The sequence below is a fragment of the Pelodiscus sinensis genome, chromosome 6 (assembly GCF_049634645.1).
Source record: "Pelodiscus sinensis isolate JC-2024 chromosome 6, ASM4963464v1, whole genome shotgun sequence".
Taxonomy (NCBI): Eukaryota; Metazoa; Chordata; order Testudines; family Trionychidae; genus Pelodiscus; species Pelodiscus sinensis.
In genome coordinates, this window is record NC_134716.1 from 1,016,094 (window position 1) to 1,304,451 (window position 288,358).

At 47.9% G+C, this 288,358-nt stretch overlaps 1 protein-coding gene across 10 annotated transcripts; it reads left to right on the top strand.

Moving 5' to 3' along the window:
• Positions 1-13,020: 13,020 nt before the first annotated feature.
• Positions 13,021-222,154, top strand: PAX5 (paired box 5). Of its 10 annotated transcripts, none has more exons than XM_075931251.1 (11): positions 13,025-13,425; positions 27,166-27,331; positions 31,810-32,007; positions 39,899-39,963; positions 44,361-44,489; positions 100,114-100,289; positions 133,025-133,081; positions 139,056-139,185; positions 174,248-174,349; positions 210,337-210,481; positions 217,460-222,154. In XM_075931251.1, the coding sequence occupies exons 1-11, from the start codon at positions 13,380-13,382 to the stop codon at positions 217,524-217,526; spliced, it is 1,281 nt and encodes a 426-aa protein (XP_075787366.1). In that variant the 5' UTR covers positions 13,025-13,379; the 3' UTR covers positions 217,527-222,154. The 10 variants fall into 10 exon arrangements, with proteins under 10 accessions (XP_075787371.1, XP_075787375.1, XP_075787366.1 ...); XM_075931254.1 differs by having other exon boundaries at positions 13,029-13,425; positions 210,337-210,423; XM_075931252.1 differs by lacking the exon at positions 13,025-13,425 and adding an exon at positions 19,870-20,493.
• The last annotated feature ends 66,204 nt before the right edge of the window (positions 222,155-288,358 follow it).

The following is a 288,358-nucleotide window of genomic DNA, read 5'->3' on the forward strand; positions in this document are numbered from 1 at the left end:
AGCCTGCTCCCAGGCCTGTTTCCAATAGGTCTTTAAATGTGCTGTGTTTGGGCTAGTCAAGTTCTCAAGGTCACTTCTGTGGATTGAGCTTTGTTTTGTTCTTCAAGCCCCATGAGAGAAGTGTCTGAAAGTGGAACTTTTTGTGGGTTTTTATCAGCTGTTTCCCTCCTACATTTCAGTGGGGTGAATTAAATGCCCAAAGTCATATTGTGGAAAATGCTAAGACAACCCTTTCCCATTGCATGGGCCTGGCTCTGAGAATGCATAGTAATGGGGTCAGGACCGTCCCCTGGTTCTGTGTTTGTACAGCACCTAGCCCAGTGGCATCCTGGCTCATGACTGGGGCTCTGAGGTCATGCACCCAATTAATGCTAATCAAAGAACAGGGACTGAACCATGACTGAGGAGTATTACTTATCCCTTGGCAAGGAGACCCACAATTCAGAGCTGCTTCCCGGATCCTGAGTGCTTCCCAAGTGCCCTTTTACATCTAAATTGTGCACCATGATCCCAAATGTTTCTCTCTGATGTAGTGCAGCCAAATTCTCTTCTCCCTCCGTGATTCCCAGATTGGACCTTCCGCTGGAGTGACTGCAGGACAGGTCTTGGAAACTACAGCTGGTGCTTGCTTCCTGGGGTCTGGACAACAGGAAAGAATATTTCACAAGTGCTTCCAAGACTGCACTCCCTAGCTGCTTAGTGTGATTCAAAATGCGGATACTAATTTGTAAAGCTCTCCATGGTGCAGGCCTCACCTGCCTAAGAAACCAGCCTTTTTCCCCAGGCACTGCGCTACAACAGAGGTCAGTCGATCTGCGGACTGGAACAACCTGGCAGGACTTCTTGAGGCAGATCCTCAGTTGGTTAAATTATAGCTCCAGTTCACAGTCAGTGGGCTGTAATGGAGGGCCTGTGAGTCTGGAATGTAGACCTTCCTCTGTTGGTCTGACAGGCGAGAAGCTCACCTGTTTGCTCAGTTCTGTTGTCTGAGTGGAAGAGGTGAAAGAAGAATACATGTTGTTTTCAACAGCTTTAGTGGATCCTGTTTTGTTCACTGACTCCTCTATTTAATGAAGTCCCCCCCCCCCCCTTCTGGCCCACATTGCTATGATGAGCATGGTTTTAAAATCTAAATGAGAGAAATAGATACACTGAATTCCATTTTTGCTCTGAAAAATAGGAATAATTTGTAATCAAACCTTGGAAGGGAGGACTTTCTGTCTACTCCAGAATCCATGGCCTGGACCCATATGAAATATGTGTTAGGATAGTTCCCAGGGATATGTGCATGCAAGGGATACCTGACTTCCCTGCAGCCATATATGGGTCACTTATAAAATGTGCTAGAATCAAACCCCTTCTCTAAGGGAGATTTATAGATGTATGAATTCACTTCATGTGACAGCATGCCAGCAAAAAGATGCACCTGTCCTCCAATGAAGGGTTTCATAAGGGGTGGGGGAAGGAAAGCCCAGACTCTTCTTGTCTATGCAAAAGACTTCAAACTCAGAAGGAGATAAGCTCAGATTCTAATCTCAGACACCTGGTTAATGCTAAACATGTGCTCTGAGATTGTGACCCATAAGACCCTTTCCGTCAACAAGGGAGAATCAAATTCCTGACCTGGAATACCATCTAGAAAGCTAATAAATAATACCTTAAACATCTCTCCTTTTGTGTCTTGAGAATTCTTAAATTTCATCTCTTTAGCTGCATTTTCTAGAGTTTCCCTTTCTCTTTACATGGGAGAAGTCTCCCTATTCAATGCACTGTTTACTTCAAAATGCAGGACAATGTAGCACTTTAAAGACTAACAAGATGGTTTATTAGATGATGAGCTTTCGTGGGCCAGACCCACTTCCTCAGATCAAATAGTGGAAGAAAGTAGTCACAACCATATGTATATATGGTTGTGACTACTTTCTTCCACTATTTGATCTGAGGAAGTGGGTCTGGCCCACGAAAGCTCATCATCTAATAAACCATCTTGTTAGTCTTTAAAGTGCTACATTGTCCTGCATTTTGCTTCAACTACCCCAGACTAACACGGCTACATTTCTATCACTATTCTGTTTACTTCAGTGGTGTATGCCTCTTTTCCTCCTTTGGCTAAGGCAGACGGTTCACCCATTTAACTTCATATCTTCCCATCTACTTTTTTTATCCTAGCAATTCTCAAAGCAACAGAATCAATGTGACCTTTTCAGGGTTTTAATAGCAGCAAGTACAAAAGTTACAGTACAGGATATACTTGAAATGAAATTTTCCTTCTTTTGCTGCAACACTGACCGGAGAGACTGAAAACCCAAGTATTGTTTAGGCCCAGCTGATCTGTCTCCTGCAGCAAGTCTCATCAGAAAAAAAATCTCATTCATAGTTTTCCTTACTCGGCAGCATTTCCTCTGCCCAGAATGGCCCCAGTATTTCAAAATGTCTATGGAATGAAAACAATTATAGAGGGAACCAAACAAGCAAACCACAAAATATCCTTTGAAGCAAATTTTCAGCAATGTAAGCTTCTCAAAAGTGTCTTTCTGCCCTCTTAGCAGATCATTTAAAAAATGCACAGTTGGTGAGCATGTTTGATGACCATAAATTGCATTGGTAAAATATGTGGGGTTGAATAGGAATTGCACTTAAGGAAGTGGGGTGGGACTTAGAAGATGTGCATTCAAAGGTCCTAGCTCTACCACAGCCTCCCTAACTTGGGAAAGTTACTTCATCTCAATGTTTCAGATGCTTAGACACAGATTATTTAGACTCATTTTACATTTATTTCAATTGCATGCACTTTGGGGCAGAATCTATTCCATAAGAACATACTGGGTCAGACCAAAGGTCCATTTAGCCCATTATCCTGTTTGCTGACAGTGTCCAATGCCAGGTGCTCCAGAGGGAAAGAAGAGAACAGGAAATCATCAAGAGATCCATCCCTGTTGCCCATTCCTAGCCCCAACAAAACAGAAGCTAGGAACACCATTCGTGCACCTCCTGGCTAATAGTCATTGATGGACCTACCCTCCATGAATTCATCTATAGGTTGAACCTCTCTAGTCTAGCACTTTCTGGTCCCGCATGATTTTAGTGAGCTGGATGTCCACTTATCATGGGTGTGACCAAGTTTCCCGCAGTCCCATAAAGTTTGTTTACAGCTGCCAGTCCTGGCTCTCAGTGTTTTGTGCTGTTATTTAGCTCTAATTTGTCTCTAAATATTTTCTAAGAGCCCAGTAAGCAGTGCATGTGTTGGTAGTGCTGCTAGACTATATTGACCTCCTGTGATTTGGCTAATTCTCTGGTTCGGCACTGGTCAAGCCCCGAGGGTGCCAAACTAGAGAAGTTCACCCTGTAGTTCTTTCTGAATTCTGTTAAAGTTTTGGCCTTCACAACATCCTCTAGCAAGGAGTGCCACAGGTTGACTCTTACTATGAGGATGCACAGTATCTTGGTTTGAGCCTCTAGGTGTTACTGCAATAAGAAGATCAGAAGGATGAACTGATTGCATTCAGTTCATCATTTTGTAGTGTCTCCTGGTGAGGAACTCCTCTGATTGTGTAAATTATAAGGTACCATATTTGAAAACACAGCCAAATACTGGTGAATCCACATCATGTTGCTTGTACCTCTGTCAGCTACCAAGCTCCTGCTCCTATTATAGCCATCTCAAAAGAGGCTGTTTGACTGCCCTCTGCCATCTACCTGAGACAAGCCCTCTGCATCCCTTAGGTTTTCTAGTCCAGCTACTGGAATAGAGAGTAATTAGGACCATTCCATGGTCCAAGTAGCCACTTACATGTGGGCAGTAACTGTGACATATGCTCTTGTCCCATTCCACCCCCCACCACAGTGTCAATCTCAAAGAATCTGTTGTGCTGTCTCACTGCAACTTTGAGAAAGAGGCAGAAGGCAACAGCAGTCATGCAAGCCTACGTTCTCTGCAGTCCACCTCAGAGTGTCACCAACCAGACATTGGCTCCAAGGCTGACTTTTTAAAAATTATTTGTTAACAAATTAACAAAACATTCCAACTCCATGACTCTGGTCAACACTGAGATAGGTAAATAGAGGCCTGATTCTGCTCTCCTTGAAACCAGTAGGATTTGGGACCATTAATGTCAATAGAAACAAGATTAGCCCCTGTCCCTTATTGATTACATTTGACTAAATCTGTGCACTGAAGTAAATAAAACCAGCAGCTCCCACTCACTGTACTCAGATGAGTGGCCTTGTTGAAGACAGACATTCTCAACAGGAAAGGAAGATGAGACGGTGCTTGGGGGCCTCTAACTATGATCATCTGGATTTGCCGTTCTAAGACTACATTTTATTCTACTGACCTGAATTGGTGCAATGTGTAGGTCAGAGTCTCCTGAAGGGGCAGGGACGATCAATTCTATGCCTTGGCTTTGAACATATTCAGTAGCCTGGTCTGCAGAGGCTTGGCACACCTTGCTTAAATTAGAAATTTCTGGGGCATTTATTAACAGCAGTCATCTTATGGGGGAAGAGGAGAAAGGCCACCCTTGAAAACAGTGACAACAAGATAAACTACCAGCATTGTCTTTAAGCCACCCCACCCAAAGGTGACTTTTTTGTGGAAATTTTGAACACCGTTGAAATTGTTGCTCTATAGGGTATTGCTATTTTATCAGTTAGCATACTGGCAGCGAGTCACCTCATTCACATGTTTGCACCCACCAGTTTCTTTCTTCTCCCTGCCCCCGTTATTAAATCAGGAAATAGTCCAGTTCTGGATCACCTACCACAGGGTGTAATGTTGCATGTGTTATTGGTGGTGGTGGCTGGCCACATACATCACAGGCTGATGTCTTTTAAACCTCACTTCCTGAAGACTTATTTGGGTCAATTTCCTGCAGATCATTGAGGACATTAGACCATCAACCAGCAGCTGGTTTAGTTTTATCCTTGGTCACAATCACTACCAGCCCCTCCATGCATATGTTGACATTAAAATTAAATGAGGAAGAAAGGTGAAATAAAGAGTATCATGGCCCCAAATGTGCAGCAGACTCATGGAGCTCTGAGACAACAATACAGCACCCATATATACCGTCAGCTACGGATCCTAGTACGGCGGATCACCCCTGTTACAGTCCTTCACCTCAGGGAGTTTTATGAGGGTCTGGGGGAATTAGTAAAAAGCACAGAATTTGAGAAATGAGTTAAAAAAGTGCACGTGCCCATCAAATACCTTCACATGTTCCCTGAGCCAAAGGAGAGGAGAAACCCTCTGAATTACTAGAGTCCTTGTAAATTAAAACAAGAATGTAGTGGGGGAGGGAAAGGTTCTTATAAACAAATAATTCTGGATGGACCCAGTAACAGGGCTATGATCTGATACAATGAGCATGGTGACATATTTTTCCATGTGTTTTTATCCTTTTCTTTCACATTTTCTTTTGCTGCTAATTTCATGCATCAGAGGTCAAAAGACATTAGGCTAAGATCCATCTAACTGCATACCTATTAGCAAGGCCACAGAAAGTGTCCTTTAGATAGTTTGGGGAAAAGGATCAGGTTCCTGGAGCAGTACAATTTACTGCCTAATTCTTTTGTTATGGCTATTATTATTAGTATCCCCTCACACCATGCGATTTACAGAAAACAAAACTGTTCTTGAAATGATACCCAGGATGTAAAGGCTGGAGTTTGTAAAACCAAGACAGTGCCAGCTAAGAATGCTTTCTGTCCATGTTTGAAAAATATGGTTTGATTCCCGGTTAGGTTTTTCTATTTAAAAGGTTAGGGTGGGGTGCCTGCATACAGATGAGACCTTTAGGCATCTGGTTTGGGAGTTTCTTTTCTATATTTTACAAAGGACTACACAATACATGTGTCCGTTTGGTTTAGCTGTGTGCTTTACTACTAAGATTCCCTTTGTTAATTATTTCCAAAACAATATCTTTAAAATTGAGGTTTGGCTTAGGAAAAAATAGGTAATAAAAACCAAAAGAGCTGCCTAAGATTTCAAAATGAAAATAATTTTTCTAGTGATTTTCTTTCTGGATCCCATGCCCCCAGTGCTTAGAGGAAAGAAAGAATCATACCTTTGGATTAGAAGATTTTTGGAGGGATTGGGGGGAATATAATTTTCTTTTTAAAACCTGCTTTAACCCCACCCCTTTTTCTATGCAGATATTTGCAAACAAACTTGCAACCTCCCAGTACTAAAAACTCTGAGTCGTGGCAGGACCCGATGCTGCTCTTGCTGCTGCTGCTTCCCATGGCCCTGTTGCTATTCTCGGCAGTGGGGAGAGGGTGAGGGTCTCTTACATGTTGTAAGGCAATCTACAGACTGTCCTAGAGCAAAACCTGAGCCGGGTGCGGCTCTGCTGGGCGGGTGAGGGTGCCTGAGTTTGCCGCTGTTGTAGACCCGTCTGCGAACTAACAGGGTTGCAGCTGGGCTGTAAATAACGCGCAGCCAGCACAGCCGCTGAACCCCTCCCGGCTTGTTTTAGGTCGGGATGAAGACATTAAACCCCCTTGTTTTGATTTGATTCTGTAGCGAGCCGCAAAAGCCCGCTGTACAAAGACCAGGACACAAATACCGACTGGCCGGAGCTCCAGGTCTGGTTCAACTGAGCCGCTCTGGCAAACCTCCTGCTTCTCCCACCTACCGTCCAAAGCCTTGTGTTAAGACGTCTGGGGGGCACACCAGGGCTTCTGCGGCCAGCCCCAACCCGGCTGGGAGGCACGGCTCCAAGCCACCGGCAGCCTAGGCTCCCAGGAAATACCCGCCTTCAGTGGCCACTGCTGTGCCTCGCCGCTGCCTCACCATGCTGTGTTTTGCCCGAGGCTAACGGCTCATCTCTCCTAGCGATGAGTTTGTAAAAGTTCCCGAACTTCTCCACTTCACCCCTTGTGCTCGGCGGGGCGGGATCCTGATCCCATTTGCTCTGGATTTCATGGAAAGCAGGATCAGGACCTCACTTCTGCTCGGCGCCATTTGGGGCACCCTCTGGTCCCACTGAGGGCAATGGGCATTTTGGCTTCGGTTTCAAAGGGGCCGATGTTTCCCTCTGCAGACTGTCTCTTTAGACCCGGCTCCCGGTGTTTAAAATACACGCTGCGCTGAGAAACATCTGCAGACAGACTTGTTGGCTCATGTTGACACTCGCATGAATTAAGAGCCCTCGGGATAAAAAGGCAGCGTATAATCAATAGAATTATTTACATTGATTTCCCAAAGTACCTTTATTTGTGTCCTTCGGGCGTATTTCAAAACTCCTCTCTCAGGTTAGCTGACAGACACGGATTTATGGGGAAAGGGGGGAAGAAAGGGGCAGGAACTGACTGCAATGGGTGAGATTCTTGCATGTGCCCAGGCAATGTTCCTTCTAATTTTCTCCATGTCTGTGCAGAACAAATTTTGTTATGTGCACTGAGGCATGTGTGGATGTGCACCACCAATAAACACACATGCTGGCAACTATGGGAGGCTGGGGATGCTCTGCTGATCAGCTGGTGGCATTTGAATCTCTCCTGGGCGGCTGCCCAAGCAATGGTCAATGGTGTGAAAATTGTAAAGAACTCTCCCAGGACAGACCAACTTGCATGCGGTCTTAATGCGCTGTGGTGACTGCACTGAACAGGTCTGTCCCCAAAGAGCTCAAGGGATACTTCATTAGCTACTAGAAGGGTTGGGAATGTTAACAGGTTCTTGGGCGCCCCAGCATCTTCAAAAACGTGTCTTCATTTCATGTTTCAACATCTTCAGAGTTTAGAAAAGCAGCTCCTAGCAGTGGCTTATTAGCTGTGATGAAAGCACCTGCAGGTGGGCGGTGCAGCCACTCCACTTGCAAGGTGCCAGGGCGTTTCCTCCTTGAAATCCCAATGCAGCCCCCCTGGCTTTGGCAAAGTTTCATTTTCACACTCCCCTGTTCCTGCCCCAGTAGAACCCTTAGCCTGCTGCTGGCCGGCGTGTGTGTGAGGGAGAGTCTTTGCTGGTTTGTCCCCTTGCTGTCTATGCCATTTGGTATTAAACTCTACCACAGTCTGGTTGTAACTGGGAATGAGCGGGATCCGCTGTCATTATTGTGAGTTACTGGCGTTAAGTCTCTTCCCTCTGCCCCAGGCATGGGGAAGGGAGAGAAAGTGACCATGGCCTTGGGGAAGGCTCTTTCTTGGGCAGACTATCATGTCTGGCCTATAGGTAACTTGAAGGGCTCTGCTACCACTCCCTGTCTCACGGGCTCTGCAGGGCAGTCTGTCCCAGGGCATGAGTGGGAACGAGACCATGGAGTTACCTTTTGATACTCATTCAAGCCCCTCACCCGTCACTAGAACCCCCGGCGGGATACCTGGCGGCACTGAAGCCAGGAAGAATTGCAGAAGCTGGACAGAGTGAAGTTTTCTCTGGTCCCAGAGTGCCCCAGGCTGTGGCGGGTGGGTAGTGTTTTCTCCCAGACTTCTGGGGCACACCTTTGCCTGTCCTTGGGGTGGCTCTGAGCACAGTTATGCTGCCCGTTGGTGAGCTGTCAGACTTCCCTTGTAACCAAGCAGGCCAGTCCCTCCTGTGCCAGGATGCTTTCTCACCAGGCTGCCTCCCCTGTGAAAGGCCCAAGTCTGATAGGGTGAGCCAGAGAGATTAACTGCAGGGCAGCAACAGGAAGTGTAACTGAGTGTCAGCTCCACACCCAGGACTCCTCTTCCTGCAGGGTCTTTTGAATCCCAGCCTCCCGCTGTCTGGTCTTCTGTAAAGAATACTACATAGGGGCCAGCCCCATCCCTGGCGGAAGGCTGCAGTTAGAGCCACACCTGGTGGACAGCTGTTGCCCAACTCCTCTTGGGTAACCCCTGGTCTGGGCCTTGCTGATTTCACTTGGCCCCTGGGATGCTTTTAACCGGGGCCAGGTGGAGCAGAATGTGAGTCCTCACTGCCAGGGGTTGCTAGCAGTGGACAGCAATGTTCCCTCTAATTTTTTCCATCCATGTGCAGAATAAAATGTATGTGCACCAAGGCATGTGCAGATGTGCACCCCAAGTAGACTCACATGCTGCTGGTTGTGAGGGCTCTGCTAGTGAGCTGGGCTGCTTTTGAATCTCTCCTGGGCAGATGCCCAAGTGCTCAGATTACAGGGAACCCTGGTGGGCAGGTTTGGAGTGGCTGGCTTTGTGCCAGGGGGTGCAGACTTGGTGAGGGCCTGCAGCTGGGTCACAGCAGAGAGCTAGTGCGGGGCCACTGTGGGCTCAGGACTGCAGAGGGTCTATGTGCTTTGCTCTCTTAGGGGTCTTTCCTGAAGGGGCCCCTGAGGGGTTTGCTCTTCCCTCACAGGGCTGGCACAGCAGATCCTGTGGTCACACACACCAGTCGCAACGGGGCTGTGCGCGCAGCGAGCGCCTCTCTCCAAGACGCAGTTCGTTGGCTCTGTGCCCTTTGACGAAGCCAGACTTTGCGCCTCTCCACCCGCAGCCTGCTGGGCTGCGCCCCTGCCCCTAGTGTAGCAGCGTTTCTTGGTCATGCCCGGGGGATCCTTGGCTCGGTGGGCGAGCTGGGGCGCTGCCCGGGGCTGGAGATGCGGAGCTGTCCTGCCCGGAGCGGCTAGCCTTGCACCCAGAGCTTTCCAGCAGCAGGGCGGGGAGGGGTTGCGCCCTGAGGACGCAGATCGCGCCCGGCCCGGGGGCCCAGCCCCGAGCCAACCCAACTCTGCCCGAGCTGGCCGGTCTCAGCAAAGGCTGCGTGGCCCCCGGACGGGCCCTGCAAGCCCGGGCAAGGCAGGGCAGGTCCGGGCCCTCGTCGCCAGGCTGGGCCAGTCCCGCGGTCTGAACAGGGCTGACGCTGCCGAGCCGGGCTGTTCCCTCGCTCGGCCCTGCAAGCGGTACACACCCGCCGCGGGGCAACGGGGAGAGATCCCTGGCCCAGCCAGTCCCCAAAACACGCAGGGGCCGGTCCCCGGGGCGGGCGATAGTAGCCACGCAGGGCCCGGGCTGGGGAAATCCACGGCCAAACCCACCCGAGAGCTGGGATAGGGCTCGCCCTCGGCTGCGCATTCGTACCCACGCGCGGGCGCCGAGAGAGACACGTGTGCGCACACAGCCGTGTACAGACACACCAGTCACGTGTGCGGACACACACGTGTGCAGTTACATTACAGACGATTGGCTACGCACATGCCCATCTCTCTAGAGACCGACCCGCGTGTACACGCGCCTTCCGAGTAGATCCGGACCCACGCCGACCCAGACACGTAGGCAGAGAGCGTTTGGACACGCGCCTAGGCACACAATCCTATACTTGCGCAGACATGCACGGACGCACACCTCTCCCAGTGCGCACACGCGTCCGTGGACTGCGGGACAGACGCCCCACGGAGCCCTGCGCGGTGTTTGGGGTGAGAGAAGAGAGTCCAGCAGGAATTGCTCCCACTTCCTTACCGGCTCCCAGAGTCTTACTTTGATTCCTGGCACTAACGCACCCCCCGCACCCCCATGCCACACTTCCGAGCTGGGGAGCAAAGATCCGCACACCTGTGTGGAATATTGGCATAAAGTTACCCGCGCCAAGCCCCCCCCCCAAGTTATCCGCCTCAAGCAGAGAAAGCCAGGAGACCCTCCCCATGTGTATCGGTGCTGTGGGCTTGGCCGTGCTGTGCTGAAGGTCAGGCGAAGTGTTTGGTCCCCTTCACACCGCCGAGCCCTGGCTCTAAAGCCGGGCGCTGCTTTTGTCTCCGGGTCGGCAGGCGGGTCGCTGGGTGCTTATTTGCGCTGTTGTATTTTTATATAAACAAATGAGAGCAAAGAGCGTTAGGAAAAAGGGAAGTAAAAAAAGAGGCGAAGGCAAAACAAAAATATGCATCAGGCAGCTCGGGCCCCTTTATTTCCATGACGCGGTCACCAATGTTTCTGTGACATTGACTTACCAATCGAACCACGGGCCGATAAATATTTTTACAGACCGAGCAGGTCAGCATATTAGCTTAAAAAGCCAAACCCATGGAATAGAAACGGCTTGTTGTTTTGTTGGCCTTGGAAGAATAGATATATTCAAAAATGTATCTAGAATAAATGTAGATTTTGAAAGAATTTATACGCAATTACGTTATAGGAATATGCCCCAGGTTACTTCATGTGAGGACCAAACATTGTGTGATATTTTTAAAAAATTACCTATGAATTTATTTCCGTATTCGTAGGGATTTTTTTTCTCAAGCACTTACTTTTCACTCCCGGTTCAAAAGCAGTTCTACGCCTAGCCAAACAACAAGGTCGTTTGATAGAGAGTGTAAACCCGTTCTACGGAATATGCATATTTCTGTAACTATTCATACTTGTTTAATGTATTAAATTAATATGCCACAAGAAATGGGTGTGCTTTATTTTCCTTTCTTTGAAAACCACGTCGGGATATGAACTCTTGGGAAGGTGAATTGGATTCCAAAACCTGATTTCTAGCCAGAGCACATCTTTCATCGAGCAAAGAAGGGGAGGAAATATTAAATGCGTTTTAATTTGCCTGGGGAAAATAAGAATAGCAGTAACTAATACATTAAGAAGGCAGCGAAAAGAATCCAGGAATTACTTGTATTTTCGAAGGAGAGGCATTCGCAGCCCTTTTCATTGTATATGGCTGCTCCGAATTTTTACATTTCCTGTGTTCGCTTGAATGTAGATTGGAGTGTGTGTCTGCTACGTTTACTCAAGGCTGGAGTTTAAAGATTCACTTTCCGCCCTTTTCATTGTAACAGAGGCAGGTAGAAGTTTAGCCCACTAGAAAATGCCTTTACCACCTTCTGCACGCTGAAAGAATATTTTGCATAAATATATCGTTTACCATTAAATCGATATCGACCCTTCTCAACATTTTTTCCCCTTTCCACTCACTGAATATGCTAGAGAGGGGCTTTCGCTTTTCTAAAAATCTGTATCCATTGAAGCATCCACCTATTCTGCACTCAGGGAAAAAAAATAAGGTGTCTAGATTAAGAAACTATTTTGATACCAAGTTCAGCTGTAATGGCAGATAGCGAAGTGTGGGTGGCTTAGCTGTCTCGTGGAACAAGTAGATTTTCGACAGGCATGAATATTTCAAAATTAATCAGATTTGCTACAAGAGTGAAGGAGATTAAAGTGCAAAAGCTTTTCTTTGAAATAATTTTGAGTCCGATATTTAATTTTCAGTTAAAAACGAACATCATCCCTTCTTGATTACAATTTTAAGGCCTGTGTTTGTGTGTGCGCGCGCACACACATAATATATAGACAGTAAAACATGACACACACACGTGGTGAAAATAAAAAGACACAGAAAAATCTCTCTGTCCACAGCAGATTTGCTCCTGCGTAAAATCACAATACTTGAAATGCCTCATGTGTTAGATTTTTTTAAATGAAAATAGGAAACATTTCCCTTAATGTCTTAATGAAAAAAAATAAAGTAAATGGCGACACGAAATAGAACGGTCTTTTCACGTTTTTATTTTTCCTGGGGCCTGTAGGACATTGTCTAGAGCCGAGCTTCATTTTATTGTTATGACTGGTATTTCGAAACAGTTTTGTAGAGCACCGGGTAATTAAATATTCCCTCTCCAAAAGCCTAGCACAGTCTCCTATTTTGTTAAATCAAATATAAGATTATTGTTGGCGGTACCCATTTTAGTTCAGGGACATCTGGGCTATTTTTTAGTAGGTTCCGTTCTAAAGCAAGAAGGTGATATTAGGACAAAGGGATCCCTAATAAGGGACTAATTTTGGTCTGATTATCCACGCAGATATAGTGAAGCAAAGACAAGTTCGCTTCCCTTGAAAGTGAGTATTCGATAAAATGCTGTAAGAAACCTCTAATACAATATTTAATCCGACATTAGGGTTCGGAGGAAAAATGATTTCCCGGTGTGTCCCCATCAGCTTTTAGTGTTGGTTGCCCATTTAATGCTCGGGAAGTTGATTTGGATGAAAAGTTGATCAGGCACTTTAATTTTCCCAGACATACATTAAACCCCTTGCCTGATATTGTTTCAGTAAAACTCTCAGGCGCCCCTCTGCCTCCGCCTTTCGCACGCTGCTCTGTAAACAGCTAAAGTCAGACTTTAAGGCAGTTGGTTGCAAACAAACTTTGATTCCTGCTACAACAGATGTCAGAGTTTCTTGGTTTTTGGCTGCGTCTGGGGACATCTTGTGATGTTTTAGAGAACAGGACATGATCTCACATGGCGAGAAGCTCTTTAGTTCCTTAATCATTTCACGGTTCCTTCGGAGGCTTTTTTTCCACCTAAAACGTTTAGTTTCAGCTCAGTGATCAGCTGGAAAAGCTCGACGGGGAGCGGAAGGGTTGAATTATTCCAACCTGCAAGCAGACCCTTAAAAAAAAAAAGTGGAAACTTTTTTTTTTCTCTGTCCATTTCTCCAAGTCCTGAAAAACCAGCATGGAATTAGAGAAAACCTACATGACTCCCAGGGCTGGCCGAACAGGTAGGACGGCGCTACTGATTTTTAAAGCAGTTGTAAATAAATAAGTCGGTTTCCCTCTCTACCCGGAGGGACTCCCGTGTGTTGTGCAGAAGCAGTTTTCCTACGCGGTGTGTATGAATCTCTAGGCGGGGGTCATAGATCTGCCTGCGTGCATATATTCAGGGGGATGCTTGTACGTGCCCACACAGCCCGGAGATCTACCTGGTGCTGGAAAGCGAGGGCTGGAGCCACCGCGTTGTGTTTGGGGCGCGCAGTTGAACTAGTCGGGGGTAGGAGCGGGGTCAAGCCGGGGATGCTTAAGCGTTTTCCGGGCTAAGGTGCCTCTCCCGGCGGGCAGTGGCCGCGCTGGGCTTGCCGGGGGTGTCTCTCCAAAGGGATTATCTGTGGATCAGCCGTTCCCGAGCAAAGGGCAGCCCTCGGGCGTCCGGCGGCGCTTGGTGCGGGCCCGGCGAGCATTGGCATCCCGGGCAGGGGGTCAGGAGACCGGCAGACGCCAGCGCTCGGGGCGTTGTGGGGCTTCCCGTACAGCCATCCAGAGCACAAGGAGTAGTTCTGGGGTCCCCTCGCCTCCCACTGGACTGGGAGAGGGGACCCAGGAGCGCTCCGGGGAGGAGACGGGGATGGGACTTGAGCCGGGCCCGCCTTAGCAGCCCCGGACTCGGGACGCCCCGACTGACCCGGGTGGGGAAACCCTCCAAACGTCGGCGCCTGGGGCCGGGAGATGCCGCTTCCCCGCGCCCCGCTCGCAGTGCTCCGGAGGAAGGATGGGGGCTGTTACACGCTGCCAAGGGCTGGAAATCGGGGCGCTGCCCTGCGGGGTCTCGGAGCGAGCCCGGGCCCGCCGAGCTCCCAGTACCGCCAGCCCGTGGGGAGCGATCGATGGGAGCTTTCATTAGCGACGGGTGGATCGATACCGCGTCTCATTGCCTGGGGTTGCGGCCCGCCAGGGGTTGGGAGGGCCCCTGGAGGAGGGGGAACCCCGGGGATCTACACCGCTGGGGAGAAGCTGCCCCCGGTCTCCAGCTTTGGCCTAGCCCCTGGCCGCCCCTCCTTGGCCTGGCCCTACCCGCTGGGCAGACCCTGAGCCGGCACGGCCCGGTGCTTGGTTTTCAGGCGGCTCCAGGGGTGCCAGGACCAGGCCAGGCCGGCACAGCCAGGCGGGAGAGCGGGGATGTGGGGCGTAGAAGACCCCCTGGACCGGCCAGGGCCAGAGCGCTTTGCAAAGGCTCTGTCGCCTCTCCGCTCTGCTCCCCCGCCGCGGCTTCTCTTGGCCCGCTCTGCGGCGGGGAGGGGACGGGACCCTGGGCCGGGTGGAGCCCTAAACGCTGCACCCCATCTCCGCTGCGCAGGGATTCGGTCTCCGCCAACTGGCGCGCCCGGGCGGAACGGTGCAGGCTGGGGGAGGGATGGCAGCGCAAGGCGGCCGCGCTGGGTTCACTGCGCGACACGCACCAGCGCCGGGCCTCGAAACAGAAAGGGTAAATGGAGCAGCGGAAGCAATTTTCAGCTTCATTTCGTATGGCCGACTGCCCCGGCCTCGCGGGGCGGGTGGCTCCCCACCCTTCCCGCAGCACGTGTTTGTACCGGGAAGGGCCTCGCACGGCGCCGTTTATTTGGGAGGGCGTGCGGCCGGGGATTCTGGCCTTCGTCGTCCCAGCTCTGAAAGGGATGCGGCGTCTGAGCGTGTGGAAAACCCCTGGTCCCCGCTCCCTATCCGGAGTCACTCCGGCTGCGCCCATTCCCACCAGAGCGCGGCAGGTTTCTTTCAAAAGCATCCAGTCAACGCGGCATCCTCTCGCCCTCCTCTCCCGCGAAAAGGCTCTTCACGTGGGAGCCACAGAGACGTCGGGCAGCCCCGCAGATATTCGGGGGGGGGGGGGGGGCGGACCGGCAACCCCCCTGCAGAGCTAACGCTCAGTAACCCGGGTCTGCTCGAATCCCCCGCAGCTCCTGGCCCCGGCTGGCCTGAGGGGCGGGGTGGGGGATGTCAGCCCGTGGCTTTAGTGCCTGGGATTAAAGCAGTGTTGACGGACAATCCAGTCTCCCGGTGCCTCTCCTCCGGCGAGTCTGTTAAGGGAGGCGCTTCCCCCCTCTGTGACCCGTGAAATAATCTATAGAATTGTTGACTTTCAGCCCCGAGCTCCCTGTCAAGCACTCCCTGGTGCAACGCACGTGGGACCCACACGTCCACTCCCGGCGTTTGCAGTCCTGGGTGGGTTCGCACCCCCCCCCCCCACGGGAGTAGAGCTTATTTCTAGCCCTTAAAAAGAAAGGGGTGGGAGCCGGCTGACCTCGGGGTCCGCCGCAAGAAAGGCAACTGCATTATTTATCTTACATGGAAGGGGGCCAGGAGGGGACATTTTGCCTGCGAGAAGCCCCTACACCTCACTTGTGCACGCCAGGGGGGCGGAGATCACAATAAGAAATCACCATGTAAATTGTCAATCCCTAGCTACGCGCAAACCCCTCCAGTGAGTATGGAAGAGCCGCCAATACTCTTTTGCCCTCCAGAATAGCTAGCGATCTCCCCCTGACCAGCTCGGAGACAGCCCCCCGGAATGGGCAGGGGGAGCCTTTTTTGGTGCGGCCGCCCTAAACTCAGTGGGGCTGCTCTACTGGCCTGTGGGGAGAGGGTCAGAGCTGTGCTGGGAAGCTCCGGGGAAGCCTCTCCCTGTGTCCTGTGCTGTGCGCACATCGCAGCTGGAACGTAGGGTGTCTGATTTGTGGCAATGTTAGTGCACATCCTCGCCGGCTACCGCGACGTGCTGCGGGGACAGGAGACCTGAGCGTGGCTCTCTCGCCTCACGCTTCACCCGCCTCCTTTTTAGGCTGTCGCTCGGGGTGGGTGCCCAACACACGCTGGCTACAGCTCATTAAACCCGGAAGCCCCCTAGCCAAGAAACCTTGCAGCAGTTCTGGACTAGTTGGGGATCCCGCCTGTTCCCAATGGCTTCGCTGCGACCAATCAGCTTTTCATTCTGGCCCAACCCCTCGGAATCGCTTCATTTCCCTTCAGGAGTGACACCGGTTGCGGAAGGGTTTTACGGGTTGTGAGCGCGGGGGGAGGGAGGATTAGGAAGGGAAAGGCACCCAAGTGGAAATGGTCAGGGCAGAATTTGAATCCCTTTCCCCGTCCTGACTCCCTTCTGCAGCGATCGGAAAACCTCTGACTCTTCGTAGTTTGATGCCGGTTGCGCAGTATGGGCAGGAGGCGGAAAGATGCTGAGCAAAGCGCAAATGTAAAGTCACCGCTGCTAGATTAGGCTTCGCAACCCGGCAGTGGGACACGCGCAAAGTGTGTGCGGTTGTGGCGCTGGAAATTTGCGCGCGCATCCAGGTGGTGGGAGAGGTTGTGGCGCTGGAAATTTGCGCGCGCATCCAGGTGGTGGGAGAGGTTGTGGCGCTGGAAATTTGCGCGCGCATCCAGGTGGTGGGAGAGGTTGTGGCGCTGGACATTTGCGCGCGCATCCAGGTGGTGGGAGAGGTTGTGGCGCTGGACATTTGCGCGCGCATCCAGGTGGTGGGAGAGGTTGTGGCGCTGGAAATTTGCGCGCGCATCCAGGTGGTGGGAGAGGTTGTGGCGCTGGACATTTGCGCGCGCATCCAGGTGGTGGGAGAGGTTGTGGCGCTGGACATTTGCGCGCGCATCCAGGTGGTGGGAGAGGTTGTGCCGCTGGACATTTGCGCGCGCATCCAGGTGTTCGGTTTTACTAGACACACCAGCACCAATGGGAGTGGCAGGCAGCCGGCTGCAATCAGATCAGTGCATTAGCAGCTCCTGGCTCTAGCGTGAGACCGCCCGGAGCTCCCAAACACTCGCATTTCTGGAGCCATTTTCACACACACACACCCCATTGCCGCTGCTTGAAGGCGGGGACAGATAAGCTCGCATCCCGCTCCCGGAGCACCGCGTGGGAGCCTTAGTGTCTGAGAGTGTAAATGCCTCTCCTCCCAGGCCCCCAAACCCCAGCCCTCCCCTGCTGGCTGTGACAAGCTAGAACCCGGGGGCAGGGCGCGTGTCCAGCCAGGTCCACCCCAGCACACCGGCGCTGGAGAAGCCACTGGCGGCGCTGCCTGTGGGGAGAGTTCAGGAAGGAACTCCCCCTGCTGTTAATGTCCCGGGGCTGCAGCCGCCGCCGCACCCTGTGGGGACCGCTTCCCAGCTGGGCCGCAGCGGGGAGGAAAGGGGGCCTGGGAAGAGCGGGGCTGGGTTAGGCGCGAAGCAACGCAGCGGCCGGCCCCTGGCTCACAGCGCGGCCGGCGGGGTCGGCAGGGGGCAGGAATCTTTTGGGGGCAAACCTCGGAACCGGCCAGGCCAAACGCCCGCCAGCGGATTGCCCCCCGATCCAAGTCAGGGCCCCAAGCACCGCGGCTGGTGTCAGGTAGCAAAGGACTCGCCCCTGCTGCGGCTTACACCGGTTCTGTCACTAGGAGAACCAGGCGCCGTGTGCACGCAGCCTGGGGGATCCGGATCACTCCCGCAAAGCGGAGATCTGCCCAATAGGGTTCGTCCAAACGGTACCACGAGTCTCTGCCCAGCGCTAGATCCACCCCATCCCCGGTCTGCGGGTGCCCGGGTTCATGAGCACACCCTTCTCCCTCCCCCCCCCCGTGCCTTTCAGGGGCTGGGAAACGCAGGCCCTGGCATCCAACAGGCCGTGCCCAAAGCAGGCCCAGACGGCTCCCCGGCGCGGCCTGCGGGAAGGGGCAGCTAAGTGGCCCGCAGCTGGGCGAGGCAGCCGGGTCCCGGGGCTCAGAGACCAGAGAGCAACTTGCCTGGCAGGTGCCCGGCAGAGGTAGGCCTCGGTTCGGCTTCCGGGCCAGGGAAGGAGGCTAAGGGCGGTGTGTGTGTCTGACCCCCACAGGGGCAGGCAGCGGGCGCTGCTCTTAGGAAAGACCCTGGGTGAGACCCCCTCCCCGGAAATACCCGGGGCCGCGCTCCTGCCCCAGACACACCAGCCATCCTTTCGTGAGGCCAGTGCCACTTTGGCTTAAAGAGCCACCCTGCCTCCAGTGCCGCCTCCTTCGCTCCAGGCCTCCTAGCGCCAGTGGGAAAAGCCACCCCCCAAAACAAGCCAAGGGGTTCCCAGCTGAGGGGCAGCCCTGCTAGGCTGTGTCTGCTAAACAACAGGGCGTGTGGCCTCATCAGTCCCTTAGTCTCTGGGGACCACAGGATCCCGGGATACCCTTTCTGGTCGGCACAGCCACAATATAGACATGAGACCTTAGAAGAATTCTGTGTTAGCTAGGGAAAAGAATGATTTCTGCATTGTATTGTGAGAGACTATTCTAGGGTTGTTCACAGAAAGAGGTACTATATTATATTATGACTCTGGAGGGGAGTATTATATGTATAGTTATATGAGACATAGAGGCTTGTATATTGTCCATAGGATACACTATACGTTATATATAATATATATTACACGCGATACACATTTTGAGTCTCTGGGTGTCATAATTAATTACACACAACGAGATGAGTGTGCATGTGTGTATAGTCTGCAGAAATAGATTCACTCTCTAGGCACAGCGGTGGAGTCTCGGGGTATGCATGAATCCTATATAATATAGTATTGATGTTGCATTTGATGCACAAAGTTATCAAAGAAGGAACAAACACAATAAAAGCCGGGGCATACTTAATCCTGCCACGCATATGAAACTATATCCGGTAATAACTATAGATTGCATGAAAGCAGAATAATAACCCGCAGCCAGATCGACAGTATCAAGTCTCTTTTGTGAGGTCTGTCACATGCCGCTTTCTAAAGCCAGGAGAGGCAGCGAGCTGCTCCGCATATTTAATGATCATTATCGCGCGGCTCTCATTTTGCGGTTCGCTCGGTAAAAGGGATCAGCCTTTGGAGGCTTTGCAGAAAGTGCCTTTTAAAAACAATCGCTGGAGTTGGTGGTGGTGTTCTGCCGCCCTCTCATTAACTTAGGAGTGGGAATACCCAGCGGGGTGGGAGGCGAGGGCACACAACGTCACCCTCGCTGGAGAGGGAAAAGTTGGCGAGGTGAACGAAGCCCGCACCACATCTCAGCCTGGCCTCTGGGCCTTTCCTTCGCGTGGCTTTGGAGCTCGCCAGGGACCCGGCTCGCCCGCTTTGAGGGCGGGAGGGGGTTGCAAACGGCGCAGGGCCTAAGGGGAGGGAAATGCAGTTCTTGCGGGGGTCGGGGCCCCGATTCGCAGCCCTCGGACTCCCTATTTCCGGGGGTCACACCCCCCCGCTGAGCGGATCCCACGCTGCCCGGCAGGGGAGAAGCAGCCAAGCTGGTGGCTGGCCGCGTCCCCCCTGCACGCACTCCCTCCCCCTCGTACAACTCTCCCCCCTCGCCCCCCTGGCCACGTTTGTCAATGGAGCGGCCCCGCCCCCGCTCTCCCATTGGTCCGGAGCTGGCTAATCGCGGCCGGCCCCGCCCGACAGCCAATGCGGGGCGGCCGCCAACTTTACTTTTCCGATTGGACCGCGGGCGGGTGAGTGACGGCCCCCGCCCCGCCCGCTCCCAGAGGCTGAGCCCCGCGCCGCTGTCCACAGGCAGCGGGGTCCTGAAGGCGGCTCCGGCCAGGCGCCTTGCTCCGCCATGGGCGCGCAGTAGCCGCGGGGCCGCCGACACGGGCAGCGGGATGGGAGCGCAGCGCCGGGCGCCGGAGCCCGCCGGGGCGGAGCGGCGGGCGTGAGGGAGCCGAGCCACCCGGCCGCACCCCGCAGGTCCCGCGTCGGCTGCCCGGCCGCCCCGCAGCGGGGCCCGCGGCGCAGCTCGCCCCCAGGCGCGTGGATTGCTGCGGGGCGGCTCCGCGGACTTCTCCATGGCGCCCTGATCCTCCCGCCCCGCCGCCTCCGCAGCGCCCGGGCGGGCTTGGGAGCCGGAGCCCCCTTCGCGCCGGCCGGACAGTGCCCGTCGGGAAGGAGCTGCGCGGGGCTTGCGGCTGGGCACTTTGGACTTCCCGAGCCGGGCGGGCCGCTGAGGAGTTTGCTACCGGATCGGACAGCGGCTGCCCGGCGCTGCGGACCGCTCCGATGGAAATACACTGTAAGCACGACCCGTTTGCAGCCATGCATAGTAAGTAGGCGGCCAGTTCCGCTTCTCTGCCGTTTAGCGCCGAGCGATCGCAGGGCGGCCCGCGGGTTGGTTGGAGCTGCCTTCGGGCACCGCTAGCGAGGATCCGCAGGGAGGATGGGAAAGGAAACCGCAGCCGCTGCCGCCTAGCTCTTCCGCGCCTTGCATGGGCGAGACAAACTTCGGCGGGGTTCCTAGCGAAGCCGTGACTAGACCCCTCTGTCCCTGCCCCGGCTGGTCATTTCAGGGCGGCAGCCAGAGACACTGCGCGCCGAGAGTCCCCCAGATCCGGGGCTAACACCGCAGGGATGGTGGCACGCTGGGTTTTGTTAGCTCTTTGGCGTCTCACCGCGAGAGTCCAATGCCAAAAGGAAGCAGGACAATCGAACCCTTCCATAATTCCAGCCTGGCTCTGTTTGTAAGGGGTGCTGTCCTCCCCTCCCCTTTTTCGGGTGGCTTAGAAAGTTGAGGTTTCCCTTAGTCCACTTTTGCCATCTCTCAGTTATTTATGGGAAGATCATTTTAAAGATAAATCTTTACTAGAGAAATAAGGGTTGCACATATTAGAAACAACCTATTTTGTTGCGCGCCATTTACTCTTTAGAAGAATGAATTTATGTACAAGTATTTCTAAATCAAATCTCTCTCTCTCTCTCTAAGAAAACACGGTGTTTGAAAGCTATAGAAAACTTTGGTCTGCAGCATTCTTGCTAAATTTAAAATATCGATATAGCTTCAAAGTACCAAGCAGTTATCCGGGATAAACCGAGTCTAAAATAAATTTCTGCTAAAAACATAGAATTAATTTCTGCAACACAAGGTCTAAGCCAGGCAAAATGTTTAGCAGAGTCCAAATGCTAGAACTAGCCGCTTGAGTTAGCAGAATATATGTCATGTGTTGGCTCGAGGTTTGTTGTGCTTCAGAGGCTGGGGGGAGATTTATCCATTAACACAGTGTTATGTGAAATGACATCTTCTCTCATGGTGAGTTAAACGCTGGATTAGATCTAGAGATTTCAAGGAAATATAAAGTAGAACTAATCACATTTCCCTTATGCACTGCAGCCTTTTAGCCAAGACAGATTTGTTTTCAAGATAAAAGAACGTTCTATCTATCTATCTATCTATCTATCTATCTATCTATCTATCTATCTATCTATCTATCTATCTATCTATCTATCTATCTATCTATCTATCTATCTATCATATAATTGTAGACTAGGGCACAGTAGATGGCTATAGACAAACAGCTTGTGAAAACTTACAGGGACGTGTAAAAGATGAATTACAAAAAAAAGGCAACATTTTTCATGACAATAACTAAGGGGCTTTTTAAACAAAATTGATGGGGGCGTTTAAAACATTTTCAAATGACGTGGGGTTTTTTAAACACAAAGAAAACTTTAAGTGGAAAAATTGTTTTTGATGTTTAAAACGGTAAACAGTCGGAATATATTAACAGCTGTGCACATCGCGCTTTTCATTCAGGAGAGCGACTGTTTGAAATGTGATTAATAGGGAAAAACGAGATTTCTCGCTGACTTGCCTTTCTGCTCATTTGACTGGCACCCCGATGTGGGAAAGCCACCCAGGGCCTGAGCTGCGTCCTCCATTAACCTAACTAATGATAAATCAATATCTTCTGCGGGAAAGTAAGGGGCGAGGAAGAAACGAAGGGGCTGCCCCCAGTGTGGTTATTGCACTTTTTGCTAGGACAGTCACTGGTTCCGAAAAGATGGAGTGCCCCCGACTCCAAAGACAGAGTTTCTGGCTGAATTTCCATGAGCAGCCGTTCGGATCTGTCTCTCTCCCGAGACACATTTTACCTGGCTAACGCATGGGCCGCAACATAACAGCCATGCTCCTCCGAGGCAGGGGCTCGCCCTGCTCCAGCGTGGGGCCCCCAGAACATGTCACAAATGGGGATTTCGTCTTTAGCGACCGCTCGGCGAGCGAAGGCAGCTGAGGCCAGAACGCCCCCCGCCCCGCGCCGCCTCTGGGCCGGGATCGGAGCGAGGCCCAGCAAATAGCGGGATGTCCTAAGCAGAGGAATCATTTCCTGAGGCTTTGCTCTGGCCCGGGGATAAGGACCCCGCGCTCTCGCCATGGTCGTTAGAAACCTGCAGCGAGCCCCGCGCACTGCGGGGCGCCCCGCACCAGAAGGAAGAATTCCTCGTCCCGGGGCAGGTGCCGTGGCGGTGATTTTGCTCCCAGGAAAGGCAGATTTTCACAGGTGAGGCCGGCACCCCCCGTGGATCTGGCAGGCGCAGGGTTCGTGCCCTACAGACTCGGGAAGGGGCAAGCAGTCAGGATTGTAAGGGCGCAGATACCTCGCCCAGCAATAGGCGGGCTGGCCCGGGGACACCCTCAATTCCGTCCGGCGGGGGGGGGGGGAGGCTTGAGCGCGATCTGTTATTTCCTCGCAGTGGGGGTGCTGCTGCTACTTGACACAAGCCTGGCCCCCAGCCCATGGCAGCCCCTCTCTCGGAAAGTTTTGCTCGTTGACTTTTCTTGCCTTGGGCTGCCCGGGACCAGCCTGGGGCGAGCGGAAAGCGCTGCGGGAGGGGAGGGGGGTCGTTGAAAACTTTCCCACTTGGCACGTGCGTGGCGGGCACGTGGCGGGCACTACACTAAAGCGGTTCCCGGCGCTACAGGGACCCCCAAAGCGACCCATAACGAACACTCATCCAGGAGCCCCCGGCCTGGCCTCTGGGCCGCGTGTCTCTGCGGACAGGATCGTTCACCTGGCCGCTGGGGGAGGAAAGAGCAACAGAAGCAGGTGCTGAGTCAGCGGCCCCCCCTTTGCGGCTGGAATCCGGGAGAGCAGCGCCCCGAGCACGCAGGGACTGGGCGAGGCTTAGCAGTGACACCCAAGGGAGAGCTGGGGCTTTCCAAGGCAAGCGATTCCAAAGGGCAGCGCGGTCTGTCCGCTTGCCTGCCCCCCGTCCTTCCCCAGCGGCGACAACCGAGCGGGGAAGTCCTGGGAGGGGTTAGTCTCCGTAGGCTGGGAGCCTTCTTTGCCTGCTGCGACCCCCGATCCCTAGAGCGGCCGGGGGTTATTTTTTGCAAGGACACTGCTCGGCAGTTTTTCAAACTTTCTTTAGTGCCCTGGCTAGCAACCGGGACAGCTGGGCTGTGACTCAGCAGCCCTTCCACGTGCGGCCGAGCTGGCCTGACTCCCTGCCCCGCTGCGCCGATGTGTGTGCGCTCCTAGCCACAGGTCGGTCTCCGTCTCGCCCCCCAGACAGACATGGGTACACGTGTGGCAGCAGCGAGGCGGCAGAGACTGTACAGCGCGGCGGGTGCGCGAACAGTTAGGTGCCTATGGAAACAGAGCTCCCCCCCGCCCGGTGTGTAGCATGGGGGTGTCGCTGGGTGTTGCACGTTGGATCACTTCTCGGTGGAGTGCACGGACTGTGTGGGCTTCGAGTCCAAGCGGTGCGCGTACACCTCCATCCATCTCCTTCTCTGGCCCGAGCCCCTCGCTCGACAGTGGCCCTGTGCCAGGCACGGTGCTTCCGAGGGCTACACACTTGCCGGGCTCACTGCCCTGCCAAACTCCCAGCGCTGGCCGGCCAGACTCGCAGTAGCCCCCGCGCCGGGCTCTGCTCTGGCGGTTCTGCGGGCTGCGTGGCGGCAGCAAAGAGCTGGGTTTTAAAGCATTTTTGGCCTTCCTTTCGCGAGAGCGTCCCTTTGCGAGGCGGAGGGCAGAGGACAATGGGGCAGAGCCTGCGGCCGGGAGAAGGCATCCCCGCGGCTGGCTCGCTGTCCTTTCCCTTTGCACCCCGTCGGTCCCTCCAGCCAGATGCAGGGCGCAAGCCCGGCTCGGGTGGCTGCCGTGGAGGCTCCTTTCCCGCCGCTGCAGCTGATTTGATCGCCCTGCGCCCGCTCCTGCTCCAGCACTTGAATGCAGAGCGCAGTCCCCACGGGCCAGGGTCCCTCTCTGGAGCGAGCTCCCGGCCTGGGCTGGCGAGCCTCCCTCCCGCGCCCTGGGCGTGCGGCGGGTTCCCCGACTTGTCCTCTGAGCGAGCCGGTTGTATTGCGCGAGGGGCCGGGCCTCCGGCATATGTCAGGGCTGCTGCCCGCCTGCCCGGGCGTACGGAGCGTTTCCAGCTGTGGCCTCCTTTGCCTGCCAGTAGCCTGGAGCGGCTGCCCGTTGTTAGTCCCCCCGAAGGGCCCAGCTCCGCAGGCCAGAGACCGGTTCCTCGGCAGGCAGGAGACGGCCCAGTGTCTTGCACAGGGCCAGCGCGGCCTGGCCTGCTAACTCGCCCGTGAGTATGCCCTGGGGCCTTAGCCCCAGCGGCAGCGACTCTCTTCCCTTTGTGGGCAGGCCGGTTTGTTGGGGAGCTGGTCCCGGGCAGGGCCCGCGAACCCTCAGCATCCCCACTCCCGAACGGGGCGGCCGGAGACCGCAGCCATGCGGGGCTCCCCAGAGATGTTCGTTGCGCACCCGGGGAGGCTGGAACTCTGCGTAGGAAATGACCCACTTTAAAGTCAGTGGTTCCAGCCAGTGTTTATTGACAACCCGCATGAAGGCGCCACGTTCCCCCCCTTGCCTCGCTATAATCCCGTTTACACGTGGAGCTCGCCCCCTCGGCCTGTTTGGGGGGATCGCCGGGGTTTCCCCTTTGGCCGGGCCGAGCAGCCAGAACACGCAGGGAGCTTTACCTGCTGCAGGGGAAGAAGGGGGCATCCCCACTCCGCTGGCGAGACAGCCTCCAGCGAGACTTTCTCATGGCGAGAGTGGCTGCATTTGAACTTAGAGCGAAGCCAACCGCAGAAGCAGGCGTCTCCAGGGCTCCTCCTTTGTTTAGTTTTCCATCTAGAGGGCAAATTGTTCCTGGACATTAAGGCGCCTTTGACCCCATGCTGACAAGACCCCGAACTTGTAATATTTGGAGGGAATAATTATAGAAGTAAAGCCCTTCCCAACGCTGAAGTCTCAGCTTTAATATTTTCTTTCTTTCTTTCTTTCTTTCTTTCTTTCTTTCTTTCTTTCTTTCTTTCTTTCTTTCTTTCTTTCTTTCTTTCTTTCTTTCTTTCTTTCTTTCTTTCTTTCTTTCTTTCTTTCTTTCTTTCTTTCTTTCTTTCTTTCTTTCTTTCTTTCTGAAAAAGTAGAGGGCTTTGTCGTTTTGTAATTAAATAGGATGTTAATACTTTCATATAATTGAAATGGCAATAAGTCTGAGGCTAGTTTGTTTCAGTTAAGTGGAATTGTACCTCTGTTTTTTTGGTATTAAAAATCAGTAAGGGTATTATTTTTCTGGCTTTAGCATTTCAGAATCAAAAGAGACAGAGTGTGCAACCCTCAAATGATGGGATGGATCACTCTGGAAAATGCAGCACAAGGTTACCCTTAGACTTTGCTTGATATGCTCTGAATAAACTTATTTTTGTAGCCCAAACACCTTGAACTTGAAGCTTCCACTAACATCTGTTGTGCTGAAAACAGAGTCACTTCTGAAATTGACAAGGAACTTCAAGTGACTGGCTGCTTTGGGTTGGCTCATGCTGGCCTTAGTAATCATGTATTTGATGTGGATTCATGATGTGTTCTGACAGATCTAGAAGGTGTTTACAAAGTTGGGCAGCAGTTTATCATTGGGGGAAATGACTGGATTTAAATAAAATAGCTTTATGTAACTGGTTATGTTTTAAACACTGAGGCATTTAATGGGTCATCTTATTCTGTACAGTTTAAATTCCCTGTAAACAGAGATTGTTTTGATTTTTTTGTTCCATTTTTGGCAACAGGGCTGTTGGTTTCTATTATCTGTTTTCAGTTTTGTCAGTCATCTGCTAGATAAGTAGTTTGAATGATTAACAACTTGAGGATTAATTATATTTTCCTTACTTGCTAAATGGGATTATTACATGTGCATTGGTTTTATTCAGTCTAGCTCCTACTCATCTAGCTGGGTCCCATTTCACACCAGATATATGATTCACCTTGCTAAAGGTGAACAGTACAAATCTGCTAGAAAAAAGAACAATATATAGGTCTGGGCAAAGCATTCACATTTCATTTGTAAGACCATAATATTTGCAGAGACTGTTGTGAATTATAACAGCAAAAGCCATTTTATATCCCCATTTTGATTAAATTAAGCATTAAGCAATCATGGGGGGAGGGGAACAGTAAACCAGGGTTAAATTCAGGGCAATCCTTTTCTGACTGAAGGAAACTAAATGTATAAGGAAAATAGTCTGAGTCTTATTTTAATATAGCCTCATATTTGTAAGTCACCTTTTAACCACGCCGCTACTGGGCCTACCCAGGCTGTTCTTATTTCCGCAGTATCTCCTATTGGTTTCAATGGGAGATGTTGCCTGAATACTGTTGCTCTGGGCCTAAAAATGTAATTTGAAAGACTGTTTTATGAAGTCTGGCCTGAGTTTGATATCACTCAAATCAGGAGGTGCGCCATCAGAGCCAGCGGGGTTACACTGGTGTGCAACTGCTGTGACAACAGAATTAGGTTTCAACTTTTACAGTTCTCCCTGCCTCAGCAGTAAGTGATAATCGGTCATTTGAAAATGTTTATTCAACTCTTTTGGAGAAGAGTCGGGAAGGAGGAATCTCTGGCTGAGCAGGGGCATCGCAGTAGAGAAGTGTCTTTCAGTGATCACAAAGATGTTTTTTTTCTGCTTGTTTTTTTTTCCCATGTGTTTCAGGACATGGAGGAGTGAATCAGTTAGGGGGTGTTTTTGTGAATGGTCGTCCGCTTCCAGATGTTGTCCGTCAAAGGATTGTGGAACTTGCTCACCAAGGGGTCAGGCCGTGTGACATCTCCAGGCAGCTCCGGGTCAGCCATGGTTGTGTCAGCAAAATTCTTGGCAGGTAACTTTGTTTCAGTAAAGGAAAATATCAAACATTGTCCCTGGATCAAAGATTATAAAACAAGAAACAAATCCAAAGGGAGAGTGATAGAAACGACCTAGGAATGACAGGAGTTTGCATAGGGATCACTCACAATTTAAGATGTCTGACCTGGGAAGTGAAAGTGATACTTTTTTTTGTTTATTTACTTCATGAAAAAATTCTCGCAAACAACGAAAAAAGCAAAGGGGTGGGATGGCATATGTGGTCTAAATTTCCTGCACCTGTGTGTACTGCACAAGTTGACGAATCTGTGAGTCATTTGCCGTACAATGGAAAAAGAAAACAGAAGTTATGAATCAGGCAGTGAAAGCTACCCCTTTGTTTTTTTAAAGAAATTCTGTTTTTAGCACATCATTTCACTACCTAAACTTTAGGCCCTACAGCTACCAAGAGAAGTAGTCAGTCAGCACACTCATTTACGAGGCCTCTTTTGAAATTTGTCACAATAATTTCATTTCAAGGTTTGTTTTATTCTTGTAATAAGATGTATTCCTAATGATAACACGAAGTACCACAAGTAACCATTAACTCTCTTAATTTTGATACTTTGAGCATTTCCACTCAAAAGAGATGGCTACCCTCAAAGTAGTAAAGCAATTCTAAATTAAAAAAAGGATTTCTGTCATTTCAGAATTTGGTTTTGAACTTGATATAGATTCCAGAAAATCATCACTGCATTTTAATACCTTGTGCACAAATCTAAATATCATATATGGCTGGTTTTAAATGCACAAGAATGCATGTATCTTGGTAACTTTTAACTGCCATATTTTTCTATTGCCTTCTATTTTCTCTGTATAACTCAGAAACATTTTTAAAATGTGTATTGAGCATTAACAATTGTGAATTAACTTCATTGTTTGATTTCCACTGGTATTAGTCGTGTTTTGACCTTTTTTTAAAATTTTAATTGGTCGGACTATAGTTATAAAGATTGTTAGAACAAACATTTGTCTAGCAGTGTACATAGAGTCTTCCCCCTGCAATAACTGCAGCAGCAGTGCCACATGGACAAATACAGTACTCAAAATGAAACAACACTGGCAAAGCTAAGGAGTCTCTTACCCTTATTCCATGAGACTCATTGTCTATACTGGAGAATCTTCTCTGTCGTCCTTTTCAGACAGTTGCTATAATGCCATAAAAGCCAGTCATTCGGGATACACAGAAGGTCTGAGAAATCTAGTGGACTCGGTTCTTCTCTCACATGCCATTTTGGCTCCCGTGTAATTGGGTGGAGTTATGCCGATATCACTTTGGTGACATTGAAAGCACACACAGGCTCTGCTAGCTTTACTCTTTCAGAGAGAGAGTTTTGCATGGGACTTTCAAGCAGCTCTGTTCTATTTGATCTTTGGCTCTGCTCTGAGTGCTGGCCTTATTTGTGACCCCTCTCCGCTCCAGCTGATGTACTAACAATTTCTATTAGTATCAGTGCAAAACTAATCAATGGGCAACTCATTTGCCTACCAGGGAAAGTCCAGCCACTTTCCTGTTTCAGATGTGAATAGATTTGTCATTAGATATATTTGCATCATGGCGCTAAGAGAGCCGCTCTGCAGTTTTGTCATTTAAGTTGTCAACAATAAATTGGAATTTCATAGCTCATTATTTTCATAACTGATAATTACGGTGGGTAAAATGTCACTGTAATTGGAGCTGCTGCGTGTGGGGGAAAAAAAATACCAATCCACGTGTAAAATCATTTGATTCCAAATTCTGAAACCGAGAATGTTTGAAATCCACGTGTTTTTAGTCAGATCTGGGCAGGGGGAATGAACTGTTCAAAGACATAAATGTGAGCCTTTGGGGTTGATGAGCTGATGGCGGCAGAAGGAGGCTGAAGGTAGCTGTTAGCTCACAGAGCATTAGAACAGGGGCGTCTGCCCTCCACCCCACTAAGGGGAGCATTGGCAACTGGCCTGGAGCTTAAGGACCAGGTCTAATTTGCATAAAATCAAGCAGATTGCAGCTGTCCTCATCTTTAATATGGGTTGGGGCCAGATTGTGAGGGAGAATTGCATTGTGGGAGTTGTAGTCTCTGTGGGCCATGCCTCAAGTTAAAGCCAAGACTAACCAGGCGAGAAGAGAGCTCTGTAGATTTTATAGGTTTGGTTGGCCTGAAGATTGCACTTGGCTATCTCAGCTTTCCAGGGAAATTGGGAGTAAGTTATTCATGGGCAAGCTTATAAAAGCCTGATTTTATGCCCTTTATAGTCATTGGGGTCATTCTATGCCAGCGTCCTTCAGCGAGGTAGAATTTAGGGCCCTGTCTGTCTGCAGAGTCCAAAGGCATCGCCCAGCTGCTTGTCAGCTGCCTGTTTGCCTGTTGGCTAGATTGTCCAGAGCTGGAGGTAACAGAATTTAAAGAACCAATCACTCTACTTTCTTCTGAGCAGAGTGAGGAGGAAATATTTGTTTCCCCCTTAAGAAATGGACATTGAAACCCAGAAAAAGGCAGGACAAGGAACTGGCATGGAGTGGGAGAAAGTGTTTTCTTCCTGCTTTAACTTCATTGTTAGGCTCAGCTCAGGACAACCCAAAGGGCTAATGCATCACAGATGCTCATCACCTTCCAGTAATCGTACTCAATCGAGTGCCTGGAGACAGAAAAGGAACAGACCATTTGTTCCAAACTCATGTGAAGACAGATGCAAATGTCATCTTGCTACTCCCACTAAAGGGAATTTTAAGCCTGAAAAGAAAGTGCCCACAGGATGCTTACACCTGTAATGCCAAAGAAATTTGATGGACGCAGCTGCCTTTGATACACAGACTTCAGTCCCATAATATGTTCATGCCCTTTTGCATCGGCGAGATTTTAGGAAATTAGTTTTCCTGCAAACACAGATATCACGTAGCTGCAGATAAAATATATTATATGAACTTATGATTTTATTGGGTGGGGTCTAATAAAGATCCTGCTAAAAATATGGGCTGTGCCAAGGTCAATGAACAGGTTTAGGCTGATAAAGATGACAGAGCATGGGCCTGACTGGCAAGGTTTCCCTGTATGGAGATCTCATAAAGAAACGGGAATGTTAAGCACAGAGCTTTCAGAATCAGGTCTGATAGGGAAAAAACCTCAGTTCCTCTGAGGTCAATTCTGGGGTTATTGTTCATTTGTTCTTAGAAAATTACAAACTATAAAAAAAGTGCACAGCATCATTCAGTTGTCATGTACAGCACAACATTTAAGCTTAGTCTTTAGACAGGTTACTTTCTTCCTTAGGTTTCCCCCTGGTCCTCTGTGGACAGAAGAAGGCTCCCACTTTGAGCAATACAGTAGAACCTCAGAGTTACGATCACAGGCATGGGGCTGTTAGTAACTCTGGAATATTTGTAACTCTGAACAAAATGTGACGGTTGTTCTTTCAGAAATGTTTACAACTGGACATTGACTTTTGAAATCTATTTTGACAAAGAAAAATGCTGCTTTCCCTTTATTTTATTTTAGTAGCGTATGTTCAACACAGAGCTGTACTATATTTGTCTTTTTCTTTCCTGCTGTCGGCTGATTGTGTACTTCCAGCTCCAAACAAGGTGTGGAGCTGACCAGTCAGTTTGTAACTCTGAGGTTCTACTGTATTTTCCAATCTTTTGTTTTGTGAAAAAAAAATCAGTACTCAGCTGGAATCAATTGTTGCAGCTCCACTGAAGGAAGTGAAGTTGGTCCCATTTATACCAGCGGAGCATCTGTCACCATGTCCTTAATACAACCCTCATCTTACTGTTTGAGTGGAGTAATTTTTAATCACATGAGTAATCTCTCTGACGTCAATAGAGCAACGTGTGTAAGGCTTACACCTGGGCTACTGTTATGGTATCAGGCTCTACAAATTTAAAGAAACAACCACTCTACTGTCTTCTGAGAAGAGTGAAGAAGAAATATTTGTTTCCCCCTTAAGAGCTGTATACTGAAACTGTAGCTCCCAGGAAAAGAGAGTACCACAAAATGTTTCACTGATTTGTCATGGCACTACTTTACCCAGCCTTCATGTGGCTCTGAAGTGATGACAAGGCATTTACATTAATGAAGGTGAATTTCCATCCAAAGAGTAATTTACTACAAAAGAATTCAGTACAAAAAATGGTGCGGAATGTGATTTCTTTCTATTATTGCCCCAACCTCTGATTAATAACATACATTTCCAGTTAATTTAGGAACTCAGCATGCCCTTTAATCTTGCATTGTTTCTATTGTCTTGCTGTTATGGAAAATTATATGTTTTTAACTGGGTCCCATTTCCAATTACTATAAATTAATCCACTGGGGAGATAATGCACAACGTAGTCAGGAAGTGTGAGAGGAAGAGCAGACGTATTGTAGAAGAGACTGGAGAAACGTTGCACTAAAATATCACACGCTGTAAATGTCCAATCTTGGTGTCTGCCAACTCTTGGTAACTAAAGCTTTGCCTTGGATTCTCTCCCAGGTACTATGAGACTGGAAGCATTAAGCCTGGAGTGATTGGAGGCTCCAAACCAAAGGTCGCCACACCCAAAGTCGTTGAAAAAATCGCAGAGTATAAACGCCAAAATCCCACCATGTTTGCCTGGGAGATCAGGGATCGACTTCTAGCCGAGCGAGTGTGTGACAATGACACGGTCCCCAGCGTCAGCTCAATTAACAGGTACAGATGTGGACAGGTCAGCGAGAATTTGCAGGGGCTCCTCATTTGGGTTCTTCCTGGGTGATGTGCAAGTGATACAGCTTCTGTTTGTTTTCTGAGTGGGTTGAGCAGCCACAAAAGCCAGTGGCTGAGCACAGAGGCGAGCGAGTGGCATATTCTGAGCAATTTCTGTCCCCATGCAGCGTGGCGGCGGCATCCTAGTCCTGGCTGGTAGTTTTTTTGCTGTTAATGACCCCTGTGTATCTGAGACCGCTTGCAGTATTGGGTTGGCAGCAAGGGAGTTCAGGGGATAAGCACTCCCCAGGGATAAAGTCGAGGCCACCAGTGACCTGGACTGGTGGTGATCTAAAAAAGGCTTGAATCCAGCGTTCTAGCAGCTAAGAGTGGGAATGAGTGAAGTCAGGGAGGCCCGACAGGCCAGGTGTGCGTGGGGCCAACTCCATGCTCCTGGAAGCAGTGGAGCCTCAGGCTGAAGGGGAGGGGCTGTGCTAGCCAGCTCTCAGCGCTACCTGGAGTGCGGCGCTAGCCCTTCATCCCAGCCCTAAGAGCTGCACGGAGCATGCGGCATGGCACGGTGCTCTGGGGGCTCCAGCCACCGCCACTGGGAGCTTCGGGCCCCTTTGAATCTTTAGGTTGTGGGGCAATTGCCCCTTCATCAGCAGGCAGGAGTGAGGTCTAATGGTTACAGCATGTCAGTGTTTCTCGATTCCCTTAGGCCAGATTCATGTTGGCTGAGTAAGGTAGCACTCACTGAGAGTAATGCTGATGGAATCTGGTCTGTAATCTTCACATGCCTCAGCTATCCAATGAGTGGCAAATTTACCTCTCCACCAGGGCTGGCTTTAGGCCGATTCGCCCGATTCCCTCGAATCAGGCCCCGCGCCTGAAAGGGCCCCACACCCTAAAGCCAGAGGGCCCTGCGCCCTATACTCGGTGCTGGGCGTGCTGCGGGAGGGGGCATCGGACCCGGAGGAGGAGTGCGGCGGCTTCTGTGCACCCCGGAAGGGGGGGTCGGCCCGTGGGTTTTGCTGGAAGGCGGGACTCTGCCCTGTAGCTGGGGATTTAAAGGGGCGGTGACTTGTTTCTTTGTGTGCTGGGTTGATTTTTTTTTTTTTTTTTGCTCAATCAAAATTTGGTTCGAATTGGGCCCCGCACTTCCTAAAGCCGGCCCTGCTCTCCACAGGGGCGTTTGGAGGCTCGTTCCTTTTTAAAGAACTTTTAGAACCTGAGATTCAAGGTTGGGGCCTGATCCTGCATTATGGGCACTTTACCATCGACTCTCTTGGGCACAGAATTGGGGCCCACTAGAGGTATAAAGTCTAATTATTTTTTTAAAGTGCTCCCCCTACATGAATCTTAAGCAGGACTACTTAGGAAACCAATACTCTTGCTTGATGGATGAGATATTAGCTCACATTGAAGAGAAAAACAAGTGTTCATCATGGCAGTGTTGAGAAACATCTTGTGAACAGTTACAAAAGTCAGCTAACAAGTGTTGAAAGCAAGGGATACAAATAATTAAACTATTCTCATTCATTCTAGATGGTGAGCAACATTCATTTATATAGTTTCCGCATATTATTCTCCAAGGGGTTTTCATAGTTGATGGCGCAGAGTCAACATAAAAACCCCTTTAAGTCTAAATTCAAACTCAGTTGGCCTGTGAATCCATTTTGTGTGTGTGCATGGTTTTAAAAATCAGGAAAGTTTTAATGCAATTTCATCCAAATTCCCAGAATGCAGCTAACCCTAAATTTCCATGTGTGTGTAGGGTTAGGTATTAAAGAGATGCTGTATTATCTTGTATGGCTTTTGGGAGAACCTAGCCTTGATGACCTTGTAGAATTCCCCCTTAAGTATTAATAATCTCTTGCAAGATAACATGAAAAACAATGGAAGGCCCTTTACTTCCTAATCAAAAGTTACCGATTCATGGGAATAAGTGCAAAGACTGGGTAGGCAATTCAAAATGTTTAATGCTGCCTGCAGTTTCCTGCCTAGAAATAAAATCATAGCAGCATTCAGTCATAGAGAGAGAGTCACAGATTTTGGCAGGAAAGAGAATAGTCTGAGAACCAAAACAGAAAGCAAGGGCTGAAAGAAACTCTCAGTGCTTGGTGTCACCAGATATCTGATGGCTAGCTTCACTCCCACTGAAATCCATGTGAGTCTTGCTTGTCTATTAGTTATTATTATTATTACACCTCAGGGCCAGGGCTTCATTGTGCTAAGTGTTCTACAAACACATATCCAAGAAACACTCCCTGTCCTAACGAGAGTACAGTCTAACCCAGCCTCTCACACGTTTTCGTCCAGCTTTGACATTGCCCTCTTTTGTTGCCTTCTCTACCGCCCCCTGTATTTTTTGTCCCCTTGATATCACGGAGCAATCGCTATCGCTTGTGAAAAAGGCGTTCCGTGACTGGGTGGAAAGCTGCTCCTTTCTCACCCATCTGCAATGGCGAGCCTCCCGTTGGAATGCATTCACCCTTTCTGCATTTGTTTGGTTGACTGTGAAGACTCATTTTTGGCACCTCGCTACCCCTTGGTGCTGGGTAGCACTTGCAGTTGCATGTGAGAAAAACTCTGCTGATGACATTGAGCCGGGAATCTACTCCAAATACATCAGGCCCCAATTCTGCAGCCTTTTCCTATTCCCGGGACACAAGTGCAGGGTTAACATTAAGCATTTAGGGTATGTCTACACTACCACCCTAGTTAGAACTAGGAGGGTAATGTAGGCAACCGGAGTTGCAAATGAAGCCCGGGATTTGAATTTCCCGGGCTTCATTTGCATGTTGCCGGGCGCCGCCATTTTTAAATGTCCGCTAGTTCGGACTCCGTGCCCGCGGCTCCACGCGGCACGAACTAGGTAGTTTGGATTAGGCTTCCTATTCCGAACTACCGTTACTCCTCGTGGAACTGCGGGCACGGAGTCCGAACTAGCGGACATTTAAAAATGGCGGTGCCCGGCAATATGCAAATGAAGCCCGGGAAATTCAAATCCCGGGCTTCATTTGCAACTCTGGTTGCCTACATTAACCACCCTAGTTCAAACTAGGATGGTAGTATAGACATACCCATACTTACACCCTCTGCTGCATTGGGACAGGAGTGTCTGACCTGCACATCTTTGCTCACGCGAGGTCATCCCCACTGCAGCCAATGCACTTCTGGAGCTAAGGGCTCCTGTTATGACTTGGGGTTTGCTAGGCCTCTTCCATTAAACGCAGATCATCCAGTTCAGGGAGGGTCCGAGAGTCCTGTGGGAAGACTAGCCAGGCGGGGCATGATCATCTGACAGACCCTCCAGAACAGAAGCCATGGGGCTGGTGTGCATATGTAGAGTGATGTGCAACATCCCCGTTTCGGATTAACTGTTGCCCTCAGGGATTTGTGTTTCTCTGGCCCCTGGGGAAGAACAGTCCGCTACTTTTAAAATGTAAAGCTCTGATTTTCACAGTGAGAACCATCAACATGAGCCGAGCGCCACAGTGTGGTGGATACAATACCCACTCACACACAGTACATGGCTACATGCATGGGTTTGTGCACAGGGTAATTAACATCAGCTCAGGGTAACAGTGACCAGAGCACCTAAGTGGCTTAGGAGCATTTTCAACAGCAGCTTGGAGCAGATTTTTAATAGTATTGAGACACCTAAAGATGCAAACAGGACCCTTGTGGGGATGAAAATGGGGCCTAGACATATAAACCACAGAAGTGCTTTTAAAATGTAACCCTCAATTTAGGCTCCCATCAGAAGCTGTTCAGTAAGGATATGTCTACACTACAGCGTTAAGTCGAGTTAATTTAATTCAAAATAGTTAATTTGAATTAAGCTAATTCAAATTAATGCATCTACACACAAAACCTCAGAGCCTCCCCAGTCCTCCCCATCGGGGGCTCGTGCTCCATTCCTCCCTCACGTCCTTCCACTTACCCCTCCCTAGCCCCCCTTCCTGATGTCAAACAAAAGACACGTCTGTTCAAAAATACAAACTGGGTTTATTGAACAAAACTGGGGAGGAGGCGCATGAACCTCTGGGGAGACTGGGAAAAGGAGGTGGGAGAGGGGAAGAGAGAGGGTGGGAGAGGGGAGGGGGAAAACCTGGGAGGAGGGAGCTGGAAGGGGGAAGCAAAGGGAAGAAGGGGGAGGGGAAGCTCAGGGCTCAGGGTTGGGGGTCTCACCAGACCAACTTGATTTTCATGCGAACCTGCTCCTGGGTTCGCATGTGGCCTTTGGTGGCCAGGCTGGCAGCTATCCTGCCATAGACGGCTGCGTTCCTCCATCTAGCGCAGAGATCATGGACGTTGGGGGCATCTCCCCAAACCTGAGTAAGGTCCATGATCTCCACCCTGGACCAGGAAGGCGCCCGCCTTCTCCAGCCCCTGTCAGGCTCCTGGGAGCTGGCAGACTGCTCCTGGGGAGCGGTGGAGGGCTGGCTGCCAGTGGCTTGCTGGCTCATGTTTTGGGGCCACTGGGTCAGGGGCCCCGGTGGCCACTGCTGGCTCTGGGCTAGCAGGCTTGGAGCTGGCACAGGCACTGTGGCCAGGGTCTACCCCTTGAATGGCTCCGGGGCTGGGGGAGAGGAGAGTAAGTTTTCCTGGTTGTGCCCAGAGTGGCCACCGGGGCTCCCTGGGAAGGCTGGAGGCCCCTTATTTCGAATTAAGTGTCTACACAGCACTTAATTCAAAATAGCTATTTCGAATTTGGCGTTACTCCTTGTAGAATGAGGTTTACCAAATTCGAATTAAGCGCTCTGCTATTTCAAATTAATTTCAAAATAGCGGTTTGCATGTATAGATGCTATTAAAGTTAATTGGAGATAACGGCTGTTATTTCCAATTAACTTTGCAGTGTAGACATACCCTGAGAGCGCTTGCTCCTGGCTTGTGAAGTACCTGGCCACAAGCAATGGCTGCAGAGGGGAATAAGGGAATCTCCCCACTCCGCTAGGCTGCTAGGTACGGCCTGTACCGCAGGAGCTGAAAGCCAGGGGTTCTGCGAAGTGAAAAGAAGGGTTCTGCGAGAACCCGATCACCCCCCCCAGAGGTGGTCTTAGGGATGTGCGAGCCGGGTGGTCACCTGGGGCTGCTGTGGTCTTAGGGGTGGGCCGGCATTTTTCTTTTTGCTTGACAGTTTTTCCCCCTTTTCTGAATTTTTTTTTTTTGGTCGACTGGTTTCCCCTGGCAGCTTTTTTTTTTAAAGGGTTCTGTGGCCAAATACAATTGGGAAACACTGGCCTAGAGTCATTATTCTCTCTGTCTCCGTGGCCTCTGTGCCACTAGCGGGGATAGTGCGCCACGCCCAGCAAGTGTGTGGGCGTGATGGATGGGAGGAGTGCTGTCCTTTTCTAAACAGCCCACCTTCCGCACTCCAAGTACCAGCGTGGGAGCAGCCTTGACACGGTGGCAGAGATGGGGCGTTTAGAAAAGGAGAACACTCCTCCCATCCATCACGGTGGTTACACGTGCAGTGAATGGTGTGTTGCACCAAGGAGCTGGCTTGCACACCGTGCATTCTAGCCAGGTTCTTGTACCATGCCCATCCTCGTAGGACATCTGAATGCATCCTAGCACAACATGACTCCCACTAATGCACGGCAGGCACCTGCCACATCGCTCCGTGCACGAGTGGAGGGTGCTCAGGTACTATGGTGATGAGCCCAGGATAAGAACCCAGCTAGACTAGAATTCAGATTTGGGAGAGCCTCCATTAAATGCAACCAATACTTAATAATATTAATTACTATTAATCATATGATACTCCTCAGCAGGAGCAAGTTCATGACAATAAAGTTTAATTAATCATACTTATTAGTGCCACTCTTGTAATCTGCAAGCTCACCAGCTGCTTTGTTATCCCTTCGCCCTCCAGAAATAAAGATATTTACATGCGAGAAGGCCCTGAATTCTTTTCTTTCACTTTGACAACTCAAAATCCTCGTGCAAACTGTTATTTCCCCTGCTTCACTCTTGTAAGGCTGGATCTCACTAGAGGGGCTCCGTCCTGCCCCACACAGAGGTCAGTGGCAAAACTCTCACTGATTTTAATAATACGGGATTGGGTCCCAGCTCCAAAAATCCTGTCTTGTTCTTGGGGGCAAAGAATGTTGGCAGCACTAAACCGGTGTGGACTCCCCATCGGGGAGCATAGTGATTAGCACTCAGCACCCAGGGTTGCTTCCCAATCCGCAGCTTTCACAGCGCAATGGGAGAGACTCAGTTTCCATGTTAGGGAGCGCGTCTCACCGCCTATGTCTGCTCAGTAGAGAAACATGGGAGGACATGTGAGTAGGAGCCTAGTGTATAGGGCTGGGTCTCAGGAGACCCAGAGCTGGATTCTGTTCCTGGCTCTCTCACTGTCCTGCTGCGAGATCTTGGGCAAGTCATTGCCCCCTTCTGTGCCTCAGTTTCCCTTTCTGTAAAACAGGGAACATGATACTGACCTGCTTTGTAAAGAACAGTCAGCCCTTCCGATGAAAAACTCCCTATAAATTGTTAGGTGTTGTTACTATTGTGGTCACTACCGAATGGTTCTAAAATAATAGAAAAAGAGCTAGTGGGATTAGTGAAAATTGCTACAGAAAACTGATTGTACATAAAAGAGTCTGAATGATGAGGCCTGGTCTGGGGAAAAAAATTAGCTTCTTCCTTTTGGACTGGCTGAGTGCACAAATGCAGACTTGCATTATCACTTTACATGGTCGGTTCATGAATGAAGTTTTGGCATTCTTGGGTGAACATGTCAATGTGCAAAAAACTGGTGTACAGCAAGGCCTAAACTGGGAATCGAGCTTATTAAATAGCCCCGGGAGAAATCATCCCCACCGCATGCTGTCAGACCAGTACATAAAACATACACGTCCACTACGAGAAGCATGCCAATGAACTATGTATCAGCTGAGTCAAGACCACTCTACTGTCAGTGTTTGGGTCTGATTTTCCTTCCGCTGAAGCCAATGGCAAAACCCCCATTTATGTCATGGGGAGGAGACTCAGACCCAACGTCTCTCCTGTTACGACAGTGTCACTGTTGCTTTTTGCCAATGCATTCCTATTGCCTTTCTTGTCAACTCCTCCTTTCCAAAAAGCCTCCGTGTCTTTCTATGCCACATGCACAACTGTAACAGATGCTGCTCTATGGAAGCACTGGTGTAAATTGGGAGTCACCCCTTTGAAATTCATAGAGTTACTCCAGTTTTACATCAGTGTAAAAGGCAGCAGAAGATGGTCTATGACAAGGTAATTTTTGAGTTTCAATGTCTTGCATTTGGTTCGAGATTTGTTGGCTTACTGTTATGTTTATTTGGGGTGAAAATTTCTAAAGCACTAAGAGACTTGGAGTGTAAGTCCCATTTTCTACAGTGACTTTGGGCCAGATTTTTAATGGTATTTAGGCACCTAAAGACAGGTGATTTTCAAATAAGTTGGTGCCAAATTTTCACTGAAATCAACAGGAGTTGGGCACCTCGACACTTTTGAAAATCCAGCTTGGCATTTACTTGTGTTTTCAGGCAGCTGAAAACCGTAGGTGCTTAGGCACCTGAATCTCAATGGCACATGGTCTTCTCGCTCACCTAGGCCCAGATTCTCAGGTGTTTTTACGTACTTTACTCTCATGGATTTCAGAGAGGTTCCCAAATGCCTTTGAGGATCTGGGCCTTCAGCAGTTTTGAAAATTTGGCCCTGGATCTGCCCAGTTGTGTAACTTTTATAAGATTTCAATGGAAGAACACAGGAAAAGGTGTTTTCTTTACCGGCTAAGTGTCCTGAGGGGACGAAAGAGCCTTTGGTGTTTCCATGCGCTGTTATTATTTACCTGCCATTTTTATACTGTGCATGCCTAATAATAAAGAGCCCTTTGTTTCTTTCCAACTCCATGCAGGATCATACGGACTAAAGTACAGCAACCACCCAACCAGCAAGTCCCAGCCTCTAGTCACAGCATAGGTAAGTGAAACTTTTTTTATATTAAAAAAATAATACAATGGAATACAAATAATCTAAAGAACTTTTAATCACTCGTATGGACAGATAATTCTGCATAAAACACTTCAGCACTCGTCCTAATGTGCCTTCTTTGTCATCCTGCAAGGGCTGAACATGGTAAATGAATTTTCTAAATACTGCTCAAAGGTTTTGAATTTTACTGATTATTATGATAAATAGCTTTCACCGTGAGACAGAAAATTGAAATCTAAACCACCCCCCCACTAATGGGGGTCTATAGAATGTCAGATAATTAAAGTAATAAATCAAGAAAGGGATACTTATTCATAACATTTTCTGCATCATTAGTCAGTAAGTAGTTTTGAATGTGTTTTTTTCTTCTATCAACCATCCCTGCTACCATTCTTTGTGCACTTGCAGTCTTGAGTGAAGAGGTACCAAAACTTTCCAAACTTTCTTCTCCTTTTCTTTCCTTCTCCTTCTTCATTCAGATGCAGAGGTTTAGGCCAGGACAGCGTGCCTTAGCCAGGCTCTGATGCGATGCATGGCTGGAGATAGCAATTGTGACACACACAGTTCAGCCCAACTTTCTTGTTTGTGGAGATTTTTGCTCTCTCTAAACATGGTCTTAGGCAACTGCATGTATATCACATATTCTTCCTTTATTAATGCTAATTCAGATAATCTGGTGGAGCAGGCCTCATCTGGCATTTCCATGTCCCGGAGCATTCATGCCTCCTTTTGGGCAGAACACAGGGATTTACTTCAGTTAACCCAGATATGTCCTTTAGGGTATGTCTACACTTGCCCCCTAGTCTGAACTAGGGATGCAAATGCAGGCATTCGAAATAGTCAATGAAGCGGGGATTTAAATATCCCGGGCTTCATTAGCAAGATCTCGCTGGCGCGTTACTCTGCTCAACAGCTGTTTCGAAAGTGAAAGTGAACGCCAGGACGTGTTAGTTCAAACCAAACCCCTTGGTTCAAATTAACGTTACTCCTCATTTTTTGAGGAGCTAACCCTCCAAAGGTGAGACTTGGGGTTGCTTCCTTAGTAACAGGGTGTTCCGTGGAGAGTTTTGAAAGGCAAGGAAGATGTTCCTTCATCCCAAGGACAAGACCAGGACTCAGGCTGGGTTCTGTTACCAGCAATGCTGCAAAATAGGACCTCCGTTAAGCCCTTCTGGCTTGTGGCTCTGGTACCTTATTCTGCAAATAGCTATGGTAGGACACGGTGCTGCTCAGTGCGAGGAAAGGCAGCCGAAGCTGGGCCGCATGTGCAACCTGGGGCTAATGCTCACTTCTCAGGAGCAATGCTCCCTCTTATTTTTTCCATGCATGTGCAGAATACATTTTCTTTTATGCACGGAGGCATGTGCGGATGTGCACCCCGCCCTCCTGCGTCAGCCAAACATCTGGGCTTGTTTGATCAAGCAAGTGGCTCTCAGAGCCTCATCAGCTCGTGAGAGTGGTAATTGAAAGCTTGTGTTGCCGGCGAGGGCAATAGCAGCCCTGCCAATGGCCCCGGAGGACCTGGCCATGGTTTATACAGGAGCAGATCCTGACTCTGCTTTGCCATACACAGAGAGAAGCTCAGAGGCTGATCGAGGTGCAGTGGCTGCCAAGCCCAAAGGGAGCACAGACTCTGCCTGCTGGCACTCTGGGCTTAGCAGCTGTGGGATGGCAGCCCGGCCCCTCATGCCTCCCCAGAGGGGACAACACCCTGCTGCCTTGGCCCAAAGCACGTGTCTGCTTCCCTGATGGGGAGTCAGCTGTGGAGAACCTGGAAGAGGCCACAGGGGCACAGCAGCAGCGCTGGCTGGCAGCTCTAAATTTACATTGATCATCATTAATGACACATCCCATAGGCCAGGCCAGTACCTCCCCTCCCCTGCCATGCACGGTCTGCCGTGTCCTAGGCAGCTCTGGTGGGGGTTCTGCTCCATCCTCTGCCCACTCTGTGTGCCGTGCTCTTTGGCTCCGAGACCCAGGCTTGTTGGTATCTCCTCACTCTAGCTCTGCCTGGGTTTTCACCCCGGGGATCTGCTGCCTGTTTGTGCTGGCGGAAGCCGGGCAGTGAGTCCTGTACATTGACTAACTTTTACCACACACGAAGGGGAATGGGGAGACCAAAGGAAGGAGAGTAAGTGTTTTGTCCATGGTTACAGAGGGAGTCAGTGCTGGGATTTGAACTCTTGGCTTGGACACTAATCCCCTGTGCCCTTGGTCACATCACTTAGCCATTGTGCCTCAGTTTCCCTCCTGGAGAACTTGTTTAATTACTTGCTTCCTAGGGGTTGTGTTGAAGGCTAATCAGTTTGCATCTCCAGCATGCTTTGTGAGCACAAAGTGACCTGTGTAAGTGCTATGCATTAGCATGACAACGACCCTCTCCATCCAGAGCCGGTCCACCTCTTCACGGCTGTGAGCCGATCAGCAGACATTAGACAACCTGCTTCGCAGGCTTCCCATAGCAGGCCCTGGCGTGGGGCTTCCCTTCCATTTAGTATTCTGGGTAATGCTGGCCAATGGCAGCCGCTGCGGGCAGGTTCCCAGCCCTGTGGGTCCCTCACTAATAATACAGCAGCTGTCTTGGGCCGTGGCTTCGGGTTAACTCCAGATCACACGAGAGTCTTTGGTAGCGGCTCAGCGTGGGATATTCAATGCATCGCCTGCGAGGGAGCCGAGGGGAGAAAGAGAAAGGCAGATGGAGCACAACAACCGGGGGGGAGGGCAGGTATAAGGAGTAGGACAGGTGTGGCTCTGCTCACCGGCCCTCAGGGGTCCGGAAGACAAGCAGGGTATGTCTAGACTACATCCCCTTTTCGGAAACAGGATGTAAATTAGACGTATCGAAATTGCTAATGAAGCAGGGATTTAAATACCCCGCGCTTCATTAGCATAAACATGGCTGCTGCTTTTTTTTGGCACGGAGCTGTGTCGGAGAAAAGCAGCAGTCTGGAGGCTGATCTTTCGCCAAGGGAAGCCTTTTCCGATAGATCCCTTATGTCTTGTAACACCGGGTATACAGGATCTATCGGAAAAGGCTTCCCTTGGCGAAAGATCAGCCTCTAGACTGCTGCTTTTCTCCGACAAAGCTCCGTGCCGAAAAAAAGTGGCAGCCATTTTTATGTTAATGAAGTGCGGGATATTTAAATCCCCGCTTCATTAGCAATTTCGATACGTCTAATTTACATCCTGTTTCAGAAAAAGGGATGTAGTCGAGACGTACCCGCACAGTGTAGTTGTTACTGACTGGTGCCTAGGAGCCCCAGTCAGGACCGTTGCACTAGGCGCTGTACAAATAGGGAACTAGGAGTGTGGGGTTGCTGCAAGCACCCCCAGATTTTGTGCAGGGTCCCAGCCACTAGCCCCATGCCCAAGGTCCTGGTTGCTGGTCCCACACCAGGGGCTCTGCTCCTGGCCCCGCACACGCTGCAGGACCCACACCCGGGACTGTGCTCCTAGCCCCAGCTGTGGTGCCAGTTTCAGCCCCTTTGCCCCTGTTTGCGCTGCCCCCCCTCCTAGAGCCATGAGGCAGCCCTGGCCCCCACACTGCACGGAGGGCCCAAGGCTGCTTTCCTTGCGGTGGCGGGGCTCCCAGAGTGGCCAGCAGGCCCCAACTCTAGAGTCCACAAAGTCTTGGGCGTTCATTGGGCATTCTGGGGGCCACATCACAGTTTGACTGTCTCTGGGTTACCCCAGTTGGGTTGGGGGCAGAGGGAAGAGGAGGGAGAACCAGGCCCTCCCTTTGCCCTGCCTCCAGACCAAGGGAGGAGGCCGTATTTCCACCTCCTCTGGAAAGCCCGGACCAGCCTCCCAGTGTGCCGGCCTCACTTCACTCCTGGCCGCGAGTCGGAGAGTTGCCAGGGGCTGCCCAGCTCCCTTCCAGCTTCCAGCGATTCTCCCTGTGAAGAAGAAGGGGAGAGAGCATGGAACCAGGCCGCTGGCTGCTCCACAAGGCCTTGCCCTAATCCAGGGACTCCTTTCTCCCAGCAGGTTCTGTCTAACCGGCTCCCTCCCTTCCTCACCCCTGCCAGAATCCCACGTTGGGCAGGTCCTGCGCTTCGACCATGCCCCACGGCTGAGGTGGCCCAGGCCTGCTCCATTGCCTGAGTCACAGAGAGGGGCCTGCGAGCCCCGCGGCAGGGGCACACGCACAGCCCATACCGCAGGTGGCTGTGTGTTCGACCCCGGATTTGCTGTGCGCCCAACTCCCGAGTCAGAGGCAATATCGCCCCGTTCCGCTGCCACGGGGGCACTGCAGAGGCAGCTGAGTGCTGGTGGCTCTGGGCATGAGCAGCGCCTCCCAGGGCAGTCCCAAGATGGCCAACATCGTGCACGTGCCTTGGCTGTCCCGTCCGGCGGCACGCTGACGACTCTGCTTGTAATTGCAGCCTCCACGGGGTCCGTGACCCAGGTCTCCTCAGCGAGCACGGATTCCGCCGGCTCCTCCTACTCCATTAGTGGAATTCTGGGAATTACATCCCCCAGCGCCGAAAGCAACAAGCGCAAACGCGACGAAGGTAAAGGGGTTTATTTTCTTGGAGCTGGGGGGGGGGGGGGGGCACATGGGGGAAAGGGCCGGGCGGTGGGAGAGCTGGTCTTCCTGCTATTGGATTCAATAGTCACCTCCTCAGAACTCGCCAGATCCACTTGTCTGGCTGGACCCACGTAACCTGCCTGTTACTGTATCCGTTAAGGCGTGAATTGGCCCGTGTCTCTTTCTACTGGGGAGCGATTGCATGGCTGGGGGGCAGCCAGGCGAAGCAGACAGTGGCAAGGTTTTCAGGCTGGTGTGACAATGGAGTTCCTTCCCATTCCTATGAGATTACAGTCAGGCCCAGCTAGCCCGCCTGGGCTGCACTTGGCGTCAGTGGCAGCCAGAATGGAAGCAGGATTGGTCCCATTGTCAGGTGCCAGTGTCCTAGATTATAAAACCCTGCCTTTCCCAGTTCATTAAGAACACAACGGAATGCAATTCGTGCAGTTTCCTGCCATTGGTGCAAATGGCAAGACGCATGATTACGAGGGCACAACACTGCACCTTGTTAAAAACTAAAGACAGCAGAGGTGTTAGACTCCTCCAAGGTGGGGATGGCTTATCGGAACAGTCTCCTTTCTCCAGCACATCCCCAGCGCCCATTGATAATTGTTGACAGCAAAGGCTGCACAAACGCCAGCCGGGTTTTGCTTTGCATGGAGCATTTCCTATAGTTTTCGCATTCTTCTTAAGGTTCGTAGCTAAATGTCACTGCACAGCGTGGGTGTCGCTCTGCTGAACACGCTGCATCACCTTTAAAAATAGGGATCATTTATTAAAAAGGATGGGATCTTTTGAGTTTGAATTTTTTTATGATGCCTTAAATTAAACCGTCTCTTTCCCCGAGACACGGTAAAGGGTGTTTCTTACTATCGAACCCCAGGCATTCCAGAGGCTAGGAAATATGGTCAGGAGAACATGCCAGCCGCACCTGCCTATTGTCATCAACGATTTTAATGCTGGCCAAGTTTGGGGCTTGATCCCGTACGCGTTGTATGTGACTTTACTGAGACTTCTCACGTGTGTAAATTACTTGTATCTGGCAATGACTGGAGGATGAGGCCTGAGTTTGGTTTTTTTCTGCCCAGTTGTTGCTACCCCTTTCCTCCTGCTGCTTAAATTACATTGCTTTTGTGCAAGTACGGTTCCAAAGCACAGACATAGTCAAAGGGCAGTGGTGGTCTGTTAATGAGCGTTACATACACATTCCTCCAGGGGAGAAATAACCCAGGTGTGTTTGTAAACCCTAGGTCGGGAAGCGGAAAAGCAATGGTTTCTCTGTGGCCTTGAGCCTCCCAGACAGCCAGACGTCATGTTTTATTCCGTTACTCCCCTGTTCAGCTCATCCTGTTCTTTATATGTACACACAGAGAGCGAGCCTGCCCTTTAAACAGCCCGGAGGGCCAGTCCCCAACCAAGCGAGTGTCCATGGCAATTCCCAGAGCTGTGCATGGCCATTTCGACACCAAGGGTGAAATCTTGGGGCCGTCGAAGTCAATTGCAAAACTGCCATTGACCTCAGTGGGGGCTGGGTTTCACTCCGACAGCAGCTGGCTGCGTGGGTGCAGCGTCTCCGTTTGTACATGCAATGGCAGTAAGTGTGCACATTCATTGGGCGTGCAAGTGCACCCTGGACCATTTCAAAAGCAGGCCATGCCGATCCAAATAAACGGTGGCATTATGATGTAAGCAGCAGCAAACTTGGTAGTTAACTGAGGATGCTTAACCATCCACTGTGGTGATGAAAGCAGTATGGGAACCAGGGTAGACAAACTGGAAGAGATTCTCCTTCCTCCAGCCCCTTTTCCAGTTGCTTGTAACTTTTCAAAACTTTCTCCTTTTGGGCCGAGATTTTACAAGGTTGATCTGTGCTGCCAGGTGACTTTAAAAAACCGCGGTAACCTTTTCTGCAACACATGAACTGAAAAGCTGCATAGCACCTGAGCTCTGGGAGAGAGACAATGTCAGTGTTGCAAACTCTGACAAAGATCTCCCCAGAGTTTTGCTAATGCCCCAGCTCCTGCACCCCCAGGAGAGTCTCAGATTTTGTCCAGAAGAAGGAAACTCTCATGGCTTCAGAGAAAAGTTTGAGAATGTGAAAGGTTCAAAGCCCAAAAGGCCTCACATCCCCAGTACTCCCATCCGAAAGAGAGGTCCTCTCTTCAGCTGCCCAGCTAATGGGCTGCCCCCTGCTGACTCATTAAGTGGGGCACACAGGGTCTCCTGGTAAGTGTGTAGCTAAATGGTTCCACATGATGGAATTGCTTTTTTTTGGTCTTAACCCCCACTCCCACCCTGCAGTACATTCCATGAACACCCTTCTGACCCACTCAGTGACTGCCACTGGTGTACAGCTAAGCACCCTCAGTGCGGTGGGAGTAGTACAAACGCTCCCTTTGGCGCTGCGGGCTATTGGGAAGTGCAGTCGTAGGACACTGTATTATTTCAGGACGAGGCCTGTGCGATGGTTTAATGACGGGCTGCGCCGTAGTGCGAATGCACAAGGGGGCAGAGTGAACTTTGCACTGCTCCCTTAGCTTTCCCGGGACGGAGCTTTCTGGCAGATGGCTCGGTGTGAGGGAGGGTCTGTGTATCTAGATGGCTGAGAACCTGAGCCGCCGGCCAGGCAACAGTGGTACATGCAGCCCGGCTCCTGTCTGAGCAGGGCCGGGAGATGGGATGGGTTGGCTCCTAGCTCCGCAAGCTGTGTCTGGCGTGCAGTCTGATTCATTACCTGTTTGTCCTACTCGGCCTGGGCATTTCCTCAGCAGCTGTCACCAGGTTTCCACCCAGGGGTTGCGAGGCTGATAGCAACGGGGGCAAGCCAAAGCAGACAATCTGGACTGGCTTTTCGCGCGGAAGGTGCCCCGTCCCCTGCCTCCCAGTGAAAGGAGGACTTGGAGCAGATGTGCCTTGGTGGGCGGCTGGTCGCTTTCACTTCATGAAAGGACCGACTACTGGCATCCCAGAAGCAGGCTTCCCCGAGCGGCTAGACTGGGCTTATGGCAGAGAGATGCCAGAGCTTCCTGTGTTTCCAAAAGTGGCGCGCTTGGGCACGGCCGCTGTAGGGCCCCCCCCCCCAACTCCTGTTGCTTTCCCCTGCGTGCAGCGGGAAGCCTGTGCAATGCGGGCTGAGCAGATGGGCAGGGAGGGCGCAGAGAATTATCTTATCTTATCACCTGCTAGTGAATCCCGTTCAGCTGAAGGGGGGTCATAGAGCTGGGAGGGGGAACTTTTGTGGGGCGGGAGCCACTGACCCCCAGAAAAATCAGGTGGGGGCCGCACAAAAGTGAAAAGACAAACCCACCCCCCATGTTCCAGAGTCTAGCGAGGCCCATGCTGCTAGGTTTTGTGCCGCTCCAGGTTCTGGGGCAGGCCATAGGTTCTCCACCCCTGCCATAGGGGGCTGCTGGACTGACCGTGGGGCCCAAACATAGGGTATGGAAGGTTTCCACAGACACAGATTGGATCCCATTGAAAGCCAGCTCCGTTTCCAGAACTGGCTAGTCACGGTTTCTGGCGGCTCAGTTCCCGAGTACCCACCTGGGCCGTCTTAAAGGGTCCTGAATTTCAGAGTGTGGCGAGCTCTAGAAGTCAGCGTCCTCAGGCGGGATCTGGCTGTTGTTGTCACGTTCTCAGTGTTGTTTGGCCGGGCAGTGTTATGTGTCTTGTGACGACAGGACAAAGCTGCAGGAGAGAACGGGGGAGAAGAAGAAATGTCTCAGAAAGGAGGCCGAGTCCCTAGCCAAGACTTACCGCCAGCCAAGCCAGTGAATGTGTGTGTGGGGCCAGGTGTGCTCTGTGTGTGTTTGTGCAGGGCACAGGCACAATGTGTGCAATACGTGTGTTTGTGCAACACATGTCATTTGTGCAGGCTGCATATGTGCTGCTCGCAGTGGGTTTGTGCAGCCTTCCTGCACTCGGAGTAGGGTGTGTGTTTGCAACGCACAAGTAGTGTTTGTGCTTTGTTTGCTGTACAGAGTGTCGGTGTGGTGTGCCTGCCTGCGGCGTTCAGAGTGTGTGTTTGTGCAGCGTGCATGCACGCAGCGTGCGATGTGCTTGTGCAAGGAGCATACATACTGCATGCAGTGTGAGCGTGTGCATGTGCCTGCGTGCCGTGTGCAGCATGGCAGGTGTGATTGTGTGTGCGTACAGCTCAGCAGGGTCACACCACTGGAGGGCCCACAACCCCAGTGCTCTGCAGGAGGGGCTCAGCTTCTGCAGAGATGGCAGAGGGCTCCCACGTGGGACGCCTCCGTCTCCCATCAGGTGGTGCTGTTGCCACCCGGCCTGGCAGTATGGCTGGAAGCTGCAGATGGCCCCCAGCCAGGCACCCTCTTGTGGTTCTGCTCCTGCTGCGGCGTCTGCTGCTTGAGGGGGTGTGTCTCAGCTTACGGTCCAGGAGACGGGAAGCTCTGGGGAGGGGATGTGTTCCTTCTGCACCCCGCTTGTCTTTAACACTGCCCTGTCACCGGCTCTTTGCTCCACGGGGCTAGTGCATCCGCCTTGCAGTGAAAACGGCTGTGCACAGGCATTTGGCCTGCTCCCAAGGCCGAGCCGAGCGTTGCGCTCACAGCAAACAAGCCTCCCTGGGTGAAAGCCCCCCCACCCCTCCCGTGATTGTGAAAACCGTTTCAGGAGCAAGGGGTGCTGTTATTCACTCAGGGAAGGAATGGCTCGGCCTAGCTGTGCTTACCCAGGCAACCCCCAAACTCCAGCCTGGGCGGGCGTTTCTTCCTCAGTACATTCTGCACAGGATCGACCCTGAAATTTGCAGTCTCTGAGATATTTTGCCTCTCCTAAGGCGAGGAAGGCTGTAAAGAGGGAGGGCGCAGCTCAGAGTTCCCTGGAAGCTGAATGCTTGTGCGGCTGCTCAGGAGAGATTCAGATGCCGCCCAGCGGATCAGCAGAGTGCCCACAGCTAGGGGTTTTCATTCTACTGGTGGTGCACATCCTCACGTTTCAGTGCACAGAACGTTTATTCTGCATGTGGATGAAAAGCAGTAGAGGGGACATTGGTGCAGGTGGGCAAGCGTCCATCAGCTCCCCTTGTCTGGTATGTGTCCCTGCCCTGCTTTGTGCCGTTTGCTCAGCGAGCAGGTTCGTGGGCAGGAAAGGTGCATTTGGAGCAGGAATTGCAAGAGGTTAGCACGAAGTGGATTTCTAGCCGGGAGTCTTTGCATTGGACACCTGATTCCAAGGCACTAACTTTTCTCATCGAATTTCACCCCCATATCGCCAACAGGCAGAACCAAACCTGGGCCCTCTGGAGCTCAGGGCATGAGCCTCTATCACGTGAGGAGAAGCAGCTGGCTCTCAGCTGAGGCTGTAGAGCAGACTCATTCTCTCTCTGTAAGTGGACTCGGTGCCACCACATGGGACAGCGACCCACCCCAGAGGGTGTGTGGGTCATACTTCCCTGGTAGCAACAGTGGAAGCAGCTGGGTAGATACTTTAACCACTACAGGCTGGATTTGTAACCGTATTTAGATGCTTACGCAGAGCGGTGCCTAGAGGGTTCGCTAGCGGCGCCTGCGCCTAGGCACGTGTGCGCTCTCACTCCCGCCATTGCTCCCACAGGTGGAACCACTGGAGGGGTAGTGTGTTGGGGGGATTGAGAGCAAAAGGCTGTGGGCTCTTATCACACAGGGACCAGGCCACCTCCCTCTCGTTCCACCGGCTCCAGCGGGCGTTGAATTGGAAGCTACTGTTCACATGTCAGATCTCAGCTGGCTGCAGGCCATTCTGGAAATGCAGGATGGGTGAGGAACCTGCTAGCTAAATCCCGCTGGCACTGAGGAATTTCAGAGACTGAACACACTGGTGGGAACCACATCGGCCTGCAGACAGAACAAAGGGTGAAATGAATCGCTCTGCTCAGATCTGGTCACCACTTAGCTGGAAATGGGGGAAGCCGACCCCTCCCCCGGCATCATACAGTAAGCACTGGGTAGGATGAGGATGTGTGTGCGCCACCGCCCACCCCTTGTGGCCGCAGAAGAGGTCTGGCTGCATGTAAACACCCCCACGGCACAGCTGCACAAGCCGGAGTCCTAGTGCATCAGTCGTTGGCGCATTTGGGGAATTGAAACCAGCACAGAGGATGCCTTTGGCGTGCCCCCTTTGCTTTGTTCTGGCCTTCCGCCGACGTGGTGGCAGCTGCTGACGCCGAGGACAGAGATGGGACTGCTGCGGGTCCCGAGCTGGAGGGCTGCGCGGCCCAGCGGGCTGCTCAGAGGTGCGGCTGAGGCAGCTGTGTCCTTGTTTCTGGTGTTAGCAGGCTGGCTGGAGCACAGGCTCCCCGAGCTGCTGTGTGCCCCTCTGCCTGCCCTTGCAGGCGTCCTGACAGACAAAACGGGCCTACGGTGCCCCCCAGCCATGTGCCCAGCACACACCTAGGCCAGCTTTTCAAATGGGGGCCCACCAGCAGGCAGCCCTCCTTGAACATTGTCCCCGCCTGCTGCCCACCAGGCCAGACCCCCCCGACTGGAGGAGATGAGCATAGCCCTCTTGCTGCTGATGCACACCGGCTGGGAGCCAGCCCCTTAACACACAGCCGCTGTGGAGAAGATGGGACTCTTACAACAGGCAGAGCACGCGGCCGTGCCTCTCTCCGAGGAGCATTTCCTCCCTCTTCGTTGGAGCTGCTCCAGTGACTAGGCGCCCTGGCATGGCAAAGGGCCAATGGCGAAAGCCAGCCAAGGAGAGAGGAACCGGCCCAGGGGAGGCCAGATAAAGCTGTTGAGAAGCAGGCTGTCCTGGGCAGGCCAGGAGAAGGGGGAGCCCTGCATGCCGGGGGCTCTTGGGGGATGCTAGCCCTGGGTCACCACATGCAGCTCGGGAGGTTCTGCTCCTGCTGTCCTGTCAGTCGGGAATGAGGAGAGAGAAGGGAGTGGCCGGGGGAGGAACGGAGGCTGGTGGCTGGGAGCTAGCTGAAGGAGGCGGGGTTGGGAGAGGGCGAAGGAGGATGCTTGGGGTGCAGGTGGCAGGAGACCCCTCCGGCACACGGGTGCCTTGTGGAGAGCCAGAATGGGGCGAGATGGAGACGCGCGCAGGAGCACGGCCCAAGGACTCTATCGATGGGAGGGGGAGCACGGGCTGGGAAGGAAGCTGTCTCAGCTGCAGCCTGAGTCTCTTGTCCTGGTAGAGGCCTCTTTGGGTAACAGCTTCCCCCACTTTATAAACACAACATGTGCCTCCTTTTGGTTTCCCTGGGGAGGGAGGAGGCTTCACTGAGGTCAAGGGACTAGGACTCTTCTTCTCCACGTGGACCAGAGGAGGGAGGGGAGCTGCCCTTAATAGGTTCCTCTTGCCCTTCTCCCAAGTTCCTTAGGGTCATTTGAAATTAGATCCTGGAGAGTAGGCCCCTCTCAAAGGAATGTCACCTGGATCCCGGCAGCGGTCTCTTTGCCAGGGGGAATGTAGAGAGCAGCTGGGGCAAACTCCTTGCTCTCACCACGGAGGTGGGAGAAGCCATGGCCCCGTGCAGCAGCCAGGTTTTCCCTCTTGACTTGCTCATGTAGGTTTCATGGAGAAATCAGGACTTGGTATTTGGGAGACCTGCAGGTTCTAGTCAAGCGGGAAAAGACTCATTTAAGAGCTTGTCATATTGCCGGCAAATAATTAATGGTAATTGTCGGAAAGGATTTTATGATGGAAAACACACGCAGGCTGTTCCGGTCAGCAAAGTGGTACAGAAGGCAAAGACTACGGGCCAGATCTTCACCTGGTGTAAATCGGCATCGCCCTGTTTACACTAGCTGAAGATCTAGGCCAGACGCTACATGGTCTAGACTAAAGCTATCCTTGTAGGTCGACACCTGAGAATCAGCATTTCCTTGCACTGGTGTATCTTGAAATAACTCACCAAGGAATGTAGCCTGAGAGGACACACATGGCGAAGCAAACATAAAAAGACAGGAGGGGGAAAATGTAGAAGGTTATGGGAAAAAAAAAGATCCACCAATGGAAATTTTAACATGTGATATTAGAGGCGTGCTCAGCTAAAGTGCCGCACAAAACTCAGAGACAGCACTAATATGCATTTTCCAGAAGGGGCCAAGTGGAGATTAGGTTTACTGGACAGCGAGTCAAGTTTTGCTCATCATATAAGAACCATGTTGTATAGACTGCAAATTGTCTATGGAGGAAAAAATACGAATACATGCACGCATGTTTGAAATCCACTAATACAATTTGCAGGCCCAGCAAATCCTTACTCACATAAGTATTCTTTAGTCTGCAAATTGTCTATGGAAAAAAAAATATGAATACATGCACGCATGTTTGAAATCCACTAATACAATTTGCAGGCCCAGCAAATCCTTTACTCACATAAGTATTTCTGTTGATTTTAATGAGATTAAGATTTTGAAGGATCTCTGAACACTGATTTAAATCCCTCCCTCTTTTAAATAGTTCTTTGATTTCAGGAATTCTTTCCAAATGTCTCAAAATACCATGAAATGATTGTTCAATCTATCCTTTCCCCAATGCAACTATATACACAAACATACATCGAGAACCGCTTTTGACATGATTTGATTTGGACTTTACCATCTACATCACAATAATGACTCCATGCAAGGTATTTCTAATGCAATCTACCGCTTGCTGGAATTAGATAGTGGCTTTTTATTTCAGTGAAACCATGCAAGCTAAAATGCTGGAACAAGATATTATTCTTCCTGCTGTTGCCTTTACGGGTTTGATTTTCCACTCAGTTACACCATTTTTACAGCAGTGTAACTTTAGGAGATTCCATGGAGTTACACTGACACAGAGTTGCTGTTAAAAGATGGAAAGTATTTAAAATACTAGTAGCACTTGGGTCAGATTCACCAGAATGTTCTGGCTGCTGAGAGTCATTCTGATGATGCAAAATAACAATTAAACCTGGATTAACTGGCCTCTTAGCTATGTTTATAGGGTACGTCTACACTACGGGACAAGGTTGAATTAAGATACGCAACTTCAGCTATGTTAATTGCGTAGCTGAAGTCAGTTGGCAGTCGGTTTCTAGCGGAGTGCCCCAAGGTTCAGTTCTGGGACCGGTTTTGTTCAACATCTTTATTAATGACCTGGACGAGGGGTTGGATTGCACCCTCAGCACGTTTGTGGATGACAGTAAGATACGGGGAGAGGTAGATACGTTGGACGGCAGAGAGAGGGTCCAGAGTGACCTGGAGAGATTAGAGGATTGGGCCAAAAGAAATCTGATGAGGTTCAACAAGAAATCCCAAGCATTGTTACAGGCTGGGGACCGACTGGCTAAGTAGCAGTTCTGCAGAAAAGGCCCTGGGGATTCCAGTGGCTGAGAAGCTGGATATGAGTCAACAGGACGCCCTTGTAGCCAAGAAGGCTAATGGCATATTAGGGTGCATTAGGAGGAGTATTGCCAGCACATTTAGAGAAGTGATTATTCCCCTTTATTCGGCTCTGAGGCCACAGCTGGAGTATTGTGTCCAGTTATGGGGCCCCCACTACACAAAGGATGTGGATGCATTGTAGGGGATCCAGTAGATGAGGGGGCTGGAGCACATGACCTACGAGGAGAGGCCAAGGGATTTGGGCTTCTTTAGTCTGCAGAAGCGAAGAGTAAGGGAGGATTTAAAGCAGCCTTCAAATTCCTGAAGGGAGATTCCAAAGAGGATGGAGAGAGGCTGTTCTCAGTGGTGGCAGAACAAGGAGCAATGGGCTCAAGTTGCAGTGGGGGAGGTCTAGGTTGATTAGTAGGAAAAGCTATTTCACTAGGCGGGTGGGGAAGCGCTGGGCTGGGTTCCCTAGGGAGGGGGTGGAATCTCCATCCCTAGAGGTGTTTAAGTTCCGGCTTGACAAAGCCCTGGCTGGGCTGAGTGAGTTGTGGTTGTTCCTGCTTTGGGAGGAGGCTGGACTCGATGACTCCTGTGGTCTCTTCCAGCCCTAGGATTCTATGAACTTGAATTTTGGCCCTGCCCACACTGTAGGAAGTCGCAGGGAGAACACTCTCCCTTCGACTTCCCTTACTCCTTGTGGCAGCAGGACTGCCGGCGTTGACGGGAGCATCCCTCTCAGTTCAAATGAGCTGTCTTCACTAGACCCACTAATTCGACCCCTGGAAGATCGACAGCGGCAGCTTCAATCTTCTCTGTAGCATAGACATGCAGAGATACCAAGTGTCACTGGAGCTGTGGAAAGCAATTGGTGCATAGCGCTGGAACTGGTTCCTTCTGCTTGGTCTTGCTAGGCACAGGATAGACCTGCTGGATGCTTGGCTGGTGCTGGCGAGTCTCCAGTCCCTCCCTCGCCAAGCTGCGAAGCACTTGCAGGGTTTCCTCCTGCCGCTTTTTGCTGGAATTAACATTGAAAGTCTGGCCCATCTAAACTACAAGGTGGATGGGGCGCTGTCTAGGCATTGTGTGCACTATGGGGCTGCTTTAGAGATTGGTCTCGCCGGGCCTTCAGCGCTATCATTGTGCTTGTCTAGTTTCACCTTGTAGACATCACAGGCCGTAGAACCAAACTATGGCCCTCTCCCCCTTGAGCTAAAGGACAGAGGACATTTTAAAACTGGGGAAATATAATCTAACAACTGGCAAGCATGGAAAGAGGACAATCTATTTCCCGCAGGAGGTTTGTACAAATAAATCATTCAAGGAGATGGATCCCATACAAGGTGCCTATCAATAAAAGGGGATTACTGCCTTTGCAGTGTTGTAGCTTCAGAGTGTGTGAGGTGGGACAGTGTCATTAAGCTCATCATTATCAATTCTCTCTGGATGTTGTGGGGTTTTTTATTTTGCTATGAAGTCCACTTATAAGAGTGAGGGTTGGTAGATGTAAATTTGAAAAAGTTTCACATGTTTGGTCTTTCCCCTTTGGCCCACAGGACAGAATGAATGCAATCCAAGGATTATTTTTTGTTGCTCATTTTTAATGTTGACTCTTCCCCCACCTCATTTTTTCCACTCTGACTTCCCAAAACTTCCTCTTCTTTGGAGGATCTGGAAAGTGGCCAAAGGAAAAGTGAAACATTGCTTCTCTAACTGCAAAGCAGGCAGAGTTTTCCCAAAGTGGCAGGGAAGCAAATGGAAAAATAAAGAGGCAAAACCCAACACTTCTCATCTTTTTAGGGAACTGAGCAGGAAAATTGAAAGAAAAAAAAGGGGCAGGGGAGAGAATGGAAATCTGAAGTTTAAAAATATGAATGTTATAAAAACCCAGGAACATTTTTGATTCAAGATGGATTCCATCTTGAGCCCTGCAGAATGGGAGCCCCTGTGAAAGTGCCTTCTCACAACTGGCTTTTCCAATTTTTAGTCCCCTTGTAACAGAACCACTTACCTTCCACCCCTCCTCCCTCATGGCCAGAGATCACTTTGCAGCAGCACCCTGCCTCAGTTTCCCTCTCATGAGAGTCCCTTACTCAAACTCCACAGATACCTTATGTGGTCAGCACACTCTCCTTTGGCAGGTGAGTTTAATCCCAGAAAAATCAGACTGAAAAGCCCCAATTAAAGTCCAACCAACATTTCTCTTCCTTCTCCCAGGCCTTTCAGCCTGGGAAACTCTGCTGTATTTCCCCTACTTGGGCAGGGCCCATCCTGCCTCTCCCAGTGTTTCCTGGCTGGAACCAACTCACTCTTGACCCTTCCTGAGCACAACCCCCTTCCTCCATGGGGCAGCATCCAGCTGCTCTTTATAGAGCAACCACCTGATGCCTCTCAGGTGTGCATCTTTCCGAGTAGGCTAGCCCAGGCCCTGCAGCCTGAGAGCAAGGCACCCTGCTCCCCAGCTTTGCTGAGCGGATTGCCTCCATGGCAGGCCCATGGCCGTTGATGAGAGTCTTCCCAGGGCCTGCTATGGGTGCTGCCTGAGAGTCATGCAAGAAGTGACTCAGCACAGCCCTGCCTTGCTGGTAGCACTGACAGGAAACAGCACAAGGTGGCCCGCACTTCTCTGTATGCCACAGGGCCACTTTTCAGCCTGAACCCTCGTGCCAAAGGAGCAGTAGCTGGCTGGAGTGGTACCCACCTCGCTTGTGCCGCTCAGTCTCGTCTCATTGTCCCCGGCACTCCCCGTCTGTCTGTCCCCGCCGGCTGGGCCGCGTGTCATGTGCAGACGGGTAGCTCTTTGGGGGAAGGGCGAGCTGTTTGTACAGCACCTGACACAATGAGGTCCTTGTCGGACTGGGACTGGGACTCCTGGGTGCTACAGCTGCCATGTTCCACCTCAGAGGTGGCTGCATTTCAGCGGTGGATAAAGTAACTCCCTTGTGTCGAGTGGTCATTAGGATCATTGCAGACTCCGTGGGTTGGCTGTGCCAATCCAGTTGCAGGAGCTAGCTAAAGAGCCGGAGAGCCAGAGACTGGCCAGCGGTGCACCTGTTACACCGAGAGAGCACGGTGGGGAGGTAATCTCTTGGATTGGACCGGCCTCTTCTGGGGGAAGGGACATGCACAGCGCTTGTCTTCAGCAGACGTTGGTCCAGCCAAAGGTACCACCTCACCTTGTCTGACTCAGACCTGGGACCAGCACGCCTACCAGGCCCCTGCAGACAGTGCATTTGACTGCCCTGTTTATTGAATTCTGGGCGCCCGCTGGGCATGGGGCATGGGGCACCCTTGCTCCTCACCCAGAACACAGGGCAGCATTTGCAGCGGTTCCCTGATTTTGCCAGTTGTTTCCATTTCAATGCATCCATGTGTCTGTCTCGCCTCCCTGCCCGCCTGCCCCCTTTCTCCATCTGCCATTCACGACTCTTCCCAAACCTGTGGAGCAAGATGGTGCGCAGGCCGTGAAATGGCTGCGTCTGGTCCCCCCTTGGCCAGCCACTGGGAGCTTTTATGAATGGAGCAGTGTTTGCCTCGGGGGCGGGGAGAGCTCCTGAATGGATATTGAATGCCCCCTTTCCGAGAAGGAGGGGCGGCGGCGGCTTGACACAAGCGGTGACGGGGCGTGATCTGCGGATGAATAGCCACTGTCATTGACAGAGCGCTCGGGCGGCCAGCGGCACTGTTCTGGGCCTGGGGCTTTGATCTCTGGGAGCATGTTGGCTTCCGCTGGGCCTCGAAGGGGCACCCATTCAAGCCCTTTCTTCCCCCTTCCTGCAGACAGACTGAAAGGAAGCAGAGTCTGTCTCGCTCGCACACACGCACGCACACACGGTGTGCCACCAAATGCTAATGCCTTCCAGCTCCCCAAGGCGGGGTGGGGGGAGGGATATGCAAAGGAGAGCGCCTCTTCCTTTCCACAGGGAGGGGGCGTCTGCCCTTGTTTGGAGCCACAGTTCAAATGGGAGTGTGTGAAATGCCATTCTGCTTTTCTTAGGCCGGGCCCTCGCTGGGCAGGCTGCCGGGCCGTTTCCCGAGCCTGCCTTCTGAAATGGAACCCACCAGCCAACCACATTCCACGTTCCCCACAAAATGAACTTCTGGAAACAAAATGAAACGAGCCCCCCTCTTTCGGGTTGAGCCGTTGGGGGGTTCATTGCTGTAAACCAGAAACATTTTGGCCTTGTGCGTGTGTTAAAACGTTGCCCAGGACACGGAAAAGCGCTCGACAGTCATTTCCCAAGAGATTACCAAAGCTCTGCATTCCAATCGCCTTCTCACACGGTAGCCCCTGAAAATAACGTTTTCACGGCGTCTTCCCATTTCACTCAAACAGTCTTTTCTGCTGGAAAAACAACAAATTGAAAAGTTAGCGGCAGGTCCCTCCCTGCGCCTGACCCTGATCTCCTTCTGCTCGTGGCCCTGCGCCGCTAGGCTCTCCCGTCCATGGCTATGTCTCCACTCGCAGCTTCTTGTGTGAGTAATATGCAAATGAGGCTAAGCGTGGAATATCGCTGAGCCTCATTTGCATACCTAATGAGCCACCATTTTTTTCAGAAGAGGCTCTTGTGCAAGGAGCGTCTACACTGCCCCTTCTTGCACAAGAACATCCCTCTTGCGCAACGCCGATACACCTATTACTGTTCAGGAAGAACAGCGTTGCACAAGAGGGTTGTTCTTGTGCAAGAAGGGGCAGTGTGGATGCTCCTTCTTGCGCAAGAGCCTCTTCTGAAAAAATGGTGGCTCATTAGGTATGCAAATGAGGCTCGGCGATATTCCACGCTTAGCCTAATTTGCATATTACTCGCGCAAGAAGCCGCGAGTGTAGACACAGCCCATGAGCGTCACTGGAACAGGGTGTCCTGTTCCTTTAAGGGCCAGAGGCTTTGGGCCTGGCATCCCTGTTCCACGAGCCCTGCCTGCTATATCTGGGCAGGGAGGCGAAGCCAGCCCTGAGGGCTGGTGGGGCAGGAGGCTCTTCTGTGGTGGGCAAGCAGCTGAACCAGCTTGGGCCTACAGCCTCCTGCAGCCTCGCCTAGGGGTGAGTGTGCGGACCCTTGGACAGGGGGAGCTGGGCTTGCTGCTGGCGCGCCTGTGGCTGCCCTGTAAAGAAGGGTGGTAACAGCTGAGCCCGGCAGGGCTGAAGATTTGATTGGTTTACTCTTTTTGGGTCAGTGAAAGACTCTGAAGCCCCCACAGGGGTTGAGCTCTGTTAGGAGGCCTGCCCAGGCCTGGGGCCGCTGTGAGCTGGAGAAGACCCCAAGAAACTGAGGCAGGGCTGCAGCAGCGTCATTGTCAGCCAGGAGGGGCTGCTTGGGCAGCAGGTCTGTGACACTGGTTCTGCACTTGGCCCTGGGCCCCCCTGAGGGAAGGGGAGTAGTGAGCTGGCCTTGTGACCCATCCCAAGCAGGTGAGGAGGGAGGGGCGTGGGCAAAGCATCCACCCAGGCTCTGGACAGCTGGTTAGCACCAATGGGGACAGCGCCTGGCTCTCCCTCCTGAGTTTTCCCCTGCCTTTTCGGCACGAACGTTGAAATGCGCCCTACGGTGCCCGAGGGAATTAAGTGCTGCATAGCGGGTGTGCTGGCAACTACTGTCCGGGTGCCAGTTTCAGCCCCTGTGTTGTGCACGTGCTAAATCTGGTGTGCTGGCAATACTCCCGCTCATGCTAGTGATCTCCCCTCCAACGGCCCCTAACTGGCCATTAGGCGCACAGCACCCAGGCATGGGTTTTTGTGAGACACAGCCCTTCGGGAGACATTTGGAAAAGTGCTCGTCTGCAGTGTAGGAGTGAATCAATCAGTCCACCCTGCAGTCAGTCAGGGGTTTGACATTGGTTTCATTGAGGGCTGTTCGTTCGTCTCAGGGGCCTAAGCAAAGGCATCAGATTTTCGCAAGTATTCAGGATCCACCATCTCCCATTGATCTCCATGGGAGCTGGGCAGCTCTGAAGATGTGGTCACTCCCCAGAGATGCAGCAAGGGGCTTGTCTATATGGTGGGCTAATGCACGCTGCTGGGGTGTGATTCCTCACGCACAAGAATGTGTTGCATGCTAACAAGTCTGTGCAGACCCTGCAGGTGTGCATTAGCGATTCTCCTGAGCACTTGAATGTAGTGCTTTTTCCAAAAACTCTTTAGTAAAGTGAACCCACAGCATCTACATGGACCAATTAATGTGCAGAGTGTTAGTTCGCTTTAGAAATCACGGTCCCATTGGGTACATTAGGTGTGTAGACAAACCGCCAAATGGCTTAACTCAGAGATCACACTTTCTCTCTCTCAAGCTGCCTACATATTTCATCTTATCTTTCTCTTTGGAACATGCAAGGTTCTCATTTGAAATTGCTGTCTAGCAAAGGAACAAACGTACCTAAATCTCATTTGGCACGGTAAATAAGTCGCTATGTGCTGTGATGCCATGCTGAGGGGTTCAGTAGAAATACTGGAGCTGCTTAATTTTCTGTCAGACTGGTTTTCTGTTGGAAAATGCCATCTTGTCAGAATGAAAACGGTCCAGGGGAACACACCAGCTTGAACCCAACTTTGTTTTTTTGTTTTTATTTTTTTAACAAGATCCAGCATTTTGAGAAAGGATTTTTTCAACCTTATTGAAACACCTTGATTTTTTTCATTTTGAAATATTTATCTGTTTCTAAGTGTGTTTGAGTATAAATGATGAAATAATACAGTGAAAACCAGAACAAACATTCTGATTTTTACAAAATCAAATTTTCAGTTGACCTGGGACAATTTTTCGCCCCCAAAACTTCATTTTGTGGTAATGTGGTGTTTTTTTGGTACTGATTCAGAACAAAAGCAAATTTTGAAATGTCAGAATTTCTCAGGAAAAGACATTCTGAGTTTCAACCAGCCCTAACATCTATCTATCCAGACAAAGGGGGCATCTTCAAAAAAGGGTTAGATGCAGTGTTTTTAATGGTGATGATTTGTTCCCAGACTGCAAGTCTTACATTACCTTGGCTTTTCACTTTGCACTTCACTGGTGTACAATCATAAGAGGTTGGATTTCATTTATATATTGTGGTAAAGAGCCAAAACTGAGGATATATATAAAAAAAGAGAGAATGGAAAAAAATTGAGTGAAGGCTAGATTCTCACTCTGCTACAGTGTCTCAGTCCAATTGTTTTGTTCTCCCTCTAAAATACTTAATAATTATTTCAGAAGGCAATTAATTGAAAAGATGGTCAGAGCATTTTCCGGGGCAGGGAGAAGAGCAGCAGTCTGAGCATTGTGGTGGAAATATATTTAGAACAGTCCAGATCTCGTTCAGTCCTAGGTATGGCTGGAGTATTTGGACTTGCAGAAGGGAAAGATGTCACATGCTGCGCATTTTGCTCTGGGGTGGGGGGTGTGTGTGTGTACGTGTGTGCGCATGAGTGGCAGGCTGGCGGTGGATGTCTAAACTGGCTAGTATAAACCTGCAGCTGGTACAGCGTAGCTGAATCCAAGCAAGTTCAGCTCTGTAATTATGGGTCAGTTGACCTCTCAGTGAAGGTCAATTGGATGAAAACTGCTTTCAATGGGCCCGCGCTAAGGAGGTGAATTGTGACACCTGCTGCCAGTGGAACAGTCCAGGAGGTTTCATTTTGCAGCCCAGCCAGGCTGCTGGTCCCTCCTTTCAAAGGGAAGCCTATGTCACGGAGAGTCACACATGTAACGTCCCTGAAATGCAGAGTTATTCCTGACTGTGAACGTTCGTGCTTCTGCTCAACTGGAGTGCAGTCAGCCTGCAGCAGGGATGTTAACCTTTCAGACATGGGTGGATAACGTGTTACAGCCTCCCTCCCCCCCTTTTCTGGATGTAAATCCACATGGCTAACGTCTGTCCGAGTGTTTCCTCTACCTCAGACAAAATGCTGCTCGTTTTACCCTGGAAAAGGCATTCTGGGGAAATGTTACCTTAGTCCAGACTTGCTCTGTTCAAGCTACATTAACCTCAAATGCAAATTTCTGCTGGTAGTAAACAGGGCTTTAAAATACGCCAAGCTCATTCCCACCTCAAAGGGCGCTTTGCAAAGCGTTACATAATTTGGGTGCTCAACACTGAAAACTGGTCAAGGGAACTGTTTGAAACCCAGGTAATTTGCTATACTAGGCTTTGTCAGCATGCCCCTAAAAGTACTAACCTTGTCATCGCTGTCTTCGTCTCTTACCTTGATCCTGCAGAGAATGGTAAACCCTAGTCCTGCAAATAGATCCACATAGATGGACCTTTCCAGTGGCTAAAACCTCACTGACGTTAGCAAGGCTGCCCTTGGCCACAAAACAAAGACACTGTTTTCACGAGCCTCCTGACATAACATTCATACAAGCGTAAAGCAATCCTAGCTGTTAATAGTGCCCATAGACCAGGGCTGTGATTGCCGGGGGAGAGCCATTGTCAGCGTCAGAACATCCAGAGGCTTTTTCCAGGAGGCGCGGAGCAGAGAGAGAACTGAACTCGCAGATGGGTGAGATAATAGTTGCATGAGTGGCAGGTAATATTGGCAAGAGAAGGCATAGCCTTCCCGAAACTGCCTTCACGCCTGGCCACTGAAGCCGGGGGTCGCGGCGCAGCCACCCGGCTCCCCCATCACGGTGGGAGGGGGCAATGGCCTGGCAACCCTGGCTTTTCAGGTGACCAGGCAGGATCGGGCTGGGGGGCGGGGCTTGGCTCTAGGGGCCAGGCCTCAAGCAGAAGGGGCGGGGCTTGGGCTTACCTTCACCTGCCAGCCATGAATAGTTGCAAACAACCAGATATTTTTGACAAAAAATTGCTGAGGCTTTGCATCTCTTCCCTGAAATCCCAGAAACCTCATGCAAAAGTGAGCAAGAGAGTTGTGTGAAACAGATGTGTGTTTGGCCAGCGCCCAGCGCATGGCAGTCCTGCTCCAGGACAGGGTATTCGTAATAACCACAAGCTGAGGCAGTAGTGGTGATGTCACCTGTTTAAAGGCCTCGTAGCTTAACAAAATGAGCCCGGTCCTGGGAACACCAGAATTCTGGATGCTGTTCCTCTCTCAGACAGATTGGGCACCCAGCTTTGCACGTATCTAATTCTCCATTGACTTCACGATGCTACGCCTGCAACAGCCGCTGTGGAGCCAGCCTTGTGGGCTACGATACTTTGGCCTCATTTCAGTTGTGGAGTTCTGCGCACGGGCGCTGGGTCTTGTTGGTGATCTGTGGTGCACAGGAGGTTGGCCTAGAGCAGTGGTCCCCAACCTTTTACCACAAGATCACTTTTTCAATTTAAGGGCAATGTCAGATCTTCCCCAAACCCAAATAACCTTTCCCCTCTTCCTTCCTGCCCCTTCTCTGAGGCCCTGCCCCTGCTCCACCCCTTCTCCGAGGCCTCACTCTGCTCACTCCATCCTCCTTCTCCCCCACCCTCCCTCACTTTCACCAGGCTGGGGTAGCGGGTTGGGGTGCAGGCTCTGGTCTTGGGTCAAGGGGTTTGGAGTGTGGGAGGCTTAGCCCAGGGTGGGGAATTGGGGTCCAGAAGGAGTTTCATGGGGCAAGCTCTGGGAAGGAGTTTAGGTGCAGGGGGCCTCATGTCTGGGGCAGGAGGAGGTTCAGGGCTGGGACAGGGGTTCAGGAACCAGCTAGTCACTATCTAACTCAGACAGCTTCCGGGTGGTGGAGCAGCGGGGTTAAGGCATCTTACTCCTGCCCTGGCTCTGCACCGCTCCTGTAAGCAGCTGGCATGGACAGCAATGGCTCCATGGTGCCATGTGCTACCCCTCATCTACAGGCCCTGAGCCCACAGTGTCTACTGGCCACAGTTCCCAATCACTGATCAATGGGAGCTGCAGGAGCAGTGTCTGCAGGGCAGGGCAGCGTGTGGGGACCCCCTGCTCTGCCTCTCTCAGGGGCTGCAGGGACACGCCAGCCACGTCCAGGAGCAGCAATTCCCACGAGGAGAATTTCTCAGCCGAGTCAGGTTGAGTGTTTTAGAACTCCCTCCTCAAGGAAATAAATGTAAGCGTAAGAGAGAAGTGAAAATGATGCGCAGACCAGTCACAAGCCAAAACGAATCCACTTTACAAGCAGTGACAGAAGTAACAACAACCCCCCATGTGTGTGTTGGGTCCGGAGAGGAGAAGGAAGGACAGGGGATATGTCTACACTACAGCGCTAATTCGAACTAACTTAGTTCGAATTAGTTAAGTCGAACTAAGCTAATTCGAACTAACGGATCAAGACTAAAAAACTAGTTCGAATTAGTGTTTTGCTAATTCGAACTAGCATGTCCACATTAAGTGGACCCTGAACCGGGGTTAAGGCTGGCCGGAAGCAGTGCCGGCAGGGCATCAGAGGAGGACTTAGAGCGTGGAGATGCTGTCTCAGGCTAGCCGAGGGCTGTGCTTAAAGGGTCCCGACCCCCACCCCGGACAGACAGTTCTCAGGGGTGCCCCGCTTGCAAAGCAGTCCTGGCTTGGAGTGCCCTGAGTGCCCACACTGGGCACATCACAGCACTCGGCCATCAGCCCGGCTGCACTTGCCGCAGGCTGCCATCTGGGGAGAGGGGGCAATTGGGGGGCTGCAGGAGAGCTTCCACCCCCAGAAGCCCGCAGAGCCAGCCCAGTCCTCCCCGTCGGGGGCTTGTGCCCCATTCCTCCCTCACCCCCTTCCACTTACCCCTCCCTAGCCCCCCTTCCTGATGTACAAAATAAAGATAACGTGTCTTCCAAAATGGAATCTGTCTTTATTGAACAAAACTGGGGGAGACTGGGAAAAGGAGGTGGGAGAGGGGAAGAGAGAGGCTGGGAGAGGGGAGGGCAACTACAATGATCAGGGGTTGGGAACAGGTCCCGTATGAAGAGAGGCTAAAGAGACTGGGACTTTTCAGCTTAGAAAAGAGGAGACGGAGGGGGGACAGGATAGAGGTCTCTAAAAGCAGGAGTTGGGTGGAGAGGGTGCATACAGAAAAGTTCTTCATTAGTTCCCATAAAGAAGGACTAGAGGACACCAAAGGAAAGGAATGGGTAGCAGGCTTCAAACTAGTAACAGAAAGTTGTTCTTCACAAAGCAAAGAGTCAACCTGTGGAACTCCTTGCTGCAGGAGGCTGTGAAGGCTACAACTGGAACAGAGTTTAAAGGGAAGTGAGATCAAGTCATGGAGGTTGGGTCCATGGAGTGGTATTAGCCAGGGGGTAGGAGTGGTGTCCCTGCCCAAAGTTTGTGGAAGGCTGGAGAGGGATGGCACGAGACAAATGGCTTGGTCACTGTCTTTGGTCCATCCCCTCCAGGGTCCCTAGGGTTGGCCGCTGTCGGCAGACAGGCTACTGGGCTAGATGGACCTTTGGTCTGACCCAGGACGGCCATTGTAAGCTCAGGGCTCAGGGTCGGGGGTCTCAGTGGACCCCCTTGGTTCTCTTGCACACCTGCTCTGGGTGGCCAGGCTGGCAGCTCTGCTGCCCAAGCCAGCTGCTTTCCTGTGCCTAGTGCGGAGATCATGGACGAGGTCCACGATGTCCGCACTAGCCCAGGCGGGTGCCCGCCTCTTGCGGTCCCGGGCAAGCTCCCGGGAGCCGCCAGCCTGGTCCCGGGAAGAGGGGGAGGGCTGGGGGGCATCGGGTGGGTGGCTCGATCCGTGCCAGGTGCAGGGTCTGCTGGCTGGGTGCTGGCAGGCTTGCACCTGGCACGGGCACCGTAGCCAGCCCGTGCCCCTTTAAGGGGTCCAGGGCCGGGAGGGGGGCAGTAGAGTTTCCCTGGTGTTGGCCAGAGTGGCCACCAGGGAAAGCTGGGGAGGGCTAGCCTCCCACTAGTTCGAATTAAGGGGCTACACACCCCTTAATTCGAACTAGCTAGTTCGAACTAGGCTTAATCCTCGTGCAATGAGGTTTACCTTGTTCGAACTAAGCGCTCCGCTAGTTAGAATTAAGTTCGAACTAGCGGAGCGCTAGTGTAGTGCCTATGAAAGTTAATTCGAACTAACGTCTTTTAGTTCGAATTAACTTTGTAGTGTAGACATACCCAGGGTGTGTTGGGGAGAATGACGGGGACACACACAGAATAGTAACAGAGATGCAGCCGTGTTAGTCTGGTCTTGCTGAAACAAAAGACAGGACTAGGCAGCACTTTAAAGACTAACAAGATGGTTTATTAGGTGATGACAGCGAGTGAGCAACGGAGATTTGCATTGCCAGGTTCCCTCCATCCCCTTCTCTATGTGTGTAGACAGAGTGGGGAGCGCACCTGACATCATTGCTCTACTCTTCTCCCTCCCACACCCTGCACAGCAAGCAGGAGGCAGCTCCGAGGCAGAGGGCAGGAGCAGTATGACAGTGGGTGGAGGGGCAACTGAAGTGCCAGCGCTTGACAGCTTCCCGGCCAAACCAGTCAGGATCCCCTGTCAGAGGCTCCAAGATCTACCGGTAGATCCCAATGTACTGGTTGGTGACCCCTGACCTAGATCATCTGAAGGTCCCTTGTGGTGTGACCCTCTCTGGGTACGTCTACACGGCAATAAAAGACCCGGGTCAGCTGCTCAGGATTGTGGGTTGTGGGCTGCAGGACTGAAACTACCATGTGGATGTTGGGCTGGGGGCAGGAATCTGGGCTCTGAAACTCCATGTGTGGGGGTGTGCGGGGCAGGGGGCTCACAGCCTGAGTCCGTACTTCTATACTCCGATATTCACCCTGTGGCCTGAGGCCTGTGGGCCGGGCCAGGGGATTTTATTGCAACGTAGATCTGTTCTTATACTCACTTTGCCTATGGAAGTATGGCGTCTTACTGAAGTTACACGACTTAGCCATACCCCAGCAGGGCTGAAATCCTGACTCCTCTGCCTTCAGTGTGAGTTGTGCCATTGATTTCAATAAAGCTGGGATTTCATCTTGTGTCTCCTGGCTCTCATTCGGTGGCTAATTTGCTAGGCCACGGTAACTTACAGGCTGAGTTATAAACCCCTGCGAAACGTGATCAATAATGGAAACGCTGCTGGTCTATCGGCACTCCCATTAATGGCTATCATGATTGCTTAGCTTGTATTAATGCCACATCGGGAGGCTTATGAAAATAGTGTGCCTTTTGAAAGTGGTCTGACCGGACCAAATCCCATCTCTGCCTCACCCAAGGTTTCCAGAGAGAGGGCATATGGCAGATGGCAGGTTTTTTTCTCAGTCCTCTCGCTCTTCTTTTTGGCAAAGCAAATCCAAATAAAACATAGCAGCAGCCAAAAAAGCCAATCAGCCACGCACTAATCCAGCCCATTCATACAATGCAAATGGAAAGGGTTGGGGATAGATATGTTTCGGGTCAGGAGAGTGGAAATCTGTAACGGCCAGCAGTGAACTTCAGGGGGGAGGGAGAGCTCGGTGGTTTGAGTATTGTCTGCTAAACCCAGGGTTGTGCGTTCAATCCTTAAGGAGGCCATTTGGGGTAAAAATTTGTCAGGGATGGTACTTGGTCCTGCTGTGAAGGCAGGGGACTGGACTCGATGACCTTTCAAGGTCCATTCCAGTTCTAGGAGCCAGGCAATCTCCATTGATTCAACATGCCCACTTTGTCTTCTCAAAACAGGTTGCTGGCTGCTAGTGTGATTCCAGCAGGAGGAATCTGTTTGTGCTGTTCTTAGGGTTTTCATTGCCATTTGTTAGTTACTGCACTGTCAGTAGCATGCAGATCTCTGTCTATCAGGAAATTTACATGGCCCTCATCACTGTTACATTTGGTCACTTGCCTGGGTATCTGGTTGGCACTCAAGAAACAAAGTGCCTGTGTCTTGATTTTGTTTAAATATCATCTTTTCTGGCTGTGGGAGCCGACCTCAGTGGTGCCTGTGACCCGAGCTGGTAGGAAAAGTTGTGCAAGGGGGTTTTCATGGAAAACACTGAAAAAATATAAACAAATCTACTGAAAATTTCAGCTTTTGGTTTGCAGCTGAAATTTGTTGGGTTTTGACAAAAGTTTCAACTGGGACAATAGGAACGAAATGTTCTGGTGAGGAGGGAGTGATTCAGATCTGAGTACATTGGTAGGTCAGATTGAATTGCAATATTTCCTGTTGATTTGATATTCACTTGTTTCTCCGGGAGCTGTTACAGTGTCTCATGTGTATTGTAGTTCCATGGCTTAAGTTCCTGTTTGCTACAGGCCCACTAGTCCGATCAGACTACATCTCTCTGGGTTTTTCTCTACTTGATCTGGCTCAGTGCATTACATGCATGTCAAGCCTGTAAGGGAGAATGGGGGTATGAGCCCCACAGTGGCTGAGGAGGATACAATTCAACATCCAACTGAGCTGAAATGAAACGTTTAAGTTCCAGAATGTTGAAATATTTCATTTGGATCAAAACCATTGCCCGGCACAGCCAATTGAAAGTTTTGGTGCTGGGCCCCAAACGTTGGGGCGCTGGCTGAAAATGCAGCCAAAAATATTGGTTTTTGGAAGTGTCCAGTTCAACAAAAAGGCAACATGTTCCTCAGAAAGCTGACGCTTCTCAGGAAAAATCCATTTGGTCAACTCTCTTGCCCCCAGCTTTCAGTCCCAAAACAGTTTAAGTGGAATTTGTTCAGTTGATCATAATTGTGACCTTGATGTGAATTGTAGAGCTGTCACTGGGACAGGATTGCCAGCCGTTCTATGTTTCTCTTGTCAGGCAGGGAGATTGTTGGCATTGGCACACTTCTTTTTCTAGCATATCAGTTTTGGGAAACGACTCCAGCGTTAATTGTCATTGGCTAAAGAAGCTTCTTAGATGTCAGTGTTAAGAGTTTTGTTCTTCTGCTTTTTCAGCTGGTGATCCCAGTCAATATTGATGTGTAACTCAGTGGCCTAAAAGTGCTAAATATCTACCTCTTGAGTTATCCAAGATGCTGCGCTTTAAAAAAATCCGGTCCTTTGTTATTCACATTGACATTTTTTACTTCCCCACTTGGCTGTGCATCACAAGGGTGTGATGTGTGTTCTTGAACACAGCAAGCTGCTTGTGAATTGTAGCCCATTTATCTACTAATTAAAAAACAAAACCAAACAACCCCACAACTGAGTAGCTGTCAACTGGTTGATCTTTTCCATTTCATTCCGATTGGACCTAGGATGGCCAGGAATCCCATGTCACTTCAGGGGATGTTTTGAATTTTGGTTCCTGGATTTTCCATTTAAACATCCTTTCCCAACCAGGACATTCTGGCTTCTGTTTTGCAATTCCCGGCACCCAGAATGTCAGGACATAGCACGTCTGCCTTTGCACATTGCCTTTGGCCATGGCATGCCGTGTCTTTGCAAACATCATTTGCAGCAATTTGTCTCTTGTCCCCAGGCTTCTGGTCCCTGTGCTTTTCCCCTCTTTGCTATCCAAGTACACTAATCACTAACTGTGTGGGGGATGTCTTCATCTTTGATTTCTTAGCAACGCTATTTATTCCCAGGAAAATTTAGAAGCGTTGCAGCCATCTCTTCTATCCCCATCTAGATTCCTTTCCAGCCCGAGGGATTCTGATGGCTCCTTTTCTTCAGTTTTTGCAAAGATTTACATTTTCTTTGGTTAGTATAACAGTAAAGATTGTAGCTTTGGTCCTTGACGAGGGTGAACAGCCATTGACGCTCATGAACTGTATCCAAAGAAAGGAGGGATGAAAAAAAAATCCCCAAAACAGAAGAGGCATGACATCTAGGTACGACTGATTCTCAATAAAACACGTTTTCCTAATTTTACTGGAGCAATCCATCAGCACCTCTTTGAAATATGTTAGCTATCTTGGTTACTTCTCTGGCCCCCACCACCCTAGTGTGGGAGTGCTTCTGAATCCACAATGCATTTATCTCCCCAACATCCTTGCGGGATAGGGAAGAACTGTGAGCCTCTCTGTGGCTCAGATTCTCAGATGTACAAGGAGGATAAATGACGCGCCAAAGGTTGCACAGGAAATCTGGGGCAGGGAAACAAACTCAGGTCTCCAGGCTCCTAGGCTTGTGCCTAATTCACCTGGATCATCCTTTCCAAATCTAGATACAACGGTTTCTGACACATAAAGGTGGTGTTCCCCCATGGCTGCCGTACTGATAACTGTGAAAATGAGGATTCTGTGTTGAAACGGAACGGGTATACATTGACACAGCTCCACTGAAATCAATGTCAGCCAGTGGAGGATCAGATCCTGTATGCTAAGTGCACCTGGGTCCTTCTCCTTGAGGAGCCAGTGTTAAAAGGTCACCCTAAAAGCTGTTCTTAAGAACCTCCTTCCATGCAGCCTCATCTTCAAAGTGAGAGAAATGGAGGGTCTGTACCCACTTCTGATTCTCCAGCAGCTCTCAGGAAAAGCAGCCCCTGCTGTCACTTGGAGCATCAGCACACTTGTGTTTGGAGAGGCTGCTTAGGGGTCTGAGGTGTTAGCAAACACTAAGCTGTTAAACATGTCCATAGCGAGATGACCCAGGCCTGGGCAGAGAGGAAGGAATTGCCCTGTGCAAATGGTGACCATGCTCAGTGACTTCCCTGGAAAGTGATAGAATTGCAGGCGCCTGCCAAATTGATTCCACTCTACCTTGCCATACTGCTCTTTCCTCCCTCCAGGGGAGAAATACGCATCTTCCTATGAAAGCCGCAAACTTCCCTTCAGCGTGGCACCGCCAGCCGTGGCGCAGCACATGCTGTGCACCTCCTCATCACGCTGGCGACAGAAACGAGACTGCATTGTTCCACAGTAGCCAGCCACGCTCTGGTCACGCCCACGAGGGGTCGTCAGCCTCTGAGATAATGGCCCGGCTTGAATTTGCTTCCTGTCTTTCGTGCTGAGTTTGTAAGCCAGTCACAAATAGCGAGTCACCACAAAATTGATTCTGGAGCCTTTGCTTTCAAAATCGACAGTGCACATCCCAGGGAATCATCCCACCTCCATTGCACCGAATGAAACGAGTCAATAAGACCTTTCCTGTTACCCTAGATCGGGGTGGGGAAGCTCAGGCCCAGCCCCTAGCTTGCCTGGTCCATCCCCTGAGGCTCAGCATTGGGGACCCTGCTCTCGTGCTGCAGCACCCACCAACCCACCCACCCACAGGGCTGGAGCACACAAAATCTACTAGCCTGAGCCCCCCTAGGCTCCGGTGTGCCAGGGGAATATGGGGAGGGTCTTTCTCCTTCTCAGTCGGGGGTTTCTCACTTTGCTTCTCACTTGTGTGTGGTCCCCAGCTGATTTTTCTGTGGGCCAGTGGCCCCCGACCCATAAAAGGTTCCCCGCCCCTGCCCTAGATGTTTCTCTCAAGAACAAGCTTACCTAGTTAGCACTTAGTCTATATATATCTAGACACACACACACACACACACACACACACACACACACACACACACACACACACACACACACCCCTAGACCAGTTTCCTCTTCTCTTAAAGCAAGGTTAGGGGTTGGTCGTACCAGGAAAATGGGATGTTCCTGGAATCTGATCGTTTTCCATGGAAAGGGAGGGGTCTAATAGGAGGGACAGTTATGCTGCACAATGACCACAAGGGGCAACAAGCACAGGGGACAGTTATATTGCAGAGTGACCACAGGGGGGCAGCTGCACCAGGAAGAGAATGACCAGTTGGGGCTGGGACTCTGCATAGCCCTGCTGGCCAGCAGTGCTGGCCTCCCCTTGCGCCATGGATCCTGCCCAGCCCTGGCCCCCTTGCCCTGCGAGGAGCTGCCAGCCAGGGGGGCCAGGTACCTTCCCCCCAGGAGAAGCTGTTGGCCTGGGGGGCATGGCAGGGCAGCGTAGCCCCAGCCCCCTGGGAGGAGCCACTGTCACAAGCAGCACCACCGTTGTGCCATTGGCAGCCCCAGTAAGCCCCCCAACTTCCCAGCCCCCTGCCTTGACTCCTGAGCCCCCCCACATCCTTAAGCCCCTGCCCTGACTCCTGCACCTTACACATCTGCAGCCCCCTAAAAGACCCAAGCAACACCAGGTAAGCATTCTAGTGTGTGTACTACACACACACACACACACACACAATCGGAGCCTGTCAATATTCCACATAGACACAGTCATCACTCACGCAAACAGGGTCAACATTTCAAACAAGCCTTAACCAGACCTCCCCACTGTATGCCCCACATTTCCTCATAGAAAGGATTGGCAACACAATGAAGGTAATTTGATCTGCTTAAAAATTAGCTCTGTAGGCATCTGAATTGTTAAGATAATGCCTGCAAATTTTGGATGCAGAAAAGTGGTCTTCTATTATTACCCCTATACCATTGGTGTTAGGCACAGCACGTTCATATCCCAAGGAATTGGTCCCTGTCCCAAGGACTTTACAATCTAAGCTGGCCAGTTTTTAAGAATTGCTCTCCCGTGTGTATGAATGCATTTGCAAGTATGTGTATATGAACACGGGCATACCTATCTCCATTGACTTCTCCCCTCCAGAATGCTAAAAATTGCCTTTCAAAGGGAGCTGATATACAGTGTGTAAATATATTATGTTGATTCTATGACACAGATTATAATCGATTTACGTTTTACAGGGTGCTGGTTTTTCCTTGTTTTAATATATGGCGGTATGTTTATACCTAGACCTACAGATGTGTTTCTCTGTGCCATATACTCTCGTACTCTCTGTGTTATGTATAGACAGTAAATGAGAAGACACACTTAATTATGAACATAAATTATGCAAAATAATAGTTCCCCCCTTGCTTTAGTTCGGGATAGCCCTTTTCAGAGTGTCCGGGCACTTCTTTGAGCTCGGAAACCAGTACAAAGAGATGAGAGATTCCGCTGTTCTGCCCAGTGCTCAGAAATTGAGTAGATTGAGTATGCTGAGCTCACTCATCTCTGATCCACATCTGCCTGTTGGTTCTAGGCTGTCCCCCGCACCGTAGCTTTGTTTTTAGTCCTCTTCCAAGTCCTGCAATTTTTGTTGAACTCTGACATCCAGGACTAGTCATTTGGGTCCTCTGGTAACCCTCCAACCCCATTTGCATGACGTGGTCTCCAGTAGCTTTCTCCTGTCCCTGGACACTTAGGGTATGTCTACACTTGCACCCTAGTTCAAACTAGGGATGCAAATGCAGGCATTCGAAATAGCCAGTGAAGCGGGGGTTTAAATATCCCGCACTTCATTAGCATGATCTCGCCAGCGCGTTACTCCAAATGCCAGCTGTTTCGAAAGTGAAAGTGCGCGCTGGGACGCGATAGTTCGAACCAAACCCCTTAGTTCAAACTAACGTTACTACTCAAAAGATGACTATTCAAATGCCTGCATTTGCATCCCTAGTTCGAACTAGGGTGCAAGTGTAGACATACCCTTAGGGAGGGGTTGTGCTCACAAATTGAAAATTGCAACAGGGTTTTCCGTTTGTCTGGGAACCGGGATAGAGCATAGGTTGCTGCCAGTAGGTAAGAGTGTCTTGGGGCGGGGCTGGGGGCAGGAGGAATGTCTGAAGGATTGCATTAAAAGCGAGAACGGCATCTTGTCTTGGGACTCTTCTGTGGGATAAATCCACATCAATATTCCTGATGAGTGGAGGCATGCCAGCTAGGAGGTTCTCAGTCCGCAAGAACAACCTACATGATGTGATGTACAATTCACCATGCCACCGAGGCCTTGCATGGGGGCATGTGCTCCTTCTCTTGCATTTCATCTTTCAGTGGATGTTCACGTAGCTATGTATCATGGAAGCAGCATCAGTCCATCACTGCTAGCCCTTGGATGGCCCAATCTCCTCCTGAAATACAACCGCACAGGAACGCCAGCACAAACGAAGGCCAACTTCCATCCAAGAGAGGAGACAGAAGGCTCTTTGAGCAGATGAGTGATTAAGAAGCTACCCCCGTTAACAGGGAACAGGGTGTAAAGTGTATTTGGGAGAGGCAGAGAAGAAAGACAGCATCCTGTAAGTCAATGAGGTAAAAGTGCGCCTACAAATCTGATAGTTACTATGTCCATTAAAAACAAATTTATAAACAGAGCAATCATGGATACAATTGCAGGGAGATGGTTGAGGTCTTTACGAGGACTGATGGGTTGCCAATAGTCAGCGGAAACAAATGGTTCAATAGTGTGATACCTCAGCTCCTCATAGCAGAGGGCAAATGGCCTTCCAGGAGGAGATATAGATTTTCCTCTGAGATATGGAAAGGCAAATAAATTAAATGATGGTAGAACACAGCTTAAAAAGGGGGGGGTAGGGACAGGGAGAGAAAGAAAATAAGCGTCTGCCGGCATTTGCAATTTAATTGATATTTGGCGGCAGGAAGCCAATCAGTATAAGTAAATTGACGTTATAAGATAAAAATAATCGCTTAATGGGATACCTTCCCCCCCGGCGGAGGCAGAGCGGATAAATGTAGCCGGGCCCCCAGAAAGCAGCATGATGGCTGTTACCGGGTCCGGCCTGCTGCTGTCTTACTGGCAGGGTTCTGCTCATGCCGCAGTTTATTTTTATGGCATCTGTCTTCGCTCCCTGAGAGAAGGCAATGAGCGGTTTCACTCTGATTGCCGCCCCAGCCAACGGCGGCCGGGAGAGAGAGCCCGTAATTAATGACTTTATTTGCTGGAGCACTGCTGAGAACAATTGAGTTTGTTATGGTAACAACGGATGCCAGCTTTCTGCGAGGCACAGGGGAGGTGTTTGAGCGTGGCGTCCAGCAGTCAGCAGCCGGGCAGCGTACCAGATGAGCCGCTCGCACAGGGAGCGCCGGCAGATGAAGTGTCAATAAAGCTGAGTGATTCAGCCGCGCTGATGCGAGCGGCATGAAGGGTGAGGGCCGGCATGAAGCATGGGCCTTTCTGGACACGTGCTCCCAAGATTCATTATTCGGATTCCTTTCTGAACCAGGCTGCTGGGGCTAGTCATCATGGGAGCGCAGACTCCAGTTCGTTAGTGTCTCTCCGTCTGAGAGACAAGGCGGGTGAGGTAATGTCTGTCCTTGGACCAGCTTCTGGTAGGGAGAGAGACAAGCCTCCCAGCTACACACAGCTCTTCTTCAGGTCTCTGTCTGCGGTCAGGGCTACCGTGAGACTTGCAGAAAACGCTAACCGTTTGTGCAGCAAGATCTATTTTTTGTCTTTCTTGCCTGCCTGCGTGTTGGCTTGAAATACCTTGAATTTCCAATCAGATGGCAACCAAGAAGCAGTGCAACACTCCTCCTGCCAGTCTACATCAGAATTTCCCAGGGCAGATGAGTTTGTGGTAAAGTTCTCTTCATGCTTCAAGTGTTTCCTTCTTTGACTCTAGTCCCCGGTGTTGCTTTTTCAAAGACGTTGCTCAGAAGCCGAAAAGGCGCAAAACTCAGCGGTTTTCTCCTCGGGGAGGGGTTTCTGCAAAGATTTTCTTTGGTTTCACTTCACTTTGGTTTACAACTTATGAACTTCACTTTGAGTCTGAAGGGTTAAAACAAACGCAGTGTTTCAAAGCGAAACTCTCTGTAAACCACCACGTTTCATTTGGTCGGCAATCCCCCCCCCCCCCCCCCCCCACGTGTACATAGCATGATTTTGGTGTGAAAACAGGAAAGACTTTGGGTTGCCTTGCACTGGGGCCAGTGAACCCAGACTTTCTGCAAAGATCTGTGAACTTTCGATAAACCCGGCCTGAGTTTGGAGACTGTAATGAAACAAAGAACCAGGCAAGCCCTGTGTGACCTGGCATTCCACGGGGCGCATTTCACACCGTTTTAGTTCCAAGTGTTACCTATTTACTCCCTGTCGAAATAGACCACAGAGGTCCATGGCCCCACTCACAATTCACTCTCTCCTTTTCTGCCAATGGAATGGTTTCCCCATTGGTCATTCACTTGAAGAGCTCTGTTCTTGTTCAGTATCATCCATCCATCTTCTCCTTGGGTGTCCATTGGCTCGAACACCATAAGGATGTCCTTCCAAAAGATGCTTAGCTTGTTTGTCTTCCATCATCCAAACTATGTGCTTTGCCCATTTTCATTGCAATTACAACCTAGACCTGTTGCAGTTCTTTGTTAGACCTTCCTCACCACATAATATTTTCCCAGAATTCATCACACTACTTCATTCTCCAAGGTTTTTATTTTCCTTCCTCCCTAGTATGTGGCTAGGAATCTCATCTTTATAAAAAAATAAGGCTTCAGAAGAGCTTTTCTCCAGCTTATAATTTAGAATATGTATATCTGAAGGGAAAAGGAACTTGGAAAGGACATGAGCCAAAAAACTTGTGTAACACTTAAACATCAGGGCAATTCTGAAGCTCCTTGAACTCATTGCTGGTTAAAAAATGTGACTGTTTTCAGAAATTCACAACCAGTGAGAGTTTGACTGAAGACTTGGAGGAGGGCATTTGCAAAAAAACAAACCGAACTCTGCCCTCGTCCCTCCAAACCAACTACCACCACCTCCCTGGCAGAATTCCCTTCCTTGTCCCCATTTTTTAGCAACATTTTCCATGTCTGAAATATTCTGACTCCACTCAAACCAGAGGACCATAACATAATGAAATGTAACATCGCTGTGGTGGGAAAACACCACAGCACCTCATCACTGCGATATTTAATTTCAGAAAGGGGAACTACACAAAAACGAGGTTAGTTAAACAGAAATTAAAGGGTGCAGTGCCAAAAGTAAAATCCCTGCAAGCTGCATGGAAACTTTTCAAAGACATCATAACAGAGGCTGAACTTTAAATATATACTACAAGTTAAAACCACAAAAAGAGAACCAAGAAAGTATTGTGGCTAAGCAAGGCAAAATGGCATTGTTTAGAAAGTGGAAGTTAAATCCTACTGAGGAAAATTGTAAAGGAGCACAAACTCTGGCAAATGAAATGTAAAAATATAATTAAGCCAAAAAAGAACTTGAAGACTAGTTAGCCAAAGATTTAAAGTAATTGCAAAATGTTTTTTCAATACACCAGAAGAAGGAAGCTTGCTAAACAGCCAGTGGGGCCACTGGAAGATCAAGATGCTAAAGGAGCACTCCAAGACGATAAGGTCATTGTGGAGAAATTAAATGATTTCTATGCACTGGTCTTCACAGGTGAGGACATGAGGGAGATTCCCAAACCCGAGCCATTCGTTTTAGGTGACAGATCTGATGAGGAACTGTCACAGATGAAAGTGTCATTAGAGGAAGTTGTGGAACAAATTGATAAAAAAACCCCAACTGTAATAAGTCACCAACACCAAATGGCATTTACCCAAGAGCTCGGAAGGAACTCAGACGTCAAACTGCAGAATTACTAACTAGTCTGTAGCCAATTGTTTAAATCAGCATCTGTATCAAATGACCGGAAGCTAGATAATGTGATGCCAATTTTTAAAAGGGGCTCCAAAGGTGATCTCAGCAATCACAGGATGGTACGCCTGACTTCATTTTTGTGCAAACTGGTTGAAACTGTAGTAAAGAATAATGCTGTCCAACACATAGAGAGATGAACATAATTTGGTAGGGAAAAGTCAACATGGTTTCTATAAAGGGAAATCATGGCTCACTAATCTACTAAAATTCTTTGAGGCAGTCAACAAGTGTGTGGATGAGGGGGATCCAGTGGATGTAGTGTACTTAGATTTCCAGAAAGCCTTTGACAAAGTAAGGCAAAGTAAGCTGTCATGGGATAAGAGGAAAGGGCCTCTTAAAAGACAGGAAACAAAGGGTAGGAATAAATGGTCAGTTATCAGAGTGGAGAGAGGTAACCAGTGGTGTCTCCCAGGAGTCTGTACTGGGACCAAACCTATTCAACTGTTTATAAATGATCTGGAGAAATGGATAAACAGTGAGGTGGCAAAATGTGCAGGTGACACAGAATGGAACAAGATAGTTAAGTCCCAGGAATACTGTAAAGAGCTTCAAAAGGAGCTCAGAAAACTAGATAATGGAGTAACAAAATGGCTGATGAAATTTAATGTTGATAAATGCAAATTAATTCATATTGAAAAACATAATCCCAACTGTATGTATAAAATATGGTATCTAAGGGTGTGTCTAGACTACATGCCTCCGTCGACGGAGGCATGTAGATTAGACAGATCGGCAGAGGGAAATGAAGCCGCGATTAAAATAATCGCGGCTTCATTTAAATGTAAATGGCTGCCCCGCTCTGCCGATCAGCTGTTTGTCGGCAGATCGGGGCAGTCTGGACGCTCCGCGTCGACAAAGAAGCCTTTCTTGATCGGCACAGGTATGCCTCGTGAAACCAGGTTTACCTGTGCCAATCAAGAAAGGCTTCTTTGTCGACGTGGCGCGTCCAGACTGCCCCGATCTGCCGACAAACAGCTGATCGGCAGAGCGGGGCAGCCATTTAAATTTAAATGAAGCCGCGATTATTTTAATCGCGGCTTCATTTCCCTCTGCCGATCTGTCTAATCTACATGCCTCCGTCGACGGAGGCATGTAGTTTAGACGTACCCTCAATTAGCTGTTACTACTCAGGAAAGAGATCTTGGAGTCACTGTGGATAGTTCTATGAAAAATTCCACTTAGTGTGTGGCAACAGTTAAAAAATAAACCAGAAGGTTGGGAATCATGAAGGAAGGGCTAGAGACTAAGACAGAAAATGTAATATTACCTTTCTATAAATCCATGGTACGCCCACATCTTGAACACTGTGTGCAGATGTGGTTGCCCCAACTCTTAAAAGGTGTTTTGGAATTGGGAAAAGATTCAGAAATGGGTAACCAAAATGATTAGGGGTATGGAATAACTTCTGTATGAGGAGAGATGAATAGGACTGGGACTTTCCAGCATGGAAAAGAGATAACAAAGGGGGATGTGATAAAGGTCTATAAAATCATGATTGGTGTGGAGACTGGAGATAAGGAAGTGCCAGTGGAGTAGCGAGGGGGGAGGGCAGTTCCCCCCGGATGCCACGCTAGGGGGCGCCAATTTAGTCCCCCCCACTCTCCCTGTCAACCCTCAGCTCGCCTGCTCCTTCTCCGCCCGCCACTTCCGGCTGGAGCCTTCTCCCCGCCTCTCCACCCTCAGCCCGACCCTCCTGCATCTCTGCAGGCAAGTTAGTGTGTGTGGGGGCCTGGCCCCAAATTGGAGGGGGTGGGGGAAGATGGGGTACAAGATCCCCCCCCTCCTCCCACGGTCAGGCTCAGCAATGAGCCAGGTTCAGGGCCCCGCCACATAGCGGCGGGGGAGGAGAGGAGGGGGACATGCAAATTTTGCCTTTGCCCCAGGGCGCATAACGCCCTTGCTATGCCTCTGGGAAGTGCTATTTACTCCTTCTCATAACACAAACATTAAAGTTCACTAAATGAAATTAATGGGCAGCAGGTTTAAAACAAACAAAAAGGAAGTTTTCCTTCACACAATGCTCAATCAACCTGTGGAACTCCTTGCCAGAGGATGTTGTGAAGCCCAAGACTAGAGCAGGGTTAAAAAAAAGAACTAGATAAATCCATCAACAGCTATTAGTCAGGATGGGTAGGGATGGTGTCCCTAACCTCTGTGTGTCAGAAGCTGGAAATGAGCAACAGTGCTTTTGTTCTGTTCATACTCTGGGGCACCTGGTACTGGCCACTGTTGTAATACAGGACACTGGGCTAAATGGATCTTTGGACTGACCCAGTGTGGCCGTTCGTATGTAGTGGAGGAGCTGAAGAGCAGAGAATAATTGGGATGCATGGGGGAGGGCTCACTGGAATGCAGTAAACCAACGTCTTGTCTGTAATTTACAGTGTATTGATGACGGTTTTTGGGGCGCACCGGCCCGCTGTGGATCTGCTTATGAGATAGTTGGGAAATATGGAAGGGAAGTGAGATTCTTATGCTCTGCCTACATGGGTTCTGCACAGCCTACAGTTCTGGCATCAGGAACCCAGGAGCCAGCATCCTCTTGGTTTGGAAGTCAGTCCAGAGTGGCGGGAATCTCTCGTCTCGCTGTGGGTTTTGACGGGGTGGAATTAGGCAGTAAGCTTGGGGCCAGGAGTCGGGTGCTCCTGGAGTCTAACGGTGCTGGTGTTTGCTCTTTGATCATGGGAAAGTGACAGGAATCTCTCTCCCTCAAGTGGTTCCGTCTCTGTAATGAAAAGAACAGGCATGCTGCTTCCCCGGAGTGCTATTGTAAGACAGAATCCCTTCAGTTTGGCAAAGCCCCTTCAAATGTAAATCACTGGCTACGTGCTGCTTCTTATTCTGAGCCTTTATTCTCTATGGGCAGGTTGCACCTCCCTAAACGGGACTCTCTGCTCCGGCAACAGACTACGGATGTTGCAGGACCAGAGTCCCAGTGAAGGGCTGGTGGCTGGGAGACCGGAGGGCCGGCAGGGCAGGGTTGGGACCCTGGTGCGCGGCAGCAGGACTACCCGGCGGGGCCGGCGGGGCTGGAGGCCTGGTGGTAGTGGTAGTACAGTGCTGGAGATCAGAGCGGTGGGCTGGTTTTCTGACTCTTGAGTACGGTAGAATCGCTAGAGTTGGGGCCCGAGGGCGTAGATTCAGCTCTTTGCAGTCTGAATGGCCATGTGGCTCAGACCTGGGGGGCTATGCGGCTCAGACCTGGGGGGCCATGCGGCTCAGACCTGGGGGGCTATGCGGCTCAGACCTGGGCTTGGCATATTAATTCTGTTCTATGCCCTGCCTGAAGGGTCCGCACGCAGCCTTTCTGTTAACCCCTCCCTTGCTTTACACGCAGTACGCGGCAGCCTGCTAAGGGCTGTGAAGGGCACGGACACAGAAAGGGCAGCCAGTAGCACGGAGAGACCCAGTGAACTCCTGGCTCCTCGCTCAGCGTGCAGTCCGCTGGGTATTTTGACAAAGGACACTGGCCTGTGTCCATGGAGCGCTGCATGCTTGGGTCACACGGCAGGCCAGGAATCCTCATTCACCCCCAACGTGGCGCTGTGCTTGGGAGCTCGACTTTGTGGCTACTCAGACCTGGACTTTGCCCCCTACAGCAAGTACCTTGTCCCAGAGCTGAAACACGCTGCACTGGCAGCTCAAAGCAACCAGCAGCTCAGCTAAAAGGCCCACTAGAGAATCCCGCATGTGTAGGGGGATCGTCCATGTCAGAGTTTCCATCGCAGTCCCCTCTGCTTGCCAACACGGTGGTCATGTGCTGGGGGGAAGAGCATCCGTCTAGGTGTTCCTGTGACCCCATGATCCCTATTTTCTGGAACAGCTCTTTGATCTCTGTGCAGCTGGCCGAATGGAGCCTCCAGGCATGGAACAAGAGCGAGGCATTAGTGACCAGGATTAAAGTAGAGCAGCGGTGATTTAAAGCCATATCTGAAACTTCCAGTCTCGATTTTGTCTGCAAAGTCCTCCCTGCTGCCGCGTGTCTTCTACCAACACATAGCCATTTACTGGCAAGAGACTGTTTCCCCATCCCAAGAAAATATTTTTGGGCAGGGGGCTGGACTTGATGGCCCCCTGAGGTCTCTTCCAGCCCTAGGACTGTATGACTCTATGGCTGTCCAGGCCAGAATCAGGATGAAAGGTCAGAATCTCAAAAATTCTTGAACTGACAAAGTGAAACAACCAAAACCTTCATTTCATTAATGTTGAAAGATTTCATTTTGATTTGGACCAGTTTTTGTTCGTGTTTTTTACATTAGCTCAAAGTTCAAAGCAAATTTTAAACCAAGAAACTGACTTTTCATTTTGAAAATGTCAGTGGGACGGTTTGCTCTTGTGCTTAGCTGTGGCACGTTTCGTACCTTTCCCAGACCCGAAGAACTCTGTGTGGCTTGAAAGCTTGTCTCTCTCACCAACAGAGAGTGGTCCAATAAAAGATATTACCTCACCTGCCTTGTCTTTCTAATGGGACATTTCAACAACTTCAAAGCCCCTTTTTCCATCTTTGCTTAAGTTGAGAAATTCACTGCAATGGCTCCTTTCCTCTGAACAAGGTGTAGTTTCAACAAAGCAAGGTTTTCTGATAGGAAAATGTTTTTGTCAAAATTCCCAACTGTGTCCAGGTCAGTACCATTGATTTCAGTGGGCGCATGTTCAAAGCCGCAGATGGCTATCTACTCCACACTGGACTTCAGTGTTCAATCCAGCAGCACCCATTCAGAGAAGTCATTTGGAGAATAATTGTGCAATAATAATAATTGAGAACATTGTAGTCTGTTCATGGACAATTGGCTGACATGAAGAGACAAAATTCAGTTAAGCTGTTCATGACAAATTATTTGCCGAGTTCTGCCGTTTTATTTTTCCTGGATGAGTTCCACAAGGAAATGCAAAGAAAATACTGGAGTGTGCAGAAGGACTCAGCCACAGAAATGAAGAGAACAGTAATTGTGCGTGTTTGCTGCAGATCTGCTTCTGATGCATTCATTTCCACTGGAGTCCCCAGCAAAGCTAAAGAGACAGAATCGCTTGTCTCACAAAGCATTGGCAGAGGCCTAGTGAGAGAGACCAGGAAGCAACCAACTAGACACAAAAATTCCACACTAATAATGGAAGGAGTTTTACGCTAATGAAAATGTATACAGGGAAATATTTTCATACTTGCAATGTATTCAGTGTCCAGGGAGCTGCACAGTAGATGGCAGAAGTTACCACAGGATAAATAATTAATGTTTAGGTGGCACTAATTAATTCATTAATTGGTACAGAGCACCCCTGTTTTCTCCCATCATAAATAAAATCTTGCCTAGTTTGGTTTAGTTCCATATTCACCACATCAGAATACTGTATGTTTATAAAAGGAGAGCCCGTAAACCCGAAAGGAAGGATCGATGTTCTTGTTGGCACCCTGAGTGCTTTCAGACTCCTTCTATTGGGCAGTTTTAAGAAACCGTGATGACAAAAGGTTTAATAATGAAGAGAACATGGCACTACAGTGCCGGGTGGCCCCATAGCATAGCTGGCCCTGCTGGTACAGTGTTCTCTTTCTCCCACGCTGTGTCTTGTCTCATTCGAGGGAAGCTCTTTGAGGGCAGGAACTGTGGGCTGTTGTGGCTCAGCCTGGCCCTATTCTTGGTTCGTTCGGGGGCACAGTCTTAATGAGCCTGGTCCGTAATCATGTATATGGTATGTGTCTGTATGTGCCAATGGAATATGAAACTGCAGGGTAGTGGCTAACATGTGCAGTGCTAGGCGGAGAGCTGTGGGCTCAGGACTAATGACGATTGAAAGCGGGGCGCCGGGGAAGAGAATAGCTGAGGTGAACGAAGACCTTAACTCCCATAGTAAATACATAACTTCCTATTATTTACTTTATGCTGTGGGAGACACAGAGCAGCTGGCTACAGTAGCTTGGTGGAAGGCGAACATACAGGCCACCGAGTGACTGGTTTTCTGTTCCCTGACTGACCAGGGCAGGGATGGCTGGAGAGCAATTAAGTGAGACAGGCACCTGGTGCCAATTAGGAGCATGCCTGAAGCAAGCTAATCAAAACACCTGCAGCCCAGTCAGAACCTGCAGGGGAGGCAGGGGCTAGTGCAAAAGGCTCCCCTATGGAGAGGGCAGAGGCCTGTGAGCGAGGAGGTGCACTGGGGAGCAGCAGGAGGGCCGTGGACAGGGACCAGGAAGAAGGTACTGGAGGGGTTGTTTGGGGAAGGGGCGACACAGGGAGAGGAGGAAATGCTGCCTGTTGCTGCTGCCTTAGGCTCCCTGGGCTGGAACCTGGAGTAGTGGGTGGTCCTGGGTTCCCCCCAACCCTGACCACATCACTGCTGAGTCTCTACAAATGAGGCAACCAGTAATCGCCTAGAAGTGCAGGGCCCTGCCTATCTGAATGGGGAGGTATACGAGCTAACAATATGTGCAGATGTATTGCCACTTGGGGCCTTGCACACCGTCTGTTACATGCAGAGGGTGATGCCGTCAGACCAGGCATGGTCCAGGAATGGGTGGCAGTGTTGTGCCCGCTGGGCTGACCTGCAGCTTGGAGAGCTGTGGAGCGCTGCAGCAGATGGGGCCCAATGCCAGTGCAGGAAAGCAGGGAGACTGGAGTATAGGGGTGCACTCTTTCCAAGTGAGGGATGAACTTGGCACTCGCGAGTGGCAGAGAAATAGGGCCTGTAAATTCACCACCCTAACCAGGTTAAGGCCCAGCTCTCTAAGGAGCACAGGTGACAGACTCCCCTACACCTGCATGAAGCCCTCGTGAAGTCAATGAGGAGGGGTGCATATGGCTTCTTTATACAATCAGGGCCTATATTATTTCAGATCCCCCACGTTCCAGGTGTCCGGCTCACTGGCTGACATTAATGGCACAAACAAGACGTCCCATGACACCAGCGGGGCTGGGGTTTCGCTCTCTGTACGTCTCTCGTGTCACAGGCTGTGGGTTTCTTAGCATGCTCATTGAGTTTCTTTGCAAAGTGAGGCGGGAGGCACAAGCTGTCCTTCTGTGGCCATCGGAATGGACAAAGCACAGACAGGGTTTCCGGGCGTGAGAAACAGACAGAAGTGTCTGGGTTGTGAATCTGCCCAGTAGGAAATGGAGGAATGTTGGGCAACCTTTCAGACTGAAAAAGTGAGCACAACTGGAAGCCCTGAGTGAGCTGGGCGATACTATTCCAGAGACATATTTCACACGCACCGCAGTAATATACTCGTCACTCTTTTATTCTATAACAGCATCACATGGGGTTCTGACGTCCGTTATGGAATCAAGTCCCATGCACCCAGCTGTGTGGTTCTTACCAGTAGTCCTGCAGGTTAGGATCGGGGGCTTCTTGGGAGTGGATACTGCGTGGTGCTGAGCACTCGGGCCCTGACGGTCCAAACCACTTCAACATGTGCTCTTTATGCACTTAAAGTTAAGCATGTGCGGGACCAGGCCCGAGGTACTCAGCACCTTGCAGGGTTGCACCTCCATCCATCAGCTCTTTTCCGTACCACTCTCCAGGGACTCCTCACAGCCGGGCGTCTTCACGCCGTGCAAGAGAACATGCTGCGGGGTGTAGCATGGACCACACAACACTGCCCGCCAGCCTCCATATCGGATGAAACCCTGGCCCCTAGGAGCTCAGCTGCAAAAGTCCCATTGATGCCAATGGCATGGGGATTTCTGTTTAGCTTCAGCACATCCCTTGTATCGGAAAGGATCCATCTCGCATTGTTTGTGTAGTCTGCACCGTTTCCCCTTCCCAGCTATCTGATTCAGGGCTCTTTTCTAGTGCTCCTTCCCTCTATGGAGCAATGTATGGATAGGATCCAGCCTACATGTAGAACCATAGAGCTGGAAGAGACCTCAGGAGTCATCAAGTCCAGCCCCCTGCTCTAGGCAGGACCAATCCCAACTCAATCAACCCGGCCAGGGCCTTGTCAAGCTGAGACTTAAACACCTCTAGGGATGGAGATTCCACCCCTCCCTAGGGAACCCATCCCAGTGCTTCCCCACCCTCCTAGTGAAATAGTTTTTCCTAATATCCAACCTGGACCTCTCCCACCATAACTTGAGCCCATTGCTCCTCATTCTGTCATCTGTCACCACTGAGAACAGCCTCTCTCCATCCTCTTTGGAACCTCCCTTCAGGAAGTTGAAGGCTGCTCTCAAATCCCCCCTCACTCTTCTCTTCTGCAGACTAAACAAACCCAAATCCCTCAGCCTCTCCTCGTAGGTCATGTGCTCCAACCCCCTCATCATTTTGGTTGCCCTCCGCTGGACCCTCTCCAATGCGTCCACATCCTTTCTGTAGTGGGGGGCCCAGAACTGGACACAATACTCCAGATGTGGCCTCACCAGAGCCGAGTAAAGGGGAATAATGACATGTAGACTAAGACAGACTCCTTTACACTGCCACTCTGGTATAAAGCGGTCTTAGTGTAAATAAGAATTGGGCCCCTACGTAGTCTGGATACTGTAATGTGAGAAGAAGCTGTGATATCTTTGGGGGATATTAAGGCATTATTTGCCTGTTGTTTGTGGCATGCTCTTACAGCAAAGCAGTAGCAACTGCAAACCCTTTTCTTTGACACACACATCTGTCTCTCTAACCGTCTCTCCATTGCTAAGATTCCACCCACCCACCAGTGAGGCTAAGCCAGTTACAGATTTCGTCCCATCATGTAGAAGGGGAGTCTGGTTTTTTTGGCAGGTGTGTGTTAGGTTGCAGCCTCCGTTTATCTTCTGCTGGTCCTTTTCCATCTTCGGAAAACATTCATAGAGATTGCTTTCCCAAAGAACCAGTGAACAGATGTCAAAACATGACGTGCAGCTCGTTATAAATGAGTTTGAAATACTTTCAAATGACCGTGTAGCAGCCAGTTAAAATGCAATGTCAGACTGGCCCCCATAGAATCATGCACACGTGTCTCTACGGCATGTTGTGGATCACATCTTAGAAACAAGGGATTAGGAAGAAATCACTTTCTCATAATTTGCTCATAAACTGGTTTAGTCAAAGAATTACAGCAGTGACAACCCCCCTTGTATAGCCTAGACATTCTAATACTGTGCAAGGCTCATAGTCTGAACTGGCTTCGGAGTCTGCTGCTTTGGCAACCTAGCCAGCAACCATCTCCACTGGTCCTGAAGTCATCTGTGCCATTAACTTGGGTACAAAAGCTGCTGAAATCAAAAGTACACTTGTCTCTGACTTCAGCGAGCTTTGGATCAGGCCCTCACTAACTACCTTGCTGCCTCTGATATTTCGCTGACCCCCTGTTCTGCCTCTCTGGTCGAGCCAGTCCTAATTGTGTTACACTTTGCATAATGCAGTGCTGATTGAGTTCCCTGGCTTTTTTACTCAGCTTCTTTAGTTTTAAATTATGCCCCCGAGGGTGTGAACTCCCAGGCAGTGGGAGAAATGTATCATTAGAAAAAGCTGTTGTGATGCTGTAGTTTTTTTTAAAGTGCCGACAGTATCAGTTTTTCTATTTGCAAGAATTCAAAAATCCTGTATCGGGTTCCCCGTCCCAAATCACGAGAGTGGTTTAAAAATCATTAGATTAAAAACAAAACAAAATCTGGGTTCTGTATGTTGTGGTTTCTGGGCTTTCGGGGTATCCCGGTCAAACCTCTGCAACCTCAAGAATTATAAACTTACTATGGGAAAGGAACACAGAGATTCTGACTCCGGCCTGCCATGCTGGGAGCTTCGCAGAGCGCAGCAGACATCCCGAGACTTGTGAGCAAATTGCAATAGTTGGCAACACAGCATAACCATGGAACTACTCTCTTTGGACTTTTAGCATCACCGGAGCTCAGAAGGCCTGTAACACAACAGAGCCACAGTGGTTCTGCTATGATGGGGTGAGGGTAGGAGCCACAGTGGTTCTGCTATGATGGGGTGAGGGTAGGAGCCACAGTGGTTCTGCTATGATGGGGTGAGGGTAGGAGCCACAGTGGTTCTGCTATGATGGGGTGAGGGGTTAGGAGCCACAGTGGTTCTACTATGATGGGGTGAGGGTAGGAGCCACAGTGGTTCTGCTATGATGGGGTGGGGGGTTAGGAGCCACAGTGGTTCTACTATGATGGGGTGAGGGTAGGAGCCACAGTGGTTCTGCTATGATGGGGTGGGGGGTTAGGAGCCACAGTGGTTCTGCTATGATGGGGTGAGGGTAGGAGCCACAGTGGTTCTGCTATGATGGGGTGGGGGGTTAGGAGCCACAGTGGTTCTGCTATGATGGGGTGAGGGTAGGAGCCACAGTGGTTCTGCTATGATGGGGTGGGGGGTTAGGAGCCACAGTGGTTCTGCTATGATGGGGTGAGGGTAGGAGCCACAGTGGTTCTACTATGATGGGGTGAGGGTAGGAGCCACAGTGGTTCTACTATGATGGGGTGAGGGTAGGAGCCACAGTGGTTCTGCTATGATGGGGTGAGGGTAGGAGCCACAGTGGTTCTGCTATGATGGGGTGGGGGGTTAGGAGCCACAGTGGTTCTGCTATGATGGGGTGAGGGTAGGAGCCACAGTGGTTCTACTATGATGGGGTGAGGGTAGGAGCCACAGTGGTTCTGCTATGATGGGGTGAGGGTAGGAGCCACAGTGGTTCTGCTATGATGGGGTGGGGGGTTAGGAGCCACAGTGGTTCTGCTATGATGGGGTGGGGGGTTAGGAGCCACAGTGGTTCTGCTATGATGGGGTGGGGGGTTAGGAGCCACAGTGGTTCTGCTATGATGGGGTGAGGGTAGGAGCCACAGTGGTTCTGCTATGATGGGGTGGGGGGTTAGGAGCCACAGTGGTTCTACTATGATGGGGTGAGGGTAGGAGCCACAGTGGTTCTACTATGATGGGGTGAGGGTAGGAGCCACAGTGGTTCTGCTATGATGGGGTGAGGGGTTAGGAGCCACAGTGGTTCTACTATGATGGGGTGAGGGTAGGAGCCACAGTGGTTCTACTATGATGGGGTGAGGGTAGGAGCCACAGTGGTTCTACTATGACTAGCCAATTAGCCCGTCATAAGATGGGATTTTCAGGTCTCTCCTCCACGTCGGTCTTCTCTCCTGAGCCTCCGGTCTCTCACTCCGTCTCTCTCTCTCTCTCTCTCTCCTCCTCCTGCCTCCCCCTTTCTCTCTCAGCTCTCCTCCGCCTTCTGCCTATCTCTCCATCTCTCTCTTTCTCTTCTCCCCCTCCTGCCTCTCACTCTCTCTCCGCTCCGTCTCTCTCTCTTTCTCTTCTCCCCCTCCTGCCTCTCACTCTCTCTCCACTCTCCTCTGTCTCCATCGGGGATGCAGGCTCGTCCAGGCCCCACCCCCGGCCGTGTACATCACCGCCCCGCTCCCCTTTGCCTCCCACCATGGCACTCAGCTGACTTCTGCACCGCTCAGCCAGGCTTTTGCAGGGGAGCAAGGAGAGCAAGCGGCCGTTTGGGCTCCCCCGCGGTGGCTCAGCTGGGTGGAGCAGAAGTCAGCCGAGCGCCATGGCAGAAGGTAAAGGGGTATGTGAAGGGGGGCGGAGTGGTGACATACACGGCCAGCCCCTGCCCCCTGGCCGAGTACGTCACCGCCCCACTCCCTTCCCCTCCCGCCATGGCGCTTGGCTGACTTCTGCGCCGCTCAGCCGGGCTGCTGCAGGGGAGCAAGCAGCGCAAGCGACCGTTTGGGCCCCGCACTCCCCATGCAGCACGGGGGTACTGCATGGGGACCGCGGCGCCCAAACGGCCACTTGCGCTGCTTGTTCCTCCGTGGCGGCCTGGCTGAGCGGTGCCAAGGTGGGAGGCGAAGAACGTGACTCAGGCAACAGCGCCGCCCAGAGGGAACAGCCAGCATTTCAGGGCACAGCGCCGCCCAGAGGGAACAGCCAGCATTTCAGGCAACAGCGCTGCCCAGAGGGAACAGCCAGCATTTCAGGGCACAGCGCCGCCCAGAGGGAACAGCCAGCATTTCAGGCAACAGCGCTGCCCAGAGGGAACAGCCAGCATTTCAGGCAACAGCGCCGCCCAGAGGGAACAGCCAGCATTTCAGGCAACAGCGCTGCCCAGAGGGAACAGCCAGCATTTCAGGGCACAGCGCCCCCCAGAGGGAACAGCCAGCATTTCAGGCAACAGCGCCCCCCAGAGGGAACAGCCAGCATTTCAGGCAACAGCGCCGCCCAGAGGGAACAGCCAGCATTTCAGGCAACAGCGCCGCCCAGAGGAAACAGCCAGCATTTCAGGCAACAGCGCTGCCCAGAGGGAACAGCCAGCATTTCAGGCAACAGCGCCGCCCAGAGGGAACAGCCAGCATTTCAGGCAACAGCGCTGCCCAGAGGGAACAGCCAGCATTTCAGTAACAGCGCCGCCCAGAGGGAACAGCCAGCATTTCAGGCAACAGCGCTGCCCAGAGGGAACAGCCAGCATTTCAGTAACAGCGCTGCCCAGAGGGAACAGCCAGCATTTCAGGGCACAGCGCCCCCCAGAGGGAACAGCCAGCATTTCAGGCAACAGCGCTGCCCAGAGGGAACAGCCAGCATTTCAGCATTACAGACTCTCAGGCACTGGGCTACTAGATATATATGATGGGGGGGGGGGTAGGAGCCACAGTGATTCTACTATGATGGGGGGGGGGAGGGTTAGGAGCCACAGTGGTTCTACTATGATGGGGGGGGAGGAGCCACAGTGATTCTACTATGATGGGGGGGGGGAGGGTTAGGAGCCACAGTGGTTCTACTATGATGGGGGGGGAGGAGCCACAGTGGTTCTACTATGATGGGGGGGGGGAGGGTTAGGAGCCACAGTGGTTCTACTATGATGGGGGGGTAGGAGCCACAGTGATTCTACTATGATGGGGGGGGGGAGGGTTAGGAGCCACAGTGGTTCTACTATGATGGGGGGGGGAGGAGCCACAGTGATTCTACTGTGATGGGGGGGGGGTTAGGAACCACAGTGGTTTTACTATGATGGGGGTGGGGGTAGGAGCCACAGTGGTTCTACTGTGATGGGGGGGGATTAGGAGCCACAGTGATTCTACTGTGATGGGGGGGGATTAGGAGCCACAGTGGTTTTACTATGATGGGGGTGGGGCTTAGGAGATACTTTTGTGGGTAAGGTGGGGAACTCTACTGCACCCACATGTCATGGGACTTTGGGTGCTGCAAGGGGCGAAGGGGAGCTCAAGACCTGCCAACCCCGCCCCAGCCATGGACTGTGCGGTAGAAAGAGGCTCAGTGCAGCTGATGTGGGAGTACAGGGGCATGGCCGTTTGGATCATGATCTAGGGATGTAAGTGGCTAGTGGACGACCCGATAAGCTGCGGCTTATCCGATAGCTGAGCAGTGACTCCCCCTTCCTTACGGCCTATCAGAGAGGGGCAACAAGCGGCAGTGGCGGGAGGGGAGGAGGAACCAGTGCTGGGAGGAGCCGGCTTAAAAGAAACCTGGCGGCTCTTAATACGTTTAAAAGGCCGAGCCCCGGCGGGAGTCCCCCCCCATTGACTAATTGAGCAGTCAGTGGAAATGCCATCGATCACACAATTAGCTGATTAAACACCATTTAATATCCCTATTCTGAACAGCACCAATTCCCTGGGTGCAATCCCTGTGTCAGAGCCACGCTGCTAGCGGAGTAAGGCTTTAGTGGATTTTGGCCAGGCCCTCCTCACAAGGGGTGACTTCTGATCACAGGGGTAGACTCTTGTCACGCAGACAATCAAGAGTCCCCACACCTCAGAATCAATCTGGCCAGTTTTCCCAGAGATTTTTAAGGCTCCCCAATCTGACGTCCTAATATTATTCCCATTGTACAGATAACAAACTGAGGGGAGGGGAGTTGCCTGAGATAACAAAAGGGAGCTTGGCCATTCCTCTGTTGGACTGGAGGGACGGCTGGGCCAAACCTCACGCCCTAGGTGGCAGCCTAGCTTGTCTATAGCTAGATTGATGCCTGCAGATGGCAAACAAGAGGAAAGAAGCAAGAGAGGTCACACAAGATAGCTGTGTGTGTGACTTGATGGCTGTGCAGCATCTGACATTAAAAAAAAAAAAAGAGAGAGATAAATAATAACAGCAAATCTCCATTTACCCACGGATATATTTAATCCTTCTTCCAGCCTCTTTGCCCCCCATGCAGAAGTGCACCCTGGCCCCTGCTGTCGGACTCTGCTAGTAGCTGTAGCGTGCTAACAATCCCAATTCAGGTGAATAGGAGCTGGATGTGTGCACCCAGGGCCAGTTCACCCGCTTGTTTGTATAGCGCCGTGAGAGAGCTCAGTGTGGAAGGGGCTATAAATTAAGTTCTCTCGTACCTACCTAGCTACCCACAGTGAGCAGAATATTACAGGCACGAGAGCAAGGCAGGGTAGAACAGATGGTGGAAAATTGGAATTGTTACACACTATATCCCTGTCTGGTGGGGTTGGGTTTCTCCCGTCATTTGGTCCGTGACATCTGTAAAATGCAAGCGATTAAAATGCAACATTAACATGGGCGTGTGCAGCAAAAATTCTGGATCTGAGACTCTATTCTTCAGGGGCCAGATGCTGATCTCTGTGTAGCCATGAGGAGCAGGACTGGTCCGAGTGTGTCTAACAGGGCAAGCTTGGAGATGAAGAAGCAATAAGCCACTGAAATGGTACTATCACCGAAACATGATTGATCAATTGAATTCTATCAGAGACAGTGGACAGTGAGATTAACTCAGGCCTGATAGGTTCAATGAGTTAAAGCATGATGTTCATTTCAGCTTCATTTCACCAGTCTTTGCTTGTGAAATTGGTCAATCAATAGAGGTTGAAGATCATATATATATATATATCGGTGACCATCTTATAGGGAATATAATCTAGTGTAGTCAGCTCCTGACTCCGGCTGCCTTCAGTGGGTAATGGAGACAGAGCTGAGACTCTATCAGTGCCATCGAAATGGCCTGATATCTTCTCCAAATGAAAAGTATTTTTGGATCTCTGATGATTTATCTTCTCCCCCCCCGCCCCACCCTTTCACTTTGATCTACGGCAAAAACCATACACATCTTGGAGAAATATAGTGATTTCTCTTGAAAACATTTCTGCACTGATCAGATATATACGCTTCCAAATACAAAGCTTCTTTTTAGTGATATTGTCCCTTGCAAAAATAAATAAGTGTTTTAGAAAACCCAGACAGGATAAATGCAAAGATCTCTCGCTGTGCATGTGATTTTGAAACCATTACTTTGATACTGCCAGAAACCAAGTAACAACCTTCTACAAAATGCTGAGGAGATGGGCTGGAAATGCAGTTTACATTTAAAGCAAAATCTTCCAAAGGGTAATTAAACAAAGTCTTCATCTTTTCTAGACTAATTTACAGGCATGATACAAGGAAACAAATCACCTTTTTTGCCCTGGTAACATTTCATTTGCTTCATAACGTTTTAAACATAGTGGGTAACATCCTTCCTAATTAGCTTGCATCTTCCTGTAAGGTGAAGTAATTAGGTATGATATTAGGTAATGAAGTTGGACAGTACAAAGTAGAGAGGGAAACCATGTCCTTTATTAGCATGAGCTGTTGATGCTATTGGTTCTCTGCTTTTTTGATTAACCTTTTAAAGACATGTGGATACTTAAAAAATAATACTCCCAGCATATTTGCCCTATACCTTCAGACAAAAGTATTTCACATAGACATGTATTTTAAGATACACCATTGTTAAGAGTATGGGATGAATTATTCTAGTTGAATGTGAACCGTAGGCCAGCTTTTTAGCTGATATAAATGGTCTTAGATTCCTATGTTGATTTATACCAATGTTCCTTCTAATTTTCCCCACCTATGTGAAGAATAAATTTTGTTATATGCACCAATGGGTGTGCACCACCAATATAAACACATGCTGCTGGCTGAGAGCACTCTGCCAATCAGCTGGACAGACCTGAATCTCTCCTGGGTGGCCGCCCAAGTGCTCAGCTTACAGGGAACACTGATTCATACCAGTTGAAAATCTAGCCTGTGATATTCTGCAATTATACTGTAATTAATAATACAGTCATACAATACTATTTTCCTTTTCTGGATAAGCAAAGATCATGTGGAGCTAACTTTTTCCTCTTTAATTCAGCTTTTTTATATACAATCCTGTAGTTCTAATTTTGTATAGGATTTAAAAAAGTGTCTTAATGCAAGTCTCATTTGTGTTCCAAAGTTGCTTAGGCATTTCTTACACATATCGGATTGTTTTGTGAAATCTATCCAGATATATGCGGTTACTACAAACAAGGTCACAGCTTAGCATATCCTTTAAGGTATGTCCATTCCTCTCCCATGCCCCGCCCATCAAGTAATTCCTTCTTAAATAACCAAGACTTCCTATCAATGAATATCAATACTATACACCTGACTGTGCGTGTGTGTTATTTACAAACGTTTATTTATGGTTGGGAACTCCTTTACTAGCACGAGTGTTTGATTATATTAGCTTACGGCTGCGTAAGCAGATTCAGATTTATTCAGAGGGTGGCTGGTATTTCTTGTTAGAGTGAAACTCACTTTTCAGAGTGGAGAGAAGAGCAAAGGCTAAGGAGCAGTTTGTAGTTTTGCTTGTTGATCTGAGGAGAGTAACACTGGGAGCCATGCTGCCTTTCTTCTAGGGAAGAATGGGCAGGGGGAATTATGGAATGGGGGGGTCTCAGCTGGCCTGGAACCTCCCTTCCCCCGGACAAACGTAGCCAGTGTCCTTTCCTTGCAAACTGTGTGCTATATTATGAATTGGATTACACACGCCACTGGGATAAGATACCCCCTCTCCATCCCAAACTTTGATTGCTACCTGGTCATTGGGTCTGGGGATGCAGGATGAAGCAGGTTCATTCCCTCTCTCAGATCAGGTAGGCATGGCAGGAGGACACCGCCATGGAGAGCCAGAGCATGCGGGTGTTGTAGTCAGCTTTTGGGCAGGCCAGCAGGAATCAGGGGCAGGTCTGGGGACAGGGGAGAATTGTGAGTGTATTCCTTGGCAGCACAAGGCTTTCTGGGGCACCTTGTCAGGGTGTGCATCGTTATCCCTTCTGAGCTGAGCAGCCAGTCACAAATCAGGCTCTCCCACGTTGCACCGAGGAGGAGAAATTGTTGAGTCAGGTATTTCTCTGACACGGGTTTGTTTCTTTGCAAGGAATGTATAAAATCCTGTTTATCTGAACACCAGAGGACTCAAACGCTGGTCCAGACTTGCCCAGCCAGCCAGCTCTCAGTCCCTAGAAAGGGATGCATGACTGTGCTTCCAGGTGTCTGCTTGGCTTGCTCTCTCTGCTTCTGCCTCGCTGTCTGTGGGCCATATTGCAGCCCTCACAATCCGGGTGTCCTACCCCCGTTGTTTTAGGGGAGGCCGTTTCACTGATTCTCACCACTCGCCAGAGCAGAAGAAATCACAACAGTGTGTATGAGTATTGCCCCAGCCCACAAGAACACCACACACACACACACACACACACATACACACACGTGCACGTATCAGGGGCCATAAAGGAGCAAGCATTTGCTTTGTGACAGTACCCTCTTCTGAATCAAGGAGAATACTGTGCTTGCCTCCTTCACGAGCATTCCTGGAAAGCAGCCATTGGATTCGGCACTCATTGTTTTGCGGGGTGGGTGAGCGCCCACCTCCCGTCACTGTCGTCAAACCAAAACCCTCCTAGGCTGGAACATGGCTTGTATGAAAAATGTCCTCGCCGCTCCCTGGTGCCGGTTTGTAACCCAAACTGTTCCAACCTGCCAACGGTATGCTAATGACAGACGATGTTCTGGTGAGCGGAAACAATGCGTGATGCTAATGATAATTATCTTGCGTTTGTATAATGCCTTGCTGCCAAATGTGTCCCAAAGACCTTTGTGAACATTACTGTCTCGGAAGTATGTGGCCCTCCGGTGAAACAAAACCAGGCCCTCATGAAATGCAGGGACCATGGGATAGCAGAGCAGCACTGAATACCGGTTCAGGACAGGAAGTGGAAAAATCCTGTCTCCATGGAGAGTTCAGGTGTCAGGGGCTACAGGGGGAGTGCTGGGGGTGGATTTGGGTAGGCAGAATGCAGTGACTGAAGTTGGAAACTAATCAGGACACTGGAGCCAAAATCACTCCTCTTGGGAACCCTGTTGGGGAGTCGTTAATGGCCAAAAGTAATTGAAACTGAATTAGTCCCAGCTTCTTTCTCACCTGTCACTCTACCCTGACCGTGTACCATGTATTGTACGTCATTCAGCTAACACGAAACCAAGCGGTACTGGGGAGGGCTCCACGTTGGGCCTGGAGCTGTCCTCCTTTCCAGTGAGCACAAAGTACGGCTATTTATTTATTGTTGTCGTTGTGTGGAGGTAGAGCTCCAGCCCCACTGCTGGTCCCTGCCCTAGGGAGCTTAAAAGCTAAGTGTGGCTCTCTCAGCTCATCCTATCTGAAAGGTCTGGTCCGAAAGGAAAACGGCCACCTTGTGCAACTCCAGAAAAAGGGGGCAATGGAGGGTGTGCGTAATGGGCCATAGAGAAGGCACCTGCTAAGCCCCTTTCCCCTTGTTTGTCGGCCTGCCTATATCACAGCCTGTACTGAACCCCTACACTGGCTCCCCTTTCGTCACCACATCAAGCTCTGATCCTGACTTGCAAGGGCCTTGAGAGTTTTGCCTGTCCTTAGTCATCCACTCGTATGCTGCAGCCCTGTGCTCCTGGCAGCTTCCTTGCTGATACCTGCCTGCCTCCTCTCGCAGGCACCTCCGTGCTTTCTTCCACACCGTCCTTCTTGCACCGCCCCTTGTCTTCCAATGCGCTCCTCGTGGGGAGGCGTGTGGGGGTCCTCCAACTAATGTTGAGTGGGGCAAGTGGCAGGGAGGGGCGAGTGACTTGTCTGTGTGACAGATACAATTCTGAAATACCTGTTCCTATAGCTAATCAGAGCCCTGTCCCCTAACCTCCGTATGGCTCTTGTCTCTGAGTGTCCGTCATCCTGGCTCTTCACACAGCCTGGGGGGCCCTGATTCTGACTGGACTTTGTACTAACTACTTACCCACAGTTCCCAGCGTTCCTTTTTGGTAACCCAGACAATCAGTGGGTTCCTGTGATGGAACCAAATGACGGCCTGAGCCAAAATCAAACGAATTCTATTTTTCTTCAGATATGCCCCCCCCCCCCAAAAAAAAATCAGTGGATGTACTTAGTGCAGGAATGTGATGTTGCAATTGTTGCTAATAAAACACAAAACCATTGCACCATATTTAAACAAAATCAAATCTAATTATACTGCCACTCTTCTGCTATATAAACAATGCAGGAACCGTCAGACACACACGGAACATTTTCCAGGTCATTTTACATCTTAGATTATTTTGCTCCCTTTCATCACCCCTCCTAGACTGAAATTGTATAAAGCTCTAACTTCAAAGCCAAATTGTGAATAACATTGGTTTAACCTGAAATTTAAAGCTGGTATTTCCATGCTCTGAAGACAGGGGCTCCCTGGCCTTTTGCTGCCATGCAGCTAGCAACCAGAATTTTAATTTTATAAGCCATGGTTGACTAAACCCAGCACTAGGTCTATTAGATATTATTTGATTTGGAATAGAAAAAAGATTTAAAGATACACTGCTCTCCTATAAACCTTTGTACCTTTTCACATTCCTGTATGCATGCCTAGACATTCTGTTCAAAGGGTACGTTCAAATTTCCCCCGACAGATTAAAAAATTGACCCTAAAGCTGTTAAATAAACCTACAGTAATATTCCTGATTTTTAAACTGGAATGATTGTGTCTAAACTGGTAACTAAAAAGCGGTTCTGACTTGAATCCTTGGCTATAAAGCAGAATGATTTCTCTTTCTCTTTCTGGGTTTGTCTTCTTAGCAGACACCACACATGTTGTGGCACCAGTATATTAAGGATGCTGGCCAAAGCTTTCCAAAGTGATTAGCGATTTTAAGTATCTCCATTTTGGGGGTGCAATTTGATTCACCTTAAAGGGCCCTGATTTTTTCTCAGTGTTAGTGTGCAGAACTTTGTGGAAGTGAAGGGGGCTTTAAATTGTTTCAGGTCGGGCATACAAAATTGCTTTTGCAGATCTTGACAGCTATACATAAAGAACTAACCCTCCACTTCTGTGAGTCAGTGGGATTTGGGTATGAATTTCAAAGGGGCGGGTTTGAACCTGTAACCGTACCGGACTCAAACTGGTGTAACAGAATGACACGGATGCCCGAAGGAGGATTTTCCAGACTTTTATTAATCAGTGCTGATGGTCGTCCACTCGAGCTTTATAGCAAAAAAATGGCGAGGAGCGACCCCGTGCCGCTCTGTGCATAGCTTTTTATCTGATACATGAATAACAGTTTGATTGGCTTTTACATTTCATTGGTTAAAGCACAGCAATACATTATTTCTAACGTTCACGATTGGCATTCCAGTAGTTGGGGAGGGGTACTCTTATCTTATGCCTATGTGCGGTTTTACTTTCTCATAGCTATGTTGCTGATTTCTGCCTGCTTGTGCCTGTCACAAGTTAGAAAATGTGAAATACAGCTTCATTCTTGCTCGACAGGCTAGTGGGCCCCTAACTGCTGTTAGGCTAGTTCCTTATCTTTTTCGGGCAAGGGGCAAATTCCACTACAAACCCTAAAAGAAGAGTGTTCGTAGCGTGGATTTCTTTAGATACTTGCCATCTGCAAGTTTAAACGCTGGAGAACCTGTATTAACAATTGTCAAAACTTCTGGACATCTACAAATCATTCATGATGGAAGCCATCTTAACTGTAAATAAAACTGTATCACTTGTGGGACATTTGAATTATACAGCTCAAAACTGTCTTTAAGGCCAGCCCTTGTCTTTAAAATGTGCTCTTCATTGGTGGCTAGTGCAGTGTTGCTGGCTCTTAGAATTCATTGCAAGTCATGTGGTATCTGGTGTTTTTATTTAAAACTCCTGGAGCCATGTGACTGTGGTAGAATCTCAGCTTTTGTTTAATAAAAGCATGTGTGTAGCCATGATGGGTATGTCTAGACTGCATCCCTCTGTCGGCACGGGGATGCAGATTAGGCAGGTCAACATTGCAAATGAGGCAGGGATTTAAATATTCAGTGCCTAATTTGCATAAAAATGGCCACCACATTTTGCTGACTCAGCACTTTGTCGGCAAAAAGCTGCAGTCTAGAGGGGGATCTGTCGAGAAAGAAAGCCTTTTTCGACAGATCCCTTATGCCTCCTGCAAGGAGGTTTACAGCATCTGTGGAAAAAGGCTTTCTTTCTCAACAGATCCCCCTCTTGACTGCCACTTTTTGCTGACAAAGAGCTGAGTTGGCAAAATGCGGTGGCCATTTTTATGCAAATTAGGCACGGGATATTTAAATCCCTGCCTCACTTGCAATGTCGACCTGCCTAATCTGCATCCCCTGCCGACAGAGGGATGCAGTCTAGACATACCCGATGATTGCAGGGAAAGGCGTGAAAACTCTACCAAGTGCACCTTAGAGGCTCAGACGTCAAAAGGCAATTACAAAAATTCTGGGTTGCTTTTTATCTTCTGAAAATCTTGTCACTGTTAACCAATCTCATGATGCCAGGGGGCCTGTCTTTTGGTTTTGAAGCTCTGAGGTTGGGAAAACTGCTGAGCAATGTTGCTAGTCTCTGGCAAATGAATCGGCCTAGAAAACACCTAGGCTACGTCTACACTGGCCCCAAATTCCGGAAAAGGGATGCAAAGCAGGTAAGTCAGCGTAGGGAAATCCGCGGGGGATTTAAATATCCCCCGCGGATTTAAATAAACATGGCCGCCGCTTTTTTTCCGGCTTGGGGAAAAGCCGGAAAAAAGCGTCTAGACTGGCGCGATCCTCCGGAATAAAGCCCTTCAGGTAGGAATAAGAGATCCTCCAGAAAAGGATCCCCCCTTTATTCCGGAGGATCGCGCCAGTCTAGACGCTTTTTTCCGGCTTTTCCCCAAGCCGGAAAAAAAGCGGCGGCCATGTTTATTTAAATCCGCGGGGGATATTTAAATCTCCCGCGGATTTCCCTACGCTGACTTACCTGCTTTGCATCCCTTTTCCGGAATTTGGGGCCAGTGTAGACGTAGCCCTACTGATCTTCAGGAGCTAACCATCCCGCTGCTTTTCTAACATCTTACAACTAATACAAGTATCCATTACAAGCAATGCTGCATTCTGCACCAGGAACCAGAGAGCTCATAGATACTCCAGCAGGCCAGCCCCTCCAGGAGAGAGATGGGCAACCTAGGCTAGTGAGAGAGCTGCATGAGCGGCCTCCTTCATCCCAATGGGCCACAAGATTGTTGAAACCCAGATGGTCTCCCGGGAGAGGGTAGTTTTGCTCCCTGCGCTGCATGCCTAGAATTTGGGCCAGGGGTGTGTGTGTGTGTGTGTGTGTGCCGATTGAACCGGAGCAGTGCTGTGATTGGCTGCAGAGGGAGCACATGGTTCATCCTCAATGTTATGTGTAATCAGCATGCACCTCACTCCATGTGCCCTGGCTTTACCTGTGTGCTGCTTTAGTAATCCCAGTTGGGAAAAAACTATGTGGACAAAAGCTAGCAGAATCTGGCAACCCTGTGCTTGGGCAAGAGTAAGCAAAATGTCTTGTGGGCCGCTCCTAGACGCCAATAGGCTGCATGTGGCCCACCGGCTGAGGTTACCCACCACAGCTCTGGGATATAGTTATGGTGCCTACTGGTGTGTGCCAGAACATCTCGGAGAGCCGGGCTGCTGTAGGTCAGTGGTCGAGTCTCTGACCGGTGCTGGGACTGGCTGGTGGGCTGCAAACAAAGCTCTTTTCGCTCTGCCCTCCCCTGCTGAGGACTAGATGGCAATGTTTAGTGTTGCAGGGAAATTCCCCCTTTACAAATCGGGGCTTGCAGCACAGCAGGGACGCTTCCATTCTGCAGGGAGAAGCAGCAGCTAATATGTAGAGAGAGAGAGAGTGTGTGTGTGTGTGTGTGTGTGTGTCTTAGGGGCTAGGAACACCAGCCTGGAGCACTTTCCCCTTTGTCTTTTGAACACGCTGGCACAAGTGATCAAGTGACAGAGGGGCCCAGTGAGAGGCCTCTGTGTTGTGGCTGTCACCGTAATAGCTATTTATTCTTCTGTGTGTTTTGTCATCTTTGAAAGGTATTCAGGAATCTCCAGTACCAAATGGCCATTCCCTCCCGGGTAGAGATTTCCTTCGGAAACAGATGCGAGGAGATCTCTTCACCCAGCAGCAGTTAGAAGTGTTGGATCGAGTCTTCGAGAGACAACATTATTCTGACATCTTCACGACAACTGAACCCATCAAACCAGAGCAGGTATGATTGTGAACTGCCAAACTTTCTGTATGTACGCTTTCTGGCAGTAGACACTTTCTTGCAGGAACTCATCAAACACGTAGTACTCACGTTCTGACTAAGGTTGGAGAGTGGGTATCCGATCAAATCCTGTTTCAGTAAGTGCACAGCAATCATGAAGGAGTTTGAGTTTAAAAAAAATTAAAAGATGCTGCTTATAGGGTACAAAGTGGGGTGTGGAGATGCAGCCAATATTACCTTTATAGCAGAGTTTGCAAATAAGACCAAGGTTTTCAGATTTCTTCAGTTAATTTGGGTGCAGAATGAGTGTGATTGTGCATGCAAAGTGGGATTTTGCACATCTAAATGGCCAGTCTGTCATCAAACTGATCATTTGCACAAATGCCTAATTTGTGTATGCAATTTAGATAATTGCATGTGCAAATCAGTTATGTAGTTCTGAAAAATCTGGCTCTGTTTCTAGGAAGATCTTATATTTCCACTCTTGTTCTTTACATATGGGAATATGGCACTTAGAGGTGCTGACTTACTATGTTTGTTTGCCAAGTAGCAGTTTCTTGCTGCTGCCTTTTATACAGTCACAGTTGCAGTATGTGTCTTTGTGGTCCTCTGTGTGATGTAGAAATTAAATGATTGCTGTCAGTTCAAGAATAGGGTAATTGCTAACATCCTTCATTTCTCTGTGGAACCACAGAACTCTCTTGCTCACGCATAACCCCGTGAGAGCAATGGAGGGTTATCCAGAAAGTGGGAACACCCTGACTACATCTGGCGCCTGGTGGTAGCTCAAGGAATGGAGCAAAGTGTTGCTCTCAGTGTAGTGAGAGAGTATTATGCAGCGCTGAGAGTGATGCATTCTGGTGAAAACCCTAGGAGCTTTTGATCACTGGTGAGATCTTTTAGATACTGGAGAAGGTTCTGCTTGGCTGTGGCAGTGTGTTCTGCTTGTGAATGCTGCGCATCTCAACCCGAGCCCCTTTCCATGACGGGGTAGGGGTCGTTCCCCGTTAGAAAGAGCAAACGAGCCTGTCGGGGAGGGCGAGAGGAAAGCAAGCACGGAGACTAGAAGAGTGAAATGCCTGTGTGGGCCACTAGATGGTGATTACTCCATCGCTAACGTAGGGGATAACGTGGAGCATTTGTCCACATCCTTGACTCTTTCCACGCTGGTTACTAGACAGGTTTCTATTTGTTCGTTCCATTTCCTTACCTTCCCGGGTGAAACATGATGCAAAAGAAAACACCATGCTGGGAAATGCCAGCTTTGCCAATTTCTGAATCTCCCAGACTCTGAAGGATCCGGTGTCACTTAGAATTGGAGCTTGAAGCCAGCGTGCACAGCCTGGCAATAAATCCAGGCAGGTGAAGTGTGGTAGGGAACTGAACCCCGTTGCTCTAAACAAAACAAAGGGATCAACCCTCATGTGCTGCTACACTGTCCTGACCACCACATGTTCACCTGACTCTGATGAAAATCGATCACATTGGCACCTTTTCCTCTCTATGTTTGGGTGGCTGGTCCTGCTAGTTAGTTGTGAATTAAACAGGGAGGAATGGGCCGTCTCATTTAATAACTAAGGTACTTCCATACCTTGGAGGATCCGGGCCCAAATCCCAATGAAACAAACAGTTAGGCATCTCCATGCCTTGGCAGATCTGGGCCTAAGGGCTTGGTGCTGTGAGGTGCTGAGCACCTCCTGAGACCTTACAAGTGTCCATAGAACACAAGAACGGCCGTACTGGGCCAGCTTAAAGGTCCATTCAGTCCAGTACCCTGGCTGCCGACAGTGGCCAGTGCCAGGAGCCCCAGGGGGAGTGAATCGAACAGTAATGATCAAGCGATCTCTCTCCTGCCACCCATCTCCACCCTCTGACACACAGAGGCTGGGGACACCATTCCTTATCTGTACTGGCTAATAGCCATTTATGGACTTAACCTCCATGAATGTATCTAGTTCTCTTTTAAACCCTGTTATAGTCCTAGCCTTCACAGCCTCCTCCGGCAAGGAGTTCCACAGGTTGACATAGCTCCCACTGAAGTTACTGGGGTTGATATATTTAATCAAAAATGGAGTTGGCAGCCCTATTGCCATACAGAGGTCAGAGTACATGCACTCACCTGCGGTGGGATTGTATGACTGGCTGGTGGCTGTGCTCACATCTAGGAGACTGGCAATCTTAATTACCATTGCCACTCTGTACAGTACATAAGAACATAAGAACGGCCGTACTGGGTCAGACCAAAGGTCCATCTAGCCCAGTATCCTGTCTGCCGACAGTGGCCAGCACCAGGTGCCCCAGAGAGGGTGGACCGAAGACAATGATCAAGCGATTTGTCTCCTGCCATCCCTCTCCAGCCTCTGACAAACAGAGGCCAGTGACTCCATTTTATCCCCTGGCTAATAGCCTTTTATGGACCTAACCTCCATGAAATTATCTAGCTTCTCTTTAAACTCTGTTATAGTCCTAGCCTTCACAGCCTCCTCTGGCAAGGAGTTCCACAGGTTGACTACACACTGTGTGAAGAAGAACTTTCTTTTATTCGTTTAAACCTGCTTCATAACACACAGTCCCAATCAGCTCTCCACAGAGGGAGCCCACCTTAGTTTGCCTAAGGGAGCCCCGCTTCGTCCTGCAGACATGAACCGCCTGAAGTGGGGAGTCTCTCCAGCTCCCATCTCAGAGCCAAAGAAACCTCCCTGCACTAGAGAGTCATGCCAGCCTTATGAGCCTGATCCAAAGGCAGGAAGCCTGTTGAGTTCAAGGGTCTCTGCGTCAAATGCTAAGTTAGCAACGGGGGTAGGACTCGTGAGCTGTTGCTGAAGAGACACATAGACGTTGCTAGTGCAAGTCTCTTGCCCCACAGACTGGCCCATTGTGCCAATAAGCTGCCTGCTCCCTAACTGAAGTAAAGAGCCGCAAGTATCTGCCGTTTTAGCACTTTTACTCCGGCTCGGTCTGTCTTGATTTCAGCAAGTGGCTTGCTCCAGGATTTGGTCCGCTCTTCTGGCAGCGGAATGACACGTCTCAAGCCATTGGAATTGGCGCCTCCCACAGTGCTGCCTTGGGAGCCCCCCACGGGGACTTTCATACAAGAGTGCTGAGTAGAGATGTGTTGCGGCTGCAAAACGCACATCTAGCTTTGGAGATCTTTGGGGCATTGGTGCTTGGACGCTGGCTCTGCCCCTCCGAAAGGTGCAGGTCATTTGTGACATGTAGGTGAGACCCTGGTTTGGCTGGTGGTGGTTAAATGCAGTATTTTGGTCTGGCGACAGCTCTGCGTGGAGCGTCCGCAAACGAATGGCAAAAGTCTCCTGCCGCGGCTCCCTCAGCAGCTGAGGAGCACAGATGGGTGGCAGTGGGAACGCTACGTGCAGCTGAGGATGAAGATAGAGGGTAGAGAAATGGTTGTTTGAAGATAGCTTATGGAGGTCTGCCAGGTCTGGGTGTGGTTGCCCTCACTTCATGACCGGCACTGCCCCGGCCTTGATGTGCCCCCACTCGGAAGGAATTCAAGCTGAATTGGTTGAAATCCTCCCCTGGTCTCTTGCTGGTATGTGGCTGTCTGTGTCAGTGTTGTGTCTCGAGTTTGATTCTAGCCTGGGCATCATCCGTGCCAGATCAGTCTGCAGTTTTCAGGCTCCATAAGTTAAGTGAGCTTTAGTGGTGCCAGGACTGGATTGGGAGACTTCTAAAGGGATTGCAGGCTACAAGAGACACCAGTGCAGCATCTCCTGAGTCCGTGCTGAAGCAATGCCGCAGGACGGCCCTGGAAATGCTGCACCTCATGACAGATTGTTGTTCAGTCCTCATGACGCTTTGCGCACAAGTAGCTGTGCCAGCTTCAATTCTAGCTTAGCTAACTGTGTTTCACCTGAAGTTTCCTTTCTCTGTGGCATTTATTTTTGCTTCCTGCCCTAAACTGGTATGCAGTTTTTTTTTCTCTGATCTGCAAAACAGATGCTGTGTGGCACCCCCGGGATGACTGCAATGCAGGAGAGGGTAAATCGGATGATTGTGGCATTGTGTGTCGTATTGTGGCATTGGGCACAGCTGACAGACTTCCAGCTGAACAATGGTTCATATTTTAAAAGCATGTTAAGGTTGTCAAGTCAAGTCCTCGGAAGCTAGGAAATGCCAGATTGAAGGTTGCCCATGACATTGACACCATCTGACCTGAATGACCAATCACAGCAAAGCAGCCCAGTTTAAGGTTCAAACATTTCGGGACCATCTGCAAAGTAAGATGTTCACACCATCTTTCCCCAGACTGGGGTCACAACCTGCTTTTCCTTTGTGTGTTGTCTTGGGGTGAGGCCAGATCTTGCTGTTAGTTACTCCTAGATGGAGCTTCATGGGACATGCCAGTTGCTCATCCTGGTGCCTCTTGCTTCTGTGGGCCAGCGATATAACGCTGCTGCCGTAGGTGGGCTCCTAATGCCACCGGCAGCTGAACTGTCAGTATCTATACCCGCCAGCAGCCCCAGGCAAAAACCAGGAGTTATGTAATGAGCACAAATGTCCATACATTGGATTAAGTCTCCCATAGGCTGGGTGGTTGGCCTTGACTACAACCAGGAGTGTAAGTGCATGCGGCAATCACAGCTGTCAATGAGCAAAGCCGCTGGTAGCACCAGAAGAGCTTACCCCAGAGTTTCAAGTAGATGCAAAGTGCACCACTCCTAAAACTGGCTTTGCCCATCTGCACTAAGCATTGCAACAGGGCAGCTACGTTGCGACAGCTGCTGTCAGTGCTGGCTCCATTCCGGACAGTGCTGCAGGATGTGTCGTCTTTGCAGAATTAACTAATCTAGCCCCGCCCACTCACAAAACCATCTCACCTGGGCGCCGGGTGGTGCTTTAAGCTGGGCTAGCTGGCCCATCTGGGACTGCAGCCTACTGCTGATCCTCAGCTGCCGCTGCCCGCTTTTTATGGAGGACTGTGGCAATAGACCTCCATTGCCTCCCCACCCTTGTGTCCAGACCAGCTCTCCCTCAGCTCACTGGGAAATCTCAAAGCGGCTCCGTGATGGCAGCAGCACCAAGAGCCGTAGGAGGGGCCCCCAAAGCGCCTGCGAGGAGCCAGTGTCTCTGGAGTGGCTTTGCAGTGGGGCTGCTCACACCCAAGCGGGGCTACCTTGGTGCTCAACGTGAGTCACCAGTATCCAGGTGTAACTGTGAAGGGAAGACATCCCCTTAGATCGGTTGCTGATGGGGCAAGGTTCCTCAGCTAAGTGTGGAGAGACTTCTACACGCTCCTCCTTACGATAGGGAGAGATCGCCCCAATGAAACCCCAACAGGGTTCCTAAAAGTCCACGTCATTTTTCTGAATGGGACACGCACTCCTGAATCATGCTGACACTTCTGAAAATGTTACCTACGTTGGCCAAAAATGGGGACAACTTTCAAGAAAACACTCACAAAATATTCAGCCTAGTTTTTCCTTTTCCCTGCCATGGTAATTCAATAGTTTGGTGGAATTTGTCACCGGAAAACATTCCAACCATTTCTCTGCTTATAAAAGTGGGATGCACTTTGACCCAGCCGTGAGAAATCCATCCCATTTCTGTGGTCCATATTTGAAATGTTCTGAAAAATCAACATTCAGAAAACGTTGACCAGCTCTGAGATGCTGCAGATTTGAGGAGACACATGCCCCTTTCCCCTCTCCCATCCCAAGGACAGCAAATGGTCATGGGCATACCGGTGGGGCTGAGGGGATTGCTGGGATAGGCATTGAGATCTTCATGCACAATTTTGGAGACAAACAACGTGAAACTTGGTAGCATTCAGACATTTCATCTGACGTTCACTTTGAGATTTTCATGTTCTTTTGAACCTGAAATGAAAAATCAAAGATGTACAAAGATACTAAATGTATTGTCAGTGAAGTTTGTATACACTAAAACGATCCTCTTTTGTTCAGGTCTAATCTCTGAGCTGTACTGTTTCTAATCTTGTATTTGTCTATATCAGTCATTGTTTAACCGAAATAGCTCAGGTCCTCGGCTAGCATAAATCTGTGTTGCTGCATTGAATTGAATGGAAACACTTCAATTTGCACTAGCAGAAAATCTAGCCCAATATATGCACCAGAATCAGACAACTATTTGGGTCATGAATTTCCTCAGAAATCCAGTTAAGATTTGTTTTGTTTCTATCTTAAGTGGATTTTCTGTAACACTCCAAGAATCGCACATGAGTCCAATCCAATACTCATTGGAGCTGACGGGAATATTTCCATTGACTTCAACAGGGCTTAGATCAGAGTCATAATGAGGCGTGACCTGATACGACCAAATAAAATACTATGTAAATCAAAGATTTAAAAGAAAACCCCTGGTTATTAATAGCAGCTAATTCCCAGCTCTGTGCGGCAATTTTTCTGTTACCGTTAGATTAAATGACAAATTCAGTTTGGGATAAAAGTTGAATATTTTAGATTTGGATAAGCATTCATGAGTTTGTTTACAAAATTTGGATGACAAGTAAATCAGGGTGAAGGAAAAAATGAAATGTTTAAAATGAAATATTGCTCCTTAAAACTCCTTCTCTTTAGAAAGAATCAGGGTAAAGCTGTGTCTAGACTACAACCCTCTTTTGACAGAGGGATATAAATTAGACACTTTGAAATTGCAAATGAAGTGGGGATTTAAATATCCCACGCTTCATTTGCATAATTGCATCATGGCAGTCTTTCAAAAAAGTGCCATTTTGAAAGTAAAACCACGGTCTAGATCATTTTTTGAGGAGTACAGGATCTTTTGAAAAAGCCTGCCGTTTTCGAAAGAACTGCGTCTAGACCAAGGTTTTAATTTAGAAATGGCGCTTTTTTGAAAGAGTGCCGTGATGCAATTATGCAAATGAAGCACGGGATATTTAAATCCCTGCTTCATTTGCAATTTCAAAGTGTCTAATTTACATCCCTCTTTTGACAGAGAGATGTAGTGTCGACGCAGCCTAAGGTAGCAGAAGGCTAGCTGTGTTAGTCTGAATCTGAAAAAGCGATGAGGAGTCCAGTGGTACCTTAGAGACTAACAGTTTTATTGGAGCATAAGCTTTGGTGGGCAAAGATCCACTTCATCAGATTGACAAAGTGGATCTTTGCCCACCAAAGCTTATGCTCCAATCAATCTGTTAGTCTATAAGGTGTCACAGGACTCCTCGCTGCTTTAGCCTAAGGTAGCTGGACCAAGCATGTATCTTAGCTAGGGAGAAGAACTGAATTCTTTTTGAAAATGTTCAGTTTTCACTTTTATGAATAATAATTTTAAGAAACACGTGTCAAATTGAGGATTTTGGAGTTTTCCATTTAAAGGATCTGTACTGCATAAAGGATGCTGCAGTATCTGTAGGAATAAAACTAGTGAGAGAGGGATGAGTGAATAGTAATAGCCTCCTTATACAGATCGAATTTGGGCTTCAGGTATAAAAACGCACAAGACAATGACATAACAAATGACTTTTTTTCCTGGATAACCTAATTCAACTCCTTGTCAAGCACAGTCATTAGCTGACTACAAGATGAGGCGCTGACCAGGATGCTCACTGTTTGCGTATGCCACTGGGCTATGAATAACACATCCTGGTTTCCTGTTAGGAAGTACAATAAATCCTCATTCTTCAAAAGTTCTGAAAATCCTATTAGCCGGGAAATTATTTAACTACGAACATTCCTTTAATCTCCAAAGTTCATTCCTAGTGAAGTGAATCTTGTTGGATTATAAAACAAAACATACCACTTTGATATTTATTGAAATCTTGCTTAAGCCTTCTGTGGTCTAGCACTGGGCACAATCTTTCAGTCAGTCACCGCTTGTAAAGTCTGTGGGCCAAATTCTGCTCTCAGTTAGTCCATTGACGTCAGGGCATTTATAGGGCTGGCGGAGTCCAGTCTCTCCAAAACAGTGTGCAAAAGCCACAAGTTAAAACAAGGGATCACTTGGTGATTCTCTGTTCTGTTCTTTCCCTCTGGGGCAGCTGGCACTGGCCGCTGTCGGCAGACCAGACACTGGGCTAGATGGACCTTTGGTCTGACCCAGTAGGGCCGTTCTCATGTTCTTAAAATTAAACACAGCTCAACTTGTGTCTCCTAAGATTTCCCTGTAGTGCTTCCTATTCCTGCTTTCCTAGTTCTCTTTCTATAGAGAGCCACTCCCAAATTCTGTGTATCTCTTTTGGAGTTAACAAGCCATACTTACCACAATAATTCAGCACTTTATAGAAGTTGCTAATGCCCAGCGGGCCATCAGGCTGGCAAGCCGAAAACCAAATTTGACCTCTTGGCAATACAAGATATTGAGGTAAAACTTTGTCTGGGAGAACACAGCTATAAGAATGCCTTGGAGTGACTCACAGTCAATAAACTTCTACACACGCTACTTCAAAGAATTGTTTTCTCTTCCTCAACACCAAAAGAAGTAAATCTTGGTAAAACATGTGGAACCCTGTCTGATACAAGTACTCTTTCTGACTGTGATCCAACACCTGCTGGAACCAATGAGATACCCAATTGGCTGCAGCTGGCATTGAATTGGGCTACATGAGGTTAATATTTGCCTTGCACTTCTCCATAATACTACCACCATTACTCTGCCCAGCTTTGGCAGTGAAGCAGAGCTTCCCGGAGAGCTGTATCTTTGTACTCTGGAAGGCAAGTGTAATAGGTGGCTTTCCAGCAATGGGCAGGATTTAGCATACCATCTCATGGAGAATACGTACCGCCTCATTTCATCATTTGTGGCTTGAGTTGCAATTGTTCTTATCCCTGAAAAATGGCAGTGGAATGGGAGGGGTAAAAATAACCTCAGAGGAAAATAGATTTACAAAGCAGTGTCTCTCTCCAGTAAAACTACCTGTGATTCTGTCTGTAGTTATGCTGGGGGGAGAGAGAAAAGCAACTCCTAAATAGGGCACAAGAAAGCACATCAGGAATAAAAGAAAACCCTTCCTCTATTTACTCTCAGTAGACTATTAAACAACACCAGGCTATTAATTTGGCTTTTGAGTCTTCACTAAAGCACATAAAAGCGCACAGTTGTCAAATGGAGTTCATTTTAATTTCCTTTCAATCACAGTAAATTATTCAGGTGATAAATCAGCTGGGGCAGCCTCCTGGCTGTAATAGAAACCCTAATTCCTGGCTAATTATCCAGCCCATTGCTGCCAACAGATCAATACCGCGCCACAATGGAAAAGGGCTCAGGGCCTGTGATGGGCAGAGGCAAAGACAGCAGCTGGGAACAGTGACATGCCTGTGACCTGCCTTGAAGTTCAAAGGTCGCAGGAGGCTAAACGGTGCAAAGGGTCTTCCCCCTGCCTTTTTTCAAAGGAATGCAGCCCTTTCCAGTAGCTCATTTATCCCCGGCTTGCAATATTTTGTGGAGGCAATTACGACATTGCAATTCACAGCTTGTCCTTCTCCCTTTCCCTTTGTTATTGCTCCTTTGCTGGCCAGTCGCTGCTCACGGGAGCTGAGCCCACAGTCTGCCTGGGGGGGTGCATGTACTAGACAGCCCCTGCCGGGTTCCTGTCTGGAGTGGAATTCAATTGGCCTCTCTAGTTATGTACATGAGAGTAAAACACACATTCTTTGGTTTGGGCTTCCCATGTCTAAGATGTGGGGCATGTCCCCTCTCTTCATCCATTTACATCTCTTGCACTTGTGACTAGGCTGTTGTATGGCAAAACATCAGGCTGCCAACTAACCCGGTGAGGCCCGTGTTCCAGGCTGTCCACCCTCCTATAACCCAAAGGGCAGATAGCCCTATGGCACAGCTCTACTGCCATACAGTAGCTCTGTGACAGGTCTAAACCCTCTTCATGGTATCTAGCTCCCTGAGCTTCCAGGGAACAGTTGTGTGGCCAGCTCTGGAAGCAGAGGAACACATTTTGTAATGCTCAAAAGGATCCGTTAGTCTAGTTAAAGAGCAGTTTTGATCGGCTAGGAATTCCTTCAGAGCTAGAGGTCTTTGACCAACTAGATGGTGACTTTGAGAAATAGGCAAGAGTTGAAGTGAAAGGGGGGAATAGAGGATGCTGTGAATAGGACTCAATTCAAAGGGGGAAGTAATTCCTTTGGAAGCAAGGCATTATTATCTCTTCCGGCTGTTAGCAAAACTTGGCTGTTCAAAAACTGCCCTTTGGAGAAATACCCCGAGAACAGAGACTCCTCGCCATGTATTTGAAGTCTTCTTTTTGCTTTTCCTCTCTGCCAAATACCTTCTGTCCACTTTGATTGCCAGCCCTCTGCTCACACTTTCAGTGATCCTTGGCAGTCAATGTGAGTCAATACTTCCTATCAAATAATCAAAAGGACTTCAGCTGGTAGCAAAAATAAGGGGACTTTGGTCACCATTCTGGAGATATGTGGTGGATATTATTTACACAAGATGTGTCATCACTTGGCTCTTTGGTTTCAAATAGACAAGTGGCCAATTTTTTTTCCCATTGGGACAGTTTTCTCTCAGAAAATGAATTTTTTGTAGAAATTGAAATATTTTAGAGAATGGGTCAATTAAATTTTCAGTGGGAAAATGAAATGAATGAGATCAACTTTCTCCTTTTGGCTGAATAAATCCAAATAGTTCTGATAATTTCTGAACTGGAATGAAAACTGATTTCAAATGGTTGCTGTTTTATGCAGAATGGAAACTGCAGTTAGTGATCAGCTGTAGTTCTGAATATAGCAGGAGCTGAAAGCTTGGCATTTTCATAGGCTTCATGGGGAGTTGAATGCATTCAGCACCTTAATCTGGGCTCCATACTCAATAATCCCTGTTCGCTTGCACTATTATTTATTTTTTTACTGAGAGGGCTAAACCGACATCAGAGGCCCATTGTGCTGAGCCCAGATCTTCTAACTCCCTGTTTGATACCTGAACCACAAGACCATCTTTCCACTCAGTGGGTAAAAGGAATGTTGGGAGCTTCTTTATTTTGCACCCTAAAAAAGTGTGTCTGTTTACAGAGAGATGAAAGGAGATACCTGTTGCTGTAAGAAAAAACAATTGTTCTTTTTAGATTTTAATTTTGCCTATTTAAAGAGGAACTGCATAATTTTTGTATATAGGAACCCCTTTAAAAAAACCCCACAAGACCAAAGCATCTCTCCTTCCCTCCATTCTGACTCATGAACTTTTGTATGTACATTTTTCAGGAAAAAAGTGTATTTCCCATGTGTTATGCCGCCTTGTGACAGGTCATGTTGGATGGCGGCTAGTCATATTGTGCTATATTCTGTGACATGAGGTAACAGTGTGACTCATGATGCTCTGAATATTGCGTAACAATTGATTGTGGTTGCTGAGAAATTTCATGGAAACTACAGCTGCAGAAATCCCGAATCTTTACAACAGGCTTCAGAACACTGATTTTATTTCTGACGGACTGGCACTACCTGGGCGAAGGGCGACTTTCGTTATCAGAAGCTGTCAAGGATAATTCTCCAGAAAAAAAGGGAAATGTATTAAACGTTTAAGAAGATAAAGGATATTAAAATAAACTTATTGTAACTAGGGCTGGGTGAATACTAATTTGGTCTCTGAACCACAAAATTTGAAAAAATATTAGTTTTGGGATATGCAAAATTATATTTTTTTCATTATTTTTCTTGCCAAAATGAACAAACCATAAAACCTCCTCATTGTGGGTCAAATGAAGCATTTTGTTTGACCCAAACCAGAATGTTCTCTTTTGGTTACAGATTGTGGTTTTTAGCCCTTTCCCTTTTGTAGATGTAACTTTAAAGATGAAAAGTAGAAACAGCGAGCTTCCAAATTAACAAAATGAAACAGTTCTCCTTTTTGGAATTCTTCCTTTTTTCCCCCCCAATGGAAACTATTCTCTGAAATTGACCTAAATTCACAAACTGTTTCAGTTGACAACCCACAACTCAGCTCACAACTTAGTCACCAGTTTCCCTCAAATTCTAATTGCAATGCAAATGAAGAAAACATCCTAAGTAGTGACAGGCAAGACTGTGATATTCCTCTCTGCTGCAAGAGCTTTGGGATGAGAGTCTGTGGTGGGTTCCCAATATTGAGAGTGTTCCAGAGCTTACCCTGTGCTCAACTTTTCCGAATCATGTGTGGATGTGGAGGAAAAGCAGGCTGTTCCGTCTCCCCTTCCACGAACAGATGTACGAAGCCTCCTTCCATGGAGTGCAGCATTTCCCCTATGCAAAGACTCAGTCACCTTGGTGTGAAGAGAAAGGACTGATGGTGTTTTGTCTTTGCAAAGTCTCTTTAGCCCTGCTAGAGTGGTATTTAAGTTCTGCCCAGGATCATACACCTGCCTGCCTTACAGGAACACAATAAGACCATACTTGGGTGTGGAGGGGTTAGAAATGTATAGGTATATGCTGGTAAACATCAATTTCACTATGTACACCAAGATTCACCAAAAAGATTTCCCTTGATAATCTGAATATACTGACAGGCAAAGTCAGAGAAATGCGGCGTGAGAGCTTGTTTCAGTTTGATGTAAGGATATTTACTTTGTATGCTTTCATAGAACCATAGAATCATAGAACACTAGAACTGGAAGGGACCTCGAGAGATCATCAAATCCAGTCCCCTGCCCTCACGGCAGGACCAGGCATGGTCTCTATCATCCCTGATAGATGTCTATATAACCTGCTCTTGAATATCTCCAGTGACGGAGATTCCACAACCTCCCCGGGCAATTTGTTCCAGTGTTTAACCACCCTGACAGGCAGGAAGTTTTTCCTAATGTCCAACCTAAACCTCCCTTGCTGCAGTTTAAGCCCTTTGCTTCTTGTCCTGTCCTCAGAGGCCAAGGAGAACAATTTCCCTCCTCCCCCCATCCTTTTAACACACTTTTAGATACTTATAAACTGCTATCATGTCCCCTCTCAGTCTTCTCTTTTCCAAACTGAACAAGCCCAATTCCTTCAGCCTTGCCTCATAGCTTATGTTTTCTAGACCTTTAATCATTCTTGTTGCTTTTCTCTGGACCCTCTCCAATTTCTCCACATCTTTCTTAAAATGTGGTGCCCAGAACTGGACACAATACTCCAATTGAGGCCTAATCAGAACAGAGTAGAGCGGAAGAATGACTTCTCGTGTCTTGCTCACAACACTCCTGTTAATGTAGCCTAGAATCATGTTTGCTTTTCTCTCAACAGTATCACACTGTTGACTCATATTTAGCTTGTGGTCCACCATGACCCCTACATCCTTTTCTGCAGTACTCCTTCCTAGATAGTCACTTCCCACTGTCTCTTTCTTCTGCCCCTCCCCTTTTTCCTTCTTCCTTCCCCTCCTCCTTCCCCTATTTATTCTTGGATCTGGACTTATCATACGCCAGTCATATGAAGAAGTAGGGTTTGCCCACAAAAGCGCATGATACCATCTACATATTTTGTTAGTCTTTAAGGTGCTGCTAGACTATTTGTTGTTTTTTTAAGGTTTTCCTGTTACAGACTAATTCGGCTACCTCTCTGAAACTTCCCATTCTGCATGTGTGAGATTGATTGTTCCTCCCTACGTGGAGTACTTTGCATTTGTCCTCATTAAACTTCATCCTATTTACCTCAGTCCATTTCTCCAGTTTGTCCAGGTCATTTTGAATTATGACCCTATCCTCCAAAGCAGTTGCGATCCCTCCCAGGTTGATGTCATCTGCAAACTTAACAAACATACTCTCTTTGCCAATATCTAAATTGTTAATGAAGATATTGAACAGAACCGGTCCCAAAACCAGACCCCTGCGAAACCCCACTTGTTATGCCCTTCCAGCATGACTGTGAACCATTAATAACTACTGAGACTAGTTATCCAGCCAGTTATGCACCCACCTTATAGTAGCCCCATCTAAGTTGTATTTGCCTAGTTTATTGATAAGAAGGTCATGCGAGACCATATCAAATGCCTTATTAAAGTATAGGTATACCACAGGATGCCATATCCACAAGACTTGTTATTCTATGAAAGAAAGCTATCAGATTGGTTTGGCATGATTTGTTCTTTACAAATCTATGCTGGCTGTTACCTATCACCTTATTTTCTTCCAGATATTTGCAGATTAATTCTTTAATTACCTGCTCCATTATCTTTCCTGGCACAGAAGTTGAACTGACTGGTCTGTAGTTTCCTGGGTTGTTCTTATTTCCCTTTTTATAGATGGGCACTAGATTTGCCCTTTTCCAGTCTTCTGCAATCTCTCCCGACTTCCATGAGTTTTCAAAGAGGATAGCTAAAGGCTGAGAGACCTCCTCTATCAGCTCCTTGAGTATTCTAGGATGCATTTCATCAGGCCCTGGTGACTTGCAGACATCTAACTTTTCTAAGTCATTTTAAATTCTTTTTTATTTTAACTTCTAAACCTTCTGCATTTCCACTAGCATTCACTATGTTAGGCATCCCTTCATCAGACTTCTTGGTGTAGGCTGAAACAAAGAAGTCATGAAGCATCTCTGTCATTTCCAAGTTTCCTGTTACTGTTTCTCCCTCCTCACTGAGCAATGGACCTACCCTGTCCTTGGTCTTCCTCTTGCTTCTAATATAGTTATAGAATGTCTTCTTGTTTCCCTTTATGTCTCTAGCTAGATTGAGCTCATTTTGTGCCTTTGCCTTTCTCATCTTTCCCCTGCACACCTGTGTTGTTTGCTTGTATTCATCCTTTGTAATTTGACCTAATTTTCACTTTTTATATGACTCCTTTTTGATTTTTAGATCCTGCAGGGTCTCCTGGTTAAGCTAAGGTGGTCTTTTGCCATACTTTCTATCCTTTCTCTGCAATGGAATAGTTTGCTTTTGGGCCTTTCATAATGTCCCTTTGGAAAAACTGCCAACTCTCTTCAGTTGTTTTTCCTCTTAGTCTTGCTTTGACAACTTGTGTTTAACTTGTGGCATCTCAGCATCTACTGTCCTTAACTAATCTTTGTCTGGACCTTCCCATAATGTCCCACAACTGTGAAAATTTCAGTCTATTAAAAATTGAAATCCCCTTGATTGATAGCCTTCAGCCCTTGTTTAAACTGTACCGATCACAGCATGTCTTCCATTCTTCTTGTATCCTGGCCTTCCCTCCATGTGTGGCCAAGACTTTTCTCAATAAAATCTTCCCATCTCTTTGGAGGCTGGCCAATGGGTTGTTTCAGTTCCTGTGGGTACCATTTGGTAACAGCTGCAGTTCATTGATTATCAGTGACCCTCACTCTACGCCCGGCCCATTGCATTTTACTGAACCTGCTCTCAACAGCCACATGCTGCTCTCCATTCTGCTGCCTGGTCTCTTCACTGGGGACTTGGTCGTGGAATTCTCAGAATTCTTCTTTCCATTGGCCTCTTGGTGACAGAGTTGCTGTTCCTCTCACTTCATCAGCGCCCAGGATTCGCTGCTGTACAACACTGCTGGCAGTACTGTTGAAAAGGTTGGGGGGGGGGTGCGCTGCCTTTTCCTTTGGAGAATATTCTTGTGATAGAACTGAACACTCACCAGCCTGCCTATGTTAATTTCTTGGCCCAGAGAGATTCTTCTATTCTGTTTGCTTTTTGATCGTGTGGGCTTTCGGGCAAGGTATCGGACTGCATACATTTCATTTTGGAGTGCTTCATTTTCAGGCCCACTTGGCTGCTTTTTTGTTGCCACCCTAGGTCAGTGATAGACAGCATCTCCCCTCTGGTGGATGCCAGCATGAGCATTGGTCAAACGGCAGAATAGGATAACTAGGGTACAGATTCTTAGGTTCATATTGTCGTAGTATGGTGCAGTATGCTGGCGGTTTGTCCCTTCCATTGCTTCTGAATGAACTATCAAGAGATCAAGATGAGTTATTTTAGAATAAACAAGACTTACAAAAACCCTTTCAGTACCAGTTACTTAGAAGCATCTGCAGTGACAAAGGACACCTTCATTTACCCATCAGCTATTTTCCTCTTACTTTATTATGTTTCATTTGCCAAGGGTATTTCTGGTGCTTGTACGTTGTTAGTTAATTTGGCTTGTTAATGCATGTCAGTCAGAGATATAAGTGGGTGACTTTTTTCAGTCCTGAGGTTTTTATTCTTTGGACAGCAACTAATGGTGCACAGCAAAAGTGCAGAATTGTATTTTTTTAAAATAAAACATACTAACCAACCGGTCAATCATTCACTGGGGCTGAGCACAACTGAAAGCCCCAAGATAGTTCTTTGGGAAAGAATAAGGCCCTCTTGCCTTTTTTCCTGCTTCCTTCTTGCTCTGAGCGCCCTGTTTGTGGAAATATAAATTCCTAGGGAAAACCGTTTCTGTCTTGGTGCTCCCTCAACACCTCCCTTGTTCTTCCTTTCCCCATTTCACAGGCTGTGTGTCTGCACTAAAGGGTGTGCTTGCAAAAAATGTCCATTGTTGCTAGTACTAGCTCCATCCCACTGGAGGTAATGCCAGTCAGGGCCTTCGTGTATCACGTTTCAGGCTGCCACATGTCCTGACTGCCATGGTGTCAGAGAGCACTGTGGCTAAAACATCAGCTGCTGCTAGCACCTTGTCTCCAGGAAAGCTCCGGCACTAGGAGCAATGGGCGAACACTTCTGGAAAAAAGGAGCAAGCTCTGATGCTCAAGCAGGCTTGTAAATGCCTGCCAGGCTAAAATTCTCATTGACAATGAGTTTGTGATGGGTTGATCTCTTCTCACAGCCCGGCTGACTTGGGGAGCTAGACTGCCAGCTACTCCTCTGGCTAAGTGCAGCAGAAATACAGCGATAGCACCGTTTTCCTTGGAGAATGGCATGAGAGCTGAGGCACAGCCTTGCTAAGGACAGTGGTGTTTAAACAGTTTAGCTGGCAAGGCTGTATTCCCAGACCTTGGCTGCCCCGGAACCGTTTCCTACCAGTCCTAGTGTTGAACGACTGCCAGTTTAGGTTCTCATGGATGGGAGTTACAATGTGGGCAGGATGTTTGTGGTCATCAGCAGTTTTATGACCATATTTTCTAGCGGGGTTAGACAATCTGATGGTTAAAAACACAGGGGTACTTTCCTATGCTAGACCTTCCATTGCTACCACCAGCAGAGCTGCATCTGGGATAATAGTAGGGATGTAAAAGTCCATTTAATTGGTTAACCGGTTAAATGCAGTGTTTAACTGGTTCACTGATTCAGGGGGATAAGGCTTACCAGTTAACCAAGTAACCAGTTAACCCTTCACATCCTTAGATAATATTGCCCAGTGTTACGTTAGGAATATTCAGCTCCTATTTTCATAGGGGATATCTGAATTTCTTAGGGGGTTGATAGCATGACCTTTGGTAATGTAATTAAGCTTTCAGTTCATCAGATATTTCACTGGAGAGAGGTGGATGGCTAGGTTTTGGGACAAAGACCACATCAACTAATTTAAATTAGTTTAAAAATAGCTTATTGCCTAGGTGTGAGTTTCATTTCTCTGGCAGAGCTACAATTAACTGCCTATCAGTCCAAAACAAGCAATACGCAGTGGTCAAGCAAGCAATGGACTCTGCCCAGGGACTGAAGGAGCACACTGAATTACTGACCATTCATCAGATTTTCACTATCATGTCAAAGCTTACTATATGACTAAGATGAGTCCATTATAATTGGTCAAGAAATCTCAGTTCCTTTGAAAATATCAGCCAGGGAGGTAATCCAAGCAATTTACAGTATGTCTGTGGTGCCCACCACTTGCGCTGGGAAAATACACAGCAAATCGTCTGAAGTAGGCTTTCTATGAGGATAATGCAGTGACGCACGGTAGTGTCACTCACCGCAGGTTTGCATAATAGTAATAGTGAACTACTTCCCGCTGTCTGTGTTAAACCTCTCGGGCTGCGTCTACACAGCAGAGTTTAACTCGAAATAAGCTACACAAATTGAGCTATGTCACTTGAATAACTTATTTTGAAATTGGGAGTGTGTAAAAGGCACTCTGACTTCCCTTTCTCCTCATACAATGAGGGTTACAGGAGTCGGACTAAGAAGTCCTCCAGCTTGACAGTATTTCGACATTATTTAGAAATAACTGCCTGCTGTGTGGACACAGGCTAAGTTATTTTGAAATCATGCTAGTGATTTCAAAATAATATTGCTGCGTAGACGTACCCTAGAAGAGTGAAAGAGAACTCTATAAGCAAATAAACTTGCTTGTTAACTTCTTCAATGGGCTGCAGTGATTAATGTGGGACCCACTAATTTAAACAAAATCCTTGCATTCCCCTGCACTAGGGTAATAGGAGCAGCAAGAAGTGCTGCTTTTAGCTCAGCTAATGGGGACTCCTACAGTATCATAACTTTGCAATTATCCGGCCTTTGCTTTGAATGGAGTAGAATGGAATTTCCACCCTTAATTACTCTTATTTTTAAGAGATGGTCTCTTTTATTGGACCAACTTCTGATTTGCAAGCTGATTTTGTAGGTATTTCTCATATTTATGAGGCAATTTAAACATATCCCAGTATAGCCTGGGAACTGCAGACCCCTCAATGTGTAAACAATTTTCAAGGTAATTCCTGCTATTGGTTGTTTCCTTCTTGCTTTGCTGAATGACAGCAGGCTAGGCAGGATTCCGTCGCACCGCCATGGATAATGCTGATGTGGGTGTTGGATGCAGGAAGGGGGGGCTCCCTTGAGATATATAAATATTTAGGGCTCTTTCTGTCTTTCCCGCTCTAAACAGATCATGGATAGTTCCAACCCACGAGTCTTTAGATGTAGAGATCAGGACTCTAGTTCCCTCAGTCTCTTTGCTACGTGAATGTTCGCAATACACAAGCAAACAGGGTCTGATCGAAAACCCAGGCAAGTGAATGGATTTTGAAATGACAACCACCATGCACCGGAGCCAAAGAGTCAGACTTTCTCCGAGCTAGCATCACAAGATGTGAATTGGAAATCCAGTTTCTTCCTTTACTCTATGTAGGAACCACATGCTGCTGGATACCAATGAATGCTCTAGACCATTTTATCAATGTGGGTCCTTCAGTGACTTTTTGTGTTGCTCACCCTGCTAAGTGGGGGGGGGGGGGGAGGAGGGGAGGCACATAAAAATAGTTGTACAGATAGAATAAAATCAAGTGGATCCCTCTTATTTGGAAAAAGAACCTCAGTTCCATGATTCTTTATTTCCCATGTAAATAATGAATCAATACTAAGATAACGACAGACTTGTGTGGAATGTAAGAATAATTGAATTGGAGAGAAGTCCCACGTATAGAGGTCCAGCAGAGCAAGGCTAGCTGGTAGCATCTCCACTGACCCCCTCAAAATATAATCAGATGAAATTAAAGCCCCAATAAAAGTCCAGAGAATTTTCAATTAGTTTCCTTACTTGAGTTATGAGCTGTGCGACTTTTGTCCAGGGGCAGTCTGTGAGAATCTCTCGGGGAGATTTCCAAAGGTACAAAGGAGAGTTAGGTACTCCACTCGTCTTGGAAGTCAATGGGGAGTCATTCCCTGACTTGATTGCCTTATCTGAAAAATGGGAACAACCAGACTTGCCTTCTTTACAACAATGATGTCTGTAAAGCCCTTGGAACTCTCAGGGGGAGAATGTGGTAGAAAATGAAAATCCAGTAATTGTATGATATTGTTAGAGGCTTTAACACAATTGAATTGACTGGCATTACTGTTGTTTTTCCAGAGGAAAAATAATAGCCCGAAATCCAGGAGGTCACTGGCCACGTGCCACTGAATGATAGAAAAAATACTCCTTGATAATGTATTTGGTTCATAGTATTTGGCTAGTCCAACAGAGCTGGTCGAATAACACACACATTATTTATGGACTAAAAGGCGGAATTGTGAAACACACCATTTGGTGCAATATTTTTTGACATAAGCCAAATCCCATGGTTCCAAAGAAAATATTGAGAGATTTTCAATAAGTTCAAGTTTCCGGTTTCATGTGATTAGGTGAGACTCTCCACTTTCTCTAAAGAAAAAGTAACTTGCTAGCTTTGGTGGTTGTGAAGAAAGGTTTGGAAAGGTGATCAAATGCACATTTCCAAAGCCAGGGAGTAAATGGGAAAGGCATCCCAAGATTTGTTTTTGTTTTCCATCTCAGTGTTGTAAGCCACACTTGTGAACTTTGGGGGCCTGATTTCTGAATTCTGACAGTGTAGCATTGGCTGTGCTGTTTTCAACTGCCTGTCTGAGTCACAGTAGCAGCTGTGAGAATGTTTGAAGGCTCATGTTAGGGTCATACAGAACTGATCTATACCATTCAGTGTTCTCATGTATTTAAGTACATTCAGACTTTGAGTTCCGGCGTTCACAGCTCTTCTTCATTGGCTTTGTTGCAGCCGCTAGGGAGAGGGGTGACTCGCTCCCTTGACTTCTGATTGGGCACTGCAGACAGGTGAGTCATTTCCAGGCCCAGCCCAGACAAGCAATGAGTTTGCGAGGGGCGGCAGAGCCACTTCTCAGTATCTTGCAGTGGGAGAACAAACCCAGTAGCTGCAGCTCTTTTTCTTTCCCTTCCGCTACATACTTACATTACTATCTAGCAGGTTGTCTGGTCCATATAGGGACAATTGCAGGGAATATGGGACTTGAAAGTGCTTGTACTTGAACTTAAATTCAGTTTCACACCAGAACACTTGTACTCCTGCAATGGGGTACTTGACACTCAAGTCCTTTTTGTCAGAACTTACAGCAACGCTTATTCTGTTCAGATTTTTGGGCTGTTTTTAAGATAGTTTTTAATGATACCCTACTGAAGCCAGTGTGCTCCAGTGGCTAGCTCTCTAACAGTAAAACAATGATTAGAAGTGCATTTGAGCTGTGATAGTCAAATCCTCCGATATCTTTCCCCAAGCCGGGACCTTACTGGGGTGTATCTATGTACTCCCTTGAAATCAGTGGGCCTGTTTTGACCTTACTCCAGCTGAGGTTCTGGTTCCATATATATATTTCTCATGGCTAAGGCTTGTCTCTGTTGTTCTATGCGTAAAATAAATAGCTATTGCTTTGGCAATTTCTGACTGAGAAGGGAAAAAGGAGTCCAGACAGGGGAGGAGTGTTCCTCACTTCAGGTGAAAGGCTTGAGGTAAGTGGTAGAAATGTGAATTCATCTCAGTGCTATTGGTCGCCTTCTGGTGATTCCATGCTCTAGGTTCACAACAGCTGCATGTCAGGACACACACAGGTTTTGTGTCTTAGGAGAGCTTGGAGATTTGACACTGGGAAAATGACAGCAGACTTGGGCTCAGGGGTACATTTAGTCCATTGTCTGTTAGTCATTGTTGACCATTTTGTGGAAAGAAGCACCACCTAATTCCACAATCTGTTCATACTAAAAAATGGTTTCTGTTGTGAATTTACTAAATGCAGCATGCAGATGGTATCAATGAAATGAAAAGATTGGTGACGACATAAACCATTTTGCTATTACCTTCACTGTGACACGATTAACTTGTTGCATGGGAGAATCTGTTCTGTGGATCACAAACATACATCAAGGATGTTACCTTCTCCTCTTTTCCCCAATGTAAATGCAACACTAATATGAATGAGGGATTCTAAAAGGGTTCTGATTTGAGGTCCTTTATGAATGCTTATCTGCGACTTATTCCAACTACCACAAGGCCTTGTGACTGCACATTTGGATTGGAAACCCTGCAAGAACAAACCACCTCCTGGCAGATCTGTTGTTTTCTGGGCAGACATACTGTGAGGGAATGTTTCTTGCTCTGTTGTCCCTCTTCTAGCTCTAGTCACAGGTAAAGCAGGTGAAAAACAAGAAAAAATGAGAAAAAACAGTGTCCAAAATGTTGTGAGGGAAGAGGTGATTAAAAAAAATTACACTTAAAATCATCACAATATTGAAATTAAAAAAACAAAACCCAGCAATGTCAACACATGCATAATAACAAATAAATAAATATATATGAAGGTTCAAGAATTCCAGCTAGGATGTTTGCTTATTTTTAAAATTGAACTCAAAGATTTTGGGGAGTTGCTTGCTTAAAGGTGAACTGGTTCCTATAAACTTTGTAACACACCACTAAATGGTGCAATCCTACTTCTTTCTTTTGAGAGCTAATCTCATGATGACTTGAACATGACTTAGTCTTGAAGCAGAGGGAGGGACTATGTGTATTTTTTGGCTCATGGAAGTGTACCTGTTTGGAAAACATTCCTTGTAGGATAATGCTTTGGATTAACTTTGTCATAGCAGTCGTGCTTTCTGAGCCATTACTACCAATCCTGGGTCACATTGTGTCCATTCAGGTGAAAAGTATCAGAGGGGTAGCCGAATTAGTCTGAATCTTCAAAAGCGACGAGGAGTCCTGTGGCACCTTATAGACTAACTGAAGTGTAGGAGCATAAGCTTTCGTGGGCAAAGACCCACTTTGTCAGATGCATGTAGTGGAAATTTCCAGAGGCAGGAATAAATATGCAGGCCTCGTCATCTCCAGCCTGATCCTGGCCTGCATATTTATTCCTGCCTCTGGAAATTTCCTCTACATGCATCTGACAAAGTGGGTCTTTGCCCATGAAAGCTTATGTTCCTACACTTCAGTTAGTCTGTAAGGTGCCACAGGACTCCTCGTCGCTCATTCAGGTGAAGGGGACTGGGGAGGGAGATATACAGCTCGATGGACCCCAAAGTGCACAATCTAGTCCCAGGGACGGAGCAGTTGGTTGAACTTTGACCATGGGTTATAGGAGTATGGGGATAGAAACCTTCTATCTACCAGAGCCAATGCCGGTCAGAGATCAGTGAGATCTACTGTGTGATCGTGCGTTGAGATCTGAGAGCTACGAGAAGGTCTGTTTGTAGTCTTCGTCCCTTGATGATTTCACAGTGGTAGGGTGTATGACCTGATTCTCTTTGCCTTTCTCTCTCTCAAGATGGGTGGTAGCATTTTACACTCCCTCTGCATAGGAGTAAAGGATGGTCCACTGCCTCGTTCCTTGCTTAACGAATTCCATTGTCGCCCTCTTGGTCCAAGTGACTTTTATGTGAAGGTTTTGAGTTTAGGGACAAAGTCCTCATTTTATTTAATGTAGGATTACAAATCCTTTTCAGTTTTCATCCATTTCCTGTATTAGCTGCTTCCCAGCAGTGGTTTATTCTGGACATCTCCTTTGCAGTCTTCCCTTAGGTAAGCAGCGCAAAGAAGATCCAGAGCTAGTGACATATGCAGCTTTATGGGTGTTTGTGCTGTGTTCTTTTTTGCAGGAAAAAAATTAGAGCGAGAAGAATGCAGCCAGCTAGGATGCTGTGTTTTTAGCAGCCACATTCTCTGAAAAGGTTCAACAAATGGGTTCTGCCCAGAGATGTAGCATTTAGTGTTTTAGCTGAAGTTCCTTCACACAAATCGGAGTCGTGGACTTCACTGCATTTTGTTCATTGTCATCATTCATGCAAATATTCATTATTAGCAGATACATGACAGCCATTCACGAGTCAAATTTTTAATATATGACATCTTAAATTAGTAACCTATATCCCTGGGGACATAGCTTACAATTTATTATTTTAGACTGTATTCCTCATTGCTTTCAGTGGGGACTTCTGCTCAGAAATGGACGGTGGGATTCAAACTCTTAGTGCACAAGTATTCACAAGATTTCTGCTAAATCTTTTGACACCTGAATGCAAATCCCTGCTCTGCCACAGACTTCCTGTGCAACCATGGGCAAGTCACTTAGCCTCTCTGTGCCTCTGTTCCCATCTGCCCAATAGGGATAATGATCCTTCCCTGCCTTAGAGGTTTTGAGAGGATGCATTATAAACTGCGAGGCACTCAGATACTACAGTGTGTGTGCCATGTAAACACCTTAGGCTGGATTCTGTCAAAAGGAACCTGCAGTTTTTATTCAAACAGATGTCCAAGAACAATTTCTCGCAGTGCTCATCTAGCTTCAATTGATGAAAAGGAACCCCGATCTTCCTCTTCTGTGTCAGTCACTATTTTTTTATATCTCCATTGTGGCACATTTTATTTCCCTTCTCTTGAAGCTAACTAGCCCTACTCTTTATTTTAAAATCTTTTCACTCACAGAACTCATGCTCTCTCATTTTCATTCACAGGGTCATAGAACTGTAGGGCTGCAGGGACCTCGAGAGGCCATGTAATCCAGGACCAAGTAACCCTAGACTAGCTCTGACAGGGTTTGTCCAACCTGTTCTTAAAACCCTCCCGTGAAGAGGATTCTGCCTCCGCCCATGGTAACCTAGTGCTACAGTAGGATCTCCAGGGAGGCTGCGAAGTCCCTGTCGTGGAGGGTCTTGCAAACAGGTTAGACCTCTCAGGGACAGTCTAGAGACTGTACATCTCTAGAACCTTGCTACCTTTTATTTTAGAAGAGGGCATTATAATAATGTCACTATTATTCCCCATCCTTGCTCACTATGCTAGGCTAGTACATGGACGGGAGGAGGTGGGGCTGAGAGAAGGCTGAATGACAAGGCCTGATTCTCCGCTCCTGATGCCTTTGTACGGTCTGTGCTCTGCTGAGCAAGAGCCCATGGGTGTACAGTGCTGCCAGCTCAGCCTGGGGCCCTCCCGGCTCTGCGCAGCAATAAACGACTACACAGTGTGTCAGGCTCAGGTGCTTGGCACTCTGGGGGCGTGCACAACAGAGAGCGCTGCCGCGTAGAAAGCCCTTGCCATAATGTTGCACACTTGAAATGGGCCTCTCACGCTCAGCGGGTTTGGTCAATGGAAGAAAGTTTGGTTTTAAAATTTCAAATGAGAGTTCGTTATCAGATGGCATAACTAGTGAGCAGCCCACTCTGCTTAGGGTGGGAGCGGGATGCGATTCCTGTGTCAGCGCAGTGATTCTCAGCCTGAGTATCCTCTTACTTGCCGTGGTGTAAATTAGGAACTATTTTGAGAGGCGATTCCCACCCTAGTGATAGTTTCTGCTCTGCTGTAATTTAACCCGATTTTACGGCGAGCTAGACACAATTGCTTTGATTGTATCATTGCTCTTAGACAATGGACAAAAGCTCCCATTATCTCCCCAGATCAACTCGTTTACTTCACATCTTCTCCATGCTCTGTCCTGACCACGTCCATGCCTTGGTTTACTCTGTGAGATGCATTTCTGCTGTTCTGCAGTGTATGCTTCAACGCCTGCTCTGCCCTACACAACCCCACGTTTCCCCTGCTCTTTAAATCCACGCAGGCATAGCTGGTTAAGCACTTCTCATTGTAGTTGGAAATAACTGCTCCCCACCGTGGTTAATTTTACTGTAGGTAATCTCAGAGGTTGAAGACAAGGGACAATTTCAATTTGAAATGAAATCACTCAGTCTTACATATTCATGGGCAGCCACAAATGCACATGCTCTTCCAGCCTTGTTTTTATTTAATTTGCCTGCCCTGGTTAAAAATAAAGACCAATTTCAGCCACAAGTGCTAATATTTTCCCAGGCTCTTTTGGGGGCGGCAGTGGGGGGAGGGGAGGGTGATTGTTGTTCAGTCCAGGTAGCTCTTGTGTGTGTGTGTGTGTGTGTGTGTGTGTGTGTGTGTGTGTGTGTGTGTGTGTGTGTGTGTGAGAGAGAGAGAGAGAGAGAGAGAGAGAGAGAGAGAGATTTACTGGTCTGTGGCTTGCCACATGTCTTTAAAATTACAGTCCCCATTTCCTGCTGAAATAATTTCTACAAAGAGTGGCTCCTATTACAGCAAGAGAAGCACGGACGTCATGATTTATTATTATTTATGGTCCCAGGGCCTTGTTTATGCACGATGGGTTAGGTGCGCAGGATAGAAATGCCATTATGCAAATGACATTGAATGTCCTTACTGAGCCTAAATAATTTTTGTGTTGGACGATTAAACCTCATCTGTTATTGATATGGGCTGCAGTCGGGCTATTAAAGAGTCCCAGCAGTGCGTACTCCCAGTAATGGGAAAATTGAGAGGAAGAGGCTAAAACAATTGCCTCAAGTGTGCTGTGATTGTCTGGTAGGAGTGGAACATAACAAACCCCCGGAATGGAAATCGTGTTTACTACTTAGGGATAAATAAAGAAGGGCGAACATGCAATAAATTACACTTTGTGATTTGAATCAGCACAGTAGTGCATTTGCGTACTTTCAATTTCTTTATTTAAATATAGATATATTTTTCTTTTTTGGGTAAATACCAGAAGTAGCTGGGAATGATTCCCAGCCAGGAGTCTCTCTGTGTTTGGTGTGTGTGTGTGTTTGTGTGTGGGGGGTGGATAGCCAATCTTCTTTGAGAACAAGGGAGCAACGTCGTCACTGGTCCCTTTTTTTTCCTTTGACACAGCTGTGCGGTCACATTTTGATCAGTGTTGATAGCTTATGAATTCCAAAATTGACAAAATTTACAGAAAAATGAGGATAATCCATCTTCCTTAGCAGCCTGTCAGGAGCTGGCTATACTTCATAATCTTCAATTACAGATGCTATTTTCAGACATTTACATGCAGATATTAGAACAAAATGAAAATGAGAAACAAAGAGAGAATGGAAATGCAGCTATTTATATGTATAAAAGAGAAACAACAGGTAAATTCTAGGCATTTAGATAGCACTTGGAGTCCCAGTAGAAGAGCTGAGAGTGACTGTATGTGTTTGTGGATTTCAGTATCAAACAGCTAAAGGCAGCATATATTTTCAGCATGCAAATAATCTGAAGCTTTGGGTCAAAAACAGGTCAGTTACTCTGATCATTGGAGTAAATATGATCGTGGCAAGGTGCACTAAATAATTCTCACTGTTTTAGAGAGATCTCTGTGCTTTGCGTCCCTGCTAATTGGATTTGGATTAAAAGGAAGCACAGCTGTTAATTTTTTAAAAACTATTTTATAAACAAGAGCTTTGTTCAAAGTAAAAGAGGATGCTGTCATCGGAAATCAAACATGTCGCCCCTTTCCAAAGAGTAACTGCCAAGTGTTGACTGACATAAGGGGAAATTCTACCCTGCTGGACTGTGTATATCGGCTCTCCCCCAAAGAAGAACGGGGTTCAGTGACAGGCAGAGTAGAAAATGTGATGTAAATAATAAAGTGATGGGGCAGTGGGAGAGCGACTAGGTTTTGATATATAGCTCGGCAACCCCCCAGCCTAGTTCAAATCCAGGGGAGGGTTTTGCAATGAAATTTCCATTCCCATAAAATTTAAGACAGAGCTGCTTGGATGCCCATGCAGCTGTATGTGGCACTGGGCCTCTGGAAAGCTAGAGAGATTAATTAGAGCTGCTTTTGGATTAAAGTCTCCGAACCATGTCGAACGTTACAATCTCCCTTTGTGAACCTGACATAGGGCTTCCACAGAAAGCAGGCCCAGCGTTTGTTAGTTCTACCTTTGTTTGTCTGGTCCTCCTGCCTTGTGATACTCTCACATACTTGTGTTAAGTTCTAGTCCTTCTCATGGAAACTGAGGTAATTTCCTGGCTATACGTGATCAGTGGATGGTGGGGAGTAGCTAGAAAACCCTAGAGACATTGTCTTTTGGCTTTGAAAAAGAACATAGAGGAAGATCATGTTGTCCAAGCCCAAGTCTGTTTGTGTGTGTCTTCAAAGAAGGGTGGTTTATCCCCAAAGACTTCAACTAGCTGACCGCCTGGTGGGAGATGCAGTAAGAATCCTTGAGCATGGAAAGACAGAAACAGGTAACACTGAGTGTTCAGAGGTATTTTGGCCTCAGCACTTCTAGTCATGGTGTGTCTGTGTTTTAAATGGATGTGTCCAAATAGATTGTACAAAGTATACCACCCGAGAGGCCAGGTTAACTACCAGTACGTAGAAATTTAAAGAGAAGCTAGATAATTTCATGGAGGTTAGGTCCATAAAAGGCTATTAACCAGGGGATAAAATGGTGTCCTTGGCCTCTGTTTGTCAGAGGCTGGAGAGAGATGGCAGGACAAATTGCTTGATCGTGTCTTCGGTCCATCCTCTCTGGGGCACCTGGTGTTGGCCACTGTCGGCAGACAGGATACTGGGCTAGAAGGACCTTTGGTCTGACCCAGTACGGCCGATCTGATGTTCTTATGAAATGGAAATTGAATTTTTCCTCATACCCCATTCATGACACACGGTGATGACACCACCAAGTCAACATCTATCCTGTCTGTGAAAGATGAAACAGCAGCAGTGTTGCTTTTTTAGAGGGAAAGGCCCAGTGTGCAGCACTTAATCTTACTGCAACATCATTAGCTGAAAGGGAGGGCAAAATGACAGATTCTGTCTGCACAAAACAGCAACAAAAAGCCAACACATCACTTGGATTATTTTTGTATTGTGACAGTTCAACCTGCTAGCGCACCGTATACCGATTTTCTTTCACACTACTGTGTTCCCAACAACAAAAGGCACCTATGCAATATAAAGGAATGAAGAAATAGCACAGTTGGTTTGTTTAATTTTTCAGAGTTGTGGTTTGGAATATTGAGCAGTGGAGAAAAGCAAAGCATGTGTATTTGGCTGAGTTCTGTGTAGCTCCTTCGAAAGGTTACTCTCAGTGCAAACTAGACACCGCTTTCCTTTCCTCCCATCACTTGGGCTTCTGACAAGGTTACATATTTTCAGAATGCAAATAAGTAGGAGGGAGGGGGGAAGGAAAAGCATTTAATGTTAGCACTTTTCTTCCTACCACAGGACCTGGATCACAATAATACATCACAGTAATTCCAACCAGTATAACATGAGGCTGTAGGTGTTCCATTCTAGTCTTCTCACCTTTTGTCTTTTGGTGTTCATACATTTTAGGGAGTCATCTTTCCTCAGGGCTTCCCTTTCATATGCTACTCTGGAATAAAAATCTAATCTGCATCTAAAAGAAAATCAGTTTGTACCCACCAAAGATCTGTATCATTCTAGTTACCGTTGCTGTGGCCAGAGACAGTATTGTGTTGCTCATTCATAAATTAACTCATGAAGAACAGTAGTGTCAAAGCTGCCATTCCTTATTTTCCTTCACGTTTTTTTCCAATAAACAAACCAGAAAGAGACCTAGGCCATGTCTTCACTACTGGGAAAATCAGTATTGCCACAATCAATCTTCCAGAATTCAATGTGGCAGATCTAGTAAAGACCTGCTATATGGAACTCAGAGGGCACCCCATCAGCGCCGGTACTCCTGCTCCTCACAAAGAGCAAGGGAAGCTGATGGTAGCGTTGGCTTCCATTAACCTCCCAGTGTGGAGGCCATGCGGAAACTCAAATTAAGGTATGCTGATTCCGCTATATAATTTGTGACGGGGTGCAGTCACAGAAGACCCACTGACACTCACCTTCTTGCTCTTTGGGGTTTCTCGCTACCCTGTCCTGCTGGGCCAGCTCCATGGTCTCCCCCAGCCAAGGCCCCGAGCTGAGATCCCTGCCCCTCCCGGAGCAGCGGTACAGACACTGAAACGCCTCGGGTCCAAGGAAAACACAGTTTTAGGCCCCGCTTCCTGGGATACCACTCCCCAAATGGGACCAGAACCCCACATGGATTATTTAGATGAGCCCCCTTCAGCAATGAGAGGAGGATGTGCACACTGATTGCTCCCCCAGGTAACAGTCATTTACCCTGGGCTCGGTAGTAAATAAAAGTGATTTTATTAAGTGTTAGCAGTAGGAGTTAAGTGGTTATAAAAGTGAGAACAGGCAGAGCAAAGTAGGTCGCAAATTTCAAATAACAGAAAGTGCTTTCTTAATTCTGACACTAGAACCTCAGTACAAAGTTACTACAAACTCACCCTAAAACTGTCCTTGTTCCAGCTAAGCCTCCAAACCAGGGAAGTTCCCTCTCTCTGAGGCCTTTGGTTCATTCTGCTGGGAGCGCCAGGCCAGCCAAAGACAAATAAACTCCTAGCTCCCTATTGTTTTATAGATACCACTTTTCCATGGACAATTGCTTGATCCGCCCCTACCAGTTGGGATGGACATGTGACTTCCTAAGACCCTGCTAAGACTGAAAGGACCAAAGAGGACATACGTATGATTGCCCAGACACTGAGGTGTCCCAGCATTGGCGACATCCGATGGCTTTCATTGGCACATTTAAAACCATAAAGCATTCCCTCCTCCATAGATCTAACTTCGCACACGAGAAGGATACATGCACCGAAATAAGAGATACAGCCCCAGCGGATTAAGACATGAACATTGATAGGTTACATGAGATAATTTGTCCAAAGCACCTTTGAGTTAGGCATATCTGTGTCCACAAGTCCATTTTCTAAAGCAAGGGGTGGTGGTGTCTGTCATAATTACTGTAGCTGCATAATGTAGCTCCCGAATTAATGGAGTTGGGTATTTTAATTCAACCTTCCCCTGTACTGTAGACCTGGCCCTACATTTTTGGCACTACATTTTTTTTAAACCCTTTTGATGGGAAATGTGGAAGTGCACCACATGTTATAACCTCTGCACTCTTTTACAGTTAGTCCAACCAAATTATTCCCCCAGATAGGGCAAGAATGACAGAGGAATTAAAAGTTGCTCAAGGACAAAAGGAATTTTAAAAGTGAAGGCTCCTTCCTTCCTGTCCAGTGGAAGCAAGTAGACACACATAACGGAGGAAAGCTGGCTCTTTGAAAGTCTGGGACCGCTAGTCATGGTACATGACGAAAAAAACTGAGATGTCGCAGTCCAAAATTGGGGGCAAGAATAGATCTGGGACATGAACACTGAGTCCAAGAGTTTGCACATGCAGAATACTGCAGTGCTCTATTAGAACATGCTTTGAACACTGCAGAAATGTGTGCCTGGTCAGTCTCTCCTTGGTAACTGTGAAATGAGAGTACATTGAGAACAGTACCTCCTTTGCCTGTCTGAGTTGAGCTTTTCCACAGGCGCTCTGTAGAAAGCTTTTTTCTGCACGGAAGCCTTTGGCATATATCGTGCATGGAGTTCTAAGGCAAAATACGTCCTTCCCTGTATCCACTGGCATAGCATAGGTAACTATGGCTAATGTACTTTGCCCATTTTGAACTGGCCAGCTGCTGTAGGAAGTCAGTTGCGGTAATGAGGAGTGTATTGCCACTCATTTTGGGTCTACGCTTACTGTAAAAAGTGGAACCGGTGGAGAAGGTCCTGGCAGGAAATCTAATCTCTGAGCTGAGCCTTCCATCTTTAGGACCAAGGGAATATTTTTAAATGAAAGGTTAGAATGTAGGCTGTTGACAGTATTGTTTGATACTGTCTCTCCAAGGCTGGAATCCACACCATACATCTGTCCCCTGAAAGCACACGTCACAGGAAGGATGGTCTTAAAACCAAAGTGCTGGTCGAGTCTTCATCATCCTGCTTCTGTACCTTCTTTTCCTCCTCCCCCCAGCATCTAGGCCAGCTGCTTCTTATGACACAGAATAGAGACCGGGCATCTCTCAGAATGGAAAAGGGACTTAGAAAGTGGCTCTCATCTGGGATGAATCAGCGTAGCTCTGCTGACATCAGTGAAGCTGAGCCGATTTACACCAGCTGAGAATCTGCCCTGGAAAGGGAAGCAGAGAAATTGAAGGCAGCAGGAGTATCACTAGCTCAGATGGCTAGTGATGGTGGTTTCCCCAAAGGCCCTAGAGCACATGGAAAGCTAGCACATTTCCTCATCGCCCTGAGGTGGGCAGGATTACTGCAGCACATGACAGCTGCTTGTGTACAGGTGGAAGTATGTCCCCACAATAGGAGGTTGCTGTGTGTCAGGGAAAGCCCTTGACTTCTCGGGTACTGGAGGAGTAGCTCTGGGGAAAATTTTCTTCTGAGGGTGGAGTCAAGAAACCCAGATTGTTCCAGCCCTTGCTCCTGATTTGTACAACTTTCGGAAAGTCACTTAAACTCTCGTGGCTACATCTACACTGGCAGCTTCCTGCACAAGAACTCTTTTGCGGAAGAGTTCTTGTGCAAAAACTCTTCCAGAAGAGAGCGTCTACACTGCCGTGTGCTTTTGCACAAGAGCATCCATGCCAGTGTAGACGCTCTCTTGCGCATGAAAGCTCTGATGGCCATTTTAGCCATAGGGCTTTCTTGCGCAAGAAATCCATGTTGCCTGTCTACACTGGCCTCTTCTGGAAGAGCTCTTGCACAAGAGGGCTTATTCCTGAGCGGGAGCGTCAGAATTCTTGCACAAGAAGCCCTGATTTCATACATTAGAACGTCAGTTTACTTGTGCAAGAACAGACGGCCAGTGTAGACAGGCAGCAGGTTTTTGCGCAAGAGCGGCCTCTTTGGCACAAGATCGCGCCAGTGTAGACACAGCCTCTGAGCCTAATTGGCCACAGGCATAAGAAAGTACCACTCCATCAAAGGCAGTGGGATTAGCCTGCTTGCATCAGCAGTAAATTTGGCACGCGGTGCCTCAGTTTTCCTGTTGTAAACCAGGCTTGGTATTACTTCTCAAACAGGTATTGTGCAACTTAGCTGTTTGTAAGCAAAGTTCATGGACTGTGTCATTTCCATAGCATTACACTTGATCTGAGGACAAGCGCTTGGCCTGTGACGGCCCGTATACCCGCAGCACAGCTCTGTGGGTGCTGGTGGTGGCATTGTTACACACAGACCTTGTTCAGCCCGGACAGTGGTGTCTCTTTGTGAAGTGACAGGGTGGGTCTCTTCCCCCACCCTCCAATCTGGCCATTTCCAGTTAGACAGACTGTCTGTGTCTCAGGCATGGAGGCACCAGGCAGGTGGCTACTCTTAGTCAGTCTGCAACATGTACAACATCCCGCCCTGTTTGTACATGGGTTGGGGGAGAGGGGTGCCCTGAGGAATTACAGTTCCACAGCTTGATTTTGTCTCACTGCTCTCCTTTGATATATTCTCCTTCTTACGTGTCTGTGTTTTCTTTCTCCTTCATGCTATGGCAGTGGTGCTCCATGCTGATGAGACAATACTTGGTGCAGCCTCAGGCAGTCATTTTTCAGGTAATTTCTTAGGGTACCAAACACCCGACTCCTGCTTTTTCAGGTCTCAAGCTGGTTGGGTTCCCCCATTATCCTTTGCTTGTGCCCGGGTAGGTTGGGTTTTTTCTTTCCTTGCCTATTCCTAGTCGAAAGACCATGGGGCTGTGTTGCAACTAGATAAAGCCAGTGAAGTAACGTTCTTAGATCAGTCCCCATGGCTGCACAGTTCTAGGATATAACGAGGTTTTAGGGCAACTAATTGTGATTAATGAATGGTTAGGGTGAATAGGGATGAATTTCTGAGACAGCCACAAGAGTAAGGAGAAGGAAGGATGTTTGTTTTCGCTGGTGAGAGGAAAGGCCCATTCCAGAGTTGTTAGTTTGGCAAGCTTTGCCTTTCTTGGCTCCATGGTGGGACGTAGGGCAGTGATGCACTGGGTGTGCAAGAGAGGGAGCAGAAAAGATGCTAAAGCACCTACCTCGTGTGAGTCAATGGCAACCCCTTGTTTTGTTCAGTGATGATTACATGCACACCCAAGGCTGTATCGTTCTAATACCACCCTGTAACCACTCACCTTGCCCAACCAGCCCTGGATGGCCGAGCGTGTGCCTGCACTGTCTCTTCCAAAGCCTTTTTGGCTACTCAGCGTGAAATACTCAACCCCCTCCCGGGGGACATGCCTAACAGGAGCCCATCCTGGTGCCCTCTGCTGGTGTCTCCAGGTCTGTCTCAATGTGTTTCCCCTCAGTCTCTTTCCTCATTCAGAGTGGCACCTCCAGGGCTTCCCCTCCTGGAGACAACTTCCCCAGCCAGCCTCACACTCTACTCTCCTTGAGCTTTGCCCTGCACTGACTGGTGCTCTGCTTTGCAGCTCCCTTTGTAGGCCTTCCTGGCCCCTGATTGGCTGGTTCCTCCAGAGTTGCTCTAGCCTGCTGGAGGACTTAGCTCCGGCTCTCTTCTGGGGTGGGGTGTGGCACGATCAGCCCATCACTCCCCCCTGCAGAACACAGAAGCTTTTCGTTAGGGACTGACTTGTTACCATCCGTGGGTGTGTCTAAACTACACCCCTCTGCCGACAGAGGGATGTAGATTAGGCACATCGCTATTGCAAATGAAGCAGGGATTTAAATATCCCATGCTTCATTTGAATAGAAATGGCTGCCGCTTTTTGCTGACGCGGCACTTTACTGGCAAAAAGCGGTAGTCTAGATGGGGATTGATCAACAAAGAAAGCCTTTTCTGACCGATCCCTTATGCCCCATGCAACGAGGTTTACAGGATCGGTCGGAAAAGTCTTTCCTCGTTGATCAATCCCCATCTAGTATGCCGCTTTTTGCTGGCAAAGTGCCCCGGTGGCAAAAACCGGTGGCCATTTCTATTCAAACGAAGCATGGGATATTTAAATCCCTGCTTCATTTACAATAGCGATGTGCCTAATATACATCCTTCTGTCGGCAGAGGGGTGTAGTTTAGACACACCCAGTATGATTAGGGCTGCCTGCTTTTTCTGGGTCACTCTCTTTTTGCGTGCGCGCGCGTGTGTGTGGTGCAGAGGTTCCCCTGTTTTTACTTTGTGAAGTGCTGGACCCGCAATGCCGCTCTATGAAAGAGCAATAATTATAATCAGCTCAAGACACCTGGGTTCTGGAAGGAGCAAGAAGAGTTTTAAGTTTTCACTCTTTTGTTGGGTTGATAAAAATAGAGGCTCTTTCTGCTCGGCAAACCAAGGTCTTAGTTTGAGCGAGACAGATGTGGTTTCAGTTGATTAATCAGCTTGTTAACATACCCTACAGCCTGGCAGTGTGAACTGCTGTTTGCAGGACTGTTGTACTTTCTGTTTCCAAAGCTGAATGAAGAGCGGCGCATGCCAGTCTCAACCTGGCACAAGACGGGCATTTTTCATTTCATCCCAGCTGTCTTGGCCTGGTAGCAGCACATGTGAGGCACGTGCATATGGACCTCACGGCCATGAAATGCAGGAACTCCCCTCACAATGGCAGGTGCCATCTAGAGTGCTGCCCAGCAGCCAGACTCTCCCAACGGAGAGACGGCCGTGTTGGGGAAAACCCATAGAGCGGTTAACATTCTTCTCTCTATTTGGGCAACGGAAAAGCCATTGACCAGCTGTGCAACTGATAATGAGATAAAGGACTAGGCGGTGTATGATCTACAGCCACCACTGCCCCCTCCTCGTTCTGGTTCCCTGCGCTGAGCTAGTGATGAATTTGGAGATTTCTTTTTCTTTAAGCCAGTAGTAGCTTCCATTGTCACAACCTGCAGAAGGCATCTCAAACCTCAGGGCAGTGCAGCAACTGTTTGGTAGATCTATGCTAAGATAGGCATCCCGGAGACACAGAACCAAAGGAATAGTAGGGACCACAAGAGTCATCAAGTCTAAGGTACAGGATGAGTTCTGTCTCTAAACCATCCATACGCTGGCGGCTCTCCAGTCTCCTTTGGAAAGCCTCTAGCGAAGCTGCTTCCATGACCTCCGGAAGCAGCCTGTCCTACTGTTTTCCTGTCCTCGCAGCTGGGACCGTATCCATTATCTGTGTGTGCTGGAGGCTGCGCTCTCGGAGAGCACCGCTGGCACCAGGTGCACCTTTACAACATGCAGTTCAGGAGTGGGGCCATACCTGCTACTCTCCAAGATCTGGGCAGGCAGTGAGTTTGATGGAAAACCTCTGCGCTGCAGTAGACGCCCGTGGATATCGGTACTAACCCTTGTGCAGCGCTGTCTATGCCTGGGCGGGTAGAAAACGGCTTCTAGTTGACAAGCCTTGTTTGCTCTCATGTTAAAGTTTGGTGAGAGCTGGCCAAGTTTAGGCCCGCTGGAAGTGGGTCAGTCGGGGTGCCGACAGGCTTCTGAGGCCTTGAGCAGCGCTGCACCCCCCCAGCCCTCAGCGCTGTCTGGAGCGCGCTGCCCGGGGCTCTGCTGTGCACTGCCCAGGATTCCCATGGTGTCTGAAAGGTCCAGGGCTCCCAGCTGCTGCCACCACAGAAGCAGCAGGGGTGGCCAGGAGCCCCGAGCTCTTCTGAATCACCAGGCTCCAGGGCGACTGTTCCTTTCGGCCCCCACCTCTGTGGGCGGGCCCGGGGCCAGCAGGTCTGACTGTGGCTCCGTGCGCTGGCACAGCGTGGTGTGTTCCCTCAGGCAGCTGACAAAGCGTTCACGTTACTAGCTAGACTCGTCGCAGGGCTGCCTGCCGGTGACGGCAGCGGGAGTGGGCATCAGAACCAGTGTTAGCTTGTTGAATACTGATAGCAGTGATGGCACAGCCACACAGATTCAGCATGGGCTAGCGGCCCGAGCCCCTACCCAGGGTCCCAGCTGGGCTCGTTCGTCCCGGGCTGAAACCCGTGCGGCTGTTGGTACCTGGTCTAGCTGGATTAGAACTAGCTCCAGTATGTCTGCAGCTGCTGCAGTCACCCCGTGATTCCAGTGCAAATGTTCCTGCAGTAAGGAAGGAAGTATCTGTACGGTGTTGTTCAGGACATATAATACCCTGTCCGAGGAAATTTGTGCGTGCTCTTCTCCTTTTCACAATATGCTAATGTACAACGTCACTGTGTGCCAAACTGCTCACACGGGCCCATACTGCTCATGACTCCAGCAAATTCACTTTCAAAGGCATTACGAGAGCACCACATGAGACGTGATAGGGCTTTAGGAATGGAGGCTAGCGAAGGTGAAAGCACGGATGCTGTGGAGAGGCAGCAGAGGTGTATGTAGCACTATTGAGGAAGTGTTGATGAGCAGATAGGCAGATACAGGGGTGTGGCAAGACTAGGAGCGTTTCAGGCTCTAGGAGGAGAAGAGGACTTTGAAGAGTGAAGGCCTGAATTGAGGAAGGAGACAGGACACATAGGGTATGTCTAGACTGCATCCCTCTGTTGGCAGAGGGAAGCAGATTAGGCAGGTCGACATTGCAAATGAGGCTGGGATTCAAATATCCCGTGCCTAATTTGCATAAAAATGGCCGCCGCGTTTTGCCGACTCATAACTTTGTCAGCAAAAAGAGGCAGTCTAGAGGGGGAACTGTCGAGAAAGAAAGCCTTTTTCCACAGATCCTGTAAACCTCCTTGCAGGAGGCATAAGGGATCTGTCGAAAAAGGCTTTCTTTCTCGACAGATCCCCCTTTAGACTGCTGCTTTTTGCCGACAAAGGGCTGAGTCGGCAAAATGCAGTGGCCATTTTTATGCAAATTAGGCATGGGATATTTGAATCCCAGCCTCATTTGCAATGTCGACCTGCCTAATCTGCGTCCCTCTGCCGACTGAGGGATGCAGTCTAGACATACCCATAGGGTCATGCTTGCGGTTATATCTTCACCTGTCTGAATAATCTGGAATCCAAAGAGTATCATGCAGTTGATCTTCTGGAAGGATACCATGATGATGTCACCAGCAGTTCCAAACTTGGCAAAAAATATTTGGCACGCCCTTGTGCAAGTATTCCCTGGGCGCAGCCTGTTATGCTGGCAGGTGACCATTATGCCTTGTGCAGATTCGTCTCAAGCTTTCTCTTTCAGAGGAGCTTGGCTCTGTTATCATGAACCTGCCACGACCGGGTTATCACTATGAATTCCTGGTCCTTTTAATAACAGCTGTGGTAGAGACAAACAGTGATACTAATGTCAAACCCCACACAGAGCCTTCTGTCTCACGCCATGCACTGAAACCAAGTTATGCCTCACCAATAACTTAAAAAATATCTAGTGTTTAGGAGCAATCATGTTTCCACAAGAGATTTTCTACATTTCTCCTTACATTCTGAATAGCATTTCTAGAGTGTCTTGAAAACCTACCGTTCACCACTACATTACTCCGGTTCCAGTAGCTTAGATTGCAGTCAGGCAGGGCTAAACCACCCCAATGTTTAAGTTTATTTGTTCCTACTACTTATTCTTCCTTGAAATCATAACCCCCAATTGCTGTGCATAGGGTTACAATCTCACAAATAAGGGATTATGATGTTGAGGGAAGATGAACTAAAAAAACCCCAGATTCTAGTTTTGTATAAACAGCCTTGAAAATAAAAAAAATGACGGGAGGACGGAAATGCAGAAAAAGCGCCTTGCCACATACGCAGAGTTCTTTCCAAATATAGGGCCAGAACCTCAGCCACTGTGAACTGTCAGAGCTCCGTTGACTTCAGTGGTGTCAACCTTCTGTAAGTGGAGACATTTGACACTCTGGCCCCTGATGTTTAAAATTTCCAAAAGAGTGAGTGTCACCTCTCCACCAGTCTTAAAGACCCATCAATCTTCTTTTAAAACACAGTTGGCGTTGGGAGATGGGGTGCCAAGTCTGTCTGGGATTCTATGCTTGCAGTAACTAGGTTTGCCTCGGTATTCTTTATTGTTTATAGCTTGACCCGCCATCAAGGGATAGCTCAGTTGTTTGAGCATTAGCCTGCTAAACCCGGGGTTATGAGTTTAATCCTTGAGGGACCAGTTAGGGATTAGGGCAAATCTGTCAGGGATGGTACTTGGTCCTGCTGTGAGGGCAGAGGACCGGACTTGATGACCTCTCAAAGTTCTATGAGATGGAAAGGAACAACCATGTTCTTCAGTGACAAGTCTAGATAGTGGAATGATAACACTGATGGTATTACTATTACTGAACTGTAACAGGCAAATGACTTATTTTCTACAGTCATTGTCACAAGCTTTGCTCTATGAGATGCTGCCACACTGAAAGATTTTGTTGCTTGACATCATAAACGGGGATCCTTTTAGTAGGAGAAAACACTTTGTTCTACCAAAGTGGCAGAGACAAAGACAAGACCCACTCAGTGTGTGTGTTACTAATGACAGATTTAGCAGCACGCTTGAAATGTTCTTTGCCTTTCACATGGCTAATCTGATCAAAAAAAGGTTTAGGTTGGGGTTTTTTTGCATTATATGTAATTGTGTTATGCTGCATGTTTCAGAAACAGGCTGTTGAACATTAGTTATCATAATGCTGAGCTATTTCTCGCTTCCTTTCTAGACGACAGAATACTCAGCCATGGCATCATTAGCTGGTGGATTAGATGATATGAAGGCCAATCTAACAAGCCCGACTTCAGCAGAATTAGGAGCCAGTGTTCCAGGGCCACAATCATACCCTATTGTGACAGGTAAGACCTCTTGGAAGGCTGATAAATGTAGAAAAGGAATGTGTTTGTTGGCCAGCTGGGGGAAATGGCTGAATGAGATTTTGCTGCACCTGGCAAATCACTAGCAGTTATAAGAGAGACATAAACTTAAGAAGTGTCACTATTCTCTTCAGAAAAAACAAATGGTCTGGCAGCACTTTATAGACTAACGAAACATGCAGATGGGATCATGAGCTTTCTTGGGCACATCTGAAGAAGTGGGCTGTGCCCATGAAAGCTCATGATACCGTCATGTTTCGTTAGTCTATAAAGTGCTACCAGAGCATTTGTTGTTTTTTCTGTAACCGACTAACTCGGCTACCCCCTGAAGCTACTATTCTCTTCAGAAAGTCTCAGCGATTCAAGTAGTTCCAGGCAGTTCCTTAAAGTCAGTCGAGCTGGACCAGTGGAGGCTCCAGCCCTCCAAATCTAAACCCTGAGTGCCAAGATGTTACACAAAGTGAGGACTTCTCTCTGCTTTGGGAGTGGCAGTTTGATTATCATGAAGGTGTTTGGCATTTGCGTCTGGCCTGATTTTTGATGGCATTTCAGATTGGATTGAGTTTCTGGTGCATCCGATCCCTCCAATTGCATATACTTTGGACCACTTTTGGAATATCTCTCTTGCTGTGGGGGCTGGCTTTTAAAAGAAGCAGCAATTCGGTAGAGTAGTTGACTATATTTAAGTCACCTGCATTTGTGTAACAGTCATAGAGAAGAGGTAAGGACCAATGGCCACCAATGCTGGATTTTGATAACATTTATTGGATGAGTCAGCTATATCACTTGGAATTACACTGTACAAAATGCAAAAGAATCTCCAAATATGTCCCATAAGAATCACTTACAACTTAGGTCACTGGCCTCTAGAACTCAAAGGTCTATTTTAATCTCTCTCGACACTTTTTCTTTTGTTTTAATGACTCCAGTGATAATCCAAATTTCCGTCTCAGATTTCCCTCCATTTTGCCTCAAGTGGACGGTGGAGTTTCATTCTGGCCCAGATCCTTCAAGGTGTTTAGGCACTAACTCCCATTGAAATCAGTGTGCATTAGTGGCCCAGGCTCAGATCTGAAATGATACTTAAATACCTCGTTTTTGTGACGCTTTTAGGTTGCTGCCATCTTGTCTGAAATGCAGTGCAGTTGTGTGGAGTCTGACCTATTTTGAAAACACAAGTTAATGTAGAATTTCCTACAAGCTGGGAGAACAAATGTGAGGCATGTGTCAGTCAGACTCTTTGGAAGGTGCTCACTATCATGGGGATGAGAGCATCTTAGGAATCTCTGTAGGATAGAATAAGGAGTGCACTGTGCAGGTCGAATTTCCCTGCAGATCTTCAGCATTTCGATGCTAAGGTGATGGGTGCAAACAGAGAATGTCAGATGGCAAAGGGAGGGCAGGTGGCCGAAGAAAAGAGAAACAAGCAACAAGGAATTCTGTGAATCTGAGGAAATCAGCGATGTTGGGTGGCTTACCAAGGAGCAATTAAAGAAGATAAAAACAATGCAGAGGGGCTGAGTATTTTTTTGAATGAGTCTTCCCACTGTGGATGTTGAATGAGTAACTGCTTACTTGAGATCCACACCTTGGCAGTGATACGATGAGGAACTGTAAAAGACTAAGGGCTCATCTAGATGGGGAGTTAGTGTGTGAAAAGTTGGGGGTTACTCTGCAGTGCACTAGCATTCTGTCAAGGCAGGTCCCCACACTGGCACTTTGAGTGCAGAAGCAGGGAGCCTGCAAGAGACTTTAAAATACTCTGCCACTAAAGGCTTCTGTTTAAAAACTCCCCAAGGTCACAGATTCCCTGACTTTAGGTGGTACCTTGCCACCATCCAAACATAACCCCTCCCCCCCTTTGAGAACTTGGAGACGCATTTGGGAATTTCTTCCTCTGGGGTTCTTTAATCCTCCCTTTGGAGAGAGCTTGGGGATAAAAAAATCCTGTAATTTTCTTAATAGCTGACCTTGCAGTTTTAGGCACATGCACACAGAACCTGCTGCCTTCTAGGACACAGGAATCAGATCAGGGGCTTAAAAAGGTGATTTTTATTAACAAAAGAAAGAAAACATGCTTGGTAGAACATTATTTGGTTGCTCAATGTTACAGATCAATTGGAAAAAAAGGCAAGATTAAAAACACACAGGATTGCTTCCCTGGGACTCAGTTTAAAAGTTACAGTGGGGGGGGGGGGGGGGGAGAGGAAGGGGGGAGCCATAACATGGACTCAGCACAGAGAAGTCCAAGAAACCCAAAAATAACCTGATTGCGTCTGACTAAACATTCCCTGTTCTACACATGTATCTGTTGTTCCAAGGGGTAGTCCTTCCCCAGGCATGGATGCTAATGGATTGCTCATGCTTTTCTTCCTGGCTTAATTCATGTCTGTCCAGATTTCCTCTGGTCACACAAAGACTGCTGCAGGAAGGTCACTGCTTCAAATTCAAAAACCCACACTCTGTTTTCATTGGTTCTCCTCGCTTCCGCCATACATCCTGCTTCCTTAACATTCCTGAAGACTTTCTAAGACCCCCAGTTTTGCAGACCTAAGATTTTAGGGTAGTTTGGAAAAAGGTCAGCAAAGCATTCATACCTTGGTGTTTAAGTGAATCAAACCACTGAACTTTTGAAGTCTGATCTTTGCTGCTTTTACTTGATGTTCCAACATATGTCACTATATAAGAAACCTGCTAGTTATAACATCTTCATTGTTGGGAGACCCAAGGGCAGTTTTATATTTAAAAACTGACAAGTGAATTGTAAACTCTGGCAGAAATCTTTGATTGAAATCATAGGGAATCTTTCTGTTTTGTGTGAAGCAGACCAATGAATACAGAGCGGCCCATGTCTCAGCATATCGTAGGCTATTAATGTGCAGGGTGCTTAAAAAGCCCCATATTCTAGAATGAAGATCTTGAAATATATAGTCATGAGAATTTAAGAAATAGGTTTTATTGTGGCCAAGAAAACTAATCTGGTTCTTTTGATAGGCTGAGATCTGTAGTTCAAGCTTCAGCAGTTTTTATGAGAAAGTCTGGGGACACTGCTGGACTTCGGTCAGTTTGCAAATAGAAGTTGAGTTCATATTGTGAGTCTTTAAGCCATCTCTGAAAGCAGTTTAATGCAAAATAGGCTGAGAACGAAAGGGATAAGTGAATTATGATCATAGTTTTTCATTGTTCTTATGCCAAGACCACGGTTTGGACAGCAAAGCAACATTTAGAAATGAGATGCGAAAGATCCTCCGTGTAATTGTTGATGTGAAGTGTGCGGTTCACCTTTCCAAGCAGACTGGTAGATCAAATTGGTAGTGATATCATTTGAATAAAAAGCACTGTTTAAACATTGGCATTCATGGCAGCACATGCCTTTAAAAATGGGGGTAAGTTATGGTGAAAGGAAATTTTGATGACCGTTCTCAGTCCTGCTTCATCCACAGACTCTCTCGTGTTATGGGCTGCCAGCAAACCATCTGATTAGCGACCTACCTGATTTCCCTCCATCGTTTTTATGCCACATTAAATATTAAGTTAAAAAATCCCTTCTCTTACTGCTTGCTGCCGTGGTTCATAAGCACGCTCTCCATTTGCAAGCCAATGACATGTGCCTCGCTCATTACTGCTGCCGTCAGCGGTTTCAGAGCAGCTTCTGATTGTTACTAATTACCTGCAGATGCATTTTCTCCGCTCCAGCTTGCTGACTTCAGCTTGGTCGCTATCACTTTGAGAGGACAAAGTGGCGCTGAAATTGACACCTTCGCTGTCTCTCCAGTACAGCAGAGGGCAGATTGACAAATCCACAGGCAGTCCTGACTGTAGCTGGTTGGCGAGTCAGTTTGCATTAGCACTGCCCAGACTTGACTAGATGAAACTGTGCACTGGCCTCGCAGAGGAACCAAATAAGAACATTTCATTTTAGTGGGAGTGAACCCAAACTCTCTTAGTTAAAAGAGGAAGCTTATAAGAAAGCACAAAAGGCCGCTTTGGGGTTTCTTTTCTCAGCAGAACAGAGGCACCTTGTCATTTAGCTCATGAGAAGCATTCAAGACCAACTAACCTTCCCTTCCACTTTGCTGCAAAGGTAGCACCAGAAACCTTGGATTTAGGTTCTCTCGATGGATTGTAAAAGCAGTATTGAAATACTGGCTGCTTTCGGCCTGATTCTCCACTGCTTTGTAAGTTGTGTAGTGAACCTACCCATGTGCAGAACGGATAGAAGGCTATTCCTAATCAGAACGAGCGCATTTTGTGCGCACATTGTGTGCAAGTGCCTATAGCTGCAGGGGGAGCGAGGCAGGAGAGAATCATATGCTGGAAGCCTCCAAGAATCCCCAGACCAGATATGGAGTCTGCTGAGAAGGGGGTGCCCCACCAAGCCCCAGGTGTCAGTCTGGCAAGGGGGCAGAAAAAGGAACAAAGCTGGGCACACAATCCCCTTGACAAATAGGATGACACACACAAAGGGCGGGGGGGGGGGGGGGGGCAGGGGCAGGGACTCACTGAATGGCAGTTAAATTATCTGCTGTTGACTAGGCCACCAAGCAAAATTGGTTCAGGCTTTTGGTCTGAACTGAATGCACAGCATGCAGGGAAATGCACCTGGCTAAGAACACTACACCAGTGTTATTTATGTAGATGTATCTGGTGCCCTCAGTTTAGTATATTACACCAAGGCGCTCTTTCTCCAAAGAGCCACGTGCCCAGAGCGAATACAAATAACACACTTATTTCTCACCGTAGCCGTTCCCATGTATGTTGCCAGGTTTATTTTAATACAGAGTGAACACGACAAAATGATAGAAATGCCTGCAGTGCAAAGGGTCTGCCTTGATCCTGGGATCTGTGGCAACCGGCTAGCGAAAGATCCCTCACTGGACGGTTCTGTTGCTCCAGCAAAGCCTCCGTTCATTCCATCGCTTTGTCCCATTCGTCTCCAGCCTACTTCATGGGTTATTCATCCTGACGGGCTAGGGCTGCTATTTATGAGCCAGTGTTTTGCCAAAGCGTTTGTGACAATTCAGGGCTTGTTTATGGTTTGTAAGGTTGCGAGCAAAATGGTAGGCAGGTAGCCAGCCTGGAGAACTGCCCAACCATCTACCCAACAGAAAGTGTTTACAATGCATGAGGATGCCAGAAATAACCCTCAAGCTGATCTCATGCCATTCACATAATTCCAGCCTAGCCTCTCTCCTCTACATAGGCAACTTGCCCAGGATCGACAGGGAGTCTGTGACAGACCCAGGAATGAAACCGGTCCCCTGCAGCCTTCACCATGCCTTAACTAGGGTTAATTCTCTGGACGTAGGATACAATTCACCTTCTTCCTCAAGCCTGTGGATAGGAGGTGGGTTGGTGCCTTGGTTATGCATGGCTCCTGTTGATGGGTATTTTTATCATCCAAACTAGCTTTGGTGGTAAGGGCAAGCCGTTCTGCATGGACCAGGGCTGAGAAACCCTGAGGCCAGGGTGGGCACAGAAAAAATGGAAAGGTATCAGCCCCGAGCGAACAGCTCCCACTCTTGTGGATTTCAAACGGAGCCACTATTGAAAACAGCGCCCTGAGTAAACCATTGCAATACCTGAAAGAAGCCACTGATACGATGTAACACTTATCCTAGAATGAGGCGTTGAAAGCCCCATCCTGGGACACCTGCTAGATATTATTTGTCTAGTCTGATTTGCTCCTTTAGAGCATAAATCGCTCAGTGTGTTGTGTGCTTGGCATGGTTCTGAGAAGTTCGGGGCCCAAGAGGATTTATTCTAGGCACATTTCCTGGGAGGAAGGTCCGGGGCATGCTTCACCCCTCTCCCTCAAGGGATTCTCCCACTGTGGATGTGAACTGCCACAGCTCCACTGAAATGCATGGAGCTGGGACACTGTACATCTGGCAAGCACTGCCAGTGCTGGAATGGGAAATACACAGATGAGGTCTCCTTGGTGTCCATTAGTTCCATCTTCTTGTGATGTAGATGTGTCTGGCCAGTCCTTAGAAACCCTAAGGCAGGAAATGAAACTGCCTGCTTGGGGGTTTCCCCCTTGACACTCTTACACATCAAACTTCCTACCAGAAGATAACAACATGTTCTCCATCTGCCTCTAGGAATACGAGAGCCTATGAGTTAGGGGCTCAAACGGCAATTGCTGCAATGAGTGACTATACCCCAAGCCATCTTTTGGGAATGTGTATTAGGAGGAAAAGGGAAGCGCTTAACTAAACCCATCTTTTCTTCCCTTGGTCTGTCATTGACTGAGAACAAGAACAAAACTATTTCTAATATCTCAGGATCTGACTCATTCACAATTATAATACCTGTATTTCTCGAATGTATGTATAAAGGTACATGTAAATCAGAGAAATATTAAATATCTCATATTTATAAGGAGCTGAGATATTGTGCTGCTGGATGAAGTATAAATATCTAAATAGACCAAACAAGTAATTGACATGAACTAGGGTATGCAGTTGTCATTCAGTAAACTCTTACCTCTTAGGGTAGTGAGAGTAAGTGCTGCCTTGGTTTGTTGGGCTTGAACGGCTCTGTGGACAGGCTCCGCTCCTATCCTCACAGAATCACTTGCCTTTTTTTAAAGTCTGCCTTTTCTTTATTCTAGTCATGCTGAAAACAGAAAAAGTTTATCCAACTGATGGAGTTCAGCTCTCTTCAACCCTTATCTACCCTCTGGGATTGATGCCAAGGGAGCTAAGAAAGGGCCAGTTATCTTTTTAGGCAGAGCACCTTATCTGACCTGGCTTTTATGACCCATTTTTTGATGATGATCTGAGACAGCTAAATTGCCTTTCATGTCAAATTGAAAATATAATGTGAAAATCATAAAACCAAATTAAAAAAATCACATTTATTTTTGAACAATACCCGAAAAAATAGAACTTTTCAGCCGTCCTTGCACGCTCAAAATTCCCAGCGAAGTCAATCAGTGGATTAGGTGTACAAAAATGTAGGCACAGGGTCCTAATGTTGTAAATGTTGAGTGCAAAAGTAGACCAGAACTAATAGTGCTTGGAAGATTATTGTGGGACCAGCAATATCTGATCACTGGGGGAAAATGTTCATTGGTCTTTGTTGTGTACTTTATTTAAAGAATGTTTTAAAAAATTATCTAGTTGATTCTGAAGGTCATTTTTTCATAGCAGTTTAATTTCAGGCCAAACCCTCGTTTCTCACAGAACAATGAGAGAGTTGCCATTGACTTCATTTGCAATCAAGCTTAAGCCCATAAAGAACATTTACTGAAGCTTGAATTTTTGAAAGCATTTAGAGAGGAAGAATGGTCAGGCCCTGCTATACCTTATGAAGTCTGGCTTCAGTTCCCAGCATTACCAGTAGCTTCTGGTGTGACCTTCAACAATCTCTTTGTGCCTTGATTCTGAGTCTGAAAATGGGTTCATGCTACCTGTGTGTATCTTGTCTAAGAGTGAAAGATCTTTGGGGTAGGAAATTCTGCTATTTGTAGCACTAGTCCCTTCTGTGCTAATCATTAGAGGTGGTTGGAAAATGGATTTTCTGTTCCTTGAAAAATGCCAACATTTTGAAAATAAAATAAAATAAAAATCATTCTCAATTGGGACAAAAAGCCAAATTGTCATTTTTTTCTGTAATTAAAATTCCAAACAAATTTTTGTTTTGGGGCAATTGAAACATTTCATTTCCATAAATTGCAAACATTTCCTCTTGATTTTGACCATTGTTTCACTTTAAAATACTTTTATATAAAACAATTAAATTTCAAAATAAAAAGTGGTTTGGAAATGAAAAATTGAAACTTTTTATTCCATAAAATATCACAATGAGACTTTTCAAAATTGTTTTTCTCCAATTTTTTTTCTGAAGAGTATTTCATGTAGATCAATAAAAATCTGAAAAATATTTCAGTGCTGCCAAAACAGTGTTTACTGTAGCTTGGATTTTAAAAAGCATTTCAAACAAGTAGGCTATACCAGGGTATATTCTTTTGACAGCATCGTTTTTTGACCAGTTCTAATAATACAAGCAACAGCCCTTGCTACAATGCCGTTGTTGGGTCACACCAACTGTTTCTAATTGGAAATTGTGAGTAGTGCCTGAACATTATCACTGGCTGGTAATTTAATTGCTCTGGCACTATTTTGAAGTACAAAGTGATATTAGGAGCAACAAAATGCCAGATTTACAACTCATTCTCTATACTTAATAGATAAACATGCAGATGCATTTTTCAGTAACCTGTTTGTCCTGCTGAATAGGGCCTATCATGCCCATGGAAAAAAAAGTCCAATAAGATCCCTTCAAAGGGCAGCGAATCTCAAAACCAAGATGTCATTACTAAACTACTCAAGATAGCTAAGTCCAAAACAGACTGTGAGGAGCTTCAAATGGATCTCACAAAACTCAGTGACTGGGCAACAAAATGGCAGATGCATTTATCAACATTCACATTCGAAGTAATGTACATTGGGAAAACAAGCCTAACACAATCCCAACTTAGCTGCTACCACTCGAGAGAGATCTTGCAGCCATTGTTGATATTCTCTGAAAACATCCACTCGATGTGCAGCAGCAGTCTGAAACTAAACAGAATCTTGGGAATTAAGAATGGGATAGAGAATAAGACAGAAAATATATATTGCCTGTGTATAAATCCATGATATGCCCACATATTGCATACTATGTGCAGATGTGGTCACATCTCAAAAAGGCTATCTTGGCATTGGAAAAGGTTCAGAAATGGGCAACAAAACTGAGTAGAGGTATGGAATGGCTGCCATATGAGGAGAGATCAATAAGACTGATAATTTTTAGCTTAGAAATGAGGAGACTAAGGGGGGACATGAGAAAGGTCTATAAAATCATGACTGAGGTGGAGAAAATAATAAGGACAAGTTATTTATTCCTTCCCATAACACAAGAGCTAGGGGTCAACAAACAAAATTAATAAGCAGCAGGTTTAAAACAAACAAAATGAAGTATTTCTTTCCAGAACACACAGTCAACCTGTGGAACTCCCTGCCAGAGGATGTTGTGAAGACCAGGACTTGAACAGGGTTCAAAAAAAGAGCTATGTAAATTCATGAAGACCAGGTCCTTCAATGGCTATTAGCCATGATGTCCCTAGCCTCTGTTTGTCAGAGGCTAGAAACTGATGACCGGAGAGGGATCACTGGATGATTCCCTGTTTCTGTCCATGCTCTGGGGCACCTGGCATTGGCCACTGTGGGAAGACAGGACACTGGACTAGATGGACCTCTGGTCTGACCCAGTGTGGCCATTATTATGTTCTTATGTCCTTAATGACTGCCCCGAGTTTAACTGAAACCCTCAACTGTTTCTCCCCTCGGCATAGGGTTAAGTTAAGAGGCTGTTTCTCCCGTCAGGGTAGGGTTAGGTCAGAAGGCTGTTTCTCCCCTCTGGGGTGTGAAGTCTAGAGGCTCAAAAGTGCCTTGCCTCCACTCTCTGCTCCCCTGTCTGTTCCCCAGATGTGTGCTCTGTCACTGTCTAGAAGGGGGCTGTAAGGCAGTGCTTCTCCCTGTCCCATTCCATAGCACCTCTGCCTGCCATAATCACCGCCCGCTTCTGGGAGGGATTCTTTTGACCTTTGTAATTATTCCTCTTCCATTTTTTCCCTTCCCTAAAACTCTTGCGCTCCTTGCCAGCGTGCGGTGGACGTGAGTGAAATTGATGACTAGAACGGCTCAGGTCTTTATGATGATGAATGACTTGCACTGCCAAAGCTTTTATTGTCTGTGATTTGGGAAGAAGGGGGAAACTGATTTATCATGGCTGACTGTCGTGCCGTTTAATACAGTTATAAATCCTGACGTCACTGACGGATGGTATGAACTAGAGAACTCCACTGGCTCACCGCCCCCTGCCCCCTTTGGCTTAACTTTTATGGATTCTCCCTTTCATAGCTCTGTGCTTGGCTGTCACTGTTACACTCATCAGAAGGTAACATTCAGAAAGTAATTTAAAAGCATGGAAGTCCCCACGTTCTAAATGCCTGCCGCGTGCGCCAGGGCCGAGCCAGTCAAGTGGGGGATTGGAAATGGACGTTCACATCTCCAGGCTGTCACTGACGTTTTGCTGCCCACAGGGGTCCCATCCTGATCCTCCTACTACTGTGAGGCAGGAACCCTGCACTGTAAGGCAGAAGAGCATCCAGTCCAGATCCCTGCTAGGGAGACCAGATCTTCCGTCCTGATGCATTTGCTTTGCACCACTTTGGTGATTCAAAGTGACTTTGAGCTGCCGTAAAGCAGCGGCCCTGCCAGTTTAGGGGTGTGGTGTGGAGAAAGGGGGAGTGGACGGACTTTAGCAATCTGCAGATGCTGGCACAGCTTTTGGGAGCGAATAATAGCTGGTGTTAGGGCGGTTCTGCATTTAAACACAGGATCCATCTGGCTGCTGGCTCTAAGGGGAGTTAAGGCAGGGCTCTCTCCCACTCCTGAGCTGGGGAAGATACAAAGCAGTTTCTGTTATAGCCCTCTGTTTTCACACTCTCCAAAACCTCACCCTTGAGGCTGGCACTGCCCAGGTTTGGCTCATTGCTTTAAGGCAGATGTGCTGAAGGTGTCAACAAATTCCCTTTTACAATTATGAGACAGCAAGGAAAAGGACACTGTTCTCATTGTCGGAAACCCCTAAATTACACCAAAACACCCCAAAAAAAACCGAGCAAACAAACGTGCGTTAGCAATCTCCCTGTGAAACCCTAGTGGAGACAAAGCACCTGCACATTTAGCGTGAGGTAAACCAGGTGAGCTCAGCACTCGCATTCCCATGGCCGTGGTCGACCGTGCTTAGTTTCTCTCAGTAAAGCTGCCGGGCACTATCTCTCCACCAGGATTTTACAGAGGAATAGCTATCCTGTGTGAGTTATCCGGAGGCAAAAAATACAGCTTTTGGCATTGAAGACAAAACTTCAGCTTCCACACTGGCCCTCTACTCACTCACCAATCCAACTCCACGGGGACGACATCCCAAACCTCGGCGTAGCCAATGGAGGGAGAGTCTGCACCTAGATGGCCACCGAACTGAACCGAAGCCAGCATCCTTGCAGCACCGAGGGAAAGTGTTCAGGACCCGACTCAATCGCACGAGGAGCTGTACAGAGGTCCAGTTGGGCCCCATTCCTGATGGATAGTGTTGACATGATCAGTGACGGGATTTATATTTCAGGCAGGCGTTGTGTAAACAATCAAATGTTACAAGTGAAGAACGAAGAAGCGGAAGGAAGGAAGGAAGGGATTAGATGAGGGGACCCAGTCACTGAAACTGCCTGCACAACTTGATAGTACTGGTTGGACCTCCCTTGTCGGGCACCCTTGGGACCTGATCTGTCCCGAATGAGGGAGTTTGCCGGGCATGGGGAGGTCCCCTGCCACTGGCCTCCCGGGACGCTCCTCCTCCTTGAAGTTGGCTCCGCTCTAGCTCCACAGTCACTGGACTCTAGCCCGCAGGGCTTGGTCTGGCCTGCTGGAACTCCCCAGGATGGAGCTCCCCAGCCTCCGTGGCCCCCTTTCGCCCCCACCCAACTGGGGCTCCCCAGGGACAGGTTTTGCACTCCCAGGCGCCAGGGCTCTCTGATCCTGCAACATCGGTGGACCTGCTAGACTGTGGATGTCGCTGGACCGGAGAATCCCAGATTTCGGTGGTTCAACCTGTACTGAGTCAAAATGCTGTCCTCCCCTTGTGTCCCACCACCGTCTAAAATAGACATTGGAGCCAGGCACAGTTTTCCTGCGTGTTTGACCTACTCTGCTGTAATGTGCCATGGGGAGTGTGGTGCACCGCCTCCCTCCACCAGTGCACAGGGCTAGGACTTGCCATGGGATGGCCCAGAAAGGCTTGGCTCTGGAGTAGCTCAGAATAGCAGCTCTAGAGAGTCCTTGGTTCAGTGCCTGGTGTGTCAGCCAAGATGGCGGCCACCACGTACATAAACATACAAATACAGGACGTCCTGACCCCAGTCCCAGTTCTCGATTGGTGATTATGTGTTGCAGCTGAAAATGAAAAGCTCTGGTCTTGAGGAAGGCTGGCAAGGAGGAGAGGGTGTTTGATGTGTGAGGGGTGCTGTGGAAGAAAGCCCTCAGGCTAGACTACATGTATTTCACCTACAAATGGTTTCATTGAAAATACTGGGGGGTTTGGAAACATTTTAAAAATCTTTTGTTGGCAGAAAAACCATGTTTACTTTTGCCTTCCCTGTGCGGTGGAAAGTGGGGTTTCCCTACCAAAAATATTTTTTTTGTATCAAAAAAGAGGAACCCTCCCAAAACAAGAAGAAAACCTTTCTGATAAAAATATTTGAACAGCTCTTGTCAACAGCTAATTCAACCGAAGGAAATGAGGGTGTCCGTTGAAGAGGCTCCCTGCCAGGAGTACTGCAGGAGAAGCATGCGATTTCCATCATGCACCAGGCAGCTCAGTCACCAGCCAATGAGTGCATTGGTTTAGGGAAGATGTATTCTGAAACTGCCGTTCCCATCAGGAAGAGATGGGGCTGTTGGGCAAATGGAGGGGAACAGGTTAGATTTTTAAGTATGTCCCAGTGTCCCGTAGTTTACTGGCACTGGAAATGGAAAGGCTAAAACACGTGTGGGATTCTTGTTTCACAGGATTTTCAGCCCAGTTTCGCAGAGACCAAAGTTGAACTTTTGGGTGCGTATCCAGACTGAACTAATGCTCTGATCCGTTTAAGGTTTAGCTTCTCCATACAAAAACACTGAGGGTATGTCTACACTACCCCGCTAGTTCGAACTAGCGGGGGTAATGTAGTCATCCGCAGTTGCAAATGAAGCCCAGGATTTGAATTTCCCGGGCTTCATTTGCATGAAGCCGGCCAGCGCCATTTTTAAATGCCGGCTAGTTCGGACCCCGTGCCGCGCAGTTACACGCGGCACGGACTAGCTAGTTCGGATTAGGCTTCTAATCCGAACTAGCTGTACGCTTTGTGGAACGAGAAGCCTAATCCGAACTAGCTAGTCCGTGCCGCGTGTAGCCGCGTGGCACGGGGTCCGAACTAGCCGGCATTTAAAAATGGCGCCGTCCGGCTTCATGCAAATGAAGCCCGGGAAATTCAAATCCCGGGCTTCATTTGCAACTGCGGATGACTAACATTACCCCCGCTAGTTCGAACTAGCGGGGTAGTGTAGACATACCCTGAGGCCAAACTCTCAACATGACATTAAAATGAGAGGTGATTGGGCATTATCTTTAGGAATGATACTCAGACAAAAGATGTAGTTTCCACACAATGGAAATTCTCTCCTAGAAAATTGTTGATTTTCCTGAGAAAATTGGATAGTTCTGTCAGAAAAATGAAAATGAAATATTTCATTTTGGATCACTTTGACCCATATCAGTTTTGTTGTGGTTGGTTTTTTGTTTTCCAGTCCCCAAATTGTTTTTTAGAATTAGTTCAACAAAATATGAAACTGTATTTCCCTAAATCAATCATAGAATCATAGAATACTAGGACTGGAAGGGACCTCGAGAGGTCATCGAGTCCAGTCCCCTGCCCTCATGGCAGGACCAAATACTGTCTAGACCATCCCTGATAAACATTTATCTAACCTACTCTTAAAAATCTCCAGAGATGGGGATTCCACAACCTCCCTGGGCAATTTATTCCAGTGTTTGACCACCCTGACTGCTAGGAACTTTTTCCTAATGTCCAACCTAAACCTCCCTTGCTGCAGTTTAAGCCCATTGCGTCTTGTTATATCCTCAGAGGCCAAGGGGAACAAGTTTTCTCCCTCCTCCTTATGACACCCCTTTAGATACCTGAAAACTGCTATCACGTCTGCCCCCCCCCCCCCCATGAACTCTCTTGAAGCTGACTGAGCTGTGTGGTGCACAATGGGAGTCACATGATTCTCCAAATAGTGGGATAGTGACTCATAAGGAATGATGTAGCAGACTCCTGAATCACATCACCCATTTTGCAATGGGAAAATCCAATTTAATGTTGACATGACCTGAAACAGCATAACTGAATTGAAACATTTTAATTTCAGGAATGCGTCAATATTTTGATTCTAAAAAAATAATTTGGAAATTTTTCAATTTCCCATCCATGAACTCTTTTGAAAAGTCAGCTTTTGATCCCATATTGAGCTGGAAAAGAAATGTAGGCATGTCAGAATTTCCTGGGGGGTGGCAGTTCTGAATTTGGCTCAGCTCTGATTAAACGTGAAAGCTTTGCACTTGAATCTCTTCTGTATGAAACAACCCAAAAATGGTTACCTACATTAGAAAGGAGCCCAGATCTGAGATATCTGTTACACATGAATTCCAGACCTAGATCATAAATATTGATTCTTGTGAAATGGAAAATTTAGCACGGGATTAACCCCTCTGAGACATAAAAGCCAATTGGAGGCTTCTTCCCTGTGCATATGGAGCAACTGTAATAATTGATTACTAATATACCTTCCTCATTCATATTTCTGAATCCTTTGGCATAATTCTGAAAATACTGTATGCTAAGATCTACTGAAGTCCTTGAGACATTGGCTCATGTAATTTGGCACAGAGAGGCCGAACAGGACTATCTGTTTGAGTAGCAAGTGCAAGAGTAGGATTGACAGGAGTGTTCTGATTTCCGGGAATCTTTGGTAATAATTGCAGTAACCACTTTGGATCATTTCTGAAGTCGTGACTGTCCTTATAGGCAAAGAAAACAAAAGCTTTAGATACCCTGCATTACTGTATGGGTTTTAATTTTATTTTATTAACCAACAACAAAGTGTCTGATACTGGGCACCACACACCATGGCTACGTCTACACTGGCCCCTTTTTCGGAAGGGGCATGCTAATTTTGAAAGTGGAAATAGGGAAAGCTTATTCCTTCAAAGTAGGAATAAGAGATCCTCCGGAATAGGGCTTTATTCTGGAGGATCGGGCCAGTCTAGACGCTTTTTTTCCGGCTTTTCCCCAAGCCAGAAAAAAAGCGGCGGACATGTTTATTTAAATCCGCGGGGGATATTTAAATCCCCCGCGGATTTCCCTATTCCCACTTTCAAAATTAGCATGCCCCTTCCGAAAAAGGGGCCAGTGTAGACGTAGCCCACGAAGATAGTGCTTGTATTAGCATGGCCACTCATACGTCCAAAAATACTGGACATTTTGGCCCCTTTGGCCTGGCCCCACCCCAGATTGTAGTGTGGCCTCATAGGCACAACATGTGTGAGCTCACATCAGCATGGGGAGAGCAACGTGCACTTCAAAATAGCATCTGCCAGCAGATACAGGACAAAACCACGTCTGGTTGTGTGTCTGTTCCAGATGGGAAACAATCCTGAGATGCAGGACTGTCTGGTTTAAAACTGGACAAATGGCTTGCCTACCATGCCCTGAAGAACTTGCATATTGAGGCCCGGAATCAGGAAAGCATTTGCACGTGGGTTTAACTTTCAGTCGGAGTGCAAGCGCCATTGAAACAGGACTTAAGCACAAGCTGAAAACCCAGCATGCCCCTCAGTGCTTTCCCGAAGGAGGATGGACATAAGCCTGTGATTGAAGGCTTGATTCAAATCCCACGGAAGTCACTGGGAGTCTTTCCGCAGAAGTCAGTCGGCTCAGGATTGGGGACTATAAATCTTGAACCACATGAGCTATTCTTACTCCTTGGAGCCACTCAGTGGAATTATTTTACACCAAGGATGACAGCCTGGCCCTAGGAGATGCAATGGAAAATAGAGTATGCTGGGAAGCCCAAATGACAGATTGGCTTTGAAGCCCATGTTAACTTCTACCCTCTTGCAGTTGATTCCTGATTTCCAGCTGACATTGTACTTGGTTTCTGTCGCGTAAGTCCTTCCAGTTCTCCTCCAGAGCCTGGTTCGCTTTCTTCAAGGGTTATTTTCTCCTGAGCAATCCCCAACCATAACATAGTTCATTCCAGCCCTGCCAGCGTCTGTGATTTTACTGTGATGCTCGCGACATCGGGGTCCTTTCTTGAAGCTCAGACTTCTGGGTTCAGATGGGATTACGTCTGAATGCCAGCTTTCGCTTAAAAGTAATGGAGTTTATGACTTCAGAGAAAGCTTGAGCGCACGATCCAATTGCTGGCCAAAGGCTCAAACACTAGAAGACAAATACAAAGGACACCAATTGGTTGTTTTATTTAACTCATGCTTTTTAAGCCTGGCTGAGGGGTTTTGAACGCTGGCAGTTACCAATACAGTGTTGGTGTGCAGGGAGCGGGAGGGAGGCTCTTTCGGCTTTGAAGTTTTCAAACTGCAGATCACCTTGGCTGTCTTGCAGCTTTGCAGTGTCAGAGTGATTGCTGGGAAATGGCCTCCTGGTGCCTGCTGCGCCGTTCTTATTAGAAGTATTGCTGTGCTGCCGAAAGGAAACAACAATAGAGGGAATGGGCTGCTTCTGCACACGTTAAGAGGACTGATCAAGCCACATGAGATCCCATTTCAGGCATAATGTGCATCAGAGGGCAAAATTAGATTGAGAAGTAAATGGAGCCTAAAATTTCCATAGCTTTATCCGTCAAAAAGCTGTTTCATTGCGTGGTTTTAATTCTCCTAGTTCTTCCATTCATTGCACCCAGCACACTGGCTGCAGTACATTTTAGAAATAATGGGATGAAAAAAACCCCATCTTTAATTTGGCAGTGGTGGCGAGGTGTATCAGGGCAGTGGAGAACTTGGAGTACATAAGAAATGCGCAAGCATGCCGTAGAATAGCCAGACTGGCATTTTTCTTCAGCTGGTCTTTTCTGCACCTACTATTGGAGGGTGTTGCTAGATAAAATTTCCTTTCATTGCTGCTTGTAAAACTCCCTCAGTGAACTCTTTGCCCAAAGCAGAACATTTTCTGGGCTTGATGTTTGCTAATGGTGGCAAACTCATTATTTGTTCTTAAGACTCCCTTTTGTTTCCCCTTTTAATGGGTTTTCTAGACAGGAGGAGGCTAACAGGTCTTTTAAGTAAGTAGAAACTTTTTTTTTTTTTGGCTTTTGAGGGCAATGCTCGATGTCATTTCAAAACTAACACAAGGTGCCAAGCAAAGCTTGGAGGTACACTGAAAAGTTCCTGTCTGAGATTGTGGAAACTGTAGCTCTGGGTAACAGAGACTTTTTTTTAAATTAAAAATAGGGGAAATATGGATGTGTGTGTCACATATATTCAGCGGGCCTTCCCCTTGGTTATTTTCTTTTCACACCCAGTAAAAGCCAGAGTAACTTGTATCAGGCCGTCACATGAGTTTCCCACACAATAGTTTGCTGCAGCACTCATTTTGCTCAAGTTACGAGGAGTCCTGTGGCACCTTATAGACTAACAGATTTATTGGTGTGTAAGCTTTCGTAGGAAAAGACCCACTTCATCAGATGCATGTCTAACACGGCTACCCCTCTGATACTTTGCTCAAGTTGCAGTCTAATGTCCATATTATGCAAAATTACACACACATGGCATTGAATAGAGACAGTGAAAACAAGGTGAGGTTTTTAATCAATGAACAGAGGTTCAAATGCCCCAGCCCGGTACTTCAGATGTGACCCAATGCTCAGAGAAGTTGGTGGAAAGACTCCCGTTGACTTTTGTGGAGTTAGCATTGGGCCCTTTGCAGCGTCATTTACACTTGTGCACCGTGTTTGCAAAAGGACAGAGGGGAATTTTGATTTGCCAGCGATCTAGATGCCCTTTGTGGAGGTGTTGATGGCTCCACCCGGGGCAAAGCACGGGAGGGGAAGGTGCGTGATTTGCAAGGCTGCTATATTATTGATCCATTCCTTAAGGAGGTTCGTAAATTCAGGAAAGGCAGCTATGTGTGTGTTAAGGCCATGCTTTCCCGTTTGCAAGCTGGCTTGCTCTGGGGGCCTTGTACAGTCATTCTGAATGCAGCCACTTTGGGTGGAGAGATGTAAGAGTATGTCTCTTTCTTGCCAGGGCAAAAGGCAGGAATCGTTTGGTTAGTTGCACAGCTCTGATTTCAACAGCAGTCTCTTGGTTTGGTGGCTGAACAGGAATATAGGGGAAATAGTTTTAGGTTAACCCACAACAAACCAATGTGAATGTTTCTTAATGAACCAAAACCAGTTGATGACAACAAAACCACACCCATTTTGGGCCATGCAACCTTTTGTTTGACTTGAAATTAAATATTTTGTTTCCAAAGGGTTTTTTAAACTTTTGATAATAATGGAAGTAAAATTCAGATCACTTTCAGGTAAAAAGTCAAAACATTTGTTTCAAAATTTTAAAACTCAACATTTTTTAGATGGTTTCGCTTATTTCTTTTCAATCAAACCTATTCAACAAATGTTAATATGAATTTGGGAAATGTTTTGGTCAGCAGGGATTCTGCTTGTCTCTAAAAAATGGTGCCCAGTTCTAGTTGCAATGCAAAGAAATGTTCATGTTACACGAATACCATAGCAAGCTACACTAAGCAAGGATGAAGTGCATCCTTTACGTTGTGGTTGCCTGCAGTTCTGTGAATGGCTGTGCTGTGATAAGGCTGAATGGAGACCGTAACGGTGCATTACTTTTCTAATTTGGGGGCCAAAATCAGACTTGTGCAACTGACTCAGCCCCGGCAACGCAGCAGTGTCATGCAGCTGAGAATCTGGGCCATTTGTACAGTGCAGCTGTGCCTTGGAGCGGCTGTATTTTATGAGAACGATGCTTGTTCTCTTAAAGATTCTCTCCCCTTGCTCACTCCTTACCTTCCATTCTAGTCTGACATTTTTGCTGGGGAATTTCCTTTGGGTTTGTGGGCTTCTGAGTGGCAGGAGGGCTGTGGAGCATGCAAGCTGTGCAGAGATGAATTCCACCGTGCCCCAGCATCCCTTGCCTTGGGACCTTACCGAGGTTATCAGGTGCACACCAGGGCACATGGAGATAATTCTGTGAGCCCACAGTGTAGGGAGAAGCTGAATTCAGTAACTAAATAGGTTGCCTTTTATAGAAAGGGTCCATGTGTAAATAGTAAGTAAAGGGTTAATGAAGGTTGAATGTGTGCTTTAATAAACGGCTTATTCATGCTATTGTACAGTCCAACAGAGTCAGATTTTTGAAGCTATTTAAGTCCTAGGTTGCTTATAACCATGACATGCAACTGTCCATAATATCCATACCTTGTACCAACGTCCTTCCAACTATCCACCACGCCTACTGCTTATGTCTGTAGCATGCCTATAAGATCTATTCACCATACATTAAATATTGACAAATGGACTCTTACGATAAAGTGAAACCACCGCCCACAATTCCTCCCACAGAGCCAAAGGCGCCAGCCATCACCAAGGCTGACGGGCTGTCAAATAAATGTGGTTGTTTCAAAGCCAGACTGATTTGGAGACAAGCCGGGATCACAGAACCCTTTTACTTCCCTTTCAAACCATCCAAACTTTTATCTTGGCACCAGATCACACGTGAACTTTCAGGCATGATGGCTTAGTTGGGGTGAAGTTGTGGTGTGCAAGGAGAACACTGAGTTTCTGCCTCCTTAACAGAGTTATAGCTGTTGGTCTTCAGGGGGTAAGCAACAGGCGCTCAGTTTTTCCAAAAAGCCTAATGGAATTAGGGAACAAAATTCCAGTCTAGAATAATAATATTAACTAGCATGCTTCAGCACATCTCATTGTGCTTTAAAGAGGAGTCTCACTCTCCCCTTTGTGCAGATGGGGAAACCGAGGCACAAAGCGTGGACATGATTTGGCCAAAGTCACTCAGCCACCCAGTGGCTGATCCAGCAATAGAACCCATATCTCCTGACTCCCAGTCCAGTGTGCTAGTCACTCTCTTAATCGTACTAGCGGGCAACTTACTGTCTTTTCCTAGAGACTCACATGCTGTAATCCATGAACGGTGTCACTAGGATGTGAGAAGTAGATTGACCAAGGAGCTGTGTTTCAGGTTGTGGGTCATGCTCACCACATTGACACAGATGCATCTTCTGTCAACACAAGTGTCAAGCGTACAAGAGAAAAGAGAAGTAGAGAAACCAAGTATTCAGAGGGATAAGATTACCTGCTCTTGTACATATCTTGTGTCGTTTTTATTTTTTTTTCATTGAAAAAATCTCTGTCTAGAATTTCATATAAATTCTAGTTATCTGCTTAGAGTCAACTGCATGTGGGCGGGACGATTAACCCTTTTCCCCAAATCCATCCTAACCATGGTGTCTCTCTCTGTCATGTTGTGGACTCTGGAAACCTGGCAGTGATATCCCTTTCCATGTAACTTCTGACCTCGGTGGTCCAATCCCTTCTGTATAGTGAGGGAACCAACATGTCTGGTACAGAAGCATGGCAGATGGGTCATGGGGCAGATCAGTTCAGTGCTTCCGGAGAAAAGGCCACAGGAAATTTATGCAACACCAGTCAAAGAGAAAGCAACCAAGTCAGCTTGAGTGACATAGAAAATGTTCTTTTTAGAATTGGCTGTAGTAGGTAATAACGACACAGGGCTGCTTAGCAATTGAAAAGAAGAATTCTTTAAAAAAATTCTTTTATCTTTCCTTCCAGCAAGGAAATGTCTTTCCAATTGTTACCTCACTTTACTACGTATTTAGAGAGGGCGTAGTTGTGTGGCAGACAAGTGTAAATCGACTCTGCTAGATGTGTCTGTATTCCCTTCTATACTAGCCCCTTTGCAGGTGAGAAGAAAAATAAAGGAAGCCACATCTGGGTCTGTCATTCCAGTACAGTGTGCTTAATCTAAATGTTATGGCTTAGATAGCAGATTACAGTGCTGCTGTCACAGCCTTACAGCAACAGTCACGGCGGACATTGTGCATTTCAATCCCTTCTCTGCTAACCTTTCCCCCACTGCTCTCATTCCCCGGCTGCTAATTTCACGCAGGCACTTAAACATGATGGATAATTGTGTTCTGCTTATCAATGTTTAATTTAAGGGCTGTTCCGTCTGACCTGGATGCCCTCTGAAAGAGCTATGCCTCGTTATTGATTTCATGGTCACACCTGTGACATTACCTGCTTTGTAGGAAGTAGACTTTGACATTCCTGTGAGGCCTTGGCAGCCAGACCTAATTGTCAGAAGAATAATCGAGCTAACAAAATCATTACAGCTGATCTGTGTGTTACCACTGTTTTATCTGCCTCTAATTAGGTGCAGAAGAGGTAAGGGATGGCAGTAAGCATGCTACGGTAGGTTTGATGTCCATAAATAGAGCTGGGCATGTAGTCAGGGGGAAATCATTCATTAACATTTTGGCAAGTTAGAAATTGAATTTCAATTCCCCCAGGTCTCACCCCATTTGTATTTTCATTTAGGAAACAATTGTGCAAGCAAAGTTTTGCTCATACAGTTGTTTGCAGGAAACAAACATTGAGCTGGTAGCTCAGATTACTGTCGTGATTTAAAGGAAATGCTGGACTGCATTACAGGAGGCAGTGGAAATCCTGTTGCAGACATCTTAGGCTTTAGTTCTTGGGGTTAGTGTGTGTGTGTGTGGGGGGGGGGTGGCCCTGCAGAGCGGCAGCCCATGGAGGAGAAAACAAGGAGAATGGCAGTGGGGACTGCTTGGAGTGGATTGGGGTGAGGAAGGAAGGAAGAGCAGCAACTCATTAGCTATGTCAGGTTGCAGGAGTGAAGAGCAGATGCTCAGAGAAATGTCACGTGTATGCAACAATGTGATGACGGTGAAGGAACACAGGCATTTGCTTCTAATTCTGCACAAGGCCTGATTTTAGCATAAGAACAACTTTCTCATTTAAGCCAGTCATACCACAGCTACACTACGTGGAAGATTGCTGCTGCTGCAGTCGATATTCCAGGGTTCAGTGCAGTGGGTCTGGTGAAGACCCACCAAATTGAACTCAGAGGATGCCCATGTCAGCACCACTACTCCTGCTCCTCATGAGGAGCAAGGGAACCCGATGAGAGCGTTTGCTCCCATCGACCTCCCATTGTGTGACGGTGATATGAGATACACAATTCCAGCTATGTTAACTGCATAGCTGGAGTCGACCTTCAGTTCTAGTACAGGCCAGGACTGAGTGTCATTCCCTCTCCTTCTAGAACAGTCCCCAAAGTCATCCTGCTGGCCTCCTGCCACAAGCAAAAGGAAACGATACTTATGTGTGGGGGTACAAACTTGCTGGCAAAAATCACTGACATTATCAGAAATTGTCCATTTTGGGGTCAATGAAGATTATCCAGAATGATTTGAGAGAAACTCTGGTTAAAATATCATGGAAAATCAGGTTCATTTTGAATACAACAGGGTATTTGGTCAAGATATTCCCACTACACTGCCTTCCTCAGTTATCCCTTCTTTAAAATTTAAACTTTCTCCTAACACTTGTTTTGTGTGCAGAAGTAGAGAAAAGTATTCACATGAAACAGGTGGATTAAAAAACACAGTAAGAGAACCAAAAAAGTGCCACTTTGGCTTAGCAACAGAGTAAAAGAAGCAGTGAGAGATAAAAAGGCATCGTTTAAAAAGTGGAAGTTAAATCCTAGTGAGGAAAATACAAAGGAGCATAAACTCTGTCAAATTAAGTATAAAAATATAATAAGAAAAGCCAAAAAGGAGTTTGAAGAACAGCTAGTCAAAAACTCAAAGTAATAGCAAAATGTTTAAATGCATCAGAAGCAGGAAGCTGGTTAAACAACCGGTGGGGCCCTTGGATGATCAAGATGCCAAAGGAGCACTCAAAGATGATAAAGTCATTGCGGAGAAACTAAATGAATTCTTTGCTTCAGCCTTCACGGCTGCAGATGTTGGGGAGATTCCCAAACCTGAGCTTTTCCTTTTAGGTGACAAATCTGAGGAATTGCCCCAGATTGAGGTGTCATTGGAGGAGGTTTTAGAACAAATTGATAAATCTAACAGTAACAAGTCACGGGGACCAGATGGCATTCACCCAAGAGTTCTGAACGAACTCAAATGGGAAATTGTGGAGCTATTAACTGTGGTTTGTAACCTATCCTTTAAATCAGCTTCCATACCTAATGACTGGAAGATAGCTAATGTGATGCCAATATATTAAAAGGGCTCTAGGGGCGATCCTGGCAATTACAGACCGGTAAGTCTAACATCAGTACCAGGCAAATTAGTTGAAACTATAGTAAAGAATAAAATTGTCAGACACACAGAAGAACATAATTTGATGGGGGGAAGTCAACATGGTTTCTGTAAATGGAAATAATGCCTCTAAGCTGCCAGAGTTCTTTGAGGGGGTCAACAAGCATGTGGACAGGGGGATCCAGTGGATATAGTGCACTTAGATTTCCAGAAAGCCTTTGACAAAGGCTCTTATGTAAAGTTAGTTGTCATGGGATAAGGGGAAGGGCTTTTCATGGATTGATAACTGGTTACAAGACAGGAAACAAAGGGTAGGAATAAATGGTCATTTTTTTCAGACTGGAGAGAGGTAACTAGTGGCGTCCCCTACGGGTCCATTCTGGGATCAGTCCTATTCAACCTATTTATAAATGATCTAGAGAAAGAGGTAAACAGTGAGATGGCAAAATTTGCAGATGACACCAAACTGCTCAAGATAGTTAAGACTAAAACAGACTGTGAAGAGCTTCAAAAAGCTCTCACCAAATAAGTGATTGGGCAACAAAATGGCAAATGAAATGTAATGTTGATAAATGTAAAGTAGTGCTCATTGGAACAAATAATCCCAACTTACACGTACAATATGATGGGGACTAATTTAGCTACAACTACTCAGGAGAAAGATCTTGGAGTCATTGTGGATAGTTCTTTCAAAACATCCACTCACTGTGCAGCGACAGTCAAAAAAGCAAACAGAATGTTAGGAGTCATTAAAAAAAAGATAGAAAATAAGGCAGAGAATATCTTATTGCCTCTCTATAAAACCATGGTACGCCCACATCTGGAATACTGTGTACAGATGTGGTCGCCTCATCTCAAAAAAGATATTTTGGCCTTGGAAAAGATTCAGAAAAGGGCAACTAAAATGATTAGGGGTTTGGAAGGGGTCCCATATGAAGAGAGATTAAAAAAACTTGGACTTTTCAGCTTAGAAAAGCAGATTCTAAGGGGGATATGATAGAGGTCTATAACATCATGAGTGGGTGGATAAAGTGAATAAGGAAAAGTTATTCAGTTGTGTCCACAACATAAGAGCTAGGGGGTCACCAAATGAAATTAATAGCTGGCAGATTTAAAACAAACAAAAGGAAGTTTTTCTTCAAACGGCCTGTGGAACTCCTTGCCAGAGGAGGTTGTGAAGACCAGGACTTTAACAGGGTTCAAGAAAGAACTAGATATATTCATGGAGGTTAGGTCCATCAATGGCTATTAGCAAGGATGGGTAGGAATGGTGCCTCTAGCCTCTGTCAGAGGCTGGGAATAGGTGACAGGAGAGGGATTCCCTGTTCTGTTCACTCTCTCTGGGGCATCTGGCACTGGCCACTGTCAGAAGACAGGACACGGGGCTGGATGGACCTTTGGTCTGACCCAGTATGGCCGTTCTTATGTTCTTATGTCTCTGACCAAGACCAGACCTGATGGGCAGGCACCAGCATTCCGCTAAGTTACCAATAAGATTAGGTTACACAAGGTCACTGTCGTTAAAATTGGGAACAGACCGTAACTCTCTAATAGCAAAGAGCCAAGTCTAATCCACTCCAGCCAGGCTGCCTTTTGAGATGACCTTGTGTGATGGCGCGTTGGGGGTCCCCCGTCTCCTGCACCCTGAAATGGCACAAACAGACTGCACCAGCCGGTGGAGTAGAGGAAGTTTATTGCCTCTCCAGGATACAGCACAGATGGAATCTGGTCACAGAGCTGGGCTAGGATGCCTCAGGCCCCCTTGAGATGGGGGAGACTGGGCCCCTAAACTCCAGCCCCTTTCCCTAGGCTGTCTCCTCCATACTCTCAGCCAGCAACTGACTAACCCTCTTCCAGCCCTGCCCCCCAGCCAGGGCAGCATTCCACCTTCCTTTGTTCCTCTCCATGGGGGGTGTCTGGCCATACTGGTTGAGAGATCCCTTTGCATAGTGACTCATCCTGTTTTGCTGGGTCGTGGTACCCACGGCAGCCAGTGGGGGTTACCCCAGAGCCAGCAGCATAGAAACCAGCCAGGTACCCCCACTACGTCACACCTTGTCAAATCAGTCCATTTGCCTGTCTCTGTTCCGCCATGTTTCCTTCAGAAATAGCCTTCCCAGCAGTCTAGTGCGGACTGGCAAACAGGTGTGCAGTCCACTTGCAAAATAGCTCTGGTGATAGCCGACGAGCAGTGCTTCTGAAAATCATGTCCAAATCCAATAGCTGAGTGCTACTGGCAGGGGGAAGGAGGCAAAGGAGAGACCTCCCTTTATGCCAGTCATCTTCAAGAGGCCCTGAATTATTGTCAGAAAGGCCAAACCTATAAATCACAGAAAATACTGACCCTGTAGCCCAGTCTTACTTTTTTACATACCAAGTTAGCCTAGGCGTCTAACTAGCCCCTGGACTCCTGGAAGGTTGCTTGTTTTTTCTAATAGTGACGCTGTGGGGCCCCAAAATACCCACTTGCCCTCAGATCCCAGAACCTGTGGAAGTCATCATGGCTCCACATAATGGAATTTCTGCTTGGTCCGATGGGTCAGCAGCCTCTGACTCAGCCTGAGCAAGGATTTCTGTACGTGATGTGAGGGAAGGCGCTGAAGGGAACTTCCTGGCATCAGTTTAGTTAAAGCTGCAGGTAATTGCTTTTTAAAATCAAATTGTGCATCCTCTCTCAAATTCTCCAGAAAATGCCAGCTCAGTTGGCACCTAGGCAAGCCAGAGACCTGAAAGAGAGGGGTGTAATAATCACTCCTGGGAGAACCCAAATGGCACCTGGATTGCTTGTGTAGGAAGAAGCCACGTTTTAACCTCTGCCTCATCCCTGGGGCCTCAATACGAACTGTTGAGAAGCAGCTTTGGCAGATGGCCGCGGTGCCATTTCTGTGCAGCACATGGTGAGGGAGTGGCAGGAAGTCCTGTGCTTGAGGAAACCGACTTGTCCACAGAGAGCCGGGTCTCCCTTTCTGTCCCAGCCTCTCCATGGCAAGTCACTGAAAACATTTTTTGGGAGGGGGTGGGACTAATTTGGGCCTCTTCCTCTCTGAGCCTGCACCCCGTCTGACGCTGCCCAAGCTCCCAGAGCGGCTGTGTGGAGATGCCCATTCAGTTGTGCCTGGGAGACCCGAACCCTGAGCTGTGCAGACAGGCTGAGCGTGCGGGTCACTAGAGCTGGAGCGGGGGAGTTCTAGTAAGAGCAGGAGGGGTGGGACAGGGGCCTGGCTAAATAGGGAGACTGGTCTCCGCTGTGCACGGCAAAGGGAGGGCGAGGGCTGGCTTGGCTGCCCTGCAGAGTTTGCTAACAATAGCCTGGGATCCAGAAGTTCCCCGTTCCTGGAGGGCACAGGCAGCAGACTCCACTGTCCAGCAGCCTTTGACTCAGCCCGATCACGGCTTTCTGAGAGTGGTGCGTGGGATGGCACAGAAAGGAACTCCTGCATGAGTGGTGTGGAGAGGGCTGATAAAGAAAAGTTATTTATTAGTTCCCTAAATAGAATAACTAGAGGACACCAAATGAAATTAATGGGTAGCAGGTTTAAAACTAATAAAAGAAAGTTCTTCTTCACACAGCACGTAGTCAACCTGTGGAACTCCTTGCCAGAGGAGGCTGTGAAGGCTAGGACTATAGCAGAGTTTAAAGAGATGCTAGATGGTTTTATGGAGGTTAGGTCCATAAAGGGCTATTAGCCAGGGGATAAAATGGTGTCCCTGGCCTCTGTTTGTCAGAGTCTGGAGAGGGATGGCAGGAGACAAATCGCTTGATCATTGTCTTCGGTCCACCCTCTCTGGGGCACCTGGTGCTGGCCACTGTCGGCAGACCGGATACTGGGCTGGATGGACCTTTGGTCTGACCCAGGACGGCCGTTCTTATGTTCTTATGGCCTTGCACACAGCTAGCTTTCGGAGGCAGGGGGGTGGCTGACAGCCACTCACAGATGCAGAAGTTTTCTGTCCAGTGGTATTTGAAAATACCTGTGAGACTCGACTGATCAGAAATCAAAACCCTGCGCAGCAAAGCACAAAGGGGGAGGGAGTCTTCCTTTTCTTAGAATGATGGCAAAATGAGGCTACCCACGTGAACATCTCATTGCATATGCATTAGTCTGCAGGCCTGCTACAACTAGTTCAGGACCAAGAACTACAGTCCCTGGATTCTGTGATCCTGGCTCCTCCCGCAATTAGAGCAAGATACATTTGGATTATGGGCCTGATCCTTCAGAGCTCCATTTCAAGGGAAGTAGGACTGGGCCCTAAGTGGCTGTAGGCTGCAGACTAGAATGTGTTTGTCATGTCAATGTGTGCAGCATCTTCTGATCTGGTTGTCAGGTAGGGGGTGCACATGCAACCAGGCCTCTTGCTGTTTCAGACCAGGTCCTTTCCACAGCTGACGACGTTGTGATTCGGACAAATGTCCGCTAGGGATTTCTCTGTGCATCAAACTCATTTTTACTTGTGACCTATTGGAAATTCGAGCCCTGTTCTCTAGAGATGGTAGATTAGTTTATTAACCCAGAGCACTCTAACCCCTGACCACGCTCCTGAGCGAATGGAAATGTTGTGATTTCCCTAAGCGTGAACTAGAGGAGAAATGCTAAGATGTCTCTTAGCGCACCCTGTAACGCGTTCCTAGAGATGGCAATTACAAGACCCGCTCCCATGGAATAGCAGAAGAATGTTCAAGGGCTCCTTCCACCACCTGCACCCCGTGCATTGTCTAATGTATCCTGTGCAATAATTAATTACATCTCTTGTGGCTTCATTTCTTTCATCCTGTTACTGGCAATCAGGTAGATAAAAGGAAAAAATGTGTTGGTGCTCTGTGGTATTAAAAGTGAAGGGTTTTCATACTGTCAGGGTAATGAATTCTGCAAGGGTTTGAAACGCCAGGGCTTGGGGAATCTCTGTGTCATGTGTCTAGGAGTGACAACCCCCAGTGGTTAATTACTGCCACGGCTGAGAGCTGAGCTGGGAGCAAAATGAGAAGTTCATTATGAGTTAAATCTAAAGTTAATTGGATTCACATTTTCACCCATTAGTATACAAAGATACACCTCCAAATGCTCTTTAAGTGAAAAAAATAAGGTAGGCATTGGCAAGATGGTGCCAACTGCTGCCTTTGGTTATTGTATCCTGGCTTTGATACAACAGTTATCTTTCACCTGGACTGTTTGATTCCATTTTCACAAGCCTCCCTCAGGTGCTGGCCTGGGGTGGTCTGAATCTTTGTAAAAATGTCTCAGGTAGGTTATGGTCTCTGCTCAGAGGGGACAGTATTGCTTATCTTTGTGAGAGCCGGTTGCAAAACTCAAGTTTCTTCACAGCAGAAAGTTTGGAACAAAATATTTCATTTGGAAGATGTTGTCAAAAAAGATAATTTTTCTATGAAAAAACTTTGAAATGAAGCTAAAGAAAAATTTTCATTACAAATCAGAATTTTAATTTTGTTTGGAGTTTTGAAAACTTTAAAATGCTGGTTCTTGACTTTCATATTTTTGGTTCATGTCCCTCTCTTTGCATGGATTCTCTTTCCCATTCCCTGCTCCCTTTTTTCTAATGAAAAGGTGGGGAAAAGATAAACCAGGATGAAAAGGGGGGGGGAAAGGAAACTGTTTTCTCCCTCACTTTTTCACTTTTCTACTTTTTGACAAGGGAAAATAGAGGGAGAAGAGGAAGCAAAAATGAATGAAAAGCAAAACAAACAAACAACCAAAAAAAACCCCTAAAAATAAAAACGGAATGTTGTTTGTTTTTGAAAACGGAAATAAGATTTGCATTGTGTAATGAAACAAATTCTCATTTCAGATCGATTTTGTCCCCAAATTGGAAATCTTTGTCCAATATCTGTTTTTGTAAAAACATCTCAAATGTAATGAAACTGCTTTTTTTGCAAAATAATTTTTTATTGAAAATTTGTACCTTGCTCTTATCTTTCTTTTCTCTGATTTTCTTGCACTGGTGTAAAGGGGGCGGTCCCCTCCCGAGTGCCCCTTTGTGGCCGAGGGTATGTCCACAAGTGCCTCTGTTCTGACTGGTTTTGGAGGTGGGGGTGTTCCAGATGGCTTTTCTGGCAGGTCGCCTGGGACCAGGCTTTTTCTTACCCCCGTTTTGTAGCTGCTGGGGAGCTGGAGGGGACCCAGGCCTGTCTACTTCTTGAGTCCCGACCCAGGGACCCTGTAAATAGCAGTTGCCTGCTAAGTGTCCCTGCTGCCCACTGCCATCTTGCCCCTGGGCCACTTCCCCAAGAAGCTTCGCTGACCTGCCCTCCTCAGGGCTGTGAGGTCAGGTTCTCTGTTGCAGTCGTCTACCACGGCCAGTCTTCAAGCCCAGTCTGGAATCCAGCTCTTACTCAGAGCTGTCGGAGGTGCTGCTGCCTTCCCAGTGAATCCGCTGGTCTGACTGGGTCAAGCTCCAGTGAGGAACTGCCAAGCCCTGGCACAGCAGCTTCTTTATACCAGCTCACTGGGCCCTGATTGGCTGCTGCAGAATAGCCACTCTAGTTTGCCTGGAGGACCTATCTTTTGCCCTTTTCCTTGGGGCGGCGTGCAGCAAGGCCACCAGCTTCCAGCAGGGGGATCCAGGCCTAGACTACCCCGTCACAAAGGGATTTGTGAGTTACTTGCCTGTGCTACCAGAGTTACACAGGTGTCCCAGACAGTACACGTACCCAGATATTATTCCTATAATAGAATTAAAGAATCTGCATGTTCAAAAATGACAAATGATTGTGTGAGATTTGACTTTGCAGATTCTCACTTTTTGAGCCATCTTGGAGGGGTCTGGTGTTCCCATTGGTACCCCAGAGTGGCGTCACTCTGGAAAATTTTGGACAAGGTGACTCTGCCTAATTAAGCCGCCTCCCTCTCATCTTCCACCCTCTGCCCCACCATAATATAAAGCGCTGGGGAGGCAAATACAAGTACCAAGTGATGGAAAGGCCTGAAAGCTACACAGGGAGGTAGTGGCAGCACGTTTCTCACTCCAGGGACGTGGGCTCTCTCTTCCTTGTGCGTGAGGGTAGGGCAAACGGGTGGAGAGCCATCACTCCACATGGCCCGTTCTGCTGGCAGGCCTCTGGTTGGTCTCCTAAAGCCCGCTGCTAAAATCAGCATTAACATCTACTCCATCCATGGCTGCCTAGAAAAAGGCAAAAGATGCATCAGCATAGCAGGGTCACCAATGGCAATACAGCTCTGACTGGAGACCATGCCGATAATTCCTCCAAGCATGTGTCTTCCGTATCACTTATGAGTGCTGCACTAATGAAAAGGTCATCCTATGTTCTGGAACTGGCTTGGGATAAATCTCCTCCGTGCCTTGCAGTAGGGGGCAGTCAATTCTTTTTTGTCAAACTCCAAATTTCTTGGCCAAGGTACAGTCAAGATCCAGAGTCCAGAGAAAATAATTAATCATTCAAAAGACAAGTAAATAAAAAATGTCAGAGTCTCTTCAAAAGCCTCTGGCAGTCTGAATTTGGCCTGTGGTCTGCCTGTTGCTTACCGCTACAGCACAGATGTACAGGGTATTGTTTCGTTTATAATGCGAGTTTCTATAGACATGGACCAGACTCCTCTCTGATTTGTACAGCATGAGCATATGACTGGCTTTATCCTACTGACTTCTTAAATTGCTGATGACCATAACGATAAGGAGGGGCAAATAAAATCCACAAGGGCCATCAATTACCTATAACAGCAAACTTGAATCAAATAAGCCACAAGCTCATTGAATTCAAATGAGATCATAGCTAATCACTGAAATAGGATCAACCACTATGTTCATTTTCATTTTGCTATAACGCTCTGGGGCAGAGAATTGTTTTTGTTACGCTAGGTGCTGTACATGAATATAATGGAACATCTGAGCTCTATCGCAGGACAAATGAGATTACTGTTAACATTTTATAATAAAAATGTGTATGATTAATCAGGCATTCCTAGGAGTTATATGGAATAAACCCATATAGCTATCTGCCTCCATCTCAAAAGGATATAAATCATTACTGTCCTTATAGCTAAAATGAAATCATATATCCTAGGGTTGGATGAGACCTCAGGAGTCATCGAGTCCAGCCCCCTGCCCAAAGCAGGACCAACCCAACTCAATCATCACAGCCAGGGCTGTGTCGAGCCAGGATTTAAAAACCTCCAGGGATGGAGATTCCACCCCCTCTCTAGGGAATCTATCCCAGTGCTCATGACTGAACTACATGAGCATATGAGCTGTGATCTGTTGTCACTGTAGTACATTTTAAAGATGCATTTATTCCTCCGACACAGAAGCTATTTGTCACCAAACAAACCAAGAGCCTACACTGAAAGCCACAGATGAAGCCTTGTGATGCTGAGGATGCCTCGTGAATGCCAGCCTGAGTCCTAGTCACTGCGAGACTAGAGCTGGCGATTGAGTGGGTGGCCGAGATAAGTCCTGATCCTGCATTGTGCGTATGTACGAATAGCATGGAAAGTTTTGTACATACAGTACTTTTACAGCAGCTCTTTGCAGGATCAGGATGTTGGCACTTAACCGAGGAGCCACCCTCCTGGTGAAAATGGGCACTTTGTTGCAGGAAGGGCTATCTTTTAAATGAGAAGTAAAGGTCAAAGTGGCGTCCGCTGAGGATCACCCTGTGATCCTGTTAATGGAAGTGTGCTATCCATGACTGTTGTCCAATGCAAGTGGCTTTATCCTACTGACCTAAATTCCCTTGGCGCAGTTTACCTTTGAACAGCATTTCCCACTTCCGTGCCTCAAATGTTGTGAACGGTCATAGTGCGGGTGTTAGTTACTCCACTGCACCCCCGAAGTAGCTACATTTCAATGTCCGGGTGCAAGGGGGGTCCTGGTGCCACCTGGCCCTGCTTACGCTGAGGTTCCCGGCCCCAGCTGGGACCCCACATTCTCCAGGCTGGCTCTCACTCCTGGGGCCCTTTGGTCCAGCAACATCCATGGCCTTGCCAGATCACAGCTGTTGCTGGACTAGAGAGTCCTGGATTTGGGAGGTTCAACCTGTGGGTGCTTTTCTTGGCTCTTCAGGTGCCTCCATAACATGGAAAAACTGGCTGTTAGCATCTCTTTGCCTCAGCTTCCCCTCCGTCACTCCATGGGGAGTTTTGTCTACTTAGGCTGTTGGCAAATGGCGGCGGGGCCAGCGCCTGATCGCACGCCGGGGCCCCGATCGCAGCGGGAGTTGGTCGTACCCATGACGTTAAGCAGTTTCACTACTCCCGGCGTAATCCATTCGTGTTTTGTTCACCAGTGAGACCATTGGCAGTCCCGCTGTAATCTTCAGCAGGTGTTTTATCAACTGGCTGGAAGCAGCAATCTGAGTGACAGCCTGCTCCCATAAAGGCCCAGTAGTCGGCAGTAAGGAGAGGCCTTGAGGGAACGTGAACGATGCCGACTCCTCTGAAGGCAATCCACCGTCCCACGTGACACGGACGGTCCTTACAGATTCACCTGCTCCCCTCCTCCTGGATGTGGGGAGACATGACGGAGGCACGTGACTTGCCTGGTGGGGAGAGCTGGCTCTTTCCCAGGAAAGCCAAGAGAGTATTGATAGAAATTAAATTCTTTTTGAGTGACAGCAGTTCCTTTGTTAAACCAAAAGGCACCACACCTGTGAGGGACTGTCAGACACGTGGCATGTTGCAACTGTGTCTCACCTTTGGATCACTTAGCCCTTCGGAGGAGACCGTCAGTCACTGCGTTAGCAACTTGGCAGGCGGTACTAACTGCACATGCCCAGCAGGATGGCTATTGCTGAGGGGCGGGCGGATTTAGCTCTGCAGAAGGCCTCTAAAACCCAAGTTTGTCGGCATGGAATAATTTCTTCTCATAATTGTGATAATAGATGAGTCTGAGGAATTCTTGCATTTTCGGCACCGATAGAGGCATCAAAACAAATGTCAAACCGTTAGAAATCCTTTTGTTTCAGATAAACCCTTATTAGTCTGCTGTTTATTTCCTGGGGATGTTGCAAGACCCACCGAGCATAGCTAGATCACAGACCGCGAGCGGTGTGGCCCTGGGCCCACGGCGCACTTGCAGATGTGGGGGAGGTCAGGCCAACAGACACAACAACAAGGGGAGAACATTTTGATCTGTGAGGATAATTTGCTGCCTGAACTGTTTAATTAGGGCGCAGGGCGAGGGCTCTGCTGTTCGGTTAAGACGGTAGGAGCAGACCCTTTGGGCATGCTAGGCTAGCAGACTGGCCCACATAGCTCCAGGAGCCCAAGGGGAGAGGCCCTGCCATCACTAGTACAGTGTGCGGGTAGGCACTGTTACAGGAGGGGTGCCCAACTTTCTGAATGTCAGGGCCGTGGAAGGGCTACGTTTATCATCGAGCACTGAGGCAGCCCGAACCTCTCAGCTCTTTTGAAGACCTAGGCCTGGGGGGCTGGCCCAAGGTGACACCTGGGCTACGTCTAGACTGCCATGATTTTCCACAAATGCTTTTAACGGAAAAAAAGTTTTCCGTTAAAAGCATTTGCGGAAAAGAGCGTCCAGATTGGCACGGACTCTTTTCCGTAAAAGCACTTTTTGCGGAAAGGCGTCCGTGCCAATCTAGACACGGTTTTGCGCAAGAAAGCCCCGATCGCCATTTTCACCATCGGGGCTTTTTTGCACAAAACAATACCGCGTTGTCTACACTGGCCCTCTTGTGCAAAAGCATTTGCGCAAGAGGGCTTTAGCCTGAACAGGAGCAGCATAGCATTTCCGCAAGAACACTGACAATCTTACATGAGATCGTCCGTGTTCTTGCGGAAATTCAAGCGGCCAGTGTAGACAGCTGGCAAGTTTTTCCGTAAAAGCAGCTGATTTTGCAGAAAAACTTGCCAGTCTAGAAGCAGCCCTGGTGCCTAAGGAAGAGCCAGGCATTGAACCCAGAACTCCAGTGCATCCACTCTGAGTTTACAAGACCGTCCACTCTGAATTCCTACCAGGGCAGCTACAAAGTCTTTATTTTCACTGCTACATTTCTGAAGTGAACCAGGGAATTACATTTCTGTATCTGTGTGCTACCTCCAAGTCCTGCTTTGTCTGTTTCTACATGTGAAAAAGGTTAACCTGGGGACTTGCACTGTGAAATGCTCTTGGATGGGAAGTTTAGAATTAATGCTAGAGTAAATAAAAATGTTGCTGATAGTCTTATGTGTCTATCTCTTGCCTTAGCACAGCAGGCAACCTGATCAATTGAGATCAAGAAAGAAAGAAAGAGACCGACGAGTCCAGGCTTAGAAATTAAGCACATGCTGATTAGGGCTTAACTTCCAGGGCCCAGAGTAAAAGAAACGGTTGTTGAGGTCCAAATAAGTTTGATTTACAAAGCACTGACTTGAATTCAGTGGCATGCACACATGTGGCTTTTGTACTCTAATTGTACTCAGACTAACACCCAGTTTTGAGATTGGTTAATGAGGAAGAAGATACAGTATCATTATCCCCGTTTTACAGAGATGGAAATTGAGGCACAGAGCAGTCACATCGCCTGCCCACAGTCACATGTCCAAGCCAAGTAGCCCTAGTCTAATATGCAAGCCTCTGAACTCCATTGGCTCTCCACAAATACACCAAAATATTCCCCCTACTGAATTTGCAAGACCTCTGCAGAGTATCACCTGTCGGTAGCAGGGCGTATTCCTAGGATGCCTGCTCGGCAAATGCCATTCGAATTGCTGTCGGCTCCCACTTTGTGTCTGACCGCTTGCTCACGCTAGAAGTTTATTTTGACAAAGCGGAGCTTCAGACAAACTTGGGAATAAGGAAGGAGCAGCAGAGTTCAAGCTGGCGGGCCTGCCTCTGCGTGTGCGTTTCTCTCTGCCTCTCACTTTATCCGAGCTTTGTGGCAGCTGATAAAGAAAGGGATTGTCTCTTCTCGTCCTGCCAAGCTAAAAATCCCACTTTGGTATTCACAGTACAGTTATGACAAATGCCTGGCCTGTGTTCTGGGTGTTCAGGGAAATGTAAAACCATGTCTAGTTGTTGTGCATGCTCACGTGGTGATTTGTTGGTTTGATTCTTCAGGTCGTGAATTGGCAAGCACAACCCTCCCAGGATACCCTCCCCACGTCCCCCCTGCTGGACAGGGCAGCTACTCTGCTCCAACACTGACAGGAATGGTGCCTGGTGAGTTTACACCCCCTCCCTTGCAGGGCTTTCTGGTTGTTGTGCACTGATGCCAGCAGAAGACAGAACTGCAGGGATGAAAAGAGAAAAGCAGATGCAAAGCGGGTCTAAATAAATAAGCCAGCCCCTCTTCAGCACAAGGGAGAGTCTCACGTCTCCACTGCCAGAACAAACTGGTCCCTTCAATGTGCAGGGAAAAGCAGGGAGCCCCGATGCACGGTCGTTTGACACGTGTTGAGCCCATCGTATTCCCCCTCCCTGTTCATCACGAGGATCATTTTAATCAGCATTTGAATGTTAAGCATGTTACATGTACTTGTGCCAGTGGACTAGAAGGGCTGCACTCTGGCATGCCTTTGTGGGACTGGGATGCGTCACATTGTTACTTTATGAAGCACAAAATTGGACCAGCTCACAAATTTTCCTCGGGCGTTTTCCTTTCGTTGTAAACTTCGGTGTGTTTCTGTGAGAACCCCCGGCTTGGGAGGGGAACTGCTCATCATCTGCTGGAGGGCACGCAGGCTCGGGTCTCCAAAGGACCCATCTGCCTAGCTCCCATGGAAATTTATGAGAGTTAGGCACCTAAATGCCCTTGAGGAACCAGACCTGAGTGCCCTCCGCTCCTTGGAAGTCAGTGGCAGCCTCCTCTAGGAGGAAGCCCTTATGTAGACACCTGGGTTATCCGTTATTGGCAATTTTTGATCTGCAATTATTCCTCTATGATCCCAGATACTGTGACGATACCGTTGGAGCTTTAGACATAGACTGATAAGGCTACAGACAGATGAGGTTCCAAAGACTATTATGTTGTATTTGGTCCTGGGTTTTGCATTACAGTATGATGAAAATCACTGACTTCAAAAGAGCCATGTGGATTTTCAGCAGCTAAGCATCTGGCCCTCATAACCTGTGATCCCATTGTTAAGGCCACCGCTGCTTACTAGGAAAAGCGCTCTACAGTATTGCAAACCCCGAGCATTCAAAAGTTACAAGACAGATTTTTAAAAATCATGGGACTTTAAAAATAATAATAATGCTGGGTGGGGTTTTTTACTTGCTTCCTGGTTTCTGGGCCATTGGAGTGTATTCGGATCATATTTTCAAGCTTTTCTTCATGGCCATGAGGCTTAGAAATTTACATTGTTTTTTAAAAAAGGAAACTGAGATTCTTACAGTCACGTGACTCTGGCAACTGGGATTAAGAACAAAATATCATAAGATTTGTGATAACAGCAGATATATTGGTAACAGAGGTTTTATGTGTGGAGTTTGTGGGAGTTTGTATATACGAACAATCGGGATTGCACTTGTCTCCTAGTAATATCTTTAAGAAATTTTAAAAAATGCATTTATTCTTTCTATGAATTGGTTTTAAGAATTAGAAGTGTGAGTCAGGTCATTGTAAAACATGTAGTCATTTTTGTGCATACAAAGTGTTGCAATGCTATTAAAAGTAATGCGGGGGGTGGGGGGATTGACAAGCGACACAGAAACGCTGCTTTCCTTGCTATAATAAGGGCTTTTTTACACTGTAAGGCTTTACAGCATCCAAAAAAACTTGTCAGGGGTTTCAGGCCAGGTTCTCAACTGGTGTAACTGGAGCATCAGCCATTTGCACCTGCTGAGGATCTGGTCTTGAAAATGCAACAGCATCTTGCTGTGATTGCAAGTCACTTCCTACAATGTAAATATTAAGAACCTAAAAAAGTTGCATCAGTGTAAAGGTCCTTATAAGATTTCCCTAAACACGTCTTGCCGTTATACAAGCAGCTCTGAACCGCAGCTGCAAACAGGGCTGGGTGCACTAGTCGGAATACAACAGCACGCTCCTCACCGTTCCGTCAAAATCTGCGCATGACGCGATGCTTTATTCTGAAAGCTGGCAACACGTGTTAGCGCCACTTACTCTGAGCTCCTGGTTTTCTGAGTCTGGCCGCGTTCCAGCACCATGCCCTCTCCAGTCAGAAGCAGGACTTCCTGGTATCTTCTGAAGGAAGCTCATCTGCAATTAGCAAGCGCTGCCTTTAGCTTGGGCAGGCCTGAGAATGGGAAGATTTGCATGAGGCTCCTTGATCACAGCAAGTGTTACATAGTGCCTAGCGCAAGCCTGTGGTTTTAAGGCTAAGCCGGCTGTTGGGCAGCTGTTTGGAAACCCAAATGCTCTGAGCAGGACCTGAGATGGTGTCAGCTCCCTGAGGTGAAAGAAAAAGACCATCCTGCTTTGCCTCCTGGAACAATTTGTGGCCTTCCCCATGAGGGGCCTACACTTTCCCGAGACCAGTGGTTTGGGGTGATGCCTTGGAAAGGCCTGATTTCAGAGCGTGGAAATCAGTCCTTTGAAGGTGCCCCAACTTGACCAGTAGAAAATTGAGACCCCCCCCCAATCACTCGCAACTTTTGAAAGTGCCAGCGTTGATGTTTCCTGGGGGTTCAGATACAGCCTCTGTTAAGATGGTCTCTCTCTGCGCCCTTATGATTTGTATTAATGGAGTGCCCAGGGTTAGGGTTAGGCGCCTAACTCCCATTGGAGTAGACCTGAAAATCCCTTTTGATGTCAGCCCCACCTTTAGCCGCCAACACCCTCTGAAGCCTTGGCTTTGCCTGCAGTGAGGCCTACCAGGCGGGGATGAAAGGCAGAGCACAGCAAAGCATGCACTGCGACTGCCCTGTGGGCACTGCTAGCACAAACTACACAATCCTCGTGTGCGTTAACACAGCCCTCCTTGAACAAAGGCTACCTTAACGTGAACGAGGCATCTTGTAGCTTGTGCCAGGTGCGTCCTCCCCGCGGGCGGCAGGAACACAGTGCCTTGCACTCTGCAATCCGCACACCTCCTACTCTGCACTGCGGCACGGCGCAGACGAGCCCTTAGTCTCTGGCTCAGTCCCCCATCCGCAAGACGAGGTTAACGGCACTTCCCTACTGGCAGGAGTGCAGGGAGCATAAATTCATTACAGATGGGGGTGGAGGGAACGCGCAGACACTCCTAAGGAATGATGCCTGAGACGGGCAGGTATGGTAATATCTACGACAAATTGCGCATTCTTTGGCAGAGTTTAGAACGAGGCAGTGCAGTGACCTAGACTCATTTGAGCGGATTTTGCTGTGTAATAGATTTATTTGTAACTGCTCATAGGCTGGCGTGACCCATTAGATTGAATAACTGCAGTGTTCCTTTCACTGGTTCTTTTAATAACAACCTTCTGCTCCAGCCAGGTTGAAGGTCACCTGCAATTCTTCTAGGCTCTCATTCGCATTGCCGTGCGGCTTTGCTAACTAGAATCCCAAATATGTCTCTGCCCTGGCTTATCTCTTGGCATCGGATGGGCCAGTTTCCCTGTGAATGCCCAGAGCCCTGGATGGTTTGGTTCCGAAGGAGCTGACAGGTTGGTTGAAGCCGGATGCACATCACTGTTCAGATATGGCTGAATTATTATTTACACAAGGGCATGTAAGTTTGACTAGTTCTCCGGGATTCCCGCCTAGACCCAATGCTTCCCTAGAATAATTTTCAGAGCATATGCCAAATTCGTGGTTCTTTGATAAGAGCTTTAATGGTTAGTCAGGAATGGCTGCTGTAATTAACTGATTGTGTCAGTGCAGTGCTTAGAGACAAGGGGGAAATATAGACATGATAAGACACATACGATGGTTTGTTGCATGCTTGTTGCTGTCGACATCGTTTATGCGACGGCGAATCCCTGGTGCCCGGCTGTGGTGTGTGTATGAGCTAGCAATTCGCAGAACGCATGTTGTCTGGGCTGGGGAAGCAGTGTTAATACTTGGAGATGAGAATACTTGTCCCGAGATTTCTGCCGTGATACATCGGAACTGAGTCTAGCTACTTATCTCCTCCTGCCCAGTCCCACACCAGCTCCCACTCCCTCCCATATCTTGGCTCCAAAGCTCAGCTCAGCGGGCAATGCACCTCACCCTTCCTGTCGGCCTTGTGGTTTCTGCCAGTCACCTCTTCAGCTCCCTCTTTTGTGGCGTCACGGCTGCCCTGCGAGTGGCCACTCACCTCACTTTGGCTCTTGATTTTTGAAATAGACTCTGGGCAGAATCCGGGCTATATAAATAGCCTGTTTTATGGGCGTAGGTTTCATTACCAGAAGCCCCACTGCAGTAAAACCAGAACCCTACCAGCACAGTCCTGCACCAAATACAGCATCTCATCATGCTTCACCGGCTCTGGCTCTACCGGCTCTCTTCATGCTTCACCGCAGCTCCTGGTTCTGGCTCTAGCATCTCTCATCATGCTTCACCCCAACTCCTGGCTCTGGCTTTACCATCTCATCATGCTTCACCCCACCTCCTGGCTCTGGATCTAGAGTCTCTCATCTCACTTCACCCCACCTCTCTGATCTGGCTCTAGTGTCTCTCATCACGCTTCACCCCAGCTCATGACTCTGGCTCTAGCATTTCTCATCGTGCTTCAACTCAGCTTCTGGGTCTGGCTCTAGTGTCTCTCATCATGCTTCCCCCCCAGCTCCCAGGGTCTTGGATCAGGCCCAGAAGTTTTGGTCTAGTGTCCACATGGTTAAACTTGAGCACATTGCAGTCAAACGGCAGTGTACAGGCATGACTCATTTGAAATTCGTAGGAACTGAGAGAAGTAAATTTTTGATACGTATATTACATGAATTGCCCCGTTACAAATACAGCTTCTGTGAAGCGTGTCTGAAGAGAGGTTGTGGTTTTGGGGGCTGAGCTTCCCTGTGTCCTGGAAGAAGCCCTCAAACTCCATACCTTGGTCCCATCCATTGAAACCACAGTTCCTAAGAACACAAGAGATCTGCTTGTCCACTCAACGGAAACCATGAGAGAACAAAACTGAAGCCAAATCATGTCTGTCTCATTTATGCAATCAGTACCACTGACACTGGCCCCGATTCAGCTGCTGTCACCATAATAGGAGTCTTCCCGTTGACTCTAATGGAAGAGGTATCAGGCTCCTATATGGGACCAAAGGTATAATTGTGGGAAGCAGGACAAGGCCTTTATCAAAGAGAAAGAGCCAAGAATTGTAATCCATTTACCTCTTTTACATGGTACCCGATTGGTTGAGCCATAATCTTGCAAATCAGTCAGGTAACATAATCTTCCCTGCTAGATCTTAGCACCAGCGGTTTGTGTGTAGTGTATTCTTCCTGACCCTGTCCTAGCACTGGTCGGGGCTGTATAGGTAAACATGTTCTCCGTGCATGATTTTTTAAGCAAGACTTGGAATCCAGAGTGAACTTTAAGTGATCGAGGCATCTGGAGCTTACAGGTAACTGGGTTGAGTAGTGGCTAAATCTGGTGTGGGCCAAGGAGCCAACAGTCAAGTTTCCGAAAGCGCTCTGTCGAAAGCTGCACCTTTCGTCCTGCAGAGTAGGCGGGGCCTTGTCTATGTTTGTCGGTGTGCCGCCTCTTGCATGTGACAGGTGTATTGTACTAGGCACCAGGCAGACGGGTTGGGGGAGAAGGTAGGTAGTTGTGGGCGAAATCGGAGGCCGTACCATAGTTGATAGAGGAGGGGCTGTGGCCTGTGGATGTTTGATTTGCACAATTGTCTGAGAACTCTGCACATGGTAACAGTGAAGACCAGTCATCCTGGTGATAGCTGATAGGTATTTTTTGAAGATCTGGTTAATTCTTTCCATTTGGCCATTTGACTGAGGATGGCAGGCAGAGAACAGGTGTGTGTGGATATTTGATAAACATATGCCCGAAGCAGGCAGTAACTGAGGCTCCCAGTCAAGAGGTGATGTCATCTAGGAGGCCACAAAAGGTGGGACTATATGTTTTATCCAGATGGCTTTCTCCACAGAGGGTAAGCACACATAGAGAATGAATTGAGCCATTTTTAGAAAACGGATCTACCCGCATCAGGATCGTCATGAAACTATTGGGTTCTGGTTGTTCAACCACACAGGTACCTGCCAGGGCTGAGGTGTTGTGCCCAGAGGATGAAGGAGACTGCAGTGTGTCTGGTGTGGGATTGTAGTGCGGGTGCACATCTTGCAAGAAGTTATAAAGGTCTCTGGCATGGGGAGTACTCAGGCCATCAGGAAAGAGGGGAAGTTAATTGCTGGGGTTTGCGTTGCTTTAAGCATCCTGTCAGTGTGGAGCCATGGTGCAGATGAAGACCAGTCATCCTGGTGAAAGGTATTTTTTGAAGATCTGGTTGATTCTCACAGGTCCCAAGGGAGCATACGGGTGGTCCTTTCGGAATGTGATCCCTTCTGAGTGTTATGTGGTTGTTGGTTCATAATGGGCAACTCATCAGGCAGAATTCCTAAGATGGAAACAGAGGGGACGAGTGCAGTTTATGTGCTGGTGGCAAGTGGGATGAAGATTATGGGATTTGAGAATGCAGGCTGGTTCCAGACTGGGATCTCAAGAATCGGAGCCATTGTGTCAAGACAAGGCATTTGTCAAGACAATGCCTTTTCCGGTGCCAGCGCTGTAAGCGAAAGTAAAATGGAGCTGATGGAAGAATAGATCTATTGTTGGTTTCCAGCTGTGGCCATGCACAGATATTTCAGGCTCTTGTAGTTTGGGAAGCCCTTGGACCAGATAGCAAGCACACACCAAGTCGTGTGATCACTCTCTGAAGATGGTCGTAATAGCCAGCAGCTCCTTGTCCAAGATCTTGTTTCACTCAGCAGGAGTGAGCTCTCTTGAGTGACTGTAATGTAATCATCTCAGGGGGAGCCCTGTTTGTCATTTGACAAAAACGAGTGACCCTCTAGCACTTGCGCGCGCGCACACACACACACACACACACACACACACACACACACACTGTATTTATACTACATATATTTTATGAGGTTTCGTGGCCACAGCCCACTTGTGCCCATAAAAGCTCATGTTGCTACATAAAAATGTTTGTTAGTTTCTAAGGGTGCGTCTACACAGTGGTGCTAGCTAGAAATAAGCTACGCACTTTGAGCTATGCAAATTGTGTAGCTTATCTCAAACTTATTTTGATACACTATTTCAAAAATAAATAGACCACTATTCCAACAAGTCCCTTAATCCTCGTGGAACAAGGTTTCCTGGGATGTTGGAAAAGCAAGACCGTTATTTCAATTGCATTTCGAAATAACAAGTGTGCTCTTAAGACACAGAAAATGCTATTTCGGGATACCAGAAGTATTCCAAAATAGCACCACTGTCTAGACATACCCATAGGTGCTACAGGACCACTCTTTTTAAAAAATTTTCTTAAATTACAGACTAATACAGCTACTTCTCTGAGACTATGTATATATTTGTTAGTCTCTAAGGTGATGTAGGACTGCTCGGTTTTTTTTTCATAATGTAATTATCCTTTTAGGTGTGGGAAATACCAAAGTCACCCACCACAATACCATTCCACTTCAGAAGGGGTGACTACTCAAAAATGAGAGACCTAGTTCAAAGGAAATTAAAAGGGACAGTCACAAGATGAAATACCTGCAAGTTGGATGGAAAATATTTTAAAACACCATAATAGAGGCTCAAACTAAATATATACTCAAAATTTAAAAAAATCCTAACTTTATATAAATAAAATGAAGTTATGGGATTTAAAAAATCTGTCCCCTCTCAAGAAAGGTTTTGGAGTCATCATGGCCAGTGTTCTGAAAACATCTGCTCAATTTGGAGTGGGAGTCAAAAAAGCGAACTGTGTTAGGAACCATTAAGAAAGGGATAGATAAGACGACAGAAAATAAGAAGCCACCACTACATAAATCCCTGGTACTCTCGCACCTTGAGTACTGTGTGCAGTCTGGTCACCCCATCTCAAAAAGATACATTGGAACTGGAATTGAAAAAGTACAGTGATGTGCAACCCAAATGCTTAGGGATATGAAACATCTTCCATATGAAGAGAGATTAAAAAGACGGGGACTGTTCAGTCTGGAATACAGATGATGAAGGGGGATTGTTAGAGGTCTATGAAATCACGACTGGTGAGGAGACAATGAATAAGGAAATGTTATTTTCCTGTTCATGTATCAAAATACCCAGTGTCACCCAATGAAATTTATAGGAAGCAGATTTACAGCAAAAGGAAGTCCTTCCTCACACAATTCACAGTTAACCTGTGGAACTCATCGCCAGGGGATGATGTGGTGGCCAAAAGTAAACAGGGCTCAAAAAAGAATTAGCTCAGTCAATGAAGGATAGTGGCTTTTAGCTAAGATGGTCAGGGATGGAACCCCAGGTACCAGTGGTACCTAAGCCTCCAAATGCCAGAAGCTGGGATTGGATGATGGGGTGAATTTCACTATAGCAGGGATCAGCACCCTTCGGCGTGTGTCCCATCAGGGTAATCCAGTGGTGGGCTGTGAGACGTTTTGTTTACATTGACCATCTGCAGGCACAGCCCCCCACAGCTTCCCGTGGCTGCGGTTTGCTGTTCCCAGCCAATGGGAGGTGTGGGAAGTGGTGGTGGAATCCTGCGGATGGTTAATGTAAACAGAATGTCTCTCGGCCTGCCACTTGCCTACCCGGGCAGGCTGAGTGCCGAAGGATATTGGATGGGCCAATCCTGAAGTGGGGTGAAGGCAAGCGTCAGCTATCCAAATGCACACAGGCAGCCAATGGAATTGGGCATTTTTCCGGAGTAGGGCAGCGAGGCTCTCAGCGTGATTGGAAAAGGTCATGAACATCCAGGGGAAATTCAAGAAATCTAAAAAACGTTGTTGGTCATGCATCTGAAGAAGTGGGCTGTGCCCACGAAAGCTCTGATAGCAGCTACATGTTTTGTTGGTCTTTAAAGTGCTACTAGACTACTTGTTGTTTTTTAAGTTTATCCTGTTATAGACTAACTCGGCTACCACTCTGAAACTTTACGACTTCAATGTTAGCCCCCCCCCCACCCATCTCCCCCACGCACACATGGAAACTGATGTTCCATTGATGTGTATCTGGTAATAAGTGACATTCTGCAGACAATACAATGTACAACATGAAAGAAGGGGACTGATTTTTTCGTACACCTTGCAGTGCCTGGTATTTTCCAAGCTAGGGCTTAAATTCAGCCCAGGTGTAACATTCTCCATCACAACAGAAACTGATTGCATCTCTCTTCTTGTTAATTATTTTATTAGCATGCGGCAGGCCCTAGAAGTTCTAAAACAGATATCGTGGCCCCATCATGCTGGACACAGTACACGCACATCATGTCAAGTGATCTTCTCTTTTCTTCCCAATACCTCCCTGCCCAGCAGCTTGCCCTGCTGGCTTGCAGGCTCCTTGCCCCATATTCATATTCTCGGAAATAGAGGGCTCGGAAAGCTCTCCTTCCACCCACCCCCTTTGCAAAGTGGGAGGAAGTTTGCTGTGGCTAAAGGGGTGTAAGTGAAAGGAAAATCAGATTTAGAAGATAGCTGGAAATGGGCAGATAGCATGTGTCTGCCTGACACACCCCTTGTACTTCCAGTTTAAAAACATGCTGCACATCCCTTGTCCTGTCCATAGGGCCTGCGGCATATTGTAATTGAATTTGAATAAGGTTATGCTTAAATAATCATGCTCGTTCATTTAAATATTTGTTCTGGATCTTGTGCTGAAAATGCTCAGACAATGGCCCTTGTTACCCTCTGGGTTTTTTTTCCCCCACTTTTCCCTTCTTGCTTTCTCTGGGGACTAGGTACTTGGCCTCATCTCTCATGTTTTCCCTTTCACTTGACTGTCACTCTCATTGTCCTCTCGGGGCTCAGAACGGAGGGTGACAGGAAAGGGTAGACCGTCCGGGATAGTGATGCTGGAAATATAGTCATTAATGGGACTCTCGAAACCCAGATGTCCTTTCTGAACACCGGTAATTTGTTTTTAATGAAAAACCATGCAGTGACCCTGAACAAATGAATTTCCTTCATATGAAGTCTATGTGCAATTACCCGACTAAAGGCACCTGAAAACAGCCCCATTCCAAACTGGGATTTTTTTTTAAAGCAGCAGCAATTGTGCTTTTACTGTCTTTTGTTTATAAATAAGCTTGGAAGCGTTAGATTTTTATTGGTAAAGGTAGATAAATGTTGATTGCATCAATCACACACAAACCAGTATAAACATTTCCACTGACAGATAGGCAAAGTAAGAAAAATGCTGTTTGAGAATTTTCTAGTGTTTGATTATAGATATTTGGTTTGTATATTTTGCCACATGATATTGACAATTTGTGCTTTAATGATTGGAAAGTGTAACTTTTAGAGTCTCAAAGTCTGCTCAGATTAACTAATTGTCTGACTGCCCCCATTTCCAACAACTGCAAAAATTTACATTGTTAAAAAAAGAAATAATGTTTAAACCACATAATTATGTGCAACTGTGAACATTTCAATGGATAAAAATAAAAAAAAGTCCTTAGAAATAAATATTAATATTATCCATAATAATAATAAATATCAAATTCTTCCAGGCCTAATTATAAAGATGATGCTGGGTCAAAAGCACTAGGCCCTTGGAAACCAGTATGCAGTTTTTACAATAATTCTTGTTATGACTAGCAGTGGCTCTAACACACGAGCCCACAAAATGATGCTCAGAAAGAGGTTTGATTGTGTGAATGTTCCCTCTGCAGGCTGTTTGTTCTAATGTAGGAATGTATCTCATCTATACCTGCAAGGGAAAACAATAGATCCTGCAAGCTGCTTAAACAAAGCAAAATACAGAGCACCGCTATTATATAAAGAACAGAAACATGAGAGCCATATCATAGCTGGGATCAAAATGAAGGTATTAGGATTTAGTACCTTTTCAACATAGCCTTAGTTTTCTCCAAGGGACTCTGAAAATCTTAGTCTTATTTATTGTCATGTGTTTATTTGATTTGGTCTTCCTTTGCATAAAAACTCCAGTTTGGCTAAAGTTTGGTGACAGCGATTTGTAATCTTCTGACATGCAACAGTGCATGTCTGAAAATGAGTTCATTGGAAGGAGAACAAATTAGGAAAGGAAATGGCAAAAGAAATTGTAAATAGCACTGGAGAAGCTCTAGGAGCAGTGGGGATAGAGTAAAGAATTAGCATCTGATTTTCCTTTGACTTACATCTGTAAAACTGGTGTAATTTGATCAGTTTCCGTGGTGTTACTTCTGATTTACATTTGTCCAAGTGAAAGCAAAACTGGGCCTTTAATTTTTAAACAGGTGAAATAAATGAGAAGTGAGGGCTTGAAATTCCTTCAGTGCGCTAGCGTGTTGGTAAAGAACCTATTAGCTTGGTGCCCAAAAGGAAATGTATAAACCCACCTGCTACCTGCCCTAGCCCTGCTCCATCGTCTGGCTTTAGAGTAGGTATTTTTTTAGTCACGCAGATTATAGGCGCTTTTTTTTTTTTGAAGTATCACAACATTTCGTAGGACCGGAACGCAAGAGGCCAAACGATGTGTCTCATTTGCATCCCGTTATGTTATCACTCAGAGCCAGTTTTTACTCCAGCGCCTTTCTGTTTTCTTCCCATAGGGCCAAATTCTGGTACCCTCGCTCATTGTGAGTGGTGTCTGGGACACTTGTGGGGTTGATCCTGGGGGAGTCTGAGCCCCCTTAACTCCCACTGGGGGCTCAGCACCACTCTCTGTTGTAGGATCAAGCTATACGGGCCTGATCTAAAGCCCCCTGAAGTCCACTGACCGACTGCTACTGCCATCAGTGGATTTTGAATCAATCTGAGTCATCGCCTGGGGCTACTTTTCTAGTTCCGTGGCACTCACCGGCTCTCCTCTTTCCCACTCTGGCTCAGCGCTTAACCTTTACTCCCCGTGCAGAAGGCCTGGTGTGTGGGAGGTTTGGTGGGGAGAGGCGACATGGCACACATGCCAGCTGCAGTGCTGTTCTCAGAGTGAGGGAGACCCTGCTAGCACCTTCTTCCCTGGGTAGGGCAACAGTGAGCACATGCCCTTCGCTTGCGGTGGTGGGAGGCAGTGGCCATGTGCTATAGAGAGGTAGCTTGGGGTCTCTCTCCCTGCACCCAGGGTAAAATCCTGAACCCTTGGAATCCGGCACCCGTTGGCTATTGACTTCAGAAGAGGCAGGATTTCACCCCCGGCCTCTGGAGGCTTCAGTGTTTGGATGGACAATGTGAGAGAGCTTCAGCCTGATTTTCCAAGAGGCTGAGCAGCTGCAGCAGCTTTTCCTTTCTGGGCCAGCTGTGATACTCACAAGGCTTTTGAACATCTGGCCCCAGGCGTATCACCCAGAATCAGTGGCCGTTCTAGAAAATGGACTCCTAGATTGTGCATCTTCCTTCCCCTTCTGGGATTGGCTCAGGTTCCTAAGAGACCTGTTTGGACCTTTGTCAGAACTGTGATATAAAAGATCTAAAAACTCAGGCTCTTCCTCTCTCAGTCCCCCCTTCACAGACAAATAGGGATTTTGCCAGGCAGGAAATATTTGGAAAAATCTCCATTATATTTTCCATAAGCAGCCGAGGTATCACAGAGTCTAGACTCTCAGCTGGTGGAAAGTAGAATGGCTGAGATGAAATTCTCCATTGCCCTCCGCTGCGCACACTGAGCTCAAAGTCCAGCTCCCCTTTCAGAAGCGTGTTGCTTTCGATGGGCCCTTTACAGAGAGCCCCTTGGTGGTCCCAAAGGCATGTTATAATTGACAGCTTCATATCTAGCAACAGCTGTAGCAATAGGGTGGCTAAGCACTAGTACTTGAGGAAAAACATCCTAGGCATTTGACTTGGGAATGGATGTAGGGTCTCTCTCTCTCATTTAAGTGAACTCCCCTTTTGTGAGTGCATGCCTGATAATGCTTTCAACCCCCCTGTTGATCCGTCCATCCATCTCTCTCTCACACACACACATGCACACGCGTGGTTTGAAGATAATCAGAATAGAACTGTTGTGCCATCCCAAATATCTTAAGGTGCTGCTGGTTTGCAAATGAACAGTGCTGACGATTTCCCTAGTTAATGGCAATGCAGATAAGTCAATGCTATGCATTTAACCACTACTCATGCACATCTTGACTAAGGGACTGCCAGGGGTTTTAAAAGTTGGAAGATCCCTTTAGATGTTCAGCTCCCAGGAATGTAATTACTGCACCTGCATGAAATAGAGATAAAACTGTACTGTTTTCAATAGAGTGTTAATGCAGATAGAAATTATTTTGGAGGTAGAAGGAAGGAGCTGCCATTTGAAAAGGAGAAGCTGGGCAGTTTACAGCAATTCCAGCTAAGCACAGCTGTACTTTCTGGACCAGATTCTCAGCCGGTGTAAATTGGGGTTGATCCATTCACTGCAATGGAGCTATGCTGATTCCGATCTGTGTAGTCTAGTCCTCTGTGCTAGTTTTCTTTGCTCTAACCATCCTCTGTTTAAAGTGACACATTATGCACATCTACACATAAGTAAGCAAGGCAAAGTGTGTATAAACAAAAGGCTCCATATTTAGAAGTGGGGAGGAGGAGAAAAAAACATATTGTATTGCTCCACTCTTTGGAAATTTCTATGCATTTGTAATAACAAAATTACCATAATTTGCTCGTTAACGCAGCTAGATCAGTCAAGCATTGTTCCAAACATGCGGAGGCTGCTTCTTGCTCTAGGTCTGCCAGTGAGTTAAGCACGGTGAAAATTAGCATGCAAATAGCCCTAATTCGGCAGTCGAGCTGTCAGATTCACATGCAGTGGCTTGTTTCATTTGAAATCCCTGACAGGAACGGCTTAGGCGATCCCACCCTCAAGTAGTTCCAGCCAGAAGAGGCACCAAGGGGGCACTTTCTAAGTGACAGTTTGGCTAGTTTCAGTCAAATAAATCAGTCACGTCAACTGGTAGCAGTGTACGGCTACCCTTGGGGGCATGTGGGGGGTGTAGTAGGATATCCAGCCAGGCCACATCACCAAACTTTCTACAGCCTAGGGAGTGGAGACTTGGGGGCTCCTGCGGCTTGCTAAACAATTTGTCTGAGCCATTTCCGGTTGTGGAGGGAGTGTATCCAAGGGGCTGTATATGCAGACGGTGAATTTCAAGCCATGCCGCCGTTTGCTGCAGGACTTCCCCTTTGGAGCGGTTTAATGGTGATGGAAGTCGGTTAGTGGTTTCTTCTCGTAGCACCTCCCAGATTATTTGTGGTGACTGAACTCCTGTAGTGTCATTGGCGAAGTGGCTCTGCTAGGCCAAACACAAAGCACACCCCTAACACACATAGATAGCTTCCACCTCCCTGCCATTGGTCCCAAAGGAGAAAGATGGATGTGGACCACGCTGAGATGATGGGGCTAGGTATGATTTTTGAGCCTGATAAAAATCCAGCTTGTATGTTGCAGCCCAAGAGTTTTACAGTGGATTTCTTGGCTGTGTCTGCCTGGATCCCGTAACCTCTACTCGAGTTCAAGAGGGCAGGTAGGACTTGGCCAGCCACACACACATTCCTACACACATCCCAGTGTTTGTGCTATGTGGTCTGAGGAGATGCGTGTGGGCAGGGCTGCTGATGGGGGGAGGAGGGAAGAAGGGGCGAAAGAAGGTAGCTTCCCCAGGATCCGATGATTTCAAAAGGCCCAAGGCTCCAGGCAGCCACTGCTGCAAGAGCAGCCAGAGTCCTGGGCCCTTTCAATTCCTGCTGGAAGCCCACGTGGCATAATCTGGGTAGCCCCAGCCCTTACCCCAAGCCCCTGCCCTTTCTAGGGGGCCCAGAGCTGAGCCCCCCCCCCCCCGGACTGTTGTCAGCCCTGCGTGTCGGAGTGCAAACACAGAGGTCTCTTCCTGAATAGATGTCAACAGTATAGTCCAGATTCAATGCCCAGTATTAACAGCTGTGACTTCACAGAGCGACTGGCTGGGGTGCTGCTGTGTAGACGGTGAATAACAGGGCCCGCCAGTCCAAAGCGCTTTCCGTGCCTGGCTCCCCTGGTTTCAAGCATGCGCAGCTCCTGGAGCTGGGCCTTGGGCCAGGCCGGGGGAGGATGGATGTCTGAACACCGGGCAGTTCCGAAGAAAGAAGCGTTTCTTCCAAAACCGTCTGGCTGAACAGCAGAAAGCCGGGTGCATAGGAAACTGACCCCCTCCCTAGGGAGGGATGCCTGCGGGCCCCCGGTTTGTGATTTGGGAAGAGCGGGGTTTGGGCGCGTGAGCCAGGGCACTGGCAAACCAAGGGAAGGCAGTGCCGACGTGCTGGGCAAGCTCCACTAGGCAAAGAGCATAAAAGCCAGCACGTGGTTAGGAGGGCTGAGCATTTTGTCCTGTCCCGTAGGAGAGCGCTGACCTGGCTAGCGGCTTAGCTATTCACAAAGAGCTCTAGAAGTGCCAGGCGTTCACTCCTCCCTCCCCCCATCTTTGCCCTCTTAAATAATGTCGGCCAGTTGTTTTAAAAAGGTTCCTAAATCCCTAAGAGGCCTGATTTTTGAGAGGCATACCCAGCATCTCCCACGGAAGCCCATGAGGGGCCTTGCTTCGGTGCCGGGATGCATTTACAGGGTCTGAATCTGCTCATGCCTGAAAGCCCCAGTCACCAAATTTAATCAGAAATATTTTTCCATAACAGATTAAAGCAGATGATGTTTTCCCCGAGCGTTACTCATCACAGACGGGGCAGTAGGCCAAGACAATGGAGCTCCTCTGCTCAATTCCTTGGCAAATTACGCTTCCCTCTCAGGAAGAGTGCATAGTCCAGAAGAAAGCCATAGGACAAAAGGATGTTGTGGCCTGTGGCCTGCACGTCAGGGCCAGAATGTGCCACTCCTGACGTGGGCAGCCCTGTGCCGTGAGTCAGCTGCGGCGCAGTCGCCGTGCAGGTAGCATGGATCAGTCACAAACCAGGGCCGTCCTATTTCTTTCACTTTTCCCATATGCTCACTACCTTTAGCAAGCCTGTGGCTGAAATCTTTCATCGCGTGCATGGAATATAGCACCCTATTGTTTTAGTGCATCTGGCCTTTGACAATGGCTAGCAAGAGTCATGGAAGGCTGTATTTTTCACAGGTGACTGTATTTCCATTATATTAGTAGATTTCTGTGTATAGACACCTTTCATCCCTGTGTTCCTTGAGCGGTCAACTTGTCTAAGGGCCAATGAGGATGGTATGCGTACAGCTGCAGTAATCCCCTCTGCAGAAACCACATTTCCATGGAATCACAGAATCCTCAGGTTGGAAGAGACCTCAGGAGTCATCAAGTCCAGCCCCCTCCCAAAGCAGGAACAACCACAACTCAATCAACCCAACCAGGGCTTGGTCAAGCTGGGACTTAAACACCTCTAGGGATGGAGATTCCACCCCCTCCCTAGGGAACCCATCCCAGTGCTTCCCCACCCACCCAGGGAAAGAGTTTTTCCTACTATTCAACCTAGACCTCCCCCACTGCAACTTGAGCCCATTGCTCCTTGTTCTGCATCCGTCACTACTGAGAACAGCCTCTCTCCAGCCTCTTTGGAACCTCCCTTCAGGAAGTTGAAGGCTGCTCTCAACTCCCCCCTCACTCTTCTCTTCTGTAGACTCAATAAGCCCAAATCCCTCAGCCTCTCCTCGTAGGTCATGTGCTCCAGTCCCCTCGTCATTTTGGTTGCCCTCTGCTTGACCCTCTCCAGTGCGTCCACATCCTTTCTGTAGTGGGGGGCCCAGAACTGGACACAATACTCTAGCTGTGGCCTCACCAGTGCAGAATAAAGGGGAATAATCACGTCTCTGGATCTGCTGGCAATGCTCCTCCTAATGCGCCCTACTATGTTGTGGTGGAGATATGCAAGCACTTTTGCTGCTTCTTTGAAGGTGGATTTGAGCCTAGAGTAAATATTTACCATTCAACTTCTGTATCCCAGGCCATTCTACATTTGATGTTATTGCAGGGCTTCAGCCATCGAAACTTTCTTTTCCTGTCCGATGGCAGGAGCCTGGGAGCACACAAGATTTGTCTTCTGGGGTGTAGATTGGTTCTTTTATTACCTTTGCCACAGACAGACGTAGCAGCGGCTCCCCTTCTTTGCTTATGAACAGAGCTAGATGAAAAACGCAATTTCCATCCCCTGGGGAAGTCTGACATTTCAAAATTTTGTTTTCATCCCTAATTGGGATAAAAAGTCACCACCTTGAAATATTTTATGGAACAAAATATTCTGGAGTATTTTTATTCAGAAGCATCAGACTGACCTCCTCCAACTGTTTTGTTTTGATAATGGCAACACATTATAATAAAATATTTAAATATCATTAAAACATTTATAATATTGAACATCACTATACAAAATAGTGTGCATAATGTATTACAATGAATATTTAAGCAGAAATATCAAAAGGAAAGAGACTGAAGTAAACAAAGTGAAAGTAGGTGAAATGGGAAAGTCAAAACAAAATCTTTTCTATTTCGAATGACTTAAAAACATGTGCACTGAAAAACTGATTGAAATTGACGCTTCAGTGAAACACTTCTCATCTGACAGCATTTTCCAGTGGAAAACTGTTCCCCTGGCAAATCTGCCACCTCTTTTTCTTGTGACTATATGCAGAAGGAAATGGGTGAGAGGCACTCTGGGTCCCCTCCCCAGGAGCTGGCTGCATGTGCCCAAAGAAGCGGAAGGACTGAAATGTGGCAAAAACCTGGCAAGAAGTTGGGTCTGCTCACTTATTTACGAGAGGTGGAGCTGGGACAGGAAGCTGCAAGGTCTGATTTTGCTGTCAGTGACTTTCTATCAGGCTCTTTATGCAGTGGCTGTATCAAATGAGGTGTGAAATTAAAACTTACACACTCCTATCCGCTGCGTGGCAGTACTGCGGAGTCCCCACTCCGCTCTCCTTGCATGTTCTAAGCACAGATTACATGCGACTCAGGTACCAACAGGAGAGGTTAAGAAGCAAGATGGAACTCCAGCCACAGTATTTAGTATATTTTAGAGGCCGTGACTTGGAAGATCGGATAAGCTTTAGTGACATGAAAGCTTACCGCTTTTCACTCCTCCCTTCCGTAAGTGGGCAGGGGGTAAAAGACTTACCCTGCCAACAGAAAGGTTCTTGCCTTTTCTACCTGAGCCAATGTGTCTTTGAAGGGAAGATGCAAAGCAAACTGGGGAAGCAAACCAGCAAAAGCCCATTGAATATTTAATCTCACATCTTAATTAGAGTGAATCTTGGTGCTGAGTCCAACATCCTCCAGGATCTGCGGAGACCCACACGTTCCTTCCAGCTAGACATTCCAAACCATAGGCAGGGCCCCTCTCATCGGGCCCCCTCGGAAGATTTCTAGGACATAAGCACTAATGCTCATTAGTCCTCATTTACCAATCTGGTGTGTTAAATATTAACAGTTTCTTGGAGAACCCCATCCAAGCAGGCCACAGCTCGTGCCTTGACATGGCTGCTGGCCACTTCCTGCAGGGGATACCTGGGGAAAGGCGTGTGCCGCTCTGCCTTTAAAGCAAGGCCCTGTGCTTGTCGAAGGTTATTTCTCTGTCCAGGAGATGGCACCGACTCGCTTACATTGAAGAGCAATGGCGTGTGGTTAAGACCAGATGAGAAATTCTCCACCGGTGGTCGAATGGTCATTCACCGGTATCGTGTTTGGTGCCAGAAGGAAGACTTCAGTTCTCCGGAGACAAACTGCTTGTCTGTTTTCAGAGCTTTCCCGAGCTCCCTTGAGAGAGCGCTGGGGCCGAAAGGCGAAGCTCTGTCTGTGCGGACCTAGCACTATTACCTGTCATGAGCTACCGGTGGGATTTGGATTTACAGCTGCTTCAAACCGATTTTCTACACCAAAAAGGGGTGTGTAAAACTTAAAATGATTTATTTTCACCCAATTTTTTCATGGAGGGCTCATCCATATTTTTTCATTTGTTTTGGTTCTGAGAAGTATTTTGACAACGCCCTCAAAAGTTGCTGCCAAGATGCCTTTTAAAAATACTTAGATGAAAAAAATTTGAACGTGGATTCCAGGCTCCCAATTTTTTATCCCAATTCTGGCCAAAACCAACCAAATCGCAATTTCCTCCAATTTTCAGCCCGCTCTGCCCAGGGCAGTTAATACTTGGGACAGTTCGGGTGGGCGAGAGGGGGTTGTATGACGCTGCCTGGACTGTGAAGTTCATTGACTTGGAGGGGCACCAAGGCCAGTGTTGCAGCTCAGTCTGGCCTTCCTCTGGCGGGATCGGTGCCGGAAGGGAGAGAGGCGGTTCCCCAAGGTGACATACCAGGCGGAGCAGGAGGAGCGGCTCAGAGGGCTGGCGGAGAGCGTGCAGGTCTCCCCTACACAATCCACACCTCCCTGCCAGACATGCTCTCTGGCCCCTGGCGGGTGGGGCGACAGCCCCTTCCCTTTGCTCACAGGATCAGAGCTGGCCAGTCAGAAGGCAGCCACGTGGCGGGGGGCTCTAAGAAGCCTGGAGAATTTTCTGAACAACAATTGTGTTTGCAGCCATACACCCCCGGGCAATAGCAAAGCTTGTCAGACCTCATGCTTTGGTTTGCAAGCTGCTTGGCTTACGGCCCATGAAAGGAATTTCACACACGCACCCCCAAGCCCACAGTTAGCAGTGACTGGTCTTAGCTGTCCACTTTATCTCTCTCAGCAGCCACTGTCAGAGGCAGGATACTGGCTATGGCCTAACGCTGCAGAGCAACGACGTGTCTTTCTGGCGTAGCACGTTTTGTAAAACGCGTTCCGGCAGACAGAGGTCTGTGTGGATAGGGAAGCCTCGAAAGGTGAGAGAGGAATTATTCACCGGCATTAATTGAGATGATCCATGCAGCTGGGTTGGGCAGTTGTCCTCTCTGTGTAGAGAAATCAATCTCTGCATTAATGCAGTTCCTGCATGGTTTGTGTGTGGCACCACCTCCCTTTCTTGTATTAAAGTTAAATACCTTTGTGGACAAAAGTTTAAAGTGCACAGCTAAAATCTGCATGTTTCCCGTAATTGCCGAGGTAAATCTTTTTGTCTCCCTGCAAAGGCTGGGCAGGATATTTCATAAAATGTGTCAGAAGCAACATTAAAATTTTATGGCAGGCAGCACGGGTCGAGAGCAGCACAGGGGCTGCACAGCAAGGTACGTCCACCTTAACCCACAACTCATTACTCATTGATGGGATTTTTTGCACCTTGTAGCGTCTCAGAAACGAGGTAGAATTACAAAAAGCTGCATGTTACTGATTTAAAAAAAAAACATTAGGATGCATTCAGCACTGCTGGAAATAAAAGTACCAGCCCTGTCTGTGTCCTAGCTAATGTGAAAACGAAAAAAGAGGAAGGACAGTCCATGTGTATGATGGTACCCTAGAAAACCATCTGACTCTTGCTTTATATCACTCTGCGAAAGCACCAGGTAAATTGGCAGTTTTCATGTGACCGAGCAATGGGAGCGGAACGTGCCGGAAAGCATTCCGGTAAGAACAGTGTAAAAACCTCTGGCCCCCAGCAGACCGGTGTGGGCAGAAGCCAGGAAAGCAGCTCGGAAGCTGCTGCTGCTTCTCTTGGCGTCTGGGAAGAAAATTAAGCTCTTTTCCCAGGATTTTTGAAAACAAATGGGTCAGTCATTTTACAAAGGTTACATTTAAATACGGTTCATTAGAGGATGTTAGGAGCATGCTCAGGCACAAATAATACGTACTGCAGGTGGTTATAAACATACGTATGGCTGGTGTTATAGATGGCTATAAGAAACCCATTGATCTGTTGGAGTCTACTAAATACATGAATAATAAGCATTTTAATAAATGGTTAATCTAGTCATCCTTTACAGACAAGCTGTTCATAGAAAGCGTGGCCAGCAAAGCCACATTTCCTTAACTGTGTAAAGTATGCAGGTGTGTATCTTCCTACATATTTTAAAAATGTGCATCTATCTGTCTGTCCGTCTGTGAGTCCATTTGTTCAAGAACTCCTGCTAAACAGTAAGGCCTAGGGGCACCAAATTTGTGCTGCAGCTTCCCCTTATCAGGGCTTAAAACAAAGTAGGGGTTTGGTTGTGCCAGGACAATGGGATGTGCCTAGTATTTGGTTTCCTCATGAAATGGAAAGGGAGGGGACTGGCAAGAGGGACAGTTATGCTGCAGAATGATCACAGGGGGCAGCAAGGGGCCAGAGACGTGGACTGGAACAGCTATTACCCCATTGGGCCAGCAGAGGGCAGGGGTGGAGAAAGGGACAGCTACCTACTATGTATTTCAGAGAGTTTGTCTGTGTGTTCGTTCTCTAGACAGGGGACCTGTACCCCTCAAGTTGCTGTGCTGGGAGAGGGCTGGGGTCCTCCTCTCTCCCAAGGGCAGCCTGCACACTGAACCCTCATTCTCAGCCCCATCTCTGAGCAATGATTTAAATTTAGAAAAACTGAACTTATTTGAGTTAAGGACCCAAGCCATGCCGGGTAAATCTTCTAGTACGCGCTCTCTCAGCTGAGAAGTCTGAGCATGGCCATGGGAAAGTATTGCCCAGTAGCATTATTCTGCCAGTCAGAGAAATATGGGTTGAGCAAATCATTTGAGAATGAAGCTAGCCATGACCGTCTGGTTTGTGGGATGTACCGTGCTGTACAGAAAGGGAACAAGCGACACATCACAGCCTCAGTGTTACATTGCTAGGAATCTGGCGGGGTTGCTTTTCCTGAAACCTCTCAGACTGGCCACAGACCAGAACAGTTAATGTTTGGGTTTTCTTTGTGGGGACAGAGATGCATTTGTCAGCCAGTGGAACCCAAAAGGACTGGTTGTAAACACTGCAGGACTTTGAAGTCACATGTCCAGGTTCTGCACAGCTTCTAGTATGGCCGGCGCCATCGTCATGGACAGAGGGTGGGAAAGCACTTTGACATACAGGGTTTTATAAGGCTATAAACACTTACAATGCATCTGCGTGCATTATACCTCTCTTCATATTACTCTGTTAATACCTGCACTGGCAGTGACTTGTGAAATAACCCCGGCACAGGCAGCAATCCTAGGTTAAATGTTTCAGAAGTGACGAAATGACGTATGCCTCTAGGTTCCCCTGACTTTAATTACCAGGGAGCCCGTATTCCCGAGGCAACACGTGGGGTAAGCAGGGGGAGATGTGGAGGAGCCATGGGGCTGGGAGGCATGAAGGAACATAGCAATGAGAGGCAGCAAGAGGCAGAGCTCATAAAGGCCCAGTTCCTGGGCAGCAGAGGCAAAAAATCACTGGCCACCGTCTAGCACTTGTTCACGCTTTCCAGCCACTGCTGCTTCCAGCCTGCAGTCAGTGGCGTCCCGCAAACAGGACGGTAGGTGGGGCCAACGTTTCACTCAGAAGTATCACAATTGCTGTTGAGGTAAAAATAGTCTATTCTGTGACCTGTTCTATGCTTCAGCACAGCGCGATCTTGGTGGGTGATGGGGAAAAGTGACCTGCTAAGTACAGATACACCAGCCGAAGCCCTGTGCAGATGCAGTTACATTGCCAAAAAAGTCCTTTTGCATGTGTGGAGAAGCTCGCGGTGTCTGGGAGCTGAACCAAAAGGACTCCCGGCCTGCATGGCAGAGAGTGGCAGACTTCTCACTGTGGTGGGCAGCTTCTAACATGTTCCACTAGTTTAGCTTATTGTATTTGGGAACTGGTATAAGCTACACGGGCAAACAATCTCTCTTTGTCTGTACGAGCTGCGTCTGCACTAGGAAGATTTGCTGACTAATCCTTCGTAGTGTAGGCCAGTGTTTCTCAACTTTTTTTTTTAATAAAGTACCCTTTTAAAAAAATAAGTACCCCCAGTACCTACAGTTTTCAGATACACAACATTTTTTTCTACCATTGCAACACATTTGTTTAAACAACTTAATCCTAGCCAGGCGGGTGATGAAATTTTTGGCTGTAAAAAGTACAAAAATAATCAAGTGCTGTGAAACTTAAACAAAAATTCCGTTTTTGCCACATTTCAGTTGTGTTGACGTATCCCACCGACTTCTCTCAAGTACCCATAAGGGTGCTCGTCCCACGGGTTGAGAGACACTGGTGTAGACAATGGCCTTACAAGTCCTCACAGCCCCCTCATCGCTGGAAGGCGCTCCTACAGCCACACCACTGATATCTGTCACATGTGGCTGCTTGGGCTCCGCTCTGCCCCCAGAGGAGGGCTGTGAGTGCAGCGGAGTGTGTGGTTTTGTAGGGGTTTGATAAAGTACAGGCTGCCGAGTTTGGGGTTAGAGAAGGCAGGGGAAGACGAACGCCTTGCATTTGGCATGGGAGTTGCTGGGGGAGATTTGCAACGGGTCTAAGTGCCTGGGAGAGTTTGCAAGGACATTGGGCCCAAGCAGCATACCTGGCAGTTTAGTGCTTTGTTTCCTGTAGCCTCTCTCAGCCTCTGCTGTCTTTCTAAAATAGTCAGTCGGGGGAGGAATGCAGAAAGAGGAAGTCTTCCCAGAAGGTGAGTACGACGAAGACAGTGCTTTGCTGTCCACCCCCCTCCTCCCAGGATCTCTCACCCTGGAGTACAATGACAGCTTATTGCAGAAGTGAGCTTACATAGGCATGTTCTCTCTTGTCTAACTTACATCATGTTGGTTCGTCCATAGGACTCTCCCCTAAATGCTACTTGGAGTATAACGGACCAAATTAAAATATCAATATTTCAGAAGATCAATTATGATGTAAGCAATATAGCTAAAGGGCACTGTCTTTTACTGCTCGTTGGGTTACACATGAAACTTCCATTGTATGAGACATACAATCCTATTCCACGCAGACTCTTTTTTTTTTTTTTTTGGTAATAGATTTTAAAGTTGTGTACATTTAACAGCTATTTCATAATGGTAATCTGCAAGCTGCTGCAGTACATTTTGGTTGCTAAGTGCAGTATTTAGCCCTGTTCTCCATGCAGTCAAGCATATCTTAACTCTCTGGATAATGATTGTTATTGGAATTTGCTGAAGAAATTTATGGCCCATATGATTACTTCCACAAAAGAAAACGTTAGAAAGCAAATAAAAAGTCATGAGACTGTTAATTTAAGAAAGTTACTGTAGGTTTCTTCAGCAGAAAAAAAGAGACACCTGTAGGCCTTTGTCAGGAGGAGTTGGGATAGAAAGAGAATCACAGTTAATCTATGGAGTCCTGCTTCACGTGTGAATGTGGTGGAAAATTCTCTAATTTACCCCAGAGTCCAATACAAAGTGGACAGCGTACTGTTATTCTTGGCCAGAGGGCTATTTCTCCCCCCCACAACCTTCTGTTCTTTTTCCTTCAGTGGTTGAATATATTGAGCATTTTGCGGTGTTAATCTGTTGACTTGAAGGGCTAAAGAAGAATGTTGTAAACCTGGAGCAGAGATGGCAAAAGGATATCGCTAATTAGACTTGGAAAACATACAGGCAAGGACAAGTCTGATGAGAAAGGGCCCCTGGGGTTACAGCCATATGGAGAGGTTAGGAAAGCTAAAGAGTCTGTTCTCCTATTGATGTGTAACTGTAACTCCTATTAATGTTAATCAAAGTGTGTGTGTGTACACAATTCTCTTAAATATGCATTCACTAGAAAAGAGGAAATGCAAAAGGGAGCTCAGCTGAGATATACAAGTGAAGGTAATGGAGACAGGAGATAAAACTATGGGAGCAGGTGACAGACTCATGGACAAGACATAAAAGAGCTGCATCCAAAACCGTGTTAGGCTAGGTCTACACTGCGGGGAGAAGGTCGGTTTACGGTACGCAACTCCAGCTTCATAAATAACATAGTTGGAGTTGATGTACCTTAAGCTGAGCTTGACGTTGTCTCCTCAGCAGAAGGTTGATGGGAGAAACCCTGTTGTTGACTTCTCTTACTCCATGTGACAGCGAGGAGTACCGGCGCCCACAGGAGCGCCTTCAGCATTCAGTTCCTCAGGTTTTGACTAGACCCTCTAAATCAAACCCCAGAAGATCGATCACCAGAGCATCAATCTCCTGTTAAGTGGCAACGTGGCCTTAAAGGTATTTAGGATAATGATATGGAATTGGTAAATAATAGCTGACCAGACTGAATAGCAATAGAGGCAGCATGTGTGAATATATAGTCACAGAAAAGTCCGTGGAAGGCCTGGCAGTCAGACCAGTGACCTTTGGAGCAGGCCTTGAGAGAAGAAAAGCTTCCTGAGTTAAAATAATGGTGGGGGTACAACAATACACCTTGATTGGGTCCTTGATTTTTCCTTCCATTCTAAATACATGTGCATGCTCGTGTTCATGGTTAGATGTCTGCGGGATATGGAATCTCCATTTCACAGGAGATGGCTGGGATTTTGAAATTAGTTTTCATTCTAATCAGAACAAAATGTTGCATTTTGAAATTGCTCCTGAAAAGAGAGTTCCATTTGACTAGAAAAGGTTATTTTGGCAAGGTTTCATTTCAATATAATCAAAATGGTGGAGTAAGTAAACCAAACCTTTTCAATTTGGTCTTTTTACATATTTTATAATATAAAATTTCACAACTGAAAATCCCAATCTTCTGTTTTGACATTGGAAAAACCTGCTGTTCCTCCCCCCTCTCCTCCCCAGATTGAGTATGTTGTCAAAATCTGTGCATTCTCAGGGGGAGTTTTGATTTTGGGCCAAATAGCATTTTCAGACTGATAAACATGCTGTTGGGACAGGTTTGGAGCTCTGTTTGTGACCGATGTGACGGACATGTGGACAGTTTGGTCGGCAGGCATGGCATTTCCCAAAACCCGGGTGGAATGCAGACCTGTTGTGAATGCTGCCTTGGAGACGAGTATGTGAAGTGACGCCCACCCCTGCGCTCCCGTGGCCAGTTTGAAATCTGCTTGCTGGGTGGGCTGCGAGGTGGAGCGGGAAGGAAGGGAGAAGTTGTCTCTGAGGAGCACAGAGGAAGCAGCCTTCATGTTCTGCCCATTTTCTGAGGCCACCAACCCAGGAGAAGATGAGGCGCTCATCCACCATTCTTCTGTGGCAGCACACAGCTGACCTTGGCAGTTATGGGCAGCCTCTGGTTGCTCACAGACACACTGTGGAGGACTGGCCCATGATTCTGCTGCTAAGAAGGTCGAATCTCAAGGGCTAATTGCCGTGTAGCCAGTGGTTCAACTGATGGTCCACATGGTTGCCGGCTGGTGTACCTTCCTGCCCAACATGTTCCCTCTATTTTTTTCCATCCACATGTGGAATAAATTTTGTTATATGCACTGGGGTATGTGCGGATGGTCACCGCCAATAGAAAGACATCCTGCCAGCTGTGGGCGCTCTGCCAATCAGCTGGGTGGCGTTAGACTCTCTCCTGGGTGGCGGCCCAAGCGCTCAGCTCACAGGGCACACTTCTGCCCAGGTAGTGCTTGAAGGTCTGATGTATTCAGCAAGGAACAAGTTGGCATTAGCTGTGGACTTTAGTTAACTAGAGCCCGTTGCTGCACACGCGGGGAGGGCGGAAGGTCAAACACCAGCCTCTTTCCATGGATCCTACAAGGGTCTGGGGTGCCTGGAGGTATTTGTGGGCTCCCCCGATGCTCTCATAAGAGGCCTGCTGGGTTAGGTGTCCTGGGGGTAACTGTGGATGGGCACAGGGCCTACTAGTCTGCTTCATGCTGGCCCACTGCTCAGTGCCTGGGGAAGCCCATCTCGGTCGGAGCTGTGCTGCAGCCTGACTGCCACTGTGCTCGACCGATCCCCACGGATATCTGCCTTCCTCCCCAGCAAGTGGCGTGGGCTTGCTCACTGCTGGCAATGGCCACCCGCCTCACTCCCACAATCCCATGCCGCACTCTTGCTCCCCAGGGTCTGGCTGCTGTGCGACCGCAGGGGCCCGCCTCTGCAGAGCCTGCCTTCTCCCTGCTAGGAAGAGTCAGTGTTAGCCGGGTCTCTCCCACCCACCTTCTCCAGGAGACTCTTTAAACCACCCGTCACCAGCCTAATGTGGTGACCTGTCCCCCCAGCCCCAGTAGAGAAGCCTTTCCCCTCACGCGCCGCAGCCTCCCTCAGTGGTCCTGTGGTAGCACCACGCACAGCTGGGCAGCAAGAGTCCCATGCACAGCTGAGCCCTCCTGCCCTCCAGACGCACTGACCTTCCTTCCGGCCCCCGTCGAGATTGGGCAGCACCACCTCTGGGCCCAACCTGCATCCCATCCCACCCCACCTTCCTGCCCTTCCCGGTCCACTGGTTCCACGCTCTGCCGTTACTCTGCAGCCATGCACTGTGGGCTGCCTGCGGCCAGACTGGTGCCAGAGCGGTGCTGGTGGTGCCCGTGTCTCCACACAGACCCTTCGTACAGAGCCCTCTGGAAGGCCCAGACGACTGTCTCCTTCCTCTTCGGCCCTGGGGCCTCTCTCCGGTAGTCACGCGGGGTGCAATTCACGGGCCAGAAGGCCGGGTCCAGGCTGGCAAACCCCTCAGAATGGCATAAGTGGGACTATGTCCTGGCTCCTGCCGAGGTGAGGTTCCCCCTGCGTTTGCTCACGGCAAGCAAGGGCCCTGCTCGTTAATTCACCACTACTGCTCACTAGCACCCCAGCTCTCTGTGCTGGGAGGGCAGCCTGCTGGGGGCTGCTGGCCCGTGGCCAGTGGCTGTGGTGAAGGATGAGGTGGGTGCACTGAGCGCATGAAAGGGGGTTGTGTCTGAGATTGGAGGGAGGCTTAACGCTGTGTGTGTGTGTGGAGGGGGGGGGGGTCGGACACGCACACTCTCTAACTAGTGAATGGTCCAGGACAGAAAATAGAGACCAGTCGTGTCAGTGGTGACCATGGCGATATATGCCTAGAACAGGAGGGGTCCTTCCCATGCGCAGCTTCCCTCTTGTCCTCGGCAAGGAACCACGTGACTCCCCCTTCAGCAGACCGCACTGCATCCACATGCAGGAGAAACCCTGGTGGGGAGCGGATGGCTGGAGGCGGCATAACAGCGAGACTCCCGCGGCCCATTCCCCGACTCCACCGCAGCAGAGCCCGGCGTTCGGGGACACGAGCGTGGTGGCTCGTGCAGTGACCAGTGCCGGCGTACACGCTCGCGGACAAGGCCTGATGTGAGGGGGGCACCAAAACACAGATGCAGAGTTTGCTAGACAGTTGGGAAAGCTGGGTTATAACTTTGTGCTGCAGTCAAGAAGTGACTTGGCCAGTTTTAAATCCAGGCGATTTTTGGCCCAGTGTGGTGCCTGTTCTTGGACAAAATCAAGATTTGTAACTGTCCTAGTATATCTTGGGCCTGCTTCTCTGCTCCTTTTGTCCCTGAAGTGCTTTTCTGCCCTCTCCTGGAGAGATTCAGCACTTCCTCTTATAGCACGTCTTTACCAAACAGCCCTAAGCACAGCCTTGGGTGGGCCAAGCAGCCTGCACCCCTTGAGCACATTGCAAATCACCCCTATTGATTTATATTTTCATTGCAGCTTCTTTTGTATATTTTTAGCTCAGTGGTTACAGATTTGTCTGTTGAAACACTCGTGTAGGCTAAAATGATGGAAACCTGGCAAAAAATGTGACCGAACTGGGTTTTAGTATATTGTGCGGAAGCCGGCAGCAGGAAAATGCATAGGAAATGCTCTGGTGGGCCGTGCACAGCCCAGAGGTTAGGCCCCCCTCGTGTGTAACATGCCACGTCAGCAGTCGAGGGACAGAAACGCTCGTGTCGATCTGGACTAGCTCTGTTGACGTCAGTGACGTCACTCTGCATTGCCACTGGTGTCATAAGAAACCGGACTATCGCACGGCCCCCTGAATACAATGCGAGCAGGGTGAAACTCATCTCTGTGCAGACAACCAGCACAAGGCCTGGCCATCATTAAAGTCACACGCTGCTGAGGGCCTAGAGGGGACTTAAGCAGTCCATGAGCCACGGGCTAGCGCTCTGCCCAGGGCTGAATTTCACAGGCAGGTTGTTGCCCAGAGTTTTGCCAACCACCCAGTTCAAAACTGATGCATTGCCCCCTCCCCAACTCATGAGATTAAAAAAATCCCTCTTGCATGCAGCCTGCCAACTCTACTGTGCACATCTGAGGCTTTTCCCCATAGCCACGGGGGCTGGAAATGAGTTTTTGTATGAATGTTCCGAGTCCTGTGTGTTCCCATGGCTCCAGGAGCTCAGGCTCTAAGGCAGACACCAAATGCGACAGCTTCTCTCTGGCTGTCAGATACAGGCTGCAACCAAAACGTCTTTATGCAGCTGATTTGTTCAGTCGGGAGCCCCCGGATTGTGGTCAAACTTCTGACGTGTGTGCGGCTAATGCTCGAAACGAAGCAGGGGCTAACGCTGCCTTATTTGTTTCGTCAGCTGTAATTACTCTGGGATAGATTTGACTCCTATGTAGTCGTTTAGCTGGTGAGTAAGCTCATTGACTTAAACTGGACTCTTTACAGACTTAAGGGACTTCTCAGCTAGTGAGGGCGGTGGAGTCTTGACCCCTTATTAACAGTAATGGTAGGAAATACTGAACCCACTTATGGCGATGTTTAAACGGCTCTTCTGCGAGAGCCACGAGGAAGCACAGAGGCACTGAAGTCGTTGCCTCGACGGCTGTTTGTTTCGGTGGCTGTATGAGCCCCAGCTGTCGCCCTGCGATGCAGTGAGGGACAGGATAGGTTTCAGAAGGGGCAGCCTTAATGAAGGCCCTTGCTGTCTAACTGGGAAGGCACTCCCCTCCTGCCCGGTGCGCGCGGGCAAGTGCGCCCACGCGCACAAACATACCCCGGGGCGTCGCTGCACGGTAGAGCTTTTGATCATTAAGCAGCGCTGTCAAGAAGTGGATCTGATGGGTGGGAATCACTAGGCACTCATGCAGCGTTCATTCATCTTCGCCGTACTCCTGCCCCATTTGTCTGTCCGAGGCCTGTGCTGGTAATAACAGGGCGGGTGGCTTTTCTCCCCTTTCCTTTCCTCTCCTTTCTATCCCCCCCCCCCAATCCCGGCTGATGGATATGCAGAGTATGTGGGCTGAAGCCAGCGGTACTGTCACCGAACTGATGGTGTTCAGTGACTCCTCGGGCTCTCGGCTGGTCTGTACTGCAGGAGCCTGACACCCTGACCACTGAGGCATAAAAAACAGAGCACTGGAAGCCTCAGCCTGTCAGGCGCCAGAGAGTCCCCCAGAGAGGCCCCGAGATGTGCGCGCGGGAGGGAGGGGGCAGCCGAGGCTGGGGAGAGAGAACCGAGCGGTGAAATGTTGGCTGGTTGCTACCGGTGCTCAGGCAGGCGCGTGGCTGAGGACGTACAACGCAGAGCCGCCTGTTCCGGCGCAGGCTTGGCATGAGTGCGACCGGAGCCGCCGGCCAGAGGGGCTGGGAGCGCGGGGCATGGCAGGCCCGGCTCCCCGGGCTTTTGGCTGCATGGTGTGCCATTCGCTGGGGGGAGGCAAGGCACGCTGAGGATGGCCGCATGGCACAGCTGGGCTCGGCCTTGCAGAGCTTGGCTCGCCTTGGGGGAGGGAGGCTCCATTTCCCTTTCCGATTCAGGTTGCCTTGTGGGGCTTGGGAGTCCAGGTGAGAGCTCCTGGCGCGTGGGACCCATCCGCTCCCTGTCCTGCTGAGGGATGGGTTGGGAATGGCAGCGCTGGCCTACATCCCACCCCGCCCACTGTGTCACGGTTTCCGGGTCACTGCCTCTATAGTCCCTTGCTCACTGGTTTCTGGTTTCCTGCCATCTCCTCTCTTGGGCGGAGACCCGCGTCTCATTCCTGCTTGGCCACAGGGTTTCAAGGCTGCCCAGCTCCCTGCCTCGCACTGTGATATCCCCAGCAAGCCAGGCTGCCTGGAGGCCGAGGCTTGCACTTTGCCCTCTCTGCCAGGGCTCTGAGCAGGGGCGTGCCCAGTTAGACCAGGGCAGTGGTCCCTAGGGCGAGACCATTACAGAGAAAACACATGAAAACAGTAAAGTCCCTATCCCCTCGTTACAACGCCCACCACAGGTCACCCGCACTCCAGTCCTGAGCTCTGGTAGGTTTTAGTCCTTCACAACCTACAGGGTTATCTCTGCGTCTGTCTTAGACCCAGAACTGGGCAAATCATTCCATAGTTCGGTTATGCATGTACCAGCCATCGTTAGCAAGCCAGCTTAGCCCCTTCAGAACGCACAGCCCACCCCCCACCAGCCTGTGTAGTGTCTCCCATTAGAATATCTGGGTCTGAGCTGCCTGCTGCTCCTGCTTATCCATGTTCCCTCAAAAACTTTGGGTGGAAACTTGAAACCTGCCTTCCCATTCCCACAGTCAGACGCCCAGAGCTTTTGTTAGCATCCATATTGACTCCGGCTACCAGCAGAGCAGGGAGAGGCACCCCCATCTGATTGCCTTCTAGCCCCCAGCGTTCTGAAGGACTAAAACCTACCGGCGCTCAAGGCCGGAGCTGGGGTGAGTGCTGGTAGGCTTCTTAGCATGCCGCTCATACTGCCTTCTAATTAAACAAGTGCGCTTGCCTCGCAGCTGGGTGGTACCTTGTACCCGTGGGCAATACGTGGGCAGAGTCTGGGTTGCTGGGGACACTGCAGTGTGAAGCAGGGAGCTGTGTGGTCACAGTCCCGGTCAGAATGGAGTGAGGTTCGGGTCTCTACGCAGGAGAGGAGATGGCTGGCAGCGGGTGCCCTGGAGGGGTCGCAGCCGCCCCACAGAGGTGCAGTTATCCTGAAGCTGTGACAGCCCATGTATCTCATCACCCTGCCCTTGAGCCAAGGTATGGTGGAGTGGCCCAGACATCTGTCCTGTCCTTCTGCCATGCCCATCCTACCATCTTTGGCTGTTTAAAAGGAAAGTTTTAACTGAGGTTTTCTTCTGGCAGCTCTCCTCAGCCGGTAAAGAGGCAGCCACGTCGGTGCACGTATCTCTGCACTCGTGTCTGTGCAGGGGACAGAACGTGATAAACAGTGTGTGTCAGGCAGGCCGGGGGAGGGTACAGACACCCCTGCCACATACAATGTCCCACGGGATCAAGCAGCTGTGAGGCAACACGCCCGGGGAGCCGAACTGTCCCTCCGCACTTGAGGAAGGGACGAGGGCGCTGTGCCCGCCCTACAGTCACTCGCTATTTTGTGGCCCCCCATGCTGTTGCCTCAGGTCTTAGGGAGTCAGTGCCGCTGAGCCGTAAGGGGCTTGTCCAGTGGCCCTTCTCTGCAGTATGAATAGCCATTTGAAGGTCATCTACTCAAGCATGGGTTGCAGATTCCACATGGCCCCTCTTGTTTTCAGCCTGCTTCTTCCTCTCCTATGTAGAGTGAGTCTTGGCCATGCTAATTCACTCGCATGCAGCTCCTTTCGCAGTCGATTCCTCCAGCTGGCCCCAGGCATGTCTGCCTGTTCTAGCAGGCCCTGGAGCTGGCCTGGAGCACTGCCCTGCCACTGGACGGCATGCGTAAATGCCCAAGGACAGTTGTCCCAACTGACACATTCTGATATGTATTGTAGCAAATCTGTGCCCGCAACAAGAACACCACCCACATGCCCTTTACCGGACAGAACTCAGACTGGGGCACCAGACATCCTAATACAATCGGTCTGTCCTGATAATAGAAGCTTTGTCATACATAGGCAACTATTAGCCCCCTCACCCCGTCCCCATTGGTCACACTAACCCAGACCCTTCCTCTTTGAGGGCAGAGCAGCTGAAGGAGACTACTGGAAAAGGTAATAGACCCCAATAGAGGACAACAAAGTCCTCACAGCTGGTGGGTTCTCTGGCCAATGACACGTACACCACTAATCTCTAGGTGACCGCACAGGTGCTGGTCTGTTCCCCATCCCAGAAATCATTCATTCACATACATGAAATGCAGCACACGTGTTTGCACCGGAAAGCTCCATTATGTTTCATTATGACAGAGTATGCAGTTTCACGCATCTAATTCGTAACCTGTTCTGCTAGCCCATTCTTCTCTTTCCTCACCTGCTTTATCTCCTTGCTCCTTCCCCCGTCCCAAACCCTTTCCCTGTTTTCACTCTCAGGACCATTTTCACCAAGTTCCTCACTGATCCCTTGTCTCCTTGCTTTGTTCGTGATAGCTCATTAAAAAAAAACCAGGAATGAACATTAAGGCAGAGTTAACCTTCAGGTATTGTTTAGTGTGTCCTCCATCATTCAATAGGACAGGGACAAGAGAGCAAACATATATGCTATGCACTTTAACAGGAACAGAAATTTGGGAGCGACTATTTCTAGCCACTCACAGTGATTAACAGAGTTGTATAGAAGCAGTAATAATAACTAATTATTAAACCACCAAACCTTTTCCAGAAGTCTAGGAAAGATGGAATAAGCCCTTTAAGGAGCAGTGATTAATAATCTGGTGTGCAACTGTTTGAATCTTTATTTCTCACTTCTATCCCTGTGAAAGCACCTTAAGCCGTCAGTGTGGAGCAGCTATTGGAACCACAAAAAATCCTCTGAGCTTTCAATGTTAACAAAGCAACATTAGGGACATAGGGATTGGCAGACTGACTCAGACCTGAGGTCCGTCTAGTCCCATGGCCTGTCTCTGACATTGGCTAGGACAAGATGCTTCAGAGGAAGATGCAGTCAGCCTTGCATTAGGCAGAAACCCTTCTCGTTCTCTTTCACACCCCTTGTTAACTGCAACTCCAGTTGTGCTTTGGCTTCCTTGATTGTACCCCTGCATGCTCGAGCAATAATTTGATACTCCTCCTTAGTCATCTGTCCAAGCTCCCAGTCACTTCCTGGTTGGGTTTAAGCTCACCAAAGACTTCTCTGCACTCCCAGTAAGGCTTCTTTAAAATACAGCCAGCTCTTGGACTCTTTCCCCCTTCATGTTAGCCTCCCAGGGGATCCTGCCCATCAGTCCCCCTGAGGGAGTCACAGGCTGCTTTTCTGAAGTCCAGCGTCTGCATTTTGTGGCTCTCCTTTCTTCCTTTGGTCAGGATCTGGAACTTTACCATCTCACGATCACTGCTGCCCAGGTTTCTTCTTCGAGCTGGTACTAAGGAAGTGCCTTTACACTGAAATTATGGAGATGGGTTGATTTGGGGTTGATGTGAGGTACCACACATACTGTTCTGAGCATCAACAGTGTAGCTGCTCTTACCATCTCATGATCTTGCTTTCTATTCTTATTCTGATTTCCCTAAGCCATTTGGGCACTTGAGGTAGGTGGAGAAAGGGTCACATTGGGCTTGATTCCAGAACTATTGGGAACCAGTCAAAGTCTTTCCATTTATTTCAATGTGCTCTGGAAATTGTCTGACAATTTTTTTCTGTGGAAAAACATCCACACCGTTTTATGAGAAAGGGGTAGTTTTTGATGAATTCCTGGTTTGGAAAAATGAAGTTATGTCTAGACTGCAGGCTTCTTTCGGAAGAAGCTTTTCCGGAAGAAATCTTCTGAAAAAGCTTCCGAAAGAGAGTGTCTACACAGCAAAAGCACATTGAAAAAGCGATCTGCTTTTTTGAAAGATAGAGTCCACATTGATTGGACACTTATCTTGCATGTCAGCTGTGATTACTATGGACGGAGTGGCCACCAGGGCACCTATGCTTTTTCCTGGAGGCCTCTCATTTCGAAAAAAACCCTCTTCCCCATCCACACATGCCTTTTTCCGAAAGAGCTCTTTCGGAAAAAGGCTTCTTCCTTGTCGAAAAAGGTTTACCACTGTCGGGAAACCCCCTGCATTCTTTTGACTTTCTGTTGAAAGAACACAATTGCAGTGTGGACGTAAGTGTAGTTTTTCCGGAAAAATGGCCGTTTTCCCGCGAAAACTCTGAAGTGTAGACATAGCCTCAGAGAGAGAAAGTACGCATAGCGTTCTCTGGCTGTATTTCACACTGTAGTTACAGGTAGATGCAGCAATAAAGTTTTGGGTCATTCAAGCACCAGAAAGTTCAGATAAACAAACTAGGACTGGCAAGGATCACTTTTGAACTTCTTCCTGGCTTTTGTCAGGTGGGTGATGGTCTTAATGGTGTGTGGGGGGGGGATCAGAAAAAAATCATTTCTGGGCGATGGTAGAATCACAGACACGACGATAGCCCCTTGTGCTAGGTGCTGTGCATGCTCCTAACAAGGTGCTGGTCCCTGCCCCAAAGAGCGTACAGTCTAGGGGTGAAACAAGGAGCGACGAGCCTACAGAACGAATGGCGGGGGAGGGTGACATGGAGGTGCTGTGAGCTGCGTGGTGCTTTGCAAGCTAAGAGCTCAAGGCGCTGTGCAGATGTAAACGCCATTAGCCTGGGTATAGAGAGGAGAGAGGTTCTGAGGCCTGCCCTAGGCGATGCTGTGGGGCCTTCTTGGCATCAGTGTCTAGAACTTTACCTGCGCCATCCCCTCCAGCTTTTGGAAAGCCTGCCCAGAAGTTCCGCTGCACCTCTTGCCCTCAGCTTAGCCAAGCTGGGGCAGGCCGGCCTGCGGGGGAGGGCAGTTGCCTCAAGGCCTGGTGATTATAGCAGCAGTGGCAGCTGGAGCCCTGCGCCCCTTTGAATTGCTGCCAGAGCGCTGCTCTGCACGGCTCTGAGGGCTGGGATTGGGGGGGGGGCGCTGTGGTCTGGGCGGCACCAAGGGGTGACTGCTCTCAGCCTCACCTCCCCACACACACTTTGCCCCAAAGCCTGGGGGGGCTGCCAGCCCCAGGGCAACTTAATTCCAGTGGGGAGGCTCAGCATGACCATGAGCCCCCTGCAGTTTCTCCTGAGGGCCTTCGTGTTGCCTGTCCCGGTGAAATCAGAGAATCACACAACACTAGGACTGGAAGGACCCTCAAGAGATCATCAAGTCCAGTCCCCTGCCCTCATGGCAGGACCAAGCACCATCTAGACCATCCCTAACAGGTGCCTATCTAGCCTGCTCTTAAATATCTCCAGAGATGGAGATTCCACAACCTCCCTAGGTAACTTATTCCAGTGTTTGACCACCTTGACAGGCAGGAAGTTTTTCCTGATGTCCAACCTAAACCTCCCTTGCTGCAGAAGGAGCTGGATCAGGCCCAGCATGAGGAACCTGAGGAAAATCAAAAGGGAAACTCTATCTACTTACTTTGTTTTTTAACAAGTGTCCCACTCCCCATCCCCTTGGGAGCCAGGTGGACCATACAGCCGACAATAAGAATTGCATGAGGTATTGCCTAGACTGCAGAACATATTTAACTCACCTCACCAGCATGTGAGGCTAAGTTTTCCTGTCACGTTACCATTTGGTTTTGTTTTCTCTTTCCCTTGCCTAGGGAGCGAGTTTTCTGGAAGTCCGTACAGCCACCCACAGTACTCAACATACAACGACTCCTGGAGATTTCCCAACCCTGGATTGCTAGGTGAGTCTTCCTGCCCGCAGTTCTGCCGGAGTAACAGAGAGAACAATCGCAAGTCCAGGTATCACCTTCTTTGTTTTCCGCTGCAGTGTTAAAATCCTAGCGGTTGCTATGATTTGCATGAACACGCGTGAGCATTTGGTCAGTTCCGGTAGTGAGGTCTCGCGAGCCTGCTTGTTTAATGTCTACGTACTACAAGCATGCATAAAGTGGGTAATAGCAACAAGTCTAATGAAGAAAAATGATTCAATGTCATGCTGGTTTGTTGTAATAACTTCTTTACCCTTTTCCCTCATTGCTTTCGACTGGCTGTTGATCACGGCAGATTTGGTTTGATGCACTGTTCCCACTTCTGAACTGATGCGATTTGTGTGCTGTGTGAAATGCGAGTGAGGATGGCAGGGTTCCCTTTTCAATGCCCCTAAACTAGCTAGCTGTTGTTACAGGAGACGGAGTCATAAGATTGACATTATTGGCATGGCTTCATATGAGGTGAAAGAGGTTTGGAACCGGTCAATTAGGATTCGAATAAGTTCTTCAGAGTGTTTCTATAAAAGGATTAGAGAACAAGTATGTGCCAGAAATGACTGTGTCAAGAAATAAATTGATGATTATATGAATTAGAAAGAAAAAATGGCAGAAGAGCGGACAAGTTTATTCTAGACGAGAGGGTAATGACAGGAGGAGAGAGTGAATGTTTTGTGATGTGATGGTTTCATTTTTCGCTTTAAATACAGGCCTTTTTGATTTCACCACAGAAATGTGAATTGGAGAAAATCAGACTTACAAGAAATGTGGTACTGCTGAGCAGCCTCAGAGACATATTGGGCTTTAATCACCGCTCCGAGGAGGAAAAGTAATGGGGGCAGGAGGAAGCTGGAGGAAAATGGCTTTTCATTCTTTCAGTCCAGTGAGATTCAAGGTGGAATCCTGGCTTCATTGAAGTCAGAGGCCTTCTCTGTTCTTAACTGGAAAGTCAAATTAAGATACGCAACCCCAGCTATGTTAACTGTGTAGCTGGAGTCAACGTACCTTAACTCAGCCTTCGGCATTGTTTCCACAGTGGAGGGTCGACGGGAGTAAACATTCCCATTGGCTTCCCTTACTCCTTATGAATGGATGCGTACCGGCATTGACAGGGACTCCCTCACCGTTGGCTTTAGTGGGTCTTTATTAGACCTGTTATATTGAACTCGGGAAGATCGACCACCTCAGCGTCAATCTTCCTGGTAGAGAATACATGGCCAAAGTGAGTTTTGCCATTGACTTCAATGGGGCGTGGATATCACCCTCTATTTTTTGGCCAACAATTATCTATTTTTTTCTTAAACTTTCTGTGTTTTTGCCATAACACGGAGACCTGCTTGGTTGTTACCCTCTGAATCACTGATTTGTACAAAGCAGAGCTTTCTCTACACCTTGCTCTTTGTTGGTGCTGCATCGGGAATCTATGCTGAAGCACACGTCTGGATGGTTGGGCCTCCAATGCATTGTATTGTCCTCTTGGCTCAGTTAACTGGGGGCAGGGCAACCAATGCACTAGAAAAGGACTTTCTTGAACAATCTTCTGTTTTTCAGTTGATGTCACATTGCAGGTGTTTCCAAAGCAAAACCTTGGAGCCAAACACCCTCTGTGCATTGCAGCACAGACCTGCCAGAAGCAGAAAATAGAATCTCATTCTTGGAAGTGGGGAGGCTTTCCGAATGGAGCAAGATAGCCGATCCAGTATAACTCACCTACTTCAACCCTGTTCTACCAACCCTCCTTAGTGAGAGCCTCATTGCATCTCCATGACACATCTTTGAACAGTGTGACAGCTGTTCCCAGAGAATGTCTCTCACCAAAGTCACCTGTAGGTTACGTATTTTTAAAAAAGACACATTCAGCAGAGGCATAATCCAAAGTGGCTCTGTTTGAAATCAGTGACGCTGTTGCTGCTTCTGTGAATGAAGAGGTGGTTCTGTGAGACAGAAGACCTGGGTTCTCATCTTAATTCTCTCTCTGGCTTCTGCTGTGCAGAATGCCAGACTAGATGTTCATAACGGTCCCTTTTGTCCTTAAAATCTGATTGCATCTCTGTTTCCCCTCTGAAAAGTGGGGATTGTAATGTAAACCCACCATTGGGAGGTCTTCTGTGAGCAGTAGGCTAACACTATTGGCTTTTATATTACTCCACCACAAAGTTTAGAACATGACAAAGGAGAGAGACTCCTTCTTCTCCTCATTAATGACAACAATAAATTATTTTCCATTTTGGAACTTCTGGACATCACTTTCCATGTGTTGGGTTGATGCTGCTTCTATCACGTACCACAGAGTCATTCCTGAGGGTAGAGCAGTTTGTCTTCTGCTTGTTTTCCATCCAGTCTCTCTTCTGGGTTTCCTTACTACAGTGGGTGTTTCTTTGTGTTGGTCACTGCAGGAGCTCCCAGGAATACCAATGTTTTATTAGAGATACTCTTATAAATATACTGAACAAAATTCATATTTACTTCTCCCCTCTTCAGTGCACCTGTGTGCTGGTGAGACACGAGAGAAGGGCTTTCACTTTGAAATATGTGCCAATTGCCACCTAGTAAATGTTTGTATCCAAAGATGCCTACCTTGCATTATCATCAGTGATGGCTGATGTCTAGTCTCAGGTTTATGTTTGAAATAGGCATATTTCGCTTATGCCTTGAACTGTTGACTTCTCGATGATGTCTGACCGTGCCTTGGTGATTTCTCCCCATGTCTCCTCATCCACTGCAAATGGTGAGTGTTTCCTGTGTAGCACATCAACAGAGACAGCATCCCACTGGTTCTTTCCTTTAAACAAAGGAAAACGCAGCACTGTAGAGAGCCCAATGAAAGCAGAAGACAGCTTCAAACGGGGCTGATGAGCTCCCCACAATGAGCAGTTTGAGACCATATATATTTTGCTTTCCTATGAGAGTCCTGGGTTTCATGGGAGAAGGACCTGTGAGCTTGATTGTGATGAGAAGGCACTTGGATGTTTCCCAGGTGTTGAATTAAAGGGGACTTTTGTCCCCTGGCCACTGGGGATGAAACAAGAATGTGCCTTTGAATATGTGCATATATAAAACCTGTAGCAGAATAGGAAAAATTAACTCATTGCTGTAACTGGTGCCATGCCCCTATCCAGAGTTCTGCAGGGGCAAGACGAATAAACCCAGCAATGGACAGTGACTAAAGAAATGGCAGCTTCCTTTCTTTTGTGCTCACCAGAAAATGCTCATTTCTGGCCAGCACTGGGTGAACATATCGAATAAGCAGTGGAGAACTGAGAGAAAGAGACGCCATTTTTAAAAGATGAAGTGGCAGTGTTATTTATTCATCTGTGCTGGGGCTCACAGAGAGCGAGCGCAAATGAAATTAATCGGGAACATCTGGAGCTCCAACATGTAACACATCAGTTCTACCTTGGAACGTGGAGGGATGTAAAACCTAATTAGCCACAAGGGACTCCGCATTCAGTAGCTACACAAGTATATGCACAAGGGCTACTGCATGTCTAATTTCCCTCTCCAGCCTCCTACCTAAAGCCTTATCTTCTCGTATACTTCATTGTTGGGATATTTAAAAAGGCTGCCCTGCAGCTTGCCTGCGATACGTATTCGCTGTCTCCTAACGCCAGCCCCTTTCTGTTAGGCACTGGGTGCAAAGATGACTTCCACTTCTTGTCATCTGACCTGTTATGTTGTTCAAGACTTAAAGCAATACAGCGCCCATGTGAGCTAGCTGAAAATGCGCGGTGTTTCTGCCCTCGAGAGAGTCCAGTCTTCTGCTCGTCCGAGGTGAAAATAGGATCACAATGGCTGATCTTTACACAAGAAAACCGTCTTCCTAACTTCACTGGGACTACATGTCCCCGTATGCTAAGCATGTGCTCCCACCTCTGCGGCACTGGGCCCTTCACCCTGAATTGCAGCTAGTGCTGTTCGGCTCTTACCCTCTATCCCACCTCCTCCGCAGCAGGCTTGCCAGTCACAAGGGTGGGAGGGTTGGGCTGTCCAATGAGGGATGTTGCAGTACAGAAACTCATCCCTGCATCCCGTGATGGAGCTCACGGCTGACACAGCAGCCTCCGCGCTGTAGCTGCCCTACCAGGAATTACTTGTAGGCATGTGAAGTGACCCCTGGTGCAGCTGTTCGTTACTGATGCTCAGCCCAAGTAGAGAAGAGCCGTGGGGGCTCCGACCTTTCTAAGCAGGCCCTTCTGCCGGCTGGGTTGCAGTAGCTCAGGGTAATTGGCTGCGCCTCCATTGAGAACCATGCTACCCATGGCAAGGCGGTTGCCCCTGGTACAGCTGCCTGGCTTGAGCTCCTGGCCGGGGTATTCGTGTGCTAGTAAAGCAATGTCCTGAGGCGTCTCCTGCTCTGATGAGGGGCCAGAGAACGTGGCTGCCCTGCCTGAGCCAGAGGAGGCTAGTAGGAGACTTATGGGAACATCAGGCCCCCCCTTGGCGCATGGAAGTATTGGCTGTAAATCAGGGATCGTGGTACTTGGTGACCACAGGCAGCAGCCGCTGGCAATGGGAACCATTTCAGTAGCGTTGGTAGCTGCAGCTGAAAGAAGCAGCACTGTTCACAGCAAACAGCGCAGCGCAGTAGTGCTGAGGACACAACGTGAAACACGTTTCCTAGAGAAAATCCCTGTGTGAAGGGAGCAGCCCCGCCATTCTCCCTGGGGCTGGAGCAGGAAGCATGCTGGGAAGTGCCCTCCCTGGCTCACAGCACACTGGAGGCTGCTGCCTGGACCACCTGACACTCTGAGCATAAGAAAAGAGCCAGCGGCTGGGAGCTTGCCTGGCAGGTTGTGGAATCTCCATCCCTGGAGATGTTTAAGAGCAGGTTGGACAGACACCTGTCAGGGTTGGTGTAGACGGTGCTTGGTCCTGCCGTGAGAGCAGGGGACTGGACTCAATGACTCTCGAGGTCCCTTCCAGTCCTAGGATTGTACAGTTCTATGGAAATAGAACAGTATTGGCCAGGCCAGAAATAGTAGTGGAGCCATGGCACAACTATACTCTGTTTTGAGCATGGTAGTCCACGCTGGTGTACGGTGGCCTGAGATGGGAACCATATCCATAGCTCTGGCATAGGCTCCCCGAGAGCTGAAATGGACAGCTCAGTGGTTTGGCTGCTGTGTTATGGGGGGAATAATGGGGAGAGCGCTTCAAGCTTCCTACGCACCCTGCCAGGCCCTCAAAGACTGACCCATCATCTCTTTATTCAGTCAGGCTCCTGCAATGTCAGGACTTTCCCCAAGTCTCCACCTGCTCTCCCCAGAAGTCACAAACACAGCCTCCCAAGCTCCGTGCAGCAATGAAGCGCTGTGACCAGAGACCAAGTTTGGTGTGCATGCAAAGCTCGCTACAGAATTTCTTGCATTTCTGATGTTACAGCTGGGCACCCAAAATGGGAGGAAGGGAGAGAAAGAGGGAGAGAGCGCGCGCGCATGTGCATCGAGGGGAAGGATGCAAGGTGGGGGACGCATGTTTGTTCTTTCAGCCCCTTTTTACTGTCTTGTACCTGCAGGGCCTGATTGACTGACTGACGTGCTGTGCACCGTCAGCTCCAGTTGAGGGCACTGGGGCTCACCAGCAAGCCTAGCACAATTGGCTAGGGGAGGTCACTGTCTTGGTTGGCCTAGGAGATTTGCTGCTAATGCTCTAGGAGGACCTTCATTCATGCCTTGGGCCTCGTAAGGCACACAGTGTGCCCACGGACTGGGGGACTGTGCCAGCTGGTTAGACCAGCTCAGGTTGCCAGGAGGAGGCTTGGATCAGTGTGAATGGATAGGCTGGTGACTCCTTTAACCTGCCAGATTCCTTGGAGACCAAGGGATACATTTAAGTATCTTTGCCCTCTCCATAGTGTAGGCAAACCCACACTCTCAGAGCCACATGGCATGCCCCAAACTTTGGGCATGTAAAATTGTGGATGCAGCCTTTGAGGCCAAGATGAAGCCCTTTTGCATCTATTTCTCATAGCCTAGCAATGCTGGCCATCCTCCTTGTATGCTGTGGTGTCTAGACACAGATACACCCCCACAGTCAAACAAACTTCTGGGCTCCAGCCGATGCTGAAAGGACAGTCCCAGCTAGCAATGCTCAATTCCAAGAGCACAGAAAACAATCACTAATATTATGCAACTTCCAGGGTTTGATTTGATTCAGGCATACTCAAGCCCTCGTGAATTTGCAAAGCTATGAAACCAGTTTGCTTGATTCAGCTGCATATACGTAGTCAATGCTGAATGCCTGTGTTCAATAGAAAATTAGTGTATTGGCTGGAGCGCTTGTGTGTTTGATCCACTAATGACTCCAGTAACCAATTTCAAAGCTCAGACACAGTTAGCAATACCAGACACTTAGCAGATAACAGAACTGGTGATAGTTTTAAAATGGTTTCTAATACCAAATAGGTTCATAAATGCCAGGAAAGGTTGACAAAGCCAATCCTCCCATCTCCAAATTTCTGTAATACTCCCCAACCAGCCCTAATCCAGACAAAGGCCTCGATCCCATAAAGGAGTCTGACAGCATGGACCCATTTGGAGTGCACCTTACTTCCAGGGGACTCCACGCGGCCACAATGCTCTTGGCTGGCAGATCTCTTTGCAGGACGAGAGCGGAAGATACAGCAAGGGCGACCGAAACGTGAAGTGCCGTCAGACGCATTCTGGTGTTTACTGTTTCAAAGTGATGTGTCTGTAGCGTTGTTGTTGTTCCTCCCACTCTGCAGGCCCCTATTAGCGTGGGTCTGACTCCAGCCAGGTGTCTGTGGTTGTGTTGGGCAGGCTGCCCCCTTTTGACCTGTGTGATCCTCATGGCCATCAATGGTGTCCTTGGCCTCTGTTTGTCAGAGGCTGGAGAAGGATGGCAGGAGACAAATCGCTTGATCATTGTCTTCGGTCCACCCTCTCTGGGGCACCTGGTGCTGGCCACTGTCGGCAGACAGGCTACTGGGCTAGATGGACCTTTGGTCTGACCCAGTACGGCCGTTCTTATGTTCTTATCTTCTCTCTTCCAGGTTCTCCTTATTATTACAGTGCTGCAGCCCGAGGAGCGGCCCCCCCAGCAGCTGCTGCTGCCTATGACCGTCACTGACCCACGGAGTCCGGAACTCAAGCACTTATTAAACATATCATCCAAGCCAATGGCACCCGATTCACCTAGAAATAACCATGCAAATCAGACTGCAAGGAGGGAAGAGGAAAGTATCCACTAGCACGCGCTGGCTGAAATTTTACTCGTTAAAGGGGGTGGACTAATTATTATTGTTTTTTAAAAACAATGAAATTCTGGCAATATTAACTGGGGTCTCATACAAAACAAAGAAAGAGGAGAAACCCGTTCTGCTGCCATTGCATCTGGTTTGAAAGGTACAGTAGCTGCATCCTACCCACAGCCTACTGATCTCACTGCCTCTGGTTCTCTCAGCTGTGCCTGGGGGCTGGACACAGTTCTGACATTAAGCAGGCCAACGTGGGGCATCTCTCGTAAGGTGCATTGACACAGGCTGTGTGACTCAACATGGGTGGTCTGGCTTTTCTAAAAAAATATATAAAGAAGGGTTGGTCTGCTCAATTTACACGGCACCTATGTAAATAACTTGCTTCTTTGTGTTACTTTGAGTGGCTTAGCGTAAACAGCAACATGGTACAAATTATGAACTCAAAATGCATCTGAAAATGTGTTTTGAAACTGGTGCACTGATTCAAAGAATTCAGTAAGCTTTAACCGACTTTGAACCAGGTTAACATTCATTGTGGCTGTGTTTGGAGCTGATGTAATTTCTATATACAGCGTCATAGCTGACAGTCCGGGTGTGAACATGCGATGAGCTAGCATGGTGCACACGAGCAACCGAAAGACATGGGCAGTTTGTGACATTTTACTGCTAAGTATTAATTTATGTTTATTTGTAATCATAACTAGCACTGAAACAAATTCTCTGCTTTCAAGTTAAATCACATCAGAGAAGGAATTCCTAATTAATAACCAAGCCCTTGTGTACATCTATATAGCATACATGCGGACACCCAATTATTTCTGTTTTGTAAAGAAATGAGAAAAATCCCAAGGTGATGATTTTTCAAATGGACCTCTCAAACTGGACTGCATTTGGGGCAGCCCTGCACCCTGAAATAGTCAAACATTGCTTTACAAATCAAATGGATGGGGGGACACCCATTTGGGGATACCCATATGTTTAAGTGAAGACATTTCTCAAAGTCATTCCGTGCACACAGTGGGCTATAAAGTTACACTGGGGATAAATTTGGCCCATTATTTCTGTATAGTCTCCCTCCCTCTCTAAGAAAGAGCATTTATAGAACCAAGTGACATTTTGTTCAGTGGTCTCGACTTCCCAGAGCTAATGAACAGAAGAGGGCAGCTTACAAATGATTGGCCTAGCTAGTACATCAATCACCACCAATCCCATGGAACCATATCAAGTACGTATTTTTCCCCAAAGGAACAGCTCTTTAATCCTGTGTGATACGCGCACGTCTCATCTGCAAAAAGGGAAGGTTAGAGAAGTGTTTCTACTGAAGACAATGGAAAACCTCCCAGTGGCTCAGGACCTGCCCCAGAGCCTGCCGCAATGTTGCCATAATTAGTGTGACAGGGACAAATTCTACCATCGTTACACTGCTGCACACTTACATACTCTAGTAATCTGGCTTGGGTCCAGGACTAAGGGTGTTGCCCAAAACAGGTTTCCTATAAGTGAGCTATTGAAGTACAAACATTATCTGAAGAGTGAGAACTTCTTTAGTTACCATTTTATCTTTGTGCTGCTTGTTCTGAATGGATGTCATCAAATCACACGGTAGCAATTTGGCGGGATTTGGACACATGCTTCTTCCAAAACCTTTGTACAATATTTAATAGGTCTTCTGATCATCAGACTCGGGAGCGGAGACATCTCTAGTTTCCAAGGCAGAGCGTCCTACCCAGGAGGCTAGGTTAGTAAACATCCCCAGACCCTCAGGCGAAAGTAGCAATTAATAGCCGATAAACATTATTCCGTTTAAAAAGCTACTGAGCAGTATGTGTGGCTCTCTCCTTCAAGGAAGCAGCAGCATTCTTCTCCTCTGAGACCGTTTTTTCCAGAATGATCCTCTGAGTCCTCACTAAACGCTGGATGATCTTTCAGCTGTAGGGCTGTAAAGGGAATTTTCTCTCTTGGATAAAGGTTACTTAGAATCCCCTCTGAGTTTCTTTGATTGGCATGTGCACCAACCTGCATGCACTATGAGCCTTCTGGAACATTAGGCTCTTTCCGTTTCCCAACTGAAAAGAAACTGACGTATCGGCTAATATATTATTGCAAAGTCTCATGGGAGTGGGGGTTTCATAATTAAGGCTGAGTCGAGTGACGCTGGTGTATGTCTAGAGAACTGTCATGACCAGCCAGGAAGCGTGCACGTTTTCTTTCCCTTTCTAGTGATCAGGTTCCACGTGGCTGGTTGCTCCACTTAGTTACAGCGTGGTGGTGCAGTGGGGTTCTAGCTGTGGTTAGTGCCAGGATATCAGACAAAGAGGTATTGACCAGCTGTGAGACGTTCTGAGCCAAGCAGGGCTGACCTTTTGGGCTGGGAAACTGGGGATTCTCACTGCTAAGTACCAGGTTGGACAGACTGTCATAAGTAGAGGAATGACGGAACAGTGGATTAAATGCCCCTTCTCCCCCGTCAGAGAGGCAGCCTACAAGCCCTTGTTGAGCGATATTTTGAGAGTGCCTAGTGTTCGGGCTGGCTCTCTGCTCTGGGGTGAGCCTGGTGGCCACGTGGTCTAGAAGAGTGAGGTGCCTTGGAACAGTTCGACTAGCTTTGGCGTTGCAAGAAGAGGAAGCAGTAGGTGGCTGGCCACTGGCATGCACATGCTCAGCACGGAAATGGGCTTAGCTATGCGAATGACAAAAGCAAGGCGCAGCCCCAGTGTCAGTAGGAACTTTCCTCACGGGGGCGTGCATCGACTTAGAGAGCAAGCTGCCATACCCAGGGCCACACTCCACTTGCCTTAGTCACTGAAGAGTGCTTAAACCCAGTGGGTGCGTCACGTAGGCATGCTCTGTCCCCGAACCTGGGCACAGCCTCCTCCAAACACACTCGCATTCCCACTACTGGCAGCTTGGAGGAGGATTTGCCACTGCCTCCCCCTGCATAGCTGGGCACACCGTTCCCATTCATTTTAAAGGGAAACCAAATCCTTTAGGTTTCTTTGGGGATTAGCGCCTGGCAACAGATGGCTTTCTGGGCAAATATTACCTCCTGTGACTCTTGCCCATATGCCTGCTGACTCCTCTGGTGGCGTGACGTCCCCCTGTTCATTTTCTGACCTTCTCACCGCCATGAGGGACACGTTCCATGCACGGTTTGGAAGAAAACACGGAATGTTCGCATCCTGGGTAAACTTGTTGGCTGTGTCTAGACTGGCAAGTTGGAGAGGGAAAAACTTGCCAGCTGTCTACACTGGCTGCTTGAATTTGCACAAGAACACTGACGATCTACTGTAAGATTGTCAGTGTTCTTCTGCAAATACTATGCTGCTCCCATTCGGGAAAAAGCCCTCTTGCACAAACGTATTTGCGCAAGAGGGCCAGTGTAGACAGCTAAAAACTGTTTTGCGCAAAAAAGCCCCAATGGCAAAAATGGCAATCAGGGCTTTCTTGCGCAAAAGCGCGTCTAGATTGGCCATGGACGCTTTTCCACAAAAAGTCTGTGCCAATCTAAACGCTCTTTTCCGCAAATGCTTTCCGTTAAAAGCATTTGCGGAAAATCATGCCAGTCTAGACGTAGCCATTGTGTCTTTGTGTATCTCGCCCCTTCGTCGCCATCCCAAGCCCATCATCTTGCTCCAAAACGTATCTGAGAGGCAGAGCTCCCTCTGTTAGCCGTCAGCCAGGAGCAGCGGGCACATGCACTGATCTTCAGTGGGCGGGGGGGCTCCAGATGCAGTACCTGATTGGTACAGACCCAGTGCTCAATAAAGAAGTGCTACAGTTACAAATAAAACTGGAAACTTTTGGGCTCAGAAGAGATCTGATGGGCGGTTGTGGAAAGGTGTTCTAGGCAAACACGCATTGTGGCATATTTTCTTCTTTGTTGGAGAGACACGAGCCCTCTAGATATTAGTGGTAACGATGCACCTGCAGTTAGGGAAGATCAGATCAGCCCAGTTTGCGCTCTTTGCTCCCATACTTGTTGGGCATTCTGCCATATCTCTACTCCTAGCTGAAAGTCCCATTCTGAATGTGTGACCATTTTTCAAGTTTACCTACTGCGTGTTTCCCTTGGAGTGGAACCGGGAGGAAGCCATGTCACAGGGTTTCTTATTTTGAAATGTGAATACCCCAAAAAATCTCTCTGCACTGCTGAGTTAACGCAGGTGATTGGCAACCAGATCAGCCTCACTGATGCTGCACTGCTTTGTGGGTATCTCGGGGACTTCTTTCCCAGTGAATTGCAGGAGAACTTGTCTGCCTGGACTGGCAGGGACAATGGTGGGAAGTCACTGGAGAATTTTCAGCATTGATCAGAATCCTCAGTGCAAAGTCCATGAGTTGCTGGGCCAGTGAATGTGGCACCTCCACGCTATAGCGTCTAGCCCAGCCAGTGTGGGCTGAAAGCATCGCCACACTCGGCTGCGGGAGTTGTGTGTGGCCAGAATGTGGTTAGAAATAGCGCCCGCGTAAGAGCCCAAATTCACTGTGGAGCGAAGACGAAGCCGACTGGATTGTATCTGTGGAGGTGAAGGGCTAAATATTCCAGCCTCTCAAAAGTCAGTTACTGGCTATACATTTTACACTCCACACCCACTTCAAAATGTAGCACAAGAAATAAACTGAAACGCATTTGGTTTATAGCTTTGCTGTTGGAGTTAATAGACGTCATGGCAACCCCAAAAGACAAACCCCATCAAAGCCAGGCCTGACACCAGAAACACTCACATTTTAGCCTCCGCCAGCTCAGTTGTCAACTCTTGCTGTGAGTTTTGTTATTAGTCCTCTGCGAAGACAAATGCATGCACGCTGCTTCAGAATATGAGTCAGTGGGAGGCCGGTTTTTGGGACACCCTTGCACAGAGAGCGAATGTGCATTTGTTTCCACAGTCCATGTATTGTCACGTATCACTATGGGGCTGATCCAGTCTATTGGAATCACTAGCACGCTTTTCATTGACCTTAGTGGGCATTATATTAGGCCTGATGTTCCAGACCTTTCCACCCGACCTTGTAAAATGAGACAGGAAAATGGCCAACGATGGGCATTTATTTAGCTCTTTCTTTTGCTTTGCTCAGCCTTGTATGGCAAGAATCTTCATCCTGGTTTTTCACTTTCTAGTGGCCTTTGTATATTCTGAAATGACAGAAATGCATTCTCTGGCAAACGGAATTTCTTTCCAAGAAAAACCACGGTCTGTTTTTCTTAGAGACAGACTACTTTGTATTAGGGACTTACAGCATCAAAGAAATGCATATCTATTGTATCCACCAAAGTCTGCGATGCCTGCATAGAAGCTTACTTGTTAAAATAAAAACTGAAAAAAAACCCATACAAACAAAAAAAATTAACAACCCCCCGTAAAGTAACAATTTAATTGCCTTTGAAAGTAGGAGATGTCTGTCTCCACATAGAAAAAAAATGCTTCTTAAAATGTGTATGTTTTGTATTCTTTTTTTCTAGTAGGAAAAGAACTGACTTGAAATCTTGGTGTTTTTTCCTTAGTGCCGTGTGTTGCTTTTGTGTGTTATAATATTTGAATGTAATTACAGCAGTGCCAATTTGCCAAAGATGTCGAACATATTTTGGGGTTTTTGGTTTGGGGGTTATTTTGGGTACGGATGGGGAGGAGGGATGGGACGGGGGGAAATGAGGTATTGGATGAACGGGAGGGATGGTTTTCGAGGGGGGGTTTGTTTGGTTTTGTTTTTCCATTTTTTTTGTTGTCAATACTGGACTTTGTGATTTTATTCTAAGTTAAATGGTTGACTGCAACACTTTTATTTTTTAGATTAGTTGAAGAAACATGCAATAAGATTGGCGTAGTTTCAATATCCGTGTGTCTTTTCATGAGAGTGACTGTTACTTGTGGACATTTGATTTTATGTAACCTTTATGTGAGATAATTATTTGTAAATATTTCCCATAATTTTATTGGTTCCTAAAATAAAAGTAATTTTTTTAAGTTCAAAGGTTCTGATTTCACTTTTGTTTTGAGCTTGGCTTTTCAGTCACTTGAAACACAGTTAGAATAGTTTGGACGAACATCTGTCAGGGATGGTCAAGGTATGTGGGGGGGAGGGGGATGGACCAGATGACCTCTTGACATCCGTCCCAGCCTTATGTGTCTCCGCCCGTATGATCCTACATAGATCCCTGGAATACAACTGCCTAGTGACTCAGTTTCAAGTTTGCAGTGGACTTCTTTGGTTCCAGTCCCAACGTCCTAACTCCCTCCCCAGCCTGGCCTCCCCTGCAGCACAGCTGGAGTCCCTCTACAGTGTAATGGGTTTTCTGCCCATTCTGGGCTTGTTCCCACGAGTCAGGCACGCAAGTTTCCTCTCATTGGGGTAGAACAAACGTTAGTCTTAGTGCAGCAGCAAAGCCCAGACGCCTGGTAAACCCTATATTGGGCACACGAGGCCTTGCTGTGTTCCACGAGGCCTTGCTGTTGTCGCGCCAGGGACCACATCTGTCCTGTAGTGCACAGGAGCCCTGTGTGTCTGTTGTGTTATGGTGTGTCACCCGGAGCATGGCGAGGAGGACAAGAGGCCTCGCTGAGTCACGCTGAGTCCCTGGGCTCCTCCTTGCATCAGTGCAAACGTTACCCGCTACTAGTTTACATGCTGGCTACTCTGTGGAAGGACAAGAGTCAAACCTCCACCAATTTCCACCCCAGCCTGCCACCTAGTCACCCTGCTGAGGCCACTCTCCACAATGGAAGCCATGGCTGTACAGCCCGCACTGGAGACATCGTACAGACCCTGAGCAGGCATGTGGGCAAAGGAGAACCTTGCCCGGTGTTTGGGCTGCGATTTAGGGTTAATTACCCCCATCAGAAAGCCCCCAAGCTGCTGCTACGTATACAGGCAGGCCCAGCTCCACAAAGCTCATTCGGAATCTAACGGTCACTCTGTTTTAACTATTATTAGAAACGCTTATTCAGTAAGAACGTTAGTTAACAAGGGGTTAATTGATGAGTCACGCTGAACTGCATGACATAAAACGCAGTATTTAAAGCAACTGGCAGCTGATCCAGAACATGATTGTCCCTTCTAGCACACTTCTGTTTCGACTTGGTCTCACTCGATTGGCAGTAGCTTTGTCCAGCTGCAGTAAGGCCGTGCACAACACTGGCTAGTCACGTCAGGCCAATGCCCTCTGCACAACCAGCCCCTACCGCTGGATTTCACCCCCGCTTTGGAGAAGTCACATGATCGTCATGATGCGCAGAATTTAGGTTCCCTTTCTGAAGGGGGGAGGAGGGGGCGATGCAGAACTATCATTTGGCAGAGACATAAATTTTAATTTTGCTCAAAATGATTCTGTGCCTCTCCATTCCCATGTTACAACCCACGTGCTTCTGATGTGTACGTGCCCCTTCTGGGCTTGTGCGCTGGGAATTTTGTGGCAAAGGAGGCTGCAGCCAATTTCAACCAATTTTAAGGAATGGTCACAAAATGCTAGATGCTGACGTCACCATTCTGAGCATTCGCACCAGCTCTAAGCAGGATGCTCTGTCAATCAGGAACAGGCTGCACGGCCACGGCGGCAATACCATCCAAACCAGCTTCCCGCTTGCATTTGAAATAGTCGCTACAAAGCGAGCGGCCACCAGACAATAAGTTACAGACCTTCACAGACAACTAGCTAGGAATTCAAGATTCTGATGCTCTGCTCACGGACTACAGGGGACGAGACACCCAGGCAAAGTGCATTACTCCCTCTGTGCTAAGAAATGCAATGAATCCACCAGTGCGTCAGGCGGCCGCCCAGACTCACACGCTCGCATGCTTTAGCGCAACTCATTAGCAGTACTGCGCGGCCACCACGGCAAGACGGAGCACTCAAGTCAGGAACTTCCTGGAATGTTCGGTTGGGTCAACTTTTGTACGTCCATCACCAGCCCAGAGGAGGACCCCGGCATGTCACACACGACTCATCTCACCCATAGGCATGAAGTCTTTTCTGTGGGACATCAACCCGCCAAACAAAACTTCTTTTTAGCCTGTGCCATTGCACCAAGAACACTGGGTGGGGTGAGCTCAAACTGTCCCACGGTGCCCTGTCATAGAGCTTGCAGGTCCCCTCTGTCCCAGATTGGTCGATGTGAAAGTCCCAACCAGCCAAAGATTCGAGGGGGTAACTGAAGCCAAGCGCTAATGACAGAGGGGTGCACAGGCTCTGAGGGTAGGGCTAGGCTCTGATTTTCCATTTGATGGGCAAAGTATCATTGTTCCTAAATTTGTGTGTGGAGAGCACAGGTGGGGCCAAATGAGTCCTTACAGTGTCCTCAGTTTGATCTGTGCAAATCAGGGACAAATGCGATTTTAGGCCCCAATTTTGGACACCTGTCTCCTACAGCAAATCACGTACGAGCATTGTAATTTAAAGTCACCTGCCCTGCTCCTGTGCAAGAGGGTAGGAGGAGAGATTGACAAATACAACAACCGCGCCCCCTTTCTCCCCTCCCCTCCCCGCTTCTATGTATGAAGCTGTGAAGCTGCCTGAAAACCCCTACATGAGATTTAGCATGAGCTAGAGCCCGGCAGCACTGCTAGTTAACCTAGATAGCCAGACTTAGAACTTGGCTCCTGCAGGAAATGCTACAGATTCCTATTTCCAATTGTAGTTTTTATCATTGGCCTCCAAGCCTTTGAGTGGAGAACAGCTGATCTGCTGCGCTCAGTTCCCTTGCGGGCTGTGAAGTGGCTTTTCAAATGCAGGAGGCACCGGGCAGACAAAGACTCGATACAGTTTCAGTGTGATGAGCGGAGGATATTTCCTTCCCTTTGGGGTTAGGCCCCCGTCTCGTGCCATTCCACCAAATCCCCCCTTACTGAATGTCTCCATACCAATGGCTACTCTCCAACGCCCCCTGGGATTGTCATTCAAGCTTTCTGTGCGTAGGGAATGAAGGCCACAGTTGCACATAGGAAACCATTTTTGCTCCAGCACTCAGGCATGACAGCGAAAGGCAGGAGTAGGGCTGCGTGGGTACCGAGGAACGTAGTAAGCTATCAAACCGGTTGTCCAGCTAGGCCAGGATCTTCCTGCCACCAATAGCACCTGTAGCTTGCCTCAATAAGGAAAAACCACCTCTGCCACTGGCAATTATGGGAGAATAAATTACCCTCACAAGTGGCTACGGGCCCACTGCTTGCTTGCATAGAGCTGGCGTGTGATTATTCATCGACCTTGTGGTCTCTCTGGACTTGGTGAGCTTTTAGGGCCTTGGCTAGTTGTCAGTGCCTGATGTGCTTGTAGGCCATTCACCTCACAGCCCCATGGAGCTGCCTGGGTGGGGAGTGAGGGCATGGCAGAGTGTGGGGTGAGCTGCTGGCCAGCTGGCATTGCATTGTCATGGACCCAGCTTCTGCCCAGCAGACATGAAACTCCCCTGGACATGAACAGTCGGTCTTTGCTCCAGCCCGAGTGTGTGATTATCAGTTCGCACACTCTGCTTTACAGCAGCCGATCAACACATAATTGAAAAGTTAGCCTGGGCATACGTATCAGATGAGGAGATAATAAAGGGAAGCGATAGAGAGGGAGCATCTAATACAATCATAGGGTGTGTCTAGACTACCTAGTTTTGTCGACAAAAGTCCACAATACCAGCGTCTACACTACCGCGGAGTTCTGTCGACATAACGTCGACAGAACTCCGCGGTTTTGTCAACGCTGGTATACCTCATTTTACGAGGCAAAACACCTTCTGTCGACAGAGTTCTGTCGACAGAAGGTGTTAATGCCTGTAACGTTGCGTCCAGACTACGGAATTCTGTCGACAAAGCGGCTTGTGTCTGGACGCAAATTGTCGACGGAAGTTTTGTCGACAGTATCTGTCAACAAAACTTCCGTCGACAAAACGCAGTAGTCTAGACGTACCCATAGAATCATAGAGCTGGAAGAGACCTCAGAAGGCCATCAAGTCCAGCCCCCTGCTCTAGGCAGGACCAATCCCAACTAAATCAACCTGGCCAGGGCTTTGTCAAGCCGAGACTTAAACACCTCTAGGGATGGAGACTCCACCACTTCCCTAGGGAACCCAGCCCAGCTACAGGGAAATAGTTTTTCCTAATATCCAACCTGGACCTCTCTCACCACAACTTGAATGCTCCTCATCTGTCACTACTGAGAACAGCCTCTCTCCATCCTCTTTGGAACCCCCTTCAGGAAGTTGAAGGCTGCTATCAAATCTCCCCTCACTTCTCTTCTGCAGACTACACAGACCCAACTCCCTCAGTCTCTCCTCAGAAGTCATATGCTCCAGCCCCCTCATCATTTTGGTTGCCCTCCGCTGGACCCTCTCCAATGTGTCCACATCCTTATTGTAATGGGGGGGAGGGGAGGCCAGAACTGGACAATACTCCAGATGTGGCCTCACCAAAGCCGAATAAAGGGGAATAATGACATCTCTAAATCTGCTGGCAATGCTCCTCCTAATGCACCCTAATATTCCATTAGCCCTCTTGGCTACAAGGGCGCACTGTTGACTCATATCCAGCTTCTCATCCACTGTAACCCCCAGGTCCTTTTCTGCAGAACTGCTACTTAACTGGTTGGTCCCCAGCTTGTAACTATGCTGGCTGCAGTCCCCCAATATCAAATGTGAAAGGATTGCTACAAGTGGAGATTAGCAATGGTGCTTTTTTTAGAAAAGGTGTCAAAAGAACAAGAGGGCATCATGTCCCCAGACACGTTCTTCTGAAAAGCCTATGTCTCCCATTACTCTAGCCGTTAATGTCTCAGGTTCAATTCTTAAAACCTGAGTGAGCCTGCAAAACCAAACCCGAATGGGCTGAAATCCCAGGGAAGGCTAGGAGGAAAGGAAATCTTCAGCTGAACAGGGAGTACAGCTCCAGTGTGTTCTAAACTGGCTTATTTGGGCAATGCTGCCAACCACAAAACCAGAGACTTTTGCCTGTAGGGCGCGACGCTCTTGAATTGCCGAGTGCCAGCCGGCTTCTGACGTAGCGCTGCTTCTGCTACTTGCTGCGAGGAGGCACTCCTGCACAGCGACCAGTGGATGATGGAGTGCTGCTTCAGCCAATGAGTGCACTCAATGCACTCCATGGCTCCTCCCCTTTCCTCCACGCCCACGGTGAGACAGATCAGGGAGGAGTTTTCTGGTTGACTGGCAGTTGGCCTCACTCTGTTCCCACTCTGGCAAAGGAAGCCCTGCCCAGGGAGCAGAACGAGGGGGCTTTGGAAAGGCTTCCCGCTGGCGGCCCAGGCAGAGCCATCTCCCGTATCTGCCTGAGCGGGGGGAGATGCAAGGGAAACGCAGACACACAGCGCTGAATAGCCCCGTGGCTCTTCCGATGGCTCTGCTTGTGGCATCTGCCGCGTGACAAGGACGCCACACAGGCGAGCTGCAGGAGCAGCAGAAGCAGTGGCTAGACACCAGTGTGTAGCGGCAGGGCTGCCAAGGCCCTGAGCAGCCAGAGGTCCCCAGTCACAGGCCAGGGAGCCCTGCATGTTTCGGAGGCGCATGGTGTTTTACAGCTGATTGAAGAGATGTCTAAAGACTCAGACCTTCCCTCTCTTCTGGTCCTCCCTGCTGGGCCCTTTCCTTCCTGCCACATTGGTCTCGGACACCCATTCTCCCCCCCCAGGGCAGTGTTGCGTCTGGGGGCGGTGGCTGCGGTTTCCAGAAATGGGAGCCCCAGATGGCAAGTTCTTGGTTTAGGTACTTAGGCACTTGTGGGGAGACTTTCAGAGGTCTCAGATCCCATTCACATCATCACTGCTAATTTTTTCCGACCTAGCACTTTCCATCAAAGCCCACCACACGTGTAATGGATTGATCGCCACAGCTTCCCCACCCGGCTGGGCCATGCCGCAGCCTCTGATGGGTGCTCCAAGCCCTGGAAGCGTTAACGGTGCTTTGCCAGCGAAGGACGCCCCCGCCTCGGCTGTGCACGCCTGGCCTGGAGGCGGAGGTGTAGCTGGGAGTTGCCCAGCTCAGTCTGGACAGGCTGCTGGAGAGGAAGCTGCTACAAGCCCTGGTTACAGAGGTCCAGGTGGGCGTCAGGCTGCCCGACCCCCCCGGAAAAGGAATGCACCAGCAGGAGCCGGGTCATCCGAGGCCCCAGACACTCAGGGGACCAGGGTGCCTCGCCGAGAGAGGCAGGGCAGCAAGCAGCCCAGGAGAACCGGACTCGTCTCCAGAGAGCGAGCTGAGGAGCCTCTCGGCGTGTTTCAGGATGATCCTGCTGGCCCAGCGATGAGACCCCCTCCCCCCCCCCCGCCAGGGCGCAGGCAGGGACTCGGAAGAGCAGGAGGGCCCAAGTCCTCCTACCCTGGATGCCAAACCCCTATGCGGTGCCCCACATCCCCAATGGGCCAGCAGCCCATAGAACAGGCACTTTATTTACTCTGCCCACAAAGCCACACTGCCCTGAATGGAAGGGCCAACTTTGACTGTGGCCACTAGGTCATACTACCATGTTTTACAGTCCAGGCCATGAACACAGGACCTAGCAGGCTGCTATATAATTTTTCCCCCCTTCCCCCCACACCTGACTTGGCATATAGGAGAGAGTGTACCTGCCCTACACACAGCCCCACTGCCTGATGGGAAGGGAGGCTCATGGAGGCTAAGTGACATGCCCAGGGTCACACAGGAAATGGGTGGCAGAAGAGAGCATTGACACCTGGGCTTGGCCATAGGTGGGGCAAAGCCCACTCACTTCACTTCTGGGCTCATTCAGATCAGGGACCAAGCACCCCGAATCCACAGGCTGGGACTTCTGCTTTGGTGTCTGTCAGCCCTTGGGCCAGAGCCTGGGGCAGCACTGTGTCGACCAGACACTGAGCCGGGGTCAGGAGGAGTGGGAGCGTGAGCCCTGGCAAGCCCTCCCTCTGTCCCAGGGGCAGCCCTTCAGCCTGTTTGCCCCAGGGTCCTGCAGAGCAATAAGATAGAGTGGGGGGGGGGGTCCCCCAATTGCCTGTTCTAGCCACACCACTGCCTTGGGAGCTTTTGAAACTCACCCCACGGAGACAAGAGGATCGACTGCAGAAATCTGATGCCAGTGCGAATAAGCCACTAATCGAGCAGTCGATGCCTTTTGTACCCCCTAGGGCTGTGCTACACTTCAAAGGCGAAAGCACCATGCGGAGCCTGGGGTCAGTTAGGGACTCTGCCGCTGAACCCGAACTCCATGCAGCGCTGCCGCTTTGAAACACCGCGTGCAGCCTGGGGACGCCCTTGCTGGCCCCGGGCTGTACACGGCGTTTCAAAGCGGCAGCGCTGCATGGAGCCCAGGGCCTGGCTCCAGGCTCAACATGGCACTGCCGCTTTGATGTGCCCCCTCCTCCTGGCTGCCTCTTTCTGAGAGTCGACTAGTCGTTCACATCCCTACTGGGAGCTGCGGGGTGCTCAGCCCTTCTGAAATTCAGGCCCCTTATTTTAGGGGCCTAAATATGGATGTAGAAGCCTAACTCAAATTGTGGCCATTAACTTCAAAGATGGAGACCTTAAAAATCCTAGAATCACAGGCATGATGTCACACGGCCGGTGACATCACAGCACTGAGCTAGAAGGGTTCCAGTGTGGCTAATGTTGCTATTCACCCCCTTGGTTGGCAGCCCTGGGGGAGCGGCACTGAGAGAAGCCTGCTGAGGTCTCTCCCCTCTCTCTATCCAACCCGCTGCAAACAATCCCTGACAACGCTTTAAAACGATGGCCCCATCGGGTAACAATGCTCAGAGTGGAACAGGCAATGGTGCCATGGTGATCCCGTTCATCTAATGGGCACATCTGCAGCGTGCTAGCACGCACACAAAGGCCTGGCTTCCCCGGAACGCAACTGTCCAAGGAGCCCTGGTGTGATTTAGCATAATTACTGTCCATTTATCAGCCTGTGCGACCCAGCATAGCAATGTATCCAACTCCTCTCTGTGCAGTATAGACCCGCTTACTAGAATACCTGCTAGTGGAGGAATCCGGTAAGGAAATACATTGCCTGTACCTCATTCATGATCAGGGCATTAAGCGGCCTTTGAATTACAGGGCGTTAAATAAAAACTTTCCATTTACCAGTGTAACTTTTTCATTAAACAAGTACGGACACACAAGGGAAAGGGTTAGTTAGCGAGGCCAGGCATGGCATGGACCGGAGGAAGGTGGCAGCACGGTAACACGCTAGCCTTTGGCCTCTAGATGCCTGGACTCAATTAGTCAGGAAAGAAAACACACTTGGTGGGCTGAGCTAGTCCTTGGTCCACCGCTGCTGGGGGTCTGACAAGGATTCCCTGCTGCTCAGTATGTAGGTGTAGCAAACAGGGCAGTAGCACTTTAAAGAGCTTGCAAGCCCTCCGAGGGTGCTTAGCGAGCAGAGCAGCAGGCTGGCAGTAGCTAGGCTGGGTGTGTGAGTGTCGTTCACACTCACACCAGTATTGGGAACCCAGCTGGCTGTGTGGCGCCTTCAGATCCAAATCCCCAAGGGAAATAAGAATACAGCAGGACACTCCAGGTCTCCGAAAACTGCAGGCCAACTGCCACTGTCCCTACTGGCACTGTGGAGGTCTCTCTGTCCCCCAGGGTAGCCATTGTATTCCTGCCCCCCGGCTTCCCCACAGAACAGCCACCTCCAGGGTGCAGGCCGGATCCGCTCTGACCACTGGCTGTCGCCGGGCGCCGCTGCAGCCTGCCAGATGAACGCTCTAGAAGAGCATCCTAAAGCCTGACAGCCTCAAATGGCCTCTCACCAGAGCGTCTATTGCCAGAGGACGGGGCCCAACAGCCCCCGGGGACCTGAATGTGAGGAGCAGTAGTAGCTTTGCCCCCCTTGGGCTCACACCCTTCGTGTGAGCGCCGCAGCCAAGGGAAGTGCTCACCCTCTACTTCCTGCCTTGCAAGGAAGAAGGGTTCTAAGCCAGAGCAGCAGCCCTGCCTGCTCCAGCCACCTGAGCAAGACCCAAGCCCCCTTATTGCTACTGGCATCCCAGATGCTGCTCCCGGGCATCAGTCCCTCCTTCGAGCTACTTGGAAATGGTCTTTGGCTTTTGTTGCTATCTCTAGGCATGTAGCCTGCCTGCCTTCTCCTGCCTGCTCTTCTACAGCCCTAGCACCTCTCTGGGCCTCAGCCTGGAGCCTATTCAGGCTTGAGTTTCCCCTGGCTCACCCTGTCCTCCCCCAGCTCAGCTCAGCTCAGCTCAGCCCTGCTCTGCCCTGCTCTGCACAAGGCACCCTGCTTGCAGGCTGCTCAGGCCCTCTCTCTCCAGAGCTGGAGCAAGAATGTGCTGCCTGGCCAGCCATCTTTTTATATCGCCCTAGCAGGCTCTGATTGGCTGCCTCAAGCCCTCTCCTGATTGGCTCCTAGTCCCACCCCAGTCCCAAGCCTGTTTGAACCCTTTTTATTCCAGTGCAGGGTAATTATCACAAATGTGGAACCCATCATAGGCTCACAAAGAGCTTTTTTGGCTTAAGTAGAGACCTGCAGGGTGTGCACTTATGTTGCTGGACAATGGTCTGCTTGAAAAAGTCAGCATTTGCTCTCCAGTCATGCTACAGGAGGGTTTTACTCACAAGAGACTAGGTAAAAGGGAACGAAGAACAAATGTGTATTTATAACATAATTCAGATCTGGGTGGGAAACTATTTCCCCAGCCTGGCAAGATATTGGAGATCTGAAAAAAAGTCCCATCTAAAATCTAGATGAAAGGTTAAACGTTGAATTTTTTTTACAAACTGACCAGTTGAAAAAATGCTAATGTGGGTCTGTCAAAAGGTTTCATTCCAATCATTTCAAAAAATTTCAGTGTGATTTGACTACTTGTTTACTATGATTAGCTTAAATATCACAACAAAGTCACTTCAAACCAGGATATCAACATTTTTCATTGTAAAATGTCAAAAGAGGCTATTCAACAACTGTGAAACTATTTTTCATTCATTTTTTTAATCAAGAATAGATTCAGTTTTGATGAATTGACATTTTCTAACAGGAAAAAAGTCCTGTCAAAAAATTCCTGACTAATGCTGATGACTATATATTTGTTCTTCATAGTGCTTCCCCCTGGGAATTTTAAAAGTTAGTAGCAATTCTAGGTATCCTAATCTTTTCTGTGGTGGTGAAGTTGAAAAACCTGATGTAAGCCTTAGTTACTGGAGAATCTGTGAGAATCTGTCCCTGTCTTTGCTTGGTATCTTTAAATGGCAATTTCCTCCTAAAGGTAGAAAATAATGCATCTGTATTCCTTGCAAATAAACCAAATCACCTGGTTTTCAAAACCAAAGGTAATTTGTTTTCTGTTTCCCTGGGCAACCCAGGGAAGGGCATCTGAGGATGATTCATTCTGGAGGCAGAAACAATAGGTTTTATCTAATGATTTGTCCACCTTGCTGAATGGCTAACAAGTCACCAGAAGCAAAGGTAAGCCATAAGCCGAGTAGCATAACTGCCTGCCACAAAAATGATGCAAACTCCAAATTTAAAGCTATATACATACTGCATTTTGTACTAGAAACATAGATCTAAATGAACCTGGCATTTGGGAACATAGGTAGGTAAGTGTCTGATGGAAATCTTAATCCTCATAGCTGACTTATTTTTGTGAATTCTAATCAACAATGTTGCTAGTAAAATAAAACCCACATCCATGTTTAATTGGCTCTTTTGAAAATGGCAGTGCCTGTGTATCCCTCTTTGCCTTATATCAGCCCAGTTTAATATTTTATTTCCATTATGCAAAATCTTCCCATCCCTGGAAGCCTCTGTTTCTTGTCCTGACGTGCTCTGCATGTGCTAATGGCAGGGGTTGATAAATAAAACCAGAAGGCGCAGGATTGCGTGGCTCAGTGACTTACTCACTTCTGGGACCACAGTTTTCGATTCATTGACTAAAAAATCATTCTGATTAGAGGACTATAAAAGGTGCAAAGCGAAATAAATGTGGGAGGATTAGATGCACAAAAGCTCGTGAATATTGATCAGAGCTGAAAGAGAAACGAAGCTTTGATGGGGGAGGGGGAACGGGACAACTTCTTGGCTGCTCAGCGATCATTAAGAATCCAAACTTTCCTTTCCGAGTTTCTCCATAGAGAAGCAGATTAAAGGTTCAAGGACAATATTGTCACGACTCATGAGAATCACTCCAAAGAGGCCTTCCTGAAATGACTGGATGAAGCAACCTGTGACCCAGACTCCCTGTTTAATATGTTAATGCCAAAGCTCTTGCTAATACCATTGTTGGTCGTCATTTCACTATGCCTTGTCTGCAGAGCATCTCACGGGCCATGTACCCATGGGGCTAAGGTAAGCAGGGTCTGAATGAGCTCTCCCCTGACATCTAGAGATGCGCCGGGGAGAAAGACTTCAAGACTGTATGAAAATATTTGCATAGACACGCCTACTCTGCCTCAGTGCGCAGCACAGAGGAGGTGCTGTTCCACACTGACCTTTGGCTGGTGTTGGGTCACAAATCTCCTTAGCACTGAGTGCAACAAAACATTGTTCTTATTGTGTCAGGAAAGGGCAGCAGAACTGGAGTTAGCCTGGGCAGGTTGAGAGGTTCCCCTTCAACTGAAGCTCACTTGTGAAGCAGGAAGGAAAGGTCTGGGTGAAGGAGCCACACCTCCAGGAGGTGTCATTGGAGAAGAGGCAACAAACAGGCAGCAGCAAACAGCCAGTTGCAGAGGGGCACATGGACTTCAGAGACATGTCTGAGGGGGAGGTAGGCCTTTGTGACCACATCTCTGCATTCTGGTAACGGAGGATAGCCAGTTGGGAGCGGGATGCAGCGCAGGGAGAGGGGACTGAGGGATTTGGTGGGAAACTGAGGCAAAGGGCACTGCCCAATGTGATGTGTGTTTGGGTTTGTTTATGGTCCTGTGCATTTGAATGTGGGGTGGTGGGTTTTCCCAAACTAATGCTTGGGTCCCTTTCCCTTTTAATAAACATTTTCTTGTGTTATACACAGACTCTGCTACTTCTCCAGGAGACCCGGGGCTGATAAGTTTTCCCAGAGTGCTTGACCTGGTTCGGTTGTGAAGAGGAACCCCGAGATACTGAACCCAGCCCGGGTTCCTGCCAGCTATTCCCAGCAGGAGGGTTTCATTCACGTGCTTTTACCTTTCTTGTCTATGGAGAAACTAGAAAAGGAAACTTGGATTTGGTTCACTGAGTATCCACTAAGTTGTCTCCTCACACGCCCGGGCCAGGACGTCCAAGCTTCTCTTTCAGATGTGAGTCTTCATGACACTTTATTAAAATTCACACAGATGAAAGAAGTAATTACATCCTTGCCCAGCCCTTATTTTGAGAGTCTGCCAGTCATTTTAGTGTTAATGTGACCTGCACTGTGGACAAATTCGGGCCCCCTCCCAAGGGCTAAGACTGTAAGTTCTTTGGGGCAGAGTCTGGCTTTCTGCTTTGTGTTTGTGCAGCGCCTTACACAGTCAGAGCGCTAATCCACGGCTGCGCACCGAGGTGCTACAATAATAAACAAATAAATTATTGTTGTTGTTGTGAGCGACACTGAGACCCGAGAACGAGACTTTCATGCTAGAGGATGGAATCTCATGCTATTTTCAGTTTTGTCACGCATGAGTTTTTTTGTGTCCTTCACGTGTGGCTTTTTGTGGCAAATTGTAGCCCACACATGGACTGTGGCAAGCAGTGAAGTGTGATTTCCTCCACTGTGACTTTTCTGAGACACCCACGCACAATATGCTGTAAAGAATCTTCTACACAGTCTGTATCCAGAAAGTGTAATTAAGTGCTGCCAAAATTCCAGTCTAGATATCATGCTCCTTCAGGCAAGTTTGCATTTATTAATCTTTTTTTAGAAGGATTCGAGGATGAAACTCTAGAGATGTGCCATCTCATTTCCAAGGGGGTCATGGGAGACAGAAGGCAGAGTTACACGGTGAAATTCATTCTATTATTCACGCATGTACACAATTAAAAAAATCAGAGGAAATACAATTAGCTATGCAAACTGCATAATCCAGCAAAGTATCAAAGAAGGCAAAATACTGGAATTCAAAGTAAATATTACCATGTAACACACTGGATGCAATACTAAGAAGCTTCTGACAGACAGACAAATAATACGGAACTACGAGCCTAAACATACTGAAAGCCCAATGGAAATGTAGCGTTTCTCTCCAACCCACGTTTGAGTAAGGAATGGAGAAATACCGTCTCAGCAGAGCCTGGAGTCTGTCCCGGGGAGGTGCAGAAATTCCTATCAGGTTGTTTTTCCTTCTGCATTTCTGAGACTTTAGCTCTTTGGAATTTCACCTGGAGTGGCATTTGAGCTCCACGTCCAGGATGGACTGCAGCGTCATTACAATGCCATAGTGCACACAGCTATCCAAGGATAAGGGGTCGGGGAACGTTCTGTCACTATTATATTAGCAGCACTACAAGGCCCTTGCTCTAGAAACATGGAGTGAGACAGTCAAAGCCCCAGAGAGCTTACAATCAGAAATTGACCTCAGGGCTGTCCTTTAAGCAATAGCTCTGATTCCTTGCAGGCAGTGAACCCTTTTCATGTAACCACCATCCAGTGTGGTGGTGTCCCAGTTGCTACGTTGTGGTGGGTTATTCTGCCAGGCACTGGAGCCCAAATCTGGGAGGAGACGGACACAGGAGCTCTGTCTTCAGAGGCAGGAAGCAGCCAGGAAGAGCTGGCAGAAGGTGTTTGGGAAGCAGCTACCAGACACCCAGCAGAGAGAGATGAGTTCAGCTGGGAGCTGGAACGGGGCTGTTGAAGACTTGACCCAAGTAGCGCTCCCCCATGAGCGCAAAGTTCAGGCAGTGCCTCCTTGGCAAGAGGAGAAGATCCAGGCTGGTCAGGGGAAGCCAAGCCCAGATGCCAGAGGGATGTGGTAAGAGGGAGATCCCCAGGGCAGAAAGGCCTAGTGGAGGGGGGGATGTTGCAGGAAGGGAGCTAGGGGAAGATGGTCACTCTCAGGCAGGGAGGGCTGGAGAGTGGGCCTATAGATCTGAGGCCAAAGGAACTGGGAACACTCTTGTGTGGATGACCTGGAAGTGGTGTATCTGGAGAGGCTACTGAGAAACCACTGTCCATGTACGTTAATTATGGGCACCGGAGATTGGCTTTTACGCCAAGGCTTTGGGGAATTGCTGCACTGAAGTGTATGGTTCATGATGCCCAGAGGAGGCCTTGTATCAGAGGCAGAGACTGTGCTCCTTTCAGGGGAAGAAGAAAAGGGAAACCGAGGCAGAGCACTGCTCTTGCCCAGGACAGTGCTTCAGGTAGGGCCGTCCTTGGGCACACACCAAGTTCCTGTTCACGTTAACTTCTGAGGCGTGAGGACAATGCAGGTCACTGTAATCTCGGGCACACTAGCTATGTGTTTGTTTGTAATGCCTGGTATGTACTTTGCTATGTCTTCCTGTCAGTGAAAGCTTTGTAGGGCAGGAAGTTCAACCTCTTTCTATCTCTAGTCAAACAATTCAACAGTTAAGGAGAGGTAAAACTGCACAGTTTGGTATTTTTGAAGGCACTAAGAACTGGCCTAACTCTGCTCCCACTGAAATCACTGGGGAATTTACCATCAACTTCAATGAGAAGAGTTAGGACAACGTTGAGCGCTTTTGAAAATAGAACCTGCATGGAGCCAGGAATAATAAGCAGGAAGGGTTTATAGGGAAGAGATTTTGCCAAAATCTGTTTGCTTGTCGGATAGAAATTCCAGAAGGATTGGCTATCAGTTCTGATCTTTAATAAAGCGTCTGATACATTTTGAATTTCAGTGTGTTCCTTGAAACAAGAATTCAGTGGCTTGGATAGGAATGGGTGGATTGAAACCTGACTAAAAGATCATTAACCAAGGGGAACATGTACGGATGTGGGAAAGTGTCTGATAAGGGACAGCAGCAATTGGTATTAGATGTGGTCTTAATTGCTATCTTCATTAATCATCTGGCAGATGGTGCTAACAGGTTGTAGCATGGACCTTGTGAGTCCCAGACTCATAGATACAGTGACAAAAGGAGGGGCGGAACAAATGAAGAGTCAGTGCAGAGTGGGAAATGATTTTCTCATCATGCAAATATTTTTCAGAGTTTGAAAGATATTCCCACGCTGAATAAGGGCAGAAATCACAAATATTCACAGAGCAGAAAAGAAAATATGGTTCAGTTTAAAGGTTGTTACAATTCTTTTCAAATGTTTTAGTTTTCAGTTTGACCTCTTTCCTTTTTTAACCTTTTCAGTCTAATTGGCGACACTTCTAAATGGACTCTGATCACTGGGCCACACTTTCCCATTTTGTGGGCATAAGCTCCCTGCCGACTGTATGTGACCAGATGCCCCTTGACAGGGTGTATCTACTCCATGACAAGGAGATACAATTGAAGTGATAGGTGTAAGACATTACAAATTCACAACACAGTCGTGGTAACAGTTTGTCCCAACATGGGGCTCTTGTAACACGCTCTGCCTAACGCTAACAGTGATGAAACTGTGCTATTGGCCACGTGTCTAGGACTGACTGCACAAGCCAATGACAGGTGGGTGAGCGCTTACTCACGAGGGGACACACTGCAAGACTGTAGTCTGTTAGCCTCCCACAAACGCCACCAAACTTAGTGTTAGAACTCTACTCTGAGCTAGGAAAGTATCTTTAGCCCCATGTGCCAGAGAGGGAAACAGAGGCACAGAGAATCGATGTCTGCCTGCCCTGTGATCAAAGGTGCAACTGCAAATTGTGGAGACATACCAGACCTAATTATTTGGTCCAGCTAGCAGCTTCAGGAACAATAGCAATGAAGCTTGGCTGTGAAAGTCCACGTGGGACCCTGGGTGTATATTCTCGAGCGGTAAGCTCCTATTGCTACAACTTCACTGCTAATATAACTTCAAAGCTAGCTGGGAAAGGTCTACTCATGCCGCAGTCACACTTCTGGTCAGTGTAGACATGCCTTAAGTGACTTTACCGGAGCACACAGGAAGTTGGTGGCAAAGACAGAACTAAAATTCTGCTTTTCTGCTTTAGCCATAAGACTGACTTTTCTCCAGATGTAGATCAGTTCTGCTGGATTTCACGTGACGTCGTTATTTAGCTGTGAATACATGTTGGCACTAAGATGATTTTCAGAGTATTATCACCTTCTCCATATGATCAATAAAAATTTAAATGAGAAGAGGTTGGCTGATTCTTTAAATCCTATTATACTTCAGTGCCCATATTTATAACCCTCTGCAAAATTAACTGTTTTAGGATTCCAGTGCAGTATAATAGCACTTGCAAAGTGCCTTCCATCTTTTTGTTGATGTGATTAATCATCCCAATGGTGTGTTTTAAATTCTCTGCAAAATTATACAATGTATCGCATCACTATCGCACCTGTAACAACCGTTCCACATTCCACATCTACAGTATCTCAGCCAGTGATAGCTGCCATGTATCAGTGCTTGGCGTGGTAAGTATTATAGTGTTTAACATTAGGAACCATATTTATCTATTTCCCCAAAATAAGACAAGTCTCCAATATATCACAGGCATGTTTCTCACTAATTCAGAACTAATGCAACCAATATGAAAATATGACTTCTAGCCAAATGGTGTCATTTGCAAAGCAGCACTGTATATGCAACAAGAGGGTTTTCATGTTGCAAAGGAAAAAAAACCCCATAAATACAGCAATCAACTCTAATATCACAACTAAAGTAACTTTTAATTGTTTTCCCTTCACTTACATTTTCTGCTTGGCTGACTCTGCTTTATGGCTTTCGGAAAGGCCAGCTCATCAGTTTTGCTGCTAATCAAGAGCAGTAATTGTGTAAGTTATAAAGACTCAGAACTGTACTTTGCTGAATAGGATAACAAATGCCAGAAAATGCAAAGTAGTGTTTTTATTAATAATTCGTAAGAATGTCATTTGAATACAGAAGGTCCCAAAGAGGCTTTGGACAGCAAGGTATGACAGCACAGTTTCCCCCTGAATTTCTGAGGCGGTGCCTGTGTATCACTTCAGAAAACAGCCAGGGTATTTTGGGCCTGATTCACTGCTCTGTCATGCCAGGGGCTTTCTGCTGCTGACAAGGCAATGCACTCAAAGCAGCTAAGCTGGGAAAAACCTGGAGTAACAGCGCTGTCTCCATGCTTCCCAATGTACATTGCCTGTCTGCTGCGCCTGGCCCAGAGCCCCCACCACAGAAGCCCAGAACACAAACAACCCTGTCCAGCCTGGGTCTGTTTTTGCACCTGTCCATCTGCTGAGAAGACCCACAACTTTCAAGAAGCAAGAGCTGGTTGTGAGACTGGACAGGCCAGAGCCATTACTTCATTGTTATAGAATCATCGAATCCTAGGGCTGGAGGAGACCTCAGGAGTCAAGTCCAGCCCCCTCCCAAAGCAGGACCAACCCAACTCAATCATCCCAGCCAGGGCTTGGTCAAGCCGGGACATAAACACCTCTAGGGATGGAGATTCCACCCCCTCCCTAGGGAACCCAGCCCAGCGCTTCCCACCATCCTAGGGAAATAGTTTTTCCTAATATCTAACCTAGACTTCCCCCACTGTAACTTGAGACCATTGCTCCTTGTTCTGCATCCGTCACTACTGAGAACAGCCTTTCTCCATTCTCTTTGGAACCTCCCTTCAGGAAGTTGCAGGCTGCTCTCAAATCCCCCCTCACTCGTCTCTTCTGCAGACTAAACAGACCCAAATCCTTCAGCCTCTCCTCGTAGGTCATGTGCTCCAGCCCCCTTATCATTTTGGTCGCCCTCCGCTGGACCCTCTCCAATGCATCCACATCCTTTCTGGAGTGGGGGGCCCAGAACTGGACACAATACTCCAGATGTGGCCTCACCAGAGCCAAATAAAGTGGAATAATCACTTATCTGGATCTGCTGGCAATGCTCCTCCTAATGCACCCTAATATGCCATTAGCTTTCTTGGCTACAAGGGCACACTGTTGACTCATATCCAGCTTCTCACCCAGTGCTTGGGATTCTTCTGTCCCAAGTGCAGGACTCTACACTTGTCCTTGATGAACCGCATCAGATTTCTTTTGGCTCAATCCTATAATCTGTCTAGGTCACTCTGGACCCTCTCCCTGCCCTCCAGTGTATCTACCTCTCCCCCTAGCTTAGTGTCATCTGCAAACTTGCGGATGGTGCAATCCATCCCTCATCCAGGTCATTAATAAAGATGTTGAACAAAACCGGCCCTAGAACTGATCCTTGGGGCACTCCGCTAGAAACTGACCATGAATCTGACATCGAGCCATTAATCACTACCCATTGGGCCCGACAGTCTAGCCAGTTATGTGACTATGGGTATGTCTACACTACCCTGCTAGTTCGAACTAGCGGGGGTAATGTAGTCATCCGCAATTGCAAATGAAGCCCGGGATTTGAATTTCCCGGGCTTCATTTGCATGAAGCCGGCCGGCGCCATTTTTAAATGCTGGCTAGTTCGAACCCTGTGCCGCGGCACGGAGTAGCTAGTTCGGATTAGACTTCCTAATCTGAACTAGCTGTACTCCTCATTCCACGAGGAGTACAGCTCGTTCAGATTAGAAGCCTGTAAACACAGAAAGACACAAAATCCCAGCAGGAGGTACAAAGCTGGCCAGGAGGAGAAGTAAGGACTATGGGCCAGAAAATGGCTATTTCTCCCCCAATATAGTTTCCACCTCTGCCCCACAAACTCCCACCAACTTGGGAAAAAGCCAGGTTTTTTTGCCTGGGTGGGCACATTTAAAAACTGACCAGCTGAGCAAAATTACAGGTCACATTCTAGGCTGGCCAGGTGCTTGCAGGGGGCCCTGGATCTGAGAGCCTGCAAAGGGGATGAAAGGATCAGGGAGACAAGGGGATGGAGAGGAATGTAGAGGACAAGTGGGGGAAACAGGAGGAAATAAGGTCAGGGGTCAAGAGGAGATTACATAGGGCCTTGGACTCATGCACTCAGGCAGAGGTAGCCAACGAAGAGCTCAGAGCAAGGATGAAATGCACGGGGAGCAATGGTGAAAAGTGACTCGCTAGAGTCACTAGTAATGATTGTGATCACTACTGACACAGGGCCGTTCTGTTCACTTTTTCTTTGACCTAATAATAAAACCAATGTAAACGTACACAAGTAGGCAGAGATTAGTCACACACCTCTTATGAGGCAAGAGCAGAGTGGGATGTGAGTACAAAACAGTAGGCCACTGTCAGTTGACAGGAAATCTACAAAAAGGCCAGTTTCGGCAGAAGACTTTGGTAGGGAGGATGCCTTCACTGTTCTGACAAGAATCGTCCCTTTCTCTGGTGGGAGGTGGCTGGCCTTTGAGCAAAACTGGGCCCATCTTTAAGCATTCAGAGGCCAACAGGAAAGTTTGGGAAAGTCCTAGGAAAACAGAATTGGGAAGGTTCACCCAGTTCTAATACCAACCCACTTTTGCTTTCATTATGAGCAGCAATCTTTCACCATAATGCAAGGGGTTTATAATATATAAAGTACAACCATCTCCTGGAATGATCTTGTAACTCGGTATAGAACCTACTGAGTTATTAAATGGATTTAAGTGGATGAACTCTGGTGAAGCCTGCTCAACAATGCATGAAGAAAAGAGAGCTGGAGGTGTAGAAAATGTCAAATAGCTTTCTCATATGCATTAAACTATTAATAAAGATAAAATGATCTTTATGTTTTTGGTTTATAATGTCTCTTTTATGAAAGCAAGAAGCAGCGTTGATTCACGATTCGTTGGTTTCGCTACTTTGTGTCATTACTCAGAACACGTCAAGAATAATACCTAGACAAGCTGCTATGCCTAGGGGAAAGGTGGCAACAGAAGCTAGAAGATTTTGGCTGTGAGGGATATGCCTGTGGCATTGTGGGAGTTTCTTAGCCACACTGTGGGTGAAACGAGGGGGAGGAAAGAGGAGAAGGAAATGCCATTGTGTGGAAAAGTCTAAGAGCTACAGTTAGGATAGTGGGTGGAGAAAGCACACATTAGTCACTGGGAAATCTGTAGTGTTACCTGGAACGGGCCAGCTGGTATTTGTTCACCTGAAAGGTATCAATGTTGAACTAGCTCATTAAATACAGAGGAGACTGTGACCAAGTTGTCTCCTACCCATCACTAACTGGCGTTACAAAACAGAGTTAGCATTGTTCAGAGCCTAAAGTGAGGCTTCTAAAGCCATATTTAGCACACTAAATAAGAGACTGTTTTTTTTTGTTTTCAAAAGTGTTGAGTACCCATCAACTCCCATGAAGTAAATTCCTGTTGAAAATTCATGCTACTCAGAGTGTGCAATTAGATACCTGCAGCTGGCCCATGCCAGAGGACTCAGGCTCGCAGGGCTCGGGAGAAGAGGCTGTTTAATTGCTATGTAGATATTCAGACCCCTCCCAACTAGCTGGGCCCTAGACCCCAGCCTGTATCTGTGCACCACAATTCAATAGCCCTGTAGCCCGAGCCAGCTGGCATGGGCCAGCCATGGGTTTTTACAGACATGCCCCAATTAGGCACCTAAACAGGGTTCTGACTTCAGGAAAATTTGAAGAGCTTGGTCCAGGAAATCAGCCACAGAGCAAAGCGGTCCTGTCAGAGGTATCCAGTGTCCAGATCTAGACCAGCCCTTACTCCACTATAGAGACACCAAAGAGAAGGTGAGCTTTTTGTGGGTATTTCGGCCTGAAAGGAGCTGGGCCTATAGGTGGCTTCCTCCCATTTGCCTTGGAAGATGCCAGGATGTGCTCCAGAAGGAGAGCGGAAAAGGGGGGGAGAACCTGAAGGAAGGAGGGCGTTTAGACTAGAAGTCCAGTCATGGAGGAGGGGAAACGGGAGAGCAGCTGCTGCCTGTGGGTCTCCATGCTGTGGAGGAGGCCCGTACACTGAGGGGTGAAGGTTTGGCTTTCTGGGGCATGCTGGTTTGTTGTGGGTCTGTTTCTTCTAGAAGAGCAGGGGGTTGAGGTGTCGCCGGGAGGGCTACGCTAGCCTGCCAGCGAGGGGAAGGAGAAGTAAGCCTATGAGAAGACCATACTTCCTAATGATTGGGGTGCACTGCAGCATTTCCCTGCCGCCTAAGCCTGGGTCTGTCCAGCTCCTGTCTACACTGTCAAACTGCCCCATTGTCAGCCGCTGGCGTCAGCCGTAGGGGCAGCCAAACCACAGCTGACACGATCCAGGTAGTTGTGGGTACGGGCAGCACCAGTTGGTTTCCAGAACCGCTCCCTGGAGCCAGCCGTCCAGAGGGGCAGGCAGGATCAAAGCCCCGTTGTCAGAGGGCTGACTGCAGCCAGGTTCTTTATGGTTATATCTGTCATGCAGACAGCTCCTGGGGCAGCTGTTACCCTGGGCCCCGCAGGCATGTCTCCCCGGGGCTCTGGCCCCATGGCCTCCTCACTGCTTGCTGCTCACCTCCTGCCTGTCGTTAGATTTCACGTTAGACTTGTTTTCCCTCTCCCGGGTCCTCGTTCACCGTGTCTCTTGCCCTAGCTCCTGTCTCCCTCCAACCTACAGCCGACCTACACAGAAAGGCACAAGTCTGCCCCTTTGCTCCTCTCCCTGTTCTGTTTTCGAACATGTGACTTGTGCATCTTCACAGTCGCTCTCCCCCTTCCCATACATGATCATCCCATTCGCCGCCTGCTGCTGTCCCCTGCCGTCCTGCCAAGTTCTCTTCCCCTCACTCCTTTGGCCACAGCCAGCCGACAGATCCCTCCATCCCATGTGTTTGGGAGAGTAGCTGCTGGGAGGGGAGGCAGCCCCGTTAGGTGCTGATGTGCTCGTGGGACAGGCTGGAGAGCAGGATGATCGAATGTCTCAAGGTTTTATTGCCACCGGGACAACACATCTGTTTAGGTACAAAGGAACTGCCAGGCTGGATCCGACCCAAGACCCACCTCATCCAGTGTTCTGTCTCCAACAGTGACATGGGCCAGGTGTGTCTATGGGGTAGGAACCCTGCTGTGTCCTCATGTGAGATACTCTGCCCCTGAGACGAGGGATCTTCCTTGGGTCTCTAATAGTTGGAAATTTCCTTCAATCCTGAAGCGTCAGGTTTTCTAGCCATTCAAAAATAATTGTCATTAATATCCAGCATTTGATAGGGTGCCACATGGGAAACGATTAGTTCAAACAGGGAAGATGGGGCTCATACAAGCACTGCGAGGGGGGTAAGGAATTGGCTAAAGGGGAGAAGGCAATGGGTTGTGCTGAATGGTGAATCATAGGACTGGAGGGAGGTAACTCAAGGATCAGTCTTGGAACCAATCTCTTTCAGTGTTTTTATTAATGACTTTGGCACACAAAGTAGGAGCCTGCTAATGAAATTTGCTGATGATACAAATTTGGGCTGCATTGTCAATGCAGAGGAGGGTGGGAATACGATACAGGAAGAGCCGGATGACCTTGAAGACTGAAGTGATGGAAATGGGACGAATTCAACAGTAGAAAGTACCTGGTCATACGCGTAGGGTATAATCATTTCTGCTCTCAATTAGGGGCTCATCAACTAGCAGTGACAGAGAATTAGAAAGACCTTGGTGTGATGGTTGATCACAGGATGACAATGCAGCTGCTTGGTCAAGCCGGGTCTTAAACACCTCTAGGGATGGAGATTCCACCCTCTCCCTAGGGAACCCAGCCCAGCGCTTCCCCACCCTCCTAAAGAAATATTTTTTCCTGATCTCCAACCTAGACCTCCCCCACTGCTCCACGTTCTGTCATCTGCCACCACTGAGAACAGCCTCTCTCTAGTCTCTTTGGAACCCCCTTCAGGGAGTTGAAGGCTGCTATCGAATTCCCCCCCCCCCACACACACACCTCACTCTTCTCTTCTGCAGACTAAACAAACCAGTTCCCTCTGCTTCTTCTTATTACTGACATCAGCTCCTGCTCCTAAGGTACCGCAATAGAATATACCAGGAGGATGATAAAGGCAGGCCGAAAGAGATGACATAGGAAATGGGTCTGTACTAACCTTTATTTGGAAAAGGCACAGTTCAATCACACAGCTCCACTGATCCAAAGTTACTAGCATAAATATCTGTTTCAAACAGCTGAACCCTGAGAAAATTCCTATTTGATTAACGATTACAGGAATGGCTCCCTCCTTGTGTAACTGATATTTTTGTCTTTTGCAGTGTCGTTGTAGCCTTGTTGTCCCAGACAACATAAAAGCAACAAGGCAGGTAAGGTAATAGCTTTCACTGGACCAACTCTTGTTGGTGGAAGAAGCAAACTTTTGTGCTTCACAGAACTCTGGATCTGGAAAATGTAACCAGCATGTCTGAGCTAAATACAAGGTGAGATAAATTGTTAAGCATAAAGGATGTGTGGTTAGTGTGTGTGTGTGGGGTGGGGGGGGTCTCTTGAGTGGGGGAAAATCTGAGGGAGCTTAGCTCATCTGTCCAGAGGATGAAAATATCATCAACGTAGCTCAGCTATGGTATTGGTATCATGGGCATTTTCCCAGCAATTCTTTCTGAGGGTTCCCCATGAAGAGCTTGGCCATACTCATATCCATAGATAAAGCGTGTGGTCAATGTAACGTTATCATGGGTGAGGATGAAATGGATGAGGCAGGTGATATTCGTGGCCAACACTCAGGTATTCACCCCACTCTCTTACAGACGTTTGACACGGGTAGCCATGCTGTCATGGTGAGGGATGTTGGCGCAATGCGAGGTACCATCCATGCTGGTAGGACAGTATTCTGAGAGAGGTCGTTACTTAAACACAAAAGTAATTCTACACAAGAAACACATGGATCACCGCGCCTACCTCCTCAATTCCCATATCCATCCCAGTCGTGCCAAGAGATCTGTTATTTACAGCTAAGGACACAGAGGCTACAGAATATGCTCTGAGGAGAAAGTCTGGGTTGCATACCATAACACATTTAAAACCTCCTTTACCAAACAAGGACACTGCATCAAAGAAATAGATTGCATTATAGAACGGGCCACCAATATACCCAGGGAGAACCTGTCTCAATACAAGGAGAAAAACCCACCATACATGCCCCCTTAGTTCTCCCTTATCTCTCCACACTGGAACCCACACAGGACACCTTCAAACAACTACAATCCATACCTGATGGGGACTATAGCCTGAAAGAAATCTTTCCCAAACACCCTCTTCTCGCCTTTAAGCCATTCCCCGACCTTGGCATGCATATCATCAGAAGCAAGCACCCCACAGACCAGGACACACAAAATTAAAGTGGCACCTGTCCCTGTCAGAACAGCAGATGCAAAACCTGCAGCCATATCTCCACGACTACAATGATCAATACCAAGCACAACACACCTTTTAAGACTGATGGCTCCTACAGATGCCTAAAATATGTGTCTCAGAGGGGTAGCTGTGTTAGTCTGTAACTTAAAAAAAAATAAAAAAAACAAGTGGTCCTATAGCACCTTAGATACTAACAAAAAATGTATATAGTATCATGAGCTTTCATGAGCACAACTCACTTCTTCAGATGAATGGAGCAGGAGGCACAGAGAGGTACAGAAATTTTAAGCAAAAAAAGAGGGGAGAGGGGGGAGGCTAAAGGAGAAAAAAATATGTGTCAGTTATAGTGTCCATGCTAAATGAGGCTAATGAAGTGGGCTACAAGTGTCTGATACTTAGCTTTTGATATCATTTGGGTGTTGAATATAATGGCCCATCCAGCTAATATCTTTGTTCAGTCCTTGCATGAAGGTGTCAAATTTGCACATGAAGGCCAGTTCTGCAGTTTTGCTCTCTAGTTGGTTCCTGAAATTGCTTTGCTACTTGCTAGAATGGCTACTTTTAAACCCATTAATGAGTGTCCAGGCAGGTTAAAATGCTGCCCAACAGGTTTGTGTGTGTTACCATTGCGAATACCTGATTTGTGTCCATTAATCCTTTGTTGTAGAATAGTGATAGAAATGTAGCCGTCTTAGTCTGGTGTAGCTGAAACAAAATACAGGACTATGTAGCACTTTAAAGACTAACAGGATGGTTTATTAGACCACGAAAGCTCATCATCTAATAAACCATCTTGTTAGTCTTTAAAGTGCTACATAGTCCTGTCCTTTGTTGTAGAGACTATCCAGTTTGGCTGATATACAGGGACGTCCCGTGGCTATAGGTAGACTCGGCCACCGCCTAGGGCACTGCCGCCTGGGGTGCCCGCCGATGGCATCAGTCCATTGACGGCCCTGCAAGTGGGGGCACCGATCGCGTGTTCTGCCTGGGGCCCCAGCTGCCACAGCCGGCCTTGGGCCACTCCTGCTGCTATACATGGCAGAGGGGCATTGCCTGCACTTGATGGCATAGATCACATTAGAGGATGTACAGTTGTACGAACCTCTGATGTGGTGTATCTCATCCAGTACAGTCACTGCGCCAATAACGACTATGTGAACCTAAGAACGGCCAGTGTGAATCAGAGCAAAGGTCCATCTAACCCAGAAGCCTGTCTGCTGACAGTGGCCAAAGCAAGGTGCTCCAGAGGGAGTGAACAGAACGGACTCATTGAGTCACCCACCCCTTTATCACCCATGCCCAGCTTCTTGGCAAAGAGAGGCGGGGACACTCAGAGCACAGGGCTGCATCCTTGACCACAGAGTCACATCAGAATAGGGCTGGAGGAGACCTCAGGAGGCATCTATTCCAATCTCCTGCTGAAAGCAGGACCAACCCCAACCAAAATAACCACTGATGGCCATGTCCTCCAGGAACTTATCGAGTTCTTTTTTGAACCCTGTTATAGTTTTTACCTTTGGGTGAAATCAGACAAGTACCATGATCACTAATTCACTAACACAAAGAAACAATAACAGGCAAAAATACTGGTGAACACTGTTCATAAAAAGATCACTCCAGATCTGAACTCTCTCTCCTTGTCCTCCAAGGGCACCTGCACCAGGCCTTCCAAAGGGGAGTGTAAATTCACAACTCTGTTTGATATTAAAAATCATGGCCCCAGAAGAGAGACTGGCTTTATGGCTCATTACAATAATCTGTAACCCACTAATCTCCTTTGGCCTATGACTGCAGAGTGTTAATTGCCTAATTCATTTTAAGCAGCATCTTTCAACATGCGCTAACCCCTTATGCCTAACAATCTATCCCACCTTGTATTTAGCTGTGACACCCTCCCACCCCCCATCTACTTTCCCAGGCCTGAAACAGACTCTGTGAAGCTCAAAAGCTTGTCTCTTCCACAAACAGAAGTTGGTGCACTAGAAAATCATTGCTGTGGTCCTGGATTTTCTCCATTTCCCCTCAGTGAATTTGGTGCTTAAGAACAACATTGGACTGGCAGCTGTGGAGAGCCACAGTTTCTGTTTATCTTAGGTACTTTTCAGGCACCGTTCCCACACTAGCAGAGCATCTCACAGTCTTGAAGGTATCATTACACCATTTTGGTGTGCGCAGTTGGCCGGCTTTGGGGTCTAGCTGGTTTCTGCTAGGAGAACTAATGCTAGAGACAGGTGTTTCTTTGAAGCAGTTCTGCTTGTTTCCAAAGAATGGGCTAAGCCCCGTTTCCCTGAACACAGCAGGAATCCAACCATAGGAGACAGGTTTTTGCTCAAAATTCCAAGCCCGTCCCAGCCAGCACTGTGCCCAAAAACCTCCCTTAATTTTTCTTTTCTTGGGATCACACTACCAGGATTACTCTGGTTGTGTCTTGAGCTTCTTTGTTCCTTCTGTGTGTTTCTGCTGCTTCTCTCTTGCAATAGCTTCACCAATTAATGTCTCTGCATCTGCTATGGCAGTCTCTAGAGCAGTGATTCCCAACCTTTTTCCCATGGAGGAAACCCTAAAATAATTTTTCATATCCCGAGAAATCCCTACCTATGAAAATGTTTGCTTGGCCAGAAAAAGTTGACAGCGGGGAGCGCAATTCAATTACTGCTAAATTATTGTCAAGAAAATGTATTTGTAAAGAGCTGTTATATATATATATATATATGTCAGCTTACACTGGAAGAAAAAAATGTATTTATTTATTCCGCGATTTCTCGTGGAACCCCTGACGATGGTCTGTGGAACCCCAGGGTTCCGCGGAACTCTGGTTAGGAAACACTGGTCTAAGGAAATCCTGTCAAAGCCCTGGCTGGGATGATTGAGTTGGGGGTGGTCCTGCCTTGGGCAGGGGGCTGGACTCAACGACACCTGAGGTCTCTTCCAGCCCTGGGATTCTGTGATTCCTGTGGGCCGCATGCTTCAGCTGCTATTTGGGCCTTGTCATGTGTCTGTGTTTCGGGCAGTGGCTCCTATTGTTTCAGATACCTGATTCTATAAAAGGCTGTGGATTACACTAGGCCACAGGGCACCTAAAAGTTAGGCATTGCAATGTGGAGCCTGTCCGCTCTGTGGCCCCAGCCCTAAGCTGACTTTCTCAAGGTCACACAAAAAGACGGTGATGAGACAAGGACTTAATTGCCAGTTTGTTAACTCCTGGCTTAGCTCCCTACTCACTGGGCAGCTTTCTTCTGCTCTGTTTCTACACAGAATGGCTCTCCCACATGCCCCACCTCCCTCCCGACGTACCCTGAGACATGAGTGGGCGGTTCACTCATGGATTTTGCTTAAAGGCACGACAGAGTGCCAGTGAGAGACAGTGCCTGCCCACAGAGGTTACCATCAGACCAAGAAGTCCTGGCTTTCCTGTTGAAACTTCAAATGATGGTGGGTTCTGTGAGGTGGGAGCTGGATCGAGAACAACAAATTGTTTTCAGAAGGCCACCAAAAAGGCGTCAGATGACAGCCACTCCTATAGACTCAATCCAAAAGAGCAGGCTGAGGCTGGAAGTTTTTATATTGATATTTGTATAATCTCACATCCTGCCTAAGCCACCCACACTTCTAGAGCAAAGAGCATCTTCAACATGCAGGAACTTGGCTTGGAGCATTATAGCAAAGAACAGAGAATAAGGCAAAATCGCACCTCCTATCTGGGAGTCAGGCCGTATGACGGAAGCCGGGAAAGGCCCGTATTCATTGATCAAGCTCCACTAAAAACTTGGAACTAAATTAACATATGGAAAGAATCAGCTTATAAATATCACGCCCCTTTGGAAGGCACCTAACAGTTGTTATTTTCTTCTAAAAGCACGTGGGGGTCAGGAGCAGGAAAAGAATTGCAGTACTTCAAGTAGCATCTAATTGGATTTTCCTATACTTGAAGGAGTGTGACTGTGGGAAAAATGGCAAACCCATGGGGGTAAAGAGGAATTATCCAGCAAGAGGCACAGGTCCCCTCCCCCCTCCAATCTAATTGCAAACAAACAGCTTCAGGAATAGAACTCATAAGAGGCAACGCCGAAAACCACACTCAGGTTAGTTAAAAGGAAAGCATTGCTAGCTCAATAAACTAGTACACAATGGATCTAATATAGCAGACAGTGGGGTAAGATAGACTGTTGCATAATATATAAACAAATAATTTTCAGAATGTAAAAGCAATTTGACAGACAGCTGAAATGCTCCATTAGCACATAGAAACCAATCCTAGTTAATGACGTGTCTTAATTATCTATGTAATATTATTTATGTTCCACTTGTGAAGTCCAGTCTTGTAATTACTGTCAAATGTTAAGAATGAGGGTTTTTTTGCTTTGGTTTAGTGTTGGTTTTTTTTTGTTTTTTGTTTTTTTTGCTAGGAAGCAATAAGGAAAGATAAAAGTTTTTGCCATCTAAGATGAAAACTGCCTAATTTCAATAATGCTTCAGCAAAAGCATCTTTTCCTGAGTAGCTATGGATTTCGTGCTAGCCACTAGACTCAAAATGACACCTGAAACACAAAGTGCTTAAAATGCAGTGTGCTGAGGAATTGGGATAGGATATGAACTCTTCAACATGGGATGTACCCTAAGCCAAGTGTTGCTTGTTCTGTGCAAATTCTAATTGAAGGAGAGATTACTGACTGTCAGAACAAAATCTGCTCCAAGATGAATAATTCTATTATCAGTTTCCTTTACCCATAAGCCTTCACGAATCAATAGTGTTATATACTGCTCGTGGGTGAGGAAAACACCAACTTCAAGTGCAGGTTGTTTTTTTCTAATGTTCCCCATCCATAAAGAATTAGCCTTTGGTAACTGATCTCTCCAATGATGGAAAAGTCCATAATGTTTTCTCTGGACTGTTAGAGCTCATATATGAAGCAAGCGACATCTGTCAGATCAGAAGTGGCTGGGAATTTTTGGACTAAACCTTTTTTTTGTTGTTGTTCAAAAAACTTCAAAAGCAAAAAGAAGTTTTGAAATTGTTGCACTGTTTTGTTTTGACACTTCTAATCAAAGTTTTATTTGTCAGTTGAAAATGATTGTTTTGAAATGCTCATTTATACTAAAGATTTTTTTAAAAATAGGCTAAAATCAAAATGAGCCATATCAACTTACCTGATGCCCTCCAAAATTTCAGATTTGCAACTCATAAAAATGTTCAACTTTTCATCCTGCTTCAGGACAAGGGCAAAAAATTCACTCTCGTGGACTGGAAAAACCTTCCCGTCCAGTTCCAATTCTAATGGCAGATTATATTATTTTAAAACAGGCGTTAGCCCTCTTTTAATCTTGGTCCTGAACTCTTCCTGTAGGAGATTTTATACAACACTGTTTCCATGAGCACTGATCCTGTGCAGTGTGTTTATGTGGCAAGCAGGATCATCTGCAAGAGGCTATCTGAGCACAAGCAAATCTCTGCTCCCTGGGAACAATGTGGAATCCCAGGATAGCAGGGCAGGAGCTGGTTTTCCCAGGAAAGGCAGATGCTAGAGTTAGCACTGTCTCATTGGCACACCCATTTGCTGTATAGCTGAGATTCTGTCCCACCTGGAAAGACATTCTGAAGCTGACCTGGGCTTGTGAATTGTGTTCTGTTGGTGGGACACAACGGGGGTGGAACAATGGAAGTGAGTGAAGGTTTTGAAATGTCACTAGAGGGAAGCAGGGTGGCTAGCTGTTTTTCCTTGACTTACAAAGGCTTATTGTGTGCTGCTGCTTTTTATTTGGAGAGATGTTTCATTAAACTGTAGAAAATCTTTTCCTTTCAAGAAGCAATGTTAAACAGCACATAAGAACGGCTACTGGCACTCATGGTTAATTCATAGATAATTAACAGATAATTAACAGTTCATGGTTAATTCCAATAAGCATAATAATACCCCATTCTTTCATAATGCTCAGGGGCTAGATTGGGTCCCCCATGTAATTCCAAACTGTGGTGTGTCTGCTCAGTTTGGGTGACCCACCTCTATGCTTGCTTATGTCTCTGCCTTGCACTGCATGGACCTCCAAACAGCATTTTTGTGCTAAACTCAAGTCCTGTAGCAATTTAACACTGATGGTTTATTACTTATGGAGGGGGGAGTAGCATCACTTATGAGAATCTGAGACCAAGGGGCAGAGGTGCAGGGAGGCAGAAATAAAACAGCCATGAGGCTCCTGAATTGCAGGAAGTGGTGTAGAGTGAGAAAGCCTAGAAGTTGTGCAGAGTCAGAACCGGGGAATAGCGCTGTGCTGGGTTGTTTTGAAAAGAAGAACCCACCCCGGAGGCACCTATGTGGAGAAGCATCTGGTTCAGCATCTGTTCCACTCAACAGGAAGACGCGAGTATGCCAGCCAGGATTCCTTTTGGTTGGGCAGAAAAGCTGGTGGAAACCAGAGGAATCAGTTGTGTCCAGCTGCCCCGGGGCTGGGAGAACACTGATTCTGCAGAAAGAAGGAGAGCCGCGGGGTCCTTCAGCTCTGCTTTGGACAAGCGACGAGGAGGAAGACCATCTAGCTATGGGTCGGCTGCACCTGCCTAGGAGCAGTTGGGCTTGGGTGACTCTCCCTTTGCAGGAAGTCTCCGTGGTATTTCCTGAGGCTGGCTTGGCTGATGCGCTTAGTCGGCTGGCAGGGGCACGCTGCCTGCCGTGTGCTCTGCAGCAGCTCTGCTGAAACCCCTTTTCTCCCATCCAGTCACTGGAGGCTTGGCCGCTACTAAATACTTGTGGGATGCTATGAATGGGCCTCTCTTGGGACCTTTCAATGGCCGGAGTGATTTCCACAGCAAGGTTTTCACTCATTTGTGACTAAAGGTCAAGTTTCAATGGCAACGGCCATTAAAAAAATCAAACTCTAGTGCCCGTGCGAGGGCGAGATGGCTGGCTCCAGTGTCCACAGCGGCTTCGGACTTACTGACAGCTGAGCGAGCACTCCTGGAAACGTTTGGGGGTCGTTAGTGAAAGGCTTGGCTTTGGGAATGGCTACAGGTTTCATCACAAAAGAGTCCGGTATTTCCTCTCATTTTTTGGAATTTTAATTCCATAACGTTTCTAAATGTCCACATGCTACCCCAATTGTGGGTCATCGACAAAGGTTGAAATATCAGACCTGCCCACGGGTGAGAGATTCCAAATGCCATCCCACTCTCATCTTTATCCAGGGGTTGGAAGAAATTCTAAATCCCACGGCTGGGAAAGATTTGGTGGAGGGGCGGACGATCGGAGCCATCCAGAGTGCATGATAAGCTGAGTTCACTTGAACAAATACGTGTCTTAATACTGCTGCATCCCAGATCATCTAGCTACGAACCCAGAATGCAGGTCACATGAGGGATGTGTTTGGAAAGCAGACACTCAGAAAAGGACTTGGGAACCATGGTGGACACCAATTAAACCGTGCAATGGTGCAGTTAAGGGAGCTAAGCGTTATCCTTCAATGTATCAGCAGGGGAGTATCAAGTTGCAGTAGGGAGGTGGATTACTTCGGTGTATGGTCTTAAATGAGACCATCCTGGAAACTTAAAAGGGAAGCTGACAAACTGGAAAGCTTTCAGAGCAGAATGATGTGAGATCTGGAAATCCTGCCTGGCAGTGAGACCAAAACAGTTCGATCCAAGAGAAAGTTCCATGGTGCTTAGGCTATGGTCAATAAGTGCTTGGGGAGAAGGTTTCTGCTAATAGAGGGCACTTCAACTCAGTGGGCAAAGGCAACAGAAGAGCAAATGGCTTGGAAGTGAAGCAAGACAAATTCAGGCTAAAGATAGGATGCAACTTGTTAACAGCGAGAGGAATAAACCATTCTAACTGCTCACCTAGGGACAGGGCGGAGCAGTCATTCGCCGTCTTTAAATCAAGGCTAGACGGCTTGTCTAAAAGATCTGCTCTACCTCAAGCTGATGTTCTGGTCTTGGGAGTGAAATCCCTGAGTGAAGGTCTGAGGCCTGTGTTATACAAACGGTCTGACCAGCCAATCATAACAGACCCTTCGGGTCTTAATCTATAAATCGATAAACAGAAGCACAAAGCCCTGGATCTAACTTCCCTTGCATGTTGCAAAACTGGCTGTGGATTGTAGTAATCTTTACTATGCAGCCATCCTTTAAAAATGCCCTTCTTTATAAACTTCTCTTCCCACTTTAAAGTCAAGGGAGACCTAACACGGGGAGGCAGGACCTCATTAAGGGCTTGTCTCCACTACGCCAGGGATCGACGCTGCAGCGATCGATCCACCAGTGTTCGATTTATCCTGTCTGCTCAGATGTGATAAATTGATCTCCGAGTGTTCTCCCATCAATGCTGGTACTTCACCAGGACAAGAAAAATAGCCAGTGTCAACAGGAGAGCAGCCCCCTTAAAGCATGCAAGACACTGCAGTAGGTATGTCGATGTCAGCTACGCTATTTGCATAGCTGAAGTGACAGATTAGGTCGATGGTGGGGGGTTAGTGTAGACTAGGCCTAAAATTTACAAACTCAAACACATTCTGGTAACCTATTGCCAGATCATTGCAGAATTTCATACACTATCTTAACAAGGAGAAAGTAGATGCTTGCGCAAGAAAAGTCCTAATCATGCGGTACATCTGTTATATAGAAAATATGAGAGGAGAACAAGACAATCTCTGCTAGCTCCCGGGAAAGCCCCAGATGAAATTACCAAAACAAGTGGCTATTTCTTCCCTTTCTCCAGCAAAACTAGAAGGGATTTGGAAAAGCCAAAAGGGAAGGACAGGAATATAGAGTGTTTGCAGTGATCTGGATTTGGGCTGGCTGGCTACTGCAGCGACAGCATGCGTATGAAGTTACATGGCACTGTCCCCGGGGAGAGGAAAATTACATAGCATCTCGATGTGATGGTAGCATGGGTTGTTGCTGCTTTTTGAAAATGCAAGCTGCTTGTAAAGCACTTGGCAACTTAAAAAATAGAGGGAGGGGAAGGAGAGAGAGTTCTTAATGCATGCAAACCTTTGGCCCTCTGGACTCTTGTATAATTGCTTTAAACATCCATTCTGGGTCAATACATCTCTGCCAACTATTTTGTAAAAAGGGAGCTGTACACAGGTGACAAACACTTACTATGGAAATAATGTGAATATTAAGTTAATCAAAGCACTGGTATTGGAAGGGATTAAAAGAGGGGAGGGGGAGAAAAACAGCTCGTAACAAGCAATCCATGTCACTTTTTTTCCCTCCTGCATACTCCTGCTCTGTCCCATTTGTCTAGCCGTAATCTACATTTCAAATGATTACATGGGAAGCTGAAGTGGTAGTGACAAGGATAAACGAAGCTTGTTAAACTAATAGCTGCACTAATGCCCAAATATGTGAACTTCCAGAGTCAGGCAGCATCCGAGGCTGCCGGAGCTGTCAGCCCCGCTCCCCCTGGGCTCGTCCGCCAGCGGCTGCCACATGATGAATGGCCCTGTCGAGTAAATTCATCCGGGGCCCAATTAAACAGGCAGAAATGAACTAGAGCCGTCAACCAGAGAAAGAGAGAGAGAGAGAGAGAAAAAGAGAGAGAGAGAGAAGATAAAAAAGGCGGGGGTGGGGGGGTGGAATCGCACACAAAGTCAAGGAAGCTGGAAGGCAGTGAAGTCATTCTGACAGAAAATGGCCATTTAATGCTTTGCCGAGCCCACGACAGATATGTCATCTGAGGAAGCTTTAGTGGAGTCCCAGGGCATTTCATTTATTAATTATCAGCTTCAAGTGGGGGATTGGAGCTAGACTCCCCCTCACACGCTCTCCCTCGCTCGCTCTCTTGGTTTTTTTTCCTCCCTTTTTCTCTTTCTTAAGCACTGTCAGCTTCCAGCCTCCCTTCTGTCAGAGATGGCTTAGGGCAGCGGGAGCAGAGCAGGCAAGTTTGGCCTATCATGAAGGAAAGGGCGGGGGGGGGGGACACTTTAAAAGTTTTGCCATTCCATGTTCCCTCAGATTCTTCACATGGCTAAATCATTGCCCATTGAGGTTAGAACTTGTCGAAGGAGGATGCTGACATCTCACCTGTGCCTTTTCGCTGCAAGTGGCATTGCTCTTAGTGTCGCTGAATTAACGCGGGATCCTTTACTATTTGTCTTAGGGCAATCCCCCGACTCAGTGGGCACTCCCGGGTGCCAGGAGCTGCACAAACACCGGCCCTGAGAGAGTGTACCAAACATATGGCCAAATTCTTGTTGAAGCCAATGGGAGTGGGCACAGAATCCCATAGTGTGTTCTGTTGACTTACAAAAGGAAAGTGTCACCCATTTCCTCTGTCAAACACTTCCGAAAATTGAAAGGTGAGTATGCACTTGCCCCCATGGAGAAATGGAGGGCATGGGTCAGTGTACACATCACATGCCCCATCAGAATTCAGCCCTGGCTGGGGAAGATAATGATCCAACTAGAGGACCAAATTCTCATGTGCCATCTGAGGTGGGTGGCACATAAGCGAAGAAAGAAGTAGAAGGCCATGAAAAAACTGTGTGTGTTTTTCTTTAACGGCTTTATTTTAACTTTGACATTGTAAGTGGCTGTCTTGCTATACAATTTGTGAAGCTAGCAGTGCCAAGACTATGAGCCAGTTTCCAGGTTTCACAAACCCAAAACTAATCTTGCTAGGCAAACAGAATGGTTTTATTTGTCAATCTTTACATGTTCACTCTGGCCAAGGAAGCCAGTGGTAAAGCTCTTCGGAAACTGACAGACGGACTTTTCTATTGAGCAGTATAACTCCCAACATTTTATGGCTGCCAAAAGTCCACAATTAAATGTGTCAGCTCTGAAGAACTCATGGGATTGGCTTAAAAATCGAGATTTTAAAAGTATAATAAATGCTGGGTTCTTTTCTGGTTTCTGAGCCATTAAGGTGCAAACTTGGTCAAGTTTTCAAGCTTTTCTCTGTCATCCAGATAGCTAGGAACTTCTTGTTTCAATTGAAATCTGAGTTTCTCACCATCACTTGACTCCAGCAGTTCAAGACAAACATCAAATATTGTGAGACTTGCAATAAAATCACGTGAGATGGTCACACTGTGTATCGAACAAGATGGCTGCCTTCAGCTCTTGTCTCAGATATACTAATTGTAATAAAAAATGTAAATACTACTGATAGGAAGTTTTTTCTAATGTCCATCCTAAACCTCCCTTGCAGCAATTTAGCCTAATTTGTCTAAACAAACACAATTCTTTCAATCTTTCCTCATAGGTCATGTTTTTTTAGGTCTTTAATAATTTTTGTTGATATTCTCTGGATCTCCTCCAATTTGTCCATATCTTTCCTGAACTAAACACAATACTCCAGTTGAGGCCTAATCAGTGTGCAGTAGAGCAGAAGAATGACTTATTGTGTTTTGCTTATGACACTCCTGTTAATACACCCCAGAATGAAGTTTGCTTTTTTTGCAACAGTGTCACACTGTTGACTCATATTTATCTTGTGGTCCCACTATGACCCTTAGATCCCTTTCTGCGACACTCCTTCCGAGACAGTCAATTCTCATTTTGTATGTGTGCAGCTGGAGTGGAGTACTTTGCATTTGTCCTTATTAAATTTCATCCTATTTACTTCAGACCATTTCTCCAGTTTGTCCAGATTGTTTTGAATATTAATCCTATCCTCCCAAAGCACTTGCAAGCCCTCCCAACATGGTATCATCCATACACTTCATAAGTGTGCTCTCTATGCCATTGATGAAGATATTGTACAAAAGCAGACCAGAACTGACCCCTGAGGGATCCCACTCGTTATGCCCTTCCAGCATGACTGTGAACCATTAATAACTACTTTCTGAGAATGATTATCCAACCAGTTTTGCACCCACATTATAGTAGCTCCATCTAGGTTGCATTTCACACTTTGTTTATAAAAAGGTCATTTGAGACCATTTCAAAAGCTTTACTGAAGTCTAGGTATACCGCGTCTACCACTTCTCCCCATCCACGAGGCTTGTTATACTGTCAAAGAAAGTTATCAAATTGGTTTAATATGATTTGTTCTTGACAAATCCATGCTGACTGTTAATTATTATCTTCTAGATGTTTGCAAATTGATTGCTTAATTATTTATTCCATTATCTTTTAGGGAACAGAAGTTAGCCGACTCGTCTATGAATCTCTGATAAATGTTGTCCTTCTTTTCCTTTTTATAGATGGACACTATATTTGCCCTTTTCCAGTTTTCTGGAATCTCTCCTGTATTCCATGGCATTTCAAAGATAATAGATAATGGCTCAGATAGCTCCTCTGCCAGCTCCTTGAGTTTTCTAGGATGCATTTCACCAGGCCCCGATGACATGAAGATGTCTAATTTGTCTAAGTAATATTTAACTTGTTATTTTCCTATTTTAGTCTGTGAGCCCACCTAATTTTACTGGCACTCCCAGGGTATGTCTACACTACAGCACTAATTCGAACTAACTTAATTCGAACTAAGCTAATTCGAATTAGCGCATCTAGACTTAAAAAGTAGTTTGAATTAGCGTTTTGCTAATTCGAACTAGCATGTCCACACTGAGTGGACCCTGAACCGAGGTTAAGGATGGCCGGAAGCAGTGCCGGCAGGGCATCAGATTAGGACTTAGAGCGTCGAGCTGCTGTCTCAGCCTAGCCGAGGGCTGTGCTTAAAGGGACCCCACCCCCACCCCGGACAGACAGTTCTCAGGGGTGCCCCGCTTGCAAAGCAGTCCTGGCTTGGAGTGCCCTGAGTGCCCACACGCGGAACATCACAGCACTCGGCCATCAGCCCGGCTGCACTTGCCGCAGGCTGCCATGTGGAGGGGGGGGTCAATCGGGGGGCTGCAGGAGAGCTTCCACCCCGAGGAGCCCGCAGAGCCAGCCCAGTCCTCCCCATCGGGGGCTCGTACTCCATTCCTCCCTCATCTCCTTCCACTTACCCCTTCCTAGCCCCCCTTCCTGATGTACAAAATAAAGGACACGTGTGTTCAAAAATAGAAACTCTCTTTATTTAACAAAACTCGGGGAGACTGGGAAAAGGAGGTGGGAGAGGGGAAGAGAGAGGGTGGGAGAGGGGAGGGCAACTAAAATGATCAGGGGTTTGGAACAGGTCCCATATGAAGAGAGGCTAAAGAGACTGGGACTTTTCAGCTTAAAAATGAGGAGACCGAGGCAGGATATGATAGAGGTCTATAAAAGTAGGAGTGGGGTGGAGAGGGTGCATAAAGAAAAGTTCTTCATTAGTTCCCATAATATAAGGACTAAAGGACACCAAATGAAATGAATGGACAGCAGGCTTCAAACTAACAACAGAAAGTTCTTCTTCACAAAGCAAATAGTCAACTGTGGAACTCCTTGCTGCAGGAGGCTGTGAAGGCTAGAACTATAACAGAGTTTAAAGAGAAGTGAGATAACGTCATGGAGGTTGGGTCCATGGAGTGCTATTAGCCAGGGGGTAGAAATGGTGTCCCTGGCCTCTGTTTGTGGAAGGCTGGAGATGGATGGCACGAGACAAATGGCTTGGTCATTGTCCTCGGTCCATCCCCTACAGGGTACCTAGTGTTGGCTGCTGTTGACAGACAGGCTACTGGGCTAGATGGACCTTTGGTCTGACCCAGTACGGACATTCTAAGCTCAGGGCTCAGGGTCGGGGGTCTCAGTGGACCACCTTGATTTTCATGCAAACCTGCTCCTGGGTGACGAGGTTGGCAGCTATCCTGCCCTAGACGGCCACTTTCCTGTGCCTAGTGCAGAGGTTGTGGACAAGGTCCACGATGGCTGCACTAGATCAGGCAGGTGCCTGCCTCTTGCGGACCTGGGCAGGCTCCCGGGAGCCGCCAGCCTGGTCCCTGGAAGAGGCGGAGGGCTGGGTGGCAGCGGGTGGCTGGCTCATCCCGTGCCAGGTGCAGGGTCTGCTGGATGGGTGCTGGCAGGCTTGCACCTGGCACGGGCACCGTAGCCAGCCCGTGCCCCTTTAAGGGCTCCGGGGCCGGGAGGGGGGCGGACGAGTTTCCCTGGTGTTGGCCAGAGTGGCCACCAGGGCAAGCTGGGGAGGGCTAGCCTCCCACTAGTTCAAATTAAGTGGCTACACAGCCCTTAATTCGAACTACTTAATTCGAACTAGGCGTTAGTCCTCGTAGAATGAGGTTTACCTAGTTCAAATTAAGCGCTCCGCTAGTTCGAATTAAGTTCGAACTAGCGGTTTGCATGTGTAGCGCCTATCAAAGTTAATTCGAACTAACGTTTGTTAGTTCGAATTAACTTTGTAGTGTAGACATTCCCCCAGTGAGTAAAGATAATGGAAATGAAAGGTCACACATAAAATAAAATCATAAAATTTCTAGAGACTAAAAGTAACTTTATAAGCTAAAGTAATGTACTTCGCCCAATATCCTCTGATTTTATTTTCATGAATGTCACTGCATTGCCTCTTTACCTCTCAGGTTTCTGACGGGGTATCTTCTTTGTCCCCAAAGACAGGCCAACAAGCCTTTGGGGTATCTCTCAAGATAAGGTGTTTCTTTAGCAGTTACTTCTATTTTGAAATTCTTACAATCCTTCATCAGCATTCAGCTTAGATGGGTGATGGAAGATTCATTGTTTATGGTACAATGCTTAATTTACATCTCAGCTGGGAGACAGGCAAATAAGCATTGCTTGTCTCAGGGAAAACCTGTTAGTCCACACTGCCTTGATACAGACTTGAAAACACATTGTCAGAGTCTATACCTAACTCCTGATACAGCATCTGCACATACTTTTCACAATGCTATCGATGGCCAGTGTGACCCTGACAAGACCTTGCATGACATGAATTGGTGAATCAGAATGTACAGTCCAGAATCAGGGCATTTCTGTAACCCCTCTGCTATGTGGCACTGAGGCGTTCCCAGGTCACAGAGCTGCACTGAACTTCAGGTACCTAATCCATTGTGGTATATATGCAAAAGGCAGTCCCCTCCTGGGATGAGCAAGGGAAACCAGCTCATTTGGCATTGGCAAGTGCGCTCCCATCCTCTGAATCCCTTCCATACTCTGAGGAGGAACACAACTCTGCTCTGCCCTGGTTTTGTGGGCCACACAGCAGTGTCCTCCTGTCTCGTAGGAACAGCCGTTCTGCATATCACAACCCAGAACCCTGCCCATGAGGGCAGCTAGTAGGAGGTGCCAAAGAAGCACTTTGCAGGCAGCAGAAGCTGAACTGTCAGCCCATGTGGACTTGGTTCCCATAACCCCATCTCACAAAAGAATTTCCCAGTTGGCCACCCATCTCTAAGCTAACCCTAACCAGGCCTATCACATGGCAGGTTGCTATAAGGAACCTATCAGCGGACAACAGTGCAACTGGTACAGAACACGTCCCTCTCTTCATCTAGGAGCGACAGTAATCCTCTAAAGTACGACGTTTTCTCTAAGTGTCCAAAAGCAGGTTGGATGATCGCAATGCGCTCCCTTTACATGCAATTATCCAGCTACATTTTGGCCCATACGCTATCAATATTACAGTTATTTTCCCCCAAATTTCCCCCTCTCACATTACAATATTTTGGTGTCCATATGTGTAAGTTGCATTTCTGATCTGAGCACTCTCCTGGCGGGGAGGATGGGAACAGGCTGGAGGGGGAAAACAGTGTCTCCTGACTCCAAGCAACTGAAATCAACAAATATTCACTGCTTACAACCACTGCTGGCTCTGGTGCAGTCAAAGCGACAGCCACTGGAGCGTGCGCTCCCCATGTTTACACTCTCATGCTTCACAGGGATTTTCTGCAGCTGGCCTAGACGCCGTTGTTCAGAGGAGACAGAGTCCTTTCCTGTCTTGCTAACATGGCTAGCGTACGGTTGCTTTCTTTGGTCCAGAACTGTTGGCACACGGAAGGCAAATGCAACAGCGGGAGACAGGGAGAGATAGGCTAGCTTGGTCTTGTGGCAGCTTGAGTGGGAGCCAGAATGTAACAGGAGCTATAAAATGGCCAGGTGTGCAAGGGAGAGGAGCTATCCACAGTTCAAGTCTGACTCCTGAAATCTCCCAAAGAGAAGGGATAGTGGATTAACCCTTTGCACCACGTCTATTCCATACCGGAAATGCTAGGCTGGGTCAGACCTGTTGTCCACCGAGTTCAGTGGACTGTCTCCAATGGTTGCCAGGAATATACCAAGTGCTTCAGAGAAGGTGTAAGAAACACCATACCGGTCAATTATGGAATCCTGCCCACTGGGAATTTTTTTCCTAGCTCCCCTGTTAGTGCTTGTGTCTCCATGCATGAAGGTTTATATCCTTCTGTCTCCCAAATCCTGTCTAATGTAACTGTGTATTCTCATTATACCTATAAAATCTAGGGCAGGGATGGGCAATAATCGGCCCATGGGCTGGACGTGGTTTGCCAGGGTTAGGCTGCTGATGCTGTATGTACCTGCACCTCTTCAGGTACTGGCGACTGCAGCTCCCGTTGGCTACAGATCACTATTTCCAATCAATGGGAGCTGCAGGAAGCAGTGTCCCGGTTCACAATGCTTTGCGCAGCTGCCACTGACCATGAACGAAGATCTGCGGCCAACGGGAGATGCAAGCACCCATAGCTGGGGAGGCACAGGTAATAAAGCAGCAACTGCCCACCACGGGCTAACCCTGGTGAACCACCTCCATCTTATTGCCTACCCCGATATAGGGTAACATTCAGACCCTGTTGAAATCCCTGATGAAATTCCTGTTAACTTCAGTCTGGCCAGGCTTTCATCCCTCATCCTTTATTTGTGACCTGTTATCATCTCAACCTCCCTATCACGTAACGGCAATGAGTTCCACAGTTTAATTTTGCATTGAATTAAAAAGTATTCTTTTAACTAGATGCACTTCCTTTAAACTTCAAGACATGTGTTCCTGCTTTTGTGTTCTGAGGAGTAACAGAGGTGCTCGATCGGTCTTCTCTCATAATATTGCTAACGTTTTCTGCTTTTGTGCTGTCTTCTGTTAAGCCCCAGTCCTGCACAGTGAATTATGAAGCCACAAGGGGCATATCTACACAGCAGCATTATTCTGGAATAACGTAGGTTATTCCGAAATAATGTAGTGTGCATCTACACAGCAAGATTGTTATTTCAAAATAAATTTGAAATAACGGGCTTCATACTCCAACTTCTGTAAACCTCATTGCATGGGGTAAGGCAAGTTGGGGGAAATGTGCTCTATTTTGAAATAAGTGCTGTGTAGACAGGGCCAAAGTCAAAATAAGCTATTTCAACTTAAGCTATGCAATTGATGTAGCTCAAGTTGCATATCTTATTTCGAGCTTAGCCCTGCTGTGTAGACATGCCCAAGAAGACCACAAAGACCAGACCGTTCTTTGTTGGACAGGGGCCTCGTTCATCTTTCAAAACTTAGCACCCCCAGTTTCTTCCCTTGGAAACCTTTTCTATTCTCCCATTTCCATTGCCTTTCTCTGAACCTCATGCTTTGCCAAATCTTCTCTAATGCAGTGATCCGAATTGATCATTTTAGTCCAGATATAGGCTTCCCATTGGTTTCTATAATAGCAGAATTATATTTTCTATATTATTCTCCATCCCACTCCTCATGCATCCTAACATTTTGTTTGCTTTTTCAACCACTGAGGATTGTGTTGTCTTGTCCATAATGAAGCTCAAGTATTTTTTCCTGAGAACTTACAGCTAATTAGAGTCCAGCAATGTGTATGGAGAGTTCATATCCTTCCTCCCACTGTGCTTTACTTTGCATTTGTTAACTATGAATTTCTTCTGCCATCTAGCTGCATTAGATCCTTCTGAAGTGCTGCACAATCTTCTGTAGTCTTGGCTAACCTAAATAATTGTCATATGCACATTCTACCACCTTGCTACTCACTTCCAATCAATGATTTAAAAAATACAACTATAAGAGCATAAGAACGGCCACACTGGGTCAGACCAAAGGTCCATCTAGCCCAGTGTCCTGTCTGCCCACAGTGGCCGATGCCAGGCGCTCCAGAGGCGATGAACAGAACAAGAAATCAATTGATCCATCCCTTCACCCATGCCGAGCCCTAACAGAGGTATATCATGTCCAAGTATGCAACTTCATAGCTCCTGCACACAGCAACCAACAGTTGATTACTACGCCTTCTTTTCTGTCTGCTGTCTAGTTTCTTGCCTATGGCAGTACTTTGCTTCTCAACCCATGACACTTAATTTCCTAAATAACTTCTTGTGGCGGATTTGACTAAGATCCTCTAAGTTATTTAGGCTCTTCTTGTATGCGGAAGTGCTTCATGTGACTAAAACATTTCTCTCTCTCACCTCAACACAAGCTAGTCCAATAAAAGCTACTTCATCACACACTTTGTCTCTCTAATGTCCTGGGACCGACACGGCTACAACGACACTGCATGTGGATAAATGATGCCAGCTGTTTCTCCTTTTCCCACTGTGTTATTGACATGATCAAAGAATTCTTTGGCAGCCAGGGGTTCCCTTCACACCCAGTGGGCGCAGTATGTCACCTTGGTCTTTCTTTGTCGGCCACAATATTGTTTCAACCCATTTTTTCTGGCACAGTAGCAAGGATCGCTGTCTCTGTTGCCCAATAACACCTCCATTGCCTTTCTCAAAGAGATACCACGTGCTGCCCTCCCGTTTCCATGTGCAGTAGCCAAGAGCAGATGGCATGGTTTTGGTAACAGCTCAGCCACTTCACCCTTCAGTTCCTTCAGAACTTTGGCCAGGCCATGTGGTGGAGGGGGCCTGGCCTTCATTTCCCTCCAGTACATCATCTTGGCACCTTGGAAGAGCAGTTGATGCTAAGAACAAACTGTGTGTGTGTGGGGGGGGGGGGGGGGAGGCGGGCATGAGTTTGGAGTAACCTGGCACAGCCATGATGGGACAAGTTGTTACTATTTACTGGAGCACAATTTGAGAATTTGAGGCACCTTGGGCCTAATTCTCAGAGGTGCTGAGTGCCCACAACTCCTAATGAAGTTACTGGAGCTCCACATTTGGTGTAGGAGTGCAACCACTCAACATTTACTGCCAGATTGGAATTGACAGGCTAGATCCTCAACTGGTGTAAACAGGAATAACTCCATAGCTGACACTGGTGCTGTTCCAATTGACACCAGCTGGGAATTTGAACCCACAGCTACAGGACTGCCTCCAGGGATGGGTGTCATATTTTATCCAATGATCAGTTCTTGTCTGAGAGCTTGTGTCTGTATTCCTGTGGAAAGCTAAATGGTTTTTCTTTAGTGTGCTCTGCATGCATAAATAGTGCACCCCAATTAGAGAAAGGCAGGGGTCCATGACTTGTTCCCACCCATTTGCAAAGCTACCTCTCTTGCTGGCTACCTCTCTTTCCCTGCTGGGAAAAGGAACTCAACAAAAACCAAAACAGCTACCCTAATTCTGAATCTCGCTGCAGACACTGGGACCAAGGACATGGGAAAGAACGGCTGGTGGGAATAATGTGAAAAACCTCAGCTAGATAATTTTGAGTAACTCCTCAGAGCTTAAGAAAATAAAGACAAATGTGATGGTTTGGGTATTCCCCTTTGTTTAACTAGATTGCAAAGTGGTGGGCTGCCATGTTGGTTAAGCACAATCTGCATTTATCCACCAGTTCAGAAACACAGCAGTTGTACAGCCGTGGCACAACACAATTACTGGAATGCCTGCGTAGTGCCACCCTGCTACAGCACCACAGAATCATTCCGGACTCCCCTATCGTGCTGAGGATAGCTGAAGGGATAATTAAAAGTGCGGCTCTGTTTGTGTTAACAAATGTCAATTTTTTTTTTCACAGGGCAAAGATTTTTCTTATCAAAAATCTATTCACCAAAATGCTAATGATAGTCAGTGATTAGAAACTGCTGCTCAAGTTTTGAAAGTCCCCCATGGGCTTCACAGACAAGGCTTGTTACTTGTCAGTTCAAGAAATGCTCTCAACAAATCAAACTTCAGTGTATGTATTTAAAAAATATTTCATTTCCTTAACGCTTCACTGTGTTAAAGCCAGTAGGGACTGTTGAGTTAAGTGACAAAGACCACATTATTGGTTACAAAGTCAGTTTTAATAGAAGTCTCTCATGGCAAGATGTTCTCAGATAGGCACAGAAAAAAACGGTGAGCAAATGTGAGCAAATGTGTGTAACACTTATCTTAATTAAAATGAATAATTATTTCACTAAAATGAATTGTGGCAAGTTTGGAACTTTTTTCCTTTAATGACAAGGAAAGAAGTGCTAACTAAGCATGGCTTCCAAGGCCATTGTGTCTGCCAATTAGGCCACATCTTCACTTACCAGAGGATCGACGCTCTGGTGATCAATCTTCTGGGGTTCAATTTAGCAGGTCTAGTAAAGAGCCACTAAATCAAATGCTGAGGTTGCCCCCATCAACCACAGCACTCCTTGCTGTCGTGAGGAGTAAGGGAAGTTGACAGGAGAATTTCTCCCATTGATGTCCTGCTGTAAGGCCACCCCAGAAAATGAATGCAACGTGTGTCAACTCCAGTTACGCAATTCATGTAGATGGGGTTGCATATCTTGCATTGATTTTCTCCACCAGTGTAGACCTGGCGTTAGTAATAGGTGTCCCAAACAGACATAATCTGGGGTCTCCAAAGCACCTACAGGTCAACTTTCTTGAACTGCAAAGAGAGGTGAGCCCCTAATTCCCTTAAACTCTTCTGAAAGATCTTGGTCAGAGGCAACATATCCTTACCCATCCTTGCAGCTAAATTTCAGAATGAAAGATCTTTGAAGAACATTCCCTGGCCTTGGCCATGCAAGCAAGCTTGTGCCCATAATTCAATGGTGGATGTTGTGGTGGGGGTGATCTGTGTTATCTAACCTCATTCTGAGCAATAGGAACCAGTTGTCACTAGCACGGGTGGAGCTGCACTGAAGCCAGTGTACACAAGGAGATAATGACATCACTGGGTAGCCAAAGGTCCTGATCCTGGAATGCTATGTTCATACTGATAGTCCTGTTGCTTCAGCTGGACTCTGCATATGGGTGAAGACTACTCACGAGAGAAAGGCTTGGCAGGATGCCATTCTTATTCCCACGCACGTCCCTCTGAACAACCCTTAGTAAATAGCGCTGCTCTTCCCCTACTTACAAGCGAGAGCCGAGACTGTGTGGTCTCGTCATTACAGATGTGGACTGAAAACCAGGATGTTTTCGTTTCTTATGTAGACTCTGTCACTGATTTTCCACAAATGCCTAAGTGATTTGGGAGCCTCCATTCTACAAAACTTAGGTTCCTGTGCTATTTAGGCCCACCTTCTTAAAGGGGTTTAGGCACCTTTCTCTTATGGATGTCAATGGGAGTTAGGTGCCTACATACCTTTAAGGATCTGGGCGGCAGGGCTGTGTTTCGCCATTTGGAAAGTAGATTACCTATCTCACAGGGGCTGTTAGCAGCTTCACTGATTTATGCCTGTCAGGTGTTTTGAGATCTGTGGCTGAAAAGTGCAAATTAATATTTCAAATGTAACTTTGCCTAGGACATAGTATTCTGGACATCATTAATCCTGGGAGCGGCTGATCTCAATGGCACAAATTTCCTGAGTTTTCTTGTGCCTGCCTTCTGTCCTGATCACCTGAGGCCCATAGTGGATCCAATCTCAGAGGTGTGCCTACTTATGTGATGGCCACGCTCTTGGGTGACACCCCAGGGGCTGCTCTTGAGGTCTGCAACAACTTCTCTCCTCTGGGCATGGGGACCGACCAGCGGCGGCACACTCGCAGAACTCAATGCTTGATTGACACATTCCCTTTCATCGCTGCCCACTCTCATTTTAAAAAGCTCTTCGTGGAAACACGTATTTCAATGTAATCGGTGACTAGAACAAAGAGGCCAGAGAAATTCTGTGACCATTCTTCAGATGGTAACAGAGACAGGGTGTATTCCAAACTATGTCACAAATTCCTCCTTAGACCCTGGGACCTAGTTTAGGAGACACCAACTAGGTTCTGACTGAGCTCCACAATTGGAAATAAAATAAATGAACGGAGAGGTACCTTTTCAGATGCTCAGGCCTCTTCCTTCTCAGAATTAAACAAAGGGAAGATTTAAAATCATTGGGAAAAAAAGGGCAAGCAGTCACACTGCTGATTAAGGAGGAACAAAACCGACATATTTTGTAAGAAAGAGATTATATTGCTCATTAAATGTTTCAGATTTTGTTAAAGTGCAGCCCATTGTAGAAATAAGACAATTAGTGGGAACATATGAATAGAAGATCTTCTTCTCAATTGTAAAACACTAATGAGAAGCAGCAGAGAAGCAATGTAATGAGCTTGTGTGTGTGCGCGTGTGTGTCTGTGTGCATGTGTATGTGTGCACGTGCTGTGACAGCACCTTTTGTTCTCGTATCTCAAAGTCCTGCATGGACATTGAGGGATGTCTGTGTTTTATTTGCTTAAACTATAAAAGGCCCCTAGGCCCGTGTTAGGGTTTAAGCATGATGGAACTCAGCAGATCTGGCTTCCCTTTCCTGATCTGCCATGGCCCCGGGCAAGTCACAGAAACCGAGATTTACTGCATCCTAAGACATAATGACCTCACTGGAGAGGTCCCGATTCTGAAACATCATACTCACATCAACAGCCTGAGCCTGGCACCCCGCTCCCACAACTCTTTCTCCCCACTAGGCTTCGCTGATAGTCCAATCTCAGGGCTCCTGTGCATGGCTCTATGGGGAGGGGAGGTTGATTAACTGATCGGTGGCAAGGTTCCCGCTAAGCTGCGTGGCAGCACAGCCCGGCAGCTTAGAGGGAACCTCAGTCTGTGGAGACCCTGCTGGTGAACACAATGCTTCCCCAGTATGCGTCCGTGGAGAGCAGTTTGAAACAACCCTATGTAAACGCACACTGGGGAATCTCTAATGTGCGCCAGCAGGATCGACACAGACCCAATCTGTTTAGAAATCACCACCCCGTAGAGTACATTAGCCCACTGTGTAGACAGGCCCTGATGTGCTCTGCCCCCATCCCCAGCCCTACCTTCCAAGGGCTGTAAGACAGGGAAGATGATCCTTCCTCCCCGGCCTTTGTCTGGTCCATTTATATTATGCACACTTCAGGGTAGGCCCGTCACTGACACTACACTCCTCTGCCTGCTCGGCCTCACAGCACACCGCCCCTGACTTGGTTTCCTTTTGTGCTCTCCTATTTCCTCTCTATAATGCCAGCTCTTCATCTTCCTCTCTCTCAGACATCTGTCCCTTCCCCCATGCTGCCCATCACGACCAGACATGAGCACGTATTCCATATCCATGTCCAAATCCCAGACATGCTGTCCCTCGGCGCAGTACTTTGAAACATGCCCTAAATAACTCATCCAATGTCGGACTTACAGGACAATCCATCATTTTCACAGTGTGGCTTGTCCCTGGTGGGGCATGGGACACTTCCTCTGCACAGCCAGCATTTGATATAATCAGCGAGAGCCCTCTGGAAAACATGTAGGGATGGGGCAGGAACACTCAAAGCTTTTCTTCCATTGTTAATCTACCCGTGTGTTTGCTAAAGACTGAGTTTCTTTTTAAAAAGCAGCATCCAGGGAAAATCAGCCGAGAGAGTCTCAGGAATCAAGCCAGGACAAAATGAGTGCATACAAATAAAGAGCAAAGGGAACACTTCCCTCCATCTACCTAGCTGTATTTCTCCACTCAGACATATGGTTCAATTCAACATCTTCATACATGAGGTAGAGAACGGCATAGGGAGTACACTCACAGAGCTTGCAAACAATTCCAAAGTGGGAGGGGTTGCAAGTGCTTTGGAGGACAGGATTAGAATTCAAAATGATTAGACCACTTCATCTGAAAGAAATAGGATGAAATACAATAAAGACATATGCAAAGTGGTCTACTGAGGAAGGAGGAATGATTGTCCAAATCCAAAAAGGGACACGACCGCCTAGGAAAGAGTACTGTAGAAAGGAGCAAAATGCAGGACAATGTAGCACTTTAAAGACTAACAAGATGGTTTATTAGATGATGAGCTTTCGTGGGCCAGACCCACTGTAGAAAGGGATCTGCAGATATACTGGGCCACAAAGAAAACAGGCATCAACAATGTAATACCACTGCAAAAAAGTTGACATGGGATATATTAGCAAGAGTGTTGTAGGGAAGACATGGGAAATAATTCTTCCACTCTATTCATCATTGATAAGGCCTCATCTAGATTACTGTGTCCAGTTCTGGGCACTACACTTCGGGAAAGATGTGGACAAACTGGAGAACATCTAGAGGAGAGCAATCCACAAGATGAAAGATCTGGAAAATATGACCTGTAAGTAAAGATTGAAAAATTGGGGTTGTTTAGTCTGGAGAAGAGAAAACTGAAGGGGGACATGATGACAGTCTTCTAGTATGTAAACGATTGTTATAAAGAGGAGGAGGAGCAATTGTTCTCCTTAACCACTGAGGTCAGAAGAAGGACGAATGGGGCTTATTTTGTAGCAAGAAAGATTTAGATTAGATATTAAGGAAAATTTACTAACTGTAAGGTAGCCAAGCACTGGAAAATGTTACCCAGGGAGGTTGTAGAATCTCCATCTCAGCAGAGGAGGGATTAGGAACAGGTAAGACAAACACCTGTCTATTTCTATTATTTTATGGCTCTATAGGGTCTGAATCTCTTTCCACACCTATGCTATGCCTCCTAGTTGACATGAGCATGAGATGGAATTCAGAACCTTGTTATTTCAATCTGGAACTGGAAACATTGAAGCCTACAGAATGGAGCAAACTTGGGGTTCACTAGTCCAATATCCTAACCCCATTGGGAGCTGGCAAGAAAGATGTCATATGTTACAACAGATTATCTAAGTCACTCATTAGTTTTAACTCTGAAACTGTCCAAATCAAGGGTGTGTGCCTGCCAGGTGCTGACTTCAAGGGGTTAAAGCTGGTTGAAGGAAGAATGAGGTGTCAAAATATGCTGATAACACAAAACTCCAAAGCAGACCATGAAGAGCTTCAAAGGGATCTCGTAAAACTAGGTGATTGGACACCAAAAGGGCGGATGAATTTTAATGTTGATAAATGCAGAGTAATGAACATTTAGAAAAGATAATTCCAGCTACGCATATAAAATGATGGGGACTAAATTAGCTGTTACCACTCAAGAGAGAGATATTGGAGCATTTGTGGACAGGTCTCTGAAAACATCCACTCACTGTGCAGAGGCAGTGTTATGAATCATTCAGAAAGGGAGAGAGAATAAGACAAAGCATATCTTATTGTGTTTATGGTATGCCCACATCTTGAATACTGTGTGCAGATGTGGTCGCCTGATCTCAAAAAAAGATATACTGGCATTGGAAAAGTTCAGAAAAGGACAACAAAATTGATTAGGGGTATGGAACAGCTGCCATATGAGGAGAGAGAAACAATTCTGGGACTTTTCAGCTTGGAAAAGAAATGACTAAGGGGGCATATGAAAGAGTCTATAAAATCAAGACTGGTGTGGAAGAAGTGAATAAAGTAGATTTATTTACTCCTTCCCATAAGACAGAGACTGGGAGTCACCAAATTAAATTAATAGGTACCAAGTTTAAAACAAACAAAAGGACGTACTTCTTCACACAACGCACAGTTAACATGTGGAACTCCTTGCCAGAGAATGTTGTGAAGGCCAAGACTATAACAGTGTTCGAAAAAGAATTAGATAAAATCATGGTCAAAAGTCAAAAACCAAACAAAACATTTCAATTGTGCCTAGAGAACTTTGGGTTTGGTTTTTATTTTTAATTTTCTTCTATGGACAATCTAAAAATTCTGAATTTTGTTCCCATTTGGAACAAAGCAAGTTTTGAAATCACAAAATCCTTTGTGAAGTGGAATTTCCATCCTCTGGCTCTTCCACAGGAGCGGAGTGCTCTCAGCACCTTGCAGGATTGGGCCTTCAGAATTTCAGAAAATAGTTCACAAATCCAAAACAAATCGACATCCCTCCCCATTTTTAGTTAACTCAGAGTCAATGCAGCCCATCTGGGGTAAATAATGTATGTAACAAACATGAGAGAACAAGGTGTTTTGCAAGGCAGGTGGGATGGGAAATTTGGATCTAGATTCAGGGAAGTTTCTTATAATAAACACTCATGCCTAAGCAGCAGTACAGACAGAGCCTAGTTTGGGATTAGTAGTGAGGATTTTAAAAACCTCATCGGACTGAAGGTTTAATGGTTGCTTTAAGCCTAAGCACCCCTCATGTCTTTGCAACCAAGTGTTTTGTTTTGGGTTTTTTTGGTACAAAGCCCTGGCCAGCTGCCATTCGTACACAGACCAGTTCAAAGCAGCAGTCAGAGGCAGGAATGTATTGTAGAACAATCTGTATTTGGCCAGCATTTCGATACCTGTCACCACATGCCTGAGTGCCTCTCCTGAATTGTATTTTCCTCTGTACATTTTCCAGCACAGACCCTCTTCCAAAACAGCTCAAATTGGCAAATTTAAGCAAATGCCAATAATTCCACTTGCTCCCTAAATCTCTTTTGTCATTGTCATTGAATTTGACTCACTAATGATTTCTTAGTGTTTCAGCTTGAATGGGCATCCATAGATTTTCCTTCTTTTCGGGTTAAACCTGGAGTTATCGTTAGGCCTGTTTCTGACAGCTTTTAGCTAGTCCTTTTACGTGCATGTGGCCTGGCTGCTGTATAACTGTGAGGTTGCAGAAGGGATTCAATATGAAGGGGAAGAGAGCTTTATATCAAGGCCACGTCTTTATATTCGCTATGCTGCATCAACATGGCACTTCATCAAGTTCTAATTATGTCTGGTTGACAAATTCCTAGCCCTTTCAACTGGAAATAGAGCATCTTTGACTGACTCCATTAGGGCTTGTAATTTTTGATACTTGGGTTGGCCAGTGTCTACTTATACTAATTTTTCTCGCCCTGCTAAAACTAACAATATAAACTGAGAGTCTGGGATCATTTACTTTATATCCAGGTCCCCTAAAAGGGAGGGAAGCCAGTTACAATCGGCATCTTAGTCTTGTACAATTACTAAATTACATTTTTAGCATGAAGTTAACAGTTAAATGGAAGCAGGCTTGGGGAAGAAAAATTAATTATTTGACTTTGTAGGATGGCAGGAGAAACCAAGGAGCATTCCTTTTCCTGCAGCATTCTTTTTCCTGTTTTCCAAATATTGTTGAATTGAGATGATCAACAATTTCACGTCAATGTCAGGTATCATCCAAATAAAATCAAACAAAAGTCAGAGTAGGGTAGCAAAACGGATGTCTAATACATTGCATTATTTCATGCAGCTAGAATAGTGCTCCCTCTTCTGTCACAGGCAAACCCTGCATTTCCATTGCTCGTTGCTAGCGGCATGTCTGTTGGGTACCTAAAATGCAATTAGATGCAGTTCCAGAACCCAGAAATCTTGAGTCGCGAGTGATGTCAGATTAGTGAATGTCTGGCCTTGTGACATCCTTTTTCACCTTTGCACTTTCATTCCAAACAGGCTGGGCTAGTGAGCCAGCTCCACAATCTGGGGAGAACTGAAGTTGTTCAGATTGAAATCGGAACTGAGGAATGAAAGGTAATTGGGCATTACCGCATTTTGTTCACAAATTTCCGAGACACAGCCCGGGCTAAAAGCACAGAGGTTGTACCGAGATGTTTTATTTCAGTCTCTTGAAGGACTGCACAGTGGTTGGGGCAAACCCTGACCTTTTGCACATTAAAAAAATAAAATTGAAAAAAAAAGGAAATTTAATTTGCTCAGCTGTTTTACAAAAAGCACCATATTTTAATGAATGAAAAATTGTAAAATGAAACTCTTACATTCAATTTTTTTCTGTTATTGTGATGGCAATAACCCCAGTTCATTTAATTTAAACTCTTTCCCTGAGATTTTTTTTAAAAAGCCTGACAAAGTACATGGGAGAACTGAATCACAGGGAGGAAGGGGTTTAGCGTGTTGAAAAAGAAAAAGGGGTTTGTGTTTTGGCTGGTTGAGAATATAAGTGGAAATGGCTGGGATTTTGGAAGCAGATTCTGATCTCAGGGTATGTCTAGACTGCAGAGTTTTTCCAGGATACCACAGGTATCCCGGAAAAGCTCTGCTGCGTCCAAAGGAGGAATGTGAAAGCGCCTATCGACTAGTCGATGGAAATTCCATTGACTACTCAACTAGTAAATTTAACATCCTTAGCATGAACCACTTCGATTCACCTCCTGCTCTCCTAAGGAATGTCTATGTGGCAGTCATGGGTAATGATCACATTTTGTGTAGACGTAGCTGAGCCAGCTATAATTTATCTAGCTTGGGGCTAGAGCAGCAAAAGTACATTCAAGCTAGCTTGGGTATGTCCTCTCAAGCTGCAGTCACACCTCCTCCTTGCAGTGTGGACATACCCCTAACCATGACCTGCATGGCCTTATTGGGGTCATACCATGGTCATCTCATCTTTCCTTTTGGGACCAAGACTGCGCTACATTTACGTAAGTGACCTCAAGTTTGCAGAAGGTGTGCCCCTGGTGTTAGTGACAGAACATCTGCGTGAGTCCCAAAGAGAGTGGATGTTCCAGCACTAGCTTGTTGCACAGCAGAATACATTTATTTTTGCCTTTTTCTTAGATTTGCCTTTTTCTTAGATGTGAATGGTAAAAGTCAACCTGATCTTTGTGCCTGGCTGCTTTCCTCTCAATGCAGTTATCATTTAGTGTTTGTTACCTCGGCAGAAATGTCTGACAGATAATTAGCAAGAGAAGCAAAATATTCCCTTTGCTCAGGGTTACAATGCTTTTCCTAGGTTATTTTCAGATGCCCAGGTTTGCTTACCCCCTCCTCCCCCCCACAAAACGGTTTGTGCATCTCAAGTTGTAAATCCCTTCTGGAAGGGAGAATACCTGACCCACATTTTTGCATAGAATAATAAGAGGGTGCATTTCACAGTATTTATAGTTCTGGGATTTATTTTTGGATGAGCTCGTATTACATTCCAAATACTTCTATTTAGCATGCTGTGGCCATAATGATGAAGTTCCATTAATGAAAGGCCCAGTGAAAGGGAGGGAAATGTTTGTTTGAGGGAAAACAAAGCCCTGGCTGGGATGATTGAGTTTGGGGAGGGGGCTGGACTCAATGCCTCCTGAGGTCTGCTCCCACCCTGTGCGTCTATGATTCTACGAAGAAGAAGAAGGAAAATGAAGGCAAGCCACTAAGCAGCGTGGTTAGGGAGCAGATGTACTCCAGGCTCCATTTTACAGATATGGGAACTGATGCAGAGAAATTAAGTGACTTGCTCAAGGTCACTGAAAACCAGCAGTTGGACCGCAACGGAAGAGTGACTCAGTCTGCGCGCAGATCATTAAATCCTGTCTCTCCCTAGGAAGAAATGCCAAAGGACTATGAACCAAGCTGGCGTTCCTTGACCTAGTGCTCAGAGCATCATAGGCCAGCTGGCTCTTTCACAGGTGCAATGATAGCACAATACTTGGAAATTCAACATACAGGTTGGACCTCCCTGGTCCAGCACCCTTGGGACCTGAGCCGTCCCAAACCAGGGAGTTTGCTGGCCCAGGAAAGGTCAAGGCTCCCCTCCTGGCCATCAGCCCCACTTCAGCCCTGCTCCTGGGCACCAGTCCTGGCCCATGGGCTCTGCTCCTGGCTCCGGCCAGGGCTGCACTCCCTACTGCACCGGCCCCGCTGCAGCCATCCTGGCCAGGACTTCATTCCAGACCCTGGCTGGCCCCTGCTCCCAACCCTTGGGACTCTTTGGTCCAGCAATGTCCATGGTCCTGCTGAACAAAGGATGTAGCTGGACCAGAGAGTCCCGGATTCTAGAGGCTCAACCTGTATAGGAAATTGGCCACAGATTTGAGGGGAAGTATGAGGAATGCTTCCAGTTACTGCAGCTTCACAACCTGAAGCTCTGAATGCAGCTCTCCCGGCATTGGGGTGACGAGACTAATTTGAAGCAGCCCTTTCTGTTGGCTCATTGTCTTCCAAGCAACTTAAAAAGGACTTCAGAGGGGCCCCTCCAGAATAAAAAAACCCAATCAACCCCCAGAAACAACACAAACCAGCAGCCATAAAGACCCCACGCGCCCCAGGCAGCCCCCAAAAGAGAGCGGACTTTGCACCAGGTCCTATGCTCCCCTGCTAGGGGCTTTGTAGAAGGAGCTTGCCCTTGAAAAGCAGCCAAAAAGTCCAAGCCAACACTCTCCTTGCAGCTGGGTTCTGCATTCAGCTCAGAGCTGTCAGAAGCTAGGACTAAAGGCACAGGTGTGCTCACTGACCTAAGACTCTGTTCTGGCTGGCCACTTTGGCTGAGCTGAGCCAGATTACCACCCACTTACCACAAACCCACCTCCTGGCAGCTAGTTGTGCGATAGGCAGAGAACTAGCCTGAAAGGGCGAATCTGATGAAATAGAAGGCCCGTTCTAACCTTGGTCCTACTCCAGAACATATGGAAGCCAAGGCAAAGACTGATTATTTCAGGAGGCTTCGCTGGAGGCCAATGCTCCTCAATTGACAAATCTCAATTAACAGCATTGAAGGACAGTCCATCAAGGGCACTAATTGCTTGGAGCCAGGAAACAATTCGCTATGAGCAATTACAATGGACTAAAACTTCCCTTGCATCACAGCGGGGCTCTCGGGGAGGGAGACAGCTCATAAACCAAGCAGCAGTAACAGCAACAGCGCTGGCCAAACAACAGGCAAGCTGTCTGCTGGAGGGTGACCGGCATGTCAGATCGCCCCAAATACCACAGGAATCTGGAATGTCCCTGATGGCCTCTGCCGTTGTGGGGGTTCCTGCCAACATGCTGTAACTCTCAGTGGGGATTCACTTTCTATATGAGGGTTCCCACCAAGGCCCCAGCTTAGCCAGCTACCTAAGCATGTGTCTACAGGGAGAGCGTTTTGCTGAACCAGGCCCTAACACGGGATGACACAAGGCCATTTGGATCTGTATTACTGGGTCTTTTCAGACGTGCATGGCCGGACATTACTGCCTGCTGGCGTTTTCCTGTGATGTCCAGGAGCTTTGGCTGCATCCCTCACTAGTCACCCCAGGGTTGCAGCAGGCTCTGGGAACATAGCCACCCTGGAAACTCCACAACTAACTCATTGGTCTTGACTGTTTTCACTGTGACTAACAGGGGCGCTTAGCGCAGCCATCGGCACCCTGGGATACGCAGGTCAGAGTCCAGTGAGGGGCAGCAGCAATTCTATCAGCACGTGACCATTCAACTTCCAAGCACCTTTGCACTTGCAGGTGCTGTTGAGCAGCAGTTCACCCAAGCGAGGATTGAAGTCACTCCCCCTTCCCCCAAGGCGAGAGCCAGCAGACTCCACAAAGTGTAAACCCCATCAAGGCAAGGAGTCACGGAGAAGCAACATCACCCCAGGAGAAGCCTGGGGCGGTAGCGTGACTCCCCAACATCTCTCTGATGTCAGAATTCCCTCTCCACTCCCTCCTTAGTCTGAAGGGGGTGGGAGAAGAGTGTGACTTACTGCTGGCCTATCCCACCTGCAATATAGACCCCCGGATGCTACGTCTGACCCTAAGCCCATCCCCTTCACTATGGCCTAGCTACACTGGCCAGTGACTGAGGGGCAGAGCCAAAGCTGTGCCCGCTCCCCACTTCTCCTGGCTGCTTGCTTCAACAGAGGCAAAGCAACAACTTCCAAGCACCCTACTGGAGCCTACGGACCACGACTCAAGTTCCAGGTGGCCTGCAAGCACATCTATGTGTGGAGGGGGCTCTTAAACAGAATCTAGCCCTATTTTGTTCATTGCCCTTATTCTTAGGAATGACACCAATAGCCTGGACCCCACCATAAAGGGCACAGTATAACCACCTATCCAGATAAGTAGCTGGCTGCCCATTAGAGATGCAACTTATATAGTGCTGCCAAACTCGCTTTCCCACATCCCTCTGGTAGCCCTCAGAAACTCAGCAACAAAGGTGCAAAAAAGGTTTCCTAACGTATTTCCTCTAGCTGTTCTCTGCCCAAAGTCACATCCTGCTCCATTCTCGGGGGCCCGGAAAAGGCACAGCAAGGAAGAGCTGTGTGTTTCCAGAAGATCAGAGGGACGTGTTAGTCCATGAGGCCCCCCTTGAATGCTGGACCTGTAATCTAGCTTCACATGCCAGCGTACGACTGCAAGGTCATTCGGCTTCCCTAGTGCCTGTGTCTCTCCTCACCCCACGGAGGTAAGATAGCTGCTTCGGAAAGAACAGTCCCTTGCCGGGCACATCACAAAACACACTCTTCATTATAACTGCTATTCCCAACCGACTGAAAGTGTCAAAGTGTCAATCGCTCAAGTGCGGCATTAACTTGGTTGAGACATTCCAGTGGCCCCAAAATTTCAAGTCACATGGCCACGTTTCATAATAAGCAGTATTGCGGATGCATGCCAGCTTTTCCACAGGTCCTCCCCACACACACACACACCTCAGCTCCCTTCCCTGTGCCGGGGCTTCTAAGCCGAAGTTTGAATGAAATAAAAACTGACAGTGTCAAGGCATTTTAAGGACGAAGCTACGAAGGATTCATGCAATTATCTTTTGTCAGAATTCATTCTGTTAGCTCTGCCCAATGCTAATATCTTAGAAACTCAGAAAAAGATGAGGATATGATGAGCGAAACATCCCTAGGCCTGGTCTCTCTTGCACTCAATCCACCATTACAATGAAAGCCTTTGGGTGTGATAAATTGTTGACGGGGAAAGGATAGGCTCTGTGTGTGTGTGTGTATTTATACCCATATATCAGAAGCAGAGCTGTCAGCAATGTTTAAGGTGTTTAACGATTAGTATCAGAAACCCCTTTTTTCAGTTGTTTACAACGTCGCAAAACTGGAACACCTAGGCCGACATTTTGTTAACAGGGAGCCTGCCTCAGGCTGAGCACGTTTCAAAAGTCTCAACAAAAAATGGCTCAATTATGGCCAAGAAAGAGTTTGGGCAAGGGAAGGGAGCTTTGTGAATGTGAACACTTTTCTCCTAAGCCTTTCTTTGAAGAGGCCTAGCACCACCACACTGTGAAGCAGGAATTGGACCTTTGGTGGAGGGAGGGACAGAGAGGTGACTTTTGCTGTCCCCATGTAAATCCAAAGATTGGGTCAGATTATAAGCCTGTGGACACGGTCTTGCTGTTCTGGTTTGTATCCCTGGCTCTGCCAAAGAGTTCTTAGGTGAGTTTGGAGAGGATTGCATCACAATGCATATGTAGACATTGGCTAAATTCAGTGTTCAGGGCCAGCCTTCAGGTCAGCATTGCTAACACGCGTGTGTGCGTGACACTCTGAATAGAAGGGAACCTATACAAGTTCTGCTCTTTTAGTCATTGACAGCTCTCCTTAAATATACCAAGTTCCTCTAGCTCAAAAAATAGCCTCTTAGTTACCGTCTAGCTTTTCCATATTATTAAACTCCTTTGAGCATACAATGGCCATGTGAGAAGAGGTTATAATTAAGTAAAGGTATTAATTACCTTTGTGGCGAGTAGGCTGGGGCTCTGTCTTGGTATCATTTGCAGTCTTTAGATATTGACTTCTGAGAAAGCACAAGCATATTCCCTTTTTGGGGAGTGGTTGTACCTTAGAAGGAACATAAGAATAGCTCTGTAACTGACAGCTAACAGAGCCCTTCTAGTGACCTGTGGATCTGGAAGTGGTGAGCAGGGGGTCCAGTCTCAGCTCAGCAGACTTGTTAGATTGTGGTGAAGGCCCTAGCCTTTCTTTATTTAAGGCTGTGAGCACAGTCCCATTAAAAGACCACTTGTATCTGAGAAAGAAAGGTCTTTGTCCATAGCAATATTTAGGGCTAGGTCACACTAGCAACCAAAATATTTTCTGAAGTTTTTGATTCAACGGAATAAGCACTTCTCAAGAGTAAAACTACTTCCCAATGTGTCCTTTTTGAAATGCGAGCGAGACAAAGTAGATGAGGTGAGATCTTTTACTGGCCCAACTTCTTTTGGTGGAAGCGACAAGTTTTGAAGCTACACAAATCTCTTCCTTGGTCCTGGAGAAGGTTCCTAGAGCATCCAAGTTAAACAAAATGTGGGACAGATCGTTAAGCATAAGAGGTGCACATATGCTGTAGGACATCCCTAACTGTGAAGTGGGCAGGCTGTAGAGATGATCCAAAGCCCCTTCCATGGCACCAGCGAAAGGTTTTCATTAATTTCTGTGGGCCTTTCTGCTCAGGTCCTTTGTTTTTAATCACATATTTAATAATACTCTTTCATAATTTTAAATTGCAGGATATAATAGTGAGAGCAAAGACCTTTGACAGAGAAGAGAGAAATAAAAAGAATAGAAAAGAAGCAATGAAGTGACCTTATTGTAATTAAAAATGAACAGGTCAGCACAGATCACAGCCAGCTTCACAAAATGGCTTCATCTGACTTTCAAAGAAGCCACATATTTTAAAGCCAGAGGTTTCTTCAAAAGAGAGGGATTAACGGAGTAGACGTGCTTGTATTGGGTCTTGTGAGAACCCTTACACTTTCTGCACTCATGTGTTTAATGGAGCTCATCAAGATAGCAAACAGACACGGAACTTATCACTTTTTTAAAATTACTTTTCAGAAGCTAAAGGTGTTGGTATTGTAAAGGGAAAGAGGGATAAAAATTCATCTTCGTTATCATGACCGCCTCAGGTTAGGCTGAGTTACTTTTCCAGATGGCCACTGAAAATCTTTCATGTCTCTCGCTCCATTAGTTGGTGCACTTAGCTAAGGCTGGGTAACGACCAGACATTCTCTTCTCATCATGCGCAAGAGGGTGCTCCATGTTGCTTTTGTGTGTTTGTGCACACTCTCCTTTTCTGAGGCTTCCAGTGTCATCTAGTTGGATCCTTATAGAGGCCTCAGACGGAGGTTATTTAGAACAGCGAAACCATCACTACTGCTTGCCTGGAAGCCTGAGGGCTCAGGAATGCTTTGCCTAATTTCCAGCTGACATTTCACCTCTTGCCACTGTGAAAGCAAGAGCCTCTCTTATAGATACTGTAGCTGCCAACCTTTCTGAGGGGAAACTTGGAGTATTCGGAAGACTGGGGTCTGTTTTCAGTTTCCTTGCCAGCCATGAGAATTTCTACCTCAGAGACAGAAATAAGGACCATAGTTTTACGGCTCCTGTAATATAATGTAAGGTTTCTCAGACTCTGATCTGTGGCCTGGGATGGTCCACAGAGCACTTTCTAGTTCTCCGTGGAAAGAAGGATGGTCACAAGGCACTTGCATTCCTTATTTCCAGCTGCTTTGGAATTGCATGGAAAGCAGCTAAAAATATGTGTACGTATTTCCCTGGTGTTGCTCTGCCTCGTAAAAAATGACCTTCTACAATATCTGGTGTTTTTTTCTTAAATCCCCAGCTCCTGGAGTCATGTGAATCCATGCAAATCTCAGCTTTCATTTTTAAAAGCCCTCATGACTGTAACAAAAGCCAAAAGGCAAATAAAAACAACCCCATGTTAATTAGGATCTTAAAAATCTCATGATGAGGTCATGAGGTCCCCCACAGAGTATGGAAGGGTCTAAAACATTGTACAACTTTTAAGCATCCTCCAGCACTGTCTAAGGTGACCATCTTCACTGGGCTTGCTGCAAAGCTGTGGTTATGAAGAACCACAGTGATACCACTTTTATGGTGCAGCACTGGAAGGCGGGCACTGAAGAAGGCTGAAGAACACTACAAAGCTGCCCTGTACCAAGTGGCAGAACAAGATCAGAAAGGAGGCCACTGAAACTGAACATAACAATGCCCTCCATCTGCCAGGGTATGGGCTCAGCAGCTCCTTGGGTGTGGTCAGAGTATTAGAATGGAAGACCAGTGCATGTGTACCCAGCAATGCAACTACCCAGCCAGCGATTGTGTGGGGTGATATGATAAAATTGGCAGTGATGGACATAAACTGAATATCCAGCCAGACCACCTTAAGCGGTCAATCCATGTGGCATTCTGTATGCAAAGAGGCCATGTGACAATGAAAATGTCATGATGTTTAAGCCAATTTCATGATTCTGAGGGTCTAACTCTGGATTCTGTTGAATGCCTGGGTTTGGTTAAGCTGACTGGCAGGAATTGCTACTGAACTGTTATGCAGTCAAGGGTGGCTGCTCCAAGAGATGGTGAATACCGGGAGATGGATCCCAGAGACAAAGTTTTCACTGAAATGTGATCCACACTCAGAACACTGGATATAATGAATAATGCTAACTGCTTTCATGAGCTGGCACTAAAATTTTCCACATCCTGTTGAGTCCCCTTCAGGTCTTGGGTGACCTTTTATAGCATGTATGCACCCTAACCACCTTAGATATTTTGAAATGCTTCTCATTGGCTTCAATGGTTGAAAGTTTTGCTGAATCTGGTTCTCTGTGTGCATCCTTAGCTTATCTACCAGGTTTGGCATTAAAGCTCCTGAGCATTCATACCAGGAGTAATCTGTTATGTGCATGTGGTACAGTAGTTATCAAGGTTACCATAGGGACATACAGGCATAGGTCATTGGTCTGGAACTGGACCTCATAGGTCATCATATAATTCTGTTCGTATACAAAATGCATGCTTGTGAAATGGTCCACAAGGAAAAGCAGGCATTGTTATGCTGCTTTCATCTATTTTGGCCCAGGCACAATTAAAATATTAATTTCAGTGAAAAGACTAGGCCTATTCTAGGAGTAAGAAACTATTCAGTATGAGTAAGAGTGGTGGAATGTGGCTGTCCAGGAGCAAGAAATGAAAACCAGGGCAGAGAAATAAACAAATATTTCAAGGAGAGTCATTTAAGTTCATATTGGTAATAATAATGTGCACTGGTTCACATCTGATCTTCAGCTCTTTCTAAATGACACAGAGAGAATCAAAGAGAAAGCGGAGCCAATGCAAATTCCAATTTAAAACAAGATTTCATAACTAGCACGCTGGTGGCTCCGTCTGATCAATGGGGCATCCCTCGGGTCGGTCTGTGTGGATCCTGTGCTGAGCAGGGCATTAGTAAAGACATCAGAAATGCATTTAATCACATTTCACCTGTCTGGGCAAAGGGATGGAGTCTTCTCCTTTGCTGGTGCTCCCTGCTGCTTCTGTCTCTCATTGACCTAATGATACCAAAGAGGCTCTCTCTGAAACTCCCGGGGTAGGATTTTGACAAGTCTCGCCTGCCACTGCTCCCATTCAGCCTGTGCTCAGCGCTCTAGCCTGAGGTTTGCCCCGACCTGACGCCCATCAGCAAGCACAAAGTCTCTCACTTGGGGGATGAAGGGCTTTGCGCGGGGGCGAGCTGGCCCCTCAGGAGAGTCGGTGGATGCCTGAGCGCTGCCAATGCTCCGGCTAGCACTGCAGGGTGAATGCAGCGGCTCAGGTTATTACACACCAGCATCTAACCCAGCCGTGCCAGGTAGGTACCGTGCTGCTTGGACACGGGACCTGCTCCATGATCACTTGAGCGAGGCAAAGGCGAGTGGGGAGACACATGCAGACCCCTGCATTGAAGACAAGCCCATTGGAGCCCACCAGGAACTTCAACGGGAGCAGAGCCAGGCCAAAGGTCAGCCCTTGTGAAAATGCCTTCCTGCGCTCTCTGGCCTGGATCCTGCAACACTGAGAGCAGAGGGAGTTCTGCCAGGCTTCAATGGGAGCAGCAGAAGGTTTTCAGGGCATGGACTTAAAGAAACTGGCTTCTTTCCCCGGAGCCCAATCTGTTCCTGCTGCCTTGTCCATACTATTTCTTGCTGGTATTGATGCCGGATTGAAACCACTCCCAGAACTGCATGTGCAGAGCCCACGGGCTGTTCCCCGCCCATTGCTTGCAGTGTAGGACCCCGCCGGGGAAGGGGGAAGAGAATGCGTGGTCAGAGCCCCAGCTTGGCTAGCCTGAGCACCGTGGGACCATCACCGGGGCTGAAGGGAGCAGGGGACGTGCAGCAAGAGGGCACCCCGGGAGGCCTTCCTGGCTCTGGCAGCAGAGCCAAGAGACTCAGGGTCATGTCAGGGAAGCCAAAGGGTGGTTCTTTTCCATCATGCAGGGAACAACACTCTTTGATTCCACACACCTGGGGCCCTGGCCTGCAGACCCACGATCCGGTGGTCTTGATGTGAGTAAGAAAGTTGTGTGGGCCAAGGCTGTGTAAGCGGCGAGGGTTAGGTTTTCATCAGTAAGGAGCGTGCTTAGTTTGGTTTGCAACTGGATCGGGCTTTCTTTCCTGCTTAGTATCACTTAAAACTCCACCCTTTGTTAACAAACTTCATCTTGTTCTATTGCAGAACCATCTCAGTGCTGTGTGTGAAAGCAAAGGGTCAGTCTTCAGCTAACCTGACCGCCTGGGACGTGCTCTGTTGCTTTGAAGGCAGCAAACCTAGTAATTTCCGCGAGCATCCAGTGAGCGGCACTGAGCAATGCAGGGAGACGTCTCTGGGGAACTGAGGTTCAGGGCCTTACCTGCAAGGCAAGGTTTAAACTGGCAATCCTGAAGCTGTGGCTGGCCAAGCAGACAGCCCAGCAGCAGCAAAGCTCTCACTTTTGTGAAGGCAGAGGGGTAACGTGGAGGGTCCCAGCTGTGGCTGAACTGAGCAGACTGTCACCGGCTGATTGCTGCAAACCCTTTCCCTCCCACCACTTGTCTCTGCCAGTATTTTCACTTCAGCCTAACTCCTCTTTTGCTCCAAAGTCCTCCCAATCCCTCCACCCCTCTCCCGCCACCCCTTCACCTCTCTCCGTTCAATATCCCCCTCTCTCTGGGCCATCTCCTTGCAAACCCCAGACTGTAAACAAAATATCCCGCGACCCTAACTCCAACTCACAAAAGCAACAGGTTGTTTGCTCAGCTTGTCTCTAGTATCTCAGCTGTCCCACTCTGCGTCAGTCTGATCTCTTTCGATTGTTAGCCCATCAGGGCAAGGCTGTGTTTCACTCCACGTTCCCAAGCCTCCCAATATTCGACATGCATCTTAAAGCTCCAGGTGTTAGGACTGTGAGAATTTCAGTGGGAAAGAAGAGTGTTTGGTCCTCCTAGTTGCAGAGAAACATCGGAAAACATGATCTAAGTGCACCCTACAAGTTCAAAAACCAAAAGGCAAATGGAAAAGAACCCATCAGAGTGGCCAGACTGGGTCAGACCAAAGGTCCATCTCGCCCAATTATCCTGCCTACTGACAGTGCCCATGCCAGCTGCCCCAGAGGGAGTTAACAGGACAGGGAATCATCAAGTGATCCCTCCTCTGTCACCCATTCCCAGCTCCTGACAAACAGAGGCTAGGGACACCATTCCTGCCCATCCTGGACCTATCCCCCATGAATTTATCTAGCTCTTAAAAACCTTGTTGAAGTCCTGGCCTTCACAACATCCTCGGCAAGGAGTTCCATAGGCTGACTGTGTGTGGTATGAAGAAGTACTTCCTTTTGTGTATATTCTTTTAAAAAAACCATTTGACTTTAAAGCCAAGCTCATTATTGTTTGGGTGCTGACGTAGGATTTTTGTGCACTTGGGTTTGGAAATACCCTTTATAATGTGCCTTACACAATGGGATCAGGACCTCAATTCAGGCTCCACACCCACCCATATTATAAAAAATAAAATAACGATATATGGGAGGGGGGCTACATACCAAGACATGATGTGCAGTCTGCCATGTGCACTGTTGCACGCGGGGGCGTTACCGGTATTTGGGAGGAATACCATACCTTAGCAGAGAGTGGTTTGAAGCACAGTGTGCAGAAAAGGGATTCTAGCCTCCAATGTAATGGCAGCTGGTACTGTGTATTCCTGCTCCCACAATGCAACTGAATGGACTGGCTTTAAAGGCACTTGACTACTTCCTCTAAATGTTGGAGAACCAGTCACTAGGTGCCCTGTTTCCTGAAAGTTGCAGGTAAAATTGGTCCCAAAAAAAAAGTTGATAGCAGTTTTGGGAAAACGCCAACTGCACCAACATTTTAGAGAGGCAAATGTCAAACCAAATTGCTTTAACTTTCTCCTTTCATGTAGCCAGTGTTGAAACATTTCACAGCTGCACCAGACATTCCACTTCAACTCTAGCAACAAGATTCATTTTGACTATTAAAATGTTAACACAGGTTGAATCTCTCTAGTCCGGCACCCTTGGCACCTGACCGGTGCCCAACCAGAGAACTTGCTGAGCCCCGGAAGGTCAATATTGTCTAGCACAGGGCTGGGCAAGATGCAGCCCAGGGACCAGATCTGGCCCACCTAACACTTTGATCCGGCCCATAGATTGCATCTGGCTGCTTTCTTTTTATATCCTGCTGCCTGCGCCACCGATTTCCAGGCAGAGGCTCAGGCAGCAGGATCCCATTTAAATAGCAGATGGCTCCCAGCAGCAGTGCTACCCTGGCAAGGGCCAGAGCCACAGGCTCTTTAAAGAGCTGCAGCAACCCCATGCAGCTGCCAGGCAACATGGTAGCAGCGGGACCAAGAGCTGTGAACCTTTTGCAGTGTTTTTATTTCAAAGCCTCCAGCCCCAGACAACCCTAGGGGGAGGCTAGTCCCTAGCAGCACCCCTTCTGCCCTGGCCCTGCCCCTTCTGGGGGTGGAACTGGCTCATGACGACGTCCAAAATT

Excerpts from the sequence above, each read along its gene's own strand:
- PAX5 (XM_075931251.1), top strand. The coding sequence starts at position 13,380 with ATGGAATTAGAGAAAACCTACATGACTCCCAGGGCTGGCCGAACAG. Across the intron at positions 27,332-31,809 it reads GTCAGCAAAATTCTTGGCAG|GTACTATGAGACTGGAAGCA; the intron begins GTAACTTTGTTT and ends ATTCTCTCCCAG. Across the intron at positions 44,490-100,113 it reads CAAGCGCAAACGCGACGAAG|GTATTCAGGAATCTCCAGTA; the intron begins GTAAAGGGGTTT and ends CATCTTTGAAAG.